At 46.0% G+C, this 249,032-nt stretch overlaps 1 protein-coding gene across 1 annotated transcript; it reads left to right on the top strand.

Annotated features, from left to right (window-relative positions):
- The first annotated feature begins 77,860 nt into the window (after window positions 1–77,860).
- Window positions 77,861–229,843, top strand: DGAT1 (diacylglycerol O-acyltransferase 1). The gene is made up of 17 exons (XM_078686451.1): window positions 77,861–78,317; window positions 136,494–136,581; window positions 147,785–147,825; window positions 157,715–157,800; window positions 162,382–162,434; window positions 172,243–172,348; window positions 174,128–174,256; window positions 176,430–176,504; window positions 178,261–178,364; window positions 183,844–183,882; window positions 190,875–190,916; window positions 197,142–197,186; window positions 199,559–199,671; window positions 204,288–204,353; window positions 210,938–211,025; window positions 220,901–220,963; window positions 226,605–229,843. The coding sequence occupies exons 1-17, from the start codon at window positions 78,169–78,171 to the stop codon at window positions 226,758–226,760; spliced, it is 1,443 nt and encodes a 480-aa protein (XP_078542577.1). The 5' UTR covers window positions 77,861–78,168; the 3' UTR covers window positions 226,761–229,843.
- The last annotated feature ends 19,189 nt before the right edge of the window (window positions 229,844–249,032 follow it).

Genomic DNA, 249,032 nt, shown 5'->3' with positions numbered 1-249,032 from the left:
CAGATGAACTATAGCAGCACCAAAAGAGAATACATAAAATACATGATTCCATCCCCAAGAGCTATATTAGTAGATATTAACCATCCATATTAACAAGGACACTTACTTTAATACAGTTTGGACCGTCTCCACCAAGCGTACAGCAAAAATCTCTACATCGCAAAAACGAGCCACCGTGTGGTATCCAATCAAAAAATACGCAGTTCTTCGCTGGGAGATGTAAATTGATACTTGTATAACACACTACTCACCCGCAAGGGTCTCAAGGCGCTTGTAAAAATACAGCTGTGGAACCCATCCTGGCTGTCCCTGTGAATTGTCCACTCCTGGGCACCCCCAAGGTGGAGGCTAGGCATCCTTAGCATTGTGGGGGCCGTTATGGAGATTAAGCAAGTTATTGCCAAGAGTTGCAGAGTGGGACTCCATGATTGGGATAGGCACCGAGGCAAGAATTATCAGGTCCGTTGAATTTTGAGCCCAAGACCCGCCGAGGAATTGAACCCTGGTCCCGGGCTAGACCTCTGCATCAGGGTCTGCCGCTCTAACCATTGAGCCACACTTCTCCACACATCTGAGCGACAGTAGGCGACAGACTGGGATTATCCAGGTTTTCCTATGGTCAACATAGGCGGGACAGCAAAAGAGAAAATGATCGATGGTTTCTGATCAGGTGTGACAAATGGAGCACAAAGGTGTTACAGCTGCAATCCCACACGCGCTTCTTCTAGAATTTAAAGGTAAGGTCCCAAGTCTAAATTGAATATACAAAGCTTTTGCCTGTGGGGGTTCGATATTGTACATAAATATTTCAAAACCAAACACTCATTAACATTTTTAAAAAACTAGTAGTTAAAGTACCATGTGCAATACCTTCTACATTTTGGGGATCCATATACTACCAGAACCTTTTTTTAAGGAGAGGAACCATCGATTTTGATATACAACCGGGTCCATCCAAACACACCCCAACCCTAGTTCCAAGAGCCAGTCCTTGATTTTATTGACCTCTAATAAAAGAGAGAGGGACCCGAACCAAAGGGATAGGGTACCAACAAAAGACTTTATGTCAAAAATAAGATTCCCTTTGGGTATATAAATTTTACGAACATCAACTTCTCAGTGACATAGAAGGATAACAAATATTATAAACATAAACACAAATAACCATGGAGACTAGGAAACTAAGAACAATGCATAGGGTTTAAAAATATGATATAACAGTAAGTTCAAAATAAGCACAGTTTATTTATACATAAAATTAATAAAAATTACATAAAATCACAATAAATTTGGGAACACAGAAAATATAGCAAGGGAATGAATCAAAACCATAAATTCATCTAATCAAATTCATACACCTAAAACAAGGAAATCCTAAATCAAATATCGATAGTATTATTCCCTTCAATTCAAATTGAATTGAAGGGAATAATACTATCGATATTTGATTTAGGATTTTTGTGTATTTCCTTGTTTTAGGTGTATGAATTTGATTAGATGAATTTATGGTTTTGATTCATTCCCTTGCTATATTTTCTGTGTTCCCAAATTTATTGTGATTTTATGTAATTTTTATTAATTTTATGTATAAATAAACTGTGCTTATTTTGAACTTACTGTTATATCATATTTTTAAACCCTATGCATTGTTCTTAGTTTCCTAGTCTCCATGGTTATTTGTGTTTATGTTTATAATATTTGTTATCCTTCTATGTCACTGAGAAGTTGATGTTCGTAAAATTTATATACCCAAAGGGAATCTTATTTTTGACATAAAGTCTTGATTTTATTGAACCATTTAATGTGGCTTGATTGTTTGTGCAAAGCAATCAGTTCTTCCAGGGCCTCCTTCAGCGGGACCTGTGTGTTACTGGTCCAGATTTTAATCCACAACAGAGGTGCCCTGAGGATAGCAAAATAGTCTATGGGTTTTAGGCCAAGATCAAGTCTTAGTGGCAATAGGGGGGTGCTCGCAGGTAGGTTCAGGATCGCCCTGATGAATTTGTTTTCAGCTAGGGTAAGTCTTTTAGATTTTCCAACCCCATAGTTCAGCACCATAGAGAGCCTCTCCTAGGCCTTTAGTCCTGTGAAGCTCCAAGATGGGCGACACTGGGCGTTATGGAGATGCCCTGGCCCTCTGGACTATAGCACAATCAGCAAATTGGAGGGTCAGAGTGCTCTTCTCAATTTGGGGTGTACAAGCCAACCTGTCACTAATACGTACACCCAGATAGTCGAAATAGCTGACCTGATCCAGTGTTTGCGTGTCCAGCATGTGTTTGCCCTTATTTGATTTGTAGGGATTGAAGGTCATATATTTTGTTTTGGAGTAGTTTATTTATAACCCCTCCTTCCTGCATACTTTATCAAATTTATTTAAAAGGTTCTGGATTCCTTTGGGTGTTCTTGAGATTAGCAAGGTGTCATCAGCGAAGAGCAAACAAGGCACTGAACTGCCTGCTAGTCTAGGGGGATCACCACCACAATTGTACAGTTCATCTATTAGTCCATTAGTGTAGAGGGTGAATAGAGTTGGTGCGAGGACACATCCTTGGCATACACCTTTCTGTACCAATATATCTTTTGTCAGACTACCGTCAGTACTCCACCTGACCTTTGCATATGTATCGTGGTGTAAGCGGATCAGGATATTAAGTATATAAGCTGGGAGAGACAGTTCGCTCAGAGCAAGCCAGAGTTGGTTGTGATCTATCGAGTCGAAGGCTGTTTTTAAATCCACAAATACAACATACAGGTGGCCACCTCTGATGGTCACTTCCTTCCAGATTAAAAGGAGAAAACTAAAAATTTGGTCAGTGATACTTGTCGAGACCCTGAATCCCGCCTGAAGGTCTGACAGGATATTGTTGTCCTCCATCCAATTTTGGATCCTAGTTAAGATAATTTTGCAGAAGATTTTTTGGGAGACATCTAGGAGGTTGATCGGCCTATCATTGCTGGGTGACCCTTTATCTCCCTTTTGATATATAGGAATAATCTCGGCACCCCCCAGATCGCCGGGGTATCACCACCAGAAATTATGGCATTAAAAACTGATTGTAATAGGGGCCCCAAATTGAAGGTTCTGCCTTGTACATGTCTCCCGGAAGCTTATGTAGGCCCCGGACTTTCCCACTCTGTAGTGCATTTATTGCTAAGTTGGTTTCCTCTATGGTAACGACTGCCTCCTCAGTTAGAACTATATCTAGCGGTCTCGATTGAAAGCCAGGGTCAGGCAGAGCACCTTGTCTTGCATATAGCTCTTAGAAATACTCCTCCCATCCATGGGGCTGTATATAAAAGTCAGTTTCAATTTTTAGGTTGGGGGAACCCTTAGCCAGAAAATGCCAAAACAATTGGCTATTTTTTTGCTTTGCCGCCTCAACATGCTTGGCCCAGTAATCTACCTTCCATTCTTTTTTTGCCTTGGCTTGGGACAGTTTATATAGCTTCCGGCTGTTCTTGACAGCTAGGGGAAGTTTCGATTTTACCGCCATGATTCGGTCAGCTTTGGCTTTGCCACAGGCCTCATTATTACACCATGGGGCTGTCTTCTGTTTTACGGGTTGTCCATTACATTGTTTAAAAAATACTTTCCTAATAGTGGCGGTCAATTGAAGAAATATTGCCATGATGTCATCTATACTGGTGGCAATCTTACTCAGATCAACAAGAGTCTGCTCCACCACAGAGTATATTTTATGAAGAGCAGTTGGATTGCCCTGTACCATTGGCCATTTGACTCTTTTGTTGTTATTACTGGTAATGACTCGGCCACTCTTAGTCCCAGAGTTGCCATAAAGTAAAGCTGAGCCTGAGAGTGTGAGGGCCAGGGCATTATGATCGCTATCTTTCCGTATTATTAATACGGCATTGCCTTTTGCACTAGACCAAAGTTCAACATCTACCAGGATGTAATCTATCCTGGTTTTGGTTCCCCCCTCTTGAACGTGTGGCATGCTTCTCTGTCGGAGTCAATCCTACCGTTACATGCTCAAACCCCATCGGGAATGGTAAATAATAAAACCTGTTGCCCCACCCTAGTGTGTTTTTTAATAGGGGGTATCTAGAGCTTTGTGATCCCTTTAGTGTTATCACCATCTAGTATTAGTCTACAGGTTTGAAAGCTGTGTTAAAAACAACTGCGATTATAAGACGGTGATTCCCCCTTGCAGTCTCAAGAAAATTGGTTAGTGTTGTTAGTGTGCCGGATGACGTATGAGGAGTCTTAAAGCGATTGTACAGATTGAATAACATTACTTGGATATTCCCTTTTAGAGAGGAAAGTTCTAGCTGAGTATTTCCAAGGAGCCGAGGTTCGGAACCTTAAATTTGCAGGCCAAGGTGTTTTTAACCCAGATTAGAAGGCCACCAGCTGGGCGACCAACATTGGACTGCTTTGCTTCGATACTGTATGTAGTGAATCCCACCCTGTGGACACATTCAACCGCCCATGTTTCCTGTAGTAGACATAAGTGGAAATCGTCCACTTGCTTACACCAATCAGGGTCAGATATCTTAGACCTTATGCCTGCCACATTCTGTCGTGTATTTCTATAGGTCCTGAATCGATCCCCCTATTCCTGACCCTATTCTGGTTAAACTACCTAGCTAGTTAACTAACAGTCAGCCCATGAGGCAAGAAATCCCCCATGATGCAGATACCGTTATCTGACGCAGTCACACTACGGCACAGGAACGTGTTATCTGATTAGGTCATAACGCTTGAGATCTAATTAGACAAGCGACATTCCTCCAGCCCCTGATAAGGCATACGACGTTCTCATAACAAATCAAACCTATGACAACCTGGATAATCCGTGCGGCCATTGTTTTGATTTCACAGAGAACTTTAGTAAAGAATGTGCTAACGAGCAAGTCGTATGACATCTTTATTGACGTACCTATGTCCATCCTTACGTCAATCCCGGCACCTTTAAGGTATAAATATTGCCGACCTTGCCCTATGCAAACACACGCGTGGTGACAAGACGGAGCAGCCATACTTGCCGAAGCCAAGAGCAGAAGCAGACCCCGCTGGCGCAGCCCCGCCTTCCTGACGCGCTGAGAGACGCGCTGCTATCTCAAGCCGAGAGACCCAGCACCGGCGCTTTCGGGCAGCCCTCGCAGGCAGCCTGGAATATCGAGAGCAGAGAAAGAGATACCATTCCTCATTCATCCTAAATTCCAGGTACAGAACTGAATAACCCCTCACAGAGAATTCTTTAGTTATTCACTTGGCAAAAACAAACTTAACTTAAACTGTAACTTTCTATTCCCGCCCACGCATTAGACTTAGGTCAGGTACACGGGGTAGGCGTATTTAGAAACACCAGTTGAGTACGTTTAGTCAAATGTATATGTGTATGTAAATATATTTTAATCATTTTAAACATCATATGGCTCAGAAACCATATCAATGTTTTTACAGTATTATTTTATACTATTGCTTCTAATGTATGCACTTTACTCAACTATAAGTATTGCAATAATATCGATCCATTTCTCTTGTACGAGAAAAGAGACTGATCAATAAATAACATCTTTTATTGAACACGCCCGTCTCTTCCTTTTCTCTACATTCTGATGAGACTAAGAATGCACGTACTGACTGAGTAAAATAATTGCCTTGTGCTCACACGACTCTCGAGATTGACTCTTGATTAGGGGAGAGCAAAGTTGTCATGTTCTATGGTTGTCAGAAACTAAATCCCTTCTTGTCTAATCAGGGAAGTTAATCCTTCCTTGAACATTCGAGAAAGTTTCTAGCGAACTCTGAGCTTAGCTGGCAAACCCAAAAATTAAGTCTAGTATCGACAGTAGTAGACCTAGTTAACGTCTGGCCTAGGCCTTTACTGCTGTAGGTACTATTCCAATGCGCAGAGCCTATTGGGAAGATAGGAACTACACTACATGGCGCCCAACGCGTTTGGAAAGGGCGATAAAACTAACGTAAGACATTTAGAGTAACTCAGTCGTGCTTTCTCACTCAGACCCCTTTTCCGAAATACTCCAAAGACGTCTGGAGTGGGTGAAAGGTTATTATATCCTCCAAAACCTCGCAGGAGGGAACTCCTATGTATGGTTCTTGGTCTAGTCAACGTTGAAGGATAAAACAGTTCCAGAATATTGTGCATCTAATCTTTGTTCCATAAGAAACCTGATCTGCAAATAAAAAAACATAAGCTTCCTGTCGGTAAAATGGCAGAGAGTGATGATGAAAGAGAGGCAGTTAGATTAGCAACTGAACTCGCAGATGCTGATGCTACCATGCAAGCAGCAGACCAGGATATAATACTCATTCCGGTCATCAAAAGGAGATCTATAACCTTAAAACTTATAGAAAATGGACTGACACCTAGAGGTGGCACAGTCATATTCGTAATTGAGGCACACGAATATCGGCAGACAGAGGTATACTATACATGGATACATTTTCCAGCAGCAAATGCTGTAACAAAGTACTTCCACTATTACAAAGTAGAGGAACCTCCTAATGAGTACACTCCTTTCGAGGAGGTGGAAGTACCACTCAAATTCCAAGAGCATTTGCTCTTATTTGATGGCGCCCTAATACATAACAATCACATTACAAGGCTCGGTCCTTTAGGAAGACCAGGAGCAACGTGGCCGGTCTTAGCCGGATACACACCACATCCAGACATCGAAAGAATGCCTGCAGCAGAGCTGTTAATACAGCTAAAACAACTACTAAAAATTCATAGACAATTAGTTCAGTATGTAATGCGGACTTCAACAATTCAGCCAGCGATTAAACTTCCACAGCTGACCCCTCACCAGGGGAACACAAATAAAATTACACCACAGAACATCCAATCCTGCCTAGGTAAAGTTCCAGCTAAACGGGAACAAATACCATTCTGGTTGGCACAGAAAATTACCCAAATAGAGGCGGTGTTTCCTGACACCACCCCGCTGGAAAAACACAGGATTCTGACTATATGTCTCCCAATGGGAATCGCACCACACATTGAGGACTGTGACACTTAGGGTACAGTCTTTGCTTCCATCTACACAAAAACGCACGGTGTTCCGTCCATTTCGGTAATACCAGATGTGCTAAAACAAATTCAAGATGAATACGGTCCAGAACCTGCTTTAACTCTTGGTATGAAATTACTGAAAGACTTCAAGCAGGTTTCGGCTATATTACTAGCCAACATAAAGGGTGAAGCAGCAAACGTGGCGATCCGCCAGAGGTTAAAAGAGACAGATATAGCAGACCAACCAGCTGAAATTGCCAGAATCATAGAAAAATCCTATGAAGAACTAGGCAGAGATAGTCTAGGTGGAATACCAGTAAAACCGCAACTGACTACAAGTCCAGAAAAAATGTTTTTTAATAATAATAATAATTCACCAAAAAAGAACTGGGATGGAAATAAACAATCCAATCCTAAAGAAAAGAAATTCCAGTCCAGAGGAAGGTCTCCTAGGCGAAGAGAGAAATCTCCAAACCCGAGACAAAGGTCACCCCAGAGTGACCCCTCTGGGAATAGATATAACCTTAGAAATAGGGATAATATTAAAAAACCTGATAGATATCAAGACATTGATACACGTCCCTCTCAATCTTTTCAGAATTCCTCGCAGAAATCGGAAAGAAGAGGACGATCAGAAGAGCACGCCAAGTCCAAAGACAAGGAACCTGCTCAACTGAAAAAGAAATCACAATTTCCAAAAAAGAAGGTAGCCAGTATCAAGGTAGTTAACAATGCCGAGAATACTGAGGACACAACTGAAAAACGGAGAGTGGGCTCAGACAATGCTAGACAGCGCAGCAGAGGTGAGCATAGCTCGCAAAGTCCTTATGAATCATCTGGAGACAGTGGACACGAATGAATACCTTCAAGTGGAAACTGCAGATACCAGAGTTAGCAAGCCCCACAAAATATACGAGATAACATTACGTATAGAGGGAGATAAGACTAGGAAAATTAGGGGACTATTTTGGGATAACCTCTCCAAAGGCTATGACATCCTTCTAGCTGAAAAAGACTGGCCACCAGAGTTTGTCAGGGAGTGCCCTCATGGCGAAGAAGTAATTATGCCTGCCTTCTCGAATCAAATACCGATTCATAAAAAATATACACTTGCTAGAAAGTGGGCAGTGGCCTTAGCACCTGCTTTATATAAAAATCATGTAGGATGGGATGAGGATTCTCCTCCTCACAAAATCCAGTTAAAATCACAACCAACTGCACAAAGGCAGTACCCAATTAAGCAAGAAGCTAAAAAACAAGTAAATGAAATACTAGATCAGCTAGAATACCAGGGGGTGATTGAAACTTGCACCTCACAAATGAACAATCCTTTGTTTCCGGTCTCCAAACCAGACAACTCATATCGTCTAGTTTTGGATTACCGACACCTTAACACATGTTGCAAAACCTTTGCAGTGCAAAACTCACACAGTGCTGCACTAATGAATAACATAGTGCGCAAAAAATACAAAACAACCTTGGACATCTCCAATGGATTCTTTTGTCAAAACATAGCACCAGAGAGCAGATATTTAACAGCTTTCTCAGTAAATGGCACTCAAAAACAATTCTGTCGGTTAGCCCAGGGGTACAAGAACAGCCCGGGGGTATTCTCAGCGAGAGTAACAGAATTACTACAACTATATGATGATGAAGCATTATCTTATGTCGATGACATTTACTTAACAGATGATGACTTGGAGACTCACTTGAAAAGAGTGAACACCATAATACTTGGTTTCGCTGCAGAGGGTTACAAATTCAACTTCAAAAAGTCCAGAATTGCCCATCTGACGGTCCTATTCTTAGGATATGAGTTATCAAGTGAAGGTAAAAGCCTGGCAGACAATTTCCTAGAGAAATGTGCCGTAATCCAAGCTCCTAAAACACTAAAAAACCTACAGTCAATTCTAGGCTTCCTAAATTTCGGAAGAACATACATTGCAAATTACGCAGAAAGGGTCAAACCCCTTTATGATCTAATTAAACCAGACTTTAAAAGATCCAGTTGGACTCAAACACACACAGAAATTTTGAGATCCTTACAAACAGACATGCTAATTAAAACAAAATTAGAAACCCGTGATAATACACGCAACCTTGTGATCCGAGTCATCCCAGGGAGATGCGGATTCACATACCTGACCTCTAATGAGGGAGAAAAGGTACCAATTGCATTTAAATCACACTTGTACACAAAAGCTGAACAGAGATTCAGCAACAAAGGAAAAATGGTTCAAGCAGTTCAAACCGCAATAGCTAGAGAAAAAGACATAGCTGATGGTAGACATATCACAGTCAGAACAGCTGAATCAGCCTTCGAGGCACTAACAACACCGTGTAATTTACCAACAACAACATTGAATCCGGAATGGATACAATGGGTGAATTCAATCACAACGGACAAAGTATACTACTACTTTGATCCAGAACTAGAAGAATTGAAAAATCTAAAATATGAAAAGACGTATCCTCTGCCAATCGACATTCTGCCTCTACGACATTACGCCTGTGTAATCTATACAGACGGACATGCTCAACCATCCGTTTGGGGAGAACAAGCATACAACCCCACATGTGAGATTACAAAAGAAGTGTGGCGCGGAGGTAAACTAAGACCTCTATTAACAAAGACACACTCAGTAGAAACCAATTCAGAACAACAAACTGAAATATTAGCTTTGAAAATGGCGCTAGATAATGCGGATCGCGAATTCCCGACACTTATAGTGTCAGATTCATATTACTGCGTCAAATCATATAACAGCGATTTGCAGACATGGATTCAGAACGGTTACAAAGATGACACAGATGCACCAATAAAGCAGAGACTGCTCTGGGAACAAGTAGCTCTTTTGAAAAAAGAACTACCAAAGACTCACGTGACTCACTCACTGAGTCATCAACGTGATGGCGTTCACGTTGTAGGGAATTCATTGGCTGAAGCAGCCGCAGCGGCAGCCACTAAACCGGCTCCCGTAGATCGAAAAAAGCGTACATTAAAATACATTGACGGTGAAACATTGCTGGCGGTGAAAACGTCATCAAAAGGCGACTGCTCAGCGTTACCGATCAACTATCCACTCAATTATACATACATAATCGATGCAAACTCCGTCCCTTTTGCTCGAATCCCTGGAGTGGGGGATAGAGTGATTCCAAACATGGACAGGAGAAACTTGTTAATCGCAGACGCACATATGGGCGAGGGTCACAGACACCTTAAATTAAAAGATTCTCTGGAAGAATTACAATCACGGTACTGGTGGCCAGGCATGAGCCTGCACTACACCATGTTTGTAAAAAACTGCCCAAACTGCAACAGAGATCGCAGTGGGGAGAGAAGCAGTTTAATACCTCGTCGTATCAAGGCAGATAATATTACCAACAAAAAGAATGGCTTGCGATTAACATACACAGGCTAGTTCCACTTATAATGTAGATCCACAGCACTCGGCTGACGTCCGGACTGTTATACAAGATTTGCGAGTCTAAATGGCATATACGCTAAGAGCATGCTACGTTCGACCATTTTTTTTCACTCAGGCAATCCAGCCTGGGGGGGGAAAGAATGGCCAAATGAGCACAGCCCAGCGGGAATCTTCTCACTTCCTTCCTGAGGGTATGGGATGGTGTAAAGAAAAAACCAAGGCAGAAAGCAATCTATAATGGAAAGGACATTAGGTTCGGGAGCTGGGTGGGTCAAACATCTAATAAGTGTCCAACGTAGTCTAAATAACTTGCCAAGAAATTCTCTGAAGGGATTCAGTCCGTACGAATTATTATTCGGAACTAGGATGTTGATCTCTGACCTTGATAGTCAGACTTCAGTGGTAATAGAAAAAACCTTTGATGTCAAAGACCGTTTGGCTATTTTGCAGGACTTAAACAAAACAAGAAAAGACCTGAGCAACATACAGTTGAAACAACAGCCAACGACCACTGAAGATTCACCACCTGTCCCAGCAAGACCTGTCTGGATTCCAAAAGTCGGGGATCTAGTCAGGGAGAAGATCGCGGTAAAGAAGGAATTTGGGCCTTCTTACAGAAAAGCAGTTCCTGTCTTGTCTGTCAACGGGACAAGATCAGTTGTACTACCGCCACTTGCTGGAAAAAAGGAGAACCGAGTTGTATCCATCGACCTGGCAAAACCACAACATGTGGCCGATAACAAACAGTAGGCCAAGTGGACTCCCAATAAGTAGCAGAACACCAAGGTTTGCTACCAGTACAGAGGTCCTAACAAAGAGGCTCATCACATTCGAAACGCCTAAAGAAGAACAAAAAGGACTATGCAACAATGCAATAGAACTCAGACCTCTGAAAACGCAAATAAAGACATTTAGCAGAGACACACCAATCTACAATGAAGTTCCAAGTGAAAATGCAAGAAACAAAAATCCTGAACCAATTGGAACAATTGACAGAACTGCATCTGGTTACTTCATCAACTTCGATGATTCCTCTGAAGGTTTCAGCGAACAAAAGACACAGCCATCATCAAAATCCTTTAAAGACAAAGCTAAGGAACTTTTGAAACAACTGAAAGAAACATATCTGGTTACTCCATGGATTGAATTTTGGGTGGGTTTTGGTGCATTTATCCTCATACTTTGGCTCATCATGGTATTTACCTTGGGACGCTTCATTGAGGGAAAATATGCTAAAATGGACACAGCAAGTCAGAACATCAACTTGGTCCTCAAACCACACACATCTTCACACGTCGAGAAACGAGAACTTTCTTCAGAACTTTCTTCAGCCAACTTCACAGCAATTCCAATACCTGGTGGGGTAGCCTGGGACAACACTGACTATGAAATTTATGGTCCGGTCGAGATCCTGAAATATCCACACCAAATCAAGATCTCCTTGAGTGATTTTGCAAAACCAAACTCATTTGCTGATGATTGGGACTTTGAAAGTATAAACAATATGATGTCTGACTTAGTAATGTCTGCTAAATTTACAAAACATGATTATTTGCAAGGTTCTACAAATTATGATAGTATGTATTGCTATAACCATTATGGTAACAGTTTTTTGCATAAATCTGCACAACCAAGAAATGTTTTAAATTATAATCAATGGGAACATTGTGCTACACCTCCAAAAGGGAGCTCTAGAACCGTTTATGACAAATATTCATACTTTCAAGGTTTTAATACTAGTAATGCTGAAACATTTTATTACAAATTGTCAAACAAGACAGGGATGAAAACCATGATAACCAACACAAAATAGATTTATTCTGATTCGTTCTTTGAAAAAATGAATACTTTTGGATTTGATTATTGGGACAAAAATGTTGATTTGAAAAGTGTTTGGGGTACAAAAGAATGGCAAGTACAGGGTTTAGAAGCTTTGTTTAGAGCCTGCATGATCCCAGAACAAATGATATTTTTAAATGACACTGTTCAACAAACCACCTGTCTTGGCTTAGCCAAAATCAAAGATTTAAATAACCTATCTATTCCAAAGCCAATAATATTCAGCAATAGCTCTGAAATAGATGAAGAAATAGACATAAACCATATACTTAACCAAAACAGAACACATCCTGATTGGAAACAATGGTTGATCTGGCCCACAGATACAAATAACTGTCAAGATAGATTCCTGAATAAAACACAGGGTTTCAAAATGACCAGGCCAGACCCTAGATATCCCCAAAGACATCACCCAGGGATAATAACAACCTACAGTGTGGGCAAATTATGCCTTCAATGGCTACAAACTTCCACACTGCCTGAAATTAAGCAACACCTAACTTTACTTACTGATGGTGCTGACTTGCGTGATTTCATACTGGGACCACGCAAACAGCGTCAAAAGCGTTTCATAGCAGCCTCTGTATATGCAGCATACAATGAGGCCTGGAAGGTTACTCAAATTGAGACAGCAGAAAGAATACGGGAAATTGACCGTATTAATTTGGAAAAATCACTTTCTGTAGTGGACAATGGGTTAATGACTCTGTCCTCCAGAATTTTTTCATTGGACAGCATTGTGTCTTCAGCAATCGATATATTATCGCAAGACTTACTGTTATTACAACATGGACAGTCACAATTGCGTTCCATTGTACAGCTTGGCTGGACGTTACAAAATCTTCGTTCAGGCTATGTGCCTTGGCGTTTAATCAACACAACGTCACTATTCCAAATCTTTAACCTTACTGATAGACAAATCGGTATGGCGCAGAAGGGTGCTGATTATACAATCTTGAGCATTGAAAAACTAGAAAGATTACCAATGACAATGTCAGAACGACCTGTCAGTGAATGGATAATCCACGGAATCATAAATATTCCAATCTCAACCTTCAGGTTTCAATACTGCCAAAAATATATACAGGCTGGCATGTACGAGTAATTGGGAAAGGGGTACCTTAAAACAACTTGGAACCTGCCCTATTCACATGCATGTGTCAGTAACAAAGGACAGAAAGTGTTTCTTAGTGGCAACAATTGTGCTATGTCACTAAGCGGCACGCTTCTGTGTAACGGTATTAGTTTGCACGGAGCCTGTGAAGGGAATTCATACAACCTTTCATGTCACCAGCAAGGCGCACCTGCAACTGAAATAGAACCATTCTTTCAAAGACTCTATAATGGGAGTTACATTCTTATTGTAGACCGCAGATGTTGTAGTCTTATGCCCGGGACTCCTTATCTCGTCACTACGACGGCGAAGGTCAAGTGCTGTGGACGATCTTTGTTCCCCAGCTCCTTTCCAGACAGGGAGGCAAGGGCATGGCCCGGTTTGAAAATTACTTCTATTCGAATAGATACTTTAAGCAGAATGAAAACAGTGCTTCTTCAGACGCCTACAAGGCTCACGTCATCTAAAGAAACGTATGATCTACAAGTCGCAAGGACGACTGCAGAGATACATACATTATTATCAACTAATTCCCCCGTACATTTCGCGGAAATCCTGAGCGAAATCTTAAATATTTCTGATACCACTGGGGTCTCAAAGGTATTTAAGACAGTATTTTCGATGGCATTAACACCATTCAAAGCCATACTGGGTATTTTTCCAGATTTCGTCCATTCGATTTTTGGCGGACTTCCCCTGATCCTGGGACTAATTGCAGGAATCCTATTCCTAGTCCTTATTTTTCGTTATGGCAACCCATGTCACAGATCAAACTCTCGCGACAATGGAAGATACGATCCTAGCCATTGGATACCGGGACCGGATATCAAAAATCCTGGGACTCTCCCGGCTTAGAGACCTAAACATGACTTGGTTTCTATCATTTCGACCAATGTGGCAAAGGTGTGTTTTACCTGTACTAAGGTGTCTGCTATGCGGAGAAGAATGCGTGTTAGACACCTGTCTGACGCTACAATCGGATGCGCCGGTGGATGCAGATACACTGTTGGTTCCTACCAAGGTTCACGCACTGTGCTGCCCTCAAAGGCTGCCAATTCTGATGACGGCATTCCTGGAATCTTCACCACTACGATTGAAGGGTAGTGAAGTTCGAGATGAAAGCAGCATCGAACAGGTACGACCTTCTGTCAGCAATGCAAATCAGAATGTCAATGGAGACAATCATGCGCACGAATGCATGGTTACCCCTATTTCCGACTTAGTGGAACTTTCCCATGAAGCTGTTGACAGTTTTTTCGAAAGCCTGAATGATATGATGTTCTCTCCGGAACAGAAATAGAGACTTTTGAGTAAACTCGCACACGGCGTTCCCTGAATTCGGCCTTCAACTTTAAAAATAAAGTCACATGAACAATTACAATCCAGTTCACGGACAGCAACTTTTTTCAGCAAGCCCTTAAAAAAATTTTCTATATATTTTTTCCCCGGGACACTGATCTTCTGCTTAAAGTAAGAAACTATTCCTAGAGAACTAAGATTTCTATTTTAGATACTTTATATAGACTTTAGCTGCCCGCTGGTATGTTCACAAATATTTTATTATGTGATGAAATGGTCTCGACCTTCCTTTCTGTATAGCTATATTAAGAGCCATTTCATGTGTATTTCTCATATACCAAAAAGCAATAATGCATTACAATGCGTGTTTACTTTTGCATTTAATTCATAGCTTAAGTGCATACAATATATATGACTGCAATTTTTCAGTATATTTGAAAATTTCGAAATGCATTTATGTATTTTGGGGTGGTAAGGTATACACTATACTCTATAGTATGTTGTACTATGTTATACTATGCATAGATTAGTAGATATGACCATAGTTAGCGTGGAGTGGGTGTCGTGTATTTCTATAGGTCCTGAATCGATCCCCCTATTCCTGACCCTATTCTGGTTAAACTACCTAGCTAGTTAACTAACAGTCAGCCCATGAGGCAAGAAATCCCCCATGATGCAGATACCGTTATCTGACGCAGTCACACTACGGCACAGGAACGTGTTATCTGATTAGGTCATAACGCTTGAGATCTAATTAGACAAGCGACATTCCTCCAGCCCCTGATAAGGCATACGACGTTCTCATAACAAATCAAACCTATGACAACCTGGATAATCCGTGCGGCCATTGTTTTGATTTCACAGAGAACTTTAGTAAAGAATGTGCTAACGAGCAAGTCGTATGACATCTTTATTGACGTACCTATGTCCATCCTTACGTCAATCCCGGCACCTTTAAGGTATAAATATTGCCGACCTTGCCCTATGCAAACACACGCGTGGTGACAAGACGGAGCAGCCATACTTGCCGAAGCCGAGAGCAGAAGCAGACCCCGCTGGCGCAGCCCCGCCTTCCTGACGCGCTGAGAGACGCGCTGCTATCTCAAGCCGAGAGACCCAGCACCGGCGCTTTCGGGCAGCCCTCACAGGCAGCCTGGAATATCGAGAGCAGAGAAAGAGATACCATTCCTCATTCATCCTAAATTCCAGGTACAGAACTGAATAACCCCTCACAGAGAATTCTTTAGTTATTCACTTGGCAAAAACAAACTTAACTTAAACTGTAACTTTCTATTCCCGCCCACGCATTAGACTTAGGTCAGGTACACGGGGTAGGCGTATTTAGAAACACCAGTTGAGTACGTTTAGTCAAATGTATATGTGTATGTAAATATATTTTAATCATTTTAAACATCATATGGCTCAGAAACCATATCAATGTTTTTACAGTATTATTTTATACTATTGCTTCTAATGTATGCACTTTACTTAACTATAAGTATTGCAATAATATCGATCCATTTCTCTTGTACGAGAAAAGAGACTGATCAATAAATAACATCTTTTATTGAACACGCCCGTCTCTTCCTTTTCTCTACATTCTGATGAGACTAAGAATGCACGTACTGACTGAGTAAAATAATTGCCTTGTGCTCACACGACTCTCGAGATTGACTCTTGATTAGGGGAGAGCAAAGTTGTCATGTTCTATGGTTGTCAGAAACTAAATCCCTTCTTGTCTAATCAGGGAAGTTAATCCTTCCTTGAACATTCGAGAAAGTTTCTAGCGAACTCTGAGCTTAGCTGGCAAACCCCAAAATTAAGTCTAGTATCGACAGTAGTAGACCTAGTTAACGTCTGGCCTAGGCCTTTACTGCTGTAGGTACTATTCCAATGCGCAGAGCCTATTGGGAAGATAGGAACTACACTACAATTCCAGGATAGAAGTTTCAGTTCCTGGAGTTCAGTTATCAGTTCCTGGATGGGTCATGTATTATTAGATACTCCATTGGGCTCAATTTGTTGGTGGAGATGGCTATTCACTATAACTTGGTTACACAAGACGGGGTTGTCGTTGAGGCTCACAGGAGTTTCCTCCAACTTTAAAATGGGTATTTGGGGGAGGAAGAACTACAGGTAGTCAGTCTTGGGAATCTAGACCACTTAATATTTGGAATATATTTCTAGTTTTCAGAGGGGTACCTTCCAAATGCATAGCCTACGAAGTAGCCCATTAGCCAAAGGGTTCCCCCCTCTGTTGTCAAGGTGCCTATAAAAAAACCCAAGCGGTAGAATATCAATCCCCTGGCCCAGTCTCTGGTTAGCTAGAGAAGAGTCCCCACTAAGCAACCGACTAGCTGTGATTGGGGATCTACAGTTGATCACAATGCAATCACCAGCATAAGATTTACATAGAGGGCCCACCCAGCTTACCCGCCTTAGAAACAAGATGTCATGATAGTATCTGTTTGTGAAGCTTGTTTTCTGTAACAGCCAGTGACATGCTTTATTTTTTAATTGGGTCTGTGATTCATTTTGGTTTTCTTGCAGTGGGGGAATGTTGGTGAGAATTTCGACTTAGGGGCAACACTCGGGTGGGAGGTGGATGGTCACCTTACCATCTCGATTAGTTTGATTAGTTAATTAATTTTTGCGCGTCAGGTTTGATGTAATTTGTAGTTGCTTAGAGCCTACCCGAATCCCATTGGTAGATGCATTAGGGGAGCTAGTCCAAGTCTTGCTAGGGGGTGAACATGCTGAGCCCCGATGCCTAGAATGTGAAGGCCCTGGGTATTTTTGTGGTACTGCACTGTCAATGTTTGCGGGATAAGTATTGAGAGCGTGGCAGTCTGATAGATTGACACACGTAGAAGAAATTATCTCTTCTGAATTAGTGCTCCCCACCATGAATAACACCCCTATCCCGCTCATTCCCTTTAGCCCCATCCCCTGAGTTCGAATCGGTAAGCAAAGTATGCATTAGAGTCACAGTGGATTCTAATTTGTCCAGTCTTTCCAGAATAGGTAGAAGGTTCTTGGCAAGTATTTCCGCTATGAGGGATGTAAGTGCCACCATAGTTTGTGGAGACTCGACCTCGAGGTAGGGCAACAACATTGAGTTAGAGCCATCCGGGGTGGAGGGACTTTGCAATAGTTCAACATGGGCTATTGGATTTGATGCCAGAGGTTTTTTCCTGGATCTGATCCGTATACTTTGCGTGGGTTCTAAATGCTTGGTCATTTTTCTCCTTTTATCTGCCAAATCACCTACTGGTGGATCTTGGGGTGGTGTACAATCCCACAGGGCTGGTGGAGAGATTTCTAAGGTCCCAATAGATACATGATTGGTTTGACTTATGTCATTAATTTAATTGATTGGGGCTGCGTGCTCCAATGGTTGCGACAGATGGATCGCCCCCCCCACAGAAAGCCGTCGTTTCGCTACTTGGATCTCCATGTCAATGGCCTTAGCGGCACGGAGAAGAAAGCAATCAAGTGTGGAGTTAGGCAAGATTTTAGGCGTGGCCACCTTCCCCCTCGAGTTTTTGTTATAGCCACCATACTGGTAGGAATTCGGTTGCATACAGAGTGAACTTACTTGGGTTAGAGGAACAAACCAATGTTGTTCATAAAAGACTGTTCAGCTTCCCAGAGCCAAGGGACCAAGCCCCGCCCCGCCTCTTCCTGCCTCTGACGTGCGCAGACGGGCCCGCCCTTGGCCTGGGCTTCGCCCATGCGTGTCCCGTGCTGCGGGAGCCCAGCTGGGATTTAAAGCGCCTCCCGGCACGTGATGCAGGCGTCGGCAGCGATGACTGCTGCAAGGGAGCCTGGGACTTACAGTCCTGTCCTGCTCCTGCTTCCCCCTCCAACAGCTATGGAAATGACAAGAAGAGCTTCCCATGCTGTGGGAACCCAGCTGGGATTTGAAGCGCCTCCGGGCGCGTGATGCAGGCGTCGGCAGCGATGACTGCTGCAAGGGAGCCTGGGACTTACAGTCCAGTCCCGCTCCTGCTTCCCCCTCTAACAGCTATGGAAATGACAAGAAGGTAGATATGCACAACCTTGGTACTAAAATGTTCATGTTTTCATATACGTGCATGGATTTATCATCTGCAGGTGTTCTTATCCCTGGAACCTGGACTGAGGAAGCCTGCTCTCACTGCAATACCAACAACACTCTACATAATTATCAGAAATTACACCCATTTGAGCAACGAGAAACTCTAAAAAGTGAACTGCTGCTAACCAACAGAAACAAATATGCAGCCGGAAGCGAGCATTCTCTGAAATTCAAATACAATGCTTCTTTGAATCTTTATCATGTTAGCTGGGTGATAGCACACCACTGAAATGTGTATTTTGCTCTCGTGTTATTTTCCAGGCCAATGCTTCCAACCTTATGAGTGCACACTCACCCAGTTGAGGCACCGACCATGAAACCTACAGGTGTACGTGCGCTCTATAAATAAATATTAACATTAACATTAACATTAACATTAACATGATGGTTGGGGAAGGGCAGGGGTGATAAGGATATGCAGATTGCATGTGGCTGGTGATACAGATGCTGGAAGTCCTCCAGTGTCTGTTCCCTACACACTGACCTGAAGCAACGCCCCCTTGAGGGGGAAGGGCAGCTCGACTTGTGCCATTGACAATGACCTCGGAGCCATAACAGGGCACACACTTACTGCTGTTATCTTAGTTTGTGAAGTGGCATCAAACTTTGGTTCCTTGTCTACAACTTGAGGCTCATCTGTTTGTATGTTTCTGTAGCGCAAACCAACCCAAAAGGTAGCGTAGGTCGAATGTATTTTGAAATGATATAGAAAAAACAAAATTATGAAATTGAAGTCTTTTACATGTAGTCAGTCATCTAACCATTTTAAGATAACTCGTTAAAAAACACACTGCAACCATACCTGCAGGAGAGATTCGAAATGTTTAATAAGTCACTATACAAACACAGCAGAATTGCAAGGGAAACTTCTAAAAATGTCAATTTCTGCACAGTCTTCAAGGCAATAAATCAGGGCTAGGGACATCTGTTACTGTCCAATCAATTCCTCACAGTTTGCCATTGCTAAATATAGACCTTTATGGTTGGTAACATTTCTTCAGAGCCCAGGGCCTCCAGTTTCGTACTGGCCATCAACTGGGGACAAAACAAATGGGCAGGGGTCCAAAAAAGTAAAACAGTGCTCTTTCTCCTTTAAATTCTTTCAGGAAGTTGTCCACAGATATAAAAAACAGTTGAATGGAATTACACCAAACTTAGCATGAAAGTAAAGCTTTACTTAAGGAAGTGCCTTTGTTTAGTTTGGTGAAATCCGTTTAGTGCCCCGGGGACCGCCACCTCCCCGGGGCTATGCTGATGATGTGCGCGGGCACGCACACCCCCCACAGCCCCGGAGTCTGCCACCTTCCCGGGGCTTTTTTATAAAAGAATGCAATGGGGGTCCCACCCCCCTACACGCAGCCCTGGGGACCCCCACCTCCCCGGGGCTGTGTTTACAATTTTTTTTAAATAAATATGGGGTGCAAGACCACCACCCCCCCCCCCGGGTAATCTTTATTTTAATAATGGGACCAGTTACGGACCCCCGGGCCCCACCACCTCCCTGGGGATTTAAATGTTGGGAGGGGGGCAGCATGGCCCCCCTCCTGGAGCCCTTGATGGCCCTGGGGATCGCCACCCCTCAGTGTCCCGGTGTCCCGGGGTGCCCACCCCCGGGACACTGCTGTTTGCTATGGCAGGGCGGGAACACGGCTCCTGCCCTGCTATAGCAAATGCTGCTTTGCTTCCTTAAAGCGAGAGCAGGGAAACCTACTCTCGCTTCAAGGAAGCAAAGCAGAATTGTTTTTGAGCAAGGGGAGCTGCAAGCCTCAGGAGGGGGCCCATGCAGCCCCCCTCCTTAAACAATATTTTGTTGAAAAAATATGTGGCCATACCCTAGGGGATGGGGTCCTCGGTGCCAAAATTGGCCTCGGTAAGGGGGCCGTGTGGCCCCTTCCCGTTTTTGTTTTGTTTGTAGGAAACAGGGCAAGCTGTGGGGGATGGGGTCCCCAGGGCCTCAAATAATGTAAAAGAAGGGGGGCCACATAGCCCCCTTCTTTAAATACATTTTTTTTAAAAGCCGGCATCGCACCAGAGGCCCCGTCCCCTCCCTGTAGCACTCAGCAAACGCGCCCCTGGTGCGTTGTAAGTTAGGGAATTAATTCTCCTTCAATACTGAGGGTCCCTGGGGGCCAACTAGCCCACCAGGTACCTCCAGTATGCACCACAGAGCTGCGTTGCAGACAGGTGTGCCGAGGCCACGCCCCTTTTTACACCTCTCTGCAACGCAGCTCTGTGGCGCTTACTGGAGGTACCTGGTGGGCTAGTTGGCCCCCAGGGACCCTCAGGACTCAAGGGGAATTAATTTCCAATTTACAACATGCCAGGGGGCGCGTTTCCACAGTGGTGCAGGGATGGGGCAGGACCTAACAAAACAAGTGTGCAAATGTGCCCCCTGGCACGTTGTAAATTGGGGGATTAAGTCACCTTCAATCCTGAGGGTCCCTGAGGGCCAACTAGCCCACCAGGTACCTCCAGTAAGTGCCACAATGCTGTGTTGCAGAGCGGTTGTCCTAGGCCACGCCCCTTTTTACACCACTCTTCAAACATGGCTTCTGGTGCACTGCTGGTGGGGCAATGAGGTCCTCCTGTGTCCTGAGGACCTCTAGTGAGTCAGGGTGTTTCTACCCTGCTCCCTTTCCTTGTTTCCTTTATGTTACTGTTTTCTTGTGACTCAGTTCTTTGGAGTGTTGGTAGCCAATGAGAAGTCAGCTCGTGCTCTAGAGGAGTCGCGACTCCTCCTCGGTGCTCAGATATCAATATTTTTCTTGAATTTCTCAGCAACTATTGAACTGATTTACACCATTTAGAATCAATAATTTTTTTTGTGTGGTAATAAGTGCATAATACACAGTTTTGCTGCCTACATCCAAGCGCCGGCAGAGCGAGAACTAGAGAACCATACACAGCGCATAAGGTCTACATCCCGGAGACGCCTTCGCGTTAATGCAAATCTCAATGGAAGGTCAAGGCACCGCGACCAAGAGACCACTTTTAAAAAACACATGAAACAACAGAGAACAAACCCTCCACTCCCTCCTCCCTTCCCCCACCCTCCCTCCGCATCAGTTCAGGACCTCCCCACTAACACCCCCGCTATATACTACTGGATGTTACTTGTCATTTCAGGCAACCTCTGTACCAGGTGGGTCTAAGGGTATAAGCCGTATAATCTGCAGGTATTTCGGACATGTTACTTCCCTCATGTCTTTCGAAAGGAGCTGTAAAAAGGGGGCCCATAATTTTGCATATTCCTTGCCTCGGCCATCTACAGTAAGAGAAAGATGTTCCATTGCCAATAGATGCCAATGCTTTTGTATCCAATCTCGCAGGTCCGGGACTGACTGAGATCCCCATTGCCCTAAGAGCACTTGCCTAGCTGTCAACAGTGCCAGGGCTATCTGCTTACCCCTCAAGGACTTCAGTGGAAAGGACCCAGGGTGGGGTAGCCCCAGAAGGGTATGCTCAGGTGCTCGTGGCAGTGTAATCTGAAATGTCATCGAGAATCTCTGTCCAATAACGCACCTACTTCGGACAGTGCCACAGCAAGTGTACTAGGGTACCAGTGCCACCACACCCCTGCCAGCAGAGGTCTGATTTGGAATTATCCCAAGACTTAATATGCACTGGAGTATAATACCAGTAATGGACCACCTTATAGGCTGATTCGGCACCCACTGTATTGGAAGCAGTGTGGTGTGTGCGATAAAAAATGTGTTCCCACTCCTTCGGTGTAAGGAGTCTCCCCAACTCAGCCTCTCATCTAACTTGCGCCTTTGAGCAATGTTTCTTAGGGCGCGTAGTGATCATAGTATATAATTCAGATATTAGCTTATGATCATCTTTTTTACATATTAGCCATCTTTCTAAGGTCGTCATGGTGCGGGACAGGTGCGCAAAATTCTCAGGACGCTTGACCCAATGCGCAAGCTGCGAGTAATGAAATACATCAGAAGCAGGCAGACCATAATCTGCACATAACTGAGGGAAGGGAATCAGCCCATCAAGATCAAAAAGGGAACCCACCCTCTTGCACCCCTCCTCCCTCCACCGATGAAACATCAGAGACGCGCAGCCAGGTGGGACGTCAGAGTTGTCTACAATAGGGGACAGTGGAGAGGGAGACAAAGTCCACTCTTTCTGTCGCGCAAGTTGATCCCATGCCCTGAGGGTCGGGGAGGTCACTGGAGACAATACAAACCCCATGCTCTGTGCTTGCGGGGTAGCCACAGTTCGCGCCAGATGTTACGCCCAACTACAGACTGAGCCATAAAATTCCAGTGCTTGATGGACAGAGACCTATTCTATTCGACAATGTATCGGAGACAGGCCGCTTGGTGATAAGCACCCACTAGTGGAAAGCCAAGCCCTCACTTCTCTTTTGAGGTGGAGACCAACACTGACGCAAGACGGGGCTTTTTGTTTTCCCACAAGAACTTGTTTAGGAGCCCTTGTAACTTCCGGAGGACACCTGGTGGAGGGCTAGCAGGGAGCATCTGAAATAAACAGACGACGCGCGGAAGCACGGTCATCTTTACAGTTGCCAGTCTCCGATACCACGCCAGTTTAAGGCGAGTCCAGTCAGAGAGCGCCTTGGTGGTTTGCTCCAGCATCAGAGCATAATTAAGGGCGACTGTCTTAGTGATGGACGAGGTCAGACGGATGCCTAAATATGTAATGTCCTCAGGGACCCATGGGAAAGGGAAGTCTTGCTGCAGGTCCTGAAACTCATCCGCGGGAATAGATACATTAAGAATTTGGGATTTTGTGATTTTGACTTTAAACCCCGCCACATCGCCAAAAGCAATAAGCTCGTGGACAAGTGCCGCAGAGTTGTCCGGGGCTGCGTGAGCGAAAGAATGACATCATCAGCATACATACTAAGTTTATGTACGTCAGGTCCGAATTTGATACCCGTTATATCAGGATTGGATCGAATACGTTGGGCAAACGGCTCCATGTAGAGAGCATATAGAAGCGGGGAAAGGGGGCAGCCTTGCCGCGTGCCCCGGGCAATAGGAAAGAGGGCTGATCTACAACCATTGACCCGCACCACTGCTATGGGGGAGGCGTACAAGTAACAGACCCACCGGATAAAGTTATCCCCAAAGCCAAAGAAGCATAGAACTGTGAAGAGAAACTCCCAATCAACACGGTCAAAGGCTTTCTCTGCGTCAATTGAGAGAAAGAAGGCTTGAGTGCGAGATCGATGGGTCAGGTCGATGAGGTGAAGGAGTCTCTTAGTATTGTCCCCCCCCTGACGTGTCGGAATAAACCTGGATTGATCCGGGTCTATCAGGCCATCCATAAGCGGGCTAAGCCGTGCTGCCGAGACACTCGCAAATAACTTTGCATCTATGTTAAGAAGCGAGATTGGGCGATATGACCCACATTCTATAAGGTCTTTCCCAGGCTTAGGGATTACAGAGATAACCGCCTCAGACATTGACGGCGTTACTGCTCCTGTATCGAGGAAGGAGTTAAAAAGCTTAGTTAAAAAGGGGGCAAGCTCCACGCAAAATGACTTAAAACAACACTGGAAAGCCATCTGGACCTAGTGACTTAGCCACTATCAATCGCGCTATCGCCAAGATGACTTCCTCAATGCGTATGGCTGAATCCAAGTCATCAGCCGAGGACTTTAACAAAGGAGTGTGATGGAGAGAGGTGGAGAAACAAAATTTTGTATACCCCTCGCGAAGAAAATTCCTCATAACTATAACCTTTATTAATTGCGTGCTGTGGAAAACATTAATCAACATAGTATAGAATGCACACACAAATACACGTGGGAATACTAATCTGCTTGCATGGAAAACTATAACTGACTAATTTACTAATGTCGTCATATTGTTTACTAATGCAAAGCTTTAAATTAATTAAAAGCGGCATAAACGTGTTTTCTGTGTATGTATTTTGTGGCAAAAACATGAAGACAGGTGAGTATATTTCGCATATGTGTTGCTTATTTTGCTAGGTAACAACTAATAGGGAAACCTTAGTATGGGGGAGGTAAACAGAAGGGCTATATTTCAATAATTAACATTTATTTGTGTTTGTTTCTATGATAGTTCCCATGCTGGCCTGTGAGGCCTAGTGAAAATATGGCTGCTTTATTAACTGTGAATAGAAGACGAACTGAGCATGCGCAGCCCAAGTCCGAGTTTGAATGTGAGCTGCTTGTGCCTGAACGAAACCAGTCCAAGGACAACATGCCCTGGAAGTCCTGATGACTGACAAAAAGAATGGATGTTTGAGCTACTGAACGTGGGAAAAGCTCCTGGAGTTGCTAGTTGAGGATGTGACTAGGCCAAAGACTTTCTTAAACAAGGGACTCTTTAAAATCCGCTGACACAACGGAAATTGAATATTAGAATGATGAGGTGATGCTCAAACACCCCGAATTGTCCAATCAGAACTCGAGTTTAGGCCGATAGTTACTTTTGTAGATAGATAAAGTTAGTGAAAAAGGTATAAAAAGTGCTGATTTTCCTTAAGAAAAAACTCTCTTCCGATTTCCTCCTGAGATGCTGTCGGTATGCTGATTTTCCTGAGATGTAAGACTTTGAATAATTGTCTATTTTCTTTGAATGAGAAATGATCTTTAGATGAGGTTATTAGTTAGGGAAGTTAGGAGAAAATTAATTTTGAGAACTATCTGTCTTTTGCTAATACTTGTTTTCTGAAAACTAAAATAATAATGTCTATTTCGAACCTCTGAAATAAAAATGAATATAACTGATTGAGATAAAACTTTTACTCTTTTAAAGTCATCTTTTGAATAAAGAAATAAATAAAGCGAATAAACTGTTAGACATGCTAAACTTTGCTTTTAATAAAAATTAGATAAATGGAGAATTAAGCTGGTCTTGTATTTTCCTACGCCTAATTTTTTTACTAGCAGATTCGTTGACCATAATGGTGGTGTGTCTAGGTAAAATGTTTTGTTAATAAAAACCATGGTAAAACTCCTTAAAACTGCAGGTGTAAATAGTATAAATAGTTAGTTTTAATTTGGACACTCCGCTATGATACAGCAGCTCTCCTTTGAATCTCACCGATCCATGAAGTAAGATAAAGTGTTGTGTGAGTAGCTCACAGTGTTATGGGCCCCACTGATGAGTAAATGCATGATTTAATGATTCAGGGAAAGGTAATATGATTTTAGAAATTATTTCCGGAGTAGCGCTGCATCAGTAATTAGCTTGGTAGCAGAGCATTGGTTGCTATAGAATTAGCTAGGATTATGTATAAAGTGATATACAAGGGTTTTGATATACAGAATTATGACTAACATCTGTTGAGTTCGTATTACGTTATACATAGTCTGGAAAAGGCTTCCGAGTATTGCGAGAAGCTGGTGCCTCTGTCTGCAGGCAGAGGAAGTGTGGCAAGTGAAGTCGCACATCGCATAGTCTGTTTCAAAAAGTAGTATCGTCGTATACTGCAGTAGTATCGTCGTATATCACAAGTGGTGTTGTCGCACATCACAAGTTTAGGGACTTATCGTGTGAAAGGATAAATACGGTATACAACCTTTACAACGAAACTTTTACAACGAACTACCATTACAACGCAACTTTTACAACGCAAACTATTACAACGCATTGCTCTGGGGGGCGCTCTAGGATAGGGAATAGGTTAATTTACTATCCAATAACCTTCCCTACTATCCACGGGGACTGGAGTTGGAATAGTAAATTAAACTATTCACTATCCAGCACCCCAAAGCGCTATGCGTTGTAATGGTATGCGTGGTAAAAAACACGTTGTAAAGGTAGGCGTTGTAAAAGTATGCGTTGTAACGTCATACATCCGATAAATACATAGCGAGGACAGTCTATAAAATCTTAGCCTTCAAGTACAGGGATCATTGCGTATCCTGATTTAAAACTTACTGCTGGGAGAGTAATATAGCTTAACCCGAGCTTGAGAGAAGGGTAAAGTAGAGGAAGTGGTGCTACTTTATTAGCAAATGTAAAATTCTGTGGTAGAGAAGAGGTAAGCGCTGTCTACTGGAAATACAGAATACTTGTGCAGCTGAAAATTCTATCACTTTATTAAGCGAAACAGACGAATGGAGTTGTTTTGTGTAAAGCTACTAATTGATTCAGTTGAATATCTTGTAAATATGGCTTCTCGATAAACCTTGCAAAGGAGGGGTCAGTCGGCGCTGCAGAAGCCGGAGCGCTGGTGACGTCAAAAGTGTCGTGCAGGGATTGGTCCTCGTGACCAAGACGAAGTAAGGGCTGATTGGTGCATCACGAAAAGCAGCGAAACTATTGGTTAAGCACTAAGGGAACGTATCTTGTTCTAATTGGTACGCTAGTGTAAACCGCACTGTGATAGGTTGGTGTTACGGAACAGTAACAGAAGTACGCGATCTTTTGAAAGACAGGGAATTTACAGAAAAATGGATTACTATTGCGAAAAAAAGAAACCTTCGGGGTTTAAGAAATTGAAAAATGTGTTTGTGAAGGTTAAGGCGATAAAAACAAGAGAGGGAAAATTACTTCCTCCGCCGAAAACGCCTGCTTCCTATATGTTGTCGAAATATGGTTACCATACATGTGTTTAGCTAGAGAATTGGGCAAGGTATACCAGGAATGATGGTGCGCTAGCTTTCCCAGAAGTCGAATCTTTTAATGTGGCAGTTTTACCAAATTTGAGAGGAAGGATGATGAAGCTTGAGCCAAGACCTAGACCGACTCAATTTGAAGCTTTAGTTGAATGGGAAGATGAGATGCAGAAATGGAACGAGAAAGGCCGGAAAGACATATCAGACCAAGAGGTAGATTGCGTGGATTAGGGGGAGAAACACATGAGAGTAGAATGCGTAGATGGGGAAACGCTGACATGTGTAATAGAATGTATCCAGTCAGATTAGTGGATGAATATGAAGGGCGGAAATGTACAGAAAAGAGGAAAAATGTGGAAACAAGGAAAGAAGGTTATGGTGATAGTGAATCAGAGGATGCTGTACTGGAAGAAATATTAAATAGGAGACCGCCACCATATCAACCAGGTTCTTTATGGACCACATCTAATGCTCCACTAGTAGACGAAAGAATTAATGAAACCCCAAGGCAATTTTCAATTTTTAGAGATATACCAGAAGGAGTAGAAGTGAGATATAATCCAAATGCCTCAATAACAGAAACAAGACTTACCGGCACGCCTAAGCAAAATAACGAAAGAGGAAGCGTAAATAGAGTAGAAAAACGAGTTGAAGAACAAACAAGTACTGCTGAATATATACGGTCTACAAATGAATTGACAGAAAAGATACAAGAGATTACGAAAAACATAGAAGCAGTAACAGTCCCAGTAATGATAGGACCTGTAATTCCAGTGTTCGAAAATCAAAGAATAAAAGAGCCAAGTTTGACAATCCCTTTACAGCAAAGTTTGCAAAAGGTAAAAGAAAATATTTATCCAGATTTGTCAGAAATTAAGAGAGCAAGTAACGTAAATCCGCCTGACTTAACTTTTAATCAGAGTTTACCCTATAAGTATGCAACTGGAGCAGAATCTGACTCTGCTATACCTGAGAAGAGCATAGAGAAAATAGATTTAACACAGACTCCTATAGGAGTGATTGGCTTAAAACGTTGAAATTAAAAGAACACAAACCTAAAGTATTAGATGTGGCAGGGTTAAAAATTGATATGGAAGAATTAATTATTGGAACAATTGGAACAGACAGATTAAAAACGTACCAAGATGACGAACTTATGTTCATGTGCAAGAGTATAATATGGAAAGCGAAGTCTGTATATGATCAATTAGAAGGATTAGCGAATTTGAAGTAGAGTTCGCAAAGAATAAAACATTGCAGAAATCTTACAGAGTAGACTTTTCAGAAAAAGACATTGAAAATATGAATACTGCAGGAAGGTTAACCCAGATCAAAGAATTGATTGTACTACTAAGCAGATGGGGAGATGTGAATATGTGGAGAATAAAATGGGCAAAGAAGAAAGAAGAGGCCAGTGATAAATCTACATTAGCGTTCCCTGTAAGAGAAAAAGAAATAGTCGCGAATGAGTTCCCTATGAGAGAAATACCGGGAGGAGGATATGTACATGTTCCTTGGAGTAGACAGGATATATTATCCTTTACAAATGATGTCCCCAGATTGAGAGGAAAGCCAGTAGAATGGTATCGACAGGTAGATCGATTTGTGAAAGTTTCAAAAGTACTGTGGGTTGATCTGGATGGATTATTTGACATAGTTGTACCAGCAGATCTGTGGATTGAGTGCAAGATAACTGTGAATTGGCCAAGAGAAGAATATCCTCGTGATAAGGTGGCAGGTGCCCCGTCACCTGAAGTTATGCGAAAGTACGAGCAAGTAATAGTGTTTTTGAAGAATAAAATTCCACCAAAAGAAACAGATTGGGTTAAAATATACAGAACTATACAGGAATCGAAGGATTCTGTACATGCATTTTATGAAAGACTGTTGGTGTTTAAACAATACAGTGGATATGAGGAACTGACTGAAAAAGACATGAGTCATTTTGTATATCGATTCGTATATGATTTAAGACTAGAAATTGGAGACATGATTAGGCATAGTTTAATAAGATGGCATTCAAGTACAGTGGATGAGGTATTGAGACAAGCCAAATACTGTAGTGATGACATTGAAGCTAAACAAAAGAAACTAAAGGAAAAAGCTATTTGGGCACAAGTAAAAGTAGCGGAACACCAAGTAGCACAATTGGAAACTAAAACTACAGATAGTCAAGGAAAATGTAAAGGAAATTTTAACAAAACAAAATTGGTAGGAAACATAGAAGATCTTAAGAAAAAGTTCCCTTCTCATAATTGCGGCAGAATGGTTCATTGGAGAAAAGAGTGTAGGTATCCACCAGGAGTTAATCCCGAAAATACATCATTGAATCCACAAGTGCAGCATGAGGTAATTCAACAGCAACCGCAGCAGCAGCAGATGGTTACTCAGCAAAGTCAGGTGCCACAACCGCCACTTCCACACAGTGTAAATCTGCAGAGATACAGTGCAGAGACAGGATTCAGCGGAGGCGAGCAGGTAAACCGATCGCCCAGAGTGAATGTGAGTGCCCAGTATTGTTTACAAGAAGAAGGCGGGAGTGAGTCGGATGAAAACTTCTGACGGTGCCTGAGAGAGGGAGAAGAGTGTGTGCTTGGAGCCACTCTTGAGGTAGATCAGATGGTCCATTTGTGAGCGGGAAATGAATGATGTAGAAATAACTTTTCTAGTGGAAACTGGTGCTACCCGTTCTACTGTTAGATCAAAAATCTTCCTCTCTCGGGAGAGAGCATCCAAGTTGTAGGCGTAGCTAATAGACAGATTAAAACCTCCTTAATACAACCAGTTGAAGTAGAAATTGGAAATTTCAAAGACATGCATCGATTTGTGGTGTGTGATAGTAGCCCCGTAAATCTGATAGGACGAGACATTTTGTGTAAAATGAACTGTGCCATATACTGTTCACCAGATGGCATAGAACTGCAAACCCCAGATGAAGATATCCTGTATAAAATGACTATGCTCATGATTAAGGCCGAACAAAATAAGTTGTTTCCTGTGTTTGATCGAGAAAAGATACCTGATGAATTGAAAAAGGTAGTGAAAGTGAAGGTGTGGGATTTCACAGGAGAAGATATTGGATTAATGAAAGATGTAGATCCTGTAAAAGTCTCTATAAAAGACGGTGTGAGTTACCCGAACGTTCCCCAATACAAAATTACAGCAGAGATAACTGAAGGTATAACTCCAGTAATAAACAAAATGATTGATCAAGGCATCTTGAGAGAGATAGAAAGTAGTCCTTGTAATTCACCGATCATGGGATTGAAAAAGCCAAACGGAACATTTAGGATTGTGCAGGACCTTAGAAAGGTTAATAAAATAGTTGTCCCATGTTGCCCAATTGTACCATATCCAGCAGTGATTTTATATCAAATTCCCCACGATGCAGAATGGTACACTGTGATTGATCTGTGTAATGCGTTCTTTACTGTTCCATTACATCCAAAAAGCCAGCCAATATTTGCGTTCCGGTTCGGAGACCGTATTTTAGCATGGTGCCAAATTCCTCAAGGGTATACTGAAAGTCCATCTATCTTTAATCAGTTGCTAAAGAAATCACTAGAAAGTTTGAACATGCCTGGAGAGTCTGTATTGGTTCAGTACATTGATGATCTCCTAGTGGCATTGAAGACAAAAGATGCATGAATAACAGATACCTTTGCATTGTTGAATCATTTGGCAGAGGAGGGACATAAATTGTCTCCATCTAAATTACAATTCTGTCAGAAAGAAGTGCAATACTTAGGCCATAAGATTGCCAAAGGAATTAGACAAGTCACTGCAGAAAGAAGCAAAATGATACCTGTTAGAACCGGCTATTTCTGGTAGGCTAAGGCTGATGCCACAGCCGGTCAGAAACCACCATTCTAGTCAGGGCAAGGAAGTCACACGCCAAGATAACCCCTGCTCACCCTCTAGGTAGCTTGGCACGAGCAGTCTAGGCTAAACTCGGAGGCTATGTGTAAAGCATTTGCGCCAGCGCACAACAGCACCAACATATTAGGCACACCACAAAAGAGACTCCACACAAGGTTATATTAAAATAACTTTTGTATTGTCAAAACATATCAGATAGAATCACACATATACATGGTGCCAACTTGCACGGGCAATATTCACATGGGATTATTTACAAGACAGGGCCACATGGGCCACTGTCAGAATCAACACTTTGCAGATATAGAAATACTTGTCAGAAATTAGAATAAAAGTATATAAAATCACTGTAACACAAAGTAACAGTTATAGATCACATCCAGTAACTACTGGGAACAGGTAAGTACCTCCTACGCAACCCTAACCCCTTAGGAGACTGTCACGCAGGGGACCAGGACCTCACTAGGACCACCTGTATTAAAAAGAACAACCACCTAAGTATCACACAGCATTTAGGGGTCTAAGTAAGAACACATTACCCATGATGTATGAAACACATTCAGAGGAGTAGTAAAGGAAAACCACCTAAGTATCACACAGCATTTAGGGGTCTAAGAAAGAACACATTACCCATGATGCATAAATATACATTCAGAGGAGTAGTAAAGAGAAACACATAATGTATAAACCTACACATTCAGCGGTGTTAAGAATAAAGCACATGATGCAATACAAATACATTCAGAGGTACCAGAATACTACAGTAGCTCAAAAGTCACACGATGTCTAAAAACATTCAGAGGTGCAGGAATAAAACATCATGCAAGGAAATCACATTCAGAGGTGCAAATAACCATACAATTGCGCAAGACCTACATAAGCCACCATCTGTGGCAGTCCCTAGGCCAACTGGCCTTGTTGGGGCTAGAACGCCCTGAGTCTCAATGTCAGGGGCCTAAACGATGCAGGTGCCCACTACTTGCTGGGCACCTGGGAACACTCACAAGGGCCTAAACGCTGCAGCTGGCACTAAGTGCTGCGCAGCTGGGAAGGCCTGGCACCACTGTGCCCTCTCTGTCTCACACAGGGACTCTCTCTCCATCTTGCGCCTAAACGGTGCAGCTGCCCACTAATTGCTGGGCAGCTGGAGAAAAACTGTGCCGGGGCCCTCACTGGCCCTCAGGCGCCAACTGCGCCACGCTGGAGCCACACAGGCTCTACAACCACCTATGTCCACGTTGGAGCCACACAGGCTCTGGGCATCACGTGCCCAACGTTGGAGCCACACAGGCTCTGAAAACTATCTATGGCCATTGGAGCCCTCAGGCTCTGCCAACAATGGCCCCTCGAGCCTTCTCATGGCTGTGGACAACGTTGGGGCGACCCGCTGCCAACCGGGGCCGACCTTAAACGCACCAAAGTTAAATATGCCCCTACGAGCCTCTCGGGGCTCGCGAAACAAGATGAGGCCCCTTGAGCCTCTCTGGGCTCGCAACACACGTTGGGGCGACCCACTGCCAACCGGGGCCGCCCTTGAAGCCCTCATGGCTTCATATTGCCAATTAGCGCGTGCTCGCGCTACTGGGGGGGGTGGGGCGGACACCGACAATGTGTCCCGGCGCCCCTCCCTTCTCTTCTGCCCGGCCCAGCCCAGACTCACCGGCAGCCCATCGCGGGCGGGGCGACGGCAGGTCTCTGCTCCCTCGAGGCTCTCCCTCCATGTGGGGAGCCTCGCGCCGGCCTTCTCTCTCTCTTGCCGGGGCCGCCTCGACCAGCCAATCCCGTCGCGGCTCCGATGACGAGCCTCCTCTCTTCCTCCAATCACGGCACGACAAGGGCCATGACGCTGCGCCGCACGGGCCTATCCCGTCACGGCGTTGGTGAGGGGGCTCGGCTCTCTCAGCCAATGAGAGCTCGGCGCCTTCGGTTCTTCAGGCGATTCCAAGCCCGGGCGGCGGCGGTGAATGGGAGGCAAATGCCGGGTGGGCACCGGCTTCTTTAAAAAAAGAATAAATCGAGGTAGGCACTCGATCGGCCCAATCAATCAAATAAATGGGGTAATAAGATGCCGGGGGGCACCGGCCAAAGCCCACTAAGCGCCCCCAGCGCTAGAACACAATAAAGCGCTCCTAAGCGCTATGGCCAAGGATAAAGCGCTCCTACGCGCTAGGGGGAAATCAAGCGCTCCAAAGCGCTAGCAAACAGGCAGAGCGCTCAGGGGGAAGCTCAGCGCCTCCAGGCGCTAGAAACACAGTTCCAGCGCTCTCCACAGAAAAATGCAGCTTCTCCATGCTGCAACGGTCCCAGAGCTTCCCAGGGGTAAAGCCAAGTCCCCCCATCAGCCCAGGTAGGGCAGAGGGGTCCCCCAGGAGTCCAGGGATCCAGGAGAGTCCATCAGGAGTCCTCCAGGCATCCAGGGGCTGAGCAGCGCCCGTCCCTGGTAGATTCAAGTCAGGAACACGAACAAGACAAGAACATTTTGGAAGGGGACACAGCCCCTTCTTATACACAGAAAAGGCTTTGAAGTCTTTTGAAGTCTTTGTGCTAGCGGGCCCTGGGTGTTTCTGGTTTCCCTCTCCTGTCAGCCTCAGGTCAGAGGTGACAGTGGGCCATCAGGAGGGAGAGCCATCATGGTGGTCAGGCAGGCACAGCCCGGCACCATCCCCTCCCGCTTCCCTGATAGCAGATGTGGCCTTTCATCCTTGGGCTGGCTCCGACCCCCTCCGGGGGCCCTGCAGCCCCTGTCCCACTCAAACCAGACAGTAAATCCACAAGCAGGCCCAGGCACTCCTGGGCCAGGCTCATCACCCAATCACGTGCCAGCAGACTCACTACACAAATATGCCAACTTCTAAAAGTGGCGCTTCTGGACTAGACACAGCCATGCCGCATATACCATTATGCAGCATTCATTCTCACGAGTTCACACATATCAAACTCGACCCTGCACTCCCCACGCATCAGGAATCTACCATGGGCATACATATTCCCCATTCATTCCTATGGGAGGGCAGGTCGCTCACCACACATACACAGAGAGCACACGCACTTTACACTGTACCACAGTGAAAAAGTGCGCAGAGGCCTAAAAATCACCAACCCAGGTTCCAAAACAGGCTGGGAAAAAGCAAAAAAATATCGGGGTGAACCTGCCCAAAGGACCGGGTCCAACAATACCCGGAATGCAGCCACCAAAAACTCAAAGACAAGTAAGGATGTTCCTGGTAATTGTGGGTTACTGTAGACAATGGATTAGTGGATTCTCACTGATCGCAAAGCCATTACAGAGATTAACTAGAGCAGATATCAGAGACCCTATAGTACTGATGAAAACTGAGATGGAAGCATTTGAACAGCTAAAACCGAGCTTATGTGAAGCACCAGCTTTAGGGATGCCTCACTATGAAAAAGAATTTGAATTGTACTGCAGTGAACGAGAAGGATGTGCATTGTCAGTACTTATTCAGAGACATGGAAAAACTGAGAAGGCCAATTGCATATTTCTCAGCTGTTTTGGACCCAGTTGCAAAAGCATTGCCAGGTTGTCTGAAAGCAGTAGCAGCTACAAGCATAAGTCTAGAACAAAGTGAAGGAATAGTGATGGGATTTCCTGTGAGGGTGTATGTACCTCATTCTGTGGAGATTCCCCTCACTAGAACGAAAACACAGTATCTAACCAACAATAGGATGACAAGGTACGAAAAGGTAATTCTGGGAGCAGAAAATGTGACAATCTCTAGATGTGTAAATATCAACCCTTCTACGTTATTGCCTGATACCATGGAAACTGAAGTAAGAAATGAGGTCGATCACAAATGCCTAGATGTTCTTGAATACTGCACCAAGCCAAGACCAGACATCAGAGATGAGCCATTGCCTGAATCTGACTATGTAATGTTTGTTTATGGTTCATGTCTGAGAACAAATGAAGGTGTTCTGAGTGCTGCATACGCAGTCTGCACGGTGGCAGATGTACTGGAAGCATCTTGTCTGAAAGGAATTCGTTCCGCTCAAATAGCGGAATTGATTGCTTTGATATGAGCATGTGAACTGGGAAAGGAAATTAAGGTTACCATAGTGACTGATAGTCAGTATGGATTTGGGGTTGTCCATGACTACGGACAACTGTGGTCCCAAAGAGGGTATTTAACTTCTGCAGGATCCCCCATACGTAATGCTGAATTTGTGAGAATGTTGATTGACGCAATTCAATTGCCTGATAAGATTGCAGTAGTGAAATGCGCAGCACATAAGAAGAGGGATGATTATATCACCCGAGGAAACAGGTAGGTAGACTCAATTGCAAAATATTGTGCCAAAAATCTTGCATCCATAAATCGGGACAGAAGGGAAGAGCATGTTTCAAGTCCTTTAATGCTAACCACAGTAGTTGAGACTTGGCAGGAAGTGAGGCAAATGCAGGAAGAAGCTGATGAAGAAGAGAAAGACATCTGGCTAAAGGCAGGATGTAGGCAAAGAGAAGAAGATGAAATTTGGGTTTACAAAGATGAAAGACCAGTAATGCCCGATAGCATGAGATCAAATATGGCCCAAATGTATCATGGTCAAGCTCATGTTGGAAGAGATGCCATACTTCGTCTGTTTAGACAGACATGGTACAATCTCAAGTTTAGGATGATTGCTGAAAGCCTGTGCCAGAGATGTCTGGTGTGTCAACAATTTAATCCGAACAGAAAAACAATTGTGAGTCTGGGAAACATAGGACGGGAGGGAGGTCCATTTACACAAATGCAGTTGGATTTTATAGAACTTCCACCTTGTAATAGGCTCAGGTATGTTTTGGTGGTCATTTGTCTGTTCTCTCGATGGGTGGAGGCTTTCCCCACGAGGAGGAACGATGGACTAAAGTTGCTTTTACGTTAGATTATCCCTAGATATGGATTTCCAGTGATGATCGAAACTGATCGTTGAACACACTTTCAAAATGAACTTATGCAAATGATCTGTGAAGCCCTGGACATTCGTCAGAAATTGCATTGTGCTTACAGACCTGAGGCTTCAGGGGTAGTCGAACAAGTGAATGGAACAATTAAAAACAGGATTGCAAAAATGTTTTTGGCAACAGGACTGAAGTGGCCAGACGCTTTACCACTTGTTTTGATGAACTTAAGAAATATCCCTGACAGAAAGACTGGACTGAGTCCATGTGAGATTTTAATGGGCAGAGTGATGAGACAAGCATTTATACCAGTTGATAAACTGTTAGCTATTAATGATGACATCATACTGAATTACTGTAAAAACCTGTCTGATGTGGTGACTTCTGTGTTCCATCAGGTGGGAACTGAATCAAACACGAAAGAGAAAAATCCAGCGCATGCTCTAGTTCCTGGAGATTGGGTTCGGATAAAGGTACATTGCAGAAGAAACTGTTTGGTGCCTCGCTGGCAAAGACCGAGACAGGTCATATTGGTCAGCACCACTGCAGTTAAATGTGCTGAAGTAAAGAGATGGGTGCATGCTAGCCATACCATCCATGTACCTGAACCTGAGAATCCAAACGAGGAAGGTGAAAGCACAACTGATTCTGATTCGGAAGGTGAACCAGAGAGAAATCCATATACTGTAGCTCAACAAGAACGTCGACATCTGGAAGTATCAGATGCTAGATCTGCGTCTGAAGGAGAAGGAGAAATTGTTGAAATACCAAATTCTGAAGATCAATCTGAAAATCGAGATTTGGTAGAGACTGACACCAGCAAGGACACTGAGCAATGTGAAAATAAAACTGGTGATCAAGAAAATACTGAAGAACAGTGTGAAAGCTTTGAAAGCAGGAACCAAAATCCTGACACTGGAAAAGAGGAAATAACTCATGAAACGGATGAGATTCCAAGTACCAGCTATGGAGATGTCCCTAACAGAGTAAAAGAGCTGTCAAAAGAGAAAACTGATTCTGAAAAAGAAAAAGAAAAATACCATAAAGTTTGTCATAAATGAAACTGTTGAAGAGACTGAAAGTAAAACTGACGACAGTGCAGATGAAACTCCATTGAGAAAGAGTTCAAGAAAAAGGGCTTGGAGAGTGGAATATAATACCACGGAGCCTAAGACAAAAATAGTTTGTACAGAAGATAATTGGTCTAAAGAGAAGGATGGACTAACATTTAAACTGGTTAACAAAGCAAGAAAGCCAGAAGATCAAGTAAATGAAATAACCAGTCAAAAGGAGTCATTGGGAAAAAGAATAGAAGTTGTTCAAAGGCCAAAAATAGTGAGAAGACCAAATCAAAAACACAAGTCACCTGAATGGCCCTATATAGTTTTGCCTCCAATTGAAGAAGTAAACAGTAGCCAAGAGAACTTATGCTGCCCAAAGACAAATGGGAAAAGTGAGTAAAGAACTGAATTACAGAGAAAAATGATAATTGATCAAAGGTAAACGGTAAAGACAAAACATGAAACCCCGATATAAAAAGGACATTGTAAGTGAAAGGTGAAAGCCTATAGGTGACAAAAGTCTAAGAGAATTGTAAGACAAATCACTGTGTAAAAAATAAAAAAAAATAAAAAAAATAAAACGAAATGGTGTAGAATGTGTTTAATATGTACAGGAATATTAATATTAATATGGATAATTTTAGCTATTGTCATTCCTTTCCAGGATAACTTGGTGAAGTTGAAACATAATGTGAGTTCAAGTGAACAAAATGTTGAATCAAAGTCTAACAAACAGCATGTATATAGACCAGAATTGCATCAAGATAGGTCAATTAGCGATTACACCAAAAATACATTTTCAAGATTGTTATTTGAATATGTTAAGACAATGGATGGTAGTGATTGTTATGTTTGTGTGAAATTACCTGCATCTGTATCAGAAGAGAGGACATATCACCATCTTCCACTTACACATGGTGTCACGTGTAGTGTGATTGCAAGCCTGTTTTATCAAACAGGAAAACTAGAATATTATTACTCAAATTCAGATGATGTATTTGGTAAGTAAAAAATTGTTGATGCTATGAATAAAGTAAAGCCTGCTAGAGTAATGGGGGAATTCTTTTTAGAAATAGAAGAATTGAGTCATGAGTATGCCTTCAAAAATAATTTGACATGTAAAATGAGAGTTGAGGAGAGGGCATTTTTAGATATGGTTGAAGAGAGAAGAATTGCTTATAAACAAAAAGAAAAAGTAAAGCATGAGAAATCCAAATATTGGACATTTGAAGATGAAAACATTGATGATAGAAATGTGAATGTGGCTATAAGTATAGACACTCCATTGTTAGGGAAATTTTGTATAAGAAGAGACAATACTGTGTATGACAATTATTTTGTGGGAGCAAGTCAATGTAAAGACACTTATAGAATCATGGGGGGTTGGGGATTTAAAGGTGGAAAGGATCCAGTTTTTCCTGGCATATACTTCATATGAAGAAACAAAGCTTATTATAGATTACCGGACCACTGGTACGGGACATGTTACGTGGGTCTGGTCTTTCCTAAAATCTTTCATGTAGATAGAGGTACTCATGGAATACATGAGATAGGTAAACCTTTAAGTCGTAGAAAAAGGGAGAGTGTTATAGAAATAATAGGTGATATTTTTGGAGCACTGATACCAGCAGTGGGAATATCTTTTAATGCAAACCGAATTCGAAGATTATCAACGATAGTAGATCGTTTGTCAACAGATACAGCAGGTGGATTCTTAATGGTAAATACTGAAATGGTTGCTATGAGAGCTATGGTGATGCAGAATCATCTTGCTCTTGATATTATATTGGCAAAAGAGGGAGGAGTTTGTGGAATTCTGAAGGTACAGAACTGTTGTACCTACATACCAGAAAAATATTGAAAAGTACATCACAAATATTACAGAGTTGCATAAAGAAATTGTACCACTGGAGGTTGATGGTGTTCTTGAACGACTTGGTAAAAGTCATTCAGCAGTTAAACATTGGTTTCAAGAAATAGGTAGCTCAATTATAGGTTAAATATTAATTCCAGTAACAATAATAGTATTAGTGTTTTTGATGTTAAGGTTGTGTTGCATATATAGAAAAAGAAGGAATACTAGAAAGTCAATAAAGAAAGCAATTCAAGAAAAACGAGAAGGAGAAAGAGAAAACTATGATATAGAAATGAAGGAATTTCAAGAAAGAGTCTTTGGAGAAACCAGAGAAGAAGATACTAAAGTATAAACTATACTAATCTGAAGAACTTGAAACATGTTTAGATAAAATTTTCGAAATTTTGGGAGATGTTTGGTGATAAGATCACCAAAGGAGGGAGTTGATGGAGCGAGGTGGAGAAACTAAATTTTGTATACCCCTCGCAAAGTAATTTCCTCATAACTATAACCTTTATTAATTGCGTGATGTGGAAAACATTAATCAACATACTATAGAATGCACACACAAATACACGTGGGAATACTAATCTGCTTGCATGGAAAACTATAACTGACTAATTTAGTAATGTCGTCATATTGTTTACTAATGCAAAGCTTTAAATTAATTAAAAGCAGCATAAATTTGCTTTCTGTTTATGTATTTTGTGGCAAAAACATGAAGACAGGTGAGTATATTACGCATATGTGTTGCTTATTTTACTAGGTAACAACTAATAGAGAAACCTTAGTATGGGGGGAGGTAAACAGAAGGGCTATATTTCAATAATTAACATTTATTTGTGTTTGTTTCTATGATAGTTCCCATTCTGGCCTGTGAGGCCTAGTGAAAATATGGCTGCTTTATTAACTGTGAATAGAAGACGAACTGAGCATGCGCATCCCAAGTCCGAGTTTGAATGTGAGCTGCTTGTGCCTGAATGAAACCAGTTCGAGGACAACATGCCCTGGAAGTCCTGTTGACTGCCAAAAAGAATGGACGCTTGAGCTACTGAACGTGGGAAAAGTTCCTGGAGTTGCTAGTTGAGGATGTGACTAGGCCAAAGACTTTCTTAAACAAAGGACTCTTTACAATTCAGCTGACACAACGGAAATTGAATATTAGAATGATGAGGTGATGCTCATCCACCCCAAATTGTCCAATCAGAACTCGAGTTTAGGCCGATAGTTACTTTTGTAGATAGATAAAGTTAGTGAAAAAGGTATAAAAAGTGCTGATTTTCCTTAAGAAAAAGCTCTCTTCCGATTTCCTTCTGAGATGCTTTCGGTATGCTGATTTTCCTGAGATGTAAGACTTTGAATCATTTTTTATTTTTTTTTAATGAAAAATGAGCTTCAGATGAGGTTATTAGTTAGGGAAGTTAGGAGAAAATGAATTTGGGGAACTATCTGTCTTTTGCTAATACTTGTTTTCTGAAATCTAAAATAATAATGTCTATTTCGAACCTCTGAAATAAAAATTAATAGAACTGATTGAGATAAAACTTTTACTCTTTTAAAGTGATCTTTTGAAAAAAAAAAAAATAAAGCGAATAAACTGTTAGACATGCTAAACTTAGATAAATTGAGAATTAGGCTGGCCTTGTATTTTCCTACGCCTAATTTTTTTACTAGGAGATTCGTCAACCATAATGGTGGTGTGTCTAAGTAAAATGTTTTGTTAATAAAAACCATGGTAAAACTCCTTAAAACTGCAGGTGTAAATAGTATAAATAATTAGTTTTAATTTAGACACTCCGCTATGATACAGCAGCTCTCCTTTGAATCTCACCGATCCATGAAGTAAGATAGAAGTGTTTTGTGAGTAGCTCACAGTGTTATGGGCCCCACTGATGAGTAAATGCATGATTTGGTGATTCAGGGAAAGGTAATATGATATTAGAAATTATTTCCAGAGTAGCGCTGCATCAAGTGATACAGCAAGACTTTAAATATTCCCCCGGATCGTGCAAGTGGCCGTCCTCTTTCGCATAAAGGTGTTGATAAAATTGACAAAAGGCGTCAGCAATAAGAGCGTCTGTGGTATGCTCAACTGCATGCAGGTCCCGAATAGATTGGATGGCCGACCTCTGAGCCTGTGTCCGTAACCAATGGGCAAGCATCCGCCCACATTTATCCCCACTGAGATAGAATTTGTGGCGCAACCTCAGAAGAGCATGTTCCGCCCTATCTAGGTCCAGATGTTTTAACATGCTCCGCTTTGTCTCCAGTACCCTCCAGATTCTCGGGGCTCCAGTTCGCTTATGAACTGCTTCCAATTCTCCCACCTCCCCCTCTAGTTACGCCCATTTCTCTTTGCGCAACCGCGCAAAGGATGCCGCAATTGCAATAAATTCACCTCGCACCACCAGCTTTAGTGCCTCTCAGATTGCCTTATGAGGAGTACCTTCTTGATCATTTCCAAACGATATTGTACTTTAGTACCTCTAATACGCTTAGTGACGTACTCTGAGTGAAGAAATTATTCACCGATGCGCCACCCGGACGTCTTTGTGCGGGAACCCTGTGGTGTGAATAAGACAGAGATGAGTGCGTGGTTGGAAAGGGAACGCGGGGTGATGTCTTCCGAGTGTAAGTATAGAAGGAGGGAGGAAGAGGCCAAAAAGTGATCTAAGCACGCGTATGTTTTGTGTGCCGCTGAGAAGTATGTGTAATCACGCTAGCTGGGGTGTTGGACACGCCATACATCACTCAGACCACAGTCAGTCAACCATTGTTTTGCCCCTTTGCGTCAAAGTGCCTGTGTGCGTAGACCTCTGAGCAGACCTGTTCAATTCCGGATCCATCAATACATTGAAATCACCCCCACCAAGAGTGCTACATCTGGAGAAGCCAGGGCTTCAGACAGCCTAGTCGCAGAAAGGGTTCCTGCCGCTCATTTGGTGCATATAAGGACCCTACCATCAGTTGAGTGTCACCCTGCTGTACCCGCACTGCCAAGAACCGGCCTTTGAGATCCGCCACTGTGGAGAGTACTTTGCATTGCGACCGTGCACTAAAGAGTATGACCACCCTGTTTTTCTTGGACACCCCAGAGGACCACAGCTGCAGCGGGAAACGCCTATCTCTCATTCGTTTGGCGTCTCTATTTAAAATATGGATTTCTTGAAGCAAACATATATCACAATTTTAAGATCTCTACCCAGGACGATCTACAGGGAAGGAAAGGTGGATACCGGCCTAAGCACCCTAGGGGAATGAGCAAAGGGGGCCATCTCATCTATACCAACCTGTTGCCTATCATTCCCATGAACTGATGCGGAGCCCCAACAAAAAAAAAAAAAACTCCCAAAACCTCCAACTCAAGTGTGGACAAAGACAATAAAACAAAACGACAAAAATATGAAATTGAAAGATGTTACCAAAGTTCGTCTCACTGGCCAAATGTTCAAGGGTGCGAGGGCCATATTCAAACCAAACCATATGGGACTGTACAAGTTCCTGTCGGTAGAGAATGAAGTTAGCCATCACCGTCAGACTCATCCCTTCCTCCAGCGCCCCTAAAGGAACCCACCAAGATGCCAGGCTTGTACCCCTCACGGGACGTCTGAGCTGTCAGTGACCTGCGATACTGATGCCAGGGCTACCTCTCTCGCACGTTGACTAGCAGCGGTATCCGGTTTGGAGCTAGGCGATGATTCCCCGACTCGTTGCCACTCCAATGAGTCACGGCGGCGCCGAGGAAGAGGGTGGTCGGTCCCAGGCGATTTAGGGGGCCTTTCCAGTCCCAAAGCATCATAGGCATCTTCTAGGGAGCGAATCTGCAGGAGTTTACCATTGAGTTTAAAGATGAGGCGAAATGGATGGACCCATGAGTAAGGGATGTTCCGGTCTCGCAGATGATTAGTGATAGGCTTAAACTCTACGCTTAATCAACATGGAAGCAGCCAAGTCCAACTGCACTGGTTGTAGATCTCTGGCCTTGCGGAAGATCGTCTCCTTAAGTTGGAAATAGTTTATACAGACTAGAATATCTGGGGGTGGCACCTTGGAACCTCGCGGCAGACCCACCCTGTGCACTCGGTCTATCTGTATCTCCTGGCTCTCGTCTTCACCAAGGATTTGCCAAAAGAGAGCAGTAACATAAGCCCGAAGGTCACCCCCCTCCTCCTGCCATGTAACTGATCAAATCCGTATATTATTACGTCGGGAGCAATTCTCCAGGTCCTCTGTTTGTGCTTGAAGGTCCACATTTGGATCTCTGAGCCGGAGCACCTCTTGTTGAAGCTGGTGCAGGTCATCCTATCTGCCCAAATCGTGCTCCTCCAGGGTTGCGACTCATTCTCCAATAGCGTCGACATCCTGCCGTACTTCTCTAAGATCCGAGGAAAGTTGGGATTGCAGCTCCTGTATATCATCTTTAATGGCTGTGAACAGCTCAACCATAAAAGCCTTGGTTGCCGGCGCCTCTTCTTCTTCCACTCACGATACCAGCCTGCTCCCTTCTGCAGGAAATCTTTCAGCGGTTTATCCCTGCGACCACTAGCTGATGACATGGCGTGGCTGGATTATCGGGATCTGCTAAGAAATACAGTCAAGTAGAACAAATGAAGGACTTATGTAGACGTGTCTCAAAACCCAGGCAGCCAGAGAACTGTAAGTGGAAGTCTAGGGAGGCGTAGACAACTACGTTAATCACTGCAGCGGTCCATTGTGGAGAACCTGGGACTAGACTCCAGAGTTGTAAAAGCGTGTCTGCCACGAGGCCCGCGACCACCCAACGAGCCTAGATGCAGAAAGGAGGCACCAGGGTCCTGCAGAGCAGCCAGAGAAAGGAGTAATCAGTAGAGAATCGCCGATTGTGCGCCGAAGGCGCGCCAAAGGTAAGCCCGTCTGCGCCCGTCCGCGACCGGATCGCGACCAGCGCCAGGACCCCTGGCCCACGAAGACCCCGACCGACCCGCCTGACGTACACCGCCGCCACCCTCATCGCACTCAACACCGGCCGACTCCCAGATTTCCACCAAGCCTCACCACGACGCTCCCACGGACCTTTCAGCTGCCACGCCTGCAAATTCTCCTGCACCCGGACCTGCCGCACACCTGCACCCGCCAAGTCGAACACCAGCAGCACCCACCTGAAGTGCATCCTGCTCAACACCCGCTCCGTCCACAGACACGCCATCGAACTCTGGAACCTCCTCGACACCACTGCCCCTGACGTCGCCTTCCTCACGGAGACCTGGATGAACGCCTCCTCAGCGCCCGACATCGCCATCGCTATCCCAGAAGGCTACAAGATCGTCCGGAGGGACCGCAACGCCAACCAGATGGGAGGAGGCATCGCCATCATCCACAGGAACACCATCCGGCTCACGACCAGCACCGACAACACCCTGACCACCGCCGAACACCTGCATTTCCAGATCCACACCGACCCGAACACCACCCTCAGAGGCACCCTGATCTACCGACCCCCGGGACCACGCACACAATTCACCGAGGACATCGCCGACTTCGTCAGCCCGCACGCCCTCCCCTCCACCGACTACATCCTCCTGGGGGACCTCAACTTCCACCTGGAGAACAACAACGACCGCAACACCAGCTCCCTGCTCGACAACCTCGCCAATCTTGGACTCAAGCAGCTGGTGTCCACCCCCACCCACCTCGCCGGACACACACTCGACGCAGTCTTCTCCTCCAGCCCAGACATCGACTTCAGCCACGCCACAGAGCTTCAATGGACGGACCACAGCTGCGTCCACTTCACCTTCAAGAGAACGACGACCCACCACCACCAGCAACAGACCGCCCGCAGAAGCTGGAACAAGATCACAGCAGACCAGCTCGCCACCTCCCTGAGCCAGCACCCTCCTGCCAGCTCAACGAACCCCAGCCAGGCTGCCGACAACCTCACGAAGTGGATCAGCATCTGCGCGGACGAGCTCGCCCCGCTAAGGACCCCGCCCAGCAGACCCGGCAGCAAGAAAGCCCCATGGTTCACCGACGAACTCAAGAGCTCCAAGAAGAACTGCCGAGCCCTCGAGAAAGTCTGGAGAAGGGAACCTACACCGAACAACAGGACCACCTTCAAGCTGGCCACCCGGAAGCACCACCAGCTGATCCGCGCCGCCAAGAAAACTGCATTCAAGGACCGACTGGACAACAACGCACACAACTGCAAGGAACTCTTCAACATCGTGAAAGAGCTATCCAACCCCAGCGCAGGAAACAACGACATCACCCCATCGCAAGACCTCTGCAACTCCCTCGCTTCATACTTCCACAACAAGATCGCGGACATACACAACAGCTTCAGCAACCAACCAACGCACACCAGGACCGAACAACCACCCCCCACCGCCACCCTCCACGCCTGGACCCCGATCAGCACCGAAGACACCATCCAAACGATGAACTCCATCAACTCCGGATCACCGACTGACCCCTGCCCTCACTACGTCTTCAACAAGGCCGACGCTGTCATCGCACCCCACCTGCGAGACATCATCAACACATCCTTCGACACCGCCACCTTCCCTGAGAGCTGGAAGCACGCCGAACTCAGCGCTCTACTCAAGAAACCCACAGCGGACCCCACCGAACTCAAGAATTACCGCCCCATCTCGCTCCTCCCGTTTCCAGCCAAAGTCATCGAGAAGACCGTCAACAAGCAGATGGCCGCCTTCCTTGAGACGAATGGATCCCTCGACCCCTCACAGTCCGGCTTCCGAGCCAATCACAGCACCGAGACCGCCCTCATCGCCGCCACCGATGACATCCGAGCCCTGATGGACAACGGAGAAACAGCGGCCCTCATCCTCCTAGACCTCTCCGCGGCATTCGACACTGTCTGCCACCGCACCCTAGTACAGCGCCTCAGCAACGTCGGAATCCAGGACAAGGCGCTGGAATGGATCATCTCCTTCCTCGACGGAAGAACACAGAGAGTCCGCCTCCCACCGTACAAGTCAGAGGCATCCGAAGTCATCTGCGGCGTCCCTCAAGGATCCTCTCTGAGCCCCACCCTCTTCAACGTCTACATGAGCCCCCTCGCGGCCATCGCACGCCAACACAACCTCAGCATAATCTCCTACGCCGACGACACCCAGCTGATCCTCTCCCTGACCAACGACCCAGCCGCCGCCAGAGCCGACCTGCACGAAGGGATGAAAGAGGTAGCCGAGTGGATGACGACCAGCCGCCTGAAACTGAACTCCGACAAGACGGAGGTCCTCATCCTGGGCTCTTCACCCTCCGCCTGGGACGACTCCTGGTGGCCTCCCGCCCTGGGCACCGCACCCAAACCAACAGACCATGCACGCAACCTGGGCTTCATCCTGGACTCCTCCCTCTCCATGACCAGGCAAGTCAACAACGTCTCCTCGGCGTGCTTCAACATCCTACGCATGCTACGGAAGATCTTCTGGTGGATCCCCACCGAGACCAGGAAAACCGTCACCCAGGCCCTCGTCACTAGCCGACTGGACTACGGCAACGCCCTCTACGCCGGTACCACCGCCAAGCTCCAGAAGAGACTCCAGCGGATCCAGAACGCCTCTGCCAGACTCATCCTCGACATCCCACGAACCAGCCACATCTCCGGACACCTGAGAGACCTTCACTGGCTCCCCGTCAACAAAAGAATCACCTTCCGCCTCCTCACCCACGCACACAAAGCCCTACACGACCAAGGCCCGAGCTACCTCAACAGCCGAATCAACTTCTACGCTCCCAAACGCCACCTCCGATCAGCCAACCACGCCCTCGCCGCCGTCCCCCGCATCCGAAGAGCGACTACAGGAGGAAGGTCCTTCTCCTACCTGGCCGCCAAAACCTGGAACTCCCTCCCGACCGACCTGCGCCTGACCCAAGACCACCTCTCCTTCAGGAAGAAGCTGAAGACCTGGCTGTTCGAGCAGTAGCGGCACCCCCCCTCCCCCAGCGCCTTGAGACCCTACGGGTATGTAGTGCGCTCTATAAATGCCATTGATTGATTGATTGATAGAACAGTCTAGCCGCACCTGGGAGGCGGCACCAGGAGGCACTCAGCTCAGCAGCAACCCCAGGCCCAGGACTCAAAAGTGAAGACTAGGGCGGCTCAGAGAAGCCTATAAAACATATAGACCAGTAAGCGTACAGCACACAGATTCACTACATAACAACAGAGTGTATTGACATGTCTACACACTACAGTCAGACAAGAGCGGGGTAATGCAGTGCCCAAACTGTGTGTGTATTGCTCCAGGAGGGGGGAGAGGGAGGGGTCCTCTATCTGCCCACTATGCCACCTCCACCAAGCGTACCCCAACCAATGAAGGCCAAGTCAAGAGGCAGGGAAGATCCCACCGAGGTTGTAGCCTCTCAATGTCAGTCTCACAGCTGTTAAAGGTACCCCCACAAACGCTGACAGCATGCCTCCTTTAATGCTCAGGGAGGGGCAAAGCCATCCCGGGCCGCAAGGCAAGGCCCCAGCCCCGCAGATCCATGGGCGTAGGAAGTGTGGGGGACGCGGGGATATATCCCCCCCAGATTTTGTAGTGGGGGGACACGGGGGACAAGGGTGGGAGGGGACAAAAGAATTTCCCCTATCCCTTCTGTCAGTCACAGGGCCATTGGCACCTCAAAGCACTAGTGCTTTGAGGTGCCAATAAGTGCTTTGAGGGGCCAATGGCCCTGCGACTGACAGACGGGAGAGGGGAAATTCTTTTGTCAAAGCCTTTCACGTGCCGATGGCCCTTCCCTTTTGTTGGGCTGCAAACCTCCAGGAATTGTCATACCTCGTCCTCCCCGCCATGGCTGCCTGCACTCTGCACTTCTAGGACAAAGGAGGAGAGACAGTTTGTTAATCGCTGTCTGCATGCTGCACCTCCTCAGCCCCGACCCGACCCTACTTAAATATTTTGACTGCGTAATTTAGCCGCTCAAAGGCTAAGGTTTAGTGAAATGTATATTTTGAGCAGTTGAACCTCGCCAGGGAACATGAAAAACAATTAGTATCAGACACCGTCTGAGCCCACTTCTGTTGGGTGTCAGATGTTTTGGTCTGTCCTAATATTTACGTAAATAACAATTTAGATACCACTAGTTTGTCTAATTTCTCTTATAGCACCACTCAACCCAATCCAGGTTGTCAGAGCGCCTTAGATCACACATGCACATTGGCAATAAAGCATATGTTTTAAAATCAATTTAATGGATGTGCTACATAAGACAGGGTTACAATTTGAGGAGTCATATATCCTTTCCTTCATAGTTCACTGTGCTATAATAGAAGGATTACAATTTATGAACTGTAAGTAACGAAAGGATCTCTGTGTTAAAAGCAATAACCCACTTACCCATCCATATAAAATAAAGATCCATCATCTGTGCATCACATGATATTCTTTGTGGGAGGCACATTAACCCTCCATGCTACTTTGACAAAACTGGAACTAGACAAAACACCTGTCTCTCCAGCAAGTGCATTAACCTCCAGAGTTATCTTACCATTATTATTCCCTCAGATTTACTGGGTACTTAAAGATCTATGCAGTAGGAACCTTAATGCCATAAGATATTTTAGAATGCAGACTTTGCAAGCAATTAAGCAGAACAGATACACTGCCACGTTTCTCCTTGTTGCCAATTTCTTTCTGGCAGAGTTTTAATAAATAAATGTGTAATCTGAGGCCTAGATCTTGCGCTGGGGTTGCAACGCTTTTTTGGTACAACTCCGACGCAAGATCTAATTTGTTAAATATTGTAATATGCTCAAATGTACTCATGACAGACCTCCTTAACATATATGAGGTCTTAAAATCTGATGTCATTTTTTGTGATAGCACTTCCTGTGAGGTTGTGGGTTGCGATGTCACATGCTGTGATGTCACTTACATACTGCCTAACTTGGGGCCCGATTCACAGAACTAACTTAAGACAAAATCCTAAACTTACTACTTTTGGTATTCACAGAAGTTAGGATTTTGTCTTAAGTTTGTCTTAAGACAGACTTAAGACAGATTTAAGACAGACTTAAGTTAGGATTTTGTCTTAAGTCTGTCTTAAGTCTGTCTTAAGACAAACTTAAGACAAAATCCTAACTTCTGTGAATACCAAAAGTAGTAAGTTTAGGATTTTGCCTTAAGTTAATTCTGTGAATCGGGCCCTTGGTTAGTGCCCCACTTCTTTTTTTAGGACTTGTATCCTGGTGGGAAAAGTACAATGGAGAATTAGTGTTGTAGGAGGTTGGTTTAGTATATAGTGAACGCTCAGGAGTGATGCACCTTGCACTTATCCAGACAACCCTAAGGGTGATTTTAGTGGTCTTTGATAACCATAGAAAGCTCTCAAAGTGGTAGCTGTGTAGAGCAACCTTCAGGCTTATCTTGAAGGAGTGTAAAGTTTAGATGAAAAAGAACCACACAGTGTTTATAAAAATAGGTCTATTTATTATGCAACACAATCACTAACAAATTGGCATATCTCCTACCCAGAGATATCAATAATACACACAAGAATACTTCAAAATAATGAAGTCAGTAGCAAAATGATACACTGGTCTCCAGGGGAAGATCAACCGATATACTAAGAAAGTGGAATATAAACTGCAAAGGAGAATGGGACTTGGACCAGAAGACTCAGAGGAGCTGGGGACACAAGGAACCACCAAAGGTAAGTACCCAGGACCCCCCGGAGACTGTGTGCAGAGTGGAAACACAGCCATATGCCCAATGGAAGTCAATGGAGAAGTCACAGTTGCAGTTTTAAAGAAGAAGAACCCATCACAGAGGACTCAGAAGACACCCTTTGGAAGTTTGGAAGTTGCAGACCCACCCCACCTGGAATCAGGTTACTTGCACTAGGAAAGCCAGGTGCATAGGGTGAAGTGACATCGGAACCTGCCGTAGACGACAATAGAAGACTTTGAAAATGACTCTGGAGAAGCCTGCGAAGGAGTTTGGTGGAATCCAAGAGAGGGGGCAGAGTCTATGCCACTTGGAAGTGACCAGGAGGCATGGATGCACAACACCCACCTATGCCTGGAGGTTTAGGAGTGAAGACAGTTACCTTGTCCCTGCAGCTGTGAGGACCAGGCAATGCTGAAGAAGACCAGGAGCTGTGCACGAGCTGGCCCACATCAGGTGTCAGTGTCCAGGTGTCTGGTGACTGGCGGGAGCAGCAACAAGCCTTGGTAGCTGCAATTGGCGTAGAAAGCAAAAAGATGCAAACGTTGGGACTAGCAAAGTCCAAGGGACTCACCAACAGCAGGAGAATCAGAGCAGGCCCTGAGCAAGCAGGGGAGCCCACTGCAGCAAAGGAAGACCCTTGAAAGGACCCACAGGACTTCAGGCAGCTCAGCAAAGATGGTGGCCCAGGTTGCAGAGGATGCAATGAGGATGCTGATCTTCAACGGATCAGGTATTGGAGGCTTGAGCTTCTTGTAGCCCGAAGATCTCTGGAATACAGAGCCAACAAGCATTGGCAATGGGAAGTAGAGAGGGTGCACAGGGGTTCAGTCTCAGCGCTCCAACGAGGGATAGTGTCCTCAAAATTGTAGAGAAGGCAGGCCAGGCCTCCAGAGAGCTGCAGAACCACCACCTGTGTTGCTGGGCCTTGGAAAGCCCACAGAACGACAGGAGCAGCAGACCAGTCAGCTTTGTTGCTGTGCCTGCAGATGAAAGGGATGTCCTTGATTCCTACAGGCCTTCTGGAGAACCTGGATGAAGCACGGACACAGACGACTCACAAGACTTGACCGCAAGACCAGGAGCAGCAGGACTCTTCCTTCAAGTATTCAGATGGTCGAAGAGTGTTGTCTTAGTTTCAGAAGTGATTCTTGTTCTAGGATGAGTATAAGGACCCTCCCACAATGGAGAACTTTGGTACCATATAGAAAGCGTTAGAACTTCACCATGGTCCCTCCTAGAGGAGGGGCTGGACAGAGGGGATGATTCTGTCCATTGGCCTTACTCCAGTTTCTCACCAGAGCAGGAATCAAGGGTTCCTGAACTGGCTCAAACTTGAGTATGCAACGAGGGACTCAAGTATGCCCTTAATAACGGTCTGGATGCCTGGAAGGCGATCCCAACCCAGCCCAATACACTAAATCCTGTCTGGGAGGGGGTCACAATTCCTGTGACAGTAAACCTATTGTTCTACCTTCCCCTGTTTAAGCTCAGCTCAGTGGCAGGAGGGCAGAATCATGTCTGTGGTTGGCAGCAGCACTAGCTTGCTGGCAGACCCTAAGAAACTGTTACCAGGAGTACATGGGGGTCTCCTAAAGAGCCCCCCAGTACATGGGATAATATTTCTAGCACCAGACATTGCTGATTTGGAGCAGAGCACATGGTTTGTTTCAGGTCATCAAATGTCTTCTGACAGCTAACTGTCCACTGAACTTTCTTAGGCATTCTTTTGGGGGTGAGATCATTAAGGGGTGTTGCTATGGATCCATAGCCCTTAACAAACCTTCTGTCGTCCTCACTCAGACCCAAGAAAGCTCTGACCTGAGTCTGAGTAGTGGGAGCAACCCAGTCCATGATGGTCTAAATTTTGCTCTCCAATGTTGGAAGTTGGCCTCCAACTACAAGGTGGCCTGAGTACACAACTTTACTCTGCCCTATCCGACACTTTGTGATCTCCATTGTGAGGCCTGCCTTCTGCAGGGCCTCGAGTAGCCTCGAGTACATTTCTGAGGTAGACCAGGTGATCCTCCCAGGTGGAGCTAAAGACAGATATATCATCTAGATATGCTGCACTATAGATTTTTAGTCCTGTTAATATTCACCAGCCCCTGAAATGTGTCAGGTGCATTTTTCAAACCAAAAGGCATCACAATAAATTGATAATGCCCACTGGGGTTTGAAAATGCTATTTCTGATTTGGCAACCTCATAAAGTCTGATTTGCCAATAACCAGCAGTGAGGTCAAATGTACTGACACATTTGGCAGAGTCCAAAGTATCAGTCAGTTTATCTGTCCCGGGAATTGGATAGGCATCAGTCCTAGTGACTTCATTGAGACCTCTATAATCAACACAAAACCTAATCTCTCTCTTATCATCCTGGATATGAGCTTTTAGTACAATGGCTTCAGGGCTAGCCTAAGAGCTATATGAAGGCTCAATGACCCCCTCCAACTCCAGCATCTTTTGGGATTATTTTCTGATGCAATCTCTGACATGGTCAGGCTGTCTGTAAATGGTGCTCTTCAGAGGCAGACTGTCACCTGTGTCCACTTCATGGCTACACCATGTGGTTTGACTGGGTGTCAGAGAAAGAGACCAGGAAACTGATTGAGAACATGTCTGTAATCAGCTTGCTGTTGCTCAGTGAGTCTATCTGCCAAGACTACTCCTTCAACTGATCCATCAACAGAGTCCCGAGAGAAAAGATCAGGGAGAGGCTTACTTTCTTCCTCCTGACCCTCAATCAGAGGCCATGAGCATCCTCATGTAAGCCTGATCAATAAACGTTTTCAGGTGATTCACATGATGCACCCGATGGGGACTTCTTGGAGTACCTAGGTCAACTAAGTAGGTGACTTAGGGGCACTCCATTTGTCTTGAAAAGCTGCATTTTCTCCCTTTACAGTCAAGAGTTTTTCTCTACCTTTGTTTGCAAAGGAGAGACAAAGGATAGCTGACCACTGCCCCTGAGGAATCTTCTGAACTTTACAGGCCCTTTATAAAGCAGTAACCCACTTATGGATGTCATCACCCTCCTGGTAAGGAGGGACTATCCTGCTCCAGTCCAAGTGTCTTTTTTGCCTGCTTACCTCCTCTTTTTGTGATTAATTTTGTTGGCCTTAGGACTCTTAGGAGTTTACCTCTGCTCACCAGTGCTAAAGTGCATGTGCTTTTCTCCCTCAAAAATGTGTACATTGGTGTATACACGATTGGCCTTTTATATTTACTTCAATATTAGTCCAATTGCATTTTGTGAATAGGAATGTCGCAAAGAGCATTCAGTTTATTTTTCCTTTTTTTCGTCTCACCTTTGTTTGCGTGATGCATGATGGTGTAAGATTCAAAAACATGTTTTTTTCACATTTGGTCTAATTACTTTATGAATGTAAATAACATTTAAAGCATATTTGCAAACTGTGACTACATGCCTGCCATTATCAATGTTACACTGCTAAACTATGCAATTTTATCTTTTTAACAGAGCGTACGGCTCTCAGACAATGGCCGATTTGTAAAAGGTCACTGGAAAGTCCAAAAGGTTGTCCCTGTCCCCCCCAGAATTTTAGTGTCTCCTACACCCCTGCGCAGATCCACCTCTGCCCGTCGAGCCGTGGGCTGACCACAGCCCTCAGTTGTTGCAAGGGAAGCCAGAGGCACCAGGACCCTGCACTCTCTCCCAACAGGTGCCGCTGAAGGGAACCTCCGCTTAGATTGGGTCAGCCCCGAGCAGGTCGCGCCCGCCTGATGCCACCCGGAGCCTCTCAGGTCGCAGACATGCTATCCCCAGAGGGACAAAATGGCGGGCACCACTTGCCGTCTCCCCGCACTCGTCCTCCTGCAAACACGGCAGTTTGCAACACCACCTCCGCGCTCAGGACAGCAGCAAAGAGGCCCGACTCTGACTCCTCAGATCCGCCGCCGCCGCTTGTGTCCAACCACCTCACTGACCCCGATTGCCAGAGGCCCTTACAAAATCCTACAGAGTGCAGCAAAGTCGGGCTCAACAGACTGCTTCTCGGATCATAGACGCTGGGATACCCAAAACAAGCCTAACAGCAGCACCAGGGCAGCAAAATGCAACGTCCCCCTCGCTGGTAAGTACAGATGGGGCTTTTATAATTAACTGCGGGGGTCGCGCCCCCCCACAGCCCCGGGGACCGCCACCTCCCCGGGGCTCTTCTTTAAAATAAAAATTCTGCGGGGGGGGGCTTGAGCCCCCCCACAATTGCCCGGGGACCACCACCTACCCGGGGCACAAAAATTGGAAATTGGGGGTGTCCATTACGAACCCCACCACCTCCCCAGGGCTTTCTAATTGAAGGGAGGAGGGCCCGCCCCCCCCCTCCTGGAGCCAGCGATGGCCCTGGGGACTGCCACCCCCTGACACTGCTGTTTGACACCCTCCTGCAGTGTCTCAGGGTGCTCACCCCCGGGACACTGCTGTTTGCTATGGTAGGGCGGGAGCACGGCTTCCGACCTACCATAGCAAACTCTGCTTTGGATTGTGGAAGCGAGAGCAGGTTTCCTGCTCTCGCTTCTAAAATCCAAAGCAGGATTGCTTTTTCACATGGGGAGCTGCATGTCAGTAGCTCCCTGTGTGGTAAAGCAATGCCGGTTCCCGTAGGAGGCGGGGAGCCGCCGGGACCGTTGGGGAATTGGGGAACCCCCCCACGGTCCCCAATGGAAAGGCCTGGCCCCGGGGCATGGGGTCCCTGGGGCCAGGAGTGGCCTGGGAGTGGAGCCACAGTGCCCCCGCCCCTATAAAATTAAAAATATATTTTTAAAAATGAGGCAGAGCCCTGGGGGATGGGGTCCCCGGGGCTAACATAGGCCTCAGGAGGGGGAGGGGGGGGCACGCGGCCCCCTCCTTCCTAAATAAAAAAAGCCATGCCCTGGGGGATGGGGTCCCCGGGGCGGCCTCAGGGAGGGGGGCACGTGACCCCCTTCCTGTTTTTTCCCCCCCCCAAAAAAATAGGGGTCCGGCCCTGGAGGATGGGGTCCCCAGGGCCACAAAAATGGGAAAATAAGGGGGCCCACACAGCTCCCCTTCTGAAAATCAAAACAAAAAAAAAGCCGGCATCACGCCGGAGGCCCTGTCCCCTCCCTGCAGCACTCTGAAAACGCGCCCCCTGGCGCGTTGTAAGATGGGGAACTAATTCCCCTTGAATACTGAGTGTCCCTGGAGGCCAAGTAGCCCACCAAGTACCTCCAGTATGCGCCAGGGAGCTGCGTTGCAGAGAGGTGGTCCAAGGCCACGCCCCTTTTTACACAACTTTGCAACGCAGCTCTGTGGCGCTTACTGGAGGTACCTGGTGGGCTAGTTGGCCCCCAGGGACCCTCAGCGTTGAAGGGGAATTAATTCCCCAACTTAAAACGCGCCTGGGGACGTGTTTGCACAGTGGTGAAGGGAGGGGGCAGGGTCTGATGTAACAAGTGTGCAAATGCGCCCTGTTGTGCATTGTAAGTTGAGGGATTAAGTACCGTTGAATCCTAAGGGTTCCTGCGGTCCAATTAGCCCACCAGGTACCTCCAGTAAGCGCTACACTGCTGTGTTACAGAGAGCTGTAAAAAGGGGCATGGCCTCAGACTACCTCTCTGCAACGCAGCCCCGTGGCACTTACTGGAGGTATGAGGTAGGCTAGTTGGCCCCCAGGGACCCTCAGGATTCAAGGGGACTTAATCCCTCAACTTAAAACGTGACAGGGGGTGCGGAGGCTTCGAATTATACTTGTTTAAATGTGTGCCACCACTAATGAAGCTACATCCACTATTGATTAGTAAATGTAAATGTAAATGTTTTTTGGATTTGTAAAGCGCTTATCACCCAGGGGTCTCTAAGCGCTGTACGAATACCGCTGTGGAACCCTTCCTGGCCTGTTCCTGTGAGGTGTCCACTCCTGGGCACCTCCAAGGTGAAGCCAGGCATCCTAGTGTTGTTAGGGCCGGTGTGGAGATTAAGCAAGCTATTGCCCAGAGTTGAACCCATGATTAGAGTAGGCACCGAGGCGAGAATTATCGGGTCCGAGGACATTGAGCCCAAGACCCTGCCGCGACGGGGATTGAACCCTGGTCCAGACCAGACCTCTGCCTAAGGGTCTGCCGCTCTAATCGGTGAGCCACATGTTATATGTTGATTCAGAGGACCAAGTCACTACTGCCATAATATCCTTCAACTGTGACACTGTTGAAAATGTCTTGGGAGCCATAGGGCCTCTATCTGAATACGCTGCAAAAGCGGACACATGAATCCTTGCTTCTCCTGAAAGCTGCCTGACCTATCTGTCCAGAGTCGCTGAGGAAAAATGGTTGAAAAGTTTTCTGCTGAGAAATAAGCAGTTGACCACTGTGGTTATGGTGAAGCTCACAGGTTCAATTCTCGTATGCTTTAAGACATTTAACTACACATAATTTTTGATTGTCTGGAAATGCTGGGTAACGTACGCAAAAAGAATTAGACTTAGTACGGTTCGAGATTTGAAAAGTCCCGCTAGAGGGATAGAATACTCTACCTGCTATGTCTAGTGCTTTCTCATCTGACACCCTCCTACATGACAAGAAGCAGAAAAGGAAAGCTAGCTGAGCTGAAAGTAGCTTTCCTGAAAAATCTTCCTTTGCAGAGCAAGACTGTAAAAACCTGAGAACCACATCAACGTCCCACAAGATCAAATATCTAGGCTACCATCCTGATCGGTCTAAGGAGTTTGCAGCATAACAGGTGTTTTTCTACTGGTTTCCTGCCTAAATGAGGGTGACCAGCTGAGATCGCTGAACGGAATTTGCTGACCATCGTGTAGGCCCTGTCCTGAGCAGCAAGCAGATATAAGAAATTAACAATCTGTTGCACGTAATAATAATATATTAATAGTCCACATTTGTAAAGCGCACAATCACCCGTAAGGGTCTCTAGGCGATGGGGGCCGTCGGGAAGATTAAGCAAGCTATTGCCCAGAGTCACATGGTGCTGGGCTAATCTGCCGCCGGTGCCAGGGATCGAACCGTGATTCCCCAGATTCCGGAGTCAGTCGCCCTAGCTGCGGCGCCACACCTCTTCCTCAGCCTCCATGGAATCCACACTCCTCTCATCGCGCCAATTAACCTATTGTCGCCATGCTGCAGCATATTTCTTATGGGTGCTGGGGAGAGGTACTGGGGGGCTAGATTGGGAGAGAAAGAAAGCATTTCTTCAAAAAGGAGCCCAGAGGGTGAAAGAGAATGTGGGTTGCCCTCCACTCACAAATCACAAACACAAGTAAACCCGTTCTCTAAGGCAAATTGTACTATTGCTATTGCCTGCCTAAACGCTTAGCGCTTAGCGCGCTGCTTTTAAATTGTCCTTTTTTCTATTTTATTTACTTTTTTGCTTTAGATTATCCCCTGATTTTAACTGCTTCCTTAAGGGCCCCTTACCTGCACGATAAAGGAATTTACACCGCGTTTTCGCGGGTCCAGTTCCCGGGCGGTGGTCTGAGTACGGGCGCCATCTTGGGGTGGTCTGGACGCCGAGTCACTTCAGGAGGGAGCGGTCTAGCGCTCCTCACGCCCTTGGGGAGACCTATTTAAAGCTCACACCTACGCGCAGCGGTCGCGCCTATCGCTGTGCATGAGTCGTGCCAGAGTCCTGCCCGTCTGCGCTCATCAGCGTCTCGGAGGCGTACGAGGCGGGACTCTAGGCTACGACTCGTTTACAGCAGGGGCACATCTAGGCTTAAGGTATGTGTCACTCACGACCGTCCGGGGTGTTGTCCTATAGCGCTGATGTTTTGACATCCTTGCGCGCTCATCCTTTGGGTTGTAAATGTCTATTCCCCGGAGGGCGTCTTCTGGGGAAAGGCTGCCCCGCTTGTGGTTGGCGCCCTACGGTTTCGCCAATTCCTGCTCGGCCTCCCGTCACCCAGAACTATCACTGTGCTCTATTGAACACCAGGTCCCTGGCTTGTCATTCGACGGATATCTGGAGTCTGCTTGCGGACTCCGATATATCATGTCTTTTTCTAACTGAGACATGGTTGGGGGCAGGCTCCGAACCAGATGTTGCCTGTGCTTTGCCTCCTAATTATACCATCCTAAGGAAAGACAGGATCGGGGGCAGAGGAGGAGGAGTGGCCTTGATAGTGGATAAGGCCTTGGGTTGTTCCTCTTTTCCTGTTGAGAACATCGCAGGATGTGAAGCGTTAGGCTTTACACTCAGTCTCTCGTCTTCTCAGACGTGCACAGGGATTCTTGTATATAGATCACCTGGTCCGATTGGGACTTTTATTGAAGACTTGCAGGCAGCTCTTGCCGTACCCTGCATGCGTTCTGCACATTGTATGTTATTGGGTGACCTAAACTTACACATGGACTCCATATCTGACGCCAATGCGTCAAAGCTGCGGGATATAACTGCACTGTTGGGGCTTGCCCCTTTTATTGATAGCCCTACCCACGTCAAAGGACACACGTTAGATTTAATTTTTTCTACGGCACCAATTGTAGTGTCCTCGCTGCTCCCAGTCCTTTGGTCTGACCATTTTTTAATAAAGTTTTTTATTTCATATGAGACTAGGTCTAGGCAAAGAACACAGAAGGAGGTGACTCGTCAATCCAGATCGTTTCATTTAGTGACAGCAGATATGCTATCGGCTGCTCTCTGTCAACACCCATGCGAATTGTCAGGCAACTTAGATACCGACTTGATTTTGGTTCAGGAATGGCTGCAAACTAGATTTGTGGAGCTAGCCCCAGTGAAGCTAGCGAGAACTGCTCCCTGTCACGACTCCGCTCCTTGGTTCACTTCCACACTACGTATAATGCGCCAAGACTGTAAAAAGGTGGAACGACTTTGGCGTCGTAAATACGATCCAGTGGAGAAAATAAAGTATCGTGAGGCCATAAAACACTATCATAAAAATATTGCTGAAGCCAAAAAGGAATATCTTGAGCATAGGATAGATCTAGCAGATAATACCAGTAGGGAACTCTTTAGAATTGTCAAGGAGTTTGTGGATCCTGCTGTAGGAGCGCTCCCACACTCTCACACTGAAGGGTGGATTAGACAGCTTGCTGACTTTTTTGTCACAAAGATTAAAACTATTCAGGATTCCTTTCCCCCTGTGGATTCCTTCGGGGCAGCTGATGCTCTCGCCTACATCGGGCAGGTACCATCTTTAGAGGCAGAACTTGAGCCCATACTATCGGTCTTTCCGCAGCTGTCTAGTGCAACATCTCTGGAGCTACTGTCCCGGCTTCAATCCGGCTCACCTCTGGACGCATGTCCAGCAAGGTGTTTGGCCAGGGTGGCCCCGGCAGTAAACAGCTTGCTGAACCCCATGCTCAATTTGTCTCTGAGCTCCGGAGTGGTGCCTCGGGATTGGAAACACGCACTTATTCTGCCGTTGATCAAAAAGCCTCAGTTGGATCCTTTGCTGCTGGCTAACTATAGACCGATCTCCCTCCTCCCTGCTCTGGCGAAGGTGGTTGAGAAACATGTTCAACACACACTTACCACCTTTATTGAGAATAACAACGTTCTCCATGACTCTCAATCTGGTTTCCGTGCGAATTACAGCACGGAGACGGCCCTCGTGGAGGTGACCGACGCCATCAGGGAGACGCTCGACCTAGGGGGTAAGGCTATGTTAGTCTTGTTGGACTTGTCGGCAGCTTTCGACACCGTCCCTCATGCTGGTCTCCTGTTAAGACTCAGGGAGATCGGTTTGCGGGGGACGGTGTTGGATTGGTTTCAATCCTTTTTATCGGGCCGCCGACAGGTGATCTGGGCTCCTCTGTTCTCCGCTGAAATGCCACCGCTAGAGGTTGGGGTTCCACAAGGGTCCATTCTGAGCCCCACCATATTTAATATCTATATGGCCCCTCTGGCGGCGGTAGCGGAGGCTTATGGGGCCCGGGTCATCTCATACGCTGATGACACCCAGCTTCTGTTCACATGTAGCAAAGGAGAGGCTTTTGACGGCGACAGGATTAAAGACTGTCTGAGTGCAGTTTTTGCGTGGTTTCAGCGGCACAGCCTGAAATGCAACTCGGATAAGTCTGAGTTGCTTTTCTTTGGCTGTGCCCCTGACCCGGGCTGGAAGTCCTGGTGGCCCCAGGATATGTTCCCCCCTGAGAAATCATCTTCCCAAGTGAAAAATCTGGGTGTGGTGTTTGATGATGATCTCTCCTTCCGCCCCCACATTATGGGGATATCCGGGAAATGTTTTGGCATCCTCAAGATGTTGAGGAAGTTTCTTCCTTTGCTCTCCCTACAGTATCGGAAGACAGTAGTTCAGGCGCTAGTGGGATCTAGGTTAGATTACGCTAATGCGCTTTTTGCTGGTCTGCCTAGGTACCTCCTGGCCAGACTACAAATTGTCCAAAATTCGGCGGCCAGAGCCATCTTCGGCTTGCCTAGGAGAACCAGCGCCCAACTGCTTCTGAATAGGTTGCACTGGTTGCCTATTTCCAAAAGAATCAGGTTCAAAATTCTTACGCTGGCCTTCAAAGCCCTCCATTCTATCGGTCCTAATTATATCAGAAAGCGGATCGCCTTCTATGTGCCGCGGAGGGTGTTGTGATCTGCCGATTTGGCTAAATTGGAGGTGCCCACGGCCAAACGTGTCCGGATGGGAGAACGGTCCTTTCAATTTGTGGCAGCTCGCTGTTGGAACGAGCTCCCTCTCTCCCTACGCAAAGCCAAGAGTCTCCTGGCTTTTAGGAAAGAGCTGAAGACCATGCTCTTTTCCGCGTAATAACTGCGACTGTGGTGCTGCTGCCTTTGTGTTTCAGGTTTCAGGTCTCTTTGCCAAAGCGCCGGGACACCCCTTCGGGTAGCCGTGCGCTCTAAAAGTACGGCCTTAACATAACATAACATAACATACTAAGATGGAGTATGTTGGTCGCTTGTTTCCTACTCTGCGAAGTGTGTACATCACATAAATTTGTATTTTTTCTTTTTTAGCAAAAAACCCCTATTCTTTTTTCGTGGTTGTTTGCAAACTCTTTTGCCTATTACTTAAAAAGGCCCTTTTTCCACTGACAGTCCTCCAGAGGGAAAAAACTGTGACTGATTTATAATGTTTTGCGCATTACTCAATCTGTTTAGTACACCAATTAGCTTCTTAATAAACAGTCAACGCCAAATATTGGTGAAAAAAATGTGGAAAGACAAAGTGACCCCTCCCGGGCGAACCACCAAAGGGGTAACTGGCAGGTACTCACCAGATAAGCCCACTGTTCTCATCATCACTGGTCACTTTGGTCCAAAAAGAAAACAGTATCCAAACAAAAGAAATTAGACTGTGCAAGTGCAATAGAGTGGCAACTAAGTACACTCTATAGTGGTGACGAAGTGTGATTAAAATTAACAGGCACACCTTTCTCACAATTACTTTATTATTCACTAGGAGTGAACTGTCAAATTAAAAATATGTGCTGGTTGCTATCCATGCATACCACTTAGTTGCCACTCTATGTAGAGGAAAAAGCACCAGAACACTCTTCTTTGTTCCAAAAGATCCTTGATAAGTAAATATAAATAGTCAGTGTAAAGGTGAGTAAATAAATATCTCAGTTTATTTGTTACAATCGTCCCTACATGGCATGAATAATTTTTCCATAAAGGCAGCCGACACGCGTTTCATCTGCTGGACTTTTTTAAGGTTAAAGAAATGTCCAACTACCACAAGTCGTGGACCAAGACCAAAGGTATAACTGCCACACTCTGTAGGTCTTATATCACAGCATGGCAGGGTATAATGTGGCAAACAATCGTAGCCCCAACAAGTAACTACAGCCAGCCCGGACTGTGTAGGCATGTGATAAAAGGGGTTGCCTCAAAAGTGAGCCAGCTTGTAAAAAGTAATATACTCCACGGCCGTTATATTCTTGCTGGCATCCTTAACGGTCCAGAAACGCCAAACGCAAGTTTGTAGCATAGCCACCTCTTGTTTTGATATTCAGCATTTAGAGTATGTGTGTAGTTCACGTGACACAAGCAGTGTATCTGTCTGAGCAAAACAGAGTGAAAAAGGCCGGTGGGTTCAATTTAGGAGGATCCAGATCAGTGCACAAAATGGAGATGAGATTATATTCCCAGGCAGTAAAAGTGTTTTGCTGACCTTTCTGAGATTAGAAGTAGGGGACCTAGGGCCATATGCATGAAGGTACCCATTTGCAAATCTCAAATAGCGATTTTTAAGAAATCGCTATTTGAGATTCGCAAATTGGTATGTATGTAGAAAATCAAATTTTTTTTGCGATTTCTTAAAATTCCTTAATTGCGATTAGCAAATTGCGAATCGCAATTAAGAATACTTTCATTTCTATGGGACAGGAGGCCCATAGGAATGAATGGGAAGTTATTCTCAATTTGCGATTCACAATTTGCTAATAGCAAATTGAGAATAATTTCAAGGGTGCAGGGGTGTCCAAAGGACACCCTGTTGCACCGCTGAAATATGCATGGGTGCACATGTGGCGCACATACATGCCCTAAGGGCATGTATGTGCGTCACATGGCACTTTGAAAAAATGCAAAAATTTGCATTTTTAAAGAAATTCGCCACTTACCACCAACTAGAAGTTGGAGATAATTTGTGATTCCTTAAGGACATTTTGCTAATTTTTTAGCTTCATACATTGCATTTAAAGAATCGCAAAATTTGTGATTCCTTAAATGCAATTGCAAAATAAGGAATCGCAAATTTTGCGATTCCTTGTTTTGCAACAGATTTTGCTTTATACATACCATTTAGCAAATTCGCATTCGCAAAGGCTGAAATTCTGCGAATTTCGGCCTTTGCGAATGCGAATTTGCTTGATACATATGGCCCCTAGACACTGAAGTAGAGAAGAGGAGACAGCTGACCTTTAGTGATGCAAAAAGGTCCTTTTGCAACAATGAGCTGCTGATCAGTCCTCCTGAAGTACAGCCCTTTGGTGGAGGGCGGGGCTGCGGTGCCTGTTGTTCACAGTGGAAAGTGCCCTTTGGAAGTGCTCATCCTGATCCCTGACAGTGTGGCTGTTGATTGACAGCTGCAAATTTCTCACACCTCTTTGTCTTGCTGTAGAGGATGCTCCAGTCTATAGACAGCCCTGTGAGGAGGAGCATCTTCTAGAAAATGACAGAGTCTGGAAGTCAGCCTGAGATGGACACATAAAAAGAGAACCCACCCAAATCCATTCTGAACTGCAGAGCGAGAATGCACATCTCCTGCCTTTGATACCTGTATAAAAAGTGTTAGCTGCCGACCCATTTGTTATTCTAGGTCTAAGTTCTCTTTGGCCAAGGAGGGGCTGCTGTGAAGCAACTTCAATAACACAAGCAGTGTTGCTTGATCCAAATGTAGTTTTAATGATAATGCAGAGCACAAAGTAGAAGCTGCCACAAATATTTTTTTAAGGGACCACTACCTGCCCTTAAAAAATGAAACGAAAAATGTTTTTTTATTTTTTATTTTTTAAATGCATCACGTTTTCCTTTACGGAAAACGGGATGCATTTTTATAAAAAAGACTGCTTTATTGAAAAACAGTCACAGACATGGAGGTATGCTGAGCCCAGCAGGCTACCATCCCTGGCAGGGCCAGCCATTCCCAATGGGGTTGCAAATTGCGAGTGGCTCATTAATATTCATGAGCCTCAAATTTTGCAACCTCATTGAGAATCACTAACAGCATATTTGGCACTGTGGTACATTGGCTTTTGGGACTCACAAATTGCACCTGGCAATTTTTCGCAATTTGTGAGTCGCAAAAGCCAATGGTCGTACATCTGGCCCATAGTGATTTTGAGATTAATTTTATAACTGATTGCTTACGTTTCTAATAAAGATGTCATTAAAATGAAACATGAAAACATAGCATTTTTTGCAAAGTGACTTGATAACAGATATTGGTGCAAAAATCTTATGTTACATGTCAGAGCTTTGAAATGTATAATATAAATACCTAATATTATGTAGATTCTAGATTTATGAAAACAATTGTGGCCAAACAATTAAAAATATATATTTTACATATTACTACTTTCAGAATGCAGTAGTAGGCCAAATGTATGTGTATTAATCCTTGACAAACATTGCGGAATGCTTATCTGTGATATAATTGAGTGATTTTAGTTATGCTTTTTAACATAAACTAGCGGTTTTACACTAAATAAAGTATGAGTTTCAAAGATGTTTGAATTTACTTTCTCTTTAAGCTGTGTCTTTTCCTTGGCCTGATGCAATGAACTTTTAAACGTTTTCAAAAGTTGCTTATTTGTTCTGATCATGCCACATTCCTTAAAAGACTAACTGGACACTTTTTCTTAATTCTCTTATGTATGGATTACTTGAGAACTTAACCTTTTGACCATGTCCATGGACAAGCAAGAATGTTAAAGCTTTTCTCGACAAACCTGTGATGGTGCAAAGTACTGTTCTGCTAATGATTTGTATGGGGATATATCCTGGAGTATACATTTGTACCTGCTAAACGGAAGAGTGATCACATTAGATCACTCCACAGTGGACTGACAACAAGGTCATGATGACACATATGCATTATAAAAACTACTGGATTTAGGAGGAGTGGGCTCGCCTGCTTCTTTGTGCTCTCTTTCCGTTATCAGTTTTGGTTTCCTGAGAACTCTTTGGCAATGCTCTTGAGAACCGTGGTCGTTGCCATCATGCCATCATTTCCTGAACTCTATCCTGCTTGCCTCTTTATCTCATTTTTGCTATTGCCTTATGCTAATGAACTGACCTGCTGGACTATTTGGAGCTGTCTGGTGAGAATCCAAACTTGAACTTACTTATTAAAAGCTCCATTTCCCATTTGCTTATACTTATGGACTTTCCTCTAGCGAACTTTAATTTGAATCCTGTGTCCACTTTTTTTTTTTTAAACCTTTATTCAATTTACACACGATACACAGCCGTCAGCCTACAACCCAGAGGGCCGGCCGCTATGACATCTAACTTTGCATGTATCACAAATTACCAGTATTCCCGGCAGTCCGTCAGGTAGAAACATTAAGCATTATGGCTTGTACGTGGTCAAGGATAGAGAGGACCAGCATTGAAGGTTTGGTTTTAAAATTTTTGATGATACAAAACGAACAACAGAAAACACAATCACATGGCAATGGTAGATTACTGGGAGTCAGAGGGAAGGGCGGTAGGTTCTAGGTAGCATACGATGATAACCTGCAATTCGAGAGGGGGGAGGGTAGCGAGGAGAGCAATGTTATACAAAATTGTCAGCATTGACCCGAAACGTCAACTAGGGGGACAATAGGTTGTCGATAGTGTGTTCATGTGGGGGAGTGCACAGGTTGCCACGATACGAGTTCCATTGAGACCATATTCTACCCCATTTCCTAGGTCGACCCCTAGCCACATAGACCGTTTTCTCTCTGATCATACACCAGTCCATGTTCTCCCTCCAAGCCGCCATGGTAGGTGGTCTGTGGGAGCCCCAGAGTTGCGCAATGTCCCTCTTGGCCACCATGTTACCAAGAGTTGCCCAAAGAGTCTGAGCAGTGTTATAGTCTGTGGGTTCCCAGACATTGAGAAGACACCTTCTGACCTCGGGCAAGAGGGATACCCCAGTGACCCTTTCCATGATAGCATGCACTCTGGACCAGAAAGCAGCAACAGCAGGACACTCCCAAATATTATGCAAAAAAGTTCCACTCATACCACAGCCGCGCTTACATAGTCCATCAAGAGAGTAACCCATTCGCACCAGACGCGGACCCGTTACATACACACGGTGGAGAATCTTCAGCTGGACAAATCGGAGACGAGCGGGTATGTCCACCTCCTTAGGGGAGGAGACGGCCATTTGCCAATCCTCGTCATCCAGTTCAAGGCCATCTGCGGTCCACGAGGTCCTGAGACGCCCAAGCGAGTCAGCCCTGTTATTGATGAGCTTCTTGTATAGCAGCGATATGGTACTGTCAGGCAAATAGCCATCAAGGATGCGGTCCTCTAAAGGCGAGGATTCAGGAATCTCAGTCCCCGGGGGGAAAACCGAGAACAATGCGTGTCGCACTTGAATATACCTGAAGTATTCCTTATCATCGAGCTCGTATTCCAGCTTAAGCGCCTCAAAAGTCTTAACGTGCCCTTTGGACCAGAGATCCTCCACTCTGCTGATACCGATCATCTCCCATTTATCAAATCCTTTCGTTCGCCACAAATCGCCCAATCGACCAGAATCATACAGCGGGGTCATACGAGTCAATCTATCACTCCATCCCGTAGCAGCAGTAGCATCTCGCCACACTCGCACAGAAATTTTTGTAGGGCCAGTCAGGGCTCCCAGTGGCTTTGTGGAATACAGCGCCCTGCTAAAATTCCCGCCAGGCAAGAGATGCTTATCCATTGAAAAGGCGGGAGTATAGCCAGGGGCCTAAGTCACATGATTGACGGCGCTAAACTGTGAGGCCCAGTAATAGCGTCTGATATCAGGGAGGGCGATGCCACCGTCATACCACGGCAAGGTGAGCTTGGGTAAGGAAATACGAGCACGCCCATCCCAGATCAGCCGCCTCCGAAGGCCTTCGCCTGCACGGAAATACGCCGAAGGTATAGGATCATAGTAATTCTGGAGTGCATAAAGAAATCTGGGAAGCGACATCATCTTAAACAGAGCCGCTCGACCCAATGGGGAAAGGGGAAGTCGTCGCCATCGTAGAACATCAAGTGTAAGCCTCTGGAGAGGGGCCAGAAGATTACGTTCATAACGGACATCGGAGTTTAGCGAGACATAAATCCCCAAATACCGAAAACCAGACTCAGCCACCTGTATTGGAAATCTACGGGGCAGCGGGGAGAGATCTCCGGCCAAAACATAGATGCATGACTTGGACCAGTTGATGACAAGCCCCGAGTTCTTACCGAAAGAGGTGAGAACATCGAAAAGCACATTCAGAGACTTTCGGGGAGAGGTGAGTTACAGAAGAATGTCGTCAGCGTATAGCGAGACACGATCTTCAAAGTCCGGTGACCACCGGATGCCCCGTATGGAGGGCTCCCAGCGAAGCCACGCAGCCAACGGCTCCAAAGCAAGGGCGAATAGTAATGGCGACAGTGGACAGCCCTGGCGGGTGCCACGTCCGAGTGCGAAAGTGCCAGAGACCCTGCCATTCACTACCACCTGGGCCAGTGGTCGTTCATAAAGAAGCCGCACCCAAGCGATGAATTGAGAGCCGAACCCGAACTTAGCGAGAGCCGCCCAGAGATACGGCCATTCTATTGTGTCAAAGGCCATAGTAGCGTGGAGGGAGGCCAAAATGGCCGACTCCGTGAGAGTCCCAGCTCTCGCGAGAACCTCATGGAGTCTCCTGAGATTGAGGGCGGTATTCCCGTGCGGGATGAAACCGGATTGATCCGGATGAATCAGGTCCCCAACTACCTTAACCAGTCGATTAGCAAGCAATTTAGCTAGAATCTTGGGTTCGGCATTGAGCAGCGAAATGGGCCGGTACGAGGCACATCGATCGCGCGGCTTACCTTCCTTGTGAATGACAACGATGGTGGCCAGACGCTGATCAGCAGGAAGGACACCATTATCAAGAGCCTCGACAAACATATCTCTCAAATAAGGCGCCATTGTGTCCGGCCGTAGCTTGTACAGCTCAATGGGTAATCCATTGGGCCCCATGGCCTTGCCCGACCGAAGCGCGCGGATGGCACCGGCGATCTCATCCACTGTAATGGGAGCGTCCATCAAGGATCTATCCTCATCAGAGAGGCAGGGTAAAGCGATATCACGTAACAGTAGGTGGGAATCACACTCATCCCTGCCGCTCACAGAGGCATAGACCGTCTTGAAGTGGTCCACGAAACAGTCCACAATTCCAGTAGGATCAGACACACAATTCCCAGACGGCGTCTCAGTCAACGGCACCACTTGATTTGCTCTCTCTTTCTTGTCCAGCCACGCAATGAGTTTACCCGCCTTATCACCCACATCATAGAGTCTACCCTGCTGCTCACTGCACATAACCCTAGCAGCATCGGTAACCAGGGCCCTATAATCAGCCTGTTTCAGAGCCAGGGAGTGAAGAGTGGCAGGGGTATCGTTCCCACCCAGGGCGCCCTCGAGCACACCTATTTCATCTTCAAGGCGCGTCAGCTCCCCATTTCTGGCCTTTTTAGCAGTTGCAATCAATGACAGTGAACAACCCCGAATTACAGTCTTGAAAGCTTCCCACAGTGAGACAGAGGAGGAAACAGACCCCACATTCACATCAAAGTAGCAATCAATAGCCTTGACCAGCTCGGAACGTGTCTTGGGATTTCTTAAATGCCAGGGATTAATAGGAGCAACTCTCCCTTCACTACCCGCCCCAACAGCAACACTTAGCCACAAGGGAGAGTGATCAGAAATACCCCTCGGGAGATGACGAACTTCTCACACTGATGAAGATTGGGCCGACGGCAATAAGAAGTAGTCAAGTCTGGAAAGACTACCGTGGGCCCCAGAGTGAAAAGTGTATTGCAATTGCACAGGATGTAGCATCCTCCAACTATCCACCAACCCAAAAGTGTCCAGGAGCTCGGAGAGCCACCTCTGGGAGTTCGGTAAGGCCCTGGGTTGGAAGCGATCAGAATCGCCCGAGACCACAGAATTAAAATCCCCTCCAAAAAGAAGGAGACCATCAGGAAGCTCCAGCAAAAGCCGCCCAAGGTCAAGTTCAAGTTCAAGTTCAAGTTCAGGTATTTATAGAGCGCACTACTCACCCAGAGGGTCTCAAGGCGCTGGAGGGAAGGGTTTACTTTTTATCGAATAGCCATGTTTTCAGTTCTTTTCTGAAGGAGATGTGATTCTGAGTAAGGCGGAGGTGGGTGGGGAGTGAGTTCCAGGTCTTGGCAGCCAGGAAGGAGAAGGATCTGCCACCCATGGTTGTTTTTCGGATGCGCGGGACTGCGGCGAGGGCTTGATTGCATGATCTTAGTTGGCGGGTGGGATAGTAGAAGGACAGTCGGGTGTTGAGGCATTCGGGTCCTAGATTATAAAGGGACTTGTGTGCGTGGGTAAGAAGGCGGAAAGTGATTCTTTTGTTGACGGGAAGCCAGTGGAGGTTTTTTAAGTGACCGGTGATGTGCTCTTGGCGCGGGATGTCTAATATGAGTCTCGCTGATGCGTTTTGGATGCGCTGGAGTTTTTTCTGCAATTTTGTTGTAATTCCGGCGTAGAGTGTGTTGCCATAGTCCAGTCGACTCGTGACCAGTGCATGGGTGACAGTCTTTCTTGTTTCGAGGGGGATCCAGCGGAAGATCTTTTTGAGAATGCGAAGGACGTTGAAGCAGGAGGACGATACGGCGTTGACTTGTCTGGACATTGAGAGGGAGGAGTCTAGAATGAAGCCAAGGTTACGTGCATGGTCTGTGGGTGTGGGCGCAGATCCCAAAGCGGAAGGCCACCAGGAGTCGTCCCAAGCTGAGGGGGAGGATCCTAGGATGAGCACCTCCGTCTTGTCTGAGTTGAGTTTTAAGCGGCTCTGTTTCATCCATTCGGCTACTTCTTTCATACCTTCGTGAAGGTTGTTTTTGGCGGTGTTGGGGTCTTTGGTGAGGGAAAGGATTAGCTGGGTGTCGTCGGCGTAGGAGATGATGTTGAGGTTGTGTTGACGTGCGATGGAGGCGAGGGGACTCATGTAGACGTTGAAGAGGGTGGGACTGAGTGAGGAGCCTTGAGGTACGCCGCAGATGACTTCGGTGGGCTCTGAGTAGAATGGGGGGAGTCGGACTCTCTGTGTTCTCCCGGCTAGGAATGAGATGATCCAGTCCAAGGCTTTTCCTTGTATGCCGATGTTGTTGAGGCGTTGTATGAGGGTGTTGTGACAGACAGTGTCGAAGGCGGCGGAGAGGTCGAGTAGAATGAGGGCCACTGTTTCACCGTTGTCCAGGAGTGCTCGGATGTCGTCGGTCGCCGCAATGAGGGCGGTTTCGGTGCTGTGTTTGGCTCGAAAGCCATTCTGTGAGGGATCCAGGGAGTTGTTGGATTCAAGGAAGGCTGCTAGTTGGCTATTGACGGCTTTCTCGATGTCTTTGGCCGGGAAAGGGAGTAGGGAAATGGGTCGGTAGTTTTTCAGATCTGAGGGGTCTGCTGTTGGTTTTTTCAGAAGGGCGCTGAGTTCGGCGTGTTTCCATATTTCTGGAAAGGTGGCGGAGTCGAAGGAGCAGTTGATGACATCGCGGAGTTGGGGAGCGATGATGGAGTCAGCTTTGTTGAAGATGAAGTGGGGGCAGGGGTCAGAAGGTGAGCCAGAGTGGATTGAGTTCATGAGGCGAATGGTGTCTTCAATGGTGATTGGGTTCCAGGAGTTGAGGTAGTTAGTTGGAGGGGTGGGATCTGAAGTGGGTGGGGTGAGTTGGTCATTGGGAGTATTCTTGAAGCTGTTGTGGATGTCGGCAATTTTGTTGTAGAAGAAGGAGGATAGCGCATCGCAGAGGTCTTGGGAGTTAGTGATGTCGTTGGATGCTGCGGGAGGGTTGGTGAATTCTTTGACGATGTTGAAGAGTTCCTTGCTGTTATGAGAATTGTTGTTGAGACGGTTCTTAAGTGCTGATTTCTTGGCGGATCGGATCAGTTGGTGGTGTTTGCGGGTGGCTGTCTTGAGGGAGTCCATGTTGTCTGAAGTTGGTTCTTTTCTCCAATTCTTCTCCAGGGTGCGGCGTGTCTTCTTGGATTTTTTAAGGTCATCATTGAACCAGGGAGCTTTTTTGCTGGATGATTTCGACTGGTGTTTTTTCAGGGGTGCTAGTTCGTCCGCACTGTGGGTAATCCATTGCCTGAGGTTGGTGGCCGCTAGGTCTGGGTCCGTTGCCAGGGTGGGAATGTTTTGGCTGAGTGATGTGAGGAGTTGTTCGGTGGAGATTTTGTTCCATTTTCTTCGGGGAATGGGTTGTAGACGGTTGTGGGTCAGGGTTGTTTTGTAGCTGAAGTGAACACAGCTATGATCCGTCCAGTGGAGGGCTGTAGTATGATCGAAGGAGATGTGCTTGCTGGAGGTGAAGATAGGGTCGAGCGTGTGTCCGGCTATGTGAGTGGGGGTGTCAACAAGTTGTTTGAGTCCGAGATTGGACAGGTTGTCCAGAAGGGTGGTGGTGTTGTTGTCGTGAATGTTGTCAAGGTGGTAGTTGAGGTCTCCTAGAAGAATGTAGTTCTCGGAGGCGAGGGCGTGCGGGCTGACGAAGTCAGTGATGTTGTCACTGAATTGAGATCGGGTGCCTGGGGGCCTGTAAATGAGTGTTCCTCTAAGTGTGGTCCTGGGGTCGGTGTGGATCTGAAAGTGGAGGTGTTCGGCGGTTGCAAGATTTACGTCAGAGCTGGTTGTGATTTTGATGGTGTTTCTATGGACGATGGCGATGCCTCCTCCAGTTTTTTTATCGGTGCGGTCTTTACGAATGATCTTGTGAGTGTCCGGTATGGCTATGGCGATGTCGGGGGTAGAAGATGCATTCATCCATGTTTCAGTAAGGAAGGCGATGTCAGGTGACGCAGTGTCGATTAGGTCCCAGAGTTCGATTGCATGTCTGTGGACCGAGCGGGTGTTCAGTAGGATGCATTTCAAGTCGTTGGGTTCGGAGCTGTGTGTGGAGGAGGTGTGTTTGGTGAGGGTCCTGACACAGTTGAACTTACAGGAGAGGCAGGAGAATGGGCCGTGGGTACGTCCTGGGGTAGCTTCGCAGCAAAGTGGGGTGCGTCCGGCGTTGAGGGCGAGGAGAGTAGCGGCATCATAAGTTACTCTGGGGGGTTGGGAGCGGCATAGAGCAGGGGAACGGGCGCTGGGCGCGGTCCAGGCGCGGACGGGCGTAGACGGGCTTACCTTTGGCGCACCTTCGGCGTGGACGTAGCGCGTGGACGCTGTGCGTTTGGACATCTGTCCATATATGGATAGTGGGGGGGGTGGAGTGTGGGAGGGTCAGCTGGGAGGTGGGAGCAAGGGAGGAGACACGGGGACAGGTAAACAGCAACAACAACAACAGCAAAATGGCGGTAGGGTAGCGCGATTCCAAGCAGGGGCACAGTAGAACTTTAAATTGCCAGAAAGCAGTGCACGTGCAGTTACTTAAAAAGTAGATGAAGTTGCCACTATGCAGGAACACTAAGCAAGTTAATACAATAAATTAAACAGCTCAAAAACGAACCAGGCAAATTAATTAATTAATTACAAGAGAACGATACCAGGCGCTATGCAAGGAGCGCTAAGCACAAGCGATATCAGGCGCTATGGAGTTGCACTTTCTCTGGAAGGCAGGGCTCGGCGAGGAGAGCGAGTGGGAGCAACCGCTGAATGCGAGAGCCAGACGGTCACAGAGGTAGAGGAGGACGGGGCCTGGAGATCGTTGCTAGTGTGTGGGAGGGTCAGCTGGGAGGCGGGAGCAAGGGAGGAGACACGGGGACAGGTAAACAGCAACAACAACAACAGCAAAATGGCGGTAGGGTAGCGCGATTCCAAGCAGGGGCACAGTAGAACTTTAAATTGCCAGAAAGCAGTGCACGTGCAGTTACTTAAAAAGTAGATGAAGTTGCCACTATGCAGGAACACTAAGCAAGTTAATACAATAAATTAAACAGCTCAAAAACGAACCAGGCAAATTAATTAATTAATTACAAGAGAACGATACCAGGCGCTATGCAAGGAGCGCTAAGCACAAGCGATATCAGGCGCTATGGAGTTGCACTTTCTCTGGAAGGCAGGGCTCGGCGAGGAGAGCGAGTGGGAGCAACCGCTGAATGCGAGAGCCAGACGGTCGGCATAGGTAGTGGCTTGTAGACCCGGGGGGACATACAGGTTAACTATAGAGAGCCTTTTGCCCTCCCAACTCCCCGAGACTGCAACATATTGACCCCTGTCGTCGAGCGCTACATCGTCTATTTCGAGGGCCAGGGAGGATCGGATCAGAATGCCCACCCCTCTAGAGCCAGAAGTGAAACCAGCATGTGTGACCAACTTGTAGCCACGCCTATTCATTGCCTGGCAAGCATTCCCTATCAAATGGGTCTCCTGCAGCAATACAACATCAGGGGAGTGGCGTCTAAGGAATTGAGAGACAACACCACGTTTTATCTTATCCCCTAACCCGTTAACGTTCCAGGACAGCAACCTCAACTCACCACCAGCCATCCCGGAAGCGGACCAGTGCCCTCCCCCCTAGACACCCAGCGACAGTAGCATAAAAGCAACGTGTACAATGCCATGTGAAAATTACAAACACAAAAACGAAAACCATAACACTCCCCCCCATCCCCCCAACCATCCCCGGTTCCAACACCCCCCACCCTGCACCCCTGCGTACGACTCGAAAGCCACCCCAACATGCAGTGTGCCTGTTGCCCCTTCATAACTACACTACACAAAGAACCCAGGAGGAGGGAGAAGAGTCCCCGTACACCCGAACTACCCTCGGGCTCAACACGAATGACAATGTGACAAATTGCATAACTCAGCTGATAAGCAAGTAAATGGAACCGGACATCAGGAACCACAATGTCACTCCCGATCTGAGGTGCCCCCCTCTGCTCCACCGGGGCGCCCATTCAGATCGTCTCGTTTAGGCAGTGAATCAAGCCAGTCACTGGCGCAGTCTGGTCGATTGAAGAAAAAGGTCCGCTCCTCATGTTCGATGCGCAGTCGAGCCGGAAACAACATAGCGTACTTAAGTCCAAGATCTCGTAGTCGCCTCTTGACCCCCTGAAACCCCATCCTTTGCCGCTGGACCTGCGGGGTAAAGTCTGGATAGATGTTGACCGTGCAATTCTCAATATTCAAGGGGCCCCGACCTCGGGAGGCTTGCAGGATAGCGTCTCTATCACGAAAGTGAAAAAGCCTAGCGATGATGGGCCTTGGGGGGGGCCCCTGTTGAATCTTCCCGCCCGGGAAATGGTATGCACGCTCAACAGCGAAGAATTTGCTGAGTCCAGCGAGGGCCAGATGGTTGAGGATCAGATCTTCGACAAGCAGGTCAACAGTGGTGCTATCGGGTTTTTCCGGCACTCCCACCAAGCGTATGTTGTTGCGCCAGGCTCTATTTTCATGCTCGTCCAGTCTTCGAGCCATCGAGTCGTACGACGCTTTCAGGTTGCCAATCTCCGACTGCGCGTCCGCCACATCCGTGATAAGACTTGAGGTCTTCAAATCCAAGGCCTTGACCCTCTCATTAGTTTTGGCGAGGTCCGCTCTGATGAGTGTAACGTCGACCGCCACAGTATCAATCTTGGAGGCCAGGGCTTCATATTGTTGTCCCATATCCGCTTTCATGCCCGTGATGGCACTCATCAAGTCCTGGAGAGAGACCTCGGAAGGCTCGACAGAGTCTGTCTTGGGGTCAGCAAAAGCGCGTCTGGGACCACCGGGGGAACCCTTCGGTTGTGTATACCGATCCATGACATTAGTCTGAGTGGGTCCCCCGCGGACCGGCGTCTTGGTCTTGCGCTTCTCGGACTCAGGTTTGGTGGCCATATTGGGATCAGCGCCCCGAAGGGGCCTTCTTGACCTGGTGAAAATGGCCGACGCCCGCAGGATACCAAGTCCAAATTTTAGGGCCAAAACTGGAAAATGCAGCTTGAGCAGTAGGCGGAGGAAGTGGGGATGCGGCCGGGCCCTGCTGCGGTAAAGTTGCACCGCCGTGGGAGACGATCCGCCTGTAGAGCAATCACTCGAGGGTCCGGGGAGAAAACGAAACTGAAAGTGACAATCAGGCCGACTAGGGAGACGTCCCTCCGGCCGCTGTTGTTGAATTACTCCCCGGCCCAAGGAAGCAGCCAAGTCCCCGGTTACGCTCGGGGTGGGCCCAGATAGCTGAAGTCGGCGTAGAATCGGCTCCCGACGTCCAAATTCGATTTCTGAAAGGATATCAGGATCAGCAAGAGTAGATCCTCAAAAGCCCATCAGTAGAACCAGGATATTATAAGGATATTTGCGAGAGAGCGGCGCGGGTCCCGGGAGCTCTCTGCTCACGCGACCATCTAGGACGCCCGCGTAGCTCCTCCCTCTCCTGTGTCCACTTTGAGAAATTTCTAATTGAACCATCCTTTACCTTGGAAACCATCCTTTGCAATCTTTAATTTGATTGATTAAGTGTCTAGATTTTTTCTGCATGTATTAGTATGCATGACAGAATTGCTAAAAATTTTACTTATTATAATAATTTTGAATCTCTAATACAATAATTCATTTATTTCAAAGATCTGTTGTAAATCATTTATTTGAGATTTAATGTTCTTTCTTTTAAACCGTGCTTGGGGGTTGGCTACCGATTAATGGTCCTCATTGGGAGACCAGCAGTGGGTTATCCTAGATTGCACCCCTTACTACGACGAAGAAAGGTCCATCAGAGGACCCATGCCTCTGTGGTGAAGTATAACAAGAAGACTGTGAAAATGTAGCACGTCTACGGGCCCGGTGCTGAACCACCATTTTTCGTTAAAAAGTGCTTCTGCTGCTGGAAAACCAACGGGTAGCAATCTTAGAAAAAAACACATTTAGAACACCTAAGAACCTATTAGGAATAAGAACACCACAAGTGTGCAATAGAGTACAGGGAACCCAGGACTTGTGTCTGCTAGACAGCCAGCTTCCCAGAGGTGAGGGAGCATCACCCGGAGTCTGATCTGCAGGAAGACCTGTTTCCCTGTTGTGGAACACCTGGAGGCGGCCAGCGTTGTGCCATGGCTATGCATTGGAAGGTGCATACCCTCCTGAGTGTGCAACTCTTGCCTGCAGTAAAATTAAAATGTGGCACTGAGGAGGAGGGAGGCTAGGGGACTCTGGAGGATCCCCATAGCAGGGCTGTGGGAGAACATACTGCAGACGTTGCAGACACTCCGCAATGCCCCAATAGATGGGTAACGGACGGCTCATCTTAACACCACACACAGTAGACAGCATTGTTTGCAGAACCGTTCATAGTGGCCCTTAAGAAGTTCCCTGAAGTTTAGACTGCTCTAGCCCTATGCCCAGTTTACTGTTTGACTGCTGGCTCCTTACACCTGATGAGGATGGTGGGGTGAGAGATGAGGGACCACATGCATTGAATGTTGCAAGTACAACATACATAAAGAGGGGGACACACCATATAGATGGGGGACTAACAACAGATGTGGGATACAGACTTTATGACGCTACTGTTGTGATCTGGAGTTAGACATTGTTTATTAACTACTACCTATGTTAGATACTGAACCATTGACTCCAGCCCATATCTCGTATGTATCATATTTGATTGCTTTGAAATGCATTTCTGTATAATGTATTGCATGATGTATTTTACTGCGACAACATTCAATAAAAATAGTTTATCCCAAAAAATAAATTACTGAAGCAGAAATGCTGTTTGGCCCGGTGGCAACAACTTCTAGAAAAGTTTCACCTAAAGGGATTCGACCTGGAGGACGCAACTTCCACACCAAAACACCTGTCTGCAACCGGCGTGGAGGGCTACCGCCGAAGATGAGTGTGTTGCCATGCAGAGCTCAGAGATTGCCCCACAAGCATTGGCCTGAGTGATGCTAACTGAGTAACTCTGCAGAAGAGGACCTGTTGCAGCGAGGGCTGGAGCCTGGACCACATCTGCTGCTTAGCCTGAACTGCCGCAGTAGCCAGCAGGCAAAACTTTGGGCTTAGCCACCAGGCTAAACGTGTGCAGATGAGTTGCCACCCATGCTGAGCCTTGCTAAAGAGGTAAAGAGATATTGAAATGACCTTGAAATGACTTGCATATTTGACATGTGAGCATATATCAGCTATCTGCACTTGTGCCTCAACCTTGCTAAACCCATAGTGTGTTGGGGACTATAGATACAGGATCTCAACTATAGCGAAAAGAAGGGGGGTACAGGGGTGATTCTGAGAAGATGGGGGATAAAGGGGTGCAGCACCTCACTGTTTGACGCAGCATAGTTGATTACTCTGTATTTAATTTCCATTGAATTGTCTAACTTATAGTTCTACTTTGGGATTAAGATAAGCCCTGGGTGGAAGAATACATTACTGTGTCTCTTGGCGGACTGCTGGGTTCTGAGCTCTTGCCCCTGGCACGCACTCTACCTTCCCAAGAGGCCCGTGATTGCTCACCATCACTGCCCTAAGCAAGTGCAACAAGGGTTGTACTGGGTCCACTTTGCATAGCCATAGTAGGACAGATTCCAAAACTTCAGTGGCAAGTTACCTCAAACATCACGGTTGGGCCCCAGAAGCCTCGGGCAGCCCTGTGAAATCCCTGACCAGAGTCTGACAATCATGAACCCTCTGGGAGGTGTCTTTCAATGAGGAGTAGTGTTAGCTCTGTGTTGAAGAAGTCTTTGGAAGTGGTGGTGCTAAGGCTAAGGAGGCTTTCAAGGAGAGAGTACATCCCTTGTACCACTGCCTGCGAATGGTATCTGCAATCAGGTAGAAAAGCTGAGATTCATTTTACGCAGCCGCCTTCTAGTGTGGTATTAGAAAGGACCTTTTGATTTTACTATAATTCCATGTATAATATACCTATGCATAGGGGCTTTCAGCTAGACCTCTTCGTCCATTGGTCTGTTGTGCTTTCACATTTTTCTTCATTCAGTCCACCACAGTACACAACATAGGGCGGTGAGTGAGCTCACTTCGGCCATTTATTAACAGCTCTGTGAGTGATAGAATTCTTCCCTTTCACAAGGAGCACGTCCACACAGAAAGTAGTGCTAGTCTGCTAGACTGCTATTGCATCCTGGGCTTTTTGAGGCCCAAAAAATTGCTTCTAGCAATTTTTTTTTTAAAATAGATGAGCAGCCAGCAAGTTCTATAATTATAATGTTTTGCAAAAACCATGACAAAGCAAAACAAGCACTGACAAAACAGGCTGGAGGCCATAAGTAGATCTGCTGACTTTGCCAATGGCTTTTATGTTTATTTATTTTGTTTGCATGGTTTAAGTGAATTGACTTTTACACTATTTTGAAGTTTGGAAGCCTATTCATGCTTGTGTACTTATACCCGACTGGCTTGTTAGCAGTGTGTGCAGCAGGCCAGTGATTAATATCTCTGGTTAGTTGGCACCATGCCATGAGATTGCCACTTTCAGCCCTGTGGGCGGGGCTAGAGTTGTCCTTAAACGAGCTCGAGTCTCCAGCTGCCGGTGGGCGTGGCCAAAGGTCTCTTAGACGGTGGGACATCTGAAGGCAAGGTGAGAGAGCGGAAGTCGCTCTCTGATTGGACAGTCAGGAAGGAAGACTGCTCTCCCAGTGGGCGGGGCCTAGCGACCCTCGCCGTGATTGGCGGTCGGCGGCTGTGCGGGTGACCTATCGAACCCTGCGGCGCTGTCAGAAAGTTTCAAGACGGGCCCAGGGCAGGGCCGAGAGTTCCGTCAGCGGAGCGCGAGCCCAGCGTTCCTTCCGCGCCTCGCGCCCCGTCTCGAGCCCCGTCACTCAGTGCCCGCGCGCTCGCCACGCCCCCTCCCCTGCAGCCATGGCGGAGAGTCCCCGGGCCCGCGGCGGGCGCCGGAGGGTGGGCCGGCTGGCGAGCACCTCGGGTCCCGGCAGTGGAGAGGAGCTTCGGGACGGCAGGGCAGCGGGAGGCCCGGCCGAGGAGGAGCGCGGGCCCCACGGGGAGCTGAGGTGAGAGCCGGGCGGGGTTGGGACAGCTGCCCTGTCAGCTGCGTGCAGGTGCCTGACCTGACTGTGTCTGCATGTATGTGACATGCCTGTGTTTGCATGTGCCTCATGTGCCTGTGTTTGCATGTGCCTGTGTTTGCATGTGCATGATGTGCCTGTGTTTGCATGTGCATGACGTGCCTGTGTTTGCATGTGCATGGCATGCCAGTTTGCATGTGCATGACATGCCTGTGTTTGCATGTGCCTGTGTTTGCATGTGCATGATGTGCCTGTGTTTGCATGTGCCTGACGTGCCTGTGTTTGCATGTGCCTGACGTTTGCATGTGCCTGACGTGTGTGTTTGCATGTGCCTGATGTGCCTGACGTGCCTGTGTGTGCATGTGCCTGACGGGCCTGTGTGTGCATGTGCCTGACGGGCCTGTGAGTGCATGACGTGCCTGTGTTTGAATGTGCCTGTTGTGCAGGTGTTTGCATGTGCCGGTGTTTGCACGTGCCTGTTGTGCCTGTGTTTGCACGTGCCTGTGTTTGCACGTGCCTGTGTTTGCACATACCTGACGTGCCTGTGTTTGCACGTGCCTGACGTGCCTGTGTTTGCACGTGCCTGTGTTTGCACGTGCCTGACGTGCCTGTGTTTGCATATGCCTGGCATGTCTGTGTTTGAAGAAGAAGCCTGGCATGTCTGTGTTTGCAGAAGATGCCTGACGTGCCTGTGTTTGCATGTGCCTGGCATGTCTGTGTCTGCGCAGATGCCTGGCATGTCTGTGTGTGCGCAGATGCCTGGCATGTCTGTGTGTGCAAAAGATAGATGCCTGGCATGTCTGTGTTTGCAGAAGATGCCTGACGTGCGTGTGTTTGCATGTGCCTGGCATGTCTGTGTTTGAAGAAGGTGTCTGGCATTTCTGTGTTTGCAGAAGGTGCCTGGCATGTCTCAATCAGGGGTTTGTAAAGTGTGCTACACACCCATTGTGTGTGTGGGGGGGGGGTTGGGTGGGTTGACTCCGGATCAGTCGAAGAGCCAGGTCTTGAGGTCCTACCTGAACATGTGCAGGGTCGGGGAGCGTCTGATGTTCACAGGGAGCTCGTTCCTGGTTTTCGCTGTGACGTAGGAGAAGGTTCTCCCGCCCGTTCTGGTTCTGCAGATGCGGGGGACCTCCACCAGGGAGAGTTTGGCTGAGCGGAGATTCCTCTTGGGTACGTGGAAAGATACTCTTTCGTTGAGGTGTTTGGGTCCGATGTTGTTGAAGGATTTGTAGGCGTGGGTGAGGAGTTTGAAGGTGACCCTCTTCTTCACGGGGAGCCAGTGGAGGCCTTGTAGGTGTTGGGTCATGTGTTTGTGGTGCGGTGTCCCGAAGATGAGTGGCTGCAGCGTTCTGGATGTTTTGGAGTCTGTGTAGAAGAGTTCTGTTCATTCTGGCGTAGAGAGCGTTGCCGTAGTCCAGTCTGTTGGTTATGAGCGCGTGGTGACGGTTCTTCTGCGGTCGAGGGAATCCATTGAAGGTCTTACGGAGGATGCCTAGGCAGTTGAAGCTAGTGGAAGCAACGGCGTTGATTTGGCGTTTCATGGAGAGGGTGGAGTCAAGAATTATGCTGAGGTTTTGCGCGCGGTCAGTTGGGCTGGGTGGGTTGGTACCCGAGTGCGGAAGGCCACCAGGTGTTGTCCCATGCGGAGTTGCAGGGTCCGAGGATGAGAACCTCGGCAAAAGATGCCTGGCATGTCTGTGTTTGCAGAAGATGCCTGGCATGTCTGTGTTTGGAGAAGATGCCTGACATGCCGGTTGTGCATGGCTTCATATACACATGTGGCACGCTTAGGTTCAATGCGTGATGAATACAGTCTGGGCCTTTGCATTCTGGGACATGTAGTCCTGTACATGCAGGGCTGCAAGACCGTCCGTGCAGAGTGACATCCTCGACTAGATGAGCTGCGTACACGGCCATGGATGATGGACCTGGGAAGCTTCAGAGTGATGCCCCAGGCTCATGTGACGCGGCTGTGAAAAGAAGACTCCTACCTACACTCCTCTAAGGCTAGGGGTGGGTGTGCCAACCGATGCACTGCTCTCGGACAGTGAGGCTGCGAGTGCTTGAACCCACATAAGCGCATGTGACAGTGCCCCAGCCCAACAGTGCTGCAAGCCCTGCTAATGGCCCTCGTGCTCGATTCCGTTCCATTAACACAGCGGTTAGTGGAAGGAAGGGCGCCTTGTGCTTGTGAAACGGTTGGATTGCAGAAGCAGCCGGAGTCAGACTTGATTTACCGGACACACAAGCTGCAGCCTGCCCCCCCCCCCTCGAGTATATGGACTGGGATCCCACTTCATATAACTCTATGGCCTGCGGTGTCCTTGTGTTTACTCTCAGTATCCATAGTAAAAGCCCCAGTGTGCAGGAGAGCATTATTGACACAGTGACAATTCAGGAAGTAATACGACCCAACTGCAGTGGCATCACCGGAAATGGCGAAAAGAAGTTACTAAAATAACACCAGCACTAAAGTAAAGTATGTTACGTGAAATGACACGAAATGGGTCATATCAGGACGTGTGTGAACTGCATGTGCCACATATCTCTTGCCTCTCAGCATGGAACTCTCCAGCAAGGCAATGCCAGCAATATTCATTTCCAAAGAGACATCTCATTAGCGCCTAGCAGTATGAGTTCATGGCACAGCCGGTACATGCACCAGCAGCGCTGGAATCTGTGACCCAGGCAGTGTATTGACCCCAGGGGGCATCAGGGGTCCCAGAACAGTACTATGTACTGGTATCCCCCTGGTGCGTTGTGCACCAAGGCCCTTAGTGGCCCCTATCAATCATATTAATCAATGGCCCTAGGCAGTGCTTTAAATGTAAAAAAAATAAGTAAAAGTACTCACCAAAAGGAGCAGTGGGGTGGGGTGGAATTTAAGGCGGGCACAAGGGGGGTGCTAAGGCAGAACAAGGGGCGGGGTTAGGTTTTTGACCTTGCTAAGGTTGTATACAAGAAATCTGCATGCACTGTTAGAATGTCAGATGCTTCTGTCCATTAGTTATCCCACTGAAAACCATATATGTGGCACTTACTAATCAGTGTTAATTACTGCTCAAAGAAACCATTTTTTAGCAACCTTAAAATAAGAAAAGCTTGAGGAAAAAACATTGATGTTCAAAATATGTGCCTTATTGTTTGTAGGCAGGTTTTTGCTGCAGGGTCATAACTTACTAAACTATATTATAAGGCTGATAATAACTGTAACACAAGGCTCAATGCAACAAAAACAGTAATCAATTGAGCTATCTACATAAAAAACAAATCTGTGATTTACATGTTGCATGCTGTGCTTTCCAGCAGACACAATGATCCTCTATGCAATGTTCTTGTGAGTTGAACCTTTGATTCGAATGTACAAAGATCTTTCTTGCAAGTGCATTAATCACCACTTTATTGCTACTTATGATGCGCGAGCTCACTTACGTAAGAGAAGGGCCTCGGCTTCCTGTTTCTCAAGATTAGAGAATATTCAGCTGCAAAAAGTAAGCAATTTAATGGGCACTCTTTTTATGCTCAGCACTAGTGGGTGTTTCTGCCAAACCTGGAAACCAGAGTTGCTTTCTAAGAGACCTACTTTGTATGAATGACTTTAGTGAGCAGCATCAGGCTTTCAGGTCACGTTACAAATGACAAGATGGTCTTTCTGAATTGAAATATGACCAATGACATGAGTCCAGGTCATGAGATGGGGCTTATTACAAATATATTTTCTCTGCTTATAACAAAATAACTTGTACAGTCGGCCACCTGGGAGTGCAAAATAAATGAAAATGTGTTTTCCTGCTTATGGCATTAGATCAGTGTGTAATAAATTGCAACCATGAGTGTGAATACTGACACACATACCTAGCAATGCATTGACTGGCTTCTGACAAATATAGCACTGTACATCCAGGTGGCATGTAAGCCCAGGTGGTTTAACTCTGGCTGCAGACATCCTGTTCAAAGAGCATGTCATATTTTTCACTGGACTTACCTTTCATCCAAAGTCGATAAAATAGGAATCGGTGAGTTTGGTAACAAGATCCCTTATTATTTACACACGCAAATAGGCAATTCGGTTGTGTAGCAATGGTTGGAGATGGTGAAAGCAATAGTAAAAGTTCTTTTGTTCTGTCCACGGCATAGGTGAATATATAGCTGAGAACTATATAAGTAGACTATCGCTTTCGCCAGTGACCCCTGACCGCAGTAAGCATTAATGGTTCCCTACTGTACCTGGCCATCGGCAGGATGAGCATAAACCATGCTGGGGGTATACTCGGAAGTGGCGTCATCAGTTGGTTGGTGCCTTACCCGTGGACCAGTGTTGTGCAGTGTTTTACTACTTGCCTCCTGCAGTTTAGATGTAATTTCCACAACCGGATGTTGCTGTTGCACGCCACCTACGTAGGCTCGGCCGCCATGCAGCTGGGTGCACGGTGAGGCCGGGCAGACACACTTGTTGACCCACAACTCCAGTGTCTGCTGATGTGAAAACTATCTACTGTTAGGGACCACCTGGCACTCTCAGGGGGGTGTTGGGGCCTGGTTGTCATTATCTATAGACTAGGTTCTGATTGGCTATTTGCAGCCAGTCCAGGGCCTGGGGAGTCTTCGTAAAGAGCATAGCGTCAGATGATTGCATGCCAATCCGGTGATCTTGGGCTAATGTAGGGCACTTTATGCATCACTCTAGCATAAGATCTGTGTTACTTTACAAGACTAGGAGGGGGGGAGGCTGTTAACTGTGAGGGGGTGTGTAGCAAAGGACGCGGGGCTCGGGTAGGGTTTGTACGCCTGTAGGTACCCCTACTCGGAGACTACAACTGCTTCCCAGCAAATTTCCAGTCTGTCACAACATTTAATGACCCTTGCCAGTAATGGAATACCATGCACGCGAATCCACCATCATGTGTACTTCTCTACCGCCCACCACGATTATCGTGGATGGGAACTTCTTTTGCTTCCTACTCGTGAAGTAAGCGATTCTCCTCCGTCCTCGGGCACTAGGCGCACTTTTTCCAGAATATCCTTTTGGTTCACCTGTTGCATACTTTATCAAAGACTGTGTATCCTCTGGAATTCCCCAAATGGCTAGAATTACCACAACTTTAGCACTGAACTCCAAGCCTCTTCTCCAAAACCTTAATCTGGCTCCTCTTCCTGTTTTTCTAAACCGTGGCTTCAACTCCTCTGGGATTGCACCTAATCTCCCGTACAAACTAATCTGAATTCTATACACCTGTAGCAATATTTACAGCTTTATGGAGTGGCAAATCCACACACAGCCACTCCTATTTTTTTTTATTTGAATGGATTCTATTAAAATATAGTCTCTTAAGATGATCTGGTCTCAGGACCATCTGTAACAATGAAACCAATAAGGTAAAACCTACAGGAACAGGTGGGTCAAAACCTCAATAGGATGACAGGAGAGGAGACAGCAGAGTAGAGAGATCTTAGGCGGTGACTACACGGAGACTGTTTGAACATAACGCGGCCGGCCCTGTTGGGTTGTAGGCTTAACGCTGTGTATTAGTCACCTTATTGCTGCTCCCAGACATGGGGGTGAAATAAAAAAAGATTTGACAACAAAAAAAATATAGTCTCTTAAAATGTACTCATAAGTGATACGTTCGAAATCAGACATTGCTTCAAAGGAACGCCATCAACACGGCAACATATTCTTCTAGGGGGTCATTTTCAATATATGCCCTTGAATAAAACTTGTTGTGCTCCATAAATATAGGAAACCGTGTTGCTCGATTGTGCAAATTCTTCCACCACTGTGCAAATCTAACTCCTAATGATTGAAAGAAGATTTCTCTAAGACTGCCTAGTCTGCCCTCTTAATAGCGTAAAGTCAAAACGGAATTCTACTTCGTATAATGCGTGCTAAAGAAGTGGGGGGCCGCTGACGTCACAACAGGCAGTGACGTCACGAAAGGTGGCTTGCACCATCAGACTCATTGCCTCCCCTCACTCACCCCTTAGATGCGATTGCATCCGAGAAGCCAGCGCGTGAGCAGCGTTCTGAATAGGCTCCTATCTCGCCCCAGAGAGGCCAAAGAGTGAATGTGTGGCTCCGTTTTCTCCAGTTATCGAGCTCCCAGTAAAATAAGTGGGGGGACGCCGTCCACCCGCTTTGTACCCCAACTCAAGCCCTGAATACATATTTAACTTGGGAGTTCCTGTGAGGGCGTTTATATAGACCTGACTTGCATCTCGATGGACGGGTTACTCGGTCACAAGGGTTACTGATATCCCGTCCGAAATATACATCCCATTCTATCTAGGGCTTCCGGTTTTATGGTATTTATTTTTTTGTCATTTCAGTCTGTATTTTTCCATATTTATTTTTGGTCAACTTAACACGTATTTATCCATATTTATTATGGGTTGTGTGAAAAAAGTAAAGCTGAAACTGGTATATTTCCACACTTATTTAACCAATAAATATGCAGCCATGCATGAATGCCTGCCAGGTTTCAGTGATCGGAACACCCACAGAAGATAAATCTATGCACTGATCTGAAAATATGCACATTTCAGAATCAGCCTTGTGTATAGCTGTTGCTGTTTACGCCTCTTTACGGAAATTCCTTTCTTTTTTTAACCCCCTTACCTATCAATCCACACAGTTATTGGCCTGGCAGTCATGGCAAAGTGTATTTAGAATCGCTCAAAAAGCACCCAATTTCCGTTTTTATCCACATTTGAAAATAAATACAGACAAAAAGATAAATGGTTTTTTGTCCATTTTTAACTGTATGAATCAGTAAAAACGGAAAACAGGGAGCCTTAATTACATCCTATGGGATTTATATTTCAGCAGATGGGATATGCATCACTGTTGTGACGGAGTAACCAGCCAAGATCGTGATTGGGCCCTAAGACACTAGACTATACACGCTTCTTCGCATTTACCAGTTCTGGCCTTGATGTTTTCACCAAAGCCCTTTTTACAAAAAGTGTAAGTCCGCTTTGTTGCTCGTTTTCCAGTTCCAAAAGAATCTTATACAATAGCAATGGTAACGGTTATGCAGGAGCGCACAGCGTGTATAAGTATGTACATATGAAGAATGGTAAAGTAACCAGTTGGTGCTCAAGGCGGAAATGAGTAGGTTACCACTACTCAAATAAATAAAGCCAAAGGCTTTAAAGCAAGTCCCAAGAATCCACCAAGCACTCAAATTGTAGAATAAAGTTCCAATAAATCAGTGTCAAAAAGTATCTCAGAATTATCAAGAAGTTTTCATTTCTTTGCTTTATTCCATATTTCAGCGTAGCTTTCGAAGCACAGCCAACACGTGTTTCGTCCTGTCAGTCACAGACAAACAGACTTCTTCAGGGCTGTAAACAAGTACAGTAACCAATATTCAAATATCATTTCTATATTAAACAATATCAAAGTACAACCAAAGTTCACCGAGTAATGTGAAGTAAAAAGTGAAAAAGCCCTACACCAAGAAAAAGACTAGAATCACCTCAGATGTGATAAAAGGCCAAAAGGCAATGCCAAAGTTAATAGTTCTGTAATAAGTAAATAGAAATTAACTAGTATAACATACCATCAACGAAAATTCAAGGGTATTCAATTCTCCTCATTGAGTTCAGTAAGCTAATCACTGTAGAGTATTCTAAAGTAAACAAGGGGGATAGGGTGGAGGCCCCGGTCACAAATAGGCTCTTCCGAAAAAAAGGACTAGTATATAAAGAGAGAGTATAGTGTAACTCACCATATTAATATGTAATAAGTCATGTAGCACGAATAAACAAAGTAGTATCAAAATTCCGTAAGTTGCAAGTAGTAGAACAACACTCCACTCTGTAAGCAAATAAGTATCATTTAACAACTAGATAAAATGTCAAAATATAAGTCCCAATCGCCATCTGTAAAGATCGTAGTCTTACCCGAATCAAGGGTCGAAACAATAAGTCATCCAATTCACTAGTAATCCGTCAATAAATCCAATATCTATAATGGTAAATAATAAACTCCTTAGTACCAAATTCTCAACATAATACTGGCGAAGAAATCAATACCAGCGCACACTACAAGAGAAAACTCACCGCATATCTGCTTGGAGTCGTCCTGAAAAGCTCCGCGTGCTACACAGGCGCCATCTTTCAATGGCAATTTATAGTTAAGTACCGAGCACGCCATCTTTGAACGGCTAAAAGTAACACTATGTTCCAAAGCGCAGAATGATATGGCGTAATTATGCTGTATGTATGCCTTCGTAAAATTCACCGCATGTCTATTTGTAAGTCCTCGTGAGGTAAATAGCGTAATAAACGGACATCATCTCTCAATGGCAATAAAAAGTAGAAATTGAAAAAGTAAAAACCGGACGCGCCATCTTTGAAAGACCAACATGTAGCCTGATGTACCAATGCATAATGGTACCAAAATAGTAAATAAATGCGCGCCATCGTAGAACGGTAAATAGTAACGCTCAAGTTATACTTAAGTGATGATAAGGAATTATTTATCATCACAAAATACAAGAAACCAAGTATATACAGCTCAATACATAACCAGTAGTATTATAGAAAATCTAAAGTCGACATCTTGGAATAACCAAAATGTAGCCTGATGTACCAATGCATAATGGTACCACAATAGTAAATAAATGCGCGCCATCGTAGAACGGTAAATAGTAACGCTCAAGTTATACTTAAGTGATGATAATGGATTATTTATCATCCCAAAATACAAGAAACCAAGTATATACCGCTCAATACATAACGAGTAATATTATAGAAAATCTAAAGTCATAATACCATAATAAGTATAATCATGTATTAGTGAGCAAATAGAATTCATAAAATACTGCGCGCTGGAAGCGAGTAATTAAAGCAATTGTATACACCGCATTAGGTTAGTGAGTTATCACGGTATAAAGGAAGTCCTTAATATTCCAAAAGTACATGTCTGCCCCGGGGTAAAATAGTATAAAGGAAAAAGTAAGCGGAAAATCAGAAAAAGGGGAAGGATGAGTAGAAAGGCAAGGGAAAGGCATAGATAACAGTATACATATAGGATCAGTTCAGACTAACAGCAATCAGTAGCTCTGGACACACAGTGTGAGAGCTGTCACATAAAAACATGTACTCAAAATGATAACATTATTCATTGTTTGCAGTTTTAATCATTCCCTAGATAGTATTCAAATTCATGATCGATATTTAAACCCAGTTCTACTGCTTTAAGTTTCATAAGCCAAAGTACCTCTCTTCGTCTCAGTTGTAACTGTCTATTCCCACCTCTTGGATTTCTTTCAATATGATCAATACCATGGTAACTAAACTTATGTTTCTCTTTCTCATTATGATGTCTAACAATGTGGGAAGCAATAGGATAACGGGTATCGCCTGTTTTTAGTGCTCTGAAGTGTTCCATCATTCTTTCTTTCAGTTTCCTGATAGTGCTGCCTACGTAAATTTGTTTACAGGAACACACTATAACGTAAACCACAAATGTAGTATCACAGTTGATGAACATATTTATGGAGTAATCACCAGTATCATTGTAATTAAAAGTCTTGACTTTAGTTTTCGCCCATCTGCAGGAACTGCATTTACCACATTTGTGGAAACCTATTGTCCTTTCAGTAAACCAATCAGGTTCTATTTTCTTTACCGGGTAACTGGGACTAATAAAGTTAGACAAAGTGCGTCCCTTTCTAAAAGTCAATCCTGGTCTGTTTCCAATATGGGACTCGAGGTCCTTATCCATACTCAAAAGATGCCAATGTCTATTAAGTATACTATACAGTTTGGCACTATCACTACTAAAATTAGTTATCAGACGAATCCTTACATCCCTGTTCTCACAAAGTTTTTTGTCTAAGGTTTTAGACCTTTTAAGTTTTTTAGCTCTTGATACAGCATTATCAACCACTTTATTCGGATAGCCTCGTTTGAGAAATCTCCGTGACAAATCAGTGAGGTTTTTATCAAATTCATTATCCATTGAGCAATTACGCCTTGCCCTCACCATTTCTCCATAGGGAATAGCATTTTTTTGGCTAACTGGGTGACAGCTTCGGGCATGTAAAACAGCATTGCAGCTTGTAGGTTTTCGGTACATTCGGCTGCAAATCTTGCCCTCTTGAATGTATAATTCGATGTCCAGAAATGTGATGCTATTAGTGTCATAATGAGTGGTGAACTCAAGGTTGAGTGAATTATCATTCAGGTAATCGAAAAAGCCTTTAAGATCATCCACTGATCCAGTCCAAATTAAAAGGCAATCGTCTATGTACCGCCCCCAATAATAAATGTGTTGTATCCATTTTTTGCCTGATGGGCCCCAGATTTTCTCCGCCTCGAAACACCCCATAAAGAGGTTCGCGAAGGACGGAGCCAATCTGGAACCCATCGCAGTACCAAGACGCTGTCTGTACCATTTATTATCGAAGAGAAATACATTATTTTGCAACACCAATCTTGTCATCATTAGAATCATCTGATTATGATCAAAAAATTCAGCTGGCCTGTTACTGTGAAAGAAGTCAATAGCACTAATACCCAGTTCGTGATCGATGTTGGTATAAAGTGATACCACATCTAATGTGACCAATATCATTCTGTCATCCCATGCTACATCATTCATTAAATTCAACACATGTTTAGAATCTTCAATAAATGACGGTAAATTCTTCACATACAACTGCAAAAAGGTATCAACATATTGGGATAAGCGTTCTGTAGGCCCCCCAATACCCGAAATTATGGGTCTTCCTGGTGGTTTGACCCTTGACTTGTGAATTTTAGGCAGTATGTACATGCACGGTGCTTTGGGTGTCACAACCTGTAAATAGAGATACTCATCGTGATCCAATAACATCAAATCATACCAAGTATTCAGTTGATCATTAATAGTTTTGGTTAGAGATAGCATAGGATTAGCAGATAGTCTTTCATAATATTTGTTGTTATTCAATTGTGAGTAAACTTCATCATTATAATCAGTGGTATTGAGAATAACTACGTTCCCACCTTTATCTGCTTTTCGTATTGTGATAGATGGGTTACTCATAAGTTCTTTAAGTGCTAGCCTTTCTCCAGGTAACAAATTATCATTATACCTCTTATTTTTCTCACGACATTTAGCATCAATAATCCTGTCAATATCAAAATTGACTGCTTTATAAAATGCCTCTATAGTACTGCCAGATGAGATTGTGGGTGTCCACTTGGATCTTTCTTTCAACCCACTACCTTCACTAAGAAATCTATCTATCTCAAGATCATCTAATAGTTTGTACAAGGTCACCGGGTCATCTTCCTTCTCAGTGAGGGATAATAATAATTGAGTCTCTTTAAGTTCTTGGATCGTAATGTTACTCAAAGGTTTTAATTTTTCATGTTTACTTTTCTCTGGTACATTAGCAAAGTACTTTTTCAATTTAAGTCTCCTAACAAATTTAAACAAGTCAATTTTAGTTAGGTACCAATCTGCTTCAGTCATAGGACAGAAACCCATCCCTTTACAAAGTAAACTGCTCATATCCTCAGATAATTCAATTGAAGACAAGTTCACAATTTCAATGTCCCCACAGTCATTACATCATTTTCTATTATGGTTTCCAAGATCTCGTTCGCATCCCTACCCTTCCTCCTTGACCCCTATCCCCCTTGTTTACTTTAGAATACTCTACAGTGATTAGCTTACTGAACTCAATGAGGAGAATTGAATACCCTTGAATTTTCGTTGATGGTATGTTATACTAGTTAATTTCTATTTACTTATTACAGAACTATTAACTTTGGCATTGCCTTTTGGCCTTTTATCACATCTGAGGTGATTCTAGTCTTTTTCTTGGTGTAGGTCTTTTTCACTTTTTACTTCACATTACTCGGTGAACTTTGGTTGTACTTTGATATTGTTTAATATAGAAATGATATTTGAATATTGGTTACTGTACTTGTTTACAGCCCTGAAGAAGTCTGTTTGTCTGTGACTGACAGGACGAAACACGTGTTGGCTGTGCTTCGAAAGCTACGCTGAAATATGGAATAAAGCAAAGAAATGAAAACTTCTTGATAATTCTGAGATACTTTTTGACACTGATTTATTGGAACTTTATTCCAAAAGAATCTTCACCAACAACTTCTCACTGTTCCTTTTGGGCATGGTCAGTGTTCCTGTCTCGCAAGCGACAGGCAGCAGAAGTATGCCCATGTGTCATCGGATTCAATCTGCAACATCATCTGATTAGGTGCCAGGAGCGGCTGCTACGGAAATGTAGTGGTACGGCTGGGGGATTACAAAAAATAAAGACGAGAAAAGCTCACTTACCCTGCCGGTCGCCGCCTCGCCTCCATCCTCTTTTGTAGTCTCCAGGAAGCACCCAGGCTCCCCATAGCCAATCACAACGTTGCTGTCACAAGCATGATAGCAGTGTTGTTATTGGTCTGAGCACCCTGGTTCGGAGCTCAGACAGGGAGTGTAATGCTGCCCATGTTCTCCACACAGACTATGTATTACAGACAGGTGGAGAACATGCAAAGTGCGCATGAAGCTTTGGCCGGCCCAAGACAGCCGGCCAAACCGTCGTGTGCACTTTTGGTGCAGCAACCACCACCACTCCTCCTCGCTGTAAGGACAGCCAAGCTCTGCTCTAACCTGGCTCGGGCTATATCTAAAAATTCAGATGATGATTTAACGTTGCATTATCATTTTATTATTCCTTTGAACTCGGTGTGGCGAAGCTCCTCCACCTTGGTGTATCAGCCCCGCTGTGTGGTGCCCATCAAAGGTGGGAAGGAAGGGCCCCCACTGTGATTGTACTGACCTATGGTTTACTACAGTGTTTGACTGGCAGTGAAAACTCAGACACGGGTGGGTGAAAATAAAACTGGTGAGTTAACTGGAGCTGGTTGGGAGAAGCAAAGGGCCAAGGGAGGAACACCACATGCGGCAGAGGGAGGGGAGAAGTACAGCTGGAAAACACATGCACTCTTCTAGAGAGCTTAAACAAAAAGAAAACGACATTGCTTGGAAAGTAATCTGTGAAAGGACACAGTAATACATCCATGCTCCAGGGGAGAAAGCAACACAAGAGGGAGGAAGGAACGCCCACTCAAGCTGCTGAAGAAGCAGGAAAATGAGTGACACTAAAGCTAGCCAATGGGCAAGCTCTAAGCCCACTGTAAGCTAACAATGTGTCGAGTAAGGAAAAATGAGACTTCCAAAGTAAAACAAACAAGGTGTGTGATGGTAAAAGAACCACGAGTGCTCCAAGGTTTGTTGCATTGCTGCCTCGAGAGAAACAGGGAACATGACGTCAGGGGCGGCTGTAGGCTCATGCCGGCCCTGGGCAGGGAGCGCAGGTAGGAGGCCCCCGGAGGAACAGGTAGGGGGCCCCCGGAGGAACGCAGGCGTGGAGGCCGTTGAAGAGGGGGGAGTCAGGGTTTTTGGAAGTGGAACAGAGCCGGAGGTCGCCAAATCCCTTCCTGGGGCCACCACGCAAATATGTATCCATCCTCGGAGGATTATTATATTAAGGATACATATTGGCGTGGCGGCCCTTGGGGTTTGGTGGCCCTGTGCAGGTGCACAGCTTGCACATGGCTAAGGCCGCCCCTGATGACGTTTATCCAAGGCACATTTCATCGGTTTTTTTTTATCGTGCGTTGTGCCACGGAGTTTGGTAATCCAGATATTTACTGCGCTAATAAACTGCAAACGTTATAATGTTTGCCGTGTAGAAACAGGCAGATTTGTGCATGCGTGCCAGTGAGTGTCGCTTGTTTCACAAAGGCTAGCCAGGTTTTCTATAAAGGTTGGAAGTAAGCCAATGAACAGTGTGCTGGGAGCTCACTTTATCAACTTGGCCATTGCGCATTATTTGTCCTAAATCTGTGCTCCCAATATGGAAAACATATCTGCAGGAGAACTCCTTGTGATGGTCTCACGGCATTAGTGTGATTAACTACGGCATTAGCGTGATTAACTACGCAGACGACACGCAGCTGATGATTTCTCTTGATGGTGCTCACGCTGACTCCCTAGAGACCATTCATACCTGTATGTTGGATATGACACACTGGCTAAATCAGAATTCACTACAATCCAACAGTGACAAGACGGAAATAATGCACTGCACGGTAGGAAGAATCCCCAAAAGTATACCCACAGATTTCTGGCCTCCGGGGCTAGGGAATTCTCCAACCCCAGTGAGCTCAGTAAGGAACCTCAGAGTCACTTTTAATAACAGTCTGAGCCTAGAGACTAATGTCAACAAGCAGGTTAGTAGCTGCCTTGCTCTAATGCGGGGACTGCGCAAGCTGCTACCCCTTTTACCCTCACAGGTCAGAGCAACTATAGTCAGGAGCACCATTCTCAGCCGCCTGGACTACTGTAATGCCCTTTTACTGGAATCCCCTATCTACCTAATTTCCAGGCTTCAGAGTATCCAGGCGGCTGCAGCAAAACTGGCACTTTCTCGAGAGCGAAGATCCTCTACCACTCTTGCCCTGGCTGACCTACACTGGCTGCCCATACACCAGAGGATCCGCTTCAAGTCCCTATGCATTGTCTTCAGGGCAGTGCATGGGCTAGGCCCCGACCACTTCAAAATAAATTTAACTGGTATGAACCTACCCGGTCTCTTCGATCCTCTTTTTCTAACTTCATTAATGTACCTAGGATCAAGAAAACCACCCTTGGCGGCAGAGCCTTTAGTAAAGCGGCAGCTCAACTGTGGAACAGTCTACCCATTGACATCAGAAAAACTAGTGAACTGATGCCCTTTCGAAAAAAGGTGAAAACATGGCTCTTCCCGAAAACTTAACTTACTAGAACCGAAAACTTAACTTACTAGAACCTAAGGCTATCACCCCTCTTTGTTGCACAGCATTTTTCAGCCATATGTACGCAGCGCCAGGATGCCCGTAGGGTTGCAGAGCGCTTTACAAATAGCAAAATAAATAAATAAATAAATAAATGGTAACCGACAAACTCAGGCCCCTGGTGAATTTAGCACTGTAAGTGCCGCTTTGGAAAAAAAAAATATTGCAGTTGACCCGCTTGTGGTAGAGTTCTTCTTTGCTAAGAAGGTTCCTAGCTGACTTCAGAGCAGACACTTCTATTTGTAAAGAAAGGTTGTAGTTGACTTGCACAGGGAGCTTCCCGCTGCAGGAAGAGTTTGTTGGTGACTTCCACTGGTGGCTTCCCTCTACAGAGAGAAGTGGTCTGTGATCACACTTGCACACAGGAGGAAAGTTTGCCTTTGTAGTACCATTGAGTTGGGTAACAACAAACATCTGTTATTCAGCGCCAAGATACACGTAGTGGTGAACGTGCGCTTTACAAATACACGTTATGTTATGTTCAGTGCTTTAAATGGGGGGGAAATAGTGCAGGTCCTCATTTAAATATGGCGAGCGGGCGGGGCTAGGAGCGGGGCTGAGGGCAAGACTTGCCGATACTTATTGACTTCGATACCACTTGCAGCACATACCAAAACACGAGAAATTTATTTCGATAAACAAAGCAGGTTTGTTTACTCATTACACACAACGAAGGCCAAACAACGCGATATTTTAAGGTTTCCTTGTTTTGTAATGTATGCAAGATCAATACTGTTAATTGCTGTTGCTTGGCACAGTTCTATATATTCTCGAGTGACACAAAGAAACAAGCAGACATGCACATACAAAGTATTCCACACATTTTATTTAATATAACTTCTAATATAGCGTCTCTATTCTCCCCGCATCCCCCTTTTCTCTAGTTTTTGTCGCACACAAAAACATTCAAAGGCAAGCACACAGGCAAGCAGACAAACATAAACAGACAGTTAACCAAAGAATCAGGTGGGATTAAGGCCATGTGAACCTGGTTACCTCCCACGGCCTTCTTAATTACGCTGTCACAGGGCTGCCTCGATGTCTGTGTTTGTAACACCCCGATGGTATGCAAATGAGCCCACGCTGAATTGTTCAGCTGGGCTCGGCTCGGGTCTACAGAAGTGCCTTGGCTATCAATGAAAGGCCGCCAGCACCAGCGTTTCAGGAGTACCGGTACTCTCCTATGCAATAGAGAAGTGCCGGTACTCGGAGGGATAAATGTAAGAAACGTCGGTACTCGGTACCGGTGAGTACCGGCCCATTTAAGGCACTGGTTATGTTATTTTATCAGTAAATTTTGCAGGAAGATTACCTCTGCAGAGAGAGGTTGTCAATGACTTGTACAGGAAGTTCCCCTTTGCAGACAGTTGTTGGTGACTGGCAGGGCTTTAAGTGGAATGATAAAACCAGGGGGTCTCTGAAAGGGGTGTGGCCGATGTAATTAAGGGAGTGGTTTAAAATATGCAAGATAAGAATCTATGCTTAGCATAGCATGCCGTCCGACTAGTATTTTGCTGCTTCTGTCATTACATACAGATATACAATACAACAAGTAACATTACACCTACAATAAGTCAGGGCTATTGGTTTTGCCAATGGTTGTTAGTTGTGTAAAATAAATATGGCTTCGTTGTATAGAATACTGAAAATGCTTCAGTTCTGAAAGAACTATAACAAGTCCCTTTGAAGTTACCGCAAAGGCAGAGATGGGTGGTACTGCTGTAGATTTAAGATTTTTTTTTTCACGCTGAGAGCAAAAATGGAGAGCCCGATAGACCTACCTGTCTCAGCACCTACATTTTAGAATTGCCGGTGCTGAGCACCTGCAGGACCCGGCCCACTTAAAGTCCTGGTGAATGGTACAGGAAATTTCCTTCCAGAGACAGGTTCAGTCACGTGCACGTCTCTCCCTGCAGAGAGAGGTTGTCGGTGACTTGTACATGAAGTTTTCTGACAGGAATACCCCACTCTGCAGAGACCGGTTGTGTGTGGCTTGCACAGGACGTCCTCCCCCCAGAGGCGGCTGCTGTCAATCCGAGGTGGGGGTGCGGGAAATCCAAAGAAAATAGTAATAATAGAAATAGAAACACAAACCCCACCCAATCCCAGTGCTTCTCCCAGCATGAGAGAAACGCTGGGATTGGCGGAGCCGTCCAGTTTTGCGCTTCAACAAGGTCTTGGAGCCCGTGCCCCTGAGCATTAGGATATCTCCAAGGGAACAGCCTGGAGATCTCCAAGTGTGCATGTGTTTAAGGTGACATGGACGGCCCGTCAAACCCACATGTGCACTTTTAGTGCCTGCCTAACACCACTCCCCTTGCTGTGGCGCTGCTGCCTGGCCCTGCCCCCGACTCGGCGGGCTGGAAGTAAAAATAAAATAACAAAATAGTGTTGCCATTTTATTTTTAGGTCTCGGCCTGACGTAGGCAGCGCATGCGCTGTCTCGTCAAACGAGGCTTCTTGGAACCGATACAATTCCAGAAGCCTCCTTCCAGCTCCGCCTTGAGTTTTGATTCGTGCGTGTCCTTTTGCGTCACAAATTATGCCAAAGGCAGTGCAATGTTTGCACTGAAGGCATGGCACTCACTGATTGTTGCCACCCTGTATCCTTTAATCCACGCCCTGCGGGATTGGATCTCTCACCAGCGGCGTGACACAGTAGGTTTATTGTAAGCTTGCTACACTTTTTTATATTTTTTAAGACATCGCATGCGTTTGTTATCGCGGGCAGCTTCAACTAGCCGTTTCGCTTGCTGTAATCTTTACGTTACGGTGCTTTGTTTTCCAGCGGTATTCCTTATGTTTCAAGCTAATAAGTAAGTGTTCGATTCAATATGAGGACTCGTGGAGAGAGCATGCCAAGCAGTAGGTGAATTCATGGTTCGCAGACACAACTCAGGTTGCAAAGTAAAAGATGTTCCTTGTCTGCTCCGTTTTCAGTGTGATCAGTTGCGGATTCATCACACACCTGAAGCTGCAATACCCAGAGACATACTGTACCTTTTATGAAAATGCTCAAAGTCAATGCATGCATTGGCCAGAAGCAGTGTGGCTCCATATTTGAAATAAGTGTTTGAAATCGAGCAGGTGCAGAATACAGCTTCAGGTGTAGTTCCGTTTGCGTCTACGGTGTAGTACTCTTCTGCTGCTAGTATTGTGCTTTGTGTGTTAACCAGTGGGTGTGCTTACGTAATTGGGTGTGGGGATGGGTGAGTGAATAAATTGCTGCGGATGTACTCTCTACTACTCTCTCTCTACTACTCTCTCTCTACTACTCTCTCTCTACTACTCTCTCTCTACTACTCTCTCTACTACTCTCTCTCTACTACTCTCTCTCTACTACTCTCTACTACACTCTCTCTCTACTACTCTCGCTCTACTCTCGCCTACTCACTCTCTACTACACTCCACTCTCTACTACTCACTCTCTACTACTCACTCTCTACTACCCTGGCTGTAAAAAGCCTGGGCATCAAAATTGATGGCAATCTTACCATGAACCAGCAGGTGTCGGCAGTAGTGAGAACTTGTGTGGGCATACTGAGACAACTGCGTAAACTTGTCACCCTTCTTTCTTTTGACACTTTAAGACTAGCAGTATCCGCTATTGTTGGACCCGGCCTCGTGGCGTGGTCCTAACCCTCCCGCATGGCGGGCCCGGGACGACATCGGCCCTCCATCGATCCGCTGTCGCCCCCTTGGCGCTACCCGACACGAACTCTGGACAAGAGCAGCCACCCTGGCAACCTCCGGCTCTCCCCCCCCCCCCCCTGATACACGGCAAACCCTACGCGCCCCAACTCTGCAAGTCCGGCTACCACCCCGGACCACCCTGTCGGGCCCGACGCCATCTTGGGCCCATCACGTCCCGAGCACGTGGTCTCGGCCACGACCCCAGCGAAGCCCCGACATCGAGGCACCAAGATCCCTCCAGGTGGTAGAGTGGCCACTCGACGGATCCAAGAGGAGGGGAGTTTGGATGGCCCTCCAGCCGTCCCGGACGCCTGGTATCGATCGCCCTCCGGCCTCCCTGGGCGCTGGCTCCACCCCCCTGCTGGGGGTCTGGACACCACCATCCCGGCCCCTCTGACCCCCAGGCGCGAGGGTCCGGACATCAAAGGACTCCAGTCCTATATCTGGGCTAGCCCTGGATTAGGACGCCAGTTGTATCCTGGAGTCGAGAGCCCTGCTGACGCTGTCGCGGCTGACCCCGAGAAGAACTCGCTACCCTGAAACTTGAACCCCCTTGTTGGAGTCCTGCTGGCGCTGCCGCGGCCCATCTTCGCTGAAACCCTCTTGGGAGCCTGCTGGCGCTGCCGCGGTCCATCCTCGCCGAAACTACCTCGAAGCCTGCTGGCGCTGCCGCGGCCCAACTTCGTCAAGACCATCTTTCGAGCCTTGCTGGCGCTGCCGCGGCTCGACTCTTCGGAACCCCCCAGCTCGAGGATTGAGAGCTGTGCGCAGGGTATCCCGACGCCCAACCAGTACTGAGACTGACCCGCTACCCTGTTCCCTGTTTACGAGACTTTACGGATCTCTCGATCCGCTTGTACATCTTACCGAAGATCATCAACCTTTATTACTGATAAAGCCTAAGAACTTATCCTCTTGTGTGGTGTCCATTTGTAGTGGTGTGATTTCTCTGCTGTATGAATGTAGGAGGAGGAACCTCACCCAGGAGGCCTCTCGACAACGCTCGGTCACATCCAAAAGGAGGGGTGGACTTAGGGGTGGTCAGTCAGACATCTTCTGCCTCCCCCGGGATCGCCTTTCTAACAGCTATGATACTGTCGCGACTGGATTATGGTAACTCCCTATATATCGGCCTTCTGGCAAAATCACTGGCCTGATTACAGGTCATTATGAATGACGCAGCAAGATTAATCTTTAGAGTACCTAGACTAGCTCACACCACCCCACTTCTGCTCCAGCTGCACTGGCTCCCGATCAGGCAGAGAATAAAGTTCAAAGGCCTTTGTATCGCACATAAAGCCATCTATGGCCAGGCCCCCTGATATATTAAAGATCGCCTAGTCCGCTATACTCGAGTAGGGTGTTACGCTCCTCAGAGGCCTGGATGCTGGTCTGCCCCCGCTTCAGTCTGTCCACCAAAGGGGGGAGAGCTTTCTCAATCTCCATCCCCCAAATCTGGACTAAGTTGCTGGAAACTCTACGTAAGGAACATGCCCTTCTCCCGTTCAGGAAGAAGTTAAAAACAGTCTTTTTTTCAGAAGCCTGGGGGACTACTTGACTGTGCTCTCCCCAGGTGCTAGGGCAGGCTCTCTTTTACAGCGCTTAGAGACCTGGTGGTGATAATGCGCTTTATAAATACCAATTACAATTACTCTCTACTACTCTCTACTCTCTACCCCCCTGTCTCTCTACCCCTCTGTCTCTACCCCTCTGTCTCTCTACCCCTGTGTCTCTACACCTCTACACCCTCTACCTCGGTCTCTCTCTCTCTACCTACCTCTCTCTCTACCTACACGCACACATATGCACATATATATGTGTATATATAAATATGTGGGTGTATATATATCTCTGCATATCTATATAAATACAAATATAAATGCATGCATACATATACTTATACATATGCATGTTATGTAAATTGAAGTTTGAAAAACTCTAATAAAAGGAAATCTAAAAAGCCACCTAATTACAAAAAGAATTGCTTTAACTTAAACGAAGGCGAGACCTATTGCATCTTCAATGCTTGTTCTTCTTACTGCTGCTTTTTATGCGATGGGGCGACGCTTCTCCGCCATAGCGGAGGAGCCATGCCAGAGCTCCTCTGTGCAGAGAGGTTGTCAGCGGCTTCCACATGTTTACCTCTGCAGAGAGAGCGGTTGTATATGACTTCCTCGTTTCCCTCTGCAGAGAGGTTGTCAGTGACTTGCATGTAATTTCCCCTCAGAAGAGAGAAAAAAGGTTATCGGTGACTAGCACATGTTTCCCTCTTCAGAGAGGGGTTGCATATACCTTGCTCGTGAAGCTCCCCTCTACAGAGAGGTTGTGTATACCTTGCTCGTGAAGCTCCCCTCTACAGAGGTTGTATATACCTTGCTTGTGAAGCTCCCCTCTGCAGAGAGGATGTATATACCTTGCAAAGGAATCTCCCCTCTGTAGAGAGAGGCTGTATATCCCTTGCTCGTGAAGCTCCCCACTGCAGAGAAAGGTTGTGTATACCTTGCTCGTGAAGCTCCCCTCTGCAGAGAGGTTGTGTATACCTTGCTCGTGAAGCTCCCCTCTGCAGAGCGGTTGTGTATACCTTGCTCGTGAAGCTCCCCTCTGCAGAGAGAGGTTGTATATACCTTGCTCGTGAAGCTCCCCTCTGCAGAGAGCGGTTGTATATACCTTGCAAAGGAATCTCACCTCTGCAGAGAGGCTGTATATCCCTTGCTCGTGAAGCTCATCTCTGCAGAGAGGTTGTGTATACCTTGCTTGTGAAGCTCCCCTCTGCAAAGTGAGGTTGTGTAGACCTTGCACGGGAAGCTCCCCTTGCATCTTTCCTGTGACACACAGGGCCCCAGCGATGCCAGGAGCACTCTGTGCGTGTACAGGGCCCCACCCTCTCCTCACAGCCAGTCTTCCTGCCTTTGCAGTGACACACAGAGTCCTTGCACGTTTCCCTCTGCAGAGAGAAGTTGTATATACCTATCACAGGAAGCTTCCATCTGCAGAGAGAGGTTGTGTATATTTTGCTTGGGAAGCTCCCCTCTGCAGAGAGAGGTTGTGTATACCTTGCTCGTGAAGCTCCCATCTGGAGAGCGGTTGTGTATACCTTGCTCGTGAAGCTCCCCTCTGCAAAGAGAGGTTTTGTATACTGTGCTCGTGAAGCTCCCCTCTGCAGAGAGGTTGTGTATACCTTGCTCGTGAAGCTCCCCTCTGCAGAGAGAGGTTTTGTATACTGTGCTCGTGACGCTCCCCTCTGCAGAGAGAGGTTTTATATACCTTGCTCGTGAAGCTCCCCTCTGCAGAGAGGTTGTATATACCTTGCTCGTGAAGCTCCCCTCTACAGAGAGGTTGTATATACCTTGCTCGTGAAGCTCCCTTCTGCAGAGAGAGGTTGTGTATACCTTGCAAAGGAATCTCACCTCTGCAGAGAGGTTGTGTATACCTTGCTCGTGAAGCTCCCCTCTGCAGAGAGGTTTATATACCTTGCTCGTGAAGCTCCCCTCTACAGAGAGGTTTTATATACCTTGCTCGTGAAGCTCCCCTCTGCAGAGAGGTTGTATATACCTTGCTCGTGAAGCTCCCCTCTGCAGAGAGAGGTTCGTATACTGTGCTCGTGACGCTCCCCTCTGCAGAGAGCGGTTTTATATACCTTGCTCGTGAAGCTCCCCTCTGCAGAGAGGTTGTATATCCCTTGCTCGTGAAGCTCCCCACTGCAGAGAGATTGTATATACCTTGCTCGTGAAGCTCCCCTCTGCAGAGAGAGATTGTATATACCTTGCTCGTGAATCTCCCCTCTGTAGAGAGAGGCTGTATATCCCTTGCTCGTGAAGCTCCCCACTGCAGAGAGAGATTGTATATACCTTGCTCGTGAAGCTCCCCTCTGCAGAGAGGTTGTGTATACCTCGCTCGTGAAGCTCCCCTCTACAGAGAGGTTGTGTATACCTCGCTCGTGAAGCTCCCCTCTACAGAGAGGTTGTGTATACCTCGCTCGTGAAGCTCCCCTCTACAGAGAGGTTGTATATACCTTGCTCGTGAAGCTCCTCCTGCAGAGAGAGGTTGTGCATACCTTGCTCGTGAAGCTCCCCTCTGCAGAGTGAGGTTGTGTACACCTTGCACGGGAAGCTCCCCTTGCATCTTTCCTGTAACACACAGGGCCCCAGCGATGCCAGGAGCACGCTGTGCGTGTACAGGGCCCCACCCTCTCCTCACAGCCAGTCTTCCTGCTTTTGCAGTGACACACAGAGTCCTTGCACGTTTCCCTCTGCAGAGAGAAGTTGTATATACCTATCACAGGAAGCTTCTATCTGCAGAGAGAGGTTGTGTATACTTTGCTTGGGAAGCTCCCATCTGGAGAGAGGTTTTATATACCTTGCTCGTGAAGCTCCCCTCTGCAGAGAGGTTGTGTATACCTTGCTCATGAAGCTCCCCTCTGCAGAGAGAGGTTTTGTATACTGTGCTTGTGACGCTCCCCTCTGCAGAGAGAGGTTTTATATACCTTGCTCGTCAAGCTCCCCTCTGCAGAGGGGTTGTATATACCTTGCTCGTGAAGCTCCCCTCTGCAGAGAGGTTGTATATACCTTGCACAGGCAGCTCCCCTCTGCAGAGAGGTTGTATATACCTTGCACAGGCAGCTCCCCTCTGCAGAGAGGTTGTATATACCTTGCACAGGCAGCTCCCCTCTGCAGAGAGGTTGTTTATACCTTGCACAGGCAGCTCCCCTCTGCAGAGAGGTTGTATATACCTTGCACAGGCGGCTTCCCTCTGCAGAGAGGTTGTATATACCTTGCACAGGCAGCTCCCCTCTGCAGAGAGGTTGTATATACCTTGCACAGGCAGCTCCCCTCTGCAGAGCGGTTGTATATACCTTGTACGGGAAGCTCCCCTCTGCAGAGAGGTTGTTTATACCTTGCACGGGAAGCTCCCCTCTGCAGAGAGAGGTTTTGTATACTGTGCTCGTGACGCTCCCCTCTGCAGAGAGAGGTTTTATATACCTTGCTCGTGAAGCTCCCCTCTGCAGAGAGGTTGTATATACCTTGCACGGGAAGCTCCCCTCTGCAGAGAGGTTGTTTATACCTTGCACGGGAAGCTCCCCTCTGCAGAGAGGTTGTTTATACCTTGCACAGGCAGCTCCCCTCTGCAGAGAGGTTGTATATACCTTGCACGGGAAGCTCCCCTCTGCAGAGAGGTTGTTTATACCTTGCACAGGCAGCTCCCCTCTGCAGAGAGGTTGTATATACCTTGCTCGTGAAGCTCCCCTCTGCAGAGAGGTTGTTTATACCTTGCTCGTGAAGCTCCCCTCTGCAGAGGGGTTTTATATACCTTGCTCGTGAAGCTCCCCTCTGCAGAGAGGTTGTTTATACCTTGCACAGGCAGCTCCCCTCTGCAGAGAGGTTGTATATACCTTGCACGGGAAGCTCCCCTCTGCAGAGAGGTTGTATATACCTTGCACGGGAAGCTCCCCTCTGCAGAGAGGTTGTTTATACCTTGCACAGGCAGCTCCCCTCTGCAGAGAGGTTGTATATACCTTGCACAGGCAGCTCCCCTCTGCAGAGCGGTTGTATATACCTTGCACGGGAAGCTCCCCTCTGCAGAGAGAGGTTGTATATACCTTGCATGGTAAGCTCCCCTCTGCTGAGAGGTTGTATATACCCTGCACGGAAGCTCCACTCGCATCTTTCCAGTGGCACACACAGGTGCCCAGGGCGGTGCCAGGAGCAGTCTGTGCGTGCACAGGGCCCCTCCCTGGCAGTGACAGTCTTTGCACATCCATGGACCTTGGGAATGCAGCACTCTCGGCTCGGTCACACCGGGACATCCCGTGGCCTGTCCCTCCCGTGGCCCTCGGGAGACGTGTGTGTGTGTGTGTGTGTGTGTACATACACACTCACACACACATACAGACACTCCTCTACCCCCATAAAAAGAAGACTTTTAAGCCCCCCCACCTGGAGGCCCCTACTCTCCAACACTGCACGGCTTTATTTACTTTATGCGTGCGGTGCACCAGGGGGTGTAGAGCCGGCCTGAGCTCAGGATCCCAGCTCCGCTCTGTCCCGCCCGGTGTGATCTTGGTCCTGTGCAGCACGGACTCTTCAGCCCTCTCTGCCGCCTCGGATTGCAGCGCCTCCCTCCATCCCTCGTCGGCATGTGTTCTGGGAGCTCCAGTACAGTTGATGAACCCTTTCTAGCATGGACGCGGGGTGTGTGGCTTCTGGTTGCTATATTATCACCGAGTTTGAATTGAATCACCCTTCATGCTACTACCTCTTGTATTTTGTTTGCTCGCAATTGTCACTATTGCCTCATGTAACTTAACCTCTGCTTTTGTAACATGCTCACTTGTCATTTTCTCCTCATGTGTCATTACTGCTCCTAGTGTGAAGCGCTCTGACACCGTCGGGGAAAGTCCGCGCTATATACAAACGCATCAAATAAATACTAAATAAATGTCGCCCCCCCCCCCCCCCTCGTTCCTTGTGTCGGGTCTGCAGCTCACTGACTGACAGCGCTTCTTTCAGAATTAAAGCTTCGCTTCTGCCAGGCCTTGCAGCGTTGAGGTGCGCTGGGAGTTTGGTTGTAGCGCATAGAAGCCTTCCCTTTCCGCTGACAGTGTGAGACGTTTGATTGCGGGCTCGGAGTTGGACCCGGAAAGCCGCCTTTTCTCTTGTGCTTGGGTAGTCTCCCCCCCCACCCCCCCCGCCGCCCCCCCCATGGTGGCCAGAGCTCTGCCAGGCCCTGCAGGGGGCGAGGAGTCCAGGACACCCCCTTTCCTGGGACCGCGGGGTTCTGTGCTGGACTCTGGGCATCGCCCCCCACCTCTCCTCTGGGCCCCGTCACCCCATCTGGAAGGCACCCCCAGAACAGCCCGTCCCTCTCTGGTCACTGCGCCTTGACCCCGTCAGAGCTGGTCCCAGGAGGCCAAGATCACGGGTGAGTCTGCAGAAAAAGACATCTGGACGATGCGCCCTGGGAACAGCCAAGGCCAAGATGGGAGATGGATGGACGACGGACAGGACGTTTCAAAATAGCTCCTCGCCGAGGGAGGGTGCGGCCCTCGTGCCTCGAGGCCCAGTTCCGCATTAATGCCGGCATGTGCTGTGATCTTGTGCAACCCCCTCTATAAAGAACACTTTCTCTGCTGGAGCAGCGCGTGGGAGGAGCCCCGCTGCCCCCTGGCACACTGTGCCCTTGGTACCCTGTGCCAGATCTGAATGCACATTCACACAGTGCCAGGGGGAGTGTGGCATCACACGACCTTTGACCTTCATGGCCTCACAGGAGGTGATAGCAGACGCTGAATCCTCCCAGGAAGTGATGTCACACGCCCTTTGACCTTAATGGCCCCACAGGAGGTGATAGCAGAGGGCCTTTGTCTCTGAATCCTCCCAGGAAGTGATGTCACCTGACCTTCGTCCTGATTACTTCACAATTATTGACACCATTGCAGTTCCATTATAGCTGCATGGTTGGTTTGACCACATAACACAAACATCTATTTTAAATGCCACTGCTTGTTTTGGGGCTCGTGGTGTGCCCGGGAACATTCTGTTTCCTCCTGTATTACACGAACAATGTCTTCGGAAGAGAATATTGTGATACAACTAATTTTTGTCCTGTGTTTTGCATCACAAACTGCTTTTAGGAGTTATTCACGCGCGGACCTCCGTGAGAAATACATTGATAACTTGAAGAGGAGGAAGAAAGATCAAACTTATTAGTTGTATCGATGAGTATTAATTGATACAGACCATGTACTGAATATGCACTGTTATTGGCGTAAATTATTTCTTATTCTTAATACACTTTGATTCATGATATTTCTCATTACACCATCACTTGTGCGTGGTAGAGAGGCGAAGGTTCTGTTGAAACATCTTTTACAATAATGACTCGTGGCAAAAACTAGTTTAACGTGTGTGCGAATATGTATATATATATATGTATATCTATATTCACTGAAAAAACCATAGGTTATAGACCATATATAGTTAGGAATTTGCATTTACAAAACCTTGAAAATTCACTGAAAAAACCATAGGTTAGAGACCATATATAGTTAGCTGGACATTTTATTGACATAAAACCAATGAAATTCCATATATAGTTAGTTGCACTAACTATATATCGCGCTCCCGCAATCCACTGCTGATGATGTCACATATTACATCATTCATGACATGGTCAGTGACATCACTGATGACATCTCAAATGACATCACTGATGACATCACTGATGACATCACTGATGACATCACTGATGACATCACTGATGACATCACTGATGACATCACTGATGACATCACTGATGACATCTCAGATGACATCTCAGATGACATCACTGATGACATCTCAAATGACATCTCAAATGACATCACTGATGACATCTCAAATGACATCACTGATGACATCATCTAGTGTCTGTGTGTTTTTGTAAAGTTTAAATATGTTTTACATATTGAAGAATGAGTGGATGTATGGAAGACTGACTGAGTGTGTGTGTGGCTGGCTGGGAGGTGTGTGACTCTGTGCATATCAATGTGTACTTGTATCAGTGATTGTATAAGAGAGTAAGTATGTGTTAGTATATGTGTGAAAAGTATGGTGTTCTGTGTTTAACTGTATAGATGAGGAAATCGAAGTGTGATTGATTCTTCACAGGACTGACTAGGTGTATGAGTGCATATGATAGTGTTGTAATAATGAGTGACTGTATGTATGAGTGATTGTATGGGTGAATGAGTGAATGTGTGTGTAGACGTAGGAATCAGTGAGTGCGTATGTAGTAACTGGTATTGGTGAGTCATGACGTCATCAGTGATGTCATTTGAGATGTCATCAGTGATGTCATTTGAGATGTCATCAGTGATGTCATCAGTGATGTCACTGAAGTATGGTGTTCTGTGTTTAACTGTATAGATGAGGAAATGGAAGTGTGATTGATTCTTTACAGGACTGACTAGGTGTGTGAGTAACTCCATGGATGAGTGGCAGTGTGTGAGTGTCTGCATAGGTGTATGAGTGCATATGATAGTGTTGTAATAATGAGTGACTGTATGTATGAGTGATTGTATGGGTGAATGAGTGAATGTGTGTGTAGACGTAGGAATCAGTGAGTGCGTATGTAGTAACTGGTATTGGTGTGTCATGATGTCATCAGTGATGTCATTTGAGATGTCATCAGTGATGTCATCAGTGATGTCATTTGAGATGTCATCAGTGATGTCATCAGTGATGTCACTGACCATGTCATGAATGATGTAATATGTGACATCATCAGCAGTGGATTGCGGGTGCGCGATATATAGTTAGTGCAACTAACTATATATGGAATTTCATTGGTTTTATGTCAATAAAATGTCCAGCTAACTATATATGGTCTCTAACCTATGGTTTTTTCAGTGAATTTTCAAGGTTTTGTAAATGCAAATTCCTAACTATATATGGTCTATAACCTATGGTTTTTTCAGTGAATTTCATTGGTTTTTTAAAAGCTAATATCTATAGCTGTAAAATATATTCTTTATTACGTGACGTATCACGTAGCCACGTGAGACGCCTCATGACGCGTCGCATAACCGTGACGTATCGGCTCTGCAGCGCAAACAAAACCCGTAACGTAAGCGTGCCGGAGCACGCTTACAGATATATATATTTTTTTTAACCTTAATTAGACAAAATCCACATGTGCACATATCTTGAGGCCTTGCAAAGGCACATCAAACAAACAGTCCCTACAATTTTGCCAAGTTTGCTGGAAATCTATTCCCTTAATTTTTTTTTTTACTGTTTCTCTTGGTTTTCCCCTTGTTACGCTTACCGGGACGCTACCCGGTACGCGAACCGGACGCTCCAAAAACACAAGATGGCGGACTCCCGTTACGCTGCCGGTTAGCTGCCCGGTTCGCGTACCGGGAAGCGCCTCTACCGTGAAAAATCGCGGGGGACTTTAATATCCCCCTCATCAATCCTAGGGGGTCAGGAGGGGTTTACCTTGCCCCCTTTCCTTCATTTCCCCCTTCTTTTTTCACCACATCTTGTCTCTCGAACCTACCGAGAGACAAGATGGCGGCCGCTCCGGACTGTTTACAATGTTGACAGCTACGCTGCCCGGTTAGCTGCCCGGTTAGCTGCCCGGTTGATGGAAATCAAAAATCCCATCTCAGTAACACCTGATCCTTTAAAGCAGCATGAAAAAATTGGCACAGAATCTGTAATCAAGAGAAACATATTTATTAAATTACAACAAGTGAGGCCATGTCACACAGAAGCCGCAGCACTCTGTATGAGATGGTCTGAGGACTGAAGGCCACAGTATCTCTTATATACCCTCACAGGGGCTAAAAAAGGGCAGTACAAGTGCACATAAGAAGAGTTACACACATAGATGGTCATACAGAAAATGCACAGTCGACAAGTAGGAGGAGCTAACAGTTTTGCCAATGCTAGCAAGCACATCCTGACAGTTACAGAATATTAGCAGCTGCAAGCACAACTGAGCATGTGCAAAGTAGGAGGAAGAGGCTAAATATACCGAGCAGAGAACAGCAAGATAGGACTGAGTACATGGTGAGCACATGGCCATCTAAAATGGCTGCCAAATACAAAATGGATTGCATAAAAAGACAAGATAGTCTCTAAATACAGGATGTCTTCTGCTAATGCTTAATCTAATCGCTGCTAAATTACGACAGACGACCCTTTCAGCATTAGGTGAAGACATTCCCATGATCCAGTAAGAACATAGAAAATATTTGTACATTAATTTCACAATTTATCAATATCCTAATTTATTCCTAGGGGAGCATTTTCCAGTCTAAACATTTCACTAAGGGTATCAGCAGGAATCCAAGAAAAACGGGCATTGGATCATAATAAACATACAGACAGTAGGAAAAAGCAATGGCCACTATTATAAACAGAATTATCATTTTTCTTGGCCTAAGCTAAAGCAAATCCTAAAATCATCTAGTAGACATTTTCAGGGCTCCTATGCATTTCAGTGACTATTCATTTTAAATTTCAGAATAGCTAACAGCTCATATCTAATAAAAACATTTTCCAATTGACTGTTACATTTTCCTTTTATGAGGGCTAGAACATCAAGCATATCTGGGACCAGGAGGACCACACAGGGCCATAGGAATTAGGACCAAGAGCTGCAAAGGGCTGCTTTTCAAAAATGGGACAACTAAAGGGATACATTATTAACAAAAATAAGAAGTCCTTTGGGAAATTGAAGCCGTTGTACAACCAACCAGAGGGGGAGTCTTCTCCCTGTGAAACTGACAAAGACAATAAGTCTCTGCAAGTCTGTGCAATAATCAACCCTATTTAAAAAAAGACATTTTAAATATATTACTTCTTTTAGAGAACTACAATTTATTTATTCTCAGAGCCTGTGAATAATTTATGGAACATAACAACACACCATACCAGCTTCATAATAAATGTGTGTCACTATCCCATGCAATATTGTATCAACCTTAAATAAATAAATGGCTCAGTAGGCTCCGCTGAAATCAAAACTTTCAACCCTGATATTAAACATAAGCCTCTGCGCTGGGCACATTAACTCACTAAGCTATGAAAAAGCAAACGTGCACATTTGTATTATACTTGAATGTATGCATTCACTGAAGCCTAAGGCACTATAAAACTAGTTTAAATGGCAAGAAAGCCTTTTAAAATGGTCTATTTAACTCAATATCGTTTTTGCAATTTGAGGTACTTAAAAATAAATAACCTATAATTGTGTTACATATTAATCATCCTCAACATGTTCTTTAGAGATTGCAGAAATCGGACTTAGACATATCTCATGTAAATCTTTAAAAAAAAATGACTTCTTACGCCTGCGCCAAGTGAAGGTCCCATACATAAATGTCCTCATTATGCAGTACTGCACAACTTAAATTAAATTATAATGCTAGGAGGTCACAGTATGAGTATTAAGCTTTATGAATATCAAAAAACGATTTTAAAAAGCACTTTTTTTTTTTTCAAAATATTTTTTTTATGTCATAATTAAAAAATTACTCTCCATATTTCGTTTTTGTAATAATCCTATATTTAAAACCAAGCTGCATCCCTATTCTAAATCTGCCCCTTGCTTATGTTTTTAGAGCACCTATTCACAAGCCTAAGTACATAAGCTCAATTTTAAATATACGACAACTTCGCGCCACTTTTGTTTGAAAAGGACAATTATTTTAGCAACAGAGCCAGACATGTGCTGACGAGAAAAATGCTAAAAGAGAAGGAAAAACCGAAATTGAAATGTCTGTCTGTGATACAAATAATTAACCTTATTTTTGTAAACCTTGCTTCCAAAATAACACTCTGAAATGCAAAGTTGCACGTTTAACTAAGGAAGAAATCCTGGCTAAATAAACATGGCCTGCGAAAACAACAGCTGTGTCCTTGACGGCAGGCCCTACCCAGTGTTGAATTTCCTGGTGGCAGCCTTACTAAAAACAGACATTCCAAGCTTTGAAATGCGTGTGCAAGAATACACATTTCGAGTTCAGAAAAACTCACTCCAGCTAAACTGTTTTGTCCGTTAACATCTAATGCGATGTATAGGAGTAAACATGTTATGAGAGTGTCGTCTACAAAAACACACCATTTCATTTTTCTGCTGTAGGCCTTTAATATTCCTAGTGAATAAGAATTTTTAGTTTCATCCCTTAAACATTTAACAGTTGTACATATGCGCTATTCCTTACCCTATAACTTTAAAGAGCAACATAGAGTTATGTTAGCACATCACATAGGTCACTCCTGAATTTCTATCGAATTTTTATCCAATATTAATTAATCTAACAGTATGTTGAACAGACTGAAAACATCAAAAATAACCACAAAAATACATATGAGCTCAGTTCAGACATAAACAGAAAGGGGTAAAACAGAAAAGACACACATTACAGCGCGCTTTAGCCATGTTTCATAAATAGCGACGACGCAATGTACAAGCAAAAGTTACATGAATGGGGAAAAAAACACAAATCAGCTAGACATTTAAACACACCTTTTAAACCATGGGTCAACACTAAAGCCAGAAACAAAACAGACTGCATCCAAACCACCTATGTAAATCCCAGTTGTAAGTCATATTTACAAGGAGAAACCCTATTCTCAACAGTATTCTAGAAACTGAAGTAGAAATACTTTCAATTCACTAATTCAGGCTGGCAGAACACCAAAAACCGCTCTGCATATCTTCATACATAAAATTGCACAGAACAAAAGGATCCTCATGTGTATTATGGGCATATTTAAATTCTCTGGGGAAAAATTTCACCAAGGAAGAAATATGTTTTCATACCTAAAACCTATTTTAAGTTTTCCCTCTAGGGGAAGCCGGCTAATTCAATTCATATCTCACTATGGTACCTCTCATAAAACTACACATTTTACATGTGAGTTTGGAACAGGCATGCAAACAAACATAATGCAAAATATGCATTATCATAATCTAAAATGGCACTTAATCATTGCGCCGCTCATAACCATAAATGGAGAAACATCTCCACATTACCTGCCTACATGTGTTGCAACGCATATATCACATAATCCATATCATAAATATGATCGATCATCCATACATATCCATATCCATAAGCCACAGCAAGCGTATCCTAAAACTGCCTTGCGAGTCACTGGCTACCATAAGCTCACAGTAATTACCATACAATGGTTCTTACCAAGCACGAGCGTCCAGGTTCTATCTGCCAAGTTTTGAATGACCTAACAGTCTTTTCTTTTAAAATATTCACGCCAGAAATGTTCTCAGTCAGGGGTGCCATCATGTGGAGGATTAAAAATCAGTAAGATCAGAAGTAGACTGGGCTACAGAGACTAAGAACCCCCAGAATTGGTACCTCCTTTAGTAGAATCCTGCCTTGTCTTCCTCAGTAAACTTCTGTCTCCTGACCGCTCCTTCAGATAGTCACCGCTCTGATGAGCCCCAAGTTGGCGCGCCAAATGATGGAAATCAAAAATCCCATCTCAGGGGTTTGCACTAACACCTGATCCTTTAAAGCAGCATGAAAAAATTGGCACAGAATCTGTAATCAAGAGAAACATATTTATTAAATTACAACAAGTGAGGCCATGTCACACAGAAGCCGCAGCACTCTGTATGAGATGGTCTGAGGACTGAAGGCCACAGTATCTCTTATATACCCTCACAGGGGCTAAAAAAGGGCAGTACAAGTGCACATAAGAAGAGTTACACACATAGATGGTCATACAGAAAATGCACAGTCGACAAGTAGGAGGAGCTAACAGTTTTGCCAATGCTAGCAAGCACATCCTGACAGTTACAGAATATTAGCAGCTGCAAGCACAACTGAGCATGTGCAAAGTAGGAGGAAGAGGCTAAATATACCGAGCAGAGAACAGCAAGATAGGACTGAGTACATGGTGAGCACATGGACATCTAAAATGGCTGCCAAATACAAAATGGATTCCATAAAAAGACAAGATAGTCTCTAAATACAGGATGTCTTCTGCTAATGCTTAATCTAATCGCTGCTAAATTACGACACGGTGAGCTGCCCGGTGAGCTGCCCGGTTCGCGTACCGGGACGCGCCTCTACGGCGTAAAATCGCACATTTTTTTATTTTTTGCCCCGCGGGGCACTTTAATATCCCCCTCATCAATCCTAGGGGGTCAGGAGTGGTCTACCTTGCCCCCTTTCCTTCATTTCCCCCTTCGTTTTTCACCACATCTTGTCTCTCGATCGTACCGAGAGACAAGATGGCGGCCGCTCCGGACTGTTTAGAATGTTGACAGACACCGGAGAGCCAATCAGCTTCGCTTCGCGAAGTTCCGTTACGCGTCAGGTACGCGAACCGGGGCGCTAACCGGAGCGCTGTCACAGATATATATATTTTTTTAAACGTTAATTTCTCAAAATCCACTGGAGCACCTGACATATATTGAGACATAGCAAAGGCACGTCGGGCAAACCATATCTACAATTTTGCCAAGTTTCATGTACATCTATTCAGCCGTTCGAGCTAAAAGTGAGTCCAACCGCCGTATGGAAAAATGAATGGGAAAAACGCGTTTTGGGACCCCCCTTTTTTCTCGGCCCCCCCTTGATGAAACCCCCCCAAATTTTCAGGGGCTGCTCAGAAACAAAATGTGCCATTTTCCTGAAAATTTCAGCCAATTCCGTCCACAAACGCCAAAGTTATTAGACATAGAATTTTCAGAAATCCCATAGAGAAAAAATCCTAACTATATATACCCACTGGCTATCGCCAGTAGGTAATATACATATATAAACATATATAATCTGCATATCTATATAAATATAAATGCATGCATACATATACATATATGCATACATATGCATGTTATTTACATGAAAGTTTTAAAAACACTAATAAAAGCAAAGCTAAAAAGCCACCTCATTACAAACAGAATGGCTTTAACTTAAACGAGGGCGAGATCTATTGCATTTTCAATGCTTGTTTGCTTTGGTTCTATCAAGAAGGCATTCAGATGTGTCACACATTTGCCATAAATTCTGAATGTTAGCACTCTAGTTGCTCATTAGATCACTGTAGTAAAGCTAGTGCTCACCAGGGAAGTCTGCTGCTAATCATGGATTGCAGCCATTTTCCCGCATTTTTTATTATTATCCCGCAAGGTCATTGACCTCGCATACCATTATCCCGCATTTTTTCAAAACGCATGTGCATTTATCGCGCATGCCTTTACAAAGAATTACGTTTTAAATGCATGTATGGTAAATGCATTTGCGTTGTGAAAACCACGATGACGAGAGAGGTAAGTGGGTTTGTGTTAATTTTTTCGTGGGTTAGTGATTGTGTAGTGTAGTGTAGTGTAGTGTAGTGTTGTGTTGTGTAGTGTTGTGTTAGTGTAGTGTAGAGTTGTGGTGGTTGTTTAGTGTAGGGTCATGCTGGGGGTAGTGTTTTAGGGTTTAGGGTTGTGTTGTAGTGTTTGCGTAGTGTAGGGTCATGCTGGGGGTAGTGTTTTAGGGTTTAGGGTAGTGTTGTAGTGTTTGCGTAGTGTAGGGTCATGCTGGGGGTAGTGTTTTAGGGTATAGGGTAGTGTTGTAGTGTTTGCGTAGTGTAGGGTCATGCTGGGGTGTAGTGTTTTAGGGTTTTGGGTAGTGTTGTAGTGTTTGCGTAGTGTAGGGTCATGCTGGGGGTAGTGTTTTAGGGTTTAGGGTAGTGTTGTAGTGTTTGCGTAGTGTAGGGTCATGCTGGGGTGTAGTGTTTTAGGGTTTTGGGTAGTGTTGTAGTGTTTGCGTAGTGTTGTGTCATGCTGGGGGTAGTGTTTTAGGGTTTAGGGTAGTGTTGTAGTGTTTGCGTAGTGTAGGGTCATGCTGGGGGTAGTGTTTTAGGGTTTAGGGTTGTATTGTAGTGTTTGCGTAGTGTAGGGTCATGCTGGGGGTAGTGTTTTAGGGTTTAGGGTTGTGTTGTAGTGTTTGTGTAGTGTAGGGTCATGCTGGGGGTAGTGTTTTAGGGTTTAGGGTAGTGTTGTAGTGTAGGGTCATGCTGGGGTATAGTGTTTTAGGGTTTTGGGTAGTGTTGTAGTGTTTGCGTAGTGTAGGGTCATGCTGGGGGTAGTGTTTTAGGGTTTAGGGTAGTGTTGTAGTGTTTGTGTAGTGTAGGGTCATGCTGGGGGTAGTGTTTTAGGGTTTAGGGTAGTGTTGTACTGTTTGTGTAGTGTAGGGTCATGCTGGGGGTAGTGATTTAGGGTTTAGGGTAGTTTAGTTGTTTAGTGTATGCTAAAGGCATATTCGTTCTAAAAGTTTTCGTTATTTTAATTTGCGGCCTAATAGTACATGCAGGATTTTTTTTGCGGACTGATGGTATGCGGGATTTCGTCATATATTCGCTAATCATACTTTCTATGGCAAAATGAACCCCCTCATTTTGTTCCTTTTTAAATTAAATGTTTTAAGAGTTACCACTTTATTCCAATCAAGATGGCTTCAGGTGTGCCATACCTTTGTAATAAGTAGGACTGTTAGCACTCTAGTTGTTCTTTAGAACACTCTGGGACATTCTGTCATTGGGCTATAGTTGGGCTACATCTGGCTGATATTTGGGCTACATTTGTTTTTTTTTTACTCTGGTGGCCATCTTTGGGCTACATTGGGCTACATTTGGGCTCCAACATATATATAGCCCAATGTAGCCCAATATATATTTTTCAAAGTTAATTTTCGTAAAAACCACTGGAGCCTATATCTTGAGACATAGCAAAGGCACATCGGGCTACCAGTCCCTACAATTTTGCCAAGTTTGGTGTAAATCCATTCACCTGTTCAGGCTAAAAGTGAGGCCAACCGCCCTATGGAAAATTGCATGGGAAAAACACGTTTTGGGACCCCCCTTTTTTCTCGGCCCCCCCTTGACGAAACCCCCCCAAATTTTCAGGGGCTGCTCAAACAAAATGTTCCATTTTCCTGAAAATTTCAGCCAATTCTGTCCTCAAACGCCAAAGTTATTCGACATAGAATTTTCAAAAATCCCATAGGAAAAAAATCCTAACTATATATACCTACTGGCTATCGCCAGTAGGTAATATATATCTATATCTCCTGGAGGGCAGTGCATTGCACCACAGCATGTAGGCATTTTACAATTCCCAAAGTCTAATGCCCGGGTTTCATGGGGGGTACAGGAAGTGAGGCGTGTTCCCCAAGAAAGGGCCTGTTTACCTGTGGCAGCTGGCGGTCTCTGAAAGCGGTGAGGTGTAATACTTGCCTTGAATTGTAGCTGGTGAAGATAGTGAGCTTGGCTGCTTCTAAGTTATGTTATGTTATGTTAAAGAGGTTTAGCTACTCAGATTGTCCCGGCGCAAGCAGGAGTGTGGGGGAGGGGCATCTCCTGCTCTACCCCTCCCACCCAGAATTTTTTTTTAAATGTGGGGTTGCATAGTGCACTCTAAAACAGCTTTCGCATACATTTACAGAACAGCCGTAAGCTGGGTAAGGGCCCTTGCCATAAAAATCCTTTCTGCCAAGCCAGTGAAACCTCATGCTGTCCTGAAGTTAACGCCAGCTTTGTCAAAAAGTTCAGTGGGTGCCTGTCCTTTGTGTGTGTGTTTTTTTTATTTTTTTTTGCTATCATTTTTTTAGACTGCCTTCTTTGTGCCAGGGCCAATCTTTCTCATGTGCCCCTTAGACCAAAAATGACGTACAATGTGCCAGGGTATTGTATGTATGTATGTATGGCACATTTGTAAAGCGCAGCTGTCACCCGACGGGTATCCTGGTGCTGTAATCTTTCAAGGCCTGCACACAAAACATTACTTTAGCAGCCAACTACAGTATCCTTGGGAAGAGGTGAGTTTTTAGTCCCTTTTTAAAAGAGGAAAGGTCTCCCAAGCTTCTAAGAGACCATGGCAATGCATTCCATATCCTGGATGCCGTGTAGCCAAAAGAACGGCCACCCATCCGTATCCTCCGGATCTTGGGAACTACCACTAGGTCGGCTGAGGCGGAGTGAAGAGATTTAGTAGGGGCATACCAGGAGAACAACTCCTGCAAAGAAATCGGTCCCAGACCTTGAAGAGCCAGAAAAACCAAACCCAGAGCTTTAAATTCAACACGTTGGGAAATAGGCAGCCAATGAAGATCCTTGAGCGCTGCTGAAGAAGAGTCGAGGCGCCGGCGGGAGAGTGCCAACTTAGCGGCAAAATTCCGCAGGGTGCGCAGCAGCACCATACAGGTGGACACTGTTTTATTTACAAAACCATCCAGTTGTAAATTGGGTTCCATCGTCACTCCCAGGTTTCGAACGGATTCTGCCGCCGCTACCGTGCCCTGAAAAGAAGAGGGCGATACAAAAGGGGATGATGGATGGAGCGTTTGAACAAATCAAACACTCGCCCCCAGTCAACTGATCTGGGTATAATCCATCACCATTCTTTAGTTCACTCAGCCACCCCAGTTCAGACATGGCTATATGCAAATCAGTCTGACCCTGTGCCTCGTGGGAACAGTCCAGCCCGAACTGCCAAGCCATGTGTGAGCTTTTCGGTTTGGGCGGGGTGAACAGTGAATGGCAGGAGGCGAGTCTTGGTAACAACGGGTTTTATTATGCTTAGTAAATGGTCCGAACAAGTCCGTCTCAGTAGTGGGGTTCGTCTGGGGGATCTGCTTCGGGACCTTCTTCTCCTACGGGTGTCGAGCCGAGACTTCCTCCGATCGCCGATCAGGCTCCGTCGGGCGGTGGGGTCTCCGGGGTCCGTCTTGACCTCGCCTCCTCCCAAGGACCAGCAAGAAAACAAACAAACAAAAGGCACTCGTAAGAGTGATGTCCGGCAAAGCCAGCCGTAGCAGGGAAAGGGGGTGAGGACTCAAACCACGCGTGCTCCCGCTCTTCTGATCCCGTGAATAGGCGTGATGGGGGGGGGTTTAAGTGCTCCGGACGGGGTTAACCGGGACCTAGGGATGTCTCTCAGATTACCGTAGGACCTCCCCTTCGTCCCACCCAGCCCCTGAGACGATTACGCACCTGTGTGAGCCTTGCACCTCCCCTGGGTGAGTGGCTGGGCGACACGTGGGGTCGTTGGCCTCCTGGCGTCTTTCCTCCCGTTCCGGCTCCTCGTCCTCCTAGCGCGTCTTCCGTCTCCTCCGAATCTCCCTCTCTCCGTCCGCTCTCCTCTGCCTCGCTCCAGGTGTACAAGCACACCTCCTTGTCCCGGTCTTCCTCTTTTGACGTAGCCCAGTCGCTCCGTGACTCCGCCCACTCCTCGTCTGCTTGATGGTTAAAGGGCCAGTCCCGTTCTTCCTCCTGTAGTACGGCAAAGTCTTCCCCAGACCCCTGATAGTTCGTCTGCTGAGGGATAGAAGAGGGGTTACTACAGGCAATGTGTAGAGGTTCTCGTACTCGCATCCGTTCAGACCTCTGAACGGGGTCCCATGCCACGGGCGCCCCATTACACCATGTCTTCCCTGGACCGGAAACAAGCATCCTGGGACCGGTTTCGGATTCATAATCCTCATCAGCCAGGCTATCTTGAATCCAGTGGCCAAGTGAACAAGGGACTCACGTCTGAGCATACCCTGCCACACTTAGGGCGAACAAAGCGATACAAAAGGGGATGATGGACGGAGCTTTTGTATCGCTTTGACACTGACCCAATATGGCGGCTAACGCCGCGATGCGAGCCTCACAAGCAGCCCTGCTGTTTAGATCCCGCACAATGCGGGTGCAACAACTATTATAGTGCGGGTAAGTACTCCACAAATCAGAAGCCTCTAAATTATATAAAAACGCGAGTGCCCGTGTTACAGCGCGAGCGTGCGCAGTGCTAAGGAAATGAAAAGATTAAAAGCTGGCAATTGCAGTAACAGAATGTTACGCGCGTGCAGGTTCCAAAGATCATATTGCATCAGTGGCATCCATTATTATGGATTTTTTTATTTTTATATATTTTTAATGGCATTTTATTTATTTATTCATTCAAAAAGGTTCAGTTTCAGACCAGTTCGTCTGCCCAATCTTAACAAGTCGTCGTGGGTGTAAGGCTGTCATGCAAACATTTGAACTCCGTTGTCGGGTATGTTGTCATGCGTTCGTGTAATATACATTCTCCAATCACAGCGCTTCACATGATGATTTTCCGTTTGACGTCTGCCTATCAAAGATTCCCAACTTCATTAGGGCTGGGGCAGTCTGAACCTGGCATCTGGGCTGTGTCTGAGCTTGTCTCGTATCACAAGCCCCGTAGGACCCCGAGTCAATGCCAAGGGAGTGGGGAAACAGAGTATTTCTCAGGTCTGGCCTTACTGAGCATGACCATTATTGTTAATCTTTATTGCTTGATTACTTCAAATCAGTGCAATCACAACAACTTCACATCACAATCTTAATAACTAGATTAATCATTAAAAATTAATTACGAGCAAAACATCTTCCCAGCACATAAAATAAGAAACTGTCCTATATATACAATTTTAAAACTGATCAATAAAATAGAATCCAATCACATAACATCAATAAATACAGAATAATATTGCACATTTTATATTATAAGGGTGACGTTGTGCACAGCATACTATTTCCTTAGAATATCTCCCCATTATGTATAACGAATAACCGTTTAATTTCAGCTGCAAAACATTACACATGTTGTAGTTCGAGGCATTAATGCTAAAATGCAAAATTACCTGAAACAAAAAAGTTTCTAATGTACATTTCCTGCACAAATTACATTTCAAGGTGCTAATGTGCAATTATTGCAGCAACCATCATATCAAAGCAATAATAAAGTGCGTCAATTTACTGTAAAGTGCTAATGTGCAATTATTACAATGGCCATCATATTAAAACAATAATAAAGTGCATCAATTTGCAATAGTAGTGGCACGTCTGTTTTAAGATGTCAAATTATCACCCTTGTAGCATTATTATTAAGTAATAAAGATTATAAGCCAGATAATGCTATTAGTCAACACAACCATAAAAAGTACTGGAGATCTACCTTATTGTGTCAAACATTTTTTCAACTGCCAATAACATTTTTACCAAATGACACAATCATGGAATCGATTTGCCAGATAGTGACATGATTAAGGCCTGATGAGCAGATCTCACCCCGCTCTTCAAGAAAGGGTATCAAAACTGTACGTCGAAGCTTAATCAACTTGGGAAACACACACACTATATGGACTAGTGTTTCCTGTGGCCAACCACAAAGTCTACTGTTGGAGTCCGGGCACTGCTTGATCCACGATTGCGTGCCTCCTTTGTTGGATTTAATCCCATACGTAACCTTAAACTTATTTTTGAACGTTGCTGAGAAAAAAACATTCCAATACGGCTGAATACACAGGGATTGGTATGGATTATGCAATAATGGATTAATCCCATACCATGCATAATTTTTTTCTGCCAAGTCAATTTTATCCAATTTAAGCGATTCAGTTTTAATAAGCTGTTTTTTTTTTTTTTTTAAATGTACTCGTAATTGGGCATTTTCAGATTTTGCAGTGCAATTTGCAGGACAATATCTCTTAGGGAAGTTAAAATATAAGATCTCCATTGAGTCGCATAGACAGACTTGTCTTTTTCTTGCCAACAAATGTTCCCTAAGGATGCTGGTGCTGATGTTGACAATGCGACCATACATTTAAAAAAGCCCCTTTTGATACCAGGCTCTGTAGACCAAACTCCATTCTTGTTTCTACTTGACACACTGACCTGGCAATCCCAAAGGTTGCTTTGAAGACTTTTACAACCAATAGGTCAAGCATTTTCAAACCTTTTCCTCTAATAATAGGAGAACCATATATGAGGGTTGGTTGTAATTTGGCTTTAATCACTTTAAGAATAAAATCATATGATTGGCAGTTCAATTCCTTTTTAAGACATTTAAAAGCGTGGATCAAGGTTACAGCCTTAGCCCTTAGTTCCTTAAGATGAAATTTAAAAGACACACGGTTGTCAAACACCACCCCTAGGTATCTATATGTCTTAACAGTATCAATTATAACTGCTCTGGCCTTCCAGGAATCCAATTTCTGTTTCGCTACACCAACTTTTATCACTTTAGTTATTTTGACATTCAATTCAAGGCCATTCTGTTGGGTGTAGTCATCAAAGGCAGAAATAAGTCTTTGTAGGCCGATAGGAGTTTGACTCACGAGGATGGTGTCATCGGCCATACTGGAGGTAACTAATTTCTGCCCCTCCCCCCCCCCCCCCAATCCTAGGCACATGCCGATTATCCACATCCAAATGTTGGGAAAGATCTGATAAGAATGAATTAAATAGACAGGGGGCAAATAAAAGACAGAAAGAGGTGTAAAAAGAAAAACCTGAATACCACAAGTGTGGCTCTTGGGGTGGGGGTTGGGTTGCTTGTAGTAGGATATGTGTTTACAGGATGTGTCTGGATTACGACTTTCTCACTCCCTTATGTTAACTGACTCATTCACATTTGCTTGAACTCCTGTATTCATTGTGATTCTGTTTCACTTATTAGTGCACTCACTTGTTGGCACTCTGACTCAGTCATACTTTATCACTCACTTCCACTCCCTCTCAAGCTCACCGTCTCACTCTGATTCACTCTGACTCACTCTTTGTCACTCATTTATTCGCACTCACTTATATTCACCTAGTCTCACTTCCCAATACTTTCTCACTCAGTGACTGACTTGCATTCGCTCCTACTCACTCGTTCTCATTTATTCTCACTCATTCTCACTCCATCACGCTCACTGTCGCGCGCTCTCTCAGCCACCCTTGCACTCTTCAACACTGTCTCGCAATCATTCTATTCCCTTCTCACACTTGCAGTCGCTCTTGCATTCACTCAAACTCACTAACAATCAGTCTCCCTCATTCTCACTCCCTGCTTGTTCATTCTTTCATGCTCGCACATAAATTCCTGTTCACGCATTCACGTGCTCTCCCACCCTCCAGTATGTGCACAATATTGACTGTATTTCCTTGCCTCCACTTCAGCCAATGCCCCGTTGCAGCTTCTGATGCTCCAGTTTTATTAAGATATTACCTATTAATATAATAAAAACAGGTTGAAATGAGTAGGGCGGAGCCCTAGTGCTCAGAAGGGCGAGCCCAGCCGCCCCTGGGTTCTTGGCGCTGAATGCCAGCTGCCCGCCCTGAATGACATCACTGGTCCTGACGCTGCTGGTTCTTTGTTATTGAAACACGGAATATCTCTTACATGGTCTGTAGTGGGGGAGAGGGGTAGTCAGTAGTCCACGGGTGCAACAAGTCTGATTTTAAACAAGCACAGCACAAACCAGGTTTGCACGACATTGCCCTGGAGGGGGGCCGCTCGTTTCAGTTACAGAAGCAACTTTCACTCTCCGCGGATGCTTTAAAACCACATCCACCGAATGACCGAGGTTTCTAGTGTTGACTAATACTGCATCTTGCCTCCGGGAGGAACGAAGATGGCGGCGGTTTCCACATGCATTTGAATCTCTGCCCTGTGACCTACACACTTGAACAAAAAAAAAGTGTAATTGCCAAGTAGATCAAAAGTTTTTCACATTTCTGCACTGGGCTGCACCAAGCACTTGGCAAACGTTAACCAGTCATTTTAAAGCAATTTATTACTGTGATTGGGCATTCAAAAGGTGTTGAAATATTAACACAGCAGATTTGGCACGTAATGCTGCCTCCTAATTCGTCCCGCCACTGCTGAATTATTCTGTTGGCCCTATTATTGGGAGTAAATATCTGGGAACCGAAGCTGGCAATACTTTTCGAGTTTCTTTGTGGGTCTCTTCTGCCAGACTGTTGCAATCTAGTTTCACCCCGACGACCACTGTTCAGAAAGATGTGGCGATACAGCCTGAGCTGCCAACTTTGGATATGGGGAACCGGGTTCGAATCTCGGTTACGACGTGCAACATCCTGCGATTCTGGCCAAATCATGTAATCTCCCCGGGAATACCAAAAAAAAGTATTTAATGTGATTGGTGTTAATGTAAAGCGCTCTCTTTTGGTCAGGTTCGCGCTATATTAAACTGTAAAAATAAAAAATAATGCACTTGGTGTATCATCTGTCAATTCAGCTCCATAACCTGATGAACAACAAAACACACAAGATGATGGACGGAATGTTGCACAATGCAAAACATTCACCCCCAGTCACAGGTCTGGGTTTAATCCATCGATATTTTGCTCACCAAGCCACCCCAGTTCAGACATGGCCATATGCAAATCAGTCTTGACCCTGTGCCTCATGGGAACAGTCCAGCCTGAACTGCCAAGCCATGTCTTTCCTGGACCGGAATCAAGCTTCCGAGGACCGGTTTCTGGCTATCAGCCGTCTTCAGCCAGGATAGCTTGACTCCAGTGGCGTAGTGAGCACAGGATCCACGTCTGGGCATACCCTTCCCACATAGGGTGAACAGCAAAACACACAAGATGATGGACGGAATGTTGCACATTGGCAAAACATTCACCCCCAGTCACAGATCTGGGTTCAATCCATCGTTATTTTGCTCACCAAGCCACCCCAGTTCAGACATGGCCATATGCAAATCAGTCTTGACCCTGTGCCTCATGGGAACAGTCCAGCCCGAACTGCCAAGCCATGCCTTCCCTGGACCTAGGATGCTTGATTCCGGTCCAGGGAAGACATGGCTTTTTGCAGCTTTATAGCGGGAGCTGAGCCCACGAGCACCAGTTCAATTACACAACGTCAGATTTTAATTTAGTAATTTTTTTAAGGCACAAGGAGAATAGGTGTTTTGCCCAGAATCACAGGATGTTGCACCAACGCCGGGACTTGGCACTGGTTTCCCTGTTACAAAATCGACTGCGCTGCTGGCCGTAACGCCACATACTTTCCCCATATGCCGATTAATCATATATTATTTTTTTAAACAGGCCTGATACACTCATTTCGTAAAAATTGCTAGAAGAAAACATATGTGCCAAGTCACGTTTCATAATTTGGTGAAATTTGCAGGTTTTGACGTGTTTTTGTGCGCATTGCCTTGGAGCCCAAGCAGTTCTGTTTGCCTAGGCTCCGCCCAACCGCGAAATAATTATTTCCTGTCCTCTAATTTCGTACAAATTTCAAGTAACTTTGCAGCATAACTTTATCATGTTTAAAGATGTAGACATTTTCTCTACACATTTTATGGGGACAGCTGCTGAAAGGAAAGTTCCTTCAGTTTTCTGTTAATTACAGCGCTATCCAGTGCCAGACTCGGACTTTCCCCAAGTTTCCAGGCCACCTTCACTGGGCAGGGGCACGAGGTTTTCCTGCTGGATGGGGCGGAAAAGTCCTGGACCATGGTGACCGAGGAGATGCAACCCCTGCCCGCGACCCCAGCTGCAGAATGACTTTTGGTCATTGGTAAACACAGGTCATGTGTGTTACATAAGGCCTGTCTCATGGCACTGTGTCTCACTTGCACCGGGAGGGGTTCTCTAGGCGCTACCCCAGTGAGTGCTTAATTTGTAAAATCAGAATAAATGCCAGGGCGCTCTTCTTCAGGAGGCCACTGCAGCTTGCACCACACTTTGCCCCTGCCGGCACTGCCAACGGAAGTATCAACACAATTACTAGCCATCACACTCCTACAGGTGTGACAATCTTCACTACTTCAGGCCCCCAAAGATATAAGATTGGCCAGGGCGGCGGGTAATAGTAATTTTTAAAATATATTGAATTAATAATCAACTGTTGTTGTGGTCATCTATAAATTAGCCAGACAGCACCACCACCTTGTGGCAGACTGTGAAAAGAACCAATGTTGACAATTCAGTGCCGGTTCCGAGCATCGGAAACCACCAGCTCAAATTAAGCACTGCTGGGAGTTAAGGATCGCTGGTTTGAACTGGCCCTTTCATCTGTGTCACTGTTTGGTGCCCACTCCTATAAAGTTCCACTGCTGTGTACAGAACTCGCCGTTGGCCTATATGGAGACTGCGTCTGGTGACACTGGGCAGCGCGTCATACCCGCGCGTGTGCAGTGTTATATATGTTCCTGTGCATGGTACATAACCTGAAGCTCTGCAGCTTCCATTTTGGAAGCCAAGGGCCTGGAAAGGTTGGTGCAGGCGAGGACCACTGCTGCGACAGATGGCCCCTTTGGACCAAGTTGAGGGAACTTTACAGGATTTGACATCCACATCCCAAATTTATAGGACCAGACACTCATGCAGGCGCGTTTCTAGAGATTGCTCTGTGGCCCATTCAAAGCCCATTCACAAGCAGAAAACCATCTTTTGTTCTTTTTCATCAGGAAAAAATTCACACAGGCCAGCAGGCTCACAATCTTAGCCAAATTATACACCTTTCATCTATAACGCCAATGCCCCGTGTTACTTTAAGTGCCTGGGTACAGCGGAGAGGTCACAGTGGATGGTTGCGATTACTGTGTACGTGTAAACAGAGGGGTACCCGAGACACCCCTACTGTATCGAGACCGCAAGCTTCCGTCACACAGTCAGTTAAAACAGTATTATGGCAGAAGCAGTGTAAAGGATTTTGCCATTGCAAGAAAAGTGAAAAATATGCATATAATCTGTATATAAATCTTAGTAGTGCTTTGTTTTCTTTCTGCTGGGACTACATCCCTAATTTATGGCCAGTCCCACTGGAATTATGTGTCTCAGGTAAACCAAATTATGTGACAAGGTTGACTAAATTATGTGGCAAAAAACCTAAATTACTCTGCGTAATGTGGCACATTTTGTGATGTTGTTCTTTTATGTTTACATTTTTTCACGTGAACACTCGGTAAATGCGACTTTAACACTTGAATGCAGCAGTAGGCAACTTAAAGGTGACCAGTCAACATTCGCGAAGAGCCTTCCATAATGCAGCACACTTGGCGGTGTTTTTAGTACCCTTCGATCCGTTTGAGCTAGAATTTTCTTTTGTAAATATCTGGAAATTATGCAGCAGATCATGGGTTATATATGACTAGCGTGGCAAATCCATTGCTATGCAGAATATTCTGCAGCCGCATAATTCCTGTAGCCCTGCTTATGGCACTATAGGGAAACATCCTTTACAACGAAACTTTTACAACGCAGTGCTTTTACAACGCAGGTTTTACAACAAAAACCATTACAACGCATTGCGCTGCGGGGCGCTCTAGGATAGGGAATAGATTTAATTTACTATCCAACACCTTCCCTAGTGTCCACGGGGACTGGAGTTGGAATAGTAAATTAAACTATTCACTATCCAACACCCCAAAGCGCTATGCGTTGTAAAGGTTTGCGTTGTAAATACTGCGTTGTAACAGCATGCGTGGTAAAAGCATGCGTTGTAACGTCATACATCCGGCACTATATTAAGCAAAAAAAAGAAATTATAATAGTAAAGTTTCGAGTCTTCAGTGAAAAACTTGTCACTTTTCACTAATACAACACCGATGCAGAGAGGGAAGGAGCAGTGCAAGAGTCCATTATGCAAAGAAAAGCACTGGCCAGTCTGCCACTGTCCTGCTTCCTGTCTCCCAAGGTGCTTGTAGAAGGCGGAGCTCGCTAATATAATTAGAAAAAACTTAATGAACAGATACCCCACTATGGGGCAACAATGCCTCTGCATTTATTCTCTCCCAACATATTCTCTTATTTTGTCACCTGAACAGGCAGAAATTGATGATGGTCAGGGCCTGTGGCATGATATGATTCTGCAAATGCACCATTTTATGAGTAATTATGAAATTGTCTCGTTTGATACATAATTAGGGCTACCGGCTTTATGGTATTTATTTTTCTAACATTTCCGTCTGTATTATCCATATTTATTTTTTGTTAATTTTATCAGTATTTATCCATATTGAGTTAGGGGTTTTTGTAAAAATTAAGCTGAAATTAGTATATTTACACATTTTTTTAACCAATAAATATGCGCTCCTGCTTGAATATCTGCCAGGTTTCCGTTTTGTGAACACCTGCAAAAGGTAAATCAGTGCACCTGTATCAATATATGCAAATTTCAGGATCAACCTTGTGCATATCCACTGCTGTTAAAGCCTCTTTACTAAAAATCCTTTTTATTAACCCCCTTATCTATCAATCCACACATCTATTGGCATGGCAGATAGTATTTAGAATTACTTAAAAAGCAACCCAATTTCCGTTTTTAACCACATTTAAAAATAAATACAGACAAGAAAATGAATGTTTTCTGTTTGTATTTATCTGTAAAAGTCAGTAAAAACGGAAAACAGGGAGCCTTACACATAATCCGTCATCTGCTGCATACCATGCTGAGTTTAACAGAGTGCCTGTTGCTGCACAGTGGAAGGCCCTTCGCAAAGGTTTACTTGTCACCTTTCAGCTGCTTATTGCTGTAGTTGTGTGTTAAACTGGTACTAATGATATGAAACATTTTTCCAGACCGTTTTAATATGTGTAAAACATGACGAAACACTTAAATAATAGTGCCTGCAGTACGCTGTGTAATTTAGTCAGCCTTACTGAATAATTTTGTCCTCCCCGTTGCATAATTCCATAGTGCTGCTGTTACTCCTCCAGTCCTAAACTGATAAGAGAACATACTGGGCTTATGCACTTGCTTTGGAGCTGTTCCTCCAATCTGACGCTTCAAGTTCAAATCTTGCTACTCGTACTTATTTTTCTGAAAAAAAGGGTGAAACATTTGAAGAAATCTGCATGGTCCACTCAGATATTCTTTTTCCGAAAACTATTTTTCTGGTTTTTGAACTCTGTACACTTTACCCCTACTAAGCGGGAGTAAACTGCTGACGGAACTGCTCCGTCATCACTGCGGTAGCGCTGTGCTGATGACGGAGCGGTTTCGTCATGGCACGCCCGACGCGCCTGCGCGGCGCTGATTTCATGCCTGCGCGGCGCGTTCTATTGAGCGGGCAGGGCCATGACAGAACCGCTCCGTCATGAGCACAGCTCAACCGAGGCTGGTGACGGAGCGGTTCCGTCACCAGCATGGGCGCGCCGCGCGCCCCCCCCGCCCCCTTAGCGCTGCGGCGGAGTAGCCGCCGCAGCGAAGGTGTTAAACATGGTTAAATTGGCTTATCCCTAATTGACACATTTAACTGGCCTATAAGTCCCTACTTTATCGTCTAGAAAATGCTCCCAAGGCCTGGAAGTTAAATGTCCCATGTGGAGGGCAGCACCCATTGAGGCACATTTTGTGTTAGTATTCCTCTGTTATGTTTACATTTTTTACACGTTTTTATCTTGGGAAAGGTTAATCCTCGGTAAATAGTACTTAAACACTGAAATGCAGCAGTAGGCAACTGAAAAGTGACCAGTCGAGATTTGCTAAGAGCCTTCCTTAATGCTGCAACACGTGGCGGCGTTTTTAGTAACCTTCAATCTGTTAGAGCTAGAAACAACTTTGTTTTGTTAATATCTGGAAATTATGTAGCAGATGATGGATTATATGACCACTTGCAACTTTTTCCCCACCCTTGAGTCACCCCCACCCACTAGCTAGCGCCATTCATTAAAAGTGGCACACCAAGGCACCCTCCTCAGAACACTCTCTGGGCCTGTGGACGATCACATTAGGACTGAAACTGTTGTCTGTACCTTAGAGGAACCCCAAAGGACTAGAGCTGCTCTCTGCTGTACCCAGGACAAAGTAGACTCCAAGGAGTGAGTTGACTGACCTTCCACGAGCCTACAAGGACACAAAAAGCCTTTTTACTGAAGTGCACAGATGACCATTGGCAACTGGACCTGGACTGAACTTTGCAGTTGGTCTTTGCCTGACACCCTGGGAGTATTTAAGTGACTTGCCCGGAGTTTCTTGGGACCATAGAAGTGTACTCTTGTGATTGTTTGGGCACAAGAAGAGTTTGGAAACGTTTGAAAACTTTTCCTCCAGGGCTTCTGCGGGACATGCTGAGGCAAGTATCCGACTGGCACTTCCTCAGTGTCTGATTGAATTTCAACTACATTCTCCTCAGAGATCTCCTCACCTCCCAAAAATCTTAAACTTCCATTCTGATTTGGGACTTAAAAAATGTTCAGCAAGAAATTTCAAAATTGTTACCGGGACCAGCCTGCTTCAAGTATCTGTGATTTGGTTCTGTGGCAGCGGCTACAGTTTCAGTGACTCCCTCACAGAGAGGAATTTTCTTCCCAAAAAGTCACAAAGTCCCTTTCTGAAGTGGTACTTAAACGGTTTTTAACTTTTTGACCTCCAGACTTTCACCAGGACCATTCCACCTAGTATGTCCAACACGAGCTCCACCACGGTTGGCCTCAAATCGCGTCTAGGTCCCAGTCTGCCCTTACCATTGGCACTTTTTGCTTTTTGGTGCTATTTTCACCTAAAAATGTAAACTCGTGTCTCCGGTTCTCCTTATTGGATTTTTGTTGTTTTAGTGTAATTTGTTTAATACATTATACTCTATTTTTCAAATTCAATTTGTTTGACATCTTTGTTACTTAATATTTTGACTTATTATTGTTTTAGTATTGCATAAATAAACTAAACTTTTCCCAAAGTTAAGCTTGTCTGCTCTGTGCCATCATTACCAGGGAGCTGAGCTAACAATATTTTAGTGACTTTGAGGGTTCTTCCTTACAATAAGTTTTGTTCATTGAGGTTGGAAGTCGCCTACCCCAAATATTAATCGCATTTCTTACAAACTGCAAGCACTATAAGAAAAAACACTTTGTCATACAATCAATATAAAAAATTCTGAACTGCTAGGTGTCCCTGATGTAGATAAACAACACACTTCTTTAACCCCTTCCATGCTGATGACGGCCCCCAGCCGTCATGCACTATGGGGCTCGTATGCTGATGACGGCTGGGGGCCGTCATAAACCCGCCACTCGCGATTTAAAAAAAAAAAAACAATTCTGAGCTGCTATGTGTCCCTGATGTAGATAAACACACTTCTTTAAGATTCAAATAAATGTGGTGTTTTTGGGCACTTCCAAAGGTAGCATTCATAATTCACTTAGAATATTTATGATAGTAGCTATAGATTAACTACTAGCTGTAGAAGCGTTGGTGTCCTTTCATTGTAGAATAGATCCTGAAAAATCCACAGCCACCTTCAGAAGTGTGGCTTCGATAGGTAACAAACATGATTAAAGATTCCAGAATCTTGACAAGAGGAAAAGGTGACTGGGCACAGAGACGAGATTCAGGTTGAATAGTGGAGAATGTGCGGGGAGGAAAGAGGTGTAAGAAAAAAAGAAAGGGAAGAATAAGATAGAAGAATGGTAATGAAACAGGTGGATGAAATGAGTAAATAACGTATTAAAAGAGAAGAAATATGACAGGGTTGTTTGGTGAGGAGCAGGGGGGTGATAACTGTCAAAGAAATGACGTTGTAGATGATGTGAGAGGAGTATTGTTCGAAATAGGGTTTGTGGTTGGCAGAGGTATGTACCCTGTCCAAGCAGGATTCACAATCCTATTCAGGGAAAGTCGGGCACACACCATAAAGAAACCTGTGCTCACCCTCTGGTAGCTTGATACCGAGCAGTCAGGCTTAACTTAAGAGGCAATGTGTAAAGTGTTTGTGCAACACTTCAAACAGTAACAGTTTGAAAAACAGATGATGATTTTATAAATAAAACAAGACCTAAATGACAAAAATCCAACAAGTAAAAGTTGCGATATGAAGTTTTAAAGATTACATGTAAAAATAGCGCTTTGAAGGAATAAGAGCTTATGAGAGGTATCTTGTCATGCTGGACCGGTGACAAAGTCAAGAGTTTACGCTGACCGCGATGTAGCACAGGTCGGATACAGGAGCCATGCAAGGCCTGCTGAACAAAGTACCTTGATCCTGAATAGCGAGATGCGGGGTGCAGCCAAGCGATGCGTCGTTTCGATCTTGCAGTCGAGGTGATGTGTCGATTTTCTTCAAGCAGTGGTGGCGATGTGCCCGTTCCGAATACGAGGTGTCGAGCGGCATTGGTTCCATAGACCATGCACTGGGTTACTCGACGCAGTCGAGGGCATGCATCTATCTTTCCATACTGCAGCCATATGCACCATCCTACTTTCAGACAACCTGAGTGCTTGGCACATGGGTGGGTAGCTAGGGACACTGAGCTGCTCATGACACCAAAGGAGATTGGATCACAAGCCGCATCAGCCACTGCCCCCTTGCGAATAGTTGGACTGCTGATTATCCCCGTCACTAGATACTTTAAGTATCACACTTGCATGTCACATGTAGCGCTACGTCCAATACGTCATGTTCTGTTGTATTCTCAGTTTGGATCATAGACCACCCCCTCTTCTCTCCTCCCCCGCAGGCCAGGAGTGACATGCAGCACTGCACCTCAAAACACTTCTTGCAGTTTCCTTGTATGTTGGGACTCATGGGAGGCGTGGGTTTCTGTTGATTTAGTTAGTTTGTTATAGCAGATAAACGGAACCTCAAATGGATAATGTTGTATGTACACCGCTAACCTGCTTGCTAGAAGAGATATCTGTAAACAGCTCGCATAAACTTTATATCGCGGCCGGCCCAACGGGTTGTAGGCGGCATGCTGTGTTTAAAATGTTGCTATTCTACCTGGCGTGAAGTACATGCCTGCGTTACTTTGACTGCAAGTGCTGCCGGCCTGCAAAATCTTTCCATACTGCAGCAGCGGCGCCTTGGTTTGATATGTCAGTTCTTTAAGGTGATACACCGATTCTGCTCTGGCAAGAGACGATGCATAGGTTCTGCTACACACAGACAAGACATGCATCGGTTCAACTGGAGCTAGCACCTGGGTCCACTTCCAATGGACCATGAGCAAGCAGGTGGTGAGACTTTGATATCCCTCAGTCTCAAAAACCGGAGGCAAGAAAAAAAGCCGATGGAGATCATTCTGTGTTCAAGCAGAGTCCAGTTCTTACTCAGCAGGGTCAGAGGGAAGCAGGGCAGCACAGCAGAATAGCAGTTGTTCCAGAGCATCAGTCCAGCAGAGTGACAGTCCTTGTAGCAGCACAGTCTTCCTGACAATTTCTTTACACTTCCAGTAGTGTCTAATTTGGTGGGGTCAGGTACCTAGTACTCGTATGCAGTTGTGCTTTTGAAGTGGGGTAACTTTAAAGAAGGATCTTTGAAGTGCACAGAGGTCCTTTCTTCCTAACCCTGGCTCCAGACTCACTACAGGGGTAATCAACCCTTTGTGTGGGGACAGGACACTGCCTAGGTGTCGCCTCCTCCCTCCTGACTGCCCAGGATGTGCCATCAGGATGCAGACTGGCACTCGGACACACATAACCTTCCTTTGCATGTGTGTGTCTGTCTATAGGGAATGCACAAAGTCAAGCTGTCACCCACCCCAGACGTGTATTGGAGACAGGCTGCAAGCACACTGAGCTTGAAGAGCAGAGAAAGGCAACTTTACAAAAGAGGTATTTCTAAAATATGTTAAATCCAACTTTACCAGTAGAGAGATGTTATCATTACCATTCCAACGATCTAAAACTGGACCGAGCTACTACTTCTCAATCAGGAATTACAGCTCAAAAGTGTTATAGGGAATTCCCAGTGTTAATGTATGAGATGAGTAGGCCTCACAGTAGTGAAACATGAATAGGGGTGTTTTTCACTATCAGGAAATGCAAAACGTCAAAGTACATTTCCTACCTTTTACTGACACAGCATCCTGCCCTATGGGCTACATAGGGCCTACGATAGGGGCGACTAATGTGTAATAAAAGGAGAGTTTAAGGCTTGGCAAGGGGTTTTAAATGCCAAGTCAACATGGCAGTAAAGCTGCACCCACAGGCTCTGTAGTGGCAGATCTTGGATGTTTAAAGGGCTACGTGTGTGTGTGGCACAGTCAGTGCAACATTCCACTATTAGCATCTATGTTCAGGCCCTGGGCACAGGTAGTGTACATTTACTAGAGATTTACAGATAAATTAAATATACCAGTTTTGGATAAACCAATGTGTTTAGGGGAAAGGCACATGCACTTTAGCACTGGTCAGCAGTGGTATAGTGCTCAGAGTCCAAAATGCCAGCAAAAAGAGCTTGCAAAAGTGTGGGGGATGGGTACACATGTACTGAGTCCGGTGATGAGGTGAGCAGAGAGAGAGTAATAAAGAATGGTGTAGGATGAAGAGAAAGGTGATTACATAGGAAGGTCATGAGCAAATCCTAAGTGGTGGAGCTGAGTCAGAAAAGGAATGTGAAGAGAATGGTGGATAGTAGTCGAACAAGAAGTGGAGATTGATGGACAGGGAGGGTGATGGGTAAAGAGGGGGTGATGGGAATGGGAAAAACTGGCGGGAGACAGGGGAACGGGAGAGAAGATGACACATGCCAGTCAGTATTTAGGAGAGACAGTTCAATTTCAAGGCACGTGCATGGTCTGTATGTTTCCTCTTTGTTTTGCTTAAGAGGCATTCTGCTCAAAAGACTGATCAAAAGTGGTGGTTGAGAAACTAGTCATCAAATTACAAGTCCAGTGTCCACCCTCGAAAGAGGTACTATTCTGGGTAGAAACAGCCCGCGTTTGATGTCTGGTTTTGTTTTGTTGCTTCCTTTGATTGCTCTTCCAATTGCTACCTCGCTTATTTAGTTAAAATACACAAAATCCATGTCTTTCTAGATTTCCCGTATACTCATGAGTATGTGCTATGCAATCAAGGCCTTAGTGCTGCCACTGTTAAGGATGTGGTGAGCTACTAGTCAAGAACTGATTCAACGTCAAATAAGTGCTAAGCTCGGTTACGCACACCTATGCACCCACACAAACACATACACACCCCTTATTCCTTTAACGCCTTAACCGCGGCGGCAATTCCGCTGCAATGCGGGCGTTCTAATGAGTGGGCGGGGCTGCGACGGCCGTTGGACGTTCGCAGCACTGGGGAGGGAGTGCCCCCGTCGGCTGTTGGCCGACAGGAGCACGGAACGGGTTAAATACACTATCATTATAAAGTAAGCAGCAGCAGTGAGGGTGAGGTGGAGAGAGGGGAAGCTGAAACAGACGGGCGGGTAATCGGGAGGAGATGGAGGCAGTAGGAAGGATAGTGAAGAACATTAGGAGAATGGTGAGGGGAGAGAATGAGTGGAAGTCAGAAAGGCAAGACAGTGAACAAGAGTGAGAGGAGGTTGATAGCCAGAGAAAGGTGTCATGGAAATAGAGTGCAGTGAGAGTAGTTGAGTCACAGTGAGAGGAAAGCCAGGCATGGAGAGGGTGAAAGTACGATAAGGCGGAAAGCGAGGAGGGTGAAGTGAGAGAAATTGGGTGAAGTGGAGAAAGAGAGGCACAGCAGGGAAACGGGTGGATAATGTGGAGAGAACATGGTGAGATGGGGGGAACTAGAGGGTATAGTGAGTGGGACAGCTGGGTAAAGTGGAGAGAAAGGGCAGTGAAGTTAGGAGAGAGGCGGGAGTTTGGGAATGCAGGGACCCTTTGTGGTTGGTCGTATGGCTGCATATGGAGATTGAGGAGTGCAAGAGACTCTGACACCTGTTTAATGTTGTTTTGACTATAAATGTTTTATTTAAGTGTATTTTGACCAGCATTGCAATGACCCTTTGACAAAACCAATAAGCCTACCTCTTATACATTGGCAGTGACTTGCCTTAAAAAACATCCCGAGAAATTCACTGGGAAAAAAACATTAAAGGGACTTTATGGTTAGGAGAAAATGTTCGGTGAAGCTTTCAGTTAAAACTATTTTAAACAGACAAAACCACTGAAATTCACCCATTATAGTTATCTCAAGTAAGTATAACTTATTGCCTAAAGTAGCTGTAACTCACGCCATGTACTGATAATTAATTCATATTACATCACTCATGATATGTTCTATTACGTCATTCTTATCCCTGCAACATCTGAAATAACATCCTTTATAACCCTGCATGGTGTGGACACAAGTTATAGGTTCTATAGGGCACAAGTTCTAGTTATGTTTTATGAAGTGGTATCAAATAAAAAATAAAAATGTTCATATCAAATATCACTTCACCCAAACATTTCCAAAAGTATGTTACCTTCACATCGACCAGATCATGAAGAAGTTTTTGAGGATCGATCAAGGAGGTTTAAAACGTTTAAGGGAGGGTCCATTCAGACCACACACATTCCTTTATCAGACACATTGGCCCCTCCTCTTTCTGTTCTCAATCTTGCTAAAGATGAACAACCTGGCAGGCTAGCTCCTCATCCAGAGGAAAAAAATTAAGTAATTGAAAACTTCAAATGTGTTTTTCAAACCATCTTGAAGGACCCAGATCATAGAACCTTGGACAAAAAAATGCCATCTCTGATTCCTTTGTCGCCGAATCCTAACATACGGATTGACGTCCAGGCGACCTCTCGGGTGCTCCAGGGCGACCATTACTCTTGTTTATGCTAGTTTCCTGAAATGACAAATAGCGAGGTAACTTCTATCCCCCCCAAACAGGAAATTCAAACAGGAAGAATCATTAAAGTAACCCATCCAAGTAAGGCATAAGCAGTCACCAGAAACATAATTCTCAAATATCATAAATTAAAATAGGTACATGTGCACAGGTCGGAAAATTTGGGCCTCCATGTTCTTAATAGAATTTAATATTCTTGACACAATAACTAGAATTTTTTAATTCTATGTCGGAACCAGAGGGGTCAGATTATAATTGATTAAAGCTTTTCCAACAGGTCAACATAATCTTATTTTTATAGGGAAATGTCTGTAATAGCGACTAAAAAATGACTGGGTGCGTTTTCTCCAAGCTTGGAAGAGGTGAAGTCGCGTGGTCCAACTTGAGATCCTTTGATCTGTTTAGTGATTTTTAAATTTGAAAAAAGGAAAATGGCTATTTGTCAATTTTGATAAAATATACATAGATATAGTTTAACTGCCATTTTGGATTGACCACATCTGTCAAAGAAAAATTGAAATGGAAAAAATTGATCTGCGTAGAGAACCCTGCCCTGCTTTGGAAGATCTTGAAGGCCTCTAGCAGTGAATAAGAGTTGACACTTGAAGTCAGTCCTATCCCTTGGACCCAGAAAATTCCTCCGAAGGAATGCAGACATGATTCTTCGATCACGTAGGTTCCCAAATAATCTTGTAAACTCTGGTGGGACCTCCAGCTATTCTTGGGGACTGTAGGCCCCTGAGCACCGGGCAGGGTCTTGAATCGCTTTGTCCTGTGGGATCCTTTCTTTCCAGCCGTAGTGGCTTAGCATATCTATAATCGTTGTGCTTTGTTGTTGTTGTGGTTTGGCAGAAGCAGTGCTCCTCCGTAGAGTGGATCGTCTGTGCTGTCACGGAATCTACGGTAGATGTTGAGACAGTGGGGGCACATTGATGGGATTGTGGTAATGGAAACCAGGATGTACGTGATTAACCTAGTCTGAGGATCCGATAATAGCGGGGTGATTCTGAGTACTAGTCATAGCAACCAATTAACATCCATGGAGTCCTAAAATTCAATATATTTGAGTTTTTGGTTACCTAGCTATTATGTTTAGTGCACACTTGGGGTCGTCTTATCAAGCCTGCTGGAAGTATTGGACCTTTTGGGAGTGAATTGTTCTGGTTTTTAAGTGACCCACGTTTCCTGATTTTAAGTAGTCGTGTTTCGTTTAAAGAAATATCACGGACCTGAACACTAACCTTTACTGTAGGTGACCAGTGTGTGATGATGTAGCTGATTCTGGACCTTTTCCACCTCTTGGTGTAGGTCAGTCAGGCTTAGTTGAACTGCTAATGATATGTCAAGTCGCTAAAGCGCGTCTTGGCTATCCCTACTTATGCAGCTCGCTAGTGTGAAACTGCAGGCTCTTGGCTATCCTTACGTATGCCGCTCGCTAGTGTGAAACTGCAGGCTCTTGGCTATCCTCACTTATGCAGCTAGCTAGTGTGAAACTGCAGGATCTTGGCTATCCTTACTTATGCAGCTAGCTAGTGTGAAACTGCAAGCTCTTGGCTATCCTCACTTATGCAGCTAGCTAGTGTGAAACTGCAGGATCTTGGCTATCCTTACTTATGCAGCTAACTAGTGTGAAACTGCAGGATCTTGGCTATCCTTACTTATGCAGCTAGCTAGTGTGAAACTGCAGGATCTTGGCTATCCTTACTTATGCAGCTAGCTAGTGTGAAACTGCAGGATCTTGGCTATCCTCACTTATGCAGCTAGCTAGTGTGAAACTGCAGGATCTTGGCTATCCTTACTTATGCAGCTAACTAGTGTGAAACTGCAGGATCTTGGCTATCCTTACTTATGCAGCTAACTAGTGTGAAACTGCAGGATCTTGGCTATCCTTACTTATGCAGCTAGCTAGTGTGAAACTGCAGGATCTTGGCTATCCTTACTTATGCAGCTAGCTAGTGTGAAACTGCAGGATCTTGGCTATCCTTACTTATGCAGCTAGCTAGTGTGAAACTGCAGGATCTTGGCTATCCTTACTTATGCAGCTAGCTAGTGTGAAACTGCAGGATCTTGGCTATCCTCACTTATGCAGCTAGCTAGTGTGAAACTGCAGGATCTTGGCTATCCTCACTTATGCAGCTAGCTAGTGTGAAACTGCAGTGCAATCCAGTCCAGAGACATGCCGTGTTAAGGACTTTCTGCCCATGGACCGAGGCCAGACAAAAAGACCCAAGAGCATTTCTTGCTCCCCGTGGTCCAGCATAGTTTGCTTGTACCATTAGTCGTACCAATCAAGAGTCTCAGCCTGACCAGTGGAGTGAAGGTTTAGCTCTGAGGGTTCAGTTCCTCTTTGCCTCTCCGGCAGTAGTGGTAAGTTTGACTCTTCCATGAGTCTTTTAAAGGAAAGCAAAAATGGGGAAGGTGGAAACAGAAATGTGGGGTTGTAAGGACTGTGTAAACCTTGTAGGTGTAGAAGAATAAAAGACCTGAGTAGATTAAAAGAGCCTGGTGGCCTTCCATACTGTAAAGATCATTTCTATTGTAACTTATTGCTTGTGAAAGCATATCTTCAAGTTCACTCCTTGTGTAGCATTCTAATCTCTTTCTCTTTGAATACCCATGTGTGCCTCACCTTTAGTGTAGCTGGCAATTTTTCCTCACTATCCGCGCCATGAAACCCTTGGGTGCCCGTGCGCTTTAGAAATTGTTATTAACATAACATAACATAACAAATGCAAACCTCTAAGTTCTACAGAATGCTCGAGCTGTTCTCTGCTGTCTCCTTCCACTCACCTGAGTCCATGCATCTTCTTTCCCCTGACCAGATGCCACAAGCTGCAGGAGTCCCTGCTCAGCTCCGCCAGCGGCTTCAGTAACTACAGAGGCATCCTGAACTGGTGTGTCATCATGCTGGTGAGTAGCAGTGAGAACCGTGCAGTCTTTCGTTGAATGATAAAAGACTCTGCAAAGCATTTATTTATTTTATTTATTTATTTAAAAGGTTTTATATAGCGCTAGCTGGACCCAAGAGTATCAGAGCGCTTTACAGGATAAGTTACACAACAAGAACAGATCAACATAGGGCAATTTGATAACATCGAACGAGGCATTTGAGTCTAACGAGCGGATAAGGATAAAGAATACTTCAGAGATCACGTAAAGAGAATGAGGACTGTTGAATAAGTAGATAGAGAAGGGTTGGGTAGTTAGATTGAGGATGAAAGAAGGAGAGAGATTATAGTAAAGGTAGTAGGAAGGAGTGAGTAGAGGTGATGCAAGGATTACAAGCATTACATTGAATACTTTCAAATTATATCAAATCTTGATTACCTGTTCGTAAGCTTTCAGAGAATTACGAGTCATGACCATCTCTTATTTAATGCCCTCAATAGCTGGACTGTCTCATGAACAATCTTTGAAATCATCACTGAGAAATCTTTTCCAGAGGAAACCTATGACATTAAAACGTGATAATTTTAACCGGGTGCTCTCTAAGCCTTATAATGAAATGTCCAGACGTTTAGCCTCTTATATGTAAGCTAAAATTCATTAACTTTGTTTTCTCATACTCCACTGTCAACAAGATAGCTCTTTTCGAGTGGCCGTGACTAAAGTAGTTTGTTTCAAGATGGGCTTTCCAAAATTAAGAGGAGCATAAAGAAGTCCTTTTATAACCATTAAGTATCAGGGTCTCCAGTGAATGGTCATCAATGTACCATAGAAATCTAGGTTTCTTCAAAAATCCCATGATTTCACTTTTTGAAACCATTTGAGATAATTTAACCAATTTCTCATAATTTTGTAAGCAGTTCCATTTTTGTTGAGGTCCAGTCTTTAAGTAGTACAACAAAGCAATTTGTTCACCTACATAAAGCAGATCAATTCTTAATTACCAAAGAAAAAATTTGAAGGAGAGGATGGAATTTAGAGACTCGTGTAGATGGTGTGAGGAAAAAAAAGTAGCCAAAACGCAGCCTTGTGTTGCACAATTGTACCCTTCTGTTTATTGAGAGTGCCATTTTCCGTTACCCAGTAGGATTTGCACCCACGTACCTTGATGGAATTCCATTCGCAAGCGTAAAAAAAAAAAAACTTGGACAACTCTTCTGAAGGTTCTTCTAGGGTATATGGAGGTCCACTTTATCAAACATGCTGGTGAAATGTATGCACGTGCCGTAAGCTCTGTGCTGTTCCATGTTAACATTGTTCAATTAAACCCAGCAGGGCGGAGCAACTCTCCTTTGTTGAAGAGGATGATGAAAACAATGTCCATGACTTTGGAGTGCCCATGGATTCAGAGGTTGAATACGTGCTTTGAAAACTTCCCTGACCTGCCCAGCAGAGTAGTTGTCTGATCTTTTGGCTTGTGGGTAGAATTAGGCCACCTTCCGTGAACATGGAATAGCGCCAGTAACCGGTATTTGAAAGGTGTGGCTGAAGGAAGGTTGTCCACTCCGCATGGATATGTTTGATAATGAACATGGGCAGGGCATCTGGGCCCTTATTAATTTGGTAATATCTTAAATCTTGAGAATCTGTTAGTTCCCATATATTGTGCTGAGTGACATGTACTCCTCTTCCTGTGGAGATTGATTCCATTTGAGTATAGCACTCAGAACTAGAAGGTCCAAACCAGGCGCTTGTTTTGCTATTGTCATTTATGATTTTGTCTGTGCAAAGCTTCTTGCTGCCTACTGAATTCACAATGCCTCTAAGAAGCTACATTGCCCTTTTATAAACCACTGTGCAAGCAAGGCCAGTGTTTATCATTAAAATAGGCAAGCTTTTAACCTTTTTTCTGAAAATGAGATTTGTTTCTTTCTGTAACTTGGCAGGTTTATAGCTCCATAGCCTGGCAGTGGTGATGGGATGGTGGCCCGAGAACTTCCATGTTAGTGATGTGACACCCCTCTGACACAGCACGGGCCAGGCAGTCGATGCTTTAAAATTGATTCCTGGATATATTGGTGGTCAGTGAAGTGACTTCAGATATGAGTTATATGGATTTCGGGTGGGGATATATCGAAGAGCTAGAACAGCAGTTTTTTTTAACCCATTGTTGTCACTGTACGTATTTTTCGGGTACGTCCAGATAGATGGATTGTCAGAGTGCAGCCCGGAGTGGATGAGTGGATGTTTATCATTGGGGTCTACCCGCTGTCTCCATATAAGGCAGTATTCTCTTCAGAATATGTAGGCTGTAAAAGTAGGTGGTGGCCGCATTGGAAGTTTGTGGGTCTAAAGACTTGTTAGTATTGATAAGAACCTGGAGATGCTGGACTACCTGTGGAGAATTTTTTCTGACCAGGATATCCAAGCCTGATCTGTATGTGGAGATGAAGTGAAAAAAACAAAAGTTGTGGATGGATGTACATTTAAAAAGTTTACAGTTCTACAAGCTTCAGTTTAAACCCGCAGCTCAAAGTCGTCGGTTTGCATAAAGGCGGCCGGGCATTGTAGGAGCTTGACAGACCCCTTCTCAAACCAAGAAATGAGATGGTGTGGCTGGGGTAGAGAAGAGATGCATATACTTGGGATGAGACCACTGGGTAGAAGATACAGATTAAAGAGTTGGAGAAACTATGGCATAATATACCTAGAATAGTTTGTAGTGAGCAGGGACGGGAGACTAGGTACAAGATTATTCGTCATTGGTACATGACCCCACTAGAACTCCATGATTCTACTCGCAAGCAGATGGTAAAGGTTGGATGTGGAGAAGAGGGCTCCTCTATACATATGTGCTATGTTGGAAGGAGATCCTGAGCTACATCAGGGGACTTTTGTCCCTCCCACCTGACCCAGCAGTCGTAATTTTGGGAATTAAACTAGTGCAAAAGGAACACTTATCAAAGAGCGATTGGTCACTTATTGCCCTTGTCTACTTGTGGTAAACAAAAAAACACACTCCCCTGGAAAGATGGCACCCCCCCGGAGTCATGGAGCAGACAGACTATGGTCCAATGGAGGTATTACAACATAAGAGATTTTGAATATTTTGTTTTGTCTCCATGTTTACAGTTTTGAACATTACAATTTGTCAAAAAAGTTCTATAATCTCTTTTCTGAAAGATGTTTACTTTTTATCTCTTGCAATGAACATCTGTTCTTTTTTTTTTTTTTTTTTTTTTTTTAAATGTATTTATTTTTTATTTGACTGGTGTTCTTGCCATTTTTTAAATGTTTTTTACTAAGGAGTACCCCTTGGACCAAATTGCCTAATTCCAATTCATTGACTCAGTTTTATGGTTGCAGTCATTTTATTTGTCACACTATGGATAGAGACCTTTGCATCCAAGCTGAGTGGGAAATTTGTTTATACTCCTCAGTTAGCTTCAGTCCATATGCAGACATTTATGTAGACGTCTTTGCTTCCAAAGTACACAAGGGTTTTTACAAATTAAAAAAATACAAAGTCAAACATAGTTAACTGCGGCTGGATTGCAAATGGATATTGAGCACAATGATGTGTTTCCTGGTAGTTTCATCATGGACTGTCATCAGTCTTTCAGCTTGTAATCCTCCTCAGTCAACATTATTCCATCAACGGGCAGCGTTGGGTATCTTTACAGTTTTACCCAGATTGCTTTCAGCGTGGCCACTCTTGTTGTTATTTTCACCGGTTTAAAGTAGATTTGATGCAGTCTCCGGTAACTCTGTGTGAGATCCAGTCTCTGGAGAGTAGAGCAGACAAACATTCGAGGGACTCTCCAGACTGACACATTTCTAATCTTAAAGAGAGGCCAAGCATACAAGTCAGTTGCATCCTGTTTAATCAACAAAGCTAAGTCCAGCCACCTTCACTTCTCATGGGGCATACTTCCCTTCGCTATTGCCTTGCTGGTACCAACTACTGTTAACACATCTTCCTTGGCAGTTCACTAAAATGTGAAAATGTTATGGACCGCTGAATTTTTAGCAGTATATTTTATGCGCCCGTTAGATGTTTTGTATGTACACGTATTGTTGCTATGTGTCGGTCTATTCGTAGGCTGTGATGCTGAAACCTTTTGCATCGTATACGTAGCTTGAACATATTTTTCACTATAATATAACAAATCTACAATAACCAGAACAAAAGCGGGTGTATACAGAGTACGAAATATTAGATTGGGGATAAATATCCCTGCTCACCTGGATCACTTGTGCAAAGCTTGACTGCACCTGATAACATGTACTTTTTGTTAGAATTTTAGAGTGAGTAAGACGCTGATCATGATTTAGCGGAGAGAGGCCCTGGCACTCCTAGTTGTCTAGAAATGGCAATAAAGGTTGGCCTGTTCTTCTACATTATTTGTTATGACCGCATTGTTGTCTTTAAGCCAGTTTGACCTTTAGTAGTTACACCAGTCTGAGTCCAAAGCAAGAGAGTGAAGCAGATCCGTTTTGGAAAAAAGTCTGAGGTACATCTGCAAGAAATACAGTCTGGTTAGAAAACATCCCCCGGTCTCCTATCTTGCTGACTGCCGGAATACCTACCTTGCATAGCATTGTTCTCTAGACTAACTATTTCAAATTTCCCTCCTTAAAGCTCTGATTGTTCCAGGTGTAAACAGTTTGTTCTTATTTAGGAAAGATATAGTAGTGATGGGATTAATGGGTTGTAAGACAACCTGCAGCCTCTCCACCTACAAAACTGACCCTTTGAAATACCAGGTGAATCACTTCCAGATTCTGATCTCTGGTCCTCCCCGTCGGGTGTAGATTCTCTGTATGAGAATAAAGATCAGAGTTCACCATTTCTTGACTTGAGGTCTGGGCAGCAGTCATCCAAAGAGCAGGCCATGTATTTTTCTTATCTAAAACGTATCTCCCCTAATACTGTGTGCTGGATAGAATGCAGAGGTAGACCAAGAATTGTTAATGTGCTAACAAAATGTGTTATGTGATCAGAAAAAAATGAGAATGTAATGCTGTGGAAGTGAGTGGGGTACCGCAATATTAAATGGAAAAATGTATTCATGGATAAAAAGTACACTGTAAACATATAATGAATTTAAATTTAAATTCAAACCACTCTAGGAGCACAGGCTTAGAATAGTGGGGAAAAAACAATCAACATGGGAAAAAAACTGGAAAAATACTTCAGTTTGCAACACACATCAATAAGGACATCGACTGCAATCACAAAAACAAATGTCAAAGAAAGAACAAAGCCAAACTGTAAAGATGATGATTGTAATTGGCCGGCACAAACAAATTAGGGCACAAACTCCAACGTCCGTTCAACATAGGATCATGAGCAAAATTCACCTGACGGAGGAGTATTCTTGGTGGGTAGTGCTTTGGCCGAGTATGGTGGTATTATTTCCTGATTGTGAAGATTATACAAGCCCGGAGGGTTGTACTGTGCAATTCATGGACCACTGGAATGATTTGGTTAAATTTCTTTAAGCCCTGGTTAAGACCTGACTCGGTGTGCACGCGGCCCCACAGGGGTCCCAGGTTGGTGTCTGAAGGCTGTTGGGAAGAGCATTTCTTCCCTCCTGGTGGGAGAGGACTGGTCTTCTAAAGCTGAATTTAGGAAGAAATGGTTTCATTTTCTTAGGAAGTGGATCTGATACCAGGTTGTCATGGTTTTCCTGGTAATTTGTTCGTTGAATGAGAGGTCTGAGCTGAGGTGGATTAAAATGATTTGGCAAAGCTTGGCAGGTGGGTGGTGAAGCCATCTAGACTCATGTCTGAATCGGGCAGGATTGGAAATGCTGGCGACCAACAAGACTTTCTCCTTTATTGGCTTGATGTTTGATGCACATCGGGTTCACATCGATTTTGGGATTAAGACCAGGCTGGTTTTAGGTTTCTGGATGTCGCTGGTGGAGATTTTGGGGTATAGTTGAGTGTGTTCAGTAAATTGATGGATTTTGATGGCAGTGGTGGCCATGGTTATTGACGAGAACAAAGTTGTCAACGGCTTAAAGAGTAGCTTTCTCGTTGGTGCCCGGTGGTCTGATGCTGAATAGATGGTCCTTTGGTAGATGAATGTTCTTGTAGCTGGGTGGTGACGTCTTTTCAATGTTTTTTTTCTTTCTTTCTAAGTAGGATAGGTGGGTGATGGGACAAACATTGGCGATATGTGGGTCTATGTTTTTATCTTCACCATGATGAGAATCTGTCACTGTACTTTAGTCAATACCTTGAAGGCAAAATCCTCTTTTGTGGCAATACATTAAAGGGACTTCGAATATTTGGGCAACTTTAAAGACTGTTTAGTCCAGAGCCCCACTGTTGAGAATATAATAAAGGCAGACACTCTGTGGCCTCTGTTGGTGAGATCCTGTATTGGTTTTATAATATCTTCGTACCCTAAAATCCATTACTGACCTAAAATTCATTGCTGGATTTTCACCACATGCGTGCGGCGCCTTTTTTCGCGCTGTGCGGCTTTTTTTAAAAAGCCGCGTTACATGACGAGCTGAGCTCGTCATCAGCATGCGAGCGGCGCAACTCATGACGAGCTCAGCTCATCATGAGCATGGAAGGGGTTAAGAGGCCTGCGTTTAGGGGGATGTGGAACCTTAAGGACTGCTTAGATGCGGTCAGTGGGCTATTACCTTTCTCTTGCCAAAATGTCAGGACCTAATTAGCATATGCAAGGCAGACATAACTACAGGTTTCCTTTGAGGATTTTTTTTTTATTTTTTATTTTTTTTAAGACCTTTATTTGCATCATTAGGATAAACATATGCAGGCCTACAACCAATCCGGCCGGCCACAAGTCAAAGACGATCAAAAATCAAAATAGGCGACACAAGACCAGTTGGCAGGCAGGCAGGCAAACATAATTAAACATTGCTAGAAATGGGATAAACAGCAATAACGGCCCAATATCAGGATCAATGAGGTCTATTTTATGATAAGGGGACAAGGCTCATGACTGACTCACAAACACGGGATAACCCAGAAACAGGAATACACCCATGCTGAAACGAGAAGAGGGGGGGGGGGTTTGGGGGGGGGAGAGGGAGGATGTAAGGGCACGAGTCGATCGCAGCACAAAATAAACATAAAACACAGTGGAGCATACAAGCGCTACCGAGATCTTATGTCCCCCACCCAATAACCGCTAACAGAGGCGAGGGGAACGGATAAACTATACGAACCGAACCCACTTCTAAAAATACGAGCCTGGGGAAAAAAGGGGGGGGGGGAGGAAAGGGGGATAGAGAAAGGAAAGGGGGAAAAAATATGGGGGGAAACAAAGGGAAGGAAACCAAAAAGGGGGGGGGACAGAAAGGGGGGAAAAAGAAGGAGAAAGAACAAAATAAAGAAATATAAAAGGAGAAACACAATCGTGCAAGATGGGCGCCACCCCGGGCCAGGCAGCTCGCGGCTAGTAGCACAGAAGAAAGTGGAGAGCTGGCAAATAGAAGGGTATGGCAGTCACTACGAAGCATCGAAACCGATAAAAGTGGCATAGCAACAGACCCCAACCCGCTCATGCCTGAGAAGCGAGGACAGAAGCGGCACCGCTAAAAAGGGATAGAAAAGGGCCATAGAACCAAAAGAAAACATCTGAAAGACCCCACCCGTCCCACCCCGCACCCCTGCAGAAGGCTACGGCCTACCCTCCAAACAGCGTGCCTGTCGCCCTAATCCGAAACCCGAAATATAGGGAAAAAAGAAAGTAGAGAAAGAAGACAAAAAGAGAGAGAGGAAACACAAAACAAAAATAAACGTGAGGGAGGATCCAAAGGATATGAGCAAACACATTCGGCCGCGACCCTCCCCCGACCAACGAATGAATAAGCATCAAGTCAATACTACATCTTCACATACAGCAAAAATCACAGGGAGGGAAGGAGGAAGAGAGTGTAACGATTCACTGTGTCAGGGAATAAACACCTCAGTGCAACGTGCTGATAAACCAGCAAACTATCATGTCGTACAACTCACCCCCAACCCTTCCGAACCACGAAACCAACCCAGTAAAGGAGAATGTGGGGCGGACCACCCAGCACAAAATAATCATAATGTTGTCCAGAATCACGGCAGTGACATAAATCAGGGAGAGCCTTCGTACGGAGGGAACACAAAAAGTCAATAAAGCAAGTCAATTGTAGTAGCAACGACAGGGCAAGCAAAGGCAAGCCGGAGTCCAGATGCGTAATTCGACAATACAAAGGTACCCCTCCAGGACAAAAGTTCGAATCCAACGAAGCAGGATCAAACTGCGGCCCACCACAAGTCCCAGGCACCCGGGAAGGAGCAAATCTCCGCGGCGTGTGGAAGTCCTCAAAATCCAGGCGGTGAGGAGGCGGAGGGTCAAAAGTCACCGGTCCATCAATCGGCCGAGGAAGAACAATAGCAACTCCTGGCGCAGCTGAGGGGGGCGAAGCAATGGCGGCATCAGGACGATAGGGGTGCATGGAAGAGCGGCGGCCCAAAATGGCGGCGAGCCGCATGGGGTCGGCAGAGGCACCGGGGGCCAAGACAGCGTACAAAGACATCAAGGCGTCCAGAACATCTCCGGGCGCGGGCGCTCGAGTACACCCCCAGGCCTCCGCACAATCCGGCCGGTAAGGAGCGCCGATGCAGAGCGGAGCATCCCCCGCATTGTCGGTAGCCATCTTGTGAGTTTCGCCGCCCCACACTCCACCGTGGGCCCCCAAACAGTTCCCAAATGGAGGACTTTACAGACCTCCAGAGGCTCCCAACAACGGCCCCACCGGCACAGGACGGGCGAACGCCCGATGGGGGGGTCCCCTCCGAACAGTGGCAGGCCCCACAGGCGAGAGCCAGGCGCGGGGTTCAGGGCCGCCGGACAGGACAAAGGCGAAGGGACCCCTTCACACGGTCAGCCCCCAACACATCTCGTCCCCCTCCAGCCGCACGGCTCAGTCGTCGGGGCCGGTTCAGGATCTCCGGGGCACACGCATAATGGTTCCCACCAGTGGCTCACTTTCGCGGCCGGGGCCGGCAATCCCTTCTCCGCCGGTCGGGTCCCGCAGGCGAGGTCCCGGTCTCAGGTGCCCGGAGGCCTCAATTTCACCGAGGGCACAGCTGCGGACCCACAGCACACAGGAACCTCCGGACCAGACGGTGAGTAAGAGTGGATCTTTAAATTTCGAATTCTGTATGGAAGTATCGCAGCAGTGCAGGATATATTGCAGGATAGTCGAGGTTAGCCGGAGGGCCGACGGAGCCGAGCTAAAAGGCGGCCATTCCGTCCTCGAGCTAGGCTCCTCCCCCACTTTGAGGATTTTTTAATGATATTTCTTGGCAAATTGAATGAGCACGAATAAGCAATCCTGTTTGATTTGTTCCGACAAATGGGAGATGACCAGCAGGCCATCTACAAAATGAATAAGGCTAGAGCCTCCAGGGATGATGAGGGAATCAAATCTTTTCTTGAACTTTGCAGAAAATGGGGTAGTTCTTGCCTAGCTTTTGTGGGTCTATGCAATTGGTGGAAAGTATCACCGCTCAAGGAACCTGGCTGCGGAGACTTTAGAAGCCCCAGCATGGTACACTGTCACTGGGTGCAAGCTTCAGACTGAAGGGGTCTGGCTATGGAGGGTTTAGTACCACCTGTCTGGACACAAGGGGCCGCCCTAAGGAGGAGCTAGTATTGCCACCCGGTAGAAAACTATGGCGTAAAAGCTTGAGACTGTAGGGGTCTAGTTGCAGGGAGGCTAGTACAGCTCGCCAAGTACACTAGCATCGGATGAAACCCAGCTGCACGCGTGCCAGTATTGCCCACACCCATACACCAACACTTGATCCAAGCTTCAAGACTCCATTGGCCCTGTCGTTGCCAGTACCACCTGGTACATGTCCACGTTTCACGAACTCGAGGGGCCTGGCTGCAGAGGTACTAGTGTTACCTGGTTGGTACACCAGCACCTGCTACAAGCTTCACGGCTTCAGCAGGCTACGGCGGGGCTACGACTTCACACCACCGGGTACAAGCGTCCTGGATAAAGGGGCCGAGCTGCAGAGGGGTTTGTACCACCCACCATGTACTCCACCACTGGTTACAAGCATCTCTGACCCCAGGGGTCTGACGGTGGAGAGTATAGCTTCACCCACTGCTACACCACCACGGGGTGCAAGCTTCATGGACTCATTGAAATGTCATTAGTGATAGCTTCAATGATGCCATATAACATGTCATGAGTGATGTAATTTGTGAGGCCATGAGCAGTGCATGACTGGTATACAAGTTATGGTTTGTTTACTAAACCATGAACGGCTAATTTCATGTTTTTTTTCTAATTTATTTTGTAACCATAACGTGTGTGTGTGTGTGTTTGTGTTTCTCTCCCCTGTGAATTTCAAAGGCCTATGGAATATAGATTTTGGTGTTCTCAGCAAACTTAAGTATAACTTCAGTGTAGCATATATGTATGTTCTGCAAGCAAATTGCATTATCCATTGTTGACCCTTCATTGGTACTCAAACACTTAAATAATCACATCTGTGTGACGATATCCAGGTACTTTTACATCTTTTGTTAAAAATGTAATTGTGTTGTGCTGGCCTTTCTGCGGACTATATTGAACATTTTAATGACCGTAATTACAATGACTGAGCACATCATGCTGACTGTGGATAACTTTCTTGAATCCTTTGTGAATGAACAAAGTAAAATGAAGATGGGCAGTAACACTGCTCTGGTCAGATGGTCGGATGCTCCTCTGGTTCTGGCTAGGCCTGGGCGGTAAATTCCATCCCGTTTGCAGAATTTGGGTAATTTCGTGTTCCGCGGAGAACGCGGAATTGCCAAAAATTCCACGTTCCGCGTTTTCGCGGAATTTTTTGCTTGTTCGCACTTTCAAAATGCGTGTTTGCGAGAGATTTCTCCCCGAGCACACAAACAGCGTTCGCGAACAGGAAAAAAGCATCACGAACACGCGGAGCAAGCAATTCCGCATGTTCGCGGAACTTTTGCGTGAGATTTTTTACCGTTTCACGGAGCTTTGCGTAATGCAGCTACAAAAATTCCGCCCACCCCTAGTTCTGGCAGTAGTTTTGTAGTCTTTGGATTCTTCTTTAATTTGATTGGCTCTCCCGAGGCCACAGCAGGGGTGAGGATGGGGTGGTCTGTCTCTGGTGGATTTGTGTGTCATCTGCTTGTAATGCAATCTAAGCACACATTTTGTCTTCTTTTTAGATCTTGGGCAACGCACGGTTATGTCTAGAAAACCTCATCAAGTAAGTTGGAATGACTGCTGCTTGATGTGCTCATAGACTGTAATTCTATATGTGATCTGTCTGCAGCTTTCTAAATTGTTGTTGGTACTTTTCACAGCGGCATGGAAGGTTCTGTTGGTAAAGCACTGTCCAATGTCACACAGTCATAAGATGTTTGTAAGCCTGGCCTGAGAACAGCGCATGTGCTGTGGCTTGCAAGATCTTTTGTTTTCTACACAGTGGACGTATGGTCCACCCATTGGTGGGCTTCATTGTCACTCTCATTGCATGCTTCTTATCTGTCAACTGATTAAGGCTTCTTTCCTCTTATGTGTTTGTCCCATCCCTTGGAGCATGGACACATTACTTGTGCCCTTCCACTGCTCTTTTTATTATGTTACTTTTTTCTTTGTGTTTAAGCATCTACCAGAGGGCTTTTTTCAGCTTATTCCCGCGTGTACTGCTCCCACCCTCCCTTGTCAGTGTTGCTCGCCCCCCATCGGCTGTCCGTGTTGCTCGCCCCCCATCGGCTGTCCGTGTTGCTTGCCCCCCATCGGCTGTCCGTGTTGCTTGCCCCCCATCGGCTGTCTGTGTTGCTTGCCCCCCATCGGCTGTCCGTGTTGCTTGCCCCCATCGGCTGTCCGTGTTGCTTGCCCCCCATCGGCTGTCCGTGTTGCTTGCCCCCCATCGGCTGTCCGTGTTGCTTGCCCCCCATCGGCTGTCCGTGTTGCTTGCCCCCCATCGGCTGTCCGTGTTGCTTGCCCCCCATCGGCTGTCCGTGTTGCTTGCCCCCCATCGGCTGTCCGTGTTGCTTGCCCCCCATCGGCTGTCCGTGTTGCTTGCCCCCCATCGGCTGTCCGTGTTGCTTGCCCCCCCATCGGCTGTCCGTGTTGCTTGCCCCCCCATCGGCTGTCCGTGTTGCTTGCCCCCCCATCGGCTGTCCGTGTTGCTTGCCCCCCCATCGGCTGTCCGTGTTGCTTGCCCCCCCATCGGCTGTCCGTGTTGCTTGCCCCCCCATCGGCTGTCCGTGTTGCTTGCCCCACCATCGGCTGTCCGTGTTGCTTGCCCCACCATCGGCTGTCCGTGTTGCTTGCCCCACCATCGGCTGTCCGTGTTGCTTGCCCCACCATCGGCTGTCCGTGTTGCTTGCCCCACCATCGGCTGTCCGTGTTGCTTGCCCCACCATCGGCTGTCCGTGTTGCTTGCCCCACCATCGGCTGTCCGTGTTGCTTGCCCCACCATCGGCTGTCCGTGTTGCTTGCCCCCCATCGGCTGTCCGTGTTGCTTGCCCCCCATCGGATGTCCGGAAACCAGCGATTGATGACTGGACACCCCTCACCACCGAAGACACACTGAAGATAATGAAGTCAATCCACTCAGGGGCCCCCATGGACCCCTGCCCCCACCACATCTTCAACAGAGCCGCCAACACCATCGCACCCATCCTCCGCCAAACCATCAACCGCTCCCTGGCGACCGCCTCATTCCCCGACGACTGGAAACACGCCGAGGTCAACCCCCTCCTAAAGAAACCCTCAGCGGACCCCACCGACCTCAAAAACTACAGACCCATCTCCCTGCTCCCGTTCCCAGCGAAAGTCATCGAGAAAGCCATCAACAGCCAACTCGCCACATTCATTGAAGAAAACAACATCCTCTACTCCTCCCAATCCGGCTTCAGAAAAAACCACAGTACGGAAACCGCCCTCCTCGCCGCAACAGACGACATCCGCACCTTACTGGACAAAGGAGAAACAGTAGCCCTCATCCTCCTCAACCTATCAGCGGCGTTCGACACAGTCTCCCACCGCACCCTAATACGCAGACTCTACGATGCAGGAATCCAGGACAAGGCCCTCGACTGGATCTGCTCCTTCCTCTCCAGCAGGACGCAGCGGGTCAGACTCCCCCCTTTCCTCTCGGACCCCACACCTATCACCTGCGGAGTCCCCCAGGGCTCCTCCCTCAGCCCGATGCTCTTCAACATCTACATGGCTCCACTTGCCCCCATCGTCAGAACCTACGGACTCAACATCGTGTCATATGCAGACGACACCCAGCTCATCCTCTCCCTATCCAACGAGCCCAACACCGCCAGACGCAACTTTCGAGGAGGCATGGAAGCCGTCGCCAAATGGATGAAAAACAGCTGCCTACAACTAAACACCAACAAAACAGAAGTACTCATCATGGGCCCAAACCCCGACGCCTGGAGTGACACCTGGTGGCCCACCGCCCTCGGAAACCCTCCAACCCCCACAGACCACGCACGCAACCTGGGAATCATCCTGGACTCCGAGCTCAAAATGGACGGCCAGATCAACTCTGTCTCATCCTCCTGCTTCCACACCCTCCGCCTCCTTCGTAAGACCTTCAAATGGATCCCCCTCGAACACCGAAAGACAGTCACTCACGCCCTGGTCACCAGCAGACTCGACTACGGCAACGCACTCTACGCCGGAATAAACAAAAACCTCATCTGCAAGCTACAGAACATCCAGAACGCCGCCGCAAGACTGGTCCTCAACCTGCCAAAACACTGCCACATCTCCCAGCACCTGCGCACACTCCACTGGCTCCCCGTCGAGGCGAGAATCACCTTTAAGATGCTCACCCACGCACACAAGGCCCTCCACGGCACCCGACCAGCATACCTGAACAGCCGACTCAAATTCCACGCACCCCAAAGGACCCTACGATCAGCCCAGCTTTCCTACGCTGTGGTCCCCCGCACCAGAAAGACCAGATCGGGAGGCCGCTCCTTCTCCTTCCTCGCGGCCAAAGCATGGAACGCCCTTCCGCTCCACCTCAGACAGACAACATCGCTCCCCATCTTCACAAGAAACCTCAAAACATGGCTCTTCGACAGACCCCCTCCTTGATGGAATGGAACCTGCACCCCCCCAACCCCCCCCCACCCCTAGCGCCTTGAGACCCTTACGGGTGAGTAGTCGCGCTTTAACAAACTCCTGATTGATTGATTGATTGTTGCTTGCCCCCCCGTCTGCCGTCCGTGTTGCTTGCCCCCCCGTCTGCCGTCCGTGTTGCTTGCCCCCCCGTCTGCCGTCCGTGTTGCTTGCCCCCCCGTCTGCCGTCCGTGTTGCTTGCCCCCCGTCTGCCGTCCGTGTTGCTTGCCCCCCGTCTGCCGTCCGTGTTGCTTGCCCCCCCGTCTGCCGTCAGTGTTGCTTCCCCCCCCCGTCTGCCGTCCGTGTTGCTTCCCCCCCCCGTCTGCCGTCCGTGTTGCTTCCCCCCCCCCGTCTGCCGTCCGTGTTGCTTGCCCCCCGTCTGCCGTCCGTGTTGCTTGCCCCCCGTCTGCCGTCCGTGTTGCTTGCCCCCCCGTCTGCCGTCCGTGTTGCTTGCCCTCCATCTGCCGTCCGTGTTGCTTGCCCTCCGTGTTGCTGTCCGTGTTGCTTGCCCTCCGTGTTGCTTGCCCCCCATCTGCCGTCTGTGTTGCTTGCCCCCCATCTGCCGTCGGTGTTGCTTGCCCCCCCATCTGCCGTCGGTGTCGCTTGCCCCCCATCTGCCGTCGGTGTCGCTTGCCCCCCATCTGCCGTCGGTGTTGCTTGCCCCCCATCTGCCGTCGGTGTTGCTTGCCCCCCATCTGCCGTCGGTGTTGCTTGCTCTCCATCTGCCGTCGGTGTTGCTTGCCCCCCATCTGCCGTCGGTGTTGCTTGCCCCCCATCTGCCGTCGGTGTTGCTTGCCCCCCATCTGCCGTCGGTGTTGCTTGCCCCCCATCTGCCGTCGGTGTGGCTTGCCCCCCATCTGCCGTCGGTGTGGCTTGCCCCCCATCTGCCGTCGGTGTGGCTTGCCCCCCATCTGCCGTCGGTGTTGCTTGCCCCCCATCTGCCGTCGGTGTTGCTTGCCCTCCATCTGCCGTCCGTGTTGCTTGCCCTCCGTGTTGCTGTCCGTGTTGCTTGCCCTCCGTGTTGCTTGCCCCCCATCTGCCGTCTGTGTTGCTTGCCCCCCATCTGCCGTCGGTGTTGCTTGCCCCCCCATCTGCCGTCGGTGTCGCTTGCCCCCCATCTGCCGTCGGTGTCGCTTGCCCCCCATCTGCCGTCGGTGTCGCTTGCCCCCCATCTGCCGTCGGTGTTGCTTGCCCCCCATCTGCCGTCGGTGTTGCTTGCCCCCCATCTGCCGTCGGTGTTGCTTGCTCTCCATCTGCCGTCGGTGTTGCTTGCCCCCCATCTGCCGTCGGTGTTGCTTGCCCCCCATCTGCCGTCGGTGTTGCTTGCCCCCCATCTGCCGTCGGTGTTGCTTGCCCCCCATCTGCCGTCGGTGTTGCTTGCCCCCCATCTGCCGTCGGTGTTGCTTGCCCCCCATCTGCCGTCGGTGTGGCTTGCCCCCCATCTGCCGTCGGTGTTGCTTGCCCCCCATCTGCCGTCGGTGTTGCTTGCCCCCCATCTGCCGTCGGTGTTGCTTGCCTCCCATCTGCCGTCGGTGTTGCTTGCCCCCCGTCTGCCGTCGGTGTTGCTTGCCCCCCGTCTGCCGTCGGTGTTGCTTGCCCCCCGTCTGCCGTCGGTGTTGCTTGCCCCCCGTCTGCCGTCTGTGTTGCTTGCCCCCCGTCTGCCGTCTGTGTTGCTTGCCCCCCGTCTGCCGTCTGTGTTGCTTGCCCCCCGTCTGTGTTGCTTGCCCCCCGTCTGCCGTCTGTGTTGCTTGCCCCCGTCTGCCGTCTGTGTTGCTTGCCCCCCGTCTGCTGTCTGTGTTGCTTGCCCCCCGTCTGCCGTCGGTGTTGCTTGCCCCCCGTCTGCCGTCGGTGTTGCTTGCCCCCCGTCTGCCGTCCGTGTTGTCGCTAGCCTCCCTCCCTTTCCAGCTATGAACACAAAAATGCACTATTAACTGGCTAGCTTTCCCTTTTCCTTCCCCCACACCCACCACCACTGTTGCCCCCCCCCCCACGCCTTCCCTCCCTGGTGTGACACAGCTAGCACTGTCTGCATCATACCACTTTGTTTCTTATTTCAGCCATGTTTCTTAGCAGCCGGGCCTGTACAACATGGCTAAAAACATTGACAAGTGTGATACCTGGCGTAGGTGAAATCTGTTAGCGTTGCCAGTGCTTGTTGTTCAGCTAAGTCCCTTGCAAAAATCATTTTTCTGCACTTTGTTCTTAAAGCACAGAAAACGATAACCAATTTTAGCATTGACCAGTATTTATGTGTGCGTTTCTTTCATATGTCCTGGTCTTGTACCACACTTGGAGTGAGTGTAAGGGAGCCCCTTACCCTTCCTATGGCTCTTTTGCCACAGTTTGCATAAAGTGACTACATGTGCATGAATAAACAGTAAGCACTTTTATTTTAAAGGACTGTGAGCTGCACCTACATGTGTGCCTCCCAGCTCACCAAAGGAAGTCCTTTACAGGAAGCAATGCTTTGACAACACTACATAACAGCTTAGTCAAATGTATGGTGAGACCGCTCCAGATAGAAAAACATTTTCCCTGTAAAAATATTTTTCTTTAATGTATACTCCTGTCCTTCCTCTTGTCCAGTCTCCAATCTGGGATACCTTGCTACTTGACAGCAGGACAGGAATGCTGCCCATATAACTATTTAAAAGATTTGCACACGAGCACCATGCATGGAATAGCCCCTTGCTGTGAAATATGCTCCAAAATGACCATTTACCTTACACTACTACCTATTCTTGGAACTTTCAATCTTTTTGAAACTCTTTTGCTGTCAGTCCACCTCCATCTTCTGGCTCCCCTCAGATTGCTTCTAACTGTCTTGCTTGAGGATGTGAGTTTATCAACCCTTTGCAGCAGTTCACTATTGTCACCTCCATCTCCTGTTTGAGAAACTGACCTCAAGTTCATGTCTGTGCTACATGTGCTGGAGAACCCGCCCGCCTTGAATGCACATTAGTCTGTGCAGTGATCCCACCTGCCCTGAGTTTCATCGGAGACGAGAGTTGGGAGATGATTATGGGGGTCTCGCTACCAGAGCGGTGTCGAGTACCCTTTCTGTTGGTGAGGTAGCACAGCAGAACAACTCCCAACCTGCAGACACAGTCTTTCGTAGGAGGGTGTTAGACCTGTCAGCCCTAGGGTGGTCTTTCCCTATTTTTTTCGCCCTTGCCTCATTTTTTCCCACCTTCTTTTTGTTGGCCTTAGGTCTCTGGGCACCTTCCCATTACTAATCAATGCTAAGGTGCAGGTGCTCTCTTCCCCCAACATGGCTGCCACTGACCCCTGCTACTGCGGCGTGGTCTTTTCAGGCGCACTCTAGTTACCAGGAGCTGGCTGGAACCCCTAAACATTGTAGCAATACCAGCCTGCCTTACCTGCCCATAGCTAGACTAGGGAAGCTCCTGGAACCTTCCGGAATGAGGGGGTGGTCACCAACTGCCAACTGCCACTATAAAAGTAAAGGGAGGTAAACTTTCTAGTCAGTTGGGGCATCACTGACCTGGGGGACCCTACGCAGGAGACTTAGGCGGTAGGGCCTAGTCAGGAACCTATACCACTGGGGGTGACAGGGTTTAGGCGCTGCCCACCAAGCTGAGTAAGGAACACTGAACTAGCCCACTGATCTGGCCCGGCGGGAGGGGAACCCAGGGACCACCTGAAGTGACCTGCTGAGGAAAGCCTTCAACTCAACCCCCCCCCCCCCCCACCCCCCTCCTCAAGAAACCAAGAGACTGTAACCTCTCAAGGGCGCTGGAACCATCAAGCGCCAGGAACAAATCTAACTGCCAGGACTACTGAGGATTAAACAGGTACCGGACTGTGTCCCTTCTGCGCCCCTCATCTGGGCCTGCGCGGACCTGCCTAACCCCCCTTTGCTGTCCTACATCCTCTTCCATGTGGTGCTGCTTGCCCTGCCTACCCAGCGCCCCTCTACTGTGCCCCTTTGAAAGAGCTGTGATCTGCCTCCAAGCGCTAGACTGTTCAAGATAGGCTGTGCCGGAAAAGCGCTGGGCTGCGTGAGACTTGCCTGCATCCCCCAGAGCGCTGTGATCCCTGAAGCGCTACTGTCCCTCAAGCGCTGTGCTGCCCTGTGCCCCGGTGCCGTGCCTCCTCGGCGCTGTGACTCTGTCACGCGGTATCCCCGGACTAACAGCTGCAGCCCGGGCTCTCCTGAGGGTCCTTTGAAGAGCCGCCTCTTTACCCCCGAGCGCTGTGGCTGGAGCGCTTGCTGCCGATCACCGCGCCCGACCCGATTGTGAAGGGATCCCACGGCGGCCTCCAGAGCTTGAGGAAGGCCGCCGCGTATTTTAGTCAGGCCTCGCTAGGCCTGAAGCTTCTGCCGACCTGCCTCACGTGACGGGGGCGTCGGAAGAGACTCCGCCCCCGCCGCGCTCCTATTGGCCGCTGACGATGCGCCCCTGCAGGCCGCACTGCTATTGGCGGCTGCGGGCGCACCTCCTCCCTGCCGTCGCCTGATTGGTCCTGGGCCCGAGGAAGCCTGTGTAGGCCCGAGACCGGGAGAGGCGCCGGCACGAACGCTCCGGAGGAGCCCGAGAGCCCCCACCTGCCAGCTCAGGCCCCCGGAGGGCCTAGAAACCACCCGAAGGCCCACGGGAGGGCAGGGGGGCCCTCCCATCCTGCCCGAACCAACGCAAGGGCTCCGTTGGGAGCCGAAGAGACCAGGTAACCCCCGGGGAGCCGAGCATAAGGCCAGAGGAGGCCCCGAGTTTGCCCTCCCCTGGGGCACTTTGTTGATGGGCCCCATTGGCCCTTGTTAGCCCAAAGAGAGCCCCCTGAACGGGGCCAAGACTTTGGTAGACCCCTGGATCTGGGGCTAGTTAAGTTAACCCCTGTCTGGGGTAAAGTGGAACACCGGACCCTGTGGCTTTACGAGTGGTCCATTCTGGAGATCTGAACTGCTCCTTTTAGGCCGGATAGGTGGTTTACTCATGCCTGATGTGATGTTTATTTCTGCCTAATGCATGGTCTGCTCACCTACTGAAATGGTTATTCTGGCCTACTACAATGTTTTATGAATGCCCACAGTTATCTCCTAAATTGCTCCTGTGATGATGTTTATTGCTCAGTAAAGAAATGTTATTCGAATGTCTCTATAAGGAATTCCTTGCAGGTGCTGACTGGGAGCAAGTCTGATGCCAGGCTTCCAGTTTTTTTTACTATTTACTATTTATCTATTTATGTATTTATGGCTGAGCAATGCAGAATATGTGCTTTTAAGAAAAGGTAATGAGTTATCACTACAGTGGTTTTTGATTGCCCTGATCTTGCTCTTAGATAAAACTTATGTATTTGAATCAAACATACTGGTGTGGTCTCAGTCTTTGCTTGCATTGGTTGTCTCAGTGGATGCGTGTGCTGTGCAGTTGCTTAACACCTGAGCTTTCGGGTGCCTACCCGCTCGAGCCAGGCTACCCCCGGGGATCTGGTGAACCCAGTTCCTACAGAGGGCATCGCTTACTCAGCCACCTGTGGCGGTGAGGGTACCGGGGAACTGTAAAGTCTCCTAATTTGAAGATCCATTTGGGATCTAAATCATCTTTTGCTGCCAGTTGTGATAAAACACCAAATGGAGCTCAGCTTTTCCTTTGGATCTGAGGGTCCATCCAGTCTAACCTCTGGGCACTGTGCTGCTGGAGGCCTCCTGCAGGGAGAAATTGACTAAGCCTCTCCCTGCTGACTGTTAAGAGTCCGGATAATGTTCTCCAACTCTGCAGACTTGGCCTGGTTACTCCTGCGTCTTTGTTGCATCCCAGTTTTCTCTAGCAGGTCCTTCTCCTGACGACTCCTCCACCTTCGCATTTTAGGCCATTGTTCGTGCGGTGCAGTTAAGGGCGCCACCTGGTCAGTGATTGTACAGGCTCACCAAGAAATGTATAAGGAGACTGGGTGTCCAAGCAGGTTATCAACTAAATGCCTCTTAGTACCCAGCTGTTTACTATCTCTTTCTCAGCTATTTTCCCTTTCTTGATTGTTTAGCTGTTGTGTCCTGAAAAGAGCAATGTTATACAGTCCTTAATCTCCACTTTTAGTATTCTAAATTCTTATCTGTGCCAATGAGTACTGGCAATATTTTAGCTGGACACATAAGAAATGAAAAGAGGAGTTACATCACAGCATAAACACACAGCAGCCTCCATTAAGATGTGAAGATGAACTACTTTAGGATTAAAGGCAAATGAATAAGGCGTTACTTGTTCCAGAGGAAAAAAAGCTGTTGAAAACAATTGCCAGTAAACTAGTCAAAGCATCTATCCTTGCAAGATTATGCTACAGAGTTGATTTGTAGCTCTTATGGAGGCATTCTGGGAATAGTGTTGGGTCTCTTCCACCACCTTGTATTGTGTGTATGCGATTGGTTTGACCAAGAGTGACACAAAGAAAATTTCTCTAAGATACTCTGAAGTAACCTCTTTTTCACATAAAGTATGACAAATGCCTGGAATTGGAGGGCAACATTATTGACCACTCAAAATAGGCGGGAAAGGAATCCGCTGCAAATAGCAAACACATGACTGCATTAGGACGTCTACCGTGTTAAAGACTGGATTGGCTCCACTGTCGGTCAGTGTTTCTGTGTTGGTTACGTGCTCAGCCGCTATTCCTCTCCACAAACACTAAAAGGAAAAAAATAGTAATGCATTAAGCTGGACACTGGGATGCAGCAAAAACACTAACCAGCAGGACAAGAAGTTCTTTCTGTAGCAATAAATGAGAATTGTCCACTTCTAAAAGTCCTGTGTAGTGGTTTAAGAATGCAGTGCCATCAGATCCATCATTGCTGAAAACCAGCCTTGACATTGCAGAGAAATTGTTCATAAATTGAGATTTGATTGTTTGAGTGACTTGTGGTTTGTCCTGCTTTCATTGGAAAAATACGTGTTCTCATTTCTTGTCTGCCTCCGATCCTGTGCCGGTTTCTTTCTCCTCGTTGATCAGAGCAAAGTTTCAAGTACTTACTATTTGTCCTTTCGTTACAGATACGGAATTCTGGTTGATCCCATACAAGTCGTGTCCCTGTTCGTCAAGGATCCCTACAGCTGGCCGTCACTTTGTCTCATCATTGGTGAGTCCTTGAGTGAGAAGTTTTAGTTACCGAATGCTATGTTGGTGCAGTCTTGCAGTACTTCATCTTTTGGCAGCTGGTGTTAGGGCTAGAAAAAGTGAACCTTTTAAAGTGATTGAAAGACTTGATTTATCTAACTAATAAAGGGCATCTAAGTCCTCTATTCTCTATTAAGAAGTCATTGCTCCATGGTGGTAGTTCAGAGCATTTACAGTATACAAGTTGGGGTCAATTCTTTTTAACACAATTTATTGGTTTAAAACAAATTCCTGATCGACAGGTGCAAGGCCACTGTTCTCACATGAACTGTTGACTTCTTATCCATGTACCCTTGACACTCCGTAAACCTCCCTCTTCCCTTCCCACTTCAGCAGGTACAGAGAGGGACTATAGCTACCACTAGTATGCAAAAATCTATTGTCCAACACCCAGTCCTCTTTCACATGTTGGGAAACGGTTTCCTCTCGAACCCTTTTACAATATTTCAATGGCAACATATATATGTATTACTTCATAATCTTTATACCAGCAAAGAGTTGACATCTGTAATGTTCTAGGGCTTTGCATCTGTCCAAATCGTATATGTGGGTTGCAGATGTTTGTATTCTTTTTAAATATTTTGGTCCTAAGATGCATTGTCAGCATCTCCATGGCTGCTATGACCACATTCTTCTCATCCAGTTGTCAATTTATGGTGGCATTGTGTTTTTTTCTAGTTTGCTGCTATTTCCTGGGTAGATGCTAATGACATGCGAGTTGCCAATATCCAACTATTTGTCATAAGTCCTTTCGTAGAACAGGGGAGTAGGCCCAGTGGTGCTCCGTTTAGATGGTTTAATAATTCCTTCCAATGTACCTTCAAACACTGGTGTGACCACAAACAATTTCTCAAAAAGGCATGAGTTATCTCAATCCTAATTTTCTAATCTATGGTTTAACACTAGGGGTGGATTTTAAAATGAGACTTTCTGGATTGTCTATCCCATAGGTTTTCTTACAATTCTCAAACGGTCTTGCCTTAACTGAAAAGGCCTCCTAACATCCTACTATCCCTGTCTTCTGTTTCAGAGAATTTACACTGACCCCATTTAGAGTCAGTGTCAAGTCTCGTTTCCGGATGTATGGGGGTGAAAGGGTCCAAGGAAATGGAAGTGTTGCAATCCCTTCTTCTCTAGATGTCTCATACCATATTTCCTTCAGAGGTCTCATGTCAGACATAACCAACCCTGGGTCTGATGTTTGGGTACCAAAATCTATCCCATATCAGACTGTCCCTCATATCTCATCCGTTTGCTTTTCAATGACTTGTAGCACCTGTTCAAACACTATCCTGAGTTGAGCGGACGTTTAAATACTTCTTGCTGAGTCCGTCCCTCTCTGTGGCTTTTTATAAGAGGTTTTCTGAGATAATTGGAGTTTTTTCCCATTTCATATGAAAGTGTTACCAGCAGACTTAATTTCTGTTCAATTTTGTCTGGTAATCTAAATTGGAATTGCCTGGAACAGGTACCATAATCTTAGAAAGAAGTTCATTTTTATTACCACAATACTGCCCAGCCGTGATATACACATAGTTTCCCGTCTTTTGAGGTTTCTCCTTATTTCTTTAAAATGTTCTGGGTTGTTATCCTTAAAGACTGTAATGATGGATTACATTGATCCTGAAGTACTTAATCTTCTGATTGTATCAAGAAACAAAATGATGGGTGGAATGCTTGAATCTATCTCAGCCACTGGTAGTCACTCTGGCCGCACCCAATACTTTTTCGTATACTTTAGTCTATCTTACGGAGTGTATTCCTGTTTCTTGGCATATTTTTTGAGCTGAGGATTCAGCCACCAAAACAGTATGGACCGGGAGCATCCAAGCCTGGACACCTTTGAAAAATCAAATTAAGAAGTTCTATCTCCATTCACTATTATTCAGACCCTTGGCCATTTGTAGCCTGCCCAGTATCTTCGACTTCTCTGAATTAGTCCAAATTTGCCTAGCGTGTTACTCGGAAAGGACCATTCCATCCGATCAAATATTTTTTCCATGTCTAAGGCTGAAATCGACTATTTGTGTGCAGCATTTCCAATCAGGTAATGGACCTGACTGATGTCGTCAAACGCTTTCCTAGTAAGCAGTCGTACCATAGGTTCTTGGAGTGATGTCTGACAAAGGTTATCCCCTGCCCCATTGTTTCCAACAACAGATCCTGTAGGTAATCTTGGGTCAGTCCTCCCTACCCTCCTTGTAGCCCAATCAATAACTATAACTGAATCACCGTATACGCAGAAACTCATAGTTGGGAATTAGAAGCACCTAAGTGTGTTCTCACTCCCCTCTCCAACCCCACCCACCAACTTCAGATGCATGTAAATTGACTGTCCTGTAAACTATAGTCTTGCATTAGAGTGAGCTATCCGTTGTGTATATAGACATTGACCTCCTTCTGTTGCTGAGTGAGCAGCGACCTGATTTCATGATGTATTTAGCAGGTGAGCTGCCTCTGCCTTGTTTCCAACCTCTGCAGTCTCGTTCCCATCTGCTGCCAAATGAGTTGGCACTCAGTGTCCGCTGACAGCTCCTTTAATCCCTCTAAGATATCTCATGTATGGCTTCCCCTCCTCGGGGTGCCTGATGACATGAATCTTTCTCTTCAGCTGAAACGCCAATGCAAATGGAAAGACCCTCCTATTGCTACGTCGTCTAGATCTCAGTTCCCTTGTCACCTAGTGCAGTGCCCTCTTTTCAGCATTACCTGTGACAAATCATGGTACAGTTGCATTCTACAGCCTTGACATTCTATTGCATATCAATGTCTGGGTTCCCATAGTTCCTTCTCCTTTATGGACGAGGGAGACGTTTTTGACAAAGCGGCTCTTGGGTATGCTCCCATATCTGACCTGCATGGAGCTTCTATTGTGTGCTCCAACTATGCTTGCCACCTTTTCAGTTCCACTTTGATGGACATGTCGAACATTCTCCAAAATGTCTCCTCTCCTCCCGTGGCTTCAGACATGTTTCGTATTCTGATGTTATCTCTTCTCAATCTGTCCTCCAGGTTTTTACCTTTTTTTCTTAGCTAACAAAACTCCTCAGATACTGTCAATACAACAGGTTGTGTTTCATACATGGCCACGTTCATTGTTGGTATTGCGTTTCAGCCACTTTCATTTGCACCTTTGAAGCCTGTAGCTGTTCAGAGGATTTGCTCAGTTTTGCTTGTCGGAACAGCCATATTGCTCTGTGTTGTCCTTGGTAAGTGGGCCTGTCTTGACTCTTCAGAATTCCCTTGTACTGTCAGCAGGCACTTTAGGTCCCCCTATTTTAAGGCTCCTTTTCAAGGTTTTTTTATGGCAATATCCTTTTTCCATTTTGAGTCTCTCCTGAGACTTGTGTCCTTGCTTCTCTTTGGTCAGTGTGTGCTTGCTTCACTTCCTTATTGTTTGTCCACCCTTTGGAGCATGGTCCAAGCACTGCGCCCATGCCCAGCGTCCTTCCACTGCTCGCTCTTTCAGAGATACTTTTTTCTTTTAGTGGCGGCACTCCAAATGAGTGCAAGAGTGTACAGGCGCCCCTCCCCCTCTCGTGTGTATTTCACGTGATGCACATGTGCTGCTCTTTATTAGTGCTTGTGCTTTTGCCCCCTCCCAAGAGTGTACCTTCATGTGCTTCACCCCTTGCTGTTTTCCTCCATGTGCTTCTCCCCTCCCAGCTCCATGTTTAGCTGGCTCTCGTCCATTTGCTTCTCTTTGCTTCCCCACCTGCCCCTTCGGATTTCTCCCCCGCTTCTCGTCCCTGCTGCCCTATCCAGCTTTAACTTCTGCCTTCGACACCATCTGCCCACACCCCTGCTTCCCACCCCTCCCAGCAATAATCTGTACAAGCCCACCTTGTGCTCTACCCAGGGCACTGCATATATGCCTTATTCACCCCACCCCCTTCCGTGTTGTTGCTTGCTCTACCCCACTTGCCAGTCAAAAAATAAATAAAAAAGCCTTGACGTGGCCAGCGATAACTACATCATATCGCTTTGTTTTCTAAATTTCAGCCGCGCTGTGGTAAACTTGCTAAAAGACCTCGGCCATGCCAATAGCTCTTGCATCTGCGAGACTTGTTGGCTTTGTCAATCTTTGTTTTAAATTCTATTGTATTTTTATATATTATCAGATCCTGTTGCACGTGGAACTGGTTATATGGGTTACTTAGCCACAAAGAAGAGCGTTAATTACAACTAAACAACTTTTCAACATGGAAGAAGGAAAATGCAATTTGTCAGCTAAAACAAAATAGCTGCTCACCTGTCCTCACACAGGACTGTTGGAGTGAAAGAGGGAGGCTTTACAATGCTCATTTTAACTCGTTCTATAGGAGAATAACAGTTTCTAGGATTATGAAAATGTTTTATTTTCATTAAAGTGGGTGTGGTGAGTTCTTGAAGCATTGACCTAGCCAAGGGTCTCTTAATTTTGACATGGCAGCTATGTAGGGTTTCTGGGTGTGCTTTAGATGTCCTGTTTTCATGTACTGAGAAATGCTATTGACATCAGCCTGCCTATTTTTTATTTAATTTCTTCCTTTTTTTCCTCCAGTGTCTAATGTCTTTATTGTAGCTGCTCTGCACTTAGAAAGGAAACTGGCAACGGTAAGCTAACTTCAGGTGCAATAGTGTTAAAGTAAGTGTGTTGACCCATCTTCATTAGCTAGGGTTGTTAACTTTATGAAAGAAAAGAAAATTAGCTTTGTTTACATTTTGTGACTCTACAAGGCTAAAAATATGTTCAGTATTCTTTTGTATCCATGTGTTATGCCTATGTTTGCTTTGATAATCATCTGGAAATAATTTTGACGACTCTCAAATACTTAGAAAATAATTTTCTAATGTGTTTGCTGTTTTAGCTTAAGATTTGAAAAGTGAAAATAACAAATTACCGTTTTCCCTGATTTGGTTCCATCCATGGGCGTAAACATGCAGGCCATGAAACGTAGATGTCGACCCTGTACACCGTAGTAACTGCATACCATGATGCACCACAATGTAAACATTGTTTACCATGAATCCTTTTCCCCACAGGCTATTACAATGCAGTCATTACAACGACTGCGTTGTAACAACGCATACCATTACCCGCAAGTCATAACGACTTGTGAAGGGGTCAGAAGGTGTTGGAATGTAAATCCAACACCTTCCCTACTGTTGCACAGACTGGAGTTGGAATAGTAAATAATACTATTCCACCATCCAGCCATCCCCCCCCCCCACCCCCACTGCAAGTCGTTGTAATGACTTGGGGAGAAAATGAATGCGTTTTGAGGAGGCATGTTCGCTCCACAGCACTCTGCGTCTACGTGTGCTGTTCATGGAGTAAGACTGGGTACTGCTCTAAGGGAGCATCTTCATTTTTGGCCGGGCCCAGCCCTGGCACCAGTAGAGATCCTAGACTGGTGCCAGGGATTTAGTTTGACGACAAGTTAAACGAGAGCCCCATTGAAGCAAACCAAGCCAGCAGCTCTATTTGCGCCCATATGATTTATATGATCAACGACATCATTGGCGCCAGCCAATTTTCCTCTTGCAGACAAAATCTTGACTTTTGCACTAAAACCAGTGGCAAACTTTGAGGAATAACCTCTACCAGAGACCTTGCATAGGTCTCAAAATATTTCCTGAATTTATTGGTAAAAGCATATATTGCACTACTCAGCACTACACTACAACGGTTCTGGTGCGAACAGTGTTAGAAAGGAAGATTAGAAAGCTGCTAACCCTGCGCACTTCAGAACAAACTTTTCCATTGAAGCAAGTGGTCCTGTGGGGCCTCCTTTCTGTCCTTCTGGTTCTCATGAGATTTCCTTTTCATAAGATTGCTCTTCCCACGTGATTTCCTTCTCTTCATACCTCCTTGGCTCCCTTTGCTTCTTACCTTGACAAACTCCTGGTGGTGCATTCTACAGATCACCTTTTTATGGAATTGGCAGCAGTGATGCCAGCCTAGTGTCCCCATTGCCAGAAAGATGACCTCTTCTATTGCCCCCACTACATTAGGAGATAATCCTAGCCCAGTGGTTGAGGAAGTTTGCATGTGTGCTGCGTCCAGCACCACTCCGACTGAGGGCTGGCTAGCGCTAAAGGAACATCGTTATTGGGTAGGGTTAGGAATCCCTTCCTCTGTTCCTGAAGTGACTTGTTTCAGGCAGCTTAGGTGACCAATGGGAGTATTTGGGAGTAGACTGGACCTAAACCATCAAAGGGAGTTGGGGAGGAGATTGGAGGAGCAGCGTTGATTATTCGTTGAGGAGCATGGACAGTCAACTGGTAACAAATTCATGGTGCTGTAGCTCAGATGATAGATTAAAATGCAGGGAGTTGGGGGGGCGTGGTTTCGGTGCCGACCGGGATGGCTGCGTGAGCGAGTTGCTCCGCGCCGTGTCCCGTCTTTTCTCCTGCCAAACGTCGCCCCGTGTCGCCTGGTGGCTGGGAATGTGGATCGGAGGGGGCGCTGACCACCTGGAGAGCGTTTGACCCCGGTCGGAACTCTGGCTGCTGAGTGCGGGAGGACGTAGTGCTCGGCTCACTCCGGCGAGCAAACAAAGGAAAGATGGCGGCGCCGACTGCGCGATAGCTCCGGGAGCGGAGCGGTGAGGGGCACCGGAGCAGCTGCAGGCGCCTGTGGAACCCTCGAGCGGCGGCGGGTAGAGCGGTGACCCATAGGAGCGGGCCCCGAGTGCGGAGGAGGTCGGAGGGGGTTTGCCGGCAGGAGGGGCCCCCCCTCCCCCACCCGATCCCTCGGTCAGCGCGAAAGCGGAGCCTGGGATTGCGCTGTGCCGGCGGAGGCACTGCTGAACTGTGTGGCTGCTCGCCCACCGGCCGGACCGCAGTGGGGGCCGACGGCACACGGAGGTGTGCGGCAAGCAGCTGGGGCGCTGGGAGGGGGACCACCCAAGGCGCCTGACCTTCCCGGGACACAAGCAGACAAGGCGGTGGCCGCGAGCCCGGACCTTGGCAGGGGTCCCGCCCGGTGGAGGGCAAGGTTACGCCGAACTGCCAACGAGGTGCTGGGCCCCACCGTGCATGGTGCTTCACGGAGACCAGTGTTGCCAGGAGCAGTGTGTTCAGTGTGCCCTGGAACCCAATTAACTCACTGGCAGCCTCTTCAGTGGAATCTGCTCCCCCTAGCCCTGGTGGGCCTAGCGGACGTTCTGTGAGTGGCTGAGGGCAGCATGGAATGCTCTTCCGAATTGGACACTGTCGGATGACCGGGAGTGGGGTGCTGCTGGCGCCACGAGTTCCCGCTTGACCTGGGGATTGGTGAGCCGCGCTAGTTGGGACACTCCGCTGAGCGTTTCTGGTGAGCCTGGACATTGTCCGAGGGGGCGGCTTGAGTGGCTGAATACCTGCACACAAGATGGCCGCGCAGGGAATTGGCGCCGCCGAACCGCCTGAAAGGGGAAGCCGGGGGCCGGAGGATGTGAGTGGCGGTTTCCCAACGGAGGCCTCAACACAGGAAATGAGGCTAAACCTCCGCCTTGATGCTATCTTGGCCGCGATCACTGCTACGAAGGATGAGCTGCACCAAGATATTGCGCAGGTGGCGTCCGGGCTGGGCCTGCTGAGAGCGGACCACGCCAAGCTCTCTGACCGTGTGAAATCCAACGAACTGCTGCTCCAAGAGCTGAAACCGGCGGTGGTCACGGCGGAGCATAAACTTGATGACGTTATCCGTCGACTGGCGAATCTGGAGCGTCGCACAGAGGACGCGGAAGGACGCAACCGCCGGAACAACGTGCGGGTGGTGGGGCTGCCAGAGAAAATTGAGAAGGGTGATGCAGTGGCCTACTTGGAGGACTGGTTCCGCACAGTGGTGGCGCCGGAGGGCCTTTCCCCCTTCTTCTCCCTGGAAAGAGCGCACAGGGTGCCCGCGAAGCCTCCCCTGGAGGGCCGACCGCCCCGACCGATGGTGGCCAGACTGCTGCACTATAAGGACCGAGATCTGCTGATCCAAAGGGCGAGAGATCGTGGGCCCTTCCAGGTGGACAACAGTAAGGTGACGTTATTTCCGGACTATACGCAAGAGGTGCAGAGGAGCAGGGCCTCTTTTCTGTCGGTGAAAAAAGAGCTGAGAGAGGAAGGGGATCAATACTCCTTGCTTTTTCCGGCCAAGCTGCGGATCATCGTTGATGAGAGGACGCACTTTTTCCAAACACCTGATGAAGCGTGGTCCTGGCTGGAACTATATCGTGCAGGGACGGATCGGGCACACAGGCCCGCAAGGGATCGGGAGCAACCGGTCAGGGTCAGGAAGTCGCAGCGCATCCGCTCCCGGAATAGGCGCCAACGGACCGAGCGTGAGGCGCAAATGCTGGCAGATAGACAGAGTGCGTTGGAGGCCACGGCGAACATCACAGGCTCACAACGAGATGACGCCTCCAGGGGCTCGGCTTCGGAGGGCGAAGGTGAAGGTGAGAAGACCGGCGATGAAGACTTGGAGGCGGGGGGAGCGCAGGGGCCGGAGGTTACCCCGCAAACATCGGATGGTATCTTTAATGGGTGATGCTCGTGGTTGCTGAACTTTTTGTCAGGCCTGGACGCTCCTGACCTCTTTTGGACTGCCAGGTATGGGGCTGCATTAGCAGCATTGGGCTGTGGGCGCGGGGTGGTTGCTCTGTCGTCCTGGTTCGGAGCTCCATAGTCCTCTTTAGACCCTTAAGGTCTTCTGTGGTGTCGACCACAGATTAGTGTGATGTGTTGGGTGTTTGAGGTTTGGAACGGGGCTGAAGCTGGGTTACTAGGCCCTGTCCTGGGGAGAGGGGGAGTGGGAGTTATGGGGTGTGTTTTGAAGGGGTTGTTCAATTGCTGCAATGCGGGTCACATTTCTTGGCGAGCGCCACTGTTGGGACTGATGCTCTATGGGGACGTTACCTAATTTGAAATGTGTCACATGGAATGTCCGAGGAATTCGAACTATGGTTAAGCGCCACAAAGTACATGCCTACTTGGTGAGGCGGGGCGTTCAGATAGCGATGCTTCAAGAGACTCACTTGACACAGCAGGAATGTGAGGCGTTACAGAGGAGGTGGCGGGGTCAGGTGTTTGGCACGACTTACTCAGCATTTGCCAGAGGGGTGTTAATATGAATCAGAGCGGGCACGCCATTCCAAGTCACGAGTCAGAAGATTGATCCGGAGGGTCGTTATGTGGTGGTGGAAGGGAGGCTGTGTGGTAGGGAAGTGGTGCTGTGTAACATCTATGCCCCCAACGCTGATCAAGCTCATTTCTTTGAGGGATTGTCGCGCTCACTGGCGTACTATTTGGCGGGCCCGATATTGCTGGCGGGGGATTTTAACTCTATTTCGGATGTGCTGTTGGACAGGTCACACCCGCCTTTGGTAGACTCCCCAGTGCGCAGACTTGCGACTCATAGGCAGGACTGGCAGGTGAGGTGGGGCTTGGTGGATGTATGGCGGGCGCAGCACCCCGAAACTCGAGATTACTCCTACTTCTCAGCACTGCATGATCTGCATGTTCGATTGGATTCGGTGCTGTGTTGTGAGTCTCTGGCGCAGGTGGTGACTCACTCCGAGTACTTGTCTAGAACCATCTCGGACCATAACCCACTGCTGATCTCTGTGCAGTGGCAGTTGGCGAGGTCGGCGATCCCTACGTGGAGACTTCGTCCAGAGACGCTGGAGGACCCGGTGTTCTGTGACACGGTCCGACAGGGTATAGACGACTACTTCACGGTCAATGCTGGGTCGACAGCGACTAGAGCGAGTGAATGGGATGCGATGAAAGTGGTGGCGAGGGGGGTATGTATGGGACGGTTTCTGACTGTGAGGGGGACGGTGCTGAATGACCTTGCGAAGGCGGAGGAAGTGCTGAGAGAGGTGGAACGGCGGCGGCCCGAGAAGCCGGAGCTGCAAGACAGCTTGTTGCGTGCCAAGGAGGCGGTGGCGACTGAGACGGAGAGATTGCGGTGCTATGATTATAGGTTGTATGCGGTGAAAGTGCATGAGGAGCGCGATAAAGTGGGCACGCTCCTTGCGAAGCTGGCTGACCCGAACCCTAGAGGTTGTCCGGTAATGAGTGTGCGACTGGAGGATGGGGAGGTGGTCTATTTGCAGTCAGCGGTCCTGGGGCGCTTTCAATCCTACTACACAGGCCTGTACGCCAGCCACCTCGAAGTGGAAGCCACGGACATTAGCGTTTATTTAGATCAGATACCTTTGCCGGTATTGGATGAGGAGGAAGCCCGGGATCTGGGGGACCCTGTCACCCTGGCAGAAATCAGAGGGGCGATTAGTCATATGGCGCGGAACAAGACCCCTGGGGTTGATGGGTTGCCGATCGAGTTTTATGCCAAATTTATGGAGGTACTGGCACCCAGACTGCAGGTTGTGTATGCGGAGGCGAAACAATTGGGGCGGTTGCCTGACTCTATGACGGAGGCGCTGGTTGTGCCCCTGCTGAAGCCGGGCAGGGATGCTTTAGAAGTCTCTTCTTATCGTCCGTTGTCTATGCTGACTGTGGACTATAAGATTTTGAGCCGTATCCTAGCCACCCGGCTCTTACTGCTGATGACCTCGTTGGTACATAGGGATCAAGCGGGGTTTATCCCCTCCAGAAGCACCTCGATGAATATCCGTCGGCTGATTGGGGTCATTGATAGTGCTGCCTTGGCGGATCCAGGCCCGGTAGTGCTGTCGGTTGACATTGAAAAGGCGTTTGATAGCTTGGAATGGGATTATTTAGATGGCGTGCTGTTAAAGTTCGGGGTTGGGGAGGGGTTCCGGGGCTGGACGAGAGTGCTCTATTCCGCGGCTAAGGCGCGGGTGCGGCTGGGGACCTTGGTCTCCTCGGTTTATCCGGTCTGTAGGGGCACGAGGCAGGGCTGCTCGCTATCCCCCCTGCTCTTTGCTCTGGCAATGGAGCCCCTAGCGGCACAGGCTAGAACGGGAGTTGTGTTCGACGGCATTGCGCAGGGACTTGACTCGCATTATATATCGTTATATGCCGACGACTTGTTACTGTACCTGGCGGACGCTGGAAGGGCGCGGTGGACATGTTGAGCGGGTTCGGGAGGCTCTCAGGCCTCAGGGTGAACTGGACTAAGACTTGTGTGTTTCCGCTGCGGAAGACCACACTCTGCCCGCAGCTCACGAGGCCGGTGGTATGGGAACCCTCTTGTTTTACTTACCTAGGAGTGCGCATCTACCACGACGCGGCGGACCTCCTTGAGGGGAATGTGGGGCGCTGCATTAGGGCGCTGAGAGGCAGTATGGCCTTTTGGGCCTCCCTCCCGCTGTCTGTACTGGGCCGTGTGGCGCTGTTGAAAATGGTGGCACTCCCGAGGCTCCTCTACTATTTTAGAACGCTGCCGGTGTGGATCCCGCAGAGTGTCTTTAGGGAACTGAAGTCGTTGGTGACTGGCTTTCTCTGGGGCCACGGTCGCAGACGGGTGGCATTGACCACCCTGCTGAGGCCCAAGTGTGAGGGAGGGATGGCCGTCCCCGACTAGGAGTTGTATTATCTGGCAGCGCAGCTCCAGGTCCTGACGCAGAACGTGGCCAGAGAATTCAGGGGGCCTGAAGAAGGCCGGGGGGTCGGCATTCGGAGGCATGTCTTGTCGTCTATTGTGATGCAGCAGAGGCTGGCCAGTAGGGACTTCACGATGGAGGAATGGACATTCAGATTGTGCTGGAACAGGTACATGAAGAGGGCTGGGAAGCGCCGGCCATACGCCCCGGAGATCCCGTTGGGAATGCTCACTGCCTTGCCGCACGGGGGTGACTGGGCCAGATTATTAGAGTGGGAGGACCTGGGCTTGCAGATGGTAGGAGACCTCTATGAGGACGGGGCACTGGCCCCGTTCCAGACCTTACGGGAGCAATATGGCTTGCCGAGTGGAACCTTCTTGCTGCATGCGGCGGTTGTCGCGGCTCTGCAGAAGCATTGGGGGGGCGGATTGGCTGAACCGGAGGTGACGGCGGTGTGCCAATATGTGGTGATGGCAGCGGGCACCGTCAAGGCGGTGACCTGCCTCCACAATAGGATGCTAAACGAAGGTCTGGCCCCGTTAGTTGAGTTGAAGTCGCGCTGGGAGGCCAGCATCGGTAGACAAATCCCGGACGCCGTGTGGGGTCAGGTGCTATACAGGACCTGGAAAGGAACGAGGAACGCGAGATTCCAACAGGTGCATTATTTTGTGATCCATAGGGCATATTTGACCCCGGAGAGGTTGCGTCGACACTTCCAGGTGCTGGGTGCCATGTGCCCCCGATGTTTGGAACCTGGGGCGGATCTTGACCACATGCTGTGGGGTTGCCCGAAATTGGGGGACTACTGGTCCGAAGTAGGGGACCTCTTGAATGCTGTCACAGATCGGGAGGTGAACTTTGACATGGCCGCATGCCTGCTTCTTTGGTTCCCGCACACCAAAAAGACCAAGGTTACGAGCAAATTCATTGGGTTGGGTCTGATACTGGCGCAGCGTGAGATCACTTGGCATTGGAAGTCTAAAGAGGGGCCGTCTGTACGGAGGTGGAGGAATGAATTGGTGAAGTGGTCGAGCTGTGAGAGTGTGTTACGAATGCGCCAGGCGACTAGAACCAGTAATGAGAAGAGCTTGGATCTGGCGCGGTCCTGGGAGTTGGTGGTGCAGGCATTGAGAGACTACTTGACTGAAGGCGAAGAAACTGATCAGTTGTAGGTAGGGATTCCGTGTGACTACTTGCTGGCCAACACTTCCTGATAGCTGTCACCCTGGAGCAGGAGGGGGATGGTGCAACCCGCATTAGCAGCAGTTGGGGGGAGGGTACTGAGAAGGGATCGTAGGTGGGGGTGGATTGCCGGCTAGCGGCAACCTCCCAGAACCGGAGGGCCCAGGAAGGTAGTTGTGATGATTTCGTGATTTGACATTGGAGTGGCCTAGGGTTGGATGGAGAGGGTGGGTAGGTTGTTCTGGGGTAAAAGCAGAAACGAAGCACTACATTTGACCTGTGTCCCGAATAGGGTATGCACCGAGGCACCTCTAGTGAACTGATTTGTTGATGCGCCGCCCAGCCTCCGGGATGTGGGCTAATCGGCTGTGTATTGTATTAATGTCGCACTGTGTGCTGGGTGCCATTGGTGCAGGGGTTGACTTGTTGGATGGTTCTAATCCTGATTCTGCAATAAAAATATATTTAAAAAAAAAAAAAAAAATGCAGGGAGTTTCTTTGTCTGGACCTTCGCTCTGAATATAAGGCATGCAGGACAACCCTCTTGACCCACAGGATATAAGACTCCTTGAGATACCTGGTGAAGTTGAGTAATTTAGAGTCCAAAATCATGCCAACTTAAACTGGGAGCTATACCAACTTTCACAACTCGAAGGATGAACGTGGATTCTTCCCCACTCTGGTGTAAATATGTAGATTTCAGGCCAGTGTGCTTGAGTAACTTTAGAAATATAATTATCCTAGATAAGTGCATTACTTTATCGAGATTATCTCACACACCCGGCACAATTTATTTTATGGTAGCCACGGGCGCCCATATAGCTCTATGTACATTCAGTGTTGATTTTGTAAGACGTTTATAATAAAAACGTTATTTCTGGTAAATTAATTAAAAAAAATATTGCATCACCAAGTGCCAAAATTGATCACAAGAATTTATTTCAAGTTCTGCTGGCACAAATGTTGCATACGTTTGCATCTTGGTGGTTTCCAATAAAAAAGATTTGAAACTAGAAATGAACAAAACAGATATTCTAACCTTTCCATTACTTTTATCTGTAGATTTGGAAGATGCTAGTTGTAAGATTATCTGCCTGGTCCTTCAGCTGCAGGTGGGAAAGATGCAAGTAATACAACTATCTACCTTGACCGTCATTGACTTATTGAGAAGATGCTACTAGTACCACCATCCGCCTGGCCCTTCTCTTGGAAATAGGCAGTTGTTAGCTACATGTACAACTATATGCTGGGCTGTAGCCTGCAGAAGGCGGAAGATGCTACTAGTACCATCATCTGACTGGTCCTCCACCTGTGGATGGGAAAGAGGACTACTAGTGTTCTGCAGATTAGGAAGATGAAACTAGCACAATTATTTGTCCTTCAGAGTCAGTCGGAGGCTGTTTTAAAAATTAAGGCCTGCATCACCTATTTATATTAACATCCACTTGTAAGCTATTTAATGGATTTCCCCCTCTCTTAGCAGAAGCTTTTAGAATGCTGAATCCTGGATAGACCAGACTCCGAAGTTATGCTTAACTACCACTTCGCTGCCCAGCAGTGCATGCGCACAGCCTAAGAATTTTACAGTTAAATTTACCTGGAAGGCAACCTAGCATTTGCAACAGATTGTATTGCAATCCCAGTTATTGTGTGCAGTGAAACATGTGTTAAGGACGGCTTGATTTCAATCACCACTTTATTTCCCCGCAGTTAATGCTTTTCTCGACTCCTTGCAGGGGACCTTCTCGGAGCGCTTTGGGCTGTTCCTCCATACGGTTAACCTCTTGAGCATCCTGTGCTTACCCGTGCTCGTCGTCTTCATGGTCCGCTCCATCACTCCAGGTAAAGCTCTGGATCATGATTGGAACCCACTTCTTGGGTTTGCAGTGGTTGGCAAAGTAGGAAAAGTAAAGTATGTATTTATGTTTTTTGTTGATGGGAACTTGTAAACCTGCATGTGCGTATAAGGTTTGTGTTGCAGTAGATCTAAACTGCTGCGATGGACCGAAGCATCATTGGAAAGAGTAGTGGTCTCAAAAGAAGAGATGAGTCAACAGGGATTTGGGGTATTCAGTGGTCAATCATTCCAAGGGGAGTTCATTCCAGAACTTCTGCCTAGGACACTATGGTGTCATACCCTACAGCAAGCCTGTTTAACAAGGGACGTAAAGAAGTTAGACCATGACTGTCTGAATGGCACCAAAATATGTTCTTGAGAAAAGAAATTGCCTTTCGATTGTGAAAGGATCGGCGAATAATTCACTGGACCTTATATCTGGTATGCTGCATGATTGCAACCAATGCGGCTTGCACTGATCTCCTGAACCTTGCCCCAATTTTGTCATTTTGCAAACTTGCTGCATGATAAAGAATCAAATCGGCTGACATTTCGTAAGCCTTGTTCTGAGTTGTCCAAAGTATAGGTGTAGGAAGGTAGGATCCTTCTGCATGGTTACACCCACTTTTTGCCTGGTGCTAAGCTGTTTTTGACTAGTCTGACTGGGAACCTGCTAATCGGGCCCCCAGTCTATCTGCTTTCTCCCCAAAGAATAAAATAATCTGGGCACCTATTGCCATAAGATAAGGTTCCAAGATTGTTTTTTTATGTTGAAAAATAAGTATTTAATATATATTTAATAAAATTGATTGGAGAACCAGCTCCCAGGTGTACCGTACAGTGTTTGATTTCAAAGACCATTTCTTTGAAGGAGACGCAGGTGGGCCGGTAAGTGGCTTTCCCTTTCAGTATGTACTATATGAATTACTCTGTAAAATTTTACTTTGGAGAAGCTTTTGCCTCTCAAATGTGGGACACCAAAAAATCAGACATAATAGCAGTACATTGTCCGTCTGATCACGTGCATCGCTTGCAGGTGGCTCGCGCCATGTGATACCTGCAAGGTGTTTCTTTGTCCCGTAGAAGTTTGCATTTTAGGGCTTGTAGTTTTGTTTTTGCCATTTTAAGTACAGGCGTAATCTTCTCAGAATGTAAAGTGGTACTTGGTGCTAGCTGAAAGTCTCATCATGCCCCAATTATGTACACACCCTGTGCCAGTGAACTGCCAATCAACTGTTGGGTCCCATACCAGTGACCCCCTGTGTGAGTGCCTGCTCTGTAGAAGATCGAAGATGGCGGCTTTGTCAGAGCCTTTGTTTACTTGAGGCCCCTGCTGCCAGGTGATGGTGTGCTGTAAAGTCATATTTCATCTTCCTAGACTGCATGATCATTCCTGTAGAGTGAGAGCAGTGCTGGTGGCTTGAAGAAGGTGTACAGTCCAGGAGTAGAAGGGATTGCCCTCTCAAACATCAATACTAATTTGTAGCAGTGCCATGGGTATCTGCTACAAAGGATTTTCAGAGAGCACCAAAAATGTGATCGCAGAGTGAGTTCGACTAAAAATAAGGTTGACATTGATGAGGCTATAGCACATAGAAACCTCAGGCTTTCACTCGAAGAGCTATACTCCCTCAAGCCATGTCGCCCTTTACACCACGCTGAAAGGCTTGCATAATACATTTATCTCATGGTACTTACCCTGTATAAAAAAGGACCTCTATTCTATTGCTTCATTAGCACCTAATCTACATTGTTGCATCTGTTTTTTGTTTTTTTTCTCACAGTGGGTGCAATATTTACGCTTGGTATTTATACCATGCTCTTCCTGAAGCTGTTCTCTTACAAGGATGTGAACAGGTGGTGCAGAGAGAAAAGAAACGCGAAGAGCAAGACTCTCACCCGCTCCCTCTCAGGTAAGGAGCCAGGTTGGAATGAATATCAGTGCTGGTATTCAGAAATGTACCCATCTGACCAGCTCAGTTTATGCCTACTATTATTTCTCACATCTCTTTATCCTTTAACTCTTTTTTTTTTTTCTTTTTGAATGTTCTTTTGATATAGTGTCCTATGCCATCGTGCCACTTGGCAGACTTTTCAAATGCAAAATCAAGTCCCGGGCTGCCTGCCTTTGTTTTCTAGCAGGTTATGAAGGTTTAAAGATCCCAGTTGATTATAGGGCCTTTCCAGTGCAGCTGGAGATCTCACTGCTAATGCACCCCTATTACATTCCTTGAAAACCAACTGCCCTGCTTCTCGTTATTCACCAGAACCATACGAGAAGAAGAAGCTGAACTTGTCTGCAGAGGCACTGGGGAAAGAGCGTGTGCTGGCACCCCTCTTCCAGAGCCCTAACTCGGCCTGGAGGGGAGCGTGATTGAGGCAGCCCGCCTGCAACACCACAGTGGGGCTTCCCGTGCCTTGAGCAAGTGCAGTATGTCCTACAGGCTACATAATGCAAACCCTTCCCTCTTCCATCCCTCCACTATCCTTTCCAATCCAAATAACAAACTAACATGTCCACCTCTCAAAATACTTTCATATTTCCCTATACTAATTCACCACTAATCCTTCTTGGATTTTGGGTCCCGGAGTAGAGTGCAACCCGGAGAAAAGCGCGTCAGCAACTCATCAGGGGAGCAAGCTCTATACTAATGCAAACCCTTCCCTCTTCTATCCCTCCACTATCCTTTCCAATCCAAATAACAGACTAACATTTCCACCGCTCAAATTAATTTCATCACCACTAATCCTTTTTGGGTTCCAGAGTAGTGCTACTCGCCAAAAAAGCGCTTTGATGCCTCATATGGGGTAGTAAGTGCTATATAAATGCTATTAAAATTGCAGGTGCCCCCAGTGCTGAGAAGCCATCAAATCTCAGACCCCAACTGATACACATTTCCTAATCCAGTTAACTGTGGGCCCTTCTGCTTAGTTCTGTAACCTGGGCCTTTGAAGTGTCTTGTCCACGCCGCCATGTTCAAGATGATCACATTGTACGACGCCGTCCTGGTGCTGAAGTAGGGTGACTTCCCAACAGGGACAGAACTGACGGATGCATGTTACTGGATCCTGGTACGATCCAAGCACAGGGAGAACAGGTCTTCGATTTGTGGCACCTGGACAGCATCATCTAGAACCCAGAGTGGGTACCAGACCTCGCATTTTGGTAACAGCGCATCTACTCCGATAATCAACATCTTTACTGTAAATATTGATTACTGCAGCAGATTACAGGCATGATTGATAGGCCTAATGTTGCCTCTTACATTCTCATGGCTGCATCTTTCTTTAAATACCTTTTATAGGTATTCCAGTGCTTCAAAAATCTATCAACATAACAATCCTTACCTATGAATGTCCTTTTGGTAATCACGCTAGTAAGGAAACTTTTCACCAGCGCAGACAAAAGTAGGAAGGAAACGCGTATGCCAAATATCAAGGGAACAGCAAGGGGTAATACAACACAGAAGAACCATGGGCCAGATATCTTAAGTAATAATTTGCAAACTCTGTGGAAAATAAACCATAGCGGAGCACTGAAGAGGGGACAGAGCCAGGAACACGCAGCTGGGCAGGTGTTGAGAAGTAGAGCTTCTCCTGTAGAGTTAGGACTGCTCTGGGATCTGAAAAGAGGAACCGGTTGCAGATCCGAGCAGGGGCAGAGAAATTCCAGAAGATGTAAACGTGAGGTGAATCTGTGGAAATCTGGATCCATAACCCCCAGGGCTCCAGGAAACGATCCTTTCCAGGTGTAAGTAAAGTTCTCCATGGACCATGAGGCGTTCGTGTGGTGGTGTGAGCACCTGGACCAGGGTGAAATGTGAACTATGGTTCGCAGTGTGTCTAGGAGTATTCGTTTGCAAACTGGGATAAACTCAGGATGTCCCAAGGAACCCTAGAGCAATCCTCAGAATCCCTTGTGATGGAGGCCCTTGTAAGGTGACCAGTTGGATAACAAACTGACAAGATATGACTCCAAGGAGTATTGCTACCTAAATAACAATTGTTATTTTTTTCTGTTCATTTATTGGTGATAGAAAAGATTATATTTGTCTCTCTAATACCGCTCTATTCTTTGTGTTCTAGTTCCCACCCCGAAAAAAACAAATGCAGACACTGCCTCCAAGGAGGTGTCGTATCCTGGAAATTTGACATATAAAGGTATTTATTGATTTATTTTTGCATACTTGTTGAGCATGAACCAGGTTACTACGGGTATCAGTGGTATGCAATTCATGGGTCTGATCCAGCATGGCTGTGGTCCTTCTTTAGACAAAAGTGGTGGAAGGTTTCGTAATGTGTCGGTGGGAAAACTGGGTAGATGATATATGGTTTCTGCGAAAGGATGCACGACTAAGAAAGTTAGCTAATGTGCATCCGAATATCCGATGTGCTTAGTTCTGTTCCAAGATTGTATCGAAGCTGATGGCGCAATGCTTGTCCACGACTCATCCACACAAAAGGGGAGAATCGCACGTGATGAATCATTCAGTAGAGGATTGTGGACCTCCTGGGATACAGCTCTTGTGCATCAGTATATCCAGCCAGAAGATGGTGGCCACTCTGCCCTATTACAGCAATATGTACATTCCAAACCTCATTCAATGTCTGGAGAGGTTTACAAATGGACTATTGTGACCAGTGTTTGAAGCAAGTATGTCTCAGACCACAAGGCTCACATGCTGTGTACACAGAGAGGCAATCGAAAGAATTGAAATCAGCAATACATAGATCATTGTGCAGAAGGAGCGAGAATGGGTGTTCTAATAATCCACAACGTGCACATATGAGCCAGAATGCCACGTAGGCTTGCTTAACGGTGCCTTGAATTCTTCCTGGTTTTCTGGAGTTGTAGTTTTGGACTTGTCAGAGCTCCAGAAGAGCACAGTTCCAGATTCTGGGGGGCTTCCATGACCAGGATTCTTTGAGTTTGCTGGGTGTCCAACCCCAGCATCTCCAGGCTGAGGAGTTGTTTGCTAAACACAGAGCAGTCACCTTGGAGAAGGTGACCGTGGAGAAGTGTGGCTCACTGGTTAGAGGAGGCAGACCTGGAAGCAGAGGTCAGCCCGGGACCAGGGTTCAATTCCCGGCTCGGCGGGGTCTTGAGTCCTAAAATGTCCATGGACTCGACAATTCTCGCGCCGGTGCCTACTCGATTCACGGGTTCACACTCTGCGACTCTGGGCAATAGCTTGCTTAATCTCCACAACGGCCCCTCGCGGCGGGATGCCTGGCTTTCACCTTGCGGATACCCTGCCGGGGTTATCTCACAGGGGAATACCAGGACGGGTTCCCTAAGCAAGCGCTTAGAAACCGCTTGGTGATTTGCGCTATATAAATTTCTGTACATTTACATTTGTCAGACCATGACTCTGTTATGCATATGCATTCGTCACTTAGTAAATGTGCATTATCTTACTGTATGCAGGAGATTAAAGAATGCACGTAACTCTGAAGAAATAGCGTGTTAAATGCAGCAAGTAACTTGTTGAACATACAGACGCATGTGAAATGTCTTCATTGAAAACAACTGCTCTGTAGTACCTTAGTGGACTTGTTTTGGCCCCGACACTGTTGTGTGTTGCGTGTGATAGATGGAACCTTACTATGGTCCCTCCACCAAACATACATTTTTATCACACTGTGCTCTGGTGTCCTGTCATTCCTTATTTGCACACCTATTCCCTTTTACTGAGGGTGGTGTGGGTGTGTCTGTGTGTGTGTGACTGTCTCACTGATTGATTTATTGCCCCCCCACCCCTTTATATTTTCATCACACCCTAGACCAAGGGCCCCGCTACCCACACACACACGCCCTTATTCCATAGTGCAATGTGCTGTGTGTCTGATCCATTTATATGATCATTCCTGGAATTATCATCTGCCTTTTGAGTGATATTTCCTTCATTTATTTCAGACTTGTATTACTTTGTATGTGCACCAACGCTGTGTTATGAGCTGAATTTTCCTCGATCTCCCAGGATTCGTAAAAGATTTCTTCTCCGGAGACTCTTTGAAATGGTAAGATCTTGCCTTGGTTCAAGAAAACTCTAACAAGTTACAGTAAATTCTGTGGTGTTTGGCTATGGGTCAGAAAAGCTTGTTTCTGTGGGTGAGGCTGTGATGGGGTTTCTGTGTGTGGCTTTGTGCACCGAGATGCCCCCTTTAAGGGGTTATCCAGTGCTTCACTGTAGGTGTGGGATCTTTCATCAATGTGTTTATTTTTCACAGTCGGATTTCAACTAAAGTATGTTTGCTTTAAAGGAATGTCTTTCAATCTGTGGAATAATTGTATGTTTGCACACTTGTTTCCTTGAAAGTTACCCTTGTTTAACAGGAAGGCTGAAAGATACTGTGCCAGTGAAAGAGGCACAGGCTTATGTATTTTCCAAGCAGTTAACACTCATTTGCTCCTGGAGGCAGCTGCTGACAAGAAAACCATTCCAATATCCCATCTCAGTCAGGAGCACAACACTTCCCTCCACTGTGGGATCTTTACTTACTCCAGAATTGGATCTTTCATAGATTCACATGTCTGAACTATCCCCCAGCTTCCAGTCGGTGTTTCTCAATCATCATAGAATCTTAGTTGCTATGCATAAAAGTTGGGTACATTTCCGTGCTAGGACTCATGAACACTTTAATAAGCAACAACATGAAAGGGAGGTTCCCAGAAATCAAACGGACCAGTAGGTTCCGAAATTAACAATTACCCACAGAAAAGCTGAAAATCTTTTAAGTTATTTTATTTTCATTTTTACTTGTAAAAAGTTCATAATTTCAGTGAATCACACAACATATATAATAAATGTAGCGTTAGCCCAGAACTCAAGGGAACATTAAAAACAATTCTGTAAACTCATTCATCCACGCAAAAAACATATCAGTCATACTCATACAGCAAAACATTCATATAAGTATCAACAACTAAGCAAACAACACCCAGACTCTCATCAGTCAGACAGAAAAAAGCGCTGACGCGCGTTTCCGAAATGCCACAGTGGGGAACTCCTTCATCAGAGCGCCAGTCATTTAGTTTGTTGCGGCCATCTAGGTCCTTCAAGACTTTCAAAGTGAATGGAGGAATCCCAATTTCAAAACTTTCTGGGCAAACAGCTTCTTAGTACAGCAAATCTGTGGGCAAGGACAAAATGAGTCAAAACCACATCCCATTAAATAGGGAAAGGGGAATGAAACGGTCTTAGTTATAACAAAGGAGTCAAACAATGGCTGCAAGTGAGTACCATTCAGTCAACATGTAACCAACACACCAACTTATAAATAAAGAAAGGAATATCTCTAAAAAAGTAACATAAAGGAAATAAATACAGTTCCTGGTCAAGGGAGCGTGACAGATCTTACAGTACAGAACCTAGGTGCATACGTAGACTAGTCATGGAAACTACGAAGGAGATAGATGCTGTACATACCAATAGCAAAGGGCTAGGCAGAGTCCAACTAGACACCAAAGGTCACAGCGAGGAAATAGTTTGCACACAAATGTAGGTCTCTAGAAACGTATGTAAATCAAAGAATAAACAGAGGGAAGAGAAAAAAAAAAGGGAACAGAATAAACAGAAATAGCATATATCCTCAAAAGTATAATTAAATGAACCAACATAGTTATACATATATCCTCAAAATAGTAATATGGACATAGTTCTCATATTGCAGTACAGTATCATGAAAAGAGAATATACCGAGGATAACATTTAAAACAGGGTTACTTTTATCTAGACACCTCTACTTCATTTTTACATAAATATCCAAATTTACTAAAGACCTGGTTTTATTATCTAGAGTCAGATGCTAACCTGGGTAGATAGATGAATAATAGTTTGGGAAAACGGGAGAGCCCTGAGGTCCCGATCTCGAGGAATCCGATTCCAAAAAAAGTGTAAATACGTATGTAGCGATATCCTGGAAAGACACAATAAACAGAGTTTCTAATAGATCTAAACTTTAAAGCGCAAGAAATAAAAATATAAATGGACAACGTAAACATAATAATCATAAGAAACAAGGTAGTGTCAAAGGTACTGCAATTTCGAGAAAAGACCACGAAGCGAGGCTCGACCATATGCGGTCTCTAGGTCTAGACACAGTAGCAGGTTACAATTCTAGTGTCTGCCAAAGGCCAGGGATAGGAATATAGGGTACTCCAGAGTATTTACAAAGTTGGGACATAAAATCTCGAGTGCAAAAACTTCAGTGGTAGGTACAAATATATACCTATAGTTTCTCGGTTGTTCGTTTTAAAATGTAGCATGAACAGCGGCCGCTTCCGTTCCTTTATCTAGTATCGCAGAATATCAGTATATTTAGAAACACTTTCCTGATAAAAAAAAAAAAAGGAAAAGAAGCGTCTCAGTGCAGCGAAGGGAGGAGATAGGCACCCAGCAAGATCTAACATGCTGTATATTATGAAGGTATTCGTCTAGTCGCTAAGAGATACAAGAAACTGGTGGAACAGCAGCAAAAGTAATTACCTAAAAGTCTCCTGCTAGTTAGAATACCGATGATGGATGGATCTGGCCGCTTCAATAATTTAGTCTAGGTAAATAGCGAGCAGGCATCTTTTAAACCTTCCTAAGGAAAGGGAAAAAGCGTCTTAGCACAACGAACAGATAACAAGAAAAATTAACACCTAGCAGAGATATTACCGCTACATAGGGGCAGACTTACTTGGCACATAGAGACGCAAGGATCGAAAAATCTGCCGTTTCGGACAGGCTCCGCACCGCAAAAGAGATGAAACAGATAGCGGGCAGGGAGGTATATATACTACGTTCAATTAGGCTAATACACAGCACCTGTGTGTAAGGGAGTTCGGCGGGATGGACGCTAGAACGTCAACCAACAATCCAGATCCCCCGGGCGTATAATTGGAGCCGCCCTTTTGAGAGAAAAGCTACTCTGACCAATAGAAACCATATATAGAACACTTTAAACCAATAAAGGAGTGAGGGTGAACAGTCTCTCAATTCATTGCAGACAAACACCCCCCTCAGTGTATCAAAGGCACAGCTTTTGCAATATTTAGCAATGTTCCCTATTGTGAAAAACAAGAGGAAAGCCTGCAAATCTAAATTGCACCACATGGTAATCTCATTTACTGCCTAAATTCCACTTCACTGATTCCAGTGATGGGCTTTACAGCTGAAAAAAGCAACCTGTCTCTTAAGACTCTAGGGGCTTCCGTATCCCATGATGTCTTGTACTAACAGGCTGCTTCTGAGAGTTAGTTCTTTTCGAAGGATCTGGTGATCTACAAACTTTTCTTAATTCCCTCTGGCCCTTACAGAAAATAATACCTGGGGGAGGCATAAGGGTGGTTTAGGACTTCATGGAAGATTTCTACAGTAGAGACCTGGGCCTTCAAGTAAGTAACCATTTATGTTGCATTGTAGGATCTTTACTCCTATTCATAAAACATTAGACTAGTGTCCAGAAAATCCCTAAAACATGAGGTTCTCGTCCGTGAGGAAGAAGGGGTGGAACAATTGCAGAAATGTATGTACTCCTAGTAGAGAAGTTGGTGGAAGAGGTTTTTCAAGACAGCCTAATCCTCCCTCGATTGAATTCTAGCATCAGGATCCAGATGGGAGTGCCTTGTGAAATATGAACAAACTTCCAAGCGGCTGACCTACATATATCCGCTGAAGGTACATTCTGCAAATCAGCCTGCAGTAGCTGCCTTCACTCTGATGAAACATCCTTTTGGGCTGCTCGATCGGTGTAGTACCTAGTTGATAACAAAGTGTAATGAAGGAAACAATCCATTGTGAAAGACTGTTTAGAGCTAAATAAATCTGGGTGCAAGAGACTAATTGATAAACAGTCGGTCTGACTTCCTTAAGGTGTTAATACTTTCTTGTTAAAACTGTACAGCGTTTCTGACATCCAGAGCATAAAGCGCATTTAGCCTGTGTGCTTGCATTACCAAAATATATATAAGCAGATGGATAAACTGATTGTGAGGAAGTAAATTATTAATTGAGGTGTATGGTAGTTCAGCACATGTAGTAAAATCACTTGCCTGCTAGGTCCAGGTAAATGTTTCAATAATTTAAATCGGAGCGCAATCCGTGATAGCCATGGCACAGAGGAGATGGGTCTAACGGAACATAACAAAAATCCCACTCCAATTTATAGAAAAAAAAAGTAAAATGCAAGAAACTGACACCAAAACTACAAAATTCCAATAAGGAGAACTGGAGATATGAATTTTAGAAGATTTAGGAAAAAAGTGTGAAAAAGCACTAAGCAGTAATAAGTAGTAATAAGTCTATGGTCCAGGTAGACCGGGTCGTTTCAGGTTGACCGCCATGAGGCATGGATCGGGCACCCCACCTAGGTTCATCCCAGTCAGATTTTACCTTGGAACTCCGTCTCTGAAATGTAAGTCGAAATCCGTCGTAGGCGCAAAGTTGGGGGCTGTATCCAAGGAAGTCCTCTCGAAGTTGTTTTTTTTTTTTTTTTAGTTTATTGCAGTATCTATAAATAGCCATTCACATTTGACTTACCAGTTCTAAGTAGCAGTGAAAGGTTTGTTATGTAAATACACTATAATAGCTTGTGTGCTTCTCAGTGACCGTGATCCTTACACCTTGTATGTCTCCTCTTGCCCCCCGCTAGTCCTGCGTTTTTCATCCATTGGTACCAAGCATGCTGGGAATTGCCAGCCCTTATAAAGACACATCCCTTTAAAGAACACTACATCATGACACAGTACCAGTCCACTTCCGCTCTCAGAATTCACCCACCCCTGCAATGACTTGCTGACTATTGTTGCTTTTACCCCTGTAAAGTGTTTTGCCCCTGTTCAGCACATCACTACTTTTCGCCTTTCGGCTACATTTACATTGTGCAAATGCTGCATGCTTTTGTCTAAATGACGTAAGCAATAGTTCACTCCAAGGTCACTTAGTAGTTTGCCAATAAAATTAAGGCCTGCCTGAACGGCTCACCAATAAACCAATCTAGTTAACAAATGCATATTCCTTGTTAAGTAAAATTTCCATACAAAGTGTGATGAAATGAAACAAAATATGGTAAAAACCCTGCAAAAACTGAAGTAGTCGAATGTTTTTATTCTTAACCCCTTGCATGCTTCGGACGGCCCTGGCTGTCCGACATCACCGTGGGCGTGTGCAGAGGACGGCCGGGGGCTGTCCCAATCCCGCCCACTATTCAAATCTCCTGCACAGTGCGAATATGTGTGCGGCATGCAAGGGGTTAAAACTCTTACAGATGGAATCCATTTCAAAGTCCATCAGTTCTCAACTGTATACTATCAAACCTGCGTTTGCGGTAACCTTGCAAAGTTAATTGAGATTATATCAAAAAGTCTGCACCCATCCTCAGGCCATGCTATGCTGATGTATGTTATTTTGTATCCTGAGCCGCTTGACTCTTAAGGTGGCCTTATTTGCATGTTATGTTTGTGACATTTTCATTCTGTATTTAAATAAGGGCCTATGTTTGTGTTTTTTTCCAGCTTTTCTTTATTCAGTTACTTATTGGGCTGATCCAGCAGGTAAGAGGTTTTCCTCTGTGCCACTGACTTATACATTTTCTTCCCATACTAATTGGTGAGGCAGTTTAGAAGTACAAACATTGTCCTTACCCTCATGCAGATGTGTCCTTCAGCTACAGCGGGTGTGCTCGTGTTAAACCTCAGGAGTGGTCTTTTACAGAAGACTTTACAAACCAATGTTATTCAGAAGTACTACAATAAATTGGTGTCCTGGTGTCATACACACTCAGTTCATTAAGTTTAAATCTAGAATTTGATATGAAATGAAAAAGACTCTTATATAGGGCATGGCTACTCGGGAGCATCCCAGCGCTTAGGAGTGACCAGAAGGGAAAGGGCAGAGTGCGGAGAGCCCAGGCAAGCCTGGGGATCTAGGCCCTAGGGAAAAGCCAGGTTGTTAACTTTCTTCGAAATGCGAGGAGATTGGGCTCCTGGCGAAAGGACGGGGGCAGGGAGTTCCAGAATTTTTCCGCATTATATGAAAAAAGACGGCCGCCAGAACGGGCCTTATTGATTCTAGGGATCTCTGCAAGGTTCAAATCGTAAGAGCGCAGAGTTCTGGGTGCTTTGTATGGTCTGATCATCTTATCTAGAATGGGGGGGCCTCTGCCATGGAGAGTTTTATGTACCATACAGAGTGTCTTGAAATGGATCCGTTCCTTCACCGGAAGCCAATGGAGAGCATTCAACTCGGGTTTGGCTGAGGAGTGAAGACTGGTGCCCATTAACAGTCTCGCCGCCGAATTCTGGACGACCTGAAGTTGCCGGATCACCGATGTTGGTGCTCCTAGGTAGAACGCGTTACCGTAATCTAACCTAGATAGGACTAGGGCCTGGACTAGGATTTTCTTGGCTTTTTCTGGCAATTGAGGAAGGATTTTACGGATCGTCTTCAGTAGCCCAAAGCAAGTGGCTGCTGTTTTTCTTGCTTGAGGTTTAAACGAAAGGTCCACATTGAGCCAATTGCCCAAGCTCTTGATCTCGGTTTTGGAGATGGGGCCGGGGCCCATACAGGGGGGGCCACAGTTTGGAGGTGTCAAATGTGGCCTGCCTTCCTAGTAGCATCAGCTCGGTCTTTCCACCATTCAATTTGAGGTGAGACTGGTCCATCCATTTAGCTACTAATTCCAGGCAGCTGCACAGATTCGTGGGGGGGGGGCTCTGCCTGGTTCAAAGAGACCACCAACTGGGTGTCATCAGCGTAGCTTACTAGTTGAATCCCGAAAGGGGCCACTATCTCCGCTAAGGGAGCCATGTACACGTTAAACAGTGTGGGGCTGAGGGAGGAGCCCTGCGGCACCCCACACTGCAACGTTACCGAGGAGGAGCAGCTGTTGTCCGCAAACACCTTAAAAAACCTGTCCCTAAGGAAAGATTCGAGCCACGCAAGGGCTTTGCCCGGGACTCCGATGTTATTAAGGCGAGATAGGAGGATACGGTGATTAACCGTATCAAAGGCGGTGCTGAGGTCCAGGAGGATGATGGCCACGCTGCCACCTGCGTCCAAGATCCTCCTGGACTCCTCAACCACCCTCGGCAGAGCTGTTTCCGTTCCCTGCCCTTTGCGGAACCCTGTTTGGGATGAGTGAAGCAGATTAGATGTTTCTAAAAATGAGGCAAGTTGACTGTTTACAAACTTTTCAGTCAACTTGCTGATGCCAGGGAGAAGGGAAATAGGGCGACAATTGGAAAGGTCGCCAGGGTCAAGGTTAGGTTTCTTTATCAAGGCCTTAACCATGGCCATTTTCCAATCTCGTGGAACCGTGCCTGACTCAATCGAGGAGTTGACCAGATTGACAATGGGCTTACTATTGTGGGGCAGGGCTGAGTTTAGGATATTCATCGGCGCAGGATCAAGCGGGGGACCGCTCTTTATGGCATTCAGAAGAAGGGGTAGGAGGTCCACACTAAGCGGAGAAAAGAAAGAAAGCCGGGGAAGCGCCGATTGAGTATTAGGGAGTGGGGGAGGTTCAACAGAGGATATGGGAGGAAGGGTAAGGAGGATCTTTTGGATTTTTGTAGCGAAGAAATTCGCCAGTTCTTCACAGCGGGCACCTGTTTCATCTGGGGTGGACGGCGGGTCAGGGGCTTTTAGCAAAGTTTTAACAATTCTGAACATCTCTCTTGGGGCATTAGCGGAGGCCTCAATTTTATCTGCGTAGAAGATGGATTTGGCGGAATTTAGGGCAGATTTATAGTCCTTTATGGAGGCTCTATATTTACTTTTCTTCTCAGGGTTGAAGTCTTTCCGCCACGGTCTCTCCTCCTGTTTACACTCTTGTTTAAGAGTCCTAAGTTCCGTGCTAAACCACGGTTGATTAGTGGGGCCCTTTTTAATAATAGATTTTTTTGGGAGCACGATGTCAAGTGACTGCTCTATCCAATGATTGAATTCACTGTTTGCTATATCTATATCCGAATTGGTGGAGGGTTCAGTCGTCCTCAGAATTCCTACCCAATCGTGGATCTCAAGTTTGGGCCAATGTCTAGCTAATGCTCTATGAAAAGGTTTAGTTGGGCCGGGGCAGGGAACCTTCCAGATAAAAGGGATTACCATGTGGTCCGACCACGGGATCGGATACGGGTCCTCAGTTGTTAGGCCTGGGATGTTCGAAAATATTGGGTCCAGGAGATTACCTTTAGAGTGGGTAGGACACCGAACTTTTAGGCTCAAATCACAAGACCCCAGATCTTTGGTCAGATCTGTGGCTGTGGAGTCTAGTGGATCGTTAAAGTGAAGGTTCATGTTCCCCAGCACCGTGAAATTAGATGCTGTGCTAGCCAGGTCCATTACTGCTTCGACTAGTCCCTCGTAAAATTGTCCTGGGGGTCCAGGTGGGCGATATATCAGGAGTCCTGAGAAGGAGGTTTCTGGGGATAAAGTGATGGAGAAATGTACATTTTCACAATCCGGGATAGGGTTGCCTAGTAGACGACATACTAGATGATCTTTATAAAGGATGGCAATCCCTCCTCCGACCTTGGATACTCTGTCAATATGTTGGATCAGGTATCCTGGTGGTAGGGCCTGGACAATATCTGGGCCAGAGTTGGGTCCCAACCAAGATTCGGTGATAAAGAGAATGTCGAGTGCCAGACTGTGCAGGAGGAGGGAAATTTCAGTGGCATGCTTAGGTAGTGATCGGCAGTTTAATAATGCCATATTTAGTTTCACCTCCGGTTTCCCTCTGGTTTCATCGGGGCTCGTCACTTTGAAGGGGCAGTACTGGCATGAGAATTGACGGTACGCAAAGTCTATAGAGTGGCTGCATGGGAATGGAGTGTAGAACGAGAGTAAGTAAGTTGGGAATTAGTTGCTGGGGCAGAGGTCCTGGTCCCTGGGCCCGACCGTGCGCAAACGGGCTTACCTCTGGCGCGCCGTCGGTGCGCCCGCTGCGCGCCGTCGCTGCGCGCCAGTGTTTCCAGTTCTAGTTATCGAGGGTGAAAACCCGTCCCAACCACTAGAGCGCCTCCCCACCTATGGCGGCCACTGATGGAAAGGCCTGCCTCACTCAGCCAAGATGGAGCGGCCGTGTGAAGGGAGTGAGTGTTCCCGCTCAAGCGGCGGGTGCCCAGTAATGATTTTAAAGTGCGGGTAAGTGGGGGTACAAGTCTGGTTAAGTCTGCAAAACCACCCAGTGTCTATACCGGCTCTACCACTGCCATCTTACCCGGTGTCTAGTTTTGCTCCTCTTATCTTGGGCTGTGTTTGTCCTCGTTTCCAACGTGTTGTGAATAGCTGTTATTGTAAGCAGTATTGCGGAATCTCCCAAATTATTCTCTGCCTCTTGTGTTATCCTGATGGCAGGGTTGAAAGCTTTCATCCTGCCCACCTTCAGCATTTATTTATTTATTGTGTTGAAGCTAGGCACACCATATAAAATAAACCAAACCTTTTTCTGTGTTTGCTTCTCTGGCTTGTGCCATCCATGGCTTCAATTAGAGGGCTGCTTCTGATGGATACTTTTAGCTGCAGATTTTTCACCTTATTATATACCCCAGGCACCAGAATCCATTCAAGGAATTTTGTAGCAGTGCTCCCACATTGATTCCATATCACCCCAGAAGTAATGGAATGCAGTCTCATATAAGTGCCATCTTGCATGCTGACATAACTTCCTTTCTTTCCCTACCTTATGATGCAGATTCAGAGCTTCACTCCCAACTCTGTTAATCTTCTGACACTTTTAGAACTTTTTCCCAGTGTGCTAGGAAATGATTTCCCCAGCAGAAAATTACAGGATTAAAGCTGTGAGGCACCTGAAGGCCGCGTATGTTGGTCACAGACCCCCATGAGGTGAGCCTTTAGTTCCTCGGCTCTTTGTCGTGTTATAAAAGTGCCCAAAAGCACCTGAAGCAATTCGAGACTATGAGGTGAAGATGTACGTCTGATAACACAAGAAGAACTTGCGGTCTTCGCACAGCTCCTTCTCCGATACCCAGGCTCCATCACTGGGATGTTCTTGATAACGCTACACCGCCCAGTCAAAGTCCTCTGGTAAGTGCAAGCAATGTGGGCCTCAACCACATTGAGCCTGGATCAGCAACATGTTCGCCCTTGCTTTCATTTAATGATGCCCTTTTTGATAGTCCGATGGTTACCTGGTCGAAACCATGCATTTGCCTGCCTGTTAACCGAAACCATGCATTTGCCTGCCTGTTAACCGCAAGTGGCAGAAGTCACAGGCCAGCACCTGGTGATCTGGATTTTCACACCAAGAACCCTACTCTACAGTCTCCTTGTAACGCCCTCACGCAGTAAGCTGAACCCTAACTCATTTGCAACCAGTCCTCCAGATAGAGAATCGAAAAGACACTAAATAGCGATAAGTGGTATCAAAATTGCCCCTAAAGCACGGGCTACACAAGGTGCAGAGAGGGATGGTATCCTAAAATACAGCAAATCAACCATATAGAATAGATTTAAGAGAGGGCTCAGAAGAGAACAGTTTAGCTATCTCGCGTACAAGCCAAATACTAAACATTTCATTTGAACTTTTAAAGGGGTTGTTTGTTTAAAAAATGAAGTCCTCTTGTAACCTGCAACATTTTGCTGCTCCTAGGCCTAACACTGTATGCACTCCTCCTGCACTGCAGAATGCAGCTGCAAGCGAACCAGAACCCGATCCTTAGAATACGACTCTGGAACCAAGGCGCCTGCACCCAGGCTCTAGCCGTACAGGTCAGCAGTTTTAAAGCGCAGGTCCCGGCAGCAGCAGCCAGGTGGCATGGTTTCCAGGGGGCAGTCCAGTACTGCTCATGCTGGACTTTCTGCACTGACGCCACCTGCTCTGCTCTGATCACTCAGTTCAGCCGATACAAGCAGCTGGCTTGGACGAGGGTGGGTAAGAGCTGAAATTAACAAAACAATGAAGATCACCATTAAAGAGGAATTAACAAGGGGAAGTGAGCTACTCATCTGCGAGCTACTCGCAGGGTGTCTGCGAGCTACTCGCAGGGTGTCTGCGAGCTACTCGCAGGGTGTCTGCGAGCTACTCGCAGGGTGTCTGCGAGCTACTCGCAGGGTTGTCTGCAAGCTACTGGTTGGGGGTGGTCGGCGGGTTGGAGATCCCTGATCTAGAGCTCAGCCGTACTCATTTGGACTCAGTGCAGGTCTACTGCTGAAACCTGTGATGTACATTTATTGCCAGGGATAGTGTTTCAGGATTTTTACCACCCGCCGAAATTAGCAGAGAGCGTGGGGTGGAAAGATCACAAAGAATTGATGTCCTGGCAAGACACTGGGCATGTGTTCCCTCCATCATAGAGGAGCATGTAGGACTTTTGAAGTCTCAGATAGGAGTCTGTGGCTTCCTACTCCCATATATGGTTGTGCATGCAAAGAATCATAGGGGGTTGCACTAATCAAGGCAAGCAATTATTTTACTTCAGGGAACAGTGCAAGAAAGGAGGAGCCTTTTACTGCTGGGCTATTCTGTTTCTCAGCGCCTGTCTAGAACAAAACGTGTATCCTGACCATATCCCAAACTAGAAACTCCAAGAAGGGTTGGGAGGTGTCTGCAACATTTCGTCAGACCAAAGAAAGCGATACATGGCCCAAAAAGCAACAGAGCCAACAGGACCTCTGTTGCTTGGTGTCCATATTTGTTATGGCAACACCCACCTTCCGGGGAGGTGTTTCAATTGGATCTGCCTCTTTCCCACTTTCCCTTCTTTCTTTCACATTTCTGTTCCAAAAATCCAAGGGCAAATAGGTCTGTTGGAAGAGGCAATCTATGACCATTTACCTCATTGGATGGTTCACAAGTGTAAACAATGAGGTGGATAGGTTACAAATTCTACTGTTTTAACCCGTTCGCTGCGCGTGTCGGCCAACAGCCGTCACAAGCTCTACCTCGGTAGTGCTGTGCACGTCCGTTGGCCGACTCGGCCCCGCCCACTCTTTCAAACCGCCACTCCGTGGCGGAATTCGCACCGTGGTTAAGCGGTTAAATGTATGTATTTTTGTGGTGGTTGGTATAATAGTTTTCCAGAAATATTCTAAAGATACGAACACCTGCGAGCAGTAGTTATAGGTCACTCCTTGAGCGTATCCACTTTGATGCGTTGTAATGTTCGATTAGATGACATCTGTAACTTACTCTGATTGGTCCTGGTTGTCCTTGTCCCGTATTGGGCAAGAGGCTCCAACGTTCGAGCGCAAGACAGTTTTGGCAATCCGTTTTGCATGTATGTAGCCTAGATTATCTTTGGACACTGAAGATTAATAAATCTGACTTCTAATCGTGTACTTCAATTTATACATATATTTAAAAAACTTAAATCAGCTGAACTTGACACACTACATTATGCAATGTTTAAAATGTCACTGAATACAGCTTTGCATGTCCATCCTAGACAGCAAATCTGCAAAGTCGTACCCACCTAACAAAATAAATTGTGCACATTTTTTGTATTTACCTGATCCTATCAAAGTGGTAGCAAGTAAATGTCATTATCTGTCACTGAAATGTCTATTTGTTTTATTTCAGTGGATTGTTCCTTCAGTTCAGAACTCCATGAAACCCTTTAGGGTAAGTTTTTAGCAACTTAAATAGTGTGTCCTTTCTGTGTGTTTCCAGGAAGAAAGCTGATGCCCCCCCCCCTCTGATATGAGGTTGCTCACCCCCTTCCTATACCCCTTTTCATCCTGTTTATTTTCAGTTCAATCTTCATTCTTGTCAGTCACAGAAAATTATTATTAGCATTTTGAAGCATGGTAACTTCAAGAGGATTGAGCTAAATGATTAATAATCTAGAGGTTTTATAATTTCATATCACAAAGCCCTATTGAAATTGGCATTAATGTATTCTTTTATGCCATCCAAGTTTGATCATTGTAGATACGTGTCTTTTCCCAGGAACCCCAAGTACCTTAACGTGTGCACTGCTATGTTATATGTGAATTGCCTGCACCCATATTGTGTTGGTGAATGAAGAGGTTTATTGTTGCGTATACTTTTTGTCTATGTTTTAGGTGCTTTAAGAGGACACTACAGTTGAAAGACAAATTATTGAGAAGAAAATCTTAACATTTTGTCATATTTATGGCCAGACCTCAGTATCAACACCTTGTTTATCTCCATCACACGACTTCATGACTGTTCCTGTAGTTGAATAGCTCTGTGTGGAGGATCCCAGCCCACTCTTCTAGAGATTTGTACTTCCAAAGATAAATGCCAATCTCTGTCTAAGCTTGTTTTTTTAAGTAATCTCTTTAGAAGCACAAATGTGGATTTTGCCTCTTTCATAACGTGTTTACAATGGAAAACGAAAGTGAAACTAAACAGGTGGGCAGTATTAGGTAATGAAACCACTTCAAAAATGTAATTGCTCCTTAGATTACCCTTTCCCCTGGTGCCAGACTGGATCTGGAAAGTGTGCTCAGCAGTGTTAAGTCACTCATACAGGTGGGTCTATCTGGTGTTGGTAATAGTCACGTAGCGTCACTGGGTGTAGCTCTGTGTAAGGTTCTGTGCTTGCCAGCAATGTTCAATCCTTTTTTCCACACCTCCATACACATGGGATCTACAGTCACTGCATTGTTCTCAGATGTTCTTCAGTTTGTATTTTTTTTCTACTTTTGAGTGGAATGTCTCCTCCCCAGGCTTTGTGCCATGCTTGTCCTCTCAGACACATGACTCTGTTGGCCCTGCGACCCCATTGCCTCTCTCTGTGAAAATCTCATGACGCGCCATAATTTAACCTTTGTGCCCGTATGTCCCCAAAAGCCATATCAGAGACTGGGTAAGAATTGTGCACGGCCTCTTCTAATGGAACTAAAGTTTGCCATCAAATCTAGAACTTGATGCAGAGTCCCTGCCAGTGCTGCCCTTCTGAAAGGAGGCAAAGAAACTTGAAGAGGATTATATGCTTTCCTCCTCAGCCCCTCCTGTGGACGAGTTGGAGATATTGTGGAGCGCCCCTCTTCCTACCCAGACACAGTTCTGACACTGGAGTCCATACCTTAGGTGAGTTCCCCTCCTGGGCACTTTTCAAGTCAGAAGGAGGCTTTGCAAAGCACCAGGCTGGAGACTTGCTGCTCCGTCTCTAGTGCATTTCCTCCAGACAGCAGGGTTTGAAGTCCTCTTCGGCTACACCGGATATTGCCTCGAAGCCAATAACGTCAGTCCTGGCGCTGCCTCTTAGAGTCAGAGCTGTTTACATCTCCCAAGCAGTTACTTAAAGAATCTTCAGAACCTCCTTTTGGGTATTTACCATCGCTTGCGCTGTTACTAATGTAATAGTTGACGTTACTAAAGCTACTGATGTCAAAAGACCTTCCAGTCTACTATTGCTATACGATTTCCACGAATAGGAATGTCTCTTTACTCTGGCCATCACTAGGTGGAGATAAGTTGTCACCTTAATGATGTTTTCAGTCCTACTGAGATGTATTGTTCTTTCTGCCAGCTGATGTAGACGCAGACCATTCCTCCTCTGAGCTCAACGACAGCTTTACTAGACGACGTACCGTATGTTAGAAGCCTGGATACTGCTCTGGAGTAGGAGTTCCCAGTGCCAGAAGGCCTGTATACTACACAGAATATAGCCTTGGAGCCACAGGCTTCAAAATATATTCTGTTTAACAAAGTTTGAATGAAGTGAGTTCCAGAGGCTTGGGAGAAGCCCCAGGCTGTCCATGCATTTTCAAGATCTACCTTCTATTTACTTGTCTCTTCCTACTCAGGAAAGCATCATGGTTAAAGATCCTCATACAGACTGAGGCAAAACATTATACTGTACCCTCAGCTCCTCCATATGAGGGGTCAAAATGATCTGATGTGTTAGGAAGGAAAGGCTTTGCTGCTGTAAATTTTGGCATTATTAGCTTCCCGTGCTACTGGTTTCTGGGCAAAGTTCTTTCATACTTTGAGAGATTGTAGCACTTGAACTCCCTTGGAGATCTCCAAGATTCCCTGGATGCCAGTAAAAAAGCGACATTGATGAGCATTTACACTCCGGATGTTGTTGCCTGCTCTCCGTGGTCTGGGTTGGTTCTGGCTCCATGCTTGGATGCCTACTGCTGCGTTATCCTCGAATGTCCACCCTCATCTGCTTGATATACCTTTCGTTTGGCAACATGTCTTCTTGGAGGAAGCTGATTACCTCTCTGTGGAGATTTAAAGAAATAGTAGCTAGAGCCAACCTCTCCTGCAAGGAGTCACTATAGCCAGTTTTGAGAATTCAGAGGGTGTAAACCTCAGATCTGCTGACACAAACCATAGAAGTAACTGAAAATGCCACAGCGGTTTTTACTTCTAGAGAAGAGGCAGGGTTTTTGCCAGAAGAAGGCACGTGCAGTCCTTGTCCTTCTCATCCTCCACCCTGACTGTGCCGTAATCACTCCGAGTCCTTGACAGTTCTCGGACACTAGACTCTTGTCCTTATCCAGTCCTTGTTCACTTGTCTACATCAGTGGTAGAGTTAACATTGAATGAGACACTCCTGTACATTGTGAAGTCCTTATATTCCAAACCTTCCTAAAGATACCCCCATGGGGCACCCAAAATGTATCCCTATGAAACCTCTTTCTTAGTTCCTGCCTGAAGTAGCAATAAACATTAGCAGAGTTGCTACTACGTGTTGTTCTTGATTGTGAACAATTCGGACATTTAGATCTTCTACAAGACTGTATGACATTTTGAAAGAAGTGAAGACCCCCTTCCACTAAAACATCATAAGCATTGAAGTGGAAAAGATTGTGCATCTGGTGTATACAAAATAATCATAACCCATCTAGGTATGAAGAGGTGGTGGTTATTCCATATATTTTACCTTTGGCAAGGTCTGACCTTTCATTTACATCTATAAAGGTACAACTTTTAGTGACCACTGCATACAGAAAATCTCATTCAAAAACCTCTTCCTTTCAAATCGCCGTAGAGAAGGATTTCTTAGCGGGTATCAACGTTTTGTTTTCCTCATTCAGATCCCTTCTATGCCACGGAACTTTAATATTGTACTAACAGTTGATGGGCCCATCTTTTGAACCTATACACAAACTTGACCCTGCAGCGTTGCTCATGTATCGCTGCTTTCCTGGTGGCCATTACTTTTGTGCAGTTGGTGGAATCCACGCCCTGGCTTCTCACGAGCCTTATCAGTCTTTCGTAGAAGGAGTGGTAATGAGTCTTCTTTTGAAGGTGGTGTTAGATTTGCATGTGGAGTGGATTCATGGATTTCTAACTTCTTCATCAACCATTCCAATCCCGCGGAAAGGACTTGTCGCTCATAAAATGTGAAAAGAGGTCTAAAAATCTATCTAAACAAAACCAGATGTCCGGCAATCTGGCCATCTTTTTGTAAATTAAAGCCCAGTGAGCTGTTTTCCTCATCCTTGACTCTCCCGCGTTGGTGACATTTGCTCTCTCGCTCACTTCACGTTGCATGCTCTACTGAGGAGTTCTCACCACACTTGCTCCTCCGTTGCTCCCCACCCTTCCTATTCCAATGCAAACTTTGTTTAGTAGTAAAGAGGGTGTCTAATGTGTTTCAAGGTGGAGTTCAAAACTTTTGTTTATTTTTACATATTGGGCTTTTGATCAATGGGAGATTTAGGGTTCATTCCCACGCTACTGCACCTCAGCGCACAGCACACCCTGCCTACCTTCCCTCTGAAGTCCAAGTGTGTAGCAAACACTACCTTGAAATGTTATCACTAGGCACCTCATGATTCCTACGATTCTTTCATTGCATTTTCAAAGTTGTGTTTTTTGCGATCCAGACTCGCTGGTGTAGCAGAGCGCTTTACATCACATCTGCTCTACGAAGGTGATGGTCATTAACATGGAGCATCGCTGCGTTCATTAATGTGTACAGACAGTATGAGCTATATAAATTTAGGAAGCACTGGGAAAGCAAATAGGTCGTGCCCATTTGACCTATTGGCTTTACCAATGTTTTGTACCAATATTCTGCACGATGATGGTAATGCCCTCAAGGGCGTGGAGGAGCAAGATTCTGCTCGGGCCAGGTAGAGGGGGTGCCCGGGTGGGGTTATTCGCATACCCAATTACCTGCCCGCCATTTTAATTATTTTTATTATTTGCCATTTCAAGGTGGTAGACCCCACTTGGATCGGTAAAAAAAAACAAAAAAGGATTATTTTTTGGGGGGTACCGAAAGCACTTTTTCGAAAACTGAGTGGCCAGACAGCAAATTTTTTACATCCGATAGCTTTGCCTTATTCCCTCATCCCTGTAACCAGCACTTCCAGTTTAGTTTAATATTAGTATAAGTCTGTCCTAGTTCAGTTATGAAACACCTTTTTGATAGAGGTAAAGGAATAAACATGAAGTTGGAGCAGTGCATTAAGGGCATGCTCCGAGATATACTCTGTTCATTATTGCATCATAGAGTGGGCAGACCATGCCATGTACTTATCAGGAACTAAAACCATGGACAAAGGAACTTTAATAAATTCACTCTCCCAACGCTAGCTCCACAAGCGGCCCAAAACTTGTTTCGTCCTGAGGTGCTCCTGGGTTGCATGTGTTTCGGTTTGGGGGTGTGGGGGGGGAGCCTGGTTGCCAGTTCCCGCTGGACTGTTCCCGTTGGGCGCAGGGTCAAGACTGAGATGAATATGGCTGGTTCCAAACTGAGGTGGCATGGTGAGTAAAACGATTGCTTGGAATGCTACCCCCAGCGATTGCCAGTGGTTAGACTTGTTGCAAGCATCCTTCCATCACCTTTTGTGTGTTTAGTCTGACAGACCCTGCCTCTACTCTGCCAAAGGAGCATCGCTTCTTCATACCTGCCGATATACACCCCAAGGAGGAGACCCTCCACCCAGTCTGTCCTTTATTCCTAACAAATTCGCAGAAACTACTGACACGATGAAGAGAAGAGTTGCTTTAGTGAAGTGACCTCAAAGGCAGCAGCTAGGAAAATAAAGTCCACCCCGTTTTAAACCATGTCCCAAAGCGCAATCAGCAAGTGGATGAGGCAAGCGAGCCCAGCAGTCGTTCAGGGGATTGCTCCACTTGAGGGAATTCTGGAATTCTTAAGTTTCCTTCCTTTTTTCAGTCTTGTCCTTTGTCCATTCATCGTGCATTCCTTCTTTCCTTCCATCTTTTTTGTACCTTTTCTATCCATCCTCCCTTTTCTCATCTTTCTAAGCATCCTTCCTTCTCTCCTTCCTTATGTTTTTCATTCCTTTTCATTCATCATCCATAGTTCCTTCTCACCGTCTATTCATCAATTAAGCTATCTTTCCATCCATCAACCTTTTCTTTTCACACAGATCATTCCTTTTCATCCTTCTCTCCATCCAGCCTTTCCTTTATCCACCCCTTCCTCCGCGTCTCTATTCATCTCTCCATTCTTCTCTGAAGCCATCACTCTATCCATTCCTTCCTGCATTTATCCATACATCCTCTCTGTCCTACAGACTCTTCATCCTTATGACCTCTCGCTACCCCTCTCCACCTTCCGCTGCAAGAAATTGTATTTATGAAATCCTTGGATGCCAGAGTTTCTGAGCAGAATCAATACAACTATAAACACAAACTTAAATGTCTCGTGGTACAAAGCTGTCCTGTGACATCCACTCAAGCTCCTGAACTGGGACTTAACGATGCACCGATGACCGCGTTGTGTAATATGCAGGGATAAGTTGCATTTCTATATCCAGATGTCAGGATGTGTATGTAGGTCGTAGACTCCCGGGCGAAGATGTTACTAACAAACAGTCTGAGCATAACGTAGCAGCGCCTTCAACGAAGTGTTGACTGACGTTTTTGAACTTTCTCTTCTAGGACATGGACTACACACGAATGATTGAGCGCCTTCTGAAACTTGCTGTAAGTGCAACCTATCTCTGTGCCTGTCATGTCTCTCATCGTTCTGCTTGCCTGTAAGCATGTCTGAAGCACATCATGCTGCTCCGTGGCCTCGGTCACCCGCGTCTCTGCTACTGAAGCATGACACTTGCTCCTTGTTCTGATGCAAGATGCGACTTTCCCTTAATTTATGTTATTTTGCATTTATCGAGCCCTGACTACCATTGTTATAGCAATGCGGCCCATTCGCTATCTGGGCACCCTTTTTACAGATCTGGTAAGATTGAACTAGAGGAACCATTGTCCAATAGTCTGTTCGGATGGTGTTTGGGTTTGAGTGGTTAGTTGATAGTTTGATCCCTGTTCCATTGCCCCATGTGTAGGACACCCCGCTGCAGTACAGTGTAACCAGGCCTTCTGTTTAAATGCCTTGTGTTCAGTACACACACAACCATGTTTTCTTTAAAACCCTGATTATTTACAATGATCTTCAACCCACTCTCTCCTCTTCCTCGTTCTAGTTCTGATCTGCAATGGTGGCCCGCAGGCACCTGCAAGCCCTAATGTGTCATTATTTTTTTAAATGATTGTCTCCCCTCTCCGGTGGGAGCTATTAGAGGTTCTCCCTCTAGAAGCTTACTCTAATGAGCAGTAAGCAAGTAAATGCCAAATGCTTCCATAGATGCAGAGTAGGAAGCAGGGTGGGCAAGAGTAGGAAGCCGTACTGGAACATAGAAGAGTAGGACTATGTCCAATGAAGGTCAACTGGAAAGCCAGGTCCTCTTTGTCCATCTCACTCATACCAGCTCTTCTAAATGAGGTCATAGCCAGTAGTAATGACGGCATTGATCCAAGACAGGCAGGAAAGGCCATTGCACGCACACAAATCGATACATAAAGTGACCCTGCAGGCCTGAACCACTGCCAGAGCCAAGAACCTGGAGCGTGTAGTGATTAATGAAGGTCCCGGCAAAGGCCAGGTGGTGGCCTGATAAATAACAGTACACACACCCCTGACATCCACCCAGAAAACTGCCATCTTGCTAGAACAGTCTTGCACTGTTGTCAGTAGAGGAACCCCTCACTGCACTTGGTGAAATGACCGCCCATCAACACCCAGCGGGTAAACGCGGCATCAATAGGCTCTGTCCCATAAGCTCATTGCAAAGTGACATCAGGGCTATCAGAACAGTGCAGAGCGCAGGTGCGCTGTGTATAGATCCAGACAAACGGAGTGAATTTCCACCTCCACAGCCAACAAGGTTTGGTTGGGCAAAAGTGTGGAAGCATAATGTCCTGGTGAAGGTGAAAATCAGAGGAGATCTTTGGTAGAAACTCCATAGAGATGCAAAATCGGGCCCTTTGGAAGGGAGCCGGGAAAGAAATTGGAAGAAGCGCCCCACGTTCTTTAGCCTGATATCCATAGTAAGTGCCACCTGGAAAATGGCTTTGGCCAGTGAGTATCTTTCCAATAAGAATCCATAGTGGGACCAGGAGAACAAACCCTGGCCCTGAAAGAGTCAAGATAGGAAAGTGGCTGCCCCAGAGGTGAACTGCCATAGGAAGAGCAGAACCACGTAATGGGTTGCAAATTGGCAACATCATGAATGCTACATTTAATGTGAAAGTGATTTATTCCGTCCCAGGTAAGGGAGGGGATGGAGGTAAAATCACCACTGCAGCTTTTAACAAAAACATTCTCATTAGCAACATTTGCAAATGCTCCAAATGGTGGTCAACATTTTTGGAGGACTTTGTCTCGAAGGTAGCCCTTAGAAATCGATTTGCATACAGGTTATCCATTTGCCCTCCTCAATTTTGATTGGGCTTGATTTCTATCCTAGCTCTCCCTCATGAGTAGTCATTGGATTCTTGAATAAAAGCTAGGAATTGTTCTATGGAGAAAAACATTCAAGGTCTGTCTTGGGCGAGCAGTAACTATGAACTTCCAGTGGAGTAGAGGGAATTGCTGGCTGTTCATGACTTCCATGTAGATGTTGTGATGGAGGAATCTGATCACCTGTAAACAACCTTTCCTTCTAGACTGGTAAAGCCTGGATGTGTTCAAACTAGTTGAGGAATCTGATGTATTTGGAGTAAATCGAAGTATGAGTCACATCACCTGGCTCTGCACCAGGTGTGCGCTCTTCATGCGACTGCCACCTTTAGAAGTAGGGTTGTTCAGGTATTGATTATGTAGAGGGAGCCAGTGGACACTTAACAGGGTCTGCACAGGATCTGCATGGTTTCAAAGCTGATGGACCAGTTCTGGTCCTTCTGAAAGGCTTGAATGTTCTGAATGGATGGTAATATGTTGGATGCTGTAGTCGTAACTGAACCTCTTGCTTGATATATCTAGAAGTCTTGACACTTTATCCTAAATTCTTTTTCAGGTTCCAAATCACATGATCTGGCTCATCTTTTTCTACTGGTTCTTCCACTCTTGCATGAACTTTGTAGCTGAGCTGATGCGGTTTGGAGATCGGGAGTTCTATCGTGATTGGTGGTAGGTACCGGCTGAGGATGGTGAGAATTTATGGGATGATTCCATCCGGATTTCATTGTATACCAAAGCAAGTATGGCTGTGTGTAGGTGTAGGTGTGGGTGTGTGTTCGGGTGTATACATTTCCAGAAACTGATCTGTGACCGATGTGGTACCTCGGCAGTGACTTATGAGTCTTAATCTGCCTTCTGCCTCAGAAACATCGCAGTGTGCCCTCTCGAAGCAACAGAGCTTCTTTGGTTGATATATATATATATATTCACTGAGAAAAACATAGGTTTCAGGCACGTTATAGTTAGAAATTAGCATTTAAAAAAACCTTAGAAATTCACTGAAAAAAACATAGGTTTCAGGGGTGTTGTAGTTAGCTGGACATTTTACTCGTACAAAACCATAGGAATTCCTCTGTTACAGTTAGTTCTGCTAACTATAACTCATGCCCACGCAAGGCACTGCTGATGATGTCACATATTACATCACTCATGACCTGGTCAGTGACTTCACTGATGACATCACTCATGACATCATCCAGTGACTGTGTGTTTCTGTAAAGTTTAAATATGTTTAATATATATAGGGAAAGGCGTATTGAAGAATGAGTGTGTAAGTGTCCGAATGGATGATTTAGTAGGTGTGTGACTGACTATAAGTGAGTGATTAAACGTATCTTACTTAATGCATGGGTTCGTGACTAAACTGTGTGAATGTCTGTATCCGTCTGTCTGTTGGTGTGTAACCGGCTACATGGATTTGTGAATAGCTACATGAGTGTCTATATGTGTTATTGATTGGTTGTCTGAGTATTTGTATGGGTGCCTGAGTGTTTATGTGGGTGGGGTGTGTGACTGTGCATAGATGTGTGAGTGGGTGATTCACTGGTAGCATGGTTTCAAGAGTGCATCTGTGAAGGACTGTATGGGTGGGTGAGTATGTGTCTAGGTGTGTTAGTGAGTGAATGTATATCTCAGTGGTACATGTGTGAGTAACTACATATGTGAAAGGCAGTATATATGTGTGTTGGAGTATATAAATGGCTATAAGTGAGAGTGTGTGATTCTGAGAGTGGCTGTATGGATGAGTGTCTGCTTGTATCCGTGATTGTATAAGAGGGTAAGAATGTGCTAGTATTTGTAGGAGTGATTGAGCTGGTGTGTGTATAACTGTATAGGTGAGTAAATGGCAGTGTGATTAATTATTTGCATGACTGACTAGGTGTGTGAGTACCTCTTTGGATGAGTGGTGGTGTGTGTGTTTATATAGGTGTATGAGTGCATATGATAGTCCTTTACTGAGTGACCATAAGGATGAGTGACTGTACGGGTGAGTGAGTGAATGTATGTGTAAACCTAAGAATCAGAGAGTGTGTATGTAGTTATTGCTGTTGGAGTGTCAGTCTATGATTTAGAGTGGGTGTATCAAAGGTTATATTAGGGTGTGAGAAGATGCATCAATTTATCACATGGATGATGTCATGAGTGATGTCACTGACCATGTCATGAGTGATGTAATATGTGACATTATCCGCAGTGCATTGCGGGGGCGCGAGTTATAGTTATCAGAACTAACTATAACGGAGGAATTTCTATGGCTTTGTACGAGTGAAATGTCCAGCTAACTATAACACCCCTGAAACCTATGTTTTTTTTCAGTGAATTTCAAAGATTTTTTAAATGCTAATTTCTAACTATAACGTGCATGAAACCTATGCTTTTTCCAGTGAATTTCAAAGGTGTTTCAAATGCTAGTTTCTAACTATGCCTACAGAGGTAGGACATGTGAAGAAAGAAGAAAAACGCACAAAGAAGCAAAAGAAATGCAGAAAGAAGCAACGGAGGTCCACAAAGACGAAGAAAAGTGCAGGAAGAAGCAAGACCTGTGCAGAAAGAACCAACAGAGGAGCAGAAAGAGGCCTTGTTCCAAAATTATCCTGTGCCCACAACTTTTTCAGACGGGTACTGGTGGTAACTGACTTTGACTACCCAGGCCTAGAGCCAGTGCTATGCTAAAAGACACTTAAAATAAAGTGAAAACATCTACATACACTAGGGAACACTATGCGTTGGGGTACCCTGTGATTAGCATGTCCTCTGTCACACAGCGCTACATACCAAAGAGTACATTTCCCACCTATTTGTTTAATCTGCATTTATTTTTCATTGAAGCTGTATGCCTTATGTGATATGCAGTTACTTGAGAATGGAAACCATAGCAAAATACTGCACGGAAATGTTTGTTCTTTTTAGCCATGCCTTTGACTCCCTCCACCACACTCGCTGGCCCTCTCACATGGCACTCTGGGTTAAACAATCCAGCGCTTTTTAATGCATGTCAAGGGCTTCATGTAAAAGAAAACAGACACGGTTGTGCTTCCAGGCACATCTTTATGTGCGAGAATATACAGATAAACGGTCCCACTCATCTGAGCACATGCAGCAAGAAGTCTTTGCACTAAGGCAGTATTCTTAGAAGCCATGTACAACAGCACTATTGTTATACAAGAAGATCTTGTTCGCCGTAGCTCACCAGATGTGGTGTACACCCTGTGTGAGGCATAGGCAGCTGTGCCTGGAATCCGATGTTATAAGTCAGACATTCACCCAGGTTTTTTTTTTTTTTTACCATTTTCCATTCCACAAGGTGCTAGCCACAATCCTTTTTAACTAGAAGTTGAGATCTGCTAAGTGGTCTTGGTGCACCTTACGACCAATACGTAAGGAAATTCTACTTTGGTTGTATGTGATTTTATCAAAAAAAGATTTGTTGGAATAGCATTATTGAGAAACCATTCCATCTAAATGATTTTATGGAAATGTTCAAGATGAACAGCATTTACCATTTCATGGAAACCAATTCATAGAAAGTCTTTTTTCTCACAATTGCTTTCTGTGTCCTTTTTTTAAGTTAAATAAAATTTCTGCAGGTCTTACTTTAAGAAACATTTTTGTCAGAGGTATTTTATTTCAATCCTTTTATTCAGGGGACATTATTTCAGATTCATATTTTTTACATTGTCAATTTCTTTGGATGCTTTAAATTCGCTGATCCCTCACCACCCCTAAACAGCATCCATCTCTGCCCCCTCAAAATGCTCTATCTCTAAACTCTACCCATCTCTAAACCTAAAACCCCCCCACCACTGCTAAAATCCACCCATTGCTGAACCCTAAAAACCCTTTTCTGCGCCTTAACCCCAACCATCCCTAACACCTTAAAATTCCACACCACCCCTAAACGCCATATACGCCTGTACCCTAAAAAAACACCACCCCTGAAAGCCACCCATAAACGTTCCATCAAGCCCATCACCACCCCAAACTCCTGCATCCCTGAACCCTTAAAACTTTTTTTATATTTAAACTCCACCTCTCTCTGAACCGCTAAAGCCCCACATCACCCTAAACTCAACCCATTCCCAATCACTAAAACCCCTCCCCACCCCAAAACTTTACCCATCACCGAACTTTAAAAACCCTAAAGTCCACCTTCCATGAAACCTAAAAAACCTCATCTGCCCAACACTCCACCTATCCCTGAACGCTAGAAACCCTTCACCTCCCCTAAACTCTGCGCATCCGTGAACCCTAAAACTCTAAGAGTTCCTAGAAGGTTGACCACTGTGTGACTTGTTGTGATTCAAAAGAACAATCTTGCAAGAAGTAAATAAGTTGAGGCCACTTTCTGTTAATTGGAATCTTCCACCAGGCGATGGTGGGACAGGCTGTACAGAAGCATGTCTCTGGTTCCAGGTCCAGGCCGCCAGGACTGGAGGCCCTTAGCCGTCACTAGCTGTATTACCAGTACAAGCCGACTTCACGAGACTAGAACAGCAGACCTTGCTGTTTCCCTGAACATAAGTTCTATTGTTCAAACCTGTATGCCGTTGTGTACCATCTATTAAACCTTAAATAAGTTTTACTAATATGCTAGAATTTGGTTAGTGCTTAGAAGTAGTGCATTAGGATGGGTTTGCTATACGTTTATAATAGCAATCATGTAGTGGTTCCTTTTAACGCTCGTAGTGCACATTACAGTCATATTGCGTGCACTAAAATAAAACTGAACTTGGGGTCCGTTTAGGTGGTGATGTCTCCAGAATTGCAGATTGTAAGATGATGGCGTAACTGATCATGGACTCAAGCGGTTATCTTGAACCAACACAATTCACATCATAAGACAGGGGTGGATGGGAGAGCCAGTGTTTTCCTTTGGGGTTGTGAAACTAGTGATGCCAACCGTTCTACTCCGATTAGAGCTGGGGCTAAGCCCCTCACACCCTTTCTGCAGACTGGCAGTTCATATCTGGGATTGGTCTTTCGAGACCCGTATTACTCCAATAGTGTCCTATCTTCGGGGGTAAGGGAAACAAACGTTCAGGCAGACTTCAACAGCCTATATAGTTCAATTTGTAAGGTGCAACTCTACTTTTAATGTTTGTTCTTTTTCCACAATAACTGTAGCAGAGAATAAGTTCTCTTTACAATTTAATCGTGAAGCTTTCATAGGAACCGGATAAGATGGATGAACTGGTGTAAACCAGTAGATTAAGTTATGTTTACTATTGTTGATTTGGATTCATTGTGTAATGGCAAGTCCAGGTAACTTTTCCTTTTTCTTCTAGGAATTCAGAGACGGTCACCTATTTCTGGCAGAACTGGAACATACCTGTCCACAAATGGTGCAGCAGGTGAATATTTTATCTTTCTCAAATGAATACCTTCTGTTGCCTTGTACCATTGGTGTAGTCCTCGGTTGGTGCTAGGCATACCTTTATATATGGTATCCGCACATAAAATAGCAAATTCTCTCTCCAGACTCTATTGTACACTAAGGCGTTCCTCGATGCTCTTGTCTCTTTGTAGGGCTCTACTCATCTCATAGACTTCTCATGCCTCTTACGCTGACAGTATTCAGTTATTTCAGGAAATCTCACCCGATACAGTCTGTACAATCATAGCCAGGCTCTGGCTGATGTACAGTCCTGGATGCCAAAGCATCACCTCCAATTCAATTTGCTTAAAACTGATTTTTCTGATCACGCTTTAACTTCTCCACTCTGTTCAAATCTGCCACAACACACTTGCTGTGCTCCCAACCACCATTACAGGACGCGCTGCTTCTCTTGGCTGTTTCTTGGACAAGAATCTGGACCTTCCATCATACAACACCTGGCTAAAGGGGCAAAGCATCCTACACTCCACCTGGTTCTGTTCACAGTGGCCCTAAACGCACCATCGTGTCTAGTCACCCGTTCAAGAAAATGTGACTAGATTTCTCTATTTTTGATTACATTGAAATAGCTCCCCATTGAGGTAAGAAGTAATTCTAAGCTAGCGGTAAGGCGCTCCACTCTAGAAAACTAAATGACCTTGCTCATAAGCTGATCCCGCATCTGAAGTGGCCCTCGCACTCTACAGCTCAGACACAATTGTTCTTGAAGTGTATCTTGGGGAATGTCAACAGGGTCCGACACTCTAGTCCACCAGTTATCCTGACAACCTGTTATTCCACGTATACTTTCGTGGATGTAGGATCTTATGCCACCGAATGCCATTGGCTCAGACGTTTTCATTAGTCTACTCTCTTCTATCTTAGAACAAACTACAAGTTCTTTTTTCTTTTGTGATCGATCTTCAGATAAGCGGTCATCTAAATACACTACTGACTATATAAGCTCCTCACACTTGGTTGGAGGATTAACCTCCTACTCTACGATATTGTTCAAGTCATGTCCGAAACCTTGATGAACGAAGGATGCCCTCTTCGCTTCTGGCCAGCCAGTCTCAACGCCAGTCTGTTGAATGTTAATATAGTGAAGTAGATCTTAATGACCTTGTTGTAAATTTGGGAATATAGAACAGAGGGAACCCGTAAACCACCTGGGATCGGGGCAATGAGCACAAAAGAAAATAGTGTTTCCTTGATAGGTAATGAACTATAGAGAACATTGAAACAAGTTGTTTATACATTTAGCATCTCCTTATCTAAAGAAAGAGAATGTGACTTCCTATCAAACTCTTCCACATTGAATCACAAAGGACAACAATTATAAAGCAAACAACCACTTGCCTCTCCCTTTGGAATATTCCAATTGGCTGTATTCCCAGTCAAATGTGGCAGAACAGAAGCCACCTTGGTTTTGATTGTCTGGGAAGGTCATTGATTTGCAGAGGGATTGTAATTGACACTGATGGATCTCCACATAATCTTTCTGAAGGTGCTAAAGGTAGGATTGGAGTCACTGTGGATATGCACAAAATTGGTCTCTCTCAAGGAGGGTGACAGTGTGCATGGATGTGACCTTTTAGCATCTGTGGACTCAGGATGTCACTAACATTGTCTTCTCTGCCATCAACAAATTACCCATCTCCTGCTTAATTGCAGCTAACTCTAAGTGGAAACTTTTGTTCTCTGATGTAACTTCAGACTTTGCATTTATAGTACATTCATTACTTCCAAGATCTGAGGCTGAGTAGTGTTGGAATCTAATGCTCCGGTTGGATGATACCATGGGCTAGGCAGGCTGCCAGGTCTGCACCAACCTTGTGAGCAGGATCCAACTGAAGCGATGCTCTTTTCTGTCTCGCACCACCCCTACCAGTGACCACATGCAGAGTAGTATGAAGCCAGTGGCAGAAGCAGGAATGAGACTGGAGAGAACACACAGTGGACTCCACCACTCCTGTAAGTTTCAGTCAAGGAATTATGCAGGGTAGTATCTTAAACATACGTTTGCACTAGCTCTTATCCCTATGCTCTGAATAATTACGTCAAGCTTTGTCGCTGTTCACGGTCTTGTGAAAGATGAGTTATAGTTTCTACTCTACTATTGTGAACTGTAAAATAAACTGTTGACTCATTGGTACCTAATTTTAGCAAATCTATGTGCAAACTAGACTTTTAATGCTCTGTACATAACATTTAATACAGACTAGACCGGATATGAATGTATAAGTCCTTCCGGTTTCTTCACAGAGACCCCAAATGCAATACACACCGCCAGTCTTTAAAAGTTCAGAAAAAAAATCCAGGGAACAAGTTTAAATCTCTGAATCATCAACATTAGAATTTCATGATACGTTTCGGTAGTCCAAAACCCTAGTAGAGAGGTCTGTTGCAGGACTTTAGCAAAGGACAATGTGAACAAGAAAGTTAAACCTGGTAATCCAAGATGGCTGCTATCTCTTTAGAGCACTTAAGAGTAGATGGCCTTTAGGGAATTATAGTTGATTGCCAGCATATCACTGCAGAGCTTTTCCTCCACAGTGCACCAGCGGGTTTGCACCACCGCCTCCCTGCACATGGACCGCAGTAAGCAATATCTTCAGCCAACTTCCTCACACTTAAAGCGGAATCGTTTTGAATAGTGTCTGTATGTAATGCCAGAAATGGCTTATTGTGTTTGTGCTTAAGCATGCTTCTATGTTTAGCAACAGTCATTAAAGGCTTAAAATAAATGTTATTAGTCATTGTAATTAGGCTGGCCCTCAAGATTTCCATTTCAGGTGAGCTAAGGCTGGCTGTACTCCAATATCATGTCAAAGTAACACTTTCTTATCTGACAGCACATTTGCTTCAAAGACCTCACCTGGTTTGCTGTTCTCCCCATTCCTTAGAAAGTCAGTGTATTTTTAATCCAGGGCCTTCTGGGCAATAGTTCTGGTGTGCATGGATGGGCGATGCATTGGCTCAGCGCTTCCATTTCAGTTGTAGTGACATTAGAAGTGTTGCTGCAGCCAGACTGGAGCTCTGCAGTGTAAGGCTGCTGCTGTCTGTACTTGCACCAGTTCACATTGAGATGTAATTAAATGCACAAACCTATTCCCTATTGCATGCCCTGAAGATGCATGTGGATATTATAAAAATGTGCATTGTATAACTAGTCTGAAGGAGGTTAGTTAATGCACACAGGTGATCACGACTCCTCCATACATCTCAGAGGGTGAAGAGTGCACCATGTTCAATATCTCCATTGGCGCCGGTCAGAGGAAAGGATTTTGAAATATCGAGGACTGTTAAAAATTCTGAAACTGTTCTCAACTAGATTGAAGCACAAATAACTCCACTTGCTGCCGAACGCGTGTAAACAAAAACAAAAAAAGCGAAAAGAGCAACTTGATATGCCTAGTGGAAGAAGTGCTAAAAAGGCACCCTGCCTTCCAGACTGTCCGAGTGGAATCTTGGAGCTCTCTGGTTGTGAGTTTTTTTTCTTTCATCCTTTTTGAGGGCAGAACATTTTTCAAACAAAGGATTCCTACACGGCAGCATCAAGATTTCAAGGAAGCCGCCATTTCTTCTGCATCATTGGATCTTCTTTAATGGTCATACACGTTTGAGGAGCAAGTCCCTCGTTAAACACGGCGCTCTGCCAAAGGGGTGGTAAAGGGAGCAGCCCTTTTAGGACCTGGCTAAGAGTTGGCCAGAGGTTTCATGCCCCAGCTGGTAATTACTGGGTGAACTTAATACTTAACCATTATGACCGCCCCCACTCCTTAGATGTAGAGGTGCAGGCTTACAATGCGATGGAGCACAACTGAGAGGGGGAACAGTGGGAGGGTGGGGGAAAGCAAATGAGGGAGGGGGTAATGGGGAGGGAGGTGAATCAGTAACCTCCACGAGATCTCCTGTGCTATGGCGTCATTCACGGACACGTTGAATGAACGCTGTCCATTTTTGGGTGTGGGCATTGCATTGAACTGTAATATTTTCCATTTCATACTTAACACGATAAAAATGCCAATTAAATGTGTTGGGGGGGAAAAAAACTAATCGTTCAGAACACCTGCCAGAATTTAACAGGGAAAAGTAATACAGTATTTGTTGTAACGTGGTTTTTGTGCGGTTATCACCAAAATGTACCAGTTGTTCCCCAAAAACTTGTAATATTTGCTATTTATAGCCCATAATCATTTACGAACTCCAGGGAGTCTGATTTTATTGTAAAATGTAAATGTAAATGTCGGAATTTGTAAAGCGCACAGCTACCTCCACCGAAGGTGTCCCGGCGCTGTCCGTATACCGCTTAGGAACCCTTCCTGGCTTTCCTGGGAAATGTCCACTCCTGGGCACCCCCCAGGTGCAGCCAGGCATCCCAGCGCTTTTGGGGGCTGTTGTGGAGATTAAGCAAGCTATTGCCCAGAGTTGCAGAGTGGGACTCCATGATTAGAATAGGCACCGAGGCGAGAAATCAGGTCCGAGGAAATTGAGCCCAAGACCTGCCGAGACGGGAATTGAACCCTGGTCCCGGGCCAGACCTCTGCATCAGGGTCTGCCGCTCCAACCATTGAGCCACACTTCTCCACATTGTGCGCGATTCAATAGCATCGACCAACTCTGAATAGGGACCTTACTGTAACAATAAGCCTTCATAAGGTGTTGCACAAAAAGGTTTCTAAAGTTTGGTGATCCACACTAGAGTCTGCTCTGGTGCCAAAATGAAGACCACAATATCTTGTAAAAGTATGAACAAATCTCCAAGTGGCTGCCGTTCATCTATCTGCTCAATGGGAGGTTTATCGACCACGCTGCCTTTCCTCTGGTGGAATGGGCTTTTGGCCTCCCTGGAAGGGTTTTAGCCAGTTGATAACTAAGAGAAATGGATGTGACAATCCGACAAGTAGTTGCTAAACTAGTTTATATTGGGCCATAATTAATAAAAGTTGGTTTAATTTCTCCTAATTGTTTAGGTAAAAGCTTTAAACCCTCCTGACATCCAGAGTCAAAGTAGTTGAATTGACCGAGTAATAGACTGATTAATATGAATCTTTAGAGCGCCTTTGATGACCAGTAAAGAGGACCCTTTTGGAATGGAAACCAGTATGGGGCCAACAGCTAAGAGGGTCTGTGTTCTGAGGTGGTAGCTTCTAAAAAGCCTGCCTTTCCCTGGAACTGCTTCAATGAAGCTATGTGAATGGGCTTGAATAGTGGCCAATCACTGTTGAGCCTTCTAGTTCAGTTCCTGTGGGGAGGAAAGTGGATGTATTGTAGGAAAGAGTTTATTTAGGTAATCCAAGAAATCTTTAATCTCTAACAAGAAAACTCTGAGGTGACGTCTGTTCCTGTATGCTGACGAGGCTTAATGAGAGATGACTGCCCCATGTAAAGTGCCTTTTTAGCTACTTTAATGTTAAATCTATCAGGCTATTTTTTTCCTCTGTTTTTAGACCGGTTAGGCAGTTAGTTGGTTTATTGCTGCTGGAGTGAGGTTTGAAGAAAGTTTTTATTTTAGACATGGTCTTAAAATAAATCTGAAAGTTTTGCCTTTGACGTTAAAGAACGCTATTCAGAACACTGAATGAAAATATTGACTACGTGATTCAAGTTTCCTACGAGGAGACACCGCTTTGTTGAGGGTCAGTTGTACTAATGGATGTATTTTACGCAGATTTTCTTTGATTTGAAGAATGGCGTTCTCATAGCAGCAAACAAACCAAATCATAAAGTTTGCTTATGTGTAATGAAAGAGAAAATCCTAAATTGAATTAGCCAAAACTCTGCACTGAGAAGGAAGATTTCCAATTGCACAAAAATAGTCCTTCTTTTCCAGCACACTGAGATATGAGGAAGTTCTTCATGATTGAAGAGGATTACAGATACATTTTTTTTAATTCTTTTTATTAAAGCACACAACAAAAAATCATAAATACAAACCATAAAGTGCACTGGGTTTCGATTATGCAAAATAATAAATGATGTCACATCCTCCTAATCACAAAAATACAATACAAATAAAGACCTACGGTTCAGGGATCTTCCGACAGAGGAGAATCGTCTAACACAACGGGGGGAGCACAAATATCTCCTCTATAGGCATTCCAGGCCCCCCAGATTTTCCCCCACTTCCTGGGTCTCCCCCTAGCGACATACACAGCCCGCTCACGAAACATACACCAGTCCAGGGCCTCCATCCATTTCCCAACTCTAGGTGGTTGAGTCGCCCCCATAATTGAGCAATGTTACGCTTAGCAATAGCACACGCCAGCGTAGCCCACACCTTTCCATGAGACGTAAGGTCAGTTGGTTCCCAAACATTCAAGAGACAACGCCGTGCCTCCAACTCAAAACCAACTCCCCACACCTCGCGTATTTTACCATGGACCGCAGACCAATACCCCCGGATAACAGGTACATTTATTTTTTAATCTCTGCTAGTCTATCTATAAATGTAGTGAGTCACTATTAGTAAAATACACCTCAGTCAGCAATTTTGAAACATTTGACCGAATGTCTTACTTGTACTTTAAATTAACCTCACCATGTGGTGTCTTTTAGGCATTTTTACAAGCCAATGCTGAGGAGAGGCGTGTCCAGGTGGATGGCGCAAACGGCCGTGTTTCTGGCATCTGCCTTTTTCCACGAGGTAAGGTTCCAGGTCTACTGATGCTCTAAGAAGTCACAAATGTTGTCCTTGGAGAAATAAATGGGATGTATACATTGGTTCAAGTGAAATTAGCCTTTCAGGGCATGCCCTCTAGCCCATCCCATGTTTCCATGCAGCTGTTTGTTGCTGCATACAGGGGAGATTAGTAAAGTGGAGGAGATGACAAACATGGGGTGGGTACGGGGGGGGAGGTGCGGGGTTGTGGGGGTGGGCAGATGGTGGGTGTGTGTGTGTGGTGGTTGTGGTTTTATAAGGTGAGGATCTGCGTGTAACCGAGGGTACCGGTGTCTCTGTAACAACCCAAAAGTGATGGAGCAGAGCCGCATATAAGTGCCTCCCCTTGTACTGATGGCACTTCCTGTCTGTGCCCTTCGGCTCAGATCTGGACCTCAGATCTGGACGTCTTCCCACAGTTTACAAAATCTGGCACATTCTACCAGAGAATGACGCCCCACTACCATCAACTGGATTCAAGCCATGTAGTCTTGGAGGAAATGAATGTCGGTCACAGACCCACACCAGCTCTGTCTTTGTGCCAGGGCGCGGCACATGACTCCAAAGTTGTGACACGTGCAGTCAAAGGCCATCTGTGACCAGGAGGCAAAACTCTACATCGTCAAGCACAGAAAGAGGTTGCAGTCATGCTCTAGGTTGCGGGATAAACCTGTGAATAGTCCTTTTCCTATTTAAAGACGTCTAGTATGTCAAAGCCCCTACATACATGTTCCTGTGAGGAGCAGGGACCGTACTGATTTGCATCAGGCGAGCCTTTGTCTAGGGTGGCATAGTGGGTGAAAAATGATGGACTAGAATGTGGCCGAGTTAGCTGGGATTAATTCAAGGATTTCATCCATCACATTGTTATTGATGCCATAGGAAGGACCGGTATGCCTAGAAGTGGGTCCTGTGCTCCCTGTGTGATAGGAATCCAGCTACAACCTGCTAACGAGCCCCTATGGAGGTGAAAGCCAGTCTGGGGTTGCTTGTGGTCCCTTCCGGAGGGACCCTCGTCTTGCAGTTTGGGACAAACCTTTCCCATGAGTAGCAGGGTCGGTTCTGATTTGCATTAGCCACCCTTTGTTTTTCACCCACCTTGTCACTCTAGACAAACTGGAATGCGACTCAAGCGCTTTCTAGTTGCTTAGATTTATTCAAGTATTTGATCCATCATCTTGTTGTTGTAAAGTCCAAACATATGCATAAAAAGGTGAAATGGGACTCTTTTCCGTCCCCCCACTTGATGCCTGGCAAAAAGGCATGAGGGTATCAAGATAAAGGTTGCATCCCTTCATCCCTGGTATCCGAACCCTTTCCGCAGCTGGTCTCAACATGCTGCAAGTTCTCTTTGCTGTCCTTGACCCCACAACTGAGAGAGGTGGTTTGCCCCATCTGGATCTGTTACCAGGCCTGGACCTATTCTGATACAGACCTCTACACTGTCACCCAGGCCCAAGTTGGTTCCCTCTGTACTGGTGCCATTAGAAAATCTGGTCCCATCACCAATCTGACTTTAACCGAACGGCTTAATCTCGACCGAAGTCGTGCTAAGAGATCACGAGTTGTAATTCAACCCGACTCGTATCCAAGACCTCTGCCTCAGTGCCCTTAGCCGCATAGGATCTGTACACTCCTTGTCTCTGCAGTCTTTGGCTTTGATTCTGACCCAGTTCAAGAGGTGCCTTATGTCTTTCACAACACTGATGATGAAGGTGATGGATTGCTTCCCCCTCTTTATACTGATGATGCACTATATGTAGACTTAAAAAACACCAGTGTCATCAATGTGGTGAGGTCCCGCATCGAATCCCCACAACAAGTTTGAGCCACAGAAGGTAAATGCATTTGTCATGCCGACCAAGGTGGTCAATGTAATCATTGCGGCCAGACGCCTTCCCACAAAGTCGATCTGTGTTGGTGCTGGGACAAGGTTGTCGCTTGATGTGGTGCCCGAAACACAGACCCCTTATAACCCAGCCATTTGTCCTTTTGTTTATTTGCTTGTCTTGCTATGGGCTCAGCGCAAGGCTTTCTCCTTGCCCGTTTAGCCGCCTTGTATTTATCTGACAAAACGTCTTCATTCACATCACCATTTGTGGTGCACTTCTAAAAGTTTTGGTTCTCATGATTACCAAAGTCAATTTTTGATGCCTCAGCGGGACCTTAATATTGTCTTGATGTTTGTGTGCACAGCGTTGAGCTGATGAATAGGTGTTCCTTCAGGCTCTTGACTCTGAAACCCATCTTCCTTCTTGTCAACACGTTGTACGAGTGAGCTTCATATACTGACAGTGGGGCTGCTGTGCAACCGCTTTATGCAAGACAAATTGGTTTTGAGAAGAAAGGCTGTATTCTTTCAGAGAGTCATGGCACACGTTCACGTTGATCAGCCAGCATTCTTTGCACCCCCTCATGCCTCAAAGCAGCAAGAGAGACCCCATTGCCTTGACCCCAAGAGACCTCTTAGCTTTTACATCGACTGCATAGATGAGTATTTGGCAGATGATTAGCTCTTTGTGGGATTTTCGAGTGCAAAAAGGCAAGGCAGTGCAAAAGAAGGCCTTGTCAGAGTGGATAGTCCACTGCAGCAATATCAGCTGGACACTGGCCCAGAAGCTGACACCGGAAAGCCTGCGGGCCCATTCCCCCAGGGCCAACTCTGCTACAGTGACACTTCCGAGGGATGTGCCTGTTCTGGATAGATGCCGGACAGCGACGTGGGTGTCGGTGCCTGTGTTCACGGAATACCAGCACCTTGACAGCAGCAGGGAAAGGTTATTTCGCCCACTTGGTTCTGCTGGACTTTGTTATGCGTCCACTCCCAGGCACTCCACCTCTAGAAGGTACTGCTGAAGTATCTACTGTAAAGGTGAGGAATATGCATTTAGAATTATCCACCAGTAGAACAAGGAAGGTTCTTTTAAAAAAAAAAAAAAAAAAAAATGTATTCTTTTTATTTAGTTTTTCAAACAACATACAATCACCTTCCATATGCATCTCACATTACAATATCTTATCGGTCCAATTGCCCAGTACAATATCTCACAATGTAATAAGAACATGGTACATGTGCAGTTCAACAATATCAGATCAGCTGGATATCAGCGTAGGGGCCTCAACCCAGCTCCCCCCCCCCCACCCCCCACCCCCACCCTCCCGTGCCCATTTCACATCTTCCGAGCTACACTAGTCTTCTGGAATGTGAACGATCGGGGCCGTCCAAGAGGTGATGTATACACCCGCCACACCACCTAACTCAAACAACAAAAAACATGTCTGTGGCAATGGTACAATAGGCTTTGAAGTCTGTAGGTCTAGAGCACCACCCCTTGCCCTCCATCTGCATCCAATGTTATACTCTCATGACCCCACATCTACAGCGACCGAATCTCCGTTACCTAGGTCAGCTGTTGTTCTAGCGAGTAGATAGCACGTTGGGAGGGCCCAGATATCATTCGGCCTACAAGCCACCTGTAGCAATTCCGTATATGTGGCAAGCCTTTCTTGACAAGTAATTAAATCATCCATCCATGTCTTAAATTTAGGCGCACGTCCCCTCCCCCATCTGCAGGCGACCCTTCGTTTGGCCATGAGAAGTGCCATAGCCACAAACTGTCTGTGTTCCGCCCTCACTGGGGTAACAAACTCCAACAACGCCAATAAGCGGTCCGGTTCCAGTGTCTCATCTATCATTTGCTGCAGTGCTTCAAAAACCCTATTCCAATAGTCCCTAACGCTTGGACAGTCCCATGCCAGATGCAAAAAATCCGCCCCAGGGGCGCGACATCTATCACACCGATCATCCTCCCTCAGGTTAAATCTGTGCATCTTAGCAGGTGTGTAATATAATCTATGAAGGAACTTATAGTGTATGATGCGGAGTCTGCTGTTCGCTGAAACCCTCTCAGTGTGCAGGCAGCAGGTCTTCCAATGTGAATTTTTCAGATGTCGCCCTAATTCCACTTCCAACGTGCCTGAGACGTAGCTCTCTCCCTTTGCGCATGCACTGTGTTGTAAATCAGTGATACTGGCTGTATGGGTTTGGGCCTTTCCAGCATGGAATGCAGCAGAGTCGGCCTTACTGGTTCTACCGGAAACGTCGGGATGATTGCTTTTACACTCTGCCTCAGTCGAATATACAGAAACACATCTAACGGCGTCTGCAGCTCTTCCGGACACATATATGCAAGGGCACGGAACTTACTCTCGTGGTACATATCCCCTCAAGTAGCCATGCCATACTTTCCCCTGAATTTCTTAAATACTTCCTCTTGCAGCAGTGGAATGTCCGGGTGATAAGCAAGGGGCATCAGTGGAGTATATGCCAATGGCACTCCCAACATCCCCGTAATCTTGTGCCACGCCATAAGCGAACTATATAGTGCGTTCGGTTGTTGCTCTCTTTTCCCAATCTTGCTATATATTTCCCCCTCTAGCGAGACAGGGTGAGCCAGCCAATCTTCCGCCGCCACTTGTGGCATATAGCGAGGTTGTTTAATCCAAAACCATACAAAGTGGGCCTGTGCCGCTATAAAAAATAACTCCAAATCAGGGATCCCAAATCCCCCTTGGGAATAAGGTCTAGTCAACATCTCCCATTGTAGTCGAGGCTGTTTACCTCCCCATACCAGTCATATTAACTCTGATTTCAGGGCTTTAAAGAAGTAGGAACCCGGGTAGTACGGTATATTCAGAAATAAATATAACATCTGTGGGAGTATCACCATTTTAATTAAGGAAGCCCGCCCCGCCATGGACAGGGGTAGCGCCACCCATCTCGTCACACCGTCGCCGATCTTGGACATAATAGTTCCATAATTTGCCCTCATCAGTTCCTCCCTATTCCTTGTAACTTTCACTCCTAAGTATTTGAGCTCATCTGTACACCATTCTAAGGGGTAATCCATTTCAAATCGTTCAACCGCCACCGTGAGTGGAAAGAAGCTAGATTTGGCCCAATAGATTTGTATACCGGACAATCTCCCAAAAACAATGAATTCCCGCAGTACCGGGTTCAAATTTTGTTGTGGGTCACGGATATATAAGGTAATGTCGTCCGCGTAGAGCGAGATAAGTATCTGGCGCTGAAACCACCGCAATGCCTTATCATTGTGACTTTGCCTCAGTTTTGCCGCAAGCGGTTCCACTGCCAGCGTGAATAACAGCGGCGACAAAGGACACCCCTGTCTGGTTCCCCTTGTTATTTTAAATGTCCGGGAAGTGTGGCCATTGATCAAAACCTTGGCCTTTTGTTTGGTATAGAGCAGTTCAATCCAAGCTAAGAACAAGGGTGGGAAGCCCATCCGTTTCATCACCCCGAATAGGTACCCCCATTCCAGCGAAACAAACTCCTTAGCAGCGTCCAAAAAGATAGCGGCCATGGGGAGATCAGGGGAGGTGGTGTGCAAGATCGCAAATAGCGTCCTCAAATTATGAGAGGTTGCCCTGCCAGGTACAAACCCCGACTGGTCTGGCAGAATCAAATGATTCATCAACAGGCTGTGTCTTGTCACTATCAGCTTAGCTAGTATTTTCGCGTTGCAATTATGCATCGATAGTGGCCTATAGGAGTCGCAAAGGTCAAGGGGCTTCCCAGGCTTTGGCAAAGACAGTATCAACGCTTCCCTCATCGACTGGGGCAACTGTCCCACTTCTAATGCGTCTTCATAAACTTCCCGAAGTACCGGAGCCATGATCTCTATGTAAAATTCCACCAGGATACCATCGGTGACCGTGGCTTTGCCCGACTGCATGCTCATGATGGCATCCCACACCTTGTCTAGCTCAAAGGGCGCACACAAGAAGGTCCTCTGCGTATCGCTAAGCCACCCCAGTGCTACATCCCCTAGGAAGTCCTCCAGCCGCCCATCCATGGTGCCTGTTGTGGTATACAATGCGCTATAGTGTTCTAGGAACGCGCTGGGTATATTGTGTGTGTGTCCCGGTGAGTGATGCCTCCCGAGTCCTTTATTTCCGTAACAGAGTTGGCACTTCGCGGTCTCTTCACCTTTTGCGCCAGCATTCTTCCAGGCCTGTGGCCCTCTCCGTAACTTCTGGCTACCCAATATTTGCTTTTGTATTTCGCCTCCCTCTGTGCTTCCTCCATGTACAGGGACAGTTTTTCCCGAAAGGCAATTTGTGCTTCTGCAGTCGGGGTCTCCGCCATTTCAGCCTCCAGTCTTTTAAGATCCCTATCAAGAGCCCTGATCGCGGCCTGGATATCTTTAAGCACCCCCGCACCCTTGCCTATACAATATCCCCGTATTGTTACTTTAAAAACCTCCCAGATCAACTCTACGCTCTGCACTGAGTCTTTGTTTCGTTTTAAAAAATCACTTATTTCCTCTCTCAGTTCTTCTTGAAAGACCGCGTCCAGGGGAATGGAGGGATTTAATCTCCAAGGGCTATGCGGCACATTAAAGTCCGTGGATGAGAGCGCTAACAGCACAAGAGCATGGTCCGAGTATGTTCTAGCAAGATGCCTTGTGTCTGTTATTGCGGGTGCGAGTCCTCTAGAAACTAAAATAATCCAGTCTGGCCCATGAGTGTGCCTGCGCTGTACAGTGCGTGCCCTCCCTTTTCTGTGGAGGCCTATGCCTCCAAGCATCTATCAAATGGTAAGCTTCCTTGATGTCCTTGACCACAGCCTGTGCTTTAGTGTAATGGTGTGGTGCCGATTGAGATCTGTCTGTGCCTGGATTGTACGTTACATTGAAATCGCCTCCCCAAACTATGTGTGTGGCCTCTATTTAAAAAATCTTGGCCCATAGACCTTCAAAATACCTAGAGTCGTCCACATTTGGTCCATAACAACATGTTAAAATGACAGACTGGGTCCCCAATCCACCCCATGTCATACAGTACCTCCCATCCACATCGCATAAGGTGCCTGCCATTTGGAAAGGCACTTGTCTCTTGACCAGTATGGCAGTCCCGCGGGCATAACTCGAATAGGAGGAAAAAAGCCTAGTCTCCGCCCATTTGCTTCCAAAGGTAATCTGCCTATTACGCTGGCAATGAGTTTCCTGTAGCATAGCAATGTGTACATTGTGTCTATCTAAATAAGATAATGCCTGTCTCTTCTTACGGGGATCCCCCAATCCTCTTACATTCCAAGTAAGTATATTAAGATCAGTGCTAGGTGTCCCAGTCATCATCTCTACAGATCAACAGCGTAGTCAATGGGAAATAGGGTCGGCTCCCCCACCCAGCCAGCATCCCACCGTTCAATCTCACAAAACCATAGATCTCTTGAACTCGCTTGTACCACTGGACCTTCATCTGTTGGACCTCACAACTCGTAAACATTAAACTCCCAACCAACATCCCTGCATTCCTCCCCCGTCCTCCCCCCTCCCACTGAAGCAACCCAATCTTGCCAGCACCCTTCAACCCTCCCCAACCAACATGTCCATGCAAAGTCTAGTTCCACGGCAGATGGATAGCTGCCAAGCATTAGTGGGTTATACCCTCGGGGGCCTACTCTAGAGGGCCACACAATCTCTCCTCTCCCATTGAGGACCTCTACGATTAAATAACAAGGTCCTCTCCCTCGGGAGAGGTGGTCCGGAGTTCAATAGGAACCAACAACTGGTGCAAACCCGAAATTACTTCACAGTGTCTATATACTTCGTTGATCACATCCTTTCCACCTGTGCTTCGTCTCTCGCGGTGCGTCCCCTGGATACTCAGTGTAGGTGACCATCGTCTCTGGCTGGAGAGGATCTCTGAGACCCATTGCGAATCTCTTGATCTCGGTTTTACCTTTTCAGCGATTGTAAGTAGTCCTCCACTTGACCGGGGTTAGTAAAGAATTTCTGTTTGCCCTGGTGCGTCACTCTCAGACTAGCTGGATATCCTCCCCTCCCCCCCCTACTCGCTGCGCCACACCACCTTGCGGAGGGCCGTCGATTAGACCTGTCAAGTAGCAGGGTCTCCTCCGGGTCTCCTCTGCCACCTTTCGGTACTGGGGCCGAGGCACAGACACCCAGACACTGTCACCAAGTTATCCCGTGCTTGGACTGTAGGGTTGTTCCCCGGGCGTCACTCCCAGTCTTCTTCTCAGGTGATCGAAAGGTCTGTGCCCCACAAGGTGCTCTCCAGGTCTACACCGGGGGGTATAGCGGCACCTTAGCTGTGACCCCAAAGGATAGTCCACCGAATTCGCCAGCACCCAGCTTGCTTCTCGCTTGGAGCACGGCTTCCTACCTTGTTCGCCAGAGCAGTAGGCAGGGGGGGGGGGGAGGGGGCCACCTAACAATGGTTCAGTTCTTAGCAGCCTTCCTCAGGCACCAGCAGTTTCCCTTGCCAGTCGGGGCACAGTGGCGGCTTGGTCTTGCTAGTCCCAGTATGGATGGAGGGTTCCCCGGCGCACAGCGCTGGGCATCGGGCATACAGTCCCAGGGCAAACCGTGCACAGTTGCGTCCCGGTGCTCCCCGCGTCTAACCTACAGTCTGCAGTTCTCGAAGGTATTCCGGTCAGGCGGAGGCCCTCTAATAAAGATCCAGGTGCTTTGGCAGCAGCCCTGGTACGGAGGCACCGGATCAGTTCAGGTTGCCTCAAGATGGCGCCGCGGCAGTCCAGTGCGGCTCCTCAGGCTTCCCACCCCGCCGCGGGCAGCCCAGTAAGTTCAAATGTCCCCTAGCGCACCCGGAGATGCGCTCCCTCCACCGGGTCTCTTAGTCTCACCGCCTTATGGACCGCTGCACAGTGGGAGCCGCGTCGCCCGACGCATATGTTTTCCGCTCTGCCCCTGCCACTCTGGGTCGCCTGCAGCCGGCAAAGCTCGCCGTTCCTCACAGGATAGCTGCCCCTCACGATATCCTGCACTGTGGTCGCCGCCGTACTCCACAACGGGCCGGACAGGCCGCAGCACCTCAGAAGGTCTCTGTGGTCACCGCACCACCACGGGGCCTGACTTCCGCTTTCCAATCCACGGGCTTTCCCAGCGTTCCCTGCTGACCAGCTCTTCCGACAGCTCTTCCGACAGCTCTCACCGCTGCACTCGGCCAAGTTTCAGCCAGCTCCCGTTGTCTCGTGTCTCACCCGTTCCGCACCAAATTTACATTGGGTGTACAACAAGCAACAAGGTACTACTGGCTCGCTTGCATTTTGGATGTGCGCATCAAGCCGTTAGTAGGAGGAATATAGGATAATTGTTCCGGTCCTCCGGAGCCTCGCGTGAGTGCGGCCATTCAGTTGTGCACCCTCTAGCGCCCCCCAACAAGGAAGGTTCTTTCGTAATGCTCTTTCTGATGGATACTCCAACCGCAGATTTCTCACTTCCCTCGCACCTTCCCATTCTGTGGAGAGATCTCTTTGATACTCCGAAAAGGGTCCCAAGTTAGAGATTGGCACAGATAATCTGCGGAATGAGACGTATATATGGAGCTGATGTCTTGGTGCAGGGTTAGTGCTTATATGCTGCTTCGCTCCATCACTTCTGGGGCCGTACATGGTCACCGTGGAACCTCACTGTGCCACCTACCGGCACGCTGAAGCACTGCTGGAGAATTGTCCGGATCCAGTCTGCCACCTGGGGATATTCCAAAAGTGAAGAATCTGTAGTTAAAGTATCCACCAGAAAGAGCATTACTAAAGGTAAGGAACATGTTTGCCTGTACTAGGGAACTGTTGAGTACTTATTTTCATTTCACTGGTTGATTTAAGAGTGTCATTGGTAATACCAGCATGGGTTTTGAGAGACTGATTCCATGACAAAATGCAAGAGTAAGTCCCCCCAGTTGGAAAACTATAATTGGTATTGAAATTGAGCTGTTTAAGGGTTTCGATGCGCGTTTTCTGTCTTCATGATGCTTGAGTATTTCAGTCTAAGTGATGTTCTTGTTGTTTTCAGTATCTGGTCAGTGTTCCCCTGAAGATGTTTCGTCTCTGGGCGTTCATGGGAATGATGTCTCAGGTAAGACACTGGCAGGTATAAGCTGAGCAGAAGTGTTACTGAAGAGTGGTACTAATGGGTAACTGGAATAAAGTTCCTGTTTGGGCATTGACCGCAATGATTATTTGAAAAGCCAAAACCAGTTTGAATGTAGGAGATGAATAATTGCAAAGACGTTTATTAACTAGCTGTATTGAAAAATAGTATATCATGGGAGCTGGTGTATGTGTGTCCGTCTGTCTATAATTTGGTCTAATGCTTGGTTGCCAATCAGTTATGGACAGAATATGGACCTTGTCCGGCATACCACTGAACCTGGTGGAACAGCCCATACAATTCCATGCTTCAAATAGGTACTTCACTACTGTACACCATCAACACTTAGAGAATTAGGGTCAAAGGGATGTTTTAACGACCTGCCACAGTTCTATTCCCCAAATATACAATAACACAAGGAACTGGGGGTCTCGCAAAAAAAGCCGACAAATGCCACAGAACAGAAAAGAAGAAGATAAAGTGAAAGAACAGGAGTATTATGAAGAGCAAGAGACCCTTGCGCAGAGCTTGGATTCCCATCAGTTGTCTCCGTGATCAGTATCATCATCTGGTTATCCGCCCAATTGAATGATATGCCTCTTGATCATAGAGACTATCTTCTTTGGAAAAACTCTCTTACTTGGGTCAACAAGAGAGGGCCAGACACAGTGCGTAAGCAGATCATTTGTTGCTTTAATCATGTAAAAGTGAGTGCAATTATTAAAATAGAGTTGTTAGGAGAAAACACATTTTATTCCAGATATCCCCTCACACTCTAAATAATAAAACTTTAAAAGAAAACAAAGTTTATCTCAAGAGGCTGGGATTCGAGCTCGTGTCCCCAGGTTCCAAGGGCCACAGCATGATCCACTAGTCCCACCTCCTCCCCTAAATAGTTTCTTATGTAAAGTACCTGGCAGCCCCAACACAACATCTTCCAGTTTGATTGTTTATGAATTAAGTCTATCACAACCTCTTTCCAGGTTTCTTCATTCTTTTTGGTGGGTTAGTCTATTGACTCATGTTGTCATCTTCTTGCTCTAGATACTTGACACTTTTATCATATTTATTGAGGCCATGTTTGTCATTCGCCCATTTTGTCATCCATTCATAATCTTGGTTCATGGGTTAAAAAGATCAGTGCTGTCAAACGTCTAGGCACTCTGTTGTCCTCAGGATCTTTTTTTTTAGGTTGACCATCCCGCTGTTTAGACAACACCGTCTTCTTTAACCTGTCTATGCCAATGAATCTCTGCTGAAGTCCTTTGTGTCTTATTTACAGTCTTATTGAACATGGCCTTTGAATTTCCCCCAAGGCTCCCGAACAGTGATTTTGGTTACCATAATCATTCGGTATTCTTGAAATAGGGGGATGCAAGCCCAACCACGACAATGAGTCTAAAAATTCTGGCAGCTGTGGAACAGAGCCTCAATTCCCACAAACTGGAAGGGTCTTGATGGCTTCCTGGCAACTGATTAAACAACTGCTCATTTCTGTTTGTTACCTCATGTGGAATGCCAGAGTACTATGCCTCTTAAAATGATAGATATTGTGTATTGTATGCTTGACTGTTGTGGTGTCACGGTGCTGCATTGTAGTTTGTGGTTCTCACTACATAATACCATAAAGAAAGGTTTTAAAAAAAAAAGTTTGAAGAGTCTTGCCCAGCAGTAGACCGGGCATAATTTACTTCAAGTCACTGCGCTGTGCGTACTATACCCCAAAACCCCAGCATTTGTGGAGCAGATTATTAATAACCCACTGGTGCAGGGTCACCACTTCGTCCACGGGTTCTTACCAAGTAAGGAGGAATCAGCACTGGAGCGAAATACAAACCATAGGCCATTTATTAGCATTCATTAATGGGGGCCTCGTCCGACAAGCACCATAGAGACACTCAAGGAGAAAGCGCACGGAACAATGGTTACATGGGATTTTATAGCAAAGATCACTAGCAAGGGACGCCCAGAGGTAAATAGAGCTTTGGGCAGAACACACAAATGAAACAATTGGTAAGAATCAACAGCCTTGGTGCCTTGTGTAACTGTCTCGTCCTGAAGCTGCACAACAAGATAGGCTATTTGTGTAAACTTTATCTAAGGCTTTACCATTGTTTAAAAAAACCCTGTGCAGACGCCAGCTGTTCTTTTGCGCTGAGTCTGCATGTATACACAGCCTAAAATGCCCCAATCTAGATTATTTACCAATGTTTATGCAGGTGCAGTGTCAAGGAGAGAGCCAGGCTGAAAGCAGGGCAGGGGTGAAAAATAGATGAGGCACAGCTTAAACAACAAACGAGAGAATCGGATTTTACATTTCAACACATTGATATGGTTTTTGGACAGACTCTTGCTACGCACAATATGAAGCCCCGGACGCGGGCTTCAAACATTGTTCCTAGACGTGACTTGGAGTGGGGATACTGGGCTGAGGTGATCTTCGCTCTGCAGCAGATGCTAGCCTGGGCCATCCCTCAGAATCCTAGGGCTGGATAGAGAACTCATTGCATTGGATTGGCACTCCTGCTGGCTAAAGACAGGCCTCGTTGCTAATGGGGCAGAGGCTGCTGCCCGAACCTAAAACAATGGGTCAACACAATGGGATTTTGTAATGAGCAACTAGATCTATATGCAGAGCTTATACCTGCGGCATCCAGACCCAAGGATATCTGGAACCCCTTCAGTGCATACCTTTTGTAGTCCCCACCACAGGAGGTAGCTTGATAACCAGCAAGAACCACAGGTGAGACACACATCCCAGTGAGACACTACCACCTGCCAATGAAACTATGGAAGCCAACGACTCTACCAAAGGGGAGGGACTTGCGCATATGCCACTAGCCAATGTCAATTTCTTAAGAGACTTTGTATTTTACCTTATACTGTTATGTTGCTTATCATTAATTGTATTGATGGTAAAACGTTAATAAAAATATATCAGAGAGCCACACTTCTCTATCATTTCCTACAGGATTGATGGGATTTTGGGTGGGTGCACCGTACCTACATCCATTGCCCATAGATGTGAAAGTCATCGGACATCTAAACGATGTACCCATGATAATCCCACTAAAAACCCTTTGTATTAACAACTGGGGATAGTTTCTTGTTCTTGATCCACCGTGATCGGTGCTTTAATTGGTTGGATGAGTATCAAGAATTAAACCAAATCAACGCGTCTATACTCACTTGAAAAGAAGGATTTGTCTTCATTTGTTTATTTTGGATAGACCCTTGTGCTGACGGGTGTGAGACACTTGTGCACACTTGGGCGTGAGATCCTGGTGCCCCCTCCCAAGTATTGATTAGCAATGATCGAGTTAACATGTAATTGTAGCCTTGAAAGAGTTTGGAGAACGAAATACATTTTGGCTGAGGTTTAGGAATGGAGTGTGACATACATGTGTCTTTGGAGAAAAATGTTTGGGAATGAGAAATTTGCTCATGCAAGGACACTTAATGTACAGATGTTACAAATGAATGCTAAAATCTCTTGGTATGCATTTGTTTGGCATTTTTGAGTACAGTGCATGTTGGCTATCCTGCTTGCAGTTAGCTAGAAGCATTCTGCAGGGGCCTTGTATGGATGTCCTTTGTCCCTTTCCATAGCTGTAAGCGTGCTCCAAGTGGTGGTGGTTAACTTTTGAACTGCCTCTGACTGTGGGTGGGCTTTCCACTTGGCTCTCCAATTCTGTTACATTAGTTGAGCTGCCTCAACTAATTTGAGGAGACTTGAAGAGGCCTCTGTCTTTCTTTTTCATTTTTTCGCTCCTTTTATATCTTTCATTTCCACACCCCTTTAATCTGTATTTATCTCCTCAAAGCCATCATAAACTGGGAGCAGCCAAGGTTTTTTCCTCCAGAAACCACCCTTCTTCCAGCTGTTGTGACCTATTCTCAAAGAGGCATTGAATCTTAGATACTTCTAGATATCTCAATAAAACCAGAAGGGCCCCCATCCCATTTGTAACCTGAGCTTCACAAAATCTTCTGAGAAGCCGGCCCAACCCCCCTGCCTTTGGCTGTGCCTTCCAAAGGCAGCAGCAGGGTAAGTATCAGCAGCTCCAGTAGGGTTTCAGTTGAATTTGTCCACCAAGTCTTTGGAACTCTTCTTCAGCAGCACGTTCATCATATCTACAATCACCATGCCCAACTTCCTGGGAATATAGGGTGACACTCCAACCTCCATGCACCCTGTCTGGGCACTGGCAATGATGTTCTGGTCTATCATGAGGTTTTAGGTCCTGTCTCCTTCTGAGAAGTATATTTCATACCTTGTGCACAGACACACAGACTCATACACCTAATCCTTAACCTCCCGTTCACAGGAGGAAATTGTGGCAGCTAAATGTTAGTACCTTTGTTACACCCACCACACTTTTACATATGTATGCTCTGCTCTCTATCTTTGTTGAGCCGCACATATATACTGTATCAACTTCCTGTATCATTGACCTTCTACTCTTTTGTAATCCTAGAGGAAATACCACTTTAGGAATCTTCCAAAGTTTGTCACGAATTTACAAGCATTGGTAAAACAAACAAAAGTCTGGAATTTGTATTACATAATGGTGCATCTTCATTGACTGGTGATGTTTGGTGTGGTTCTGCAGATTTCTGAGCTGGTAAATGTGAAAATGTCCCAAAGGTTAATGGATGTTTGAATGGATGAATGAGAGCACAATCATCCACTCGCATCACCCCATATTCAAAGGCTCGCCGATCCATATAAATTCGGAGACACGCACACAAACCTATGCATCAATTACCTTGCACTTTCACTAGTAAAAAGCCAGACCTAGTGGTACTGGTTTGTGAAAATAAGTTCTACTTCCTTTATGCCAAAATGTGATACTGTATTTTCAACCACAATAATCACAGAACTTTAATGAGTTTTGTTTTCAGAATCTGGTGATTAACGTCTATATTGGATAGTTGGTAGTTCCCATCAGATCGCATTAGTGGCATCATGGACAGGAGGTGTCCTCTGAACCCCAAGTCACTATCCTGCCGACAGGCCTTGGAGTCATGATCCACAGTAGATGTCTGCAAATTTTCGCAACTTCTTTGATCCTTTTCCTTTTTACTTATAGGCATGTTCTACAGTGGTCATCTCTGTATGTCTTTGACCTGGAGACCCTAAATGCAAGCATCCTCGGGCATTGATGACCAGCCCAGTCTTTATTCCTCATATTACTATTCTGCACTAGATTTGGTTTCATAGACCTGTTGAAGGATCAAGAAGCCCTTCCGTAGTCCCAACTGAAAGATGTTACTGCCCGTCTACTCAGATGACATCTATGACCATTTCAAAGATTGCACACTAAGACCTAGGGATGGTCGTCATCTTTATAATTTAAAATAAAATGTTTCCACCTTGATGGGACTCTGTGTTCTGGGCTTATCTGAAGCATAGACGGGAAATGCACAGGGTACCGAAACGATGAGGTGTAGCGGAATCAGTAGAGCAGCCACTTTGCATCTTTCAAACTAGATCAGTCATAGCACATCCTTCTGGAGTTCAAATGTATTATGCAGGTACCCACTCTTAAACCTTAGCATGATTATTGATTGTTGACGATTCTTTCGTTTATAATCTAATTGGTTCTCGCATCTTTTCTCGCAGATTCCTCTGGCCTGGTTTGTTGGAAAGTTTCTGAGAGGCAACTATGGGAATGCAGCTGTCTGGATCTCTCTGATCATTGGGCAGCCCATCGCCATCCTGATGTATGTCCATGACTACTACGTCCTAAACCACGAGAGGGCTCCGGAATCTCCATGACGCTCCGGCAGCCTTGGTGGTTGTCCGCTGTGAAGCATGGTTGGACTTTTTTAAGCACCAGCAGGAAAAAAAAGGGAAGAGCCGCAAGTCATGGCCCACTGGATGGACAATGGCTTTTACCTGATTTGAATAATTTTATATGTGCAATGTATGTTTGATCAAAGCAAAATAACATGAATGTGGAGCACCAGGGAAAATGATTTGTGGTTTCAAATGTGGAAAGGACGTGTCTGCCAGTTTCCTCAACTTGGGTTTGTCCGTCACCGAAGCTCACTGTAATAGTCCATCCAGACGCTGTCCTTCTTTCTTATGTGGGGATCTCTAGATCTGCCATGAACAGTCGATTAGGCACGGTTTATTTTCTTTCCATAATAGTGTTGATCACTCCACTCCAGTGTCATTGCTCAAGTCATTTCAATACTACAGGAAGGTCTCCGGTACAGAAAAAAGCATATTCTAAATAAATTTTCTCCAATTTCAATACAGATGTTGATTATCCATCCAATACGAAGTGGTTCTGTATCACTCCACTTTAACACCTGACTACACATGACCTGAGCCATACAGATAACACTTAGAAAAATGTTGGGCTGGGAATCCATTTATCTTACCTCTACACACTCAAGAGTTCTCTTCTGTTGATAATACTGCTTCTTTAACATTTTCTTAAATTGATGTGGCTGCTTGTTTGAAGTCCCCCCCCCCCATGTGTCCATGAATATTCTGAAATACGGTTTTGTAATTTGAAGGAAGTCGTCTTTCAACGTCATTGGAACTAACACTTTTTGAACTAGTAATTGGGAGGATGCCATGTTTCAGTTTTTTTGTAAGGAAATGTTTCACAATCTCTGGACAGTGCTTTTCTACAACAGTTTTTCAATCCGTAATATTTGCTTCAGAACTTTGAAAGGGGTTGTTCTTTCAAGCTATCGAATTAAGAGCAATTTCTTCTAAAAACTGGTATGAGAGCTTGCTGGGCTAATGTACTCATAGGTTTGAATCCTGCCAGGTCCACTTAGATTTTCATACTTCAGAAGTTGTTAAAAGGATGGCAAAGAGTAGTGACACCACTCCAAGATGACTGAGTTTGTGAAAAGTGTACTGTGTAAGTGTACCATTATTATAGCTCTGTACTGTTTTTGTGTGGTTTTTGTTTTACTTCTTACTCAATACTTTTTTGAGGTGCTCAAATAATGGTTATGCGGTTATTCTATTTTTAAGTGCGGTGGGAGCAGTGTGATGATCAATCATGTTGTATGAATGTATTATCGAACTTTGTCATAAATCGTCTAAACCTCAAAGTTATGAGACACTCGTTCCATGGGATTAAATAGTCCTTCCTCTGATGAAGATTGTTACAGATGATGTATATGATATTGTCTCCACCAGTTCTCTTCCGCACTAGCCGTCCTTCTCAAGAAGGACAGGTTGGCATCAGGTTCTCTACCCATCTATTTCCAGAACAATCTTGAACATAATCCTTTAGATGCAAATTTGACGCCCAGGGATCTTTGGTATCTTTCATTAGCACGACGCCACTGTCTGTCAAATCTACATTTGATTAGTTTTGGTTTGGCCACTTTCTCAGTGAACCATCCTTAGTGTAGGTTTTAAGTGTAATCCTGGGTTGGATGGTTTTTTGCTCAAGCCCTTGAGTAATCTGTTAAAAAATATCTACTATAGTCAAAGGTCTGTCAGTGAAAGTACTTGTCATCTAGGAGTAATTCAAAATCAGGGTATTTACATTTAATTTGCAATTGAATCTTTTTTCTTTTTGTAAGGAATCCTACAGGAGATAAGATAATCAGATGAAGCAACAAAGATTTTTGCAGTAATTTAGACGCAACGGTAAAGAGTAAATCTATTGTATGAGCAACAATTTGTATTTCCCATTTGGCGGAGGGTCTTCCATGCGTACCGAAGAATGGTGGTTATGGCATTCATATACCCAAAGGTAAGAGGCCTGATTTAGATCTCGTAGGATGGGTTACTCAGTCACAATGGAGACGAATATCCTGTCTGACGAAATATAAATTCCTTAGGATATATTGGGATTCATATTTCGGCGGACGGGATATCCGTAAGCCGATGTGAACGAGTAACCCGTCCGCCGAGATCTAAATGGGACCCAAAGTCTCATAGCTTGGTTAGAGTATTATACTTAATGATTGGAGAGGACATAAAATAAGGAAAGGAGTTTCCAAGATCTTTGTCAGTATTGATTGCAGAAGTGGTCAGTAAAACACTAAGTATTCAGTCTGGTCTGTTATGGTTACGAAAGGCGCAAACAATAATTCAACCTTTCCTGGAAAGTGGCATTAATTAATAGGCCGATGTAAATATTAACATATTCCTCTTCTATTTTCATATGTCTACTGCCAGCCAGAAAATGTGTTGTACATTTGTGATGGCAAGAGAACTCTTGCATCTTACGTTGGCCGGGCGCAATGCATTAGGCAAAGACGTCTGATGGTTCTGCTGCTGATGGCGAATCTCCTCCAAAGCGAGGCTCGGCCAGGTAGATTGTTCTTACATAAAGATCCGTTAATTAAAAGCTAATCGCTCTCTTATAAAGAAAGCTACTTATCACCGCCGCCTTTATATTAAAATAGGGCACCACAGCAGCCCTTTAGAGACGTCTCACTAGCAGAGATTTGCAAGGCTGACAATCGAGTGAACCAAAGCTTTATCAGGTGGATGTCTGTTTCCTTGTAGTCTCCTCTCAAGGATGCTAATTCAAGGTGATCTGTTCAGACAAGGGTATGAATCTTTGCAGCCACAAAGTTGATCTTTGCAAAGAGTACGCAGTTTGCATATGCTATAGTACTCTGTTGTTGAAACTCTGTGCCTGTCCTTGCTCTCATGGTAAGAATTCTTCTCTTTGAAAGTCTTTGTCTTAATGTTGCTTTGGATAATGTGTTTTGGGGAATGGGCAATGTGAGAAGTGTGCGTTTAGTATGCGATTACAGTGTGTGCTGTCAATTCAACGTCTGTATTTGTATTCACTGCAATGTTTTTTTTAACTTTGTAGACTGAATTTATCAAGTGGAAAATGTGATTAAAGGTGATTTTATTTTTAAAAAGGTGTACAAATTTGTGAAGTTATTAGAAGAATAAGATATTACAAATATGGAACAGTGTTTAGCTAATAACTCACATGTATGATTGATCTGTAACCACCGCTTGTGGCACAACTTGTTAACCTCTAAAAATATGCGTATTCTTCCCACATACCCTCCTCCCTACCCCGCGGTTGCCTGAATGCAGTGCCATCTATGTGCAAGGTAAAGGTATGTTGGCTTTATCAGAAGTCTTATGATGATTGGCTATCCACCTCTTAGACCAAGCAAAAGAGTATTCCTTCATGCTTCTTTTGATCAGTGTTGTTCTGAAAGGGACTTCTAGCCTCAAACCGCAGCTTTTGAATATTCCCCGTGAGTCAGTGATTCAGAAACTTTAGCAGTACCTCTGCATTCTAGTAGGTGGCGCCGTGTTGCTCTGCACTGATGCTGTTCCGCTCCAGAAATGATGTGTGGAGCCTATGTAGGTGCTGCTCGCTGACCTCAGTTCTTTTTCTTTCACGCCACCAAAAGCGGATCCAAAGCTATCTCTTGTCTCTTTGAGACCTCGCTTTGCCCCAAGACATTGTACAACAGTGTGCAAGAAATGCCGCCTCCCAAAATGGCAGTTTTTAACTACTGTTGGGATTGCAGCAATGAAATGTCTGACCCTGATCAGGTTTTCCTGTTACGCCTGAGGTCGAGTTACAACCTTAAGGCCTGCAGTGATTGTGCGTCAAAACCCATAGGCCATACTAGGCTACAAGGCAAAGCTCCGTTGCCATGCACCATAAGACTCTGGGACAGTACCCCTCCAGGTCGAAAGTTCGATCTTGGTCCTGTTCCAGATCCCGAAGTTGCAGTAGTCATTCGAGGGAGCGGTCTTCGTCTTGATCAAAGTTGTTGGGTAAGTGTAGGGAGCTAGCTCTGTGTATACTACACCAAAGTAAGGTATAGTGTCCACAGACCAGTGAATCCCAGAGGCTCAAGTAGATAGTTGTGGGCTGTGTTGAGCATTTATTGTAAACCCTCGGGTAAGAAATAATTGCACAAACTCAGACTGAATCCAGACCAGTTTTTTTGTATAAAACGTTATGTTCGAGGTATATGAGCTGCAGATACTACACTTTTGTATTAGATCGCCACCTGGTGTTGGGCTCGGATGATTGCATGTTGTCGTCTTGGAAGAAGTCTTTTATAGTCACGAGATAGGCGACTCCTCCCTTGGACGATAGTGCGCATGGGCATCGGCTCCATCCTTAGATTGTTTTTTTTCTGCCACTGGGTTCGGATAAACTTTTCCCACTCCGCCTCGAAATCTACTTTTCAAGTACATTGAAGCGCAAAAAATCATAAAAACTTTACTTAACTAACTTTGATATCGACTGACCTAGTTTAGACTCCCATCAGCTCAATTCCGGTCGTCGATGCGGGCCATTGGGCCTATCCACGCCTTGAGGCCTACACCTCATGGAAAGGACGCCATTTAAGAAATGCCCGAGTGTGGAGCAAAGTTTCCACACAGTGACCACCACGAGGTCTGCAACCTGTGCTTATCGCCAGAACACGACAAATCCAGCTGTACAGCCTGCGCGTCCTTTCGATCCAAGAAAACCATCCGAGATCGGAGGGCCCATCGACGCGACATGCAGAGATCAGCTCCGGAACCGGTAGACCTCTTCGACGAGGAGGTTCCACTCATTCCCGAAGAAGATTCCGATGATCTCCAAATCGTATTAGAGGCAGACGACTCAGATGACTCCATACCATCGGGTCAGCGCGTCAGTACTACTGCCCCTGCACCATACACCATCCCCTTTTGTATCGCTTTGCACCATACACAGCACCCAGAAACAAGGCAAAGGTCGACATTCCGCCTTCGGGGCCCAGTCGCGACCGAAACACCTATTCAAAAGCCCAGTCATCGAGCCCGGCTCCAAAGAAAGCAGTTAAGCCTTCCGGTAGCTCTTTACAGAGCAAGCCGCACGTGCCGATCCCACCAGCTCCCTCGGCAATGAAACCGAAAGAAGTCTCGGCTCCAAGACCGTCGACTTCAAAGACAAAGGTGCGAAGCCAGCGTCTGACGCCTTGAAGCCGACGAGACCAGCTTCCACTCCGAAGACATAGTCTTCGGTACCGAAACCGACAAGGCCTGATTCCGATGCGCCAAAGCCCTCGAAACAGCCTACGACACCGAAAACAACACCTTTGGTGCCGAAAACAACGCCAAAGGACAACGGAACACCTCCTAAGGCCAAAGACAAGCAGCAACCTCGTCCGGAACCGAAAAAATCGGCGCCGACAAAGGTTCCACAAGGAGAAGAACTTTTCCAACCAGATCCTCTGCAAAAGATCTATAGTGACCCAAAAACAGGTGCTGTATCCACTATACCACACAAGAAGAGGAAGGCAGATACAACACCCACACCTGTAGTACCTGATAAGGACTCAGCCACATCTCCTATGCACCCTTCTTCTCCTATACTTCCTTCTCCTTCATCCGCTGTTCCTCTTAACATTTCACCACAGATTTCTCCTCCACATTCTCCTACTCTGTCTTCACACTCGCCTCAAAACAATGATGATTATAGCCTAGGGAGAGGGTTAGACCCAGATGAGCCTTTCCCATACCCTTTAGATGATCCAGACTGGGAGTACCCAAACCCAAGGGTTGTACCTGATATTCCTGACCCACAGTCATACCCATCAAAACCCTTCCAGAAGATAACATTGGTTTTGGACACCTATTGAACAGAGCTGCCATTTACCATGGGGTCACTATGCACTCTGATGAGGCAGAGGAGGCTTTTCTATTAGACACATTTGAACAATCGCAAAGGTCTGTTAAAATTCTTCCTATGATTAAAGGGGTCATCAAACATGCTCCAGAGGTATTTAAAGACCCTGTACGTACTAGGATCCTAAACCATAGAATTGAGAAAAAATATAGGCCTGCACCGCCGATCCAGCCTACATTAAAGGACAACTACCATTAGATTCACTAGTTGTATCAAATGCTAGGAAAAAGGCAAACTCACAAACGTCAGGTGAAGCACCCCCACCTGACAAAGAATTTAAAGTCTTAGATGCCTCAGGCAAAAAAATAGCTGCACAAGCTGCTAACATATGGCGTATAGCTAACACACAAGCCCTCCTTTCAAGATATGACAGGGCTCATTATGATCAGTTAGAGAAACTATTAGAACATCTACCTGACCAATATAAAACGCAGGCAACCGACCTTATACAAGAAGGCAAGCTAAATTCTAATGCCTCAATCAAGTGTGCACTTGATGTGGCAGACACTGCGTCTAGAGCTGTGAACACTAGTGTCCTACTTAGAAGACATGCGTGGCTATGCATTTCAGGATTTAAACAGGAAGTGCAAACTACCATTTTAAATCAACCATTTAATCAAAAGCAATTGTTTGCACCAGAGGTAGACACAGCACTTGAAAAGATGAAGGAGGATACAGAGACTGTCAAATCTATGGGAGCTTTATAGTCTACACAAGCTAAATGTTCCTTTCGTCGCTCCTTCTACAGAAGATGCTCCAAACAGACTGGAGCAGGCAACACAACATTCTTCAAATCTAACACACAAACATCCTCTAACAAAGGTTATTTTAGAGGAGGATATAGAGGAAATAATAACAAAGAAGAGGTTGAGGTAACAACAATAATAGAACCTCATCCACCACAAAACAGTGACTTTCCTCTGCTTCCCCAACAGCATTCCACTCCTGTGGGGGGCAGATTAACACAGTTCCTACCAGTCTGGAATTCAATCACAACAGACAAGTGGGTAAGACAAATTATCCAGTATGGCTACTGCCTCGAACTTATAGCAACCACTCCATACATACCACCCAAGCAGCGTCCAATGTCTGTAGAACATCTTACTCTGCTCAAACAAGAAGTCCTGTCACTTCTTCAAAAGGACACAATTCAAATAGTTCCTTTACAGCACCAAGGAACAGGGGTTTACTCGCTGTATTTTCTAATACCCAAGAAGGACGGGACACTAAGACCAATTCTCGACCTCAGGCCCCTCAATCATTACATACAATCAGATCATTTTCATATGATCACTTTACAACAAGTGCGTCCACTGCTGCAACAAGGCGATTTCCTTACAACAATAGATTTACAGGACGCCTACTTCCATATTCCGATACATCCTGCTCACAGGAAGTATCTAAGGTTTGTACTGGAAGGACAACATTATCAATTCAAAGTCCTTCCATTCTGGGTTATAACAGCACCAAGAGTATTCACAAAGTGCCTAGCAGTAGTAGCAGCACATCTCAGGAGACAACAAATACAGGTCTTCTCTTATCTAGACGATTGGCTCATAAAAGCCAAGTCATTCAATCAGTGTGTTCAACACACACATCAGACAATTCAAACATTGCACGAGTTAGGGTTTACAGTAAACTATATCAAGTTGCACCTGCAACCCTCTCATACACATCAGTATCTAGGGGCTACAATAAACACGTCCACAGCTCTAGCGTATCCCAGTCCAGCAAGGATACAGAGCATTCAGGCCTTGGTCACAAGCTTCTAGCTTGGTCACAAGCTTCTCTCCAAGCCAGAGTGTTCATGAGACTAATAGGCATGATGGCATCTTGCATCTTCATAGTACCATATGCAAGACTGCAGATGCGTCTGTTACAGGAATGTCTAGCACAACAGTGGAACCAGGCTCAAGGGCAACTAACAGACCTGGTGTTGGTGGACAGCCGCACACATCGCTCTCTGCAGTGGTGAAACACCAAAAACTTGACAAGGGGACGGCCGTTCCTCGAACCTGTTCCACAAATAGTGCTCACAGCAGACGCATCTCTCACAGGATGGAGAGCCCATCTCCTACATCATACTACTCGAGGACAATGGAACATTCAACAGAAATTGTTCCATATCAACCATCTAGAGCTGCTAGCTATATTCTTAGCACTCAAAACATTCCAAGTACAAAACAAAGCTGTATTAATCCGGACGGACAACATGACAGCTATGTATTATATACAAAAATAGGGGGGGACACACTCATTACAACTGTCCCAGCTTGCACAGGACATTTGGAGATGGGCCATTCCACAAAATATATATCTGCTAGCAGAGCACCTTCCAGGAGTTCACAATCAGATAGCAGATCTGTTGAGTCGGCAGACACAACAAATTCACGAATGGGAACTACATCCGCAAGTTCTTCAACCATTTTTACACAAGTGGGGTTATCCAGACATAGATCTGTTTGCCACACAGAAACGCAAAATGCCCAACCTTCGCCACCAGGTTTCCACACCAGCTGTCTAATGGCAATGCGATATGGATAAACTGGTCAGGCAGATTTGCGTACGCTTTTCCGCCACTATCACGAATACCATTGGTAGTACGCAAGCTCAGACAACAGTCCATAAAATTGATCTTGGTAGCTCCCACATGGGCATGCCAACTGTGGTTCACCACACTGCTAGAACTCTCTCTAGTTCCACACCAAAAATTACAACTGACAGCTTGCCTGCTAACGCAGAACCATGTAGACATCAGACATCCAGCCCCACATCAACTGAATCTGGCTCCTGAAGTCTTAGAGTTTGGTTATCTTAACCTACCACCAGACTGTATGAACATCATTAAAGAAGCCAGGAGATCTACTACCAGAGCTTGTTATGCTGCTAAATGGAAACGATTTGCCATTTATTGCAACAACAATTGATCCCCTGGATGCTTCTATCCAAAATATAATTTTCTACCTTTTACATTTACAAAGATGTAACTTGGCATATTCATCCATACACCTGCACCTAGCAGCAATTGCAGCATATTTTCAAAACAGAAAACATCTGTCTCTTTTTAGAGTACCTGCTATTAAAGCATTTATGGAAGGATTAAAAAGAATCATTCCACCCAGGTTACCACCTTCGCCAGTATGGAACCTGAACGTTGTTCTTACAAGACTCATGGGTCCCCCTTTTGAACCTTTACACAAATGTGAACTGCAATTCCTCACATGGAAAACAGCTTTCTTTGTTGCTATTACCTCTCTTAGAAGAGTAAGTGCTACAGGCTTTCATAATACAAGTACCATTTTTACAACTACATCGTAACAGGGTGGTTCTAAGAACTAATCCTAAATTCCTTCCAAAAGTCATTAGTCCTTTTCATTTAAACCAATCTGTAGAGTTACCTGTGTTTTTCCAAAACCCTGACTCTGTAGCAGAAAGAGCTCTTCACACACTAGATGTTAAAAGAGCTCTTCTGTACCATATAAACAGGACTAAATCTTTTTGAAAGACAAAACCACTGTTTGTATCTTTCTCTCCACCACATAAAGGCAACCCCATCACTAAGGGTGGAATTGCAAGGTGGATTGTAAAATGTATACAAATATGCTATCAAAAACCAAAACTTACATTAACTGTTCCTCCTAGAGCGCATTCCATACGCAAACTATGAGCACTCCATGGCTTTCTTAGGGAACATCCCCCTAGAAGACATGCAAGGCAGCAACATGGTCTACAACACACACCTTCACTAAACACTACTGTGTTGATGTGCAAACCAAGCTGCAGTAGGCCAAGCTGTCCTTAAAATTCTCTTTCAAACGACTGCAACAGATACAGGTGACCACCGCTAGGGGAGACACTGCTGCACAAAGTGTAATATCTGCAGCTCATATGCCTTGAACGGAAAATGCTACTTACCAGTATGCATCTGTTCTTGGCATGTAGAGCTGCAGATCACTACACGCCCTCCTGCCTCCCTTGGACTTATATCTGTTCCAGTTTTATCTTACTTAGATGCACACGCATGGGCATCCTTTTTCTTTACTTCTACTAACTCCATAATTTCCCATCATTGCGAAAAACAATCTAAGGATGGAGCCAATGCCCATGCGCACTATCGCCCAAGGGAGGAGTCACCTATCTCGTGACTACAAAAGACTTCTTCCAAGACGACAACAACATACAATCATCCGAGCCCAACACCAGGTGGCGATCTAATGCAAAAGTGTAGTGATCTGCAGCTCTAAATGCAAAGAATAGATGCATACTGGTAAGTAGCATTTTCCTTTGTTTCTAGAACCAAGAAATAATCAGTTGCAGGTAAGTAACAGTTTTCAAAGCAGTAATACTTTCAAAAATGCAGTATGCAGTGTTTTGCAAAGCAAAAGAAATGCTTTACAGTCTTAGAAATGCTTTTGTATTTGTCAATCAAAACCAGTAGCACCTAGCAATGTGAAAGATACAGTTGTATGCAGTAGTTAAAATCCAATGCAATCCCATGGGAGGAAAACAGTATCATGCATTAGCAGGTAAGTACTCTAATTACAATCCCAGTCTTCGGGGGTTTTGGCCAACACTGGGGAAGGTTCAGTTTCAGGTAGGTACTGTACCGCCGCCATTGCCGCCGCCACCACCACTGCTACCGGCTGCAAAGGTCAGTGGGCCCAATGTAAGTGTTAAGAGACTAAGGGAACCTGGATGAGGCATGGTTGGCAGGTAAGGGCCCCAGAGGCCCCGGGGGTTAAGATCAGCACAGGGTGGGGTCACAAGGCAGCACCAAAGCTACACCAGCAGTACAGGGGCGGCCGGTTACAGGGTGCAAAATCAGCGTCTGGCACCCAATGCATTTCAGTGGGGAATCTCGGTCACACAGAGGCTGCAGGCTCGGACCAGGAGGCTGGCTGAAGGTGACCACCGGCTGGGCAGGTAAGTTGGAGGGCTGGGGGAGGTCGAGGCACTTTCGGTTGAGCTCCCTAAGGGTTGAGGATGCAGGGGTTCCTTTTGGTGGCAGATCTTCTTGTCCAGAGCCGGTCTTGGTCGGGGGGTCAAGGAGAGGTCAGCCACTGATGGAGACTAGTCAGGATTACTGGAGGGAATTTATAGGACAGGCGATCCACTCAAACTTAGGCTGTTGGTGTAGGGTGCAGAGTGGGCAGGGGCCGCGGATCTGACTGGATACGAAATCCTTGGTGTAGTTTCTTTTGGACAAACACGGTGTCCTCAGGAGTTCTGGTCTTGGCAAAAGGGAGGCAGTCTTCCTGGGGTTCTTGGAAGTTGCTGGCTACGGGACAGGCATTTTCTTCTTTACAGGGTCGTTGAGCAGGAGACAGGCCGGTAGGGCTGGGGCTAAATAAGTAGTAGTCTTCCAGGCTCGGCTGCACAACATAGTCTTTTATCCTTGAGACCCAAGAAGTAAGATGACAATGTTCAGGGGTGCCTCTAAATACTGATTTATGGGTATTGCAAGTACTGGCAGATGGTAGCCAATGGGCTACTTGCCTTTAAGGTGACTACACCCTTAGAATGGCCCCTCCCCAAACTGATTGGGTCAGATCCTTCCATTCAAGATGGAGGATTTCCTCCTAAGGAGAGGAGAGTCCAGGGCACATTAGGGTTGGTCCTAGCAGAGAGGGGACACACTTCTCTTAGCTACTTATTTTCTGTCTGAACTTGCTGCCAAGAGATGGGCCTGGCGAGTGGGCGGGCATCTCCACTATCTATCTGGAGAGGCTCTGGTTAGCATATCAAAGAGCAGGGGCCCTTTGAGGCTCAGTGCCCTGAATGTTCCTGCTTGGGGGTAGGTGTGGAGCACCTCCACCCCAAGCAGCCTTTGTCCACGACGCACAAGGGCTACCACCTCAGAGTGTCAAACGTCTGTGTGTGGCAGACCACTCAGCTGGACACGAGGGAGTTGATTGTGTTTCAGGGGGCATCTCTAAGATCTCTCTGAGTTCATTTTTTATTAAATCCACCACTGGCATCAGTGTGGCTTTATTATGGTGAAGAGTTTGATACCAAACTTCTTAGCATTCAGTAAAGCCATCATGGAGCTGTGGAGATTGTAATGACCATGTACTCGATATGGCACCACTGCACTTACAATGTCTGTGAGTGGCACAGACACTGCAGGGGCACATTGCTCATGCAGCTGTGCCCTCAACTGTAGTATAGTGCACCCTGCCTTAGGTCTGAGAGGCCTGCTGGAGGGGTGTCTTACCTATGCCGCAAGCAGTAGTAGGTGTGCCTGGCACACAGGGTTGGGTGCCATGTTGACTCTGAAGTTTTGTCTGCACCAAAACCCACAGTCTGCAAAGGCAGTGTGCATGTGTTTGGTGGGGTGCCTCTGTTGGTGACACAATGCATGCTGCAGCCCTTAGAGACCCTCTCTGGTCACAAGGCCCTTGGTACCAGGGGTACCTTTTACAAGAGACTTACATGTGAGCCATTTGCATTGCTAATGGTATTGTGTTATCACATACATACACTAAATAATACATAAACTATATTTTGTGGTTGTATGTTGTTAGAATAGTATCTGTTAGCTGGTTAGTAGTTTAAAGCGTTAAAGCAGCGTGGATTGGGGGAGGCCAAGGGCATCATGGAGAAGGCAAGGGAGAAGCGCACAGGCAACAGAACAGTAGGGGGAGGATGGAAAACAGAGAGCGGGAGCGGACGTGAATAAAGGGATTGGGAAAACAAAACAGGAGCGAGGGAGAACGGATGAAAAGCAGACACCATTTCTAACAGATATAGCTTTCACAAACGCAAACAATGACAAGGTCTTCAATCATTTGCGGGGGAGCCGGGGCTACTCCCGCCGTCGGGGGAGACGTTCCGTATCACCAGCGGGCAGCAAGAGGGATGCAGCTGCGAGGCACTGTGCAGCTAGCCTGGCAGTGTAGAAGAAGTCAGACGAAGCAGTGGAACCCAGGAGCTGTCCTGGCTGCTGCAGCTCTGCTGCTCCCTGTGTGCCCATGGGCTGTCCCTGCCTCACGGCAATACACAGCAGGCAGAAAAAGTACAAGTGGGTCTGATTAAATGGTGATGGGGCGCTGGGCTCGAGTTGCACCTGGCAGCTCAGAAGGACGCTTTGGGGAGGATTGACGTGGCACGGGTCTGCGTAAATGTGTGTCCGGTTATACAGGGGCTAGGCAGCCATCACAAGAACAAGCATACATGGCAGGCAGAACAAGCGCGGTGAAAGCAAATCGCGTGGCTAAACAATTAATTAAACAAGCGCGGATATGGGCTTCAAAACGCCTTCCTCTATACATGCAGCGAGCAATGCAGCTGGCTCAAAAAACCGCAAATTGCGCGGCTAAATAATTAAATAAACAAGCGTGGTCCTCGGTGAGACCTAAAAAGCTGTCCCCGCGCCATTGTGCGAATGAAAAAAGAAAGTGCTCACCCAGTAATTAGAAGACACTGTGTCACGCCGCAGAGTATAAGATCCAGTGCAGGTGGGCGGCGCAAAAAGAGTACAGGGTGGTAACCAAGAGGGACTAAAAAGCCTCCTTTACAATCAGAACACACAGTTTACAATAATTAGTGATGCAAAATGACGCACACCAATAGAAATTACGGGGGGGGGAGCCGAAACTGAGTTTCTAAAAGTATATTGATTCCAAGAAGCCCTTGCAGAGCGAGAAGCGCATGCGCGCTGCAACGCCAGGCGAGACCTAAAAAACTATCTTCAGGTACGTGGGGGATGACACAAGTGCCACAAATCACCGACTGCAATTACACAGAAGGCTGGTCTTTTTAAATACTAGAGCACAGTAGCAACTCTCCATCGGACCAGACGGCTGTTGGTAGGAGAGGAAAAAAAGAGGGCACAGCTCCTTGTCGAAGTAAGTGTGTGTGTGTGTTTTTATGATAATCTCCTAGACATACCTAACTGAGAGCTCTCTCTCTCCACAAGGCAACCATAGAAGGAGTATCTTAATTTTATTATAGAACAAAGAAAGACAAATTAATTTTAATTAACTGGGCAGCCACATTCCTTTCAGGATGTGCCCCCCACAACAGAGAATGATGCAAGGAGCTACGAACATATAAGTGCCTACACGGGATTCCAATGTGTTAAAGCACGTCTTTATATGTCCCACGGGTGTATTGTCACATGTGTTTTTGCTTCCTTTTAACCACACGTGTGCCACAGAGGTTGATTAAAAGAATGTAGATATAGTTGTTTTTTGTATATTAGTCTCTAGAATGGTTTGTCCTGTCGAGACTCTTCTGTCAAAGACAAGATCACTTTGGGCTCCTTTTTAAAACATACAGGTACTCTCAGCTGTCATACATACACCGTTCAAACCATCAGCATTCATACGAAACCAAAAAGATAATATAAAAATTATATTTTATTATATACAGTCCTTGTAGGATGCAAAGTATACAGATAAAAAACTAGTTGATATAAAAAACCTACACATCATCAATGTACATCAAATGATCAAAGAGAATTAAAATTATCTTAAACAACACAATCTAAAAGACTGTGACAGTTGTTGGAGACATAAGAACCCAATCTATCAAATTGGCACACCAAGACTTACAACTAAACAACCCAGGGTCAACACTTTTTCCTATTATCCTCTTTCTTAATGACCCCTGGGAATTCTTGGGTGCTCAATCAACACAAAGCGACGCGTTTCGGTGGCACAGTATGGTTCACCACCTTCTTCAGGCTTAACGTAAAAAATCAGTGTCTCCCCATGCAATCCGTTGTGAGAAATACTAATAAACAATGGGAAAACTGTTTCTTCCTCTGATGTGGTTGCTTATCTCCTCTAGACCACACCAAGCATGCAATGGGAATATGGCATATGTGTCCTCCCTTAGTTTTCCCTTCCTTGAGTTGTTGTGTTGAGTAGGGACAAAGTAAACACGAGATTAAATCAACCTTCGCCCGTTCCCTTCTTAAAACTTCTGCCACACACCGCCACTGGAGCTGTGGCGAATAATTTCCTATTTGGTCAATTCACCCCTTGACTGGCTCAAACACTGCTAATACAGTGAAACCAACTGTCGGGATGTGAAAAGTCTCCTGGCCTGCTCCAACCTTTTCCACTATTATCCGATATGGTGGTGTGTGCCAGAAGTTTTAAGAAGGGAACGGATACTTGGTGGTATACTTGGCGGTATTCCATGAGCTATTTTTTGTTTAGTAACTGGACCATTGTTATCCAGAGTAGAAGAATATCTCCGAACTCCCTCGGGACAGTCCAACCAGAGGTCGAGTCTGACCTGGTGGTATCATCCTGCGACGAGGTGGCTGATGATGAAGCATGTCGCATTACGTGAGTGAGCCCACCACGTTCAAATCTTGGATTGGTCATCCCCAATAGGAGACCAGAAATATCTAAACAAATCCTTTTCTCTTAGATCGGTGATTGCTATAGTCTTCGGTCTCTGAGACCCCCACCTCTGCACCTTGTTCTTGTGATACTTATATTTGGAGGTCGTTGTATTAGCTCCCCTTGGACCTCTTGCTTTCTCCCTTTGTGTTGTATATACTTTTCAAATCCTTGTCTCCGTCACTGATAATATCCGAGTCTATGCCTTGTATCCAGTCAACAGTGATGTCCCAGTCGATGATAAATCCTTAGTCAATGATTTTGTAGCCCCAACTAACTCTGTACATTCTCCCTCAACACAAGTTGATTGCTCGGTCGACGGTGACTTTGATGGATTCACTCTAATTCTTTCATTAATGGCACCTTATCTTCCCTCTTCGTCCTTGTCAGCATTTTCTTCATCGTCAACGGTCATTTATCACCCTTCACCAACAACTTCTGCAGTTACCTTAAGCCTGTTTGATGGCGCCTCATCCTTTGACCCATCATTGTTTCCTATTTTGTGCTTCTTCTGCACACGATGCCTCCTGTGTTCCTTCACACCAGAGTGCACCTGACCAGCTGTCTGGCTCTTAGTGGCAAAGCCAGAGGGTCCTGTATCTGTTTTTCTGTACTTGAAGGCTCCAATTTGTTCTTCAAAATAGGCAGTTGCAAACGCTTCTCCCAATCCTTTAATGGCTTGGCCGAAAATGTCTAGCAAATCTTACATTCTGGTGGCTTGTGCTCAGGATGTACACAATACACTTTTCATATGGCTCTTCTACATAAATATTGTTCTTGGCACAGGCCTTACATTCCTAGAACAAAGACTTCTCGGTGATAGTCTCAGACTCATACATGATGTGAACGCTTTCCTTTTTAATTCTTCTGAACTAAATGTCTTTTCCTTTACAGCTGTTAAGGGTTCCCACACAGAGCATGCAGTAGGTAGGAAATCTGACAGTTGGAGGCTTCAGTCAAGGGAACACCTGGGTGTGGTGGGTTCTGATTGGCTGAAGTTTGGGTCAAATAATGATGTGGAAAGGAGAGAAACGGTACATTGTTCTTTTCAAATGTTAATAGGTGTGTTTATGTATAGGTGTATCACTGCTGTTTTTAAAGTTACCGGGGTTCCCAGTATGGCGACGGGGAATGATTCAAGCATGTGAATGTATGAAAGCGAACTGAACGGTCTAATCACTGGTTAAACCAATATATCACAGAATAGGATACAAAGTATTTTTACGCTATTGCGGTGTCCAGGAACTGTCTTTCACAAACCTCTGTCTTTAGGCTTCCTCTTTTTAAAGACTTCCAAGAAAACATTACAAAATGAGCTCTCTGCAATTACGAGACGTACTGAGGGTGAGGAGTGTGCCCCCCCGCCACCAGGGGAAAACAAGATGGCGTGCACATTTTTTAGGGGGTGAGGAGGGGTCAGCCCTTCAGGCATATGGGATGATCCCCTTAGGAGGCAAGTGCTTTTTATTGACCATAACTTTTCATCTGGGAGAATGATCAAGCTCCCAAGGAGAAAGCAAAACTGCACCCACATTTTCTGGGGGTTTGCCCGAATGCCTGAATGGCGCCCCCCTCCTTGGGGAGAATATTTGTTTTCTTAGAGAATGTGTGTTGGAGTCCTGGGGTGTTGGATTGAAATTCAAAAGGAGGCTGTATCTGCACCCCCCCCCCCACCCCCCACCCCCCCCCAGAGGAACAAACAATGGCCATAATCCACTGGACTACCAAGGAGTGTGTAGGCCTCTAATGGGCATGTTTTTACTGTTGATGTCCACAACATTGGTACAAAAGAGGGTGGTGATGGACGGAGCATCAGAACCAATCAAACACTCGCACCCAGTCAAAAGATCTGGGTTTGATCCATCACCGTTCTTTAGCCCACTCTGCCACCCCAGTTCAGACATGGCTATATGCAAATCAGTCTGACCCTGTGCCTCATGGGAACAGTCCAGCCCGAACTGCCAAGCCATGCCTTCCCTGGACCGGAAACAAGCTTCCGAGGACCGGTTTCTGGCATTCCAGCCGTCTTCAGCCCGGCTTGCTTGAATCCAGTGGCAAAGTGAGCAAGGGACTCACGTCTGAGCATACCCTGCCACACTTATGGCGACCAAAAGCGGTACAAAAGAGGGTGGTGAAGGACGGAGCATCAGAACCAATCAAACACTCACACCCAGTCAAAAGATCTGGGTTTGATCCATCACCGTTCTTTAGCCCACTCTGCCACCCCAGTTCAGACATGGCTATATGCAAATCAGTCTGACCCTGTGCCTCATGGGAACAGTCCAGCCCGAACTGCCAAGCCATGCCTTCCCTGGACCGGAAACAAGCTTCCGAGGACCGGTTTCTGGCATTCCAGCCGTCTTCAGCCCGGCTTGCTTGAATCCAGTGGCAAAGTGAGCAAGGGACTCACGTCTGAGCATACCCTGCCAACTTATGGCGAATAAAGAAAAACCAAAGGAAATGATGGACGAAGCGTTGACAATACAAGCACTCACCCCCAGTCAACTGATCTGGGTTTAATCCATCACTGTTCTTTAGCCCACTCTGCCACCCCAGTTCAGACATGGCCATATGCAAATCAGTCTGACTCTGTGCCTCATGGGAACAGTCCAGCCCGAACTGCCAAGCCATGCCTTCCCTGGACTGGAAACAAGCTTCCGAGGACCGGTTTCTGGCATTCCAGCCGTCTTCAGCCCGGTTTGCTTGAATCCAGTGGCAAAGTGAGCAAGGGACTCACGTCTGAGCATACCCTGCCACACTTATGGTGGCCAAAGTGGCACAAAAGAGGGTGGTGATGGACGGAGCATCAGAATCAATCAAACACTCGCACCCAGTCAAAAGATCTGGGTTTGATCCATCACCGTTCTTTAGCCCACTCTGCCACCCCAGTTCAGACATGGCTATATGCAAATCAGTCTGACTCTGTGCCTCATGGGAACAGTCCAGCCCGAACTGCCAAGCCATGCCTTCCCTGGACTGGAAACAAGCTTCCGAGGACCGGTTTCTGGCATTCCAGCCGTCTTCAGCCCGGTTTGCTTGAATCCAGTGGCAAAGTGAGCAAGGGACTCACGTCTGAGCATACCCTGCCACACTTATGGTGGCCAAAGTGGCACAAAAGAGGGTGGTGATGGACGGAGCATCAGAATCAATCAAACACTCGCACCCAGTCAAAAGATCTGGGTTTGATCCATCACCGTTCTTTAGCCCACTCTGCCACCCCAGTTCAGACATGGCTATACGATGGATTTAGGCCCAGATCCTTGTACTGGGGTGAATGTATGACATTGTTCTACATTCTGTCCATCAACTGTGTTTTTTGCGATGTCCACAACATTACCACAAACATTGCCTGCAGCAAGCACAAATGCATATAGTCTTCCATACTATGCAAAACACCTATAGAGAGTGTCTTTACAAGTTCAAAACCGCCTCAATGTTGTTTAGGGGTGGTGTCAGTTATGACCTTTTGATTTTACCAAAATAAATGTAACCCCAGGTTTACCAAGACCTTGCATCAGGTTTGTGTGACTTTTTTCACGCTGACCCCACACAAAATCCTCGTCGGGATTTATAAAGCAATGCAAATGGCCATTTTCATTTCTTTGTGAAATAAATGAATACTGAATAACGCAGAGCAGTGCATTGCGCTGCCTTGCAATACTTTACGTCAGTGAGGCATTCCATGGGGAACACATATGCATTCCTGGGCACCCATGGCTTTTGACGCAAATCAAGATCTACACCGACTTGTAGACATGGATTTGCGTGACAATCCTACACCTGCCCAAGGCCTAATCTTGCTTAATGACGATATCTTGATTTTTCCTCCTTATTTCCTCTTTGCATGTGTGCTGCCTTCACACACACATACAAAGAGGAAAAAGCCTCAAAGGATAGTTTTTCTGCAGGAAGTGACCCCTTCCGGCACAAAACAGTCCGGACCATCAGGCACATCCCATTGCACCGAGCAGTTCTGGTGTCTTGAGGTGACATAACTGAGCACCTACACTCTGCCTGCTGCGCTGCGTTATGCCTCTTCTTTGTTGATATAGCCTATGATTAAGGCTCCCTGTTTTCCGTTTTTATTGAATTTTACAGCTAAATACAGACAGAAAACCATTTGTTTTCCTGTCTGCATTTATTTTTAAATGTGGATAAAAACGGAAATTGGCTTTAATTTAGATTTTAAATGCTGCTATTCAGGACTGCCAGGCCAATAGCTGTGCTTATTGACAGGTAAGGGGTTAAAAAAATGGAATTTCAGTAAAAAGGCTTAAAAAGCAGTAGATATGCACAACCTTGACACTAAAATGTTTGTGTTCTTTTTATAAGAGCACTGATTTATCATCGGTTCCGATCACTGGAACCTATCTGGTGTTCAAGTATAAATGCACATTTATCGGTTACATAAATGTGTAAAAATACTATTTTCAACTTCATTAATTCACAAAACCTCAAATAAATATGGATAAATACAGATAACATTAGCAAAAAATAAATATGGATAAATACAGACGGAAATGTAAAAAAAAAAAAATAACATAAAACCAGGAACCCTACCTACGATGTATTGATTGGGGTTTGCAGCTAGCCCTTCTCATCTATTTGTATATTTGCTTCTACCCACCACTGTATCGGGCAATGGGTCCGCCCACTTCAGCCATTGGCTAATGTCACTGTGAGTGATGGCACTCTGCTTTTCATAAGCAGCACGTCCACACACAAAGCCGAGCTCTTCAGGTCCAGGGCAAATATGTCAATCTGTGCTTCTTGAGACCAAAGCCAAATTTGTGCGTTCAGGAAATTTTATTTTATACTGTCAGGTCTCCCAACACTAAAGTTTTGTAAACACCATGATAAAACTAAACAAGCATTGAGGAAACCAAAAACTTGGCAGCGAAGGCCAGACTTATTGGCTTTGGAAAATGTTGCTTATCCAGTATTAGGGTATCTTTCATAGATTCACATGCCTGAATCATTCCCCGTCGTCGAGGCGGGAGTCCCACGGTAAATAAAATATATAATAGTAGTGCCTAAAATTTCTTGTAGTAGGCTGGAAAAGCCTAAAGGCCTCACTAGGCCTCAAAACTTAGCAGCCTATCTACATCATTATGTAAAAAGACCTGAAATAGTAGCCTCAGCCAATCAGCTGTCCTCACCCTCTAGAACCTTCCCAGCTCAGGCAGTTCTCCTCAGATTTTCACCGCACTTCGTGTGTAAGGGAGTCTCCCTGAGTGCCTACTCAGTTTTTTGGATTTTCAAGCTTTAAAATGTCTGAAAGGAAAGCTCTTTTCAAACCTTGTGGAACCTGCTTCAAGAAGAGAGTCCATGTGGATGACAAGCACTCGGATTGTATTTATTGCCTGCACCCTTCACATGTGGTGAAGGACTGTCGAATTTGCCGTACCTTCCCTCAGAAAACCATCAGGGATAGGGAGGCAAGGGTTCTTTTGTGGCTGAAGTCTTCATCCACTGATGAGGAGGACAAAGCCTCTACTTCAAGGAAGAGAGCTAGATCCACGGACAATGCTTCTCCTGGGAGAAAGAAAATGTTAAAAACCTCTCAGAAAGCTTCAGAACCCTCTAAGAGTGCATCAGCTTCTTCACATGTGAGTACAACCCAGGCTAAGACTATCTCTCTGGTGTCTGTACCTACTACTACTTGGACTTCTACCTCCTCTTCTACTTCTGTGGTTACCACTTCAGCTATCACGTCACCTTTGATGTCTGTACCACCTTTGCTGTCAAACACCAAGTTACCGTCGTCGAAATCCTTCTCATTGAAGGCTCCGTCGACTAAATCGTCTGCTCCGTCGACGACCGCAAAGCCGTCGTCGACGAAGACATTGTCACCAAGGGACTCGTCGTCGAAGACACCATCGACGGCCTCGTCGTCAACGAAGACGTCATCGACGGCCTCGTCGACGAAGATTTCATCGACGAAGACACCAACGTCGGACCCGTCGACGAAGGCATCGTCGACGAAGACACCATCGATGACCCCGACGACGAGGGGCTCGTCGACGAAGATACCATCGACGGTCCCGTCGACGAAGGCATCGTCGACGACAACACCATCGACGAAGGCATCGTCGACGACAACACCATCGACGGTCCCGTCGACGAGGGACTCGTCGACGAAGATACCATCGACGGTCCCGTCGACGAGAGACCCGCCGACGACGGCCTCGTCGACGACTACATTGTCGACGGTCCCGACGACGAAGGACTCGTCGACGAAAATACCATTGACGGCCTCGTCGACGGCAAGATCTATAGCACTGGCAGCACCGTCGACGGAGAATCCGTTTACTGGGACTTCTGCTCATCGGCTGCACGGTTCCCCGCCAGCAAAGATACAATTCACTCATTTTCAAATGAAAACGTATAAAAGGCAGGATTATTCCCATATTTCTCCACTTTTGCCATCGCACATTTTGGAGACATACATGCAAGGAGAGTCAGATGAAGGGGAAGAGGATGATGATCCCTTTGGGATTGCCTGTCACCCTTCTCAGTTGCATATTAAACTTCAAGAGGATGATGAAGAGGAGGTTCAGGAGCAATATACGCATGATGTTTATTCCACACCATATCAGTCACCTCATACTAGACTTCCTCGGTCTGAGGACACAACACATTTGCCAACTTCCTTAATACAGGATTTGCAAGCTATGTTGGCAGATTATCGCCAGAGATTTCCACCCAATGAAGGTGCGCCCGCTGGGTCACCTGCTCCAGTTCCTGTGCCACGACCTCCGTCGCCAAGAGCTCCATTGTCACCGCAACCACATACTTCTCCAATTCCTCAGGTTGTAGACAGTTCTTCCACTGATGGTGACGAAAGTAGAGAAGAGGGAGAGTTACCGGATAACACTCCAGTGGATCCTTGGGAGGATTATGTCATCCCTACACCTTCTCCACCTCCTCCCCGTCCTTCAGACTCTCCACCTGAAGATATTGGGGGTTTTCACAATATTATGCAGAGAGCTGCTAATAGATTTGAATTAGTTGTCACAGTGGAGCAGTCGGACTGCTTTTTACATGACTTTAAAGAGG

The sequence above is a fragment of the Lissotriton helveticus genome, chromosome 4_1, assembly GCF_964261635.1.
Source record: "Lissotriton helveticus chromosome 4_1, aLisHel1.1, whole genome shotgun sequence".
NCBI lineage: Eukaryota > Metazoa > Chordata > Amphibia > Caudata > Salamandridae > Lissotriton > Lissotriton helveticus.
This window is presented reverse-complemented; position numbering and strand designations above follow the sequence as displayed.

Bases quoted from the DNA above. Each gene is read 5' to 3' on its own strand.
- DGAT1 (XM_078686451.1), top strand. From the start codon at position 78,169: ATGGCGGAGAGTCCCCGGGCCCGCGGCGGGCGCCGGAGGGTGGGCCGG. The intron at 197,187-199,558 runs GTAAGTGCAACC...ATTCTTTTTCAG, and splicing joins AGCGCCTTCTGAAACTTGCT to GTTCCAAATCACATGATCTG. The intron at 211,026-220,900 runs GTAAGGTTCCAG...TGTTGTTTTCAG, and splicing joins CATCTGCCTTTTTCCACGAG to TATCTGGTCAGTGTTCCCCT.